At 40.6% G+C, this 253,237-nt stretch overlaps 12 protein-coding genes across 13 annotated transcripts; 9 read left to right on the top strand and 3 right to left on the bottom strand.

Annotated features, from left to right (window-relative positions):
• The first annotated feature begins 1,594 nt into the window (after nucleotides 1-1,594).
• LOC115268037 (epoxide hydrolase 4-like) lies at nucleotides 1,595-2,876 on the top strand. The gene is given in 3 exon segments (XM_029875944.2): nucleotides 1,595-1,893; nucleotides 1,957-2,584; nucleotides 2,587-2,876. Coding segments are annotated over 3 exon segments (1,005 nt in total). The 5' UTR covers nucleotides 1,595-1,695; the 3' UTR covers nucleotides 2,766-2,876.
• On the bottom strand, nucleotides 2,838-13,396 carry LOC109426000 (uncharacterized). Of its 2 annotated transcripts, none has more exons than XM_062856572.1 (5): nucleotides 13,196-13,396; nucleotides 12,806-13,140; nucleotides 12,411-12,739; nucleotides 3,361-3,734; nucleotides 2,838-3,277 (listed from the first exon to the last, which is right to left on the bottom strand). In XM_062856572.1, the coding sequence occupies exons 2-5, from the start codon at nucleotides 13,091-13,093 to the stop codon at nucleotides 2,907-2,909; spliced, it is 1,362 nt and encodes a 453-aa protein (XP_062712556.1). In that variant the 5' UTR covers nucleotides 13,094-13,140; nucleotides 13,196-13,396; the 3' UTR covers nucleotides 2,838-2,906. The 2 variants fall into 2 exon arrangements, with proteins under 2 accessions (XP_062712556.1, XP_019556972.3); XM_019701427.3 differs by having other exon boundaries at nucleotides 13,216-13,396.
• Nucleotides 13,397-23,876: 10,480 nt separating this feature from the next.
• LOC109426003 (epoxide hydrolase 1) lies at nucleotides 23,877-37,281 on the top strand. The gene is made up of 6 exons (XM_019701429.3): nucleotides 23,877-24,182; nucleotides 24,298-24,422; nucleotides 24,486-24,598; nucleotides 36,531-36,699; nucleotides 36,765-36,904; nucleotides 36,963-37,281. Exons 1-6 carry the CDS (start codon nucleotides 23,982-23,984, stop codon nucleotides 37,232-37,234), a joined length of 1,020 nt encoding a protein of 339 aa, XP_019556974.2. The 5' UTR covers nucleotides 23,877-23,981; the 3' UTR covers nucleotides 37,235-37,281.
• Nucleotides 37,282-55,316: 18,035 nt separating this feature from the next.
• LOC109426004 (uncharacterized) lies at nucleotides 55,317-79,719 on the top strand. Its single transcript, XM_019701430.3, has 5 exons — nucleotides 55,317-56,548; nucleotides 76,381-76,621; nucleotides 76,686-76,925; nucleotides 76,988-77,162; nucleotides 78,303-79,719. The coding sequence occupies exons 1-5, from the start codon at nucleotides 55,801-55,803 to the stop codon at nucleotides 78,450-78,452; spliced, it is 1,554 nt and encodes a 517-aa protein (XP_019556975.2). The 5' UTR covers nucleotides 55,317-55,800; the 3' UTR covers nucleotides 78,453-79,719.
• A 7,770-nt stretch (nucleotides 79,720-87,489) lies between these two features.
• Nucleotides 87,490-89,954, top strand: LOC109426006 (MAM and LDL-receptor class A domain-containing protein 1-like). Its single transcript, XM_029875942.2, has 4 exons — nucleotides 87,490-87,775; nucleotides 87,833-88,048; nucleotides 88,116-88,451; nucleotides 88,519-89,954. The coding sequence occupies exons 1-4, from the start codon at nucleotides 87,679-87,681 to the stop codon at nucleotides 89,913-89,915; spliced, it is 2,046 nt and encodes a 681-aa protein (XP_029731802.1). The 5' UTR covers nucleotides 87,490-87,678; the 3' UTR covers nucleotides 89,916-89,954.
• Nucleotides 89,955-89,995: 41 nt separating this feature from the next.
• On the top strand, nucleotides 89,996-91,728 carry LOC109426005 (MAM and LDL-receptor class A domain-containing protein 2-like). The gene is made up of 3 exons (XM_019701431.3): nucleotides 89,996-90,154; nucleotides 90,224-90,427; nucleotides 90,494-91,728. Exons 1-3 carry the CDS (start codon nucleotides 90,082-90,084, stop codon nucleotides 91,687-91,689), a joined length of 1,473 nt encoding a protein of 490 aa, XP_019556976.2. The 5' UTR covers nucleotides 89,996-90,081; the 3' UTR covers nucleotides 91,690-91,728.
• Nucleotides 91,729-93,869: 2,141 nt separating this feature from the next.
• On the top strand, nucleotides 93,870-103,211 carry LOC115268035 (probable Ufm1-specific protease 2). Its single transcript, XM_029875941.2, has 5 exons — nucleotides 93,870-94,135; nucleotides 101,131-101,902; nucleotides 101,963-102,217; nucleotides 102,279-102,428; nucleotides 102,565-103,211. The coding sequence occupies exons 1-5, from the start codon at nucleotides 94,097-94,099 to the stop codon at nucleotides 103,155-103,157; spliced, it is 1,809 nt and encodes a 602-aa protein (XP_029731801.1). The 5' UTR covers nucleotides 93,870-94,096; the 3' UTR covers nucleotides 103,158-103,211.
• Nucleotides 103,212-118,144: 14,933 nt separating this feature from the next.
• LOC109426009 (uncharacterized) lies at nucleotides 118,145-130,873 on the top strand. Its single transcript, XM_019701435.3, has 4 exons — nucleotides 118,145-118,799; nucleotides 129,409-129,651; nucleotides 129,722-130,050; nucleotides 130,111-130,873. Exons 1-4 carry the CDS (start codon nucleotides 118,332-118,334, stop codon nucleotides 130,871-130,873), a joined length of 1,803 nt encoding a protein of 600 aa, XP_019556980.2. The 5' UTR covers nucleotides 118,145-118,331.
• A 12,073-nt stretch (nucleotides 130,874-142,946) lies between these two features.
• Nucleotides 142,947-158,783, bottom strand: LOC115268207 (uncharacterized). The gene is made up of 8 exons (XM_029876264.1): nucleotides 158,756-158,783; nucleotides 157,702-157,705; nucleotides 154,021-154,058; nucleotides 153,628-153,962; nucleotides 153,211-153,570; nucleotides 152,440-153,142; nucleotides 145,117-145,500; nucleotides 142,947-143,053 (listed from the first exon to the last, which is right to left on the bottom strand). The coding sequence occupies exons 1-8, from the start codon at nucleotides 158,781-158,783 to the stop codon at nucleotides 142,947-142,949; spliced, it is 1,959 nt and encodes a 652-aa protein (XP_029732124.1).
• Nucleotides 158,784-164,204: 5,421 nt separating this feature from the next.
• LOC109425894 (uncharacterized) lies at nucleotides 164,205-176,820 on the top strand. The gene is made up of 3 exons (XM_062860866.1): nucleotides 164,205-164,637; nucleotides 165,349-165,525; nucleotides 176,364-176,820. The coding sequence occupies exons 1-3, from the start codon at nucleotides 164,248-164,250 to the stop codon at nucleotides 176,625-176,627; spliced, it is 831 nt and encodes a 276-aa protein (XP_062716850.1). The 5' UTR covers nucleotides 164,205-164,247; the 3' UTR covers nucleotides 176,628-176,820.
• Nucleotides 176,821-196,887: 20,067 nt separating this feature from the next.
• Nucleotides 196,888-202,800, top strand: LOC134291062 (uncharacterized). Its single transcript, XM_062858344.1, has one exon. The coding sequence runs from the start codon at nucleotides 196,888-196,890 to the stop codon at nucleotides 202,798-202,800; it is 5,913 nt and encodes a 1,970-aa protein (XP_062714328.1).
• Nucleotides 202,801-209,798: 6,998 nt separating this feature from the next.
• Nucleotides 209,799-237,294, bottom strand: LOC109426010 (uncharacterized). The gene is made up of 6 exons (XM_029875939.2): nucleotides 236,596-237,294; nucleotides 223,624-223,711; nucleotides 223,342-223,427; nucleotides 217,471-217,578; nucleotides 210,681-210,740; nucleotides 209,799-210,592 (listed from the first exon to the last, which is right to left on the bottom strand). Exons 1-6 carry the CDS (start codon nucleotides 236,698-236,700, stop codon nucleotides 210,506-210,508), a joined length of 534 nt encoding a protein of 177 aa, XP_029731799.1. The 5' UTR covers nucleotides 236,701-237,294; the 3' UTR covers nucleotides 209,799-210,505.
• Nucleotides 237,295-253,237: the final 15,943 nt, after the last annotated feature.

The raw sequence follows: 253,237 nt of genomic DNA, 5'->3' as shown, positions 1-253,237 counted from the left end.
CTCTGAGACCCCATATTACCCCATGTAACCTCTGAAATCCTCAGAGACGATTCTGAGACCCCCTTAAAAGCCCCTGTGAATTTCAGCTATTCCCTGAAATCCCCGAGGATCTACTTGAACGCTCCTGGGATCTCCTGGTACCAGAGCGGACCTGTCATGATTGAAACACGTGCCTATCAAGCCAAAGTCCTGTGATCGAATCCCGCTCCCGACAAACTCACGAATTGTGAGTTCTTCTTTCGGAAGTAAAGTAAGGTATGGGTTCCGAAATAAACCAGTCCCGAGTTAAAAATTTCGGTAATAAATCTAAAACAAATCTCCTGGTATCGCCTGAACTCCTGGAACTCCTGAAATGCCACATCAACCTCTATTTGCCTTCTGGCCGCCGTTGCCATAGTAATCGCTATTATTGCATTTTCTTACGAAAAATATTGGTTCTGAATAGCTCTCCCTTCTTGTCTTCCTCCTTTTGAAGTAAGTAAGTAAGTAAGTAAGTAAGTAAGTAAGTAAGTAAGTAAGTAAGTAAGTAAGTAAGTAAGTAAGTAAGTAAGTAAGTAAGTAAGTAAGTAAGTAAGTAAGTAAGTAAGTAAGTAAGTAAGTAAGTAAGTAAGTAAGTAAGTAAGTAAGTAAGTAAGTAAGTAAGTAAGTAAGTAAGTAAGTAAGTAAGTAAGTAAGTAAGTAAGTAAGTAAGTAAGTAAGTAAGTAAGTAAGTAAGTAAGTAAGTAAGTAAGTAAGTAAGTAAGTAAGTAATTAAGTAAGTAAGTAAGTAAGTAAGTAAGTAAGTAAGTAAGTAAGTAAGTAAGTAAGTAAGTAAGTAAGTAAGTAAGTAAGTAAGTAAGTAAGTAAGTAAGTAAGTAAGTAAGTAAGTAAGTAAGTAAGTAAGTAAGTAAGTAAGTAAGTAAGTAAGTAAGTAAGTAAGTAAGTAAGTAAGTAAGTAAGTAAGTAAGTAAGTAAGTAAGTAAGTAAGTAAGTAAGTAAGTAAGTAAGTAAGTAAGTAAGTAAGTAAGTAAGTAAGTAAGTAAGTAAGTAAGTAAGTAAGTAAGTAAGTAAGTAAGTAAGTAAGTAAGTAAGTAAGTAAGTAAGTAAGAAAGTAAGTAAGTAAGTAAGTAAGTAAGTAAGTAAGTAAGTAAGTAAGTAAGTAAGTAAGTAAGTAAGTAAGTAAGTAAGTAAGTAAGTAAGTAAGTAAGTAAGTAAGTAAGTAAGTAAGTAAGTAAGTAAGTAAGTAAGTAAGTAAGTAAGTAAGTAAGTAAGTAAGTAAGTAAGTAAGTAAGTAAGTAAGTAAGTAAGTAAGTAAGTAAGTAAGTAAGTAAGTAAGTAAGTAAGTAAGTAAGTAAGTAAGTAAGTAAGTAAGTAAGTAAGTAAGTAAGTAAGTAAGTAAGTAAGTAAGTAAGTAAGTAAGTAAGTAAGTAAGTAAGTAAGTAAGTAATCATATTCTTGAGATTTTTGATTTTTGCCCCGGGAAGTCCGGGACGAGATGATCCTCTTGTAGATCCGTCACTTGATTGATCCCATCACTTGCTTTATTCTGATCCCGCGTGGATCGAATCGTTACTATCGATATTTTTCCTCAAGCTTTGTTCTAAAACTTACACCGATCAACCCAAATGACCAACCGACTGTAGTTAAAACCCATTCATAAGTACTTCTGCCTCATCGGCAGCGCAAAGTAGTTCAGATCCGATTCGACACGCAACCATGCAGCTGCTCCTGCGCCCGGTCCAAGCCATTGTAATTTATTCTATCAGTGCGTTCTACGCGGTTCTGTTTGTGCTCAGAACGGCGATTGAGTTCGTGGTAGATCCGAACCGTTATTGGTCAACAAGGACTCGGTTCTTGTCACCTGCAGTGCTGGATGACCCTACATTTGGGAGACATAAATATGCCGAGGTTAATGTAAGTTTTGTTGTAATGTTATGTTGGTGTTCGTTACTAAGTGATGGTCAAATTTTCTTCCAGGGTGTCAAGCTGCACTACATCGAAAATGGAAATCCGGACAAACCGTTGATGCTGTTTCTTCATGGATTTCCAGAGTTCTGGTTCAGTTGGCGTCATCAAATGAAGGAATTCTCCCAAGATTATCGGGTGGTTGCACTGGACATGCGGGGATACGGAAGATCAAGTGCTCCGAGTGATCGATCTGCTTATCAACTAGATTTATTGATCGAGGATGTAAAAAGTTTTGTAACGATGATGGGTTACGAAAAGGTGACCTTAGTGGGACATGATTGGGGCGCGATCGTTGGTTTTCAGTTTGTCCAGAAACACATGGACATGATCGATCGTTATATCATGATGGGAGCACCATCGCTGGATGTTACCAGAAGGCTGTTGGCAACCAGTTGGCGCCAATTTCGGATGTCGTGGTATGCGTTTTTCTTCTTGATGCCATGGTTGCCGGAATTTTACATCAAAAATAGAGATTTCCGATACATTGAGGATAACATGGGAGGTTTCCTAACCAGTTTGGATTTGGAGGTGTACAAGTACACGTTTTCAAAACCTGGATCATTGACGAGGGCGATCGACTACTATAGGGAGAATTTCAGTTTCTTACGCAAAGAGGCAAAATTACCCGAGATTGAAAGGTAATGTACTTGATGGCTGAAAACGACAAATTCATAACCATGCAGAGTGGACAACTGTTGATGAAGGCCATGCCACGCCTAAGATGCAGAGTTGTACCCGGATCCGGACATCACACGCAGCAGGATCAGCCTGTACTCGTTAACAAAATGATCCGCGATTTTCTTGAGCTGAATAACTGATACACTTTTCCTTGTCAGGGTGTGTGTTATGATTAACCTGATTATCTTTTTAAAACTAGTATGAAGAGTTTATTAGCAATAATAAAACCTGTACAATTATGTTCAACAACAAAGTTCTTTATCTAAACCCACATGACGTTGCTAACCGTCGCTCATCTGCCTCGTGAGCTGGTCTTGTTCCCGAATGGCTTCCCGCGTTTGAAGCGATCGTTGGCGCCACATTCGCGCCGCTCGTAGCAAACTTTGTGAATCATCGCCACCGGTTGTGGCATCTGCTGCCGATCCGCTCGAATGGTTTTGCATTCCGATAACACCCAGCTCCAAATCGACGTGCTTCTGCGGTAGGCGATCGGGAAAATCTTTCGAGTACGATGAGTCGGAGCTGCTCATGCTGGAACAAGAAGTAGATTCCCCCCAGGCGGTGCGCTGCCGTCGTGTTCGACGCGCCTTTGTAACGATAGTTCCGCAAATAGGCTCACCGGACGTTAGCTGACTCTTTATTTTAGTAGCATCTGATTAGTGGATAAAAAAGGGTAACAAAATAGAAATCTTCAGTCTTGAGGTTCTTCATCGCTTGAAGTGGGGTTTCAGTTACCAGCTGAAGCGGGCCGGGCATCGTCCAACAGCTCTACAGTAACGGTTCTCTCTTGTTGACTAGTGGCCGGTCGAAGTCTCCGTTCGTTCCAAGCTCCATCGCCGGCGCCTCCTACATCCCAGCGGCCGCCTCGACGTTCGTCGTCGTTACTCGAAGAGCTCGATCGATACTCGGAGCTGGACATGTCGGAATTTTCCTCTCGAGCCACTTCGGAGAAAGGAATCTCATTCAAGGAACGGAGCTGTGGAATGTTTTCCTTCAGCATGTGACGGAATGAAGGATTCTCTGAAACGAAGTTCTCGCGAAGATCCAGCACTTCAAGATTTTCACAAAGCGCGAGGAAGGTGCAACTACCGAGGTCTGTTATCCGGTTACTGAGAAAGAAATGAAAAAAATCGCAGTTTATTGTATGGTGACAAATATTTCATCAAATTGAATAGACATCTAAATAGAATCAAAAGACAGATTTGAGATTCACTATACATAATTATTTCACTGGGGAAAGTATGGAATGCACATGGCAGAAAATTTATACATGTAGGGTAGTGGACATATTTTTGCCCGGCGCAAGTATTTGGCCCACCCTGGGATTTTAATTGCATTTATCATATGATCCCTACAAAATCTTGGCAAATGATTATTGGAACTTGCAATAATCATTCGCCAAGATTTTGTAAAGATTATATGATAAGTGTAATAAAAATCCCAGGGTGGGCCAAAATACATGCCCCGGGTCAAAATACGTCCACTACCCTACTTATTATGCTGTTGGTAATCGCATATCAGTCTCATCTATGCTGGGTTTCTTTTTGAAAGGTTACTAGATGATCGCCGAATAGCACAGAAACTACTAAACTAGGCTTTGAATAGGAAAGAACATAATCCTTCTGAAGCAATTAACCAGACATAGGTACACGAATGGAGTGGCATCCAAAAAGACACTGCTGCAAATTGACCCGGAAGGTTACCTATGGTAGAAAGTGGTGGGACGATTGTTTTTGAAGTAATGTACATGTAATTTGTAAGCTTCTTTTAATGTCGTCATTTAGGTGTTGGGGATTTCCAAATTTCAAGGTACTTTTGAATTATGTTGTTCTGTTCTGTCATATCTATGACTTAGTCTTTACTTTATTTAAAAGTGTAGTTTATAAGCATTTTGTATTGTTCATGAAATAGTATTATTTTTGTTTTATTTTTGTGTTAAGTGTGCCATTTTAACTTGTAAATATTTCCCTAGTATTAATGCACATTTATATGGCTCTGGCAGAATAGAGGCCCGCAATCCTATTTCGATTGCCAACATTCAGACCATTTCGGGCCGTGATTAAGTACTAGAGATGTAAACCTTTCCCTGGCACAAACTTCAAGATATAGAACTCTAGTGATGAAACCCGAATTGGGTGCCCCTTAGGATTAGAAATTCCTAGACAAAACTCAAGCTATGAAAGCAACGAATGCTGCGAACAAAAGGCAACCTGCCAGAGAAAAAAAAAATACGATTACAGGATTGACTGATGGACCAACAACACTTATGAAACCTCGTCATCCTGTCATCGGAAATTGTTATCCAGTAGGGTAACAGGGCAAAATATATGTTCTGTGTTGTATTTGTCCAAGTGTGAAGTCCTAGTTTATTACGCATTTGTAAGGTTCCACTACAATATGCTATATTTTAATATGCATTTGTAGTGCTCTATTTTTTCGTAATAATAGTTATGTTCAGTATGTTAATATGCAATATTGCTGTTTAGTGTTTTCATGTGTCAATTGATGCCCTAGTCTTTACGAAAAGTAGCCGTTTTCGTCCGAAATATCGAGACTCATTGGCGTCAACAATGTGTCTTTTTAGTGACTTCCCACCAAGAATGCTTCATATGACTCTTCCGCCCACAACTCATTCCGGAATCAAAATCCCAAGACGTGACACACACACACATGGAGTGCTCTCCAGGGACGTATATGGCAGATCACATCACAGATTGTGCTCTTGCTTTAATTGTAGTATTTTAAGTGCAATAAAAATGGCGTTCTGGTGGGATTTGAACCCTCGACTCCGTATTCGCTAGACCGGCGCTTTAACCAACTAAGCCCCAGAACAAGCAACGATTCTGCGGAATAGAAAGCCAAACTGACTCCAAAGCCACACTGTGAACACTCCTATTTCATAAACCCATCTCTCTTTCGGCTTAGATGCCAATCTACAACACACCCACGTTTGTGCCCACTAACTAAAAGTGAGAGCGAATTATTTTTATGAAAGAAGTTCGTTTTGATGGTGTCTAATTGGTATGCGTCGAGAGCTCGGCACGGAAGGACGCTCTGACGACCAACTGGCTTTTTATCTCGCAGAATCATTACTTTTTCTGTGGCTTAGTTGCTTAAAGCGCCGCCGGTCTAGCGAATACGGAGTCGTGGGTTCGAATCCCACCAGATCCCGATTTTTTTTTCACAAACTTCATCTCTCAATTTGTCAATTTGCAACATTTCGTGCCTTCTAATTACAAGTTTTTCCAGTATGTTTCAGACATACCAGCAAATCTGGTAAAATGCCAGTAAAAGGACAATATGTGTCATTGAATTACGGTAAGCTCAGTTCTAACTTAATCCTATGTCCAAGGTTCAAAAACTTGGATAAAAGGCTTTAGTCTTAGCAAATAAATTGCATTTACTTGGAATTGTGGTTCACTTAAAGGCGGCTTGCGGTAATGGCCAGCATAAAAATGTTTTAAAATTATACCATGACAAGACTTGATTATCGACCAACAAGCGCTTCTTGTGTGCGTTTTGTATCCGTGTTGTATGGTAGCGTGCGAGCCTTGTGATCTCAAGGTTCTTGGTTCGAATCCAGTTGGCGACAGAAACTTGTTTTAATTGTAAATCGAGTCCATGGTAAAATTGAAAACATTAATATGTTGAATTGAAACGAAACTTAGTCTGCACAAATTTAGCGGAGTTGTGTATTTGACTCTCAGAATATTAATTTCAACCGCAAGCCGTCGTTCAGTGTATATGAATTGCTACTGAATTGAATACATCATCTTTTGCATGATTTTGAAGCCCCTCGGCAAAACTTCATCGATTCAGCAAAAGGCCTTATTTTCGTTCCGCCAAGTACTACGCTACTCTGACAAGCAGACTCATATCCATTGTTATCTTTATTGGAAGCATGATGATACTGATAGAAATGATCATATTACAGTGATAATTTTTTCTCATTGCAAAAAATGTTGTATGCAACTCGATGCCAAACTTGATTTTACAGCACTCGTCATATTTATCCAATTCGGGAAGCCTCGTTGGATAAATGTACTAAATGTAAGTAGGAGGCAGGGATGCCAGATGATGGTGTGAAAAATCTGTATATTTTTTTTTTCAAAAATCTGTATCTTATACAAAATTTGGGTGAAAAATCTGTATCCCATACAAATATAAGTAAAATAGCCTTTTTTGCTCAAAAATCTGTATTTCATATAAAATGAAATCTGCACGGTGCTCAAAAATTTTTATAACCTTGTGGAATACCAGCTCTTACAGGTAATCTATCTGACTGGCATGGTAACATAAGCCTGAATTTTAAAAGGCTGAATGCACAACAGGCTGAAAGGCAAAGGTTGAATTCAATAAACTGTAACATAAGGCTGAAATTAAGGGCCCATATAGCCGAGGTGGTAAACGCACGGGTATTCAGCATGACCATGCTGAGGGTGACGGGTTCGATTCCCGGTCGGTCTTTTCGTAAAGGAAATTCCCTTGACTTCCTTGGGCATAGAGTATCTTCGTGCCTGCCACACGATATACGCATGCAAAATGGTCATTGGCAGAGGAAGCTCTCAGTTAATAACTGTGGAAGTGCTCATAGAACACTAAGCTGAGAAGCAGGCTTTGTCCCAATGAGGACGTTACGCCAAGAAGAAAGAAAGAATAAGGCTGAAATTACAAAAGGCAAAAAATTTAAAAGGTTGATGTATAAGTTATAGCACTTTTTCATTTTCTTGGAGTTATACTTCAACTGAGATAAAGCCTGCTTCTCAGATTGGCATATCGTGTAACAGACACGAAGTTGCTCAATGCCAAAGGAAGTCCGAAAATTTTTCATAATGAAAAGTTCTTGGCCCGAACGCGTAATCATGAGCTTTAGTTTGGAAACTGAGTTTTGTAAAGAGGCTAATGAGGCTAACCAACGAACACAAAAAAGAAACTGATATAATTTATATCGTTAACTTTCCCTTCTTTAAGCATGAGCTATTCTTTCAAGTTTGTTGTTCCGAAGATTTTTTATTTTATTTTTATTAACGTGTAGCTAATTCTACACTTGTTCTGGAGATTGTTGTCAGAACATAGTAACTGAAGCATGTTCCCTTAAAATGGCTTAATTTGGCCAATAACGAACTAGTGGACGGCAGGACGACCAAACGTCAAGCTGAAGCAAAACCAATGCAAATGTCACTGCTGAGTAATCGACCAACAAGCAAATTTTCAAATAGAACGTACAATCTGTGTATGTATGTAATTATTTCCAATTAGCATTACTATTTCAGCCTTATGTAATTTCAGCTTTTTGATGCATTCAGCCTTTTGCTATTTTAGCCTTTCGTAATTCAGGCTTTTGTACTTAACCCATCTGACTTAAAATATTGATAGTTAACCTGAAGTGTTCGGTAAAATAAATAATTTTGGATTATTTTAATATGTAATACCTAGGTATATATTTAAAGTTAAAATTTTTCAATTTTACGATCAAGCCTTTGTTCCAAACACTATCTAATGTTTTTTTTGGTTTAACAAATAGCGCCCCCCTTAGCTAGAGAGAGTGCGCTTTCTCATTGTCCGGAATCGAGCAATGAGAAGCTACCCAAGCTGTGATGATGGTGTAGGAGCGTTTGGACAAAGTACTCAAGACTTGGCGTATTCCACTCAGAAAGAACGCTGAGTGCTTCATCGGCTTTATTGACCAAACAGACTCCAGAGAGTACAACTGCTGTCCAAGCCACGACTTCAAGATCATCACAGGAGACCTAAAGACTCAGGTAGGCCAGGAGAAGAAATTTAGACCGCCGATTGGAAAGTTTAGCGCTCACTAGCTGACTACCGAAAATGGCTTGTACCTCATTGATTTTGCCGTCTCCAAGAACATTATCCTTTGTAACACCTTCTTCCAGCACAGCCTCCCTTATTGTCGCACCTGGCGATCACCATAGCAAACGTAATTGCAAATTATCGACTTCGGGACCTATCGACTCGTGGTTGCCGTACGGCAGAGGATAATAGCAAGTTTATAACTACGAAATCGCATAACCTGTTTTTATATCTTGTTTTGTTATTATTAAATTATCAAGGCATAACTTTTCCATAACAAATTTTGTTGGACAATCTCATTTCGTTATAATCAAGCTATTGATATACATTAGCTAAATTGCATTTAAATAACATGTTTTGTTGAAGTACAAGTTTTGTTATTGTTGTACTATTGATCAACTTATCAGCAATAGCAGAACAGTATCAAGTTTTGAAATCACAGCAACAATTCGACAATTATGACCTACATATCCCTTTGTGTTCTTCCATTTGTGTATTGAGCATGAGCATGAGCATAGATGACCGCACAATTCGTAGTTGCTACTCCGTGATTGACCAGAGCAATCGAAATTGCACAAGGAACCAATGAATAGGGCTTGGGACTAGCTTACTATTCTCAATGTACACAGGTCGAGAGCTCTCAACTTTAATAAGGTCAATAACGGCGCCGGCCACGTCCTTACGGTCATCGAGGATGGAAGGGAATGTTAGTAAGACAAACGTTGTTAAAAAGACCGCGAATCGCTGCATCTCCACGTTTGTCTCAGGAAGGAATTTTTTGTTAGTAGGGTAAGGTACATTGTCAGTCCGGGAGTCACCTATGGTTGGTGATATGATTTGACAATGGGTCAATATACACAAACCGCCGCTAACAACCGACCACTTTTCGACGCAAAAACTAGCCATAAAGAAAATTCTATCGCGCGTCTCCACTCTACTAGGGAGCAGAAACCTTTAGTCTATTCCACACAGAAATACACTGAACGCGACTCACTTGTCGGCGCCCGGATTTTTTCACGACCGGCGAACCCGAACTAACATTTTTCACTCTTTTGTGTAAATGCAAAAAATGAAAGAAAATATTCATTATCAACTAAAAGTGTATTGGAAACTAGCGCCGAAGGGAAGCGAAAAATTCGGAACCGACTCAACCACGGCGCGCGCACACTCGTCCCGTCGTCGGAGCCCCGCAGAGAGAAGAGAAAAAAAATCGCAAAAATCTAGCAAAGCCAGCGCGCGAAGCTTTGCTGCTGCCGAACTACCGCACACTACTCCTTTGTGTTCTTCCATTTGTGTATTCAGTTAAAAAGGAAATTCTTGAACGACTCTTTTTAAGAATTCCTTAAATAATTTTGGATAACCACTTGGAAGTTCTGGGGGAACCTTCCGATCAATCCCTGGAGAAGTCTTCAAGACAAAAACTGGAGCAATTTTCTTAGAAATTCTGAAGTTAATTCTTCTGAGCAATTATTAGGATTCTTGGCAGAAGCTTTTGAAAAACTCCTGGAGAATTCTTCGGAAAAACTCATGGTGAAACCCTAAAGAAATTTTCAGAGAAATCTTAAGGCGAAACTGGAAGCATTTTTCCATTTTTTCGGTTTTTGATTTTTTATAAAATAACGAAGCAATATTTTCAAAATCGGTTTTCGTGCACATGTAGAGTATGGATCAAGGTATCTCCTGATTTTTTTCCAAATTGAAAATGTTTTTAGTTTTTGCAGAAACCATTTTTTTGTAATATTTTGTTTAAAAATGGTTTCTGCAAAAACTAAAAACATTTTCAATCTGGAAAAAATTCAGGAGATACCTTGATCCATACTCAACATGTGCACGAAAACCGATTTTGAAAATATTGCTTCGTTATTTTATAAAAAATCAAAAACCAAAAAGTGAGGAAATGGATCCAGTTTCGCCTTAAGATGAACTTCAGGACTAATCATCACAGGAAATTCTGAAGAAACCTTTGAAGGGATTCTATGCAGGATTCTGGAGGAATTTCTAGAAGAGTCTTTGAAAATCCATGAAAGATTCCGTCAAAGAACTCTCGGAGAAATTTCTGGAAGATTTTTGGAGTCATTTATAGAAAAGTTTATGACCAAATCTGTCGACAAATTTTTGGAAGAATTTTATGACAAAGTCATTTGATAAACATAAAAGTAGTTTTTGACGGAATCCTTAGAGAAATGAATAGAGGAATTTTAGAAAAAAAAAATATTGCAAAACATTTCTGGTGAAAGTCCTGTAGGAATCATCAGAGGAAGTTCAGGAGAAATTATAGCAATTTTTTGGAGGAATTCTTGTAGAATCCAAAAGGAATATTCGACATAACTCTTGAATCCAGGGAAAAATCGGAGGAATTAAAACAATCTTTCCAGGAAAATGGTAATAATCTGTACAATATTACCAATATCCCAAAAATTTTCTGCAAAACTGTTGAGCATTAAAAAATTCTTCACTTTCTATGCTGAAAAAAAAAACAAAGGTCACACGGGCTCCGAAAACAATTAAAGTATAACAGTTTATAAATTACAGGTGGAAATCGAAGCTCGTCGTATTTGATAATATAGAAATTACTAAAGTTCGATTATCTTGCGATTTCAAATCTCTTAGAATGTCTTAATTCTGAATATAGTATTTTTCGATCATTTGAAAATATTTCTTACGTCAGAGTGATGAACCTCATGTTATTGAGGGTTTGTGAGACAAAGCGAATAATTTTATATAATAAGTATTATAACTTATTTAGTAACGAGTTAGATATCATAGCAAATTCTGCTCTCCGATTATTATTAATAACATAATAAATTCAAAATTTGTTATTGAAATATTTTCCGAATTCACTGTTATTAAGTTGTTATTGAAACTAACAAAATAAGTTATTGAAATGATTTTGCAGGAACATTTTTTTTGTTATGGAATTTGTTATTTTGCCGCTTATGACAGACAAGTTTATAACACAATATGTTATGGTAATAACTTAAAAATAATCGATTTTATTATTCAGTTATTTTGCCTAAATAACACAGCTCCTTATGCTGTTGTTATTCCCCTCTGCTCGGGGTGGCACGATCTAGAGCGACGAAGAGTGCATTGAGATTTTGAAGGACAAGAAAACTGCACGGGCGGTAATGCTGTAGCAAGGAACCCGGCAGAACGTGGAACGTTACAATCAGAAGCGGAAACGGCAGACTCGTCTCTTTCTGGGTAAAAAGCGCCGCCTAGAAGAAGCGGAATGATAGGACATGGATCTGCTGTGCCGTTCTTATAAAACACGGAAGTTCTACGATAAGCTCAACGCATCCCGCAACGGTTTCGTGCCGCGAGCCGAAATATGCAGGGATAAGGACGGAGGCCTCTTGACGGACGGACGTGAGGTGATCGAAAGGTGGAAGCAGAACTTCGACAGGCACCTGAATGGTGTGGAGAACGTAGGCACGGGAGACCACGATAACGGAAAGAACGCATTTTTTTTTGTTTTCAACTGTCGTTGCAGTCATTCATCCGTTTTGTTCCTGTATGTATATCGTTTAAGAACTTTGGTACCTACGTTGACGTATCCTTTGGACTTCTGCCATCGTCTAATAATACCCAAATTCCCGTGACATCTATGCCTGAGAGGGAGGACACGGAGGTCCTACGCCTTTCTTAGGTGTCCAACTAATCTTCCTTTTCCATCCCCCAAGCTGTCGCAAGGACGTGGTCAGGACGGCTTTCAACCGATGGAGGTTTGCGTCAATCTTGTCTTAGAGTCAGTGATTATCCTCAAATATCTGTACTTTCGTAACGGACGAGAAGGAAACAACCATCATAACAACGGTCTAGAACTGATCTACGGATTGCTTATGCGTTCAAGCCTTATGTTAGCATCCGAATTCCAAGTTTTCAAGTTTGAACCTTTATACGTAGCAAAATTTTTGTTAGTTGTGACATCACATCAGAAAGATGAAGAAGGAAAACTCAACCTCAACACTTACCCTTTCAAGCTTATCTTCTTGATCATGGTCAGATTGGTGCACGGACCCACTTCCTCGATCGTGTTGTAATCGGCCACCAGCTCCTCCAGCGTCTCCAGCCCACTGGTGCCATCCAAGTTCTTCAAACTGCACCGACTCACGTTCAGGTAAACAAGCGACGTCATATCGCAACCCAAATCTCTCAAGGTCGTCACAATACTGCCCTCCAGCGTGAGCGCCCGCAAATTCGGTATGAAAAACGGAATTCTCTGCAGACTGGTCAGGTGGGAGATTACTTTCAGTTTGATCTCGGTCACCACGTGCAACTCACTGGTTCCGGCTGCTTGACGCTGCGAGGAGTGTGGAAATCGATTATCCTTCAACGAATTAAAATTCCGAGAGAAGTCAATACATACCAACAAGTCTTCGATGGTCGGTTCCGCTGGGATCACAATCGGATAGTATCGGGTCGGTGCAGGAATGAACGATCGCTCGAACGGGATGTGTGGAATCACCGGACGGATACCGTTCCGTGAAGTGCGATTATTGTTCATCAGGTTGCGAATGGCCACAAACTGGTTTTCGCGGTCATTTGCGTTGTTTCTGCGTTCTTCGAGGGCACCGAGGGAGTGCTCTTGGGATACTGGCTCCGACGAAGAGCTCGAAGATGGCCTCTCGTAGGCGGGAATTTGCTGCTCGGGCATCGTCGTTTGGGGATTTTCTCATCCAACGGAATCGCACTTTGATGACACTGCAGAAGTAATCAAATTTTTCGAAACCAAACTTGACTGTTTTTCTTCCAGAACCTAAAGAAAATTCAACAAACTTGTACTGTTGTCAGGGAAACTCGGTTCCACCGACATAGGCCAAGCCGAGTTACAACTTTTGCGCGGTTCAATTCGCTCGGTTCAGTACCCTCACATGTTGAGGGAGGCGACCACGCCGAGCACGTAACGAATACAAATTGCTCCGCACCACAGGCCTATGAGAATACGTACTGTATTGGAAATTATGGATAGGCCCTTCCGAGTTTCGATGTTTGTTGTCAATCGAATCGGAATAACGATGAACCGATTGGGTGCATTTCTGTAAAGGCTGATGGCCTTGAAAATTTTGGAGCCCTAGTGTGAAAACTGACACAGTGATAGCATTGGAATCGATACCGTGTTGTTGCAGTGCTCTATAATATCTATCGAAATCTGGATGATTTTTAAATTGAATCACCTGTTTGACTGTTTTGCACTTTCTTTAGGAACTCTTTAAAAAATCCTAGAAGCATCCTTAGAGTGATTCAGGCAAGGCTAAGATTTCATAGAAAACATCCATCGGGAATTCTTCAGGAATTGCTTCAAGAATTACCACGGGAATTTTTCCAAGGTTTCTTGAGCGTTCCTTAAAAAATGGGATTTGTCCAGGAATTCTACCAAGGTTTTATTCAAAATTCTAAAAGAATTCCTTCAACAATGCCTTTAGAAATTACTCTCAAACTTCTATCATTAATTTTCCAAAGCTTTCTTTTGTAGTTCATCCAATAAATCCTCTTGATTTCTCCAAAAAATACTTAGTGTTCATTAAAGTATTCTTAGAAACTGCATACATGTTATACAAGAAATCCTTCGGGAATTCTTTCATGCAAGGATTTCTATAAGAGTTCCTCTAGAGGATCCTTTGAGTGTTTTTGCAAGAAATGTTTTAATTATTCCTCTAATAAGCCTTTCAAGGATTCATGAATTCCTTCAATGAATACTACAGAAATTCAAACAAGAAAATGTAAGAATTGTTCGAGTACATCCTCAGAAGTTTCTCCAAGAAATTCTACTTAAATTCCTTCAATGAATCCATCGAGTAAAAGGTTTTCAGACCTCTTGTCTAGCGGAGCACTTTTTGGAAATTAATTGCTACGCGGTGTGCTTGTTCAAAAATTTGCTTTTAAATTTTCTTGAAGTTTTCAAATTATTTTCTTTGTGTTTTTCGATGCGAGCTTTGATATGTATCGCACGTTGATATGATTTTTTACACTGAATTGTTATTTTTAGACAATTTTGGACAAGATTGTTTATAAATTATTAACAAAGTCAAGAACTGATTAATAGCGATTTTTCAGTGGACATCTGATACAAGCTTCGGCGCAGCACTGCATTAATCCTTAACGGATTACTTGTATACCGTTTGGAAATATTATATCAAGATTTGTGGAGATATTCATTGAAGATTATAGTTAATATAATTTGCTGATTTAGAACGAATTTTCGATGTATTACTCTCAGATGCTATGGGTTACTCATGGAAGATTTTAGTAAAATTTCAAATAAAATATCATAAACAAACTTTCATCAAGATGCTTAGTAAATTACTTGTAAGATTATTGAAAAAAAAACCTTCCCAGATCTTCGAAACATTAGCCAGAGACCTTCAGCAATTGTTTGTTCTTTTTTATAAAGGTTTCCTAAATGTACTATATCAGAAAATAAATTAAAATTTTAGTGTGTTCACAGCTGAAGAAATGTCGCGGTGCGCTTGGTAAGGCTTTGCTGTTATCAACCAATGTCCATCACAGCTCAATTGTGACAGGACAATCGATTAGCAACAAATTTAAATATGAGCATTTTACAATATTCCTAAATAATAGACGCAGATTAAAAGGCGCTACAGATGAGGAGAAAAAAAAAAATGCACCACGATGCTCGATCTGAAAACTCCTGCTTTAGGTATATTTCCAAGGTTTCCATCATGAATTTTTCTATTAATACCTTTAAAGATTTCTTTTGTGATAACACCAAGGAATCAAACGGATTTCCTTCACGAAACTTCTAAGAAATTTTTCAATCGATTTTATCAACTATTTTTTTTCCAAGTAAGTAATTTCAAGAACTCTTTCTTGGATATCTTTTACAATTCATCTAGGACTTCTTTACAATTTCCTCCATGATGTTCTTTAAATAGAACACCAGCGATTGCTTCGGAAACTTCTCCAAGGTTTTCTGAATGATCTTTTTTTAAAGTAATATTCCTTTAAATTCAATAAAGAGTTTCTTAAAGATCTTTATAAACGATTCCTTTGGAGCTACCCCACATGACCTTTCAGCGATTTCCCAGAGGAATCCTTTTGGATTTCAAACTACGTTAAGGGATTTCACATTTTTTTTTCCTTCAGATAAACCCTATAAGGATGAACACATTCATCCCGAAAGAATTCCTACACAAATTTCCTCAGGCGGTCCTGCAGATATTCCCCATGGAAATCTATAGGCATTCAATGGAAGATTGGTTTTGATTTGCACCAACAAATTTAAGAGAAATTTTTGGGGGTTTCGTCATTCATTCCTTTGGGAAACACTTGAATCAGTTCGCAATCTTTCATTTTCTGTTTCAGTAATTTTTTTTTTGGGTTTCGGAGACAGTTAATTCTTGGACTAAGGTCCCCTATCTACCGTGGTAGGGCTGCCACCTTAGGTATAGCTCCCGGTGGAGGAGCATTTCATACTCAGCCGCTGGATGCCAGAACAGACGCTGTTTGAGCCGCACCTCCTTGGTGAACAGACGCTCGAGAACAATCTTGCTGAAGTCGGAAGAACAACAGTGCGAAGGCTGCACTATCAGACAACACTATCACACAACTCTTAGCTGGCGTTCTTTGCCATCGCTTGACCCGTGGAAGCATGAGGTAGGAACTTGTGAGGATCAGAGCTATGTTGGACGTTCTCCTTTTCGATTCACCGTTTTGCAGCCCATACCGTAATGGCACTTTTTTAAAAACATCATCTCGAGATAATCGCGTTTAAAGTTTCACGCTTTGCCTTGTTATTAGTGAGGGTGCAAGCTGCAATGAGTTGAAACTTGAAGGAATCCATAGAGGTATTTCCGAAGGAATGCATGAAGAAATTCCTAAAACAAATACTTGAAGGAATTCCTAAAGAATTCCTGGAGCCATTTTTGAAGAAATTCCTAAAGAAATACTTGAAGGAGTTCCAGAAGGGATCCTTGTAATTCAATGCTTAGAAGAATACCTGAAAAAAGTTCTGAAGTAAATCCTAGAGGGTTTTTTTTTGTAGAAATCCTTAACTGCTAGTTAAATCGTAAAAGATTTCCCCGAAGGAATTCTCGCAGGAATCCTTCTAGGAATACAGTAGACGTTCGGTCGGTGCAAACATTTTAATTGCAATGTTTTTGCCTTTCTCGTACACCAAGGTGTACCGAAAGGCTATATGTTCACACCAAAAACGAAAATTTGATAGAGCCCCGGAGTGTTATATATCAATCGACTCAGCTCCACGAGTTGAGATGATGTCTGTGTGTGTGTGTGTGTGTGTGTGTGTGTGTGTGTGTGTGTGTGTGTGTGTGTGTGTGTGTGTGTGTGTGTGTGTGTGTGTGTGTGTGTGTTTGTGTGTGTGTGTGTGTGTGTGTGTGTGTGTGTGTGTGTGTGTGTGTATATGTGTACAAAAAGGTCACCTCATTTTTAGATAGTAAATATGAACCGATTTCAACGACCGATGCTTCATTCGACGCGGTATATTGCCCCATTATTTCCTATTGAAAATGGTTCAGATCGGTCCAGCCGTTCCGGGGTTATGGCCGGTACCCCAGGAAGGGGCCAGGTATGAAAATGCAACAAACCCATGCATGCGACCCATCAAACCACTGCATTTTCGATTATCTGATGAACGGGAAGTAGAAAAATGGTCTCAGACTATATCTAAACCGGTAGTGTTTCAGAACCGGTTCCGGGTGTCCCGCCGGAAGTGGCCAAATATAAAAGTGAACATAACCCATGCATGCGACACGTCAAATAGCGGCATTTTCGATAACCAATTGAATGGTGAGCAGGAAAGTAGTTTCATACTATATTTGAACCGGTAGTGTTCCAGAACCGATTCCAGGTGTCCCACCGGAAGTGGCCAACTAAAGAAGTGAACCAAACCTATGCATGTGACACATCAAAGAGCGGCTTTTTCGATAACCAAATAAACGGTAGGCAGTAAAATAGTTTCAGCCCATATCTGAACCGGTTGTGTTCCGGAACCGGTTTCAGGTGTCCCGCTGGAAGTGGCCAATTAAAAAAGTAAACCGAACCCAGACATGCGACACACCAAATAGCGGCTTTTTCGATAACCAGATGAACGGTAAGCAGTAAAATAGTTTCAGCCCATATCTGAACCGGTTGTGTTCCGGAACCGGTTTCAGGTGTCCCGCTGGAAGTGGCCAATTAAAAAAGTAAACCGAACCCAGACATGCGACACACCAAATAGCGGCTTTATCAATAATCAGATTAACGGTAAGCAGGAAAATAGTTTCAGATCATATCTGAATCGCTAACAGGGCGGGATCTAAGGGGCCCCCACAAAAACATTTTTTGGTTGCTAACATTAGCTTTATTTTTCATATTGCTCAAGTACTGTTCGAAAATAAGGAAAAACATTTTTGGTCATCTCTCCGAGGGGCCTCCACATCCGCTCGGGCCCCGGACCCCCACAATCCTTAATTCGGGCCTGATCGCTAATATAGTAAACTTACGAAGTTGAAGGGGTGAATCTTGCAGAATGCGTCTGATGATGACCGAAGAATAGTAGGTCGAAACGCTTAACGCTAAACAAGCTGTTTATCACCGATAGTCACCAATCAAACCTCTAAATAACATATCTCAACCGGTTGTGTTCCGGAACCGTTTCCAGATGTCTCGCCGGAAGTGGCCAGTTTAAAAAAATGAACCAAACCCATGCATGCGAAATATCAAATCACCAAAAATGTTCGATAACCAGATAAACGGGCAGCAGGAAAACAGTCTTTGACCCAAGCTCTGACCACACCTAAGATTACCGGCAGTGTTGCAGAATCAGGATTAGATGCATCGCTGAAATTACAACAAAACAAAATCGATGCAAGCGATACATATGCGTGAAAGAACAAAATCTTGATAAAAATTTAAGCGATCATGTCAAATCCCTGTTGGCATATGCAAGAAATAGTAGAACTGTATTAGTTAAAGTTGTAGATTTTTGGAGCATCGCAGCAGGCGCGCTATAGCAATCGAGAAAATTGTCATTCCGTTCTTGCTCGTGAGACAAACAATAAAGCAAATTTACTGTTGCAATACCTGTTTTATTCAATAAATCCAACAGGTTGTGGGCCCAGCGACAGGTAAATTGCACTGGTAAATAAGTGAAGTGAAACATGGACTTGTTGAAGAGCGAATTGAAGTTTTGGTGATTAATGATGGATCCCACGAAGCTGAACTTTAAACGCCTGGGATACGACAACTACGAGATTTGGAGGATTCGTGCTAGGCAGTTTTTGACTAGAGATGGACTCTGGTCACTGGTAAGTGATGAGCTGCCACCCGAGAGGCAAATTACAACAGAATGGGCAACGAAGAACGAGCTGGCATTGCAGACCATTGGATATTTGATGGAAGACTCGCAGTTGCGTATAATCCAAGATGCTGAGACAGCAAGGGATGCGTGGGAAATGTTGAGAAGCTATTACGTGAAGGATTCTTCCGTCAACAAAGTCGCGCTGATTAAAAAGCTTTCGAAGATGGAGCTTCCGGAAGGAGGAGACATGCGTCAGAATTTGATGGAATTGGAGACCTTATTCGAGCGAATTGAAAATGTTGGGTGTCGACTAGATGAGGACGTAAAAGGAGCGTTTATGCTGGCCAGCTTACCGAGTTCGTATGAGAATACAGTGACTGTGATTCAGGGCCGAATGGAAGTGTTTCGAATCAATTTCGTCAAAACCAAGCTTTTGGAAGAGTTCGATCGGCGTAGAGAAAAGGTGAAAACGGAAGAGCAGACATCTGACCAGACCGCCATGGTTGTAAAAGCAGCACGAAAGAGCCAAAATGGACCAGATTTCAAGCGCTTGTGTTTTGCTTGTGGAAGCGCTGATCATCTGATGAGAAACTGCAGTATATTGAGCAACCTGAGGAGAGAATCTTCCCAGTCACATGAAGGTAAGCGAAACACAAATTCGGCTAGATCAGCAGTGGAGGAAACAAAGGGGCATGTTTGCTTTGCAACAATTCCACGAACAACGGAGGACGTTTGGTACCTTGATTCCGGAGCATCTCAGCACATGACAGGTCAGGCAGCAAACTTGGACTGGCACGCAGAAGTGGAACCGCAGAAGGTTATTCTCGCTGATGGAAAAGTGCTGCATTCAAGTCGATTAGGTATAAGGGACATGAAAGCGGCTAAGGGCGATGGTACCACAGTTCAGATCAGGTTAGACAAAGTAATGGTCGTTGATAGATTGTCGGTTAACTTGATTTCCGTATCAGCTATTACACGAAAAGGGTTCGTAGTGTCGTTTGATGCAGATGGGTGTAAAATCTCGAAAGATGGAAGGCTAGTTGTAACAGGAGTCAAAGAAGGGGTATATTATCGGATTGATACCATTAACGTATGATTGTGAAATAGGAGGAGTGCTTTGTATTTCTTGAGGAGGAGTGTTGGCATATGCAAGAAATAGTAGAACTGTATTAGTTAAGGTTGTAGATTTTTGGAGCATCGCAGCAGGCGCGCTATAGCAATCGAGAAAATTGTCATTCCGTTCTTGCTCGTGAGACAAACAATAAAGCAAATTTACTGTTGCAATACCTATTTTATTCAATAAATCCAACAATCCCACCATTTTCCTGAGGCGTATTTATACAGTAGGATGAATCAACGTTGTACACACTTAATTCAGATTGCCGGGATATCAGCATTTTTTCAAACTTTTGCCGAGATTCGCACAGCCGAGCAATCAGCAAACAATCATTTTGCCGGGATCTCGGCAATTTTGACAGTTCATTGCTGATAGTCGGCAATCATTTTGCTGAGAATCAGCTAACAATTGTCACTTTTTGCTGAGATACCTGATAAAGATTTTGCTGAGCAGACGGCTGTGCGCGATTTTGCCGAGACCGCGAATCTGTTTTGAGTGTGTATGGGAAAATTTTAATGTTATAGCACTTAAATTACTGCGCAACTGGTTGAGCCATCGCGCTCTGTAACACGGTTGAAATTTGAATGGGTTTTATTATGGAAAATTTTACTTGCTTGCACTTTTTTGTCAAATTTTACATCAATCTTATACTGCCGTTCCACGCCCAATTGTCCCATATAACACGGGATAATCATGCGTAGAATGGCAGCATAACCAATGATAATAAAATAAAGGCTAAACTGTGCAGAAAAAAATGCTGAAATGTCTTGATAATGTTCGGCACCCAGTTCTAGTAAAGGTGGTCAAGCAGTCAACTGAGAGGTTTAATATTTCCCAGCTCTGCTTATACGTTTAAAATAATACATAACATAGGAATATGAGCCAACAATAAGTTTCCAAATTCGATTATGGCTTTAATAAGGTTCTTGCTTTTCTGAACAAGGCTGACACAAATTTCGGTTTTCTCTTAAACCACGAAGGGTCCCCCCTTGGAAATTTTGGATCGGAATTCAACATTTTGAGGAAGGGCACAAATGAATAAACCAATAAATTTTTTAATTTTAAGGAAAATTTCTTACCAAACCCGATGAGCTAAGCGGTTTTGCCTCATTGTTTGAGTATTTTTTTATTCAAAACATTTATTATTTATCAACTCCATCCCCTCATTGATGAACGAGCACTGTGACAAAAGAAGAAAATGATATTTGTTCCGTTCTAGAGTATTTTCAGGATTCAAGAACACTTCGGCTTATGGCGACGGAAATATCTTAGAGTACATATTCGACGAGAAAGGCGCTATCACCACTAGGTGGATTAATCTGGGGTTTTAACTGCAAGTCCGGTAAGTGCAACAAATGTGCAGGCAGATACCGAACCGCCAAACATCAAAATGTTAAACCAGGTGAGCTCAAATGAACAGTCGAATGAATTTTACGTTCATCTAACGTCAATTGATGGGTTGTTGGTATCTGTCAGACGTCGCAGTTATTGAATTATTTTCGCTAAGTGAAACTTAAACATGTTGCAGTTATCAAACGTCTATTTTATAATAAATACAATAAACTAAATACGGGGTGTTAGATTCCTGAGTGCAAACTTTTTAAAGGGTGATAAAGGATCATAAATGGTGAAAACAAATGTTCTACGCATGTGGTTAAATCTAAACCGTTACATAGTTATTGAACTTCCCTTATTTTTTACTCTTATTGCCTTATCTAGCTATAACTTGAAAAGGGTCAAACTTATCGCAGTTTTTTGACGCTTATTCGAAAGATTATTGAATTTTTTATCAAATGACATCTTGGAATCGATTGGTTTAGCTAAATAACAAAATTTTCTAATGCAAATAGCTCTAAAGTTGTGTGTTTTTATTTGTTTTTTTTTTGTCAATTATCTTTAAAAAAATGCGTAATAATTTAACATTCTTTCTTTGGCAAAGTTGTGACCCCTGTTCCACTCTACAATTCGTTCTTTGGCACCAAACTTCTATCTCTTATTGTTTTTTACAAATTCGTTTTAAACATCGCATTTCAGATCATAAATTCGCAACTGTCAACGTAAGCTCTTTTTTGCACATCGTGCCGCACATTTTAATCGAAATTTCAAGAAAACGATAAGAGCTAGAAGTTTGGTGTCAAAGAACGAATTGTAGAGTGGAACAGGGGCCACAACTTTGCCAAAGAAGGAACTTTAATTTATTACGCATTTTTAAAATATAATTGACAAAAACAAATTAAAACACACTAATTTTGAGCTTTTGCTCTAGAAAACTTAGTTTTTCAACTAAACCAATTGATTCAAAGATGCCATTCGATAGAAAATTCAATAATCTTTCGAATAAGGTTAAAAAAACTGCGATAAGTTTGACCCTTTTCAAGTTATAGCCAATTATGACAATAATTAGCAAAAACAAAACAAAAGTTCAATAACTACGTTACGGTTGAGATTTGACCATATGAGTAGAACATTTGTTTTCACCATTTATGGTCCTCTATCACCATTTAAAAAGTTTGCACTCATGAACCTAACACCCTGTATAATAAACTAAGATATATTAAACCCGTCAGAAACTCCAGGATTTCGACCAAAATTTACTACAAAACTCCAGAAATTCTTCAAGAAATTGCCTGCGAGAATTCTGTCAAATCTTTTCGGAAGCCCACTCATTTTTTCGCGTTGTTAAGTATTTTTTTTAGAAATGCATTCAGCCCAAAACACAAATAAAAGTTAACATTTTTGATTCGATACTTTCTTAATTGAATGAGGTTTTGTTCATATGCTGGATTTCATGAATAATTTCAAGCCGAACTTTACAAAACATCATATGTAGCAAATGTTAATAAAAGCAAGATTTTTATTTGGAGTGTTGAATTACATTTAGCACTATGCCATTTGGTTTGATTTGTGAAAAATAGGGTATTCGTTCCCTTTTTAAGCATGTGGCTTCCACTTTCATCCTACAAAAAATAAAAGATTGAAGCGTTGTTTGTTTTATTTTTTTATTTTTTGTATTTTTTGTTACTAGTGAGTGCGCATGAAAACAAAGAGAACGGAATCGATCGGTAACGTAATCACTTGTTTTAAAATATGATGAATTGGGAGCTTAGAGTTACTTATGGCACTCATACCATATTTCAACAACAATCACTAGATCTCAAAAAGTTTTCGTCTAACAAAAATCGTAATCCAAATACACTTCAAGGAAACACATATAAAAGTGTCGGAAAATTCAAAATAATAATTAGAAAAATACCAAAATTCAATAAACAGAGAATAAAAAAGAAACACATTTGAATCAAGTCTAAAACCAATATTTAGATAAAAAAAAGGCATTAAAGGGTTAAAAAAATGAAGAGACTATCTGATTCAGTTCATGTGAGTACTGAGTATACTTATTTAATCCATTTGAATTCTTATTTTTTTTTTTATATTTTTTTGCTTAATATCAAATTGAGAAGCCATTTGATTGCTTATATGTCTCAGTCCGTACCTACTGTTAGTTGCCTCATCCAGCATTTGGGATCGTTAAATCAGAAGCAATCCCAAAGTTTTTAAAGCTTGGTTGTTAAGATGCGTATGCAGTTGCGGTCGGTTTCCTATCGAAGTCACAATTCCCGTCATTGCTATCGATGATCGATGATATAATAGGTAAACATCTGAACATTCATTGCTCGGCTGGAAGGTCACCACCGCCGGTTGGAGTATGTGTCAATTTTGTTTTGACTGCGTTGCTATGGAGACGAACAACACTCGTGTTTGTTTAGAACTTATCGTCATTCTGTACGCACACGACATACGTGAAACCGGCGTCAGTCCCATGCTCCCTGTTGATGTACTTTGTACAATGTGCACCACGAGATAAAAATATTGTGTTTTGCAAAATCATGATAGAAACCTATCTTTATCAAAATCACAAATTCGTTTATCTAACGAAACTCATTGTTTGCTTGGTTAGAGGTGCGATGCATCACAATTATCGCTTGAGCCGCTCGATTCGCCGGTTAGGGTGGCGCTCATTCTCCCTCAGTACGACAGCATTGTCTGCGGTGTGTTACCACCCTTAACGTATCGCTCGAATAATACGCAGATAACCGTTTAGCGGCGTTTGTTCACTAGTCATTTGGTGGTTCCATTCGAGTACGGTTCGGCTAAATCACACACGACGAGATGGATTGTCTGAAGGCTACGGCTATGTCCGTCGCTATCTGGGCTCTGAGTTTGTTCTACTCCGTCCAGGTGCTGTTCTACATCGTAGTGCAGTTCTTCCGAAAGCCACATTCGATGTTCTGGGTCGTTAAGAAACGACCCTATCCGCCGCAGTGTCTCCAGAAGCACGACTACGGAGTGAACAAGTTGATCACGGTCAATGTGAGTTACATCAGCGCGAGTATATAGCGATTTGAATCACGATGATTGTTTAATTGAGCTAAATTGTCGAAATGTGTGCGACTGTATTCGTTTGTGTGTTTCGAATCCTACGCAGGGCGTGAAGCTGCACTACGTGGAGAATGGAGATCCAAATAAGCCGCTGATGGTGTTTGTTCATGGATTCCCCGAATTTTGGTTCTCATGGCGATATCAGCTGAAGGAATTCGCCAAAGATTACTGGTATGATGCGTTTTTTTTTGTAGGACAAGGAATGCACTTGAACTGACTTGGAGCTTGTTTTAGGGTGGTTGCTGTGGACATGAGAGGCTACGGGGAATCGGATAAACCGAAGGAATTGAATGCCTATCAGGTGCCCGAGATGGTGAAGGACATTAAAGAGTTGGTAACAGCATTGGGTGAGTTGAGGTTCTGATTATTTTGGTACCAAATCACATATATCTTATCATTTTATATCTGTCGTTAGTCCATCGGTTTTCTAACACAACAAGATAAGACGATGCAAGTTATACTTCGTTGTGACATAATTTTGCTTGATGCGAGACTAGAGCATTTATTTTTATTTTGGACTCCGGGCAGTCTTGAATAAACCGGAAATTGAGGATTATATCTCCAACATTTTTGCAACAATATTGTTGATGATGCAACAAATGATTTATTTAGATCCTGACTTATGCTTTTGTAGACGAATTGTTTTGCACTACTGTCGGAACCTCGCTGGCCTTGAACACTTTGTTGAAACATCCAGTGCCGAATACCCTTCCAGCCCCAAAGGGTATGCCAATACCTACATTGTCGAACAACAAAAATATTAGCATTAGCATTAGCATTAGCATTAAGCGAGTCGCACAAATTCGTAGGTGGTACAGTTCTAGACCGCTGTTATGAGGGTTGCCTCCTTCCCGTCCGAACCAAAGCGCAAAGATTTGGGACTAATCTCTGACTCTTAGACAAGACTGACGCAATCCTCCAATGGCCGAGCCACGTCCTTGCGACTGCTGAGGAATGGGAAAGGATGGTTAGTTTTGGACACCTATGAAAAATGTAGACAGCTCTACGATCTCTCAGGCCTAGGTGTCACGGGAATCTGGGTGTTGTTAGTGGAAGGGTAAACTCCAAAGAATACGCTTGGTCAACGTTCAGGCGCACCGTAGTTGGATTTCTTAGAATCAGTTGTCTGCCCGAATCATCCTGTTTTCCTCGTCATCTTGATGGCATTTGGTTGAATTACTAGATTCTTCGGTTGATAATCTGAAATATAAAATAATATTAACATCGTATGCCAAATAAGCTACATATTAGTGATACGCTCGCCACAGTTACATATTTTTGCAATATTTTTTATATCATGCGATAAATTTACCTGAATCCTGCTGAAATAAAATGTTAATTAGCAGTACATTGAAACAAAATAAACTAAAAAAAACACAAAAAGTGCATCAAACTTCGATCCAGAGCGTTCATGATTAACAAATATTTTAATCATGATTAATCATTGGTGATTAAAATTCAAATTTCGGTGATTATTGATTATGATTAATGATTAATTTGATTTTTGGGATGATTAATGATTATGATTAATGATTAAAATTGATTTTATCTGTGATTATTGATTATGATTAATGATTAAAAATGGCTCATTGATTAAAAATCATGATTCTTCATGATTAATCAATCACAAAAAACAGGAAATGATTAAAATATAATTATTGTTTAAAATATTTTTGAAGTTCCAAAACTAAAAGGTAACTCTGTCTGGGAGATTATTGAAAAAATAATCAAGAAGAACAGCATTTGAACCAATTCAAATTGGATCATATATTTTATATGGTGAAAATTTTTTGGTGATGAATGATTAATGATTGATTATTTTTTTTTCTTATGATTATGATTACTGATTAATGATTAAATTACGAAATCAGTGTGATTAAGATTAATGATTAATGATTAAACGAGAAATTTTGGTGATTATGATTACTGATTTTTGATTAATCTTAATCATTAATCATTAATCATGATTAAATTTATGATTAATCATTAACGCTCTGCTTCGATCGTTGAATAATTATCAAGATATCAAGATAAAAATTTAATTTGGTAGATCTTACACCGCAACGCACCATTCTAAGGTGATCTACCCACGTTACGGGGTATTAAGAAATGTCGATGGCATTCTTGAAATATTTCTCTACGTACCTCCTTAGAAGAGGTACAAGAAGAAACAACGAATGAAAATGCAATAGGATTCCTAATGTACTTCAAATGTCTCATATTTTGTTATTTATGTAACGAGTTGCAAAAAGTTGATTCAGCATGAGTCGTAGATTTATCCAACGAGGTTTGCCGAGTTGGATAAAAACGAAGAGTGCTGAAAAAATCGAGTTTTGCAACGAGTTCCATACAAAATTATATGCAATGATTTTTTCATAATGCAACCCATTTGAGTTGCATAATATTCATAATGCAACTTAAATGAGTTGCATTATGAACATTATACAACTATTTTTCATTATGCAACTCATTTCAGTTGCATAATGAGCCAGTTCGGAAAAAATGGCCATTATGATACCAAAATATGTTATATAAAAGGTAAATTATTATACTGAATTGCATAAGTTATTTAAATTGTCTCATAGTTTCTGGTGAAATTTTCATAAGTTGTTAATTTTATTTTTGGACTTAAAATAGTGACCAAGTCACTAGATAGCTAGATAGAACAACAAAAGTATATACATATATATTAACAGTCGATTTCCACAAAAATTGTTGACATGGTGCTCGAATTTGGGCTGAAGCTTTGACTGTAGGCAACAATGAAAGTCAAACTTAACACCAAAGATTCATTTTTTTTCTATTTCATGAGGTCATTTCTTATGGAACAAGTCAAAAACATTCTTAAATGTATAGAGTAAGTCATACTATAACGCATTTTGAATTAAGAGGAATCCGCGAATTAGTTTTAAAAGAAACCTCATCAACCACATATTCTGGAGATACTACTGGAATACATATGGGTGAAGTCCTTGCACAATCCAATAGAAAAATAAATTTAGCTAAGTTCCATACTTCCACAAACTTTTGGAGAATGTTGGCTCTCCTGGAAAGATTTAAACTAGAGATTTTTTAAACAAATCTCTGGAAGAAGACGAGATATGAGTATTTTAGAAAATTATGTGTTTCGAATGAAGATCTCCTACTGGAATCTCTGAAGGAATATTTAACAGCATTTCAGCAAGATGTTTTCGCAAAACACTCCTTGAAACAGTTGATGAAAACTCGAAAGTTGAGAGTTTAGATTTGAAGAGCTTAGTGATGAAGCTTGTAGAATATTTTTAAGAATGTCTAACAATTCCTCCAAAGAATACTTCCTGAATTACTTGTATAGTTATTCGAGTTATTTGTATGTTTAAAATAAATTGAAGATGTTTGGCTATTGACATTCGTAGGCTCCATCAGATTTGTTCTTTTAAATTAGTTGAAGGTGACCAATAGATATTTTTTAAAACTTGTCCTCTTGTTAAAAGTGCTTCAACAGATATTGCCATTACGATTAGAAGGTAAAATAAACATATTAGGAAGTTTCCAAGCCAAATTTAGGCAATTTAATTCATATTGAACACTGAATGGTGTTCAAACTTGACAGTTCAGATCAAGAGCCAAATAGCTCGTCATCCAAATGGAAAGTGTTCGAAGACGACGCGCTGGTGTTTGCAGTTGTATCGTAATCAGAAGGGATTCTGGTTCGATGAGTATGAGCAAATTTTCCTGTGGGTAAGTGTCCTTGCTTAAGATCAGAGGTTTTCAGATAGTGATGGCTGACTGTCTTCATTACACCCGATCAGAAACGGGTGGAGCCTGGGATATCTTGCCAGTGCTTTGGCTCAGATGGGTATCGACCGCACCAGGTAGAAGCCTTCCGGTCCATCATTATAACACTGATAATCAATGCCCAGGGACTGGCCGAGGCTCGACCTCGTCGGTGCAATGAAGCCCTATATGTTTGGAGAGGTGGATGGATAGTGGATAGAGCCCTCTTATAAGAGACCAGGTCTGACTGCATCCAATCAGGCAATAAAATTTATTTTCGTCTAGCAGGTTTTTCGCGTCTAACGTAAAAACCTTGTCAAAATCCCCATGTCTTGGAGAAGGTTTCTAGGCCTTAGCTCCGAGTGACCTCGATCGACAACCAGCGATGATGACCGATGATGAGCTACGAAGTGCAATGTGTTCAAATACCTACCAGGTTGTGAACTTAAACACGGCTCTTGTCAGCACAGGTTTTGAATAGAATATGAACAGAACACGTTCAAATGAGTCTTTGATTTACACTGCGAGTTACTTCATTCGAGTCGAGATTATTCACTTCAATATTCGACTCCGACTTTTATAACGTCGCAGGAAAAGCACTTCTGCCACTATATCACTTTTTGCACCTGTTTGCACGTAGCAGCAAACGGTTGTCGCTTTCATGACGCGATTTTAGTTTCAGGCAAAGTGCATTCATTTAAGGTACTTAACCCGATATGGTATTTACCGTTTTTGCTTCGCAATGCTTCACACTACTCAATCTCTTTGCTTATTTTTTACTGCTTACTACTCACTTCTGACTCTTCACTGCTCACATATCCTTCTCAATTCTTTATTGATTCGCTCTACTCACCCCCCCCCTCACTTTTCACTTTCCAATGCTAAATTCTGACTAGTCACTCTTCATTCCTCACTTCTCACTCCTAGTTACTGCACTGCTAATTTGTGAAAATAAACTTCTTACTCTGCACTGCTCTCTGCTCACTTCTCTTTTCTCACTACGTGCTGCTAACTTCTCACTCTAGCTGCTCCATACCCAGTAATCACTCCACACTACTGTACGATTCCCCCTCTCACTCTTCACTATTCACTGATCATTCCATGCGTATCATGGCTTACTCAGCCCTACTCACTCCAAAGTCTTTACTTTTCACACTTAATTGGTCACTGTTCAGTTATATCTTCCCATTTCACTCACTCTTCATCAAATATATTTATATCCTCAGTGTAACAAGGAGCACTGCTATACAGCACTGGATTGTTCGCACCACACTTCTTACTTCTGAGTTTATTTACTACTTGTACTTGTACTTAGTTATCACTCTTCACTGCTTAACAATTCTCACCTTTCACTCTTCACTATTTACTGACAATTCCTCACGCATCACAGCTTATTTACTCATTACTACTCACTCCAAACTCCTAACTTCTCACGCAGCATTGCTCACTGCTTAGTTCTTTTTTCTCATTCCTCACTTCCCATTCCGCACTACTCATTTCTCACTCTTTACTGATCATTGCTCAGCATTTACCTCTCACTGCTTTACACTCCTTCCTGACTGCTTATTTCTTACTCCTCACTCTTTGCCAGATATGTCCATATACTCAGTGTAACAAGAGAACAAGAAAATACACCATTCACACTGTTGATCTCATCTGGAGCACTGCTGGAACGCTGGAGTGTTCTCGCTTCAGTACCACTGGATTCAGTAACTGGTGGATGAAAACCAAGGTTAAACCACGGGAAAGTGCGTGAGAGCGATGCACGCGTAAGAGTGAGCCACACTCGATCCGAGGCAAAAGAGCACTGGCACACACCAGCACTGAGTCGCACTTACCACTCAAGACAAGAGAAACTGTTTTCTCGGTGTGTTGTATAATTAGTGATGAGAAAACTGATTCAATTTTGAGAGTGAATCACACCCGATTCACTCTCAAAAAGAGTCGATTCAGTAACTCATTTCCGAGATTTGAAGAAAAATGCAAACTTTCGAAGTGAGCCAACTCCTTTTCGTACAAATCTACCCACTCTTCACTATCTTGGAATCCAAAGCAGATAGAAATGTGTCGTCTTCGGTAAAGTTGTTTAGAAGGACAAGAATATTCTGGTGATTCACTAATTAGTTGGTGATTTTACCGCTAGGTGGCGCTAGTTATAAAGTAATCTTTCTAACTTATCTGTCTTGGAAACCAAAGCAGATAGAAATGTGTCGTTTTCGGCAAAGTTGTTCAGAATTACAAGAACATTCTGGTGATTCCCTAATTAGTTGGTGATTTCATCGCTAGGTGGCGTTAGTTATTAAGTGAAATGTTAGACTTCTCTATGTTGGAAACCAAAGCAGATAGAAATGTGTCGTCTTCGGCAAAGTTGTTCAGAAGGACAAGAACATTCTGGTGATTAGTTGGCGATTTCACCGCTAGGTGGCGTTAGTTATAAAGTGAAATTTTAGACTTCTCTATGTTGGAAGCCAAAGCAGATAGAAATGTGTCGTCTTCGGCAAAGTTGTTCAGAAGAACAAGAACATTCTGGTGATTCACCAATTAGTTGGCGATTTCATCGCTAGGTGGCACTAGTTAAAAAGTAAAATTTTAGACTTCTCTATCTTGAAAACCAAAGCAGTTAGAAATGAGTCGTCTTCGTCAAAGTTGTTCAGAAGGACAAGAATATTCTGGTGATTCACTAATTAGTTCTGGAGCTCGATTTGAATAGGTCGTATGTGCTTTAATCGATATAAAATTCGATCAGTTTATTTTAGTTATTGTAGCAATATGGGAGATATTTTGGAGACTTTTGATGTTGGAACGGAATGCTTGTTTTGTGAGGATTCTGCTGTATGTATCAACTTTGTTCAATATTAATGATTTGCGCTGTTATAAGCGAATCCAACTGATCGAATTTTTAATCGACAAAAGCACATACGACCTATTCAAATCGAGCTCCAGAGTTGGTGATTTCACCGCTAGGTGGCGCTAGTTATAAAGTGAAATTTTAAACTTCTCTATCTTGGAAACCAAAGCAGGCAGAATTGTGTCGTCTTCGGCAAAGTTGTTTAGAAGGACAAGAATTTTCTGGTGATTCACTAATTAGTTGGTGATTTTACCGCTAGGTGCCGCTAGTTACAAAGTAAAATTTTAGAATTCTTTATCTCGGTAACGAAAGCAGATAGAAATGTGTCGTCTTCGGCAAAGTTGTTTAGAAGGACAACAACATTCTGGTAATATATCAATTAGCTGGTGATTTCGCCGCTAGGTGGCTCTAGTTATGAAGCAAAATTTTAGACTTCCCTGTCTCGGTAACGAAAGCAGATAGAAATGTGTCGTCTTCGACAAAGTTGTTTAGAAGGACAAGAATATTTTGGTCATTGATTAATTAGTTGGTGATTTTACCGCTAAGTGGCGCAAGGTTAAAATTAAAATTTTAGACTTCTCTATCTCGGGATCGAAAGAATATAGAAATGTGTCGTCCTCGCCAAAGTTTTTCAAAAGGACAAGATCATTATTATAATTCATAAATTAGTTGGCGATTTTTCCGCTAGGTGGCGCTAGTTTTCAAAAAAAATGTTAGATTTCTTTATCTCGTGATCTAAAGCATATAGAAAAGTGTTGTCTCCGGAAAAGTTATTCAGAAGGATAAGAACATTCTAGTGATTCATCAATTGGTTATGTCACATTCTCCCGAATTACAAGCGCCCGAATGACAAATCCCGACTAGAAAATTGTAACAAAAATAAAACATAATCCTAACAAACTGTGATATTCATAACTCATTGTGATATAATCATGTTCAACATCCTTGGTGTTTTCAAAATACCATATTTGAATTACAGGGGATACTCAAAATAACTGGGACAGGTAAAATTTTCACTTTTCAAAAAATGTTCAAATCGCTGTAACTTTTCGAAAAGGGCATCAAATATTCTCAAATTTTTACTGTAAGTTCATCAACTAGTTGTGTATCAGTGGTCAAAATTTGGAAAAGATCGGGCCATTCTACACAAAGTTAAAAAGGTTCTAGAAAAAGGTATAACTATCCAACATCCAATTTTGAGCTGTTATATCTCCGGATTCAATGATCCGAATGCAATGAAATTTTGATGATTTATGACTTATATAATGAGCTATTAAAAACATTTGACTAAACTTAAAATTCTTCACACGAAAGAAAATTATTTCGATTAGATTATTTTTCTAATATAACACCAATTTATCCAAAATTTCATCATTGTTTCAAAATTTGAGATAGTAATTATAGTTCATTTAAATTCCCTCTAATTGAATTGAATATATTTATGTTCCATAGGAAAGCAACCAAATAGCCTTCATTAAATTGAAAAAGTAATGGAATGCATATGAAAAATAGATAAATTTACTGAAAAAACATGGAATAAATGAAATCGCCATAACTTTTTTTCTTATTAATAATTCCAAATTAAGTCAACTGTTTTTCAAAGTTCATTATATTAGTCATAAATGATCAAAATTTCATTGCATTCGGTTCATTGAATCCGGAGATATAACAGCTCAAAATTGGCTATCGCATAATTACACCCTTTACTAGAATCTTTCTTACTTCGTGTGAAATAGCCCGATCTTTTCCAAAATTGGACCACTGATACAACTAGTTGATGAACTTACAGTAAAAATTTGAGAATATTTGATGCCCTTTTCGAAAAGTTACAGCGAGTTGAACATTTTTTGAAAAGTGAAATTTTTACCTGTCCCAGTTATTTTGAGTATCCCCTGTATATCACATTATGTTACCAATGTTGTTTTATAACTCATTGTATTATAATTTAGTTTTAAGTCTTCGACATTTGAAATGTTATGTCACACAATTGTATCAAATTTTGATAGAACTAGTAATCCTGAGGCTAAAATTCATTTCTCATCTTGTTATAATTTTGATATGATTATAACAAAATAGGTTATAATGTTGATTACACTTAGAGATTGTTACAATTTTAGTTATTTTAACATCATCCTGCATCTAGTTTATAACATAATTAGTTATAGAAAAATATTATAACATCATAACACAATATGATATAAATTTGATATAATTTTCTAGTCGGGATGCCCGCAAATCATTCGCCCCAATGTAACATACTCCCGAATGTATTAAATATCTCAACAATATAATAATCTTTAAAACACCTTTCTGAAATCAGTTAAGGAGAAACATCAAGAAAGCTTATCTCAATTTTGTATACAAATTTTAAAGGCACAAATCTGATGAACGAAGGATTGAACCACCCTTCATTTATTTATCCTGACTTTGCTCACTTGTAAAAAGAGACAGATAATCCAAATCAGACGCTTTTGTTTACGAATTTTCAAGATTAGTGCTCATAAAATCGTCAGTAGGGGTTCAAGCCGGTCATTGGGCCAGCTGTATTTGTATTATTTGGTGTTTCACGTGTTCACGTGTTTGGCCGAATGTCATTTGTCCAAAGGTCATCAGGTCAAACATGCTTTGGCTAAATTATGGTTAAACCGAAAACCTAAACCATTGACATTTCCAGGTTATCAGCAAAAAGTAACTAAAAGTATTTTCATCAGAGATTGTCCGGTATTTTTATCAGATATTTCCGGCAATACAGTAATGTCCCGATTTATCATCCCCCTCACGCTATGTCCAAAGGGAAGTATTATGAAAATCGAATGTACCTCAAATGTTATTCCATAGGATCGTGATTTTTCCATGGATTCCTTCCGGGATTCTTCAGGATGTTATTTTTGTCTTCTTGACGTAACATACCCACTTGTACAAATTTTGCTCTTTGCTTAGTGTTTCATGAGCACTTCCACAGTATTAAACATAGAGGGTTCTTCCAGGGAACCACGATATTTTCATTATTTTTCCATAATTTGTAAAGGTCCATAAAAAGAGTGAAATTTATGCATAAATTAAGTTTGGGCTTTAATTAGAGAATCTAGTTCGCGAGAACAGGTCTTGCTCCTGAGCAGTTGAGGTGGGACTAAGGGGGTTTCCAGAAAGTTCCTAGAGAGCCCAAAAATGGGGTTCCAAGGGGTTCCAAGGGGTTGTTTCAGGGGATTTGAAGAGCCTATTAAGGGTGTCCTGACAACCCAAGCAACACACATGTTATGTAACAGTTACGGCAGCGCAAGTTTTGGTTGTATAGAAGTTTATTTTACGTAATTCTAACACAATGTTGAAATAACGTCGAATTAACTTCTATACAACAAAAACTTGTGCTGTCGTAACTCTTATATAACATGTATGTTGCTTGGGAAGATTTTTTGGTGTTTTCATGGAATTACGGGGAATTCTCGGATATTTCAATAGTATTAGGTGGGTTTCAGGGGCGTTCCAAGGGGCTTTAGGGGCAATTCAAGGGATCTCTGAAGCTTTTATAGGGCGTTGCAAGAGGTTTGGGGGGCGTTTTAAGGTATTTCAGAGTCTGCTCTGAAACTTCCTGAAATGTCTCAAAAATTCCCCTTAAACCCCCCGGGGACCCCTTGTAACGCACCTAAGAGGCTTCGAAACCCCTGATAACTCCTCCGTAACGCTTCCGTAACGCTTCCGCAAGGCCTCTGAATCCCCCGAAAATGCTCTGAAACGTCTTGAAATGCCCCTGAAACCCCATGTAACGCACCTGAGGAGCTCCAAACCCCCGGAAACTGCTCCGTAACGCCTCTGAATCTCACCGAAGAGGCTCTGAAAGGTCCTAAAATGCCTCCAAAATCCCCCTTAGACCCCATGTAACGCACCTGAGAGGCTCCAAACTCCTCCGAAAACTCCTCGCAACGCTTTCGTAACGCCTCTTAATCTCGCAGAAAATGCTCTGAAACGTCCGAAAATGCCTTCAAAATCCCCTTTAAACCCACTCGGACCCCATGCAACGCACCTAAGCGGCCCCAAACCCTCCTAAAACTCCTCCGTAACGCTTTTGTAACGCCTCTTAATCCCGCAGAAAATGTTCTGAAACGTCCTGATAGGCCTTCAAAATCCCCCTTAAACCCCCTCGGGCCCCATGTAACGCACCTGAGAGGCCCCGAACCCCACGAAAACTCCTTCGTAACGCTTTCGTAACGCCTCTTAATCACGCCGAAAATGGTCTGAAACATCCTGAAATGCTTCAAAAAATCCTCCTGAACCTAAACCCCTAAAACACCTCTGTAACGCCTCTGAAACCAGCCTAAAATGCTTTGAGACTTCCTGAAATGACTCCGAAACCCCCTTAAGACCCACTCGGTCCCCATGTAACGCACATGAGACCTTCGGAAACACCCAAAAATGAACCTGTAACCTTCCATTGCTCTCCTCTGTAAACACCCCTTGGCCACAGTTGCAATAGTTCCCGTCTTTATTAAATATTGCTATGCACAATATTGGTTCTGAGTAGCTTTCCCTCTTTTTATGCAGGGCATCAAAAAAGGTGTATAAATTAAAAGTGTATAAAAATAACATGCATAAAAAGAGGTATTAGTGTACTTCATCCCGGCATTCTTTCAGGGGATTTCAGGAGTATTTCCGGGATGTAAATCTAGTTGACTTGCTGATATTGTGTTACGTTACTTCAAACTGCAACGAACATGGACACCATCCCAATTGTAGTGAATTATATATTTAGATTTTTATTCACAGTTCAGCAGTGTTGCCAGCTTTAAAAAAACTTCGTTTTATTCTATTCGACATGAAACAGTGTTTGACGTATACTTAAATTATGCTGAAGAATCTTTTATATCGCATATTTATTACATATTACATTAATATGTAATGTGTATATTAAGCAATATATGATTGTATTTGAACAGTGTTGCCATCTAACATAAGAAATAATGATATCAGAAGCTATCACTGGTTGGCCTTTGTTGTCCTTTTGAACTTTTCTGAACAATACATGTGTATATTTAGAAAACTATTAAAGGTGTAGAGCATTTATTGAAATGGACGTTAATCTAAATTTTGGACGTAAATCAATCCGGCGTAAAATAAACGGACGTAAAATAAGGTCAGAGTGTACCCTTTTTTCAAATTTCTTCAAAATTTAATCCACTATTAGAGCTTTCGTAAACGCACACGCATGCTAAAAGATTGCTGCTATGTCGTTACATTCAAAATAAACTGATAAAATTTTATCAGAGGGCCAGACATGTACCCAGAATTGCGATATTTCTCTTCTTTTCTGAGGTATTGACGAAAAACTATTGATAAATGATCATTTTGACTGTTTTTTGAGCTCTCAAAGAAAAAAATATCATATTTTGTCCGATAATTCAAAAACGAAAAGAGATATCGCACACTTTTGGATCTTTAAGATTCTAATAAATCATCGGTTTTAGCAGAATAGGGTATTTTTTTATCGAAAAAATTATATGTTCATTCTGTACTCATACAATTTTGGAAATTGCCTTCCGAGCATTTACCAAACTTTATGTGTTTTATTGTCAAATTCGTATAAAATAATTGCCTGACGTGTGTTTTATGTGCATAGTCGGTTGCATGAATTTTCTATGTCGTTTCTGTATGCCTTTTAAAATTTCCCTCTTTCTTTGCAGGACGCAAAAAGTTCACCCTGGTGGCGCACGATTGGGGCGCGGTTATCTGTTGGGACTTCCTTTCACAACACATGGACATGCTGGACAAGTATATCTTCATGGATGCACCCTCACGTGGAGTGGCCCACAAACTGATGATGTCGACCAAGGAGCAGTTTAAAATGTCCTGGTAATGTTACTGTTTGCAAATTCCTCTTAGAAGCTTGATATCGACTTTTTAAAATCGCACTCCAGGTACATTTTCTTCTTTAAAATGCCAAAGTTCCCGGAATTTTTCGTCCGTATGAACGATTTGAAAATGTTTGATGTTTCGTTTGGCAAGTGCTGCACACCAGAGGAAGTGGAAGCTTACAAATACACGTTTGCTAAGAAAGGTACATCTATGATCAACGTTTAAAGAAAAGCACATCAACCAAAACTGTTCAATTTCAGGTGCTCTCACTCCACCAATCAACTACTACCGTGCCAATTTCACCGCAAGTGCCAAGCGAAACGTCCGGCCACCGAAGGACATTCCTCACGTGCCGGGTCTCTATCTGCTGGGGGAGAACGACCTCTTCATATCGAAAGCGACCGGTCCGCTGTTGCAGAAACAGTTCAACAATCTGGAGTTTAAGATTGTGCAGGGAGCTGGCCATTTCGTGCAGCAAGATAAGCCAGACCTGGTCAATCAGATAATGCGAGAGTTTTTAGCGAGAAAATAAATCCCGATGGGCGACACGAAAGTGAAAGAGAGAAAGAAAAAAAATACGAAGATGACGCTGGCGTTGGTAATTGTTCCGTAATCAAGTCCCAAACTCGATTCGACTGCGACAACAACCCCAGGGCAATCAATGCCGCCAAATGATGGCGTGGGCGTATGGAAGTTTTGTATCTTACGCGCTTGGTTTATGGTTTGGGGATGTGGGGGCGTTGTGGATATTGCCTAAAGGTGTTGAGGCTGCTTCTTCTGATTGGAAGTAAAATTTTCCTAATTGTGACAAAGTTTGCATGTTCCGTAACCAACAAAGTGAAAAGCATGTGCACCATAATCTTACGTTGAGAAGTTGTCGTTATGTGGGTGTTTCTATTTTTTATTCATTAGCCCAAACATCTTCGGTTATCGTTTCGTTATTTCCTACGATCCTACGAGGGAGGTCTAGGAAAATCCACAGCATCTTAATTTACAAATCGATACATTTTTCTGGATAATATTTGCTTGTGAAACATCTAGAAGAATTCCAAACGAATTCCTCTGATTCCAATGAGATTTAAAAGGAAAATAATTTGTCAAAATTCTTAAAAATATTTCAGTTCGTCATATTACTAAGGTACACCGGGGCAAGTTGAAACGGGTGGGACAAGATGAAACACGAAGTTTTGAAATAGATTTCAATACAATTTGGAAATTTATTCATCGCTAAAAGATTGTTTGATTCAAAAACTATATGTTATGGCGATCGACCTGTTTATCATCATTGAAAAACATCATGTTAACCCGCTGTTTCATCTTGCCCCACCCGTTTCAACTTGCCCCGGTGTACCTTACTTGTTTTTGTGGCAGTTTTAGAGGAGCTAGTGTAGAATGTTTTTGTAAGATCGTGGGAAAATTTTTTGAAAAACTTCATGTGTTTTAAGAATTTTGAGTACATACAATTTAAGTTTGTCGTAAATATCCTAAAATGCAGTTTCATTCAATAGTAGGATAGTAGAATTTATTGAGAGAAATCATTTGAAATTCTCGTCAAGGACTATATAAAGTCACTTTTTCTTTGAAAAGCTTTGAATGGGCCTTCACCCCTCATGAAGGTGCTCCATGATGAAAATCTTATAAGATATTTTAGAGAAATTTCAATGAATTCTGGCAAATATTCCTTGAAAGAAATTGTGAAGGAATTTCTGGATAAAATATTTTAGGTCATCGAAAGCTTTCTAGGGCAGCCCATTGTTTTCACCGTTAAACTTATAAAACGATCCATTAAAAAGTGCCAAATGTTCTTCAGATAACTTTTCAAGATTTTATAGAAGCAAGCCAAACAACCACGAAGCAATAACATGAATCAATTTAAAATTATCGAATTATCCCTTGTTTTCGTAAAATTCAACGACAAAAGAAAATCTAGAGTTTTGCAAACTTCTTCATGAAATGGTTGAAACGATCCAGTAAATAGTCAAAAAAAAAGGAAACAATTTTAAAAATGATTCATTAATAAGAGAAAAACATCCATCGCAAATATGAAAACAATCGACATGAAATACAGAAAATGATCTATATAAAATAGGTGCACGATCGGAGCGGACCTGGTGTGATGATTAGAACACTTGACTATCACGCCGAGGACCAGGGATCGAATCCCACTCCCGACAAACTCGCAAAACGTGAGTTCTTCCTTCGGAAGGGAAGTAAAGCGTGGGTCCCGAGATGAACTAGCCTAGGGCTAAAAATCTCGTTAATATAGATAAAAAAAAAAAAATAGGTGCACGATCCATAAAATATGGGAAATAACACCATTTTATGGAGTAACAATTCATAAAATATAGGAAATGATCCATACAATTTTTGAAATGATTAATAAAATTTAGAAAATGATCCATAAAATACGGATCCTATAAAACCAAAAACGGCTTTTCCGTAAAATTTGCACTGTTGTTTAATGGATTACTCCCTAATTTCATAGATCATTTTCTAAATTTCATGGATTATTTCAAAAATGCTATGGATCGTTTCCAAGACTTTATGAATCATTTCCTATATTTTATGGATCGTTTTTATATTTTCTATGGATAGTTTTCCTGTTTTCTGTGGATAGTTTTATCTTTTTAGGTATGGTGTCCTATTTGTTATGGATCGTTCAGCCATTCCATGAAGAAGTTTATATTGTTCCTCAATTTTCAGGGGATTGAATAACTAAAATTTGGGTATGCTCATCGAAGACATACAATATTAGAAATATTCCTGGGGAAAAACCGGGAATACCTGAAGTACATGCGGATTCGTTCCGAAAAAAGAACATTTTGAGAAGTTCGTAAGAGAATATGTAACGGTAATATTTCTGATAGAAATCATTAAACTAATCTTTGTCCAAAACTACATATTTAAGTAATTTTTTTTATTGAATTTTCGGATAGATTTTGAAGTTGATTCTTGGTTACGTGCAGCAAAGCTTTAGCTCAGACCAGATCACTTTAAAACTTAAATTTTAAGGAAAATAAAAAAAAACTCGATCAAAATCAATTTTAGACAATCAATTTTAAAAATCTCAAGAATCGTTTTTGTAACAACAAAAGGTCAGAAATGTCTTGCAAATCTGCAAAAAACTTTTGAATGGAAAATTTCTTTATTTGTTTCAAAGCGTTTTCAAAGTTTTTGCATCAAATATTTCTACAAAAATTCACACGCGATATACATGAATAAATTTCAGACGGACTTGAACTGCTGGAGCAAACTTCAATGGAATTGGTGAAGATTTTCTGAGGAAATTAATGAAATTTTAATAGAATTTGTTTAATTCTAGGAAATAAAACCCAATCATGAATTGAAGATGGAAAGAGGTATGGGGATGCTTTTGAACTGTCTAAGGGTATCCAAGATCCTCTTGAGTATAAGCCATTAGATCTACAAACATACCTAGTAATCATTTAAAGCACTACGAACAAAGTTAATGCTCACTCTGCCTCATGCAATTATATTCGGTCTAGTCTGAGTTAAATTGCAGATTAGAATTCCATTGAGTATAAATCATAGAATCTACAAACTAGTAATCCCTCGCTATATTTCAATTGAGGTTAATGCTCATATATGCGATAACACTCAAACCTCCATTGAGGTCAAATCTATTTAGTTACCGTGATTTCGGGTGAAATTGATCAGTGGGGTGAAATTGATCGACAAGAGGGCCATTTTGTTTGTTAAAAATAACGTTTTAAACTTAAAATAATTTGTAAGAAATGTTCATCATCTGGCTCAAGAGCTATTGAATGATGATATTACATGTTTCACAGCCAACTAGTCACATATTTCTGTATAAAATTCAATATTTTCCTGAACTGCCTGTCAGGCGAACTTCAAAGACACTTACAAACTTTTGTTACCGTAGCAGTATCGCAAATGTAATGAATATATCACAAGTTCTATAAATATTGAAATTTATGCATAAAATTGTACTTTTCCGGAAGTTTTGGCGTCACTTGGCGAAATTCCTAGGGAGGGCTACAGTGTCAATTTTAGTTACTGGTTACTGGTCATTTCACTGACTGATCAATTTCACCCCGAAATTAAAATTTTTGATTTTTTTTATTTCAAATGATATTTTTTGTAATGAAATGATTTGCAGTACAATTTTTAACCTCGTTGACTGATGAAAACCGTGGTCATACTTGTTTTAAAGCATTGCCTTTAACCCTATCGATAAGTATTATAAATTATTCGCCAAAAACTACGAAAAGTGATCAGTTTCACCCGAAATCATGGTACCTCTATTTAATTAACGGTACTTTAATGGAATTCAATTGTGTTCAAAACAGTTGGTGTTCTTACGGTTAGGGATAAGGTTGGTGTTATTACCACTGGGCAGACAAATCTACACCCCTGCGAATGACGTTCGCAAAGAGATGACATCTGCCAAGCCAACGAAGGAGGAATAAGAAGACGAAAACAAAAACGAGCTACACTGAATTGTGCTAATGCTAGAAGTTTATTTGCTGAACTAAAAATTATAGTTTTATTATAATTGCTAAATTTGTTCTGATTAAAATTAAAAAGAGAATCGGTAAGAAGAGTGATATTTGCATAAAAGTGTGTAAACGAGTTGAAATAATATTGAATTTATTATGTAGCATAGAACCAGAGGCTGTATATACGGGTCGATGATTTGCACGTTTCAGAAGCGGGCTAAAAAAACTAAAATTGTTTGACAATCACTTACATAACTATTTAAATAACAGATTAAAATATACGATATTTTTCAGTTTGAGCTGTACATCCCGAGCTGCTACGAAAATCACGTTTTTTTTGCTGAATTTCCGAACAGTTGGTTTACGGGAAAGAAGCAACGAGTGAAGTTAAGGGGAGCTTAGGGTGTGTTCAGGGGTGAGAAAAAAAAAAAGATGCAGGGTGATCGGGACTGTTTAAGATTTCCAAAAAAGATTTATTGTGAACTGTGGGCTCCCGTAAAACCCGTAAAAACGCCCGAATCGCTCCTGGGGATGAACCAGCCTAGGGCTGAATTTCCCCACAATAAAGAGTTAATAATAATACAGAAAGCTCCTGTAACGTCGCTGAAACTTGCTGAAAATCCATTGAAACTTCGCGAATACAGCCGAAAACCTCCTCGGAACGCATCTGAGAACCTCCGAAGTTCCGTAAAATTCTCCTGCAACGCCTTCGGACCCCCTTCAAAATCCTTTAAAACTTCCAGAAATGCTTCTAAAAACTCTCTGTAGCTTCTAAAAACCCTCTGTAGCGCACATGATTCCTTCCAAAATCCTCGGAAACGGTTCTGTAACACCTCCGAAACCCGTTAAAATCCTTTGAAACTTCCTTAATCTTTCTTTTCCATCCCGTTGGCAGCAGCTCGCTGACGTAGTGTACGGTTTGGGTCAAAAATGACCCTAGTGCCAAAGGAGGGTTAAGTGGCTCCGAAAACCCCCAGAAGCCTCTCAGTAATGCACCATAGACCTTAACCTTATCCCACCGAAATCGCCTCAGAAGCTCCTGTAACGTCTCTAAACCCCTGCCCCTCTAGGGTGGGAATAATTTAAAAAAAATCTCCTCGGGATATGATTGACCAAGTGAAAAGTGGAGTCTACTAGTCGAAATAAGTGAGCCTACAAAAATGAGCGATGACGGTTGATGTTTAGGGGTGGCGCTAAGGGTTTAAGTGGAATTTTTGCTGGAGCACACCTTCAAAAGACATTCCAAATTTAATGTTCAAACATAATTTTTCTAGACTTAATCGGTGATTCTAGGACCCAATTGGACAACATTTACGCTCAAAATTGCAGTAGTTCTGAAATATTTGAAAAAAAAAAAATGTCACATTTCGATATTAATTTTTGGGTTGTACCTACACCAAAATATAACATTTTTTTTTCAAATATCTCGGAAATCAGTGGAGATATTGCAATTTTGAGCGCAAATTTGGCCCAGTTGAGTTCTAGAATCACCGATTTAGTCTAGCAATTTATGTTTAAAAATTTTATTTAAAATGTTTTTAAAAGTTTGCTCTAGCTAAAATTCCACTTAAACCCTTTGCGCCACTCGTAAATATCAACCGTAATTGCTCATTTTTGCACAGCTCACTTATTTCGACTAGTAGATCTGTTTCCACTTGGGAAATCATATCCCGAAGAGATTTTTTAAAATTAACTCCACCCTACTGCCCCTCCCTAAACTCCATTGAAAGCCCTCAGAAGCACCACATTACTGACTTTACATATCCTAGTCACTCGCCCTTATTAAACGTTTTTGTAACCTTGAAATCCATTTGGCTGATAAACTAAATCCATTTAGGTAGTGAATCCATTTGGGTAAAATTCTATTTATGCAACCCCGACTCATTACCTAAATGAAGGTTTGGGTATACACTGTACATATTAAGTGTTTTATTAATTTCAACCCGATACCCATATGAAACGCGCTGGCGCTCCCATGAAAGGTCATGAAACCCTCTAGCGTGCGCAGCTTTTTCTTTTTCTCACTCACTCTCGTAAACGCACACGCGAAAGAAACAGATAATAGAGGGGGCACTTTGCCCCCTCTTTTACCTCGCTCTTTCTTGCGTTCAACAAAATGAACGGGCGAGAAGAAAGAAAAGGCTGCGCAGGCAAGTGATGAAACCCCTTGAAAACCCTCTAAAACTCCTCCAATTAAACTCCTCTGTAGCTACCTGAGAGTCCCTGAAGTTTACCTGACATACACTCGAAACCCCTTGAAGCGCGTTGCAACCACTCTAAAATATTCTCAAATTTTGACTGTGGGTTGGTCAACTAGTTCTCTATCAATGGTCCAAAGCGGGAAAGATCGAAGTTAGAAATATTCTAGAAAAGGCATTATTATGCGATGCCCAACTTTGGACTGTTATGTCTCCAAATTCACTGACCCGGATGCAATGAAATTTTGAACGTTTTTGACTTATATAATGAGTTCAAAAACCTTTTGACTTGGCTTTAAATTATTAACACGATAAAAATTATAGCGATTAGAATGTTTTTCTAATAAAACACCAAATTAGCCAAGATGGTAATTATAGTTCATTTTAATTCCCTCTAATTGACTTAAATATAAATATGTTTTGAAAGGAAGTAACAAAATATCCAATCAATTGAAAACAGTTATGGGATGCATGTTAAAAATAGATAGATTTACTAAAAAATAAAATAATAAATTAAATCGCTTCTTACGAACAATTTTAGGTTGAGTCAAACGTTTTTGACTCATTATACAAGTCATGATTGCTCGAAATTTAATTGCATTCGGCCCATGGAATCCGGAGTTATAACAGTTCAAAGTATTGGAAATGTATGCATTTTACTAGAACATAGGTTCCGAAACTTTAAGGCGTGCGACTCCAACAGACGTACTTTTTGCGACCCCTTTTACTAATTCCCTCATTTGTTGTCTGTTACAGTAAAATATTTGACTGTCCCTCGTGACCCCCTGGACGAAGGCGACCCACAGTTTGGGAAACCATGTACTAGAATATTTCTAACTTCATGTAGAATAGCACGATATTGCCCAAATTTCCAAATTGATAGACAACTTACAGTTAAAATTTGAGAATTGTTGGTGCATTTATCAAAAAATTACAGCTGGTAAACTATTTTGAATAGTGAAAATTTTGCCTGTCCCGGTCATTTTGCCTATCGCTTGAGCTCCCTCTGAAATTATTCTGAAGTCTCAGTGTCACCCCCAAAAGCTTCTTATTAAACTCCTTGAAATACGCCTAGAAACGCGTAAAGGCTCTTAAGGTTGAAAAAGTCGTCATTGATATGATCGCCATCATTGGAAATTCGAAAACAGTTGTGTCATTTAAATATTGAATATGGGAATATTATTTACACTCACAGTGTACCACGTCTGTTTTAGGTAGCAGGTTCACACATGGCTGCATGGATGCCAGACGTAAGCTGATAGATTATGTATTGATTACTCTGAAGGTGATGCGGCACAGTTCGCTTGGATGCATACCTTGTAGGCTTTGTATGACAGATTTGATACTCTGGTGTTAGAGTAGGAAGGAAAAAAAACGGCTTTTTCAAACTACTTCTGGTTCGAGCGATGTCTGCAAACATATGAATATGTATGGTATATAGAATAGGAACTGAATATCTTTCTGCATCTAAATTAGAGGCGGTTGCCATTAGACCCCCAAGCTCAAACAAACTCCATCATATTATTATTATAATTATTATTTTTTGCATATATGAAAATAACACATCCCACTAACAAAAACTCTTTCCCACGAAAACTGTGGAGGCACAGATGTGATCTTGGTCTCTAGTAGCACCGGAGAAATATCTACAGATATTCACGAATGATCCAAAATAAATCCAAAACAAATGCTCCTACTTTCAGGATTATTTTGACGAAATTATTAAATTGGTTTTATTTGGCTTTTGGTGGAATTTTGGAATTCGTACTAGCATTCCTAAAAGTAATTTCAACATTGTTTTATCAACAGGTTTTTAAGCATGATTTTCAAGTGGTTCTTCTTAAAATATTACTTGTAACTTTGGTCGAAAGCCGAGTCCACATCCCAGCTTGCCCCAGCTATCCATAATGCCCTTGTTACCCCTCTCGGGGAGTAGCCCCGCCAGATAACAACCCACATCTGTTACCGTGTCTCATCGGTTCGTGTGCTGGTGGGACGGGAAGCTGGTCCCAACTCCCAACCAACAAGCAACGGCATCCCTGTTTCTAGGGTCAGATGTTGGTCGGTGTCGGGGTCGGGGGAAAACATAAAACAAGATTTTCCATTGACGTCATCACCCGAAGCTGACGTCACTGCGGAGCGATGCGATGGATGGTCGGGTCGTGTTCTGCTCTGGAAGGATGCTTTGCGCGCGCTCCACTTTCCATCGCTCAGGTTGTGCCGATGCGATGGTGGTGTGTAGGTTGTGGGATGTTGCCGGGCTAGGAGAAAAGCCGGTCGTTTACTACAGTTTCATTCATCAGGTTCTGGCAGAGAGATGACTGGTTGGTCCATGCGCAGAGTGGCCTGCATTGAATGGGAATGCATGCAGAGGTGCAGCAGGAAGCTGTTATTCTGTGGGAATGGGGAGGAAAGTTGTGTATGTGAGTAGGATGCAAGTGCCATATGCTGGATGATTCTGAGCTGTTACAGGGGATTTCCTGCAATTTTTGAGTGATTTTCCGCTGGGACGGATTGAGTGGGAGGTTTGTTATGAGATTTATTAGGAGTACTTATTTTGGAGAATGAATGGCTGGAGTGCCATGCATCAAAGTGCGTGGCAATACTCTGTACTTGAAATATTGTTCAACCATTCATTTATTTAGTACAACATCTTTTTATACGATATGACTGAGTCAACAATTCTACGCTACACATTTCGACACTCTGCTGCTTTGCGCTTACCAAAGGGAACGTACCTAACTCGCCAAACAACTTCTGACGTGGTCACCCACTTTTTCCGCTTCTTGTAACTTCCAAATATCTTCGAACACAATCTTCGCAGATTTGCTGCTCAGCATTTTTGAAACGTGCCCAGCTCACCATATCTTTCCGGATTTGGCCAATTTCTGGATGCTGGGTAGACGGTAGAGCACAACAAACTAGTGGTTTTGTACCATATTACATGTTTTGGCAAGATCTCCAATTAACCACTAGGGTCCATATAGCCACACTTTTAAAGACGTGGATATTTAGCATGACCATGCTGAGGGTTATGATTTCAATTCCCGGTCGGTCCAGGAACATTTCTTTAACTATCTTGGTCATAGAGTATCATTGTACCTGCCACACGATATACACGTGCAAAATAGCTATCAGCAGAGTAGAACAGAGCAGAAGCAGAGCAGAAGCAGAGCAGAAGCAGAGCAGAAGCAGAGCAGAAGCAGAGCAGAAGCAGAGCAGAAGCAGAGCAGAAGCAGAGCAGAAGCAGAGCAGAAGCAGAGCAGAAGCAGAGCAGAAGCAGAGCAGAAGCAGAGCAGAAGCAGAGCAGAAGCAGAGCAGAAGCAGAGCAGAAGCAGAGCAGAAGTAGAGCAGAAGCAGAGCAGAAGCAGAGCAGAAGCAGAGCAGAAGCAGAGCAGAAGCAGAGCAGAAGCAGAGCAGAAGCAGAGCAGAAGCAGAGCAGAAGCAGAGCAGAAGCAGAGCAGAAGCAGAGCAGAAGCAGAGCAGAAGCAGAGCAGTAGCAGAACAGAAGCAGAGCAGAAGCAGAGCAAATTTGTATAATTGAAGATATTTATAATTTGGTGTCGAGTGGTATGTTTTTATTAAAGAAAAATTTAAATCCCACAAATATGCAGTTGCGAACAGCATATTGAACTTGCTTTTAACCTCATCAGACCAAGCTATTCTGAACCACTTGACCCGACACACATGAGCATCTGTGCATGTTACGAGGCTGGCTTATTTGGCGATCTTCATCTGATGCGTTGGCATTTTTCCAAAGTTCGTGCCCTTTATATTGGCGTTTCGATTATTTCCCCCCTACGAAAGGTCAAAACGTCAGCACGTTCCGAACAGAGCCAGCCAGCGATTCCCAATGCAATTTCTGCAGAAGCAAGCAAAAGCTCCCTCCCACGCCGTCGTCGTCCTTTAGTTTATCGCCTAGGTAGCTGTCTCGAATAAACGCCTGTAGTTACGCGCGAATGCCACAGCCAGCAGTAGCCCCCTTTGAGCTTATGAGAGACATGGGTGTTGTGCTGCTACCTACGAATCGAATGTGAAGTGCTCAGCTCAGCCAGAGTCAGAGTCTGAACTTTGTGTTTTGATCGCCGTTTCGTGTGCCATAAAGGGACCTATAGCACACGTATACGAATCAGGTCGCCACTCTTGAATGCATTACACCCCTCGCGTCCTAGGTACCTATATGTTGCATCGCCAGGTCCGTGGAGGACGATGAGGTACATGTTTTTCGCGGGATCGATAAAAACAACAGGCAATAGCAGCAGGAGCAGCACAGCAGTACAGTAGGCAGATAGGATAGAACAGGTGATGCCCTAGTGCGCAGGACGAACGCGAAACGAAAACGCAATACTTGCAACGTAACAAGGATCAAATCGGGTGGTGTTATTTTTCTGATGCCTAGAAGGGTATTGGACATTGGTGTCCATTAGCACTTTCACAGTTATGAACTGAGAGCTTAGTTCTTCGCAAGTCTGCCATTTAGCTGTATTAGCTGTTATTTATTCGAGGAAATTTATGGAGAATTTATGACGACTTAAATAAATAAAAAACTGACAATAAATTTTTGAAACAATTAGGTATCGAAAAAAATGCTGAAAAAATCCTCGGAGAATCCCTGGGAAACACTTGATGACATTTCTGTAGGAATCATCAGAGAGGTTCTAAAAAATCTAGTACAATATTTAGAATTCTGAGGGAATGTTCAACGTCATGCTGTTTTAGTTCATCCAATTGTAACTTCCTGTAAATGTTTCTTTGAGCTTGAACTCTTGAATATCTAGCAGAAATCATTCAAGTCGCATTCACCCCAAAAAACTATCAGTGAGTTTTTTTTTATTTTTTTTACCTCAAAACACATAAAATATCTCAAGAAGTACTTCATAAATTATACCAGGTATTTCTTCGGATTTTTTGCTAGGTTTCATTCATTTTTTTCAGAAATCCCTCAAGAGACTTTTTTGAAACATTTTCAAAAATTCCTCCAGAAATTTATTTCAGAAACTCCTTTGAGGATTCTTAAAAAAAAATAAAAAAAAACGAATGATTTTTTAGGAAACATATTTTAAATTTTTCGAAAGATTTCTTTGGAAACTTATCCAAGGTGGCTTTCAGGAAGTTATCTAGGAATTTATTTAGATATTAGTCAAAGCATTTCTCCAGATATTTCTCCAAGGATTTAATTCAATAATATCCTTCAATCCTTCAATAATATTCCTACAAAAATATCTTTAAAGATTACTGGAAATCCATAAATTGGTTTCCACATATATTCCTCCGTGCAAAGCTGCAGATATTTCTTCAGAAATCACAGAACTGTCTCTTAGAATTCCTTCAGAATTTCTCCCAGGGAAAATTTCAAAGTGAATCTTCAATAGATTTCTTTAAGAATTCAGCCAAAGTTTCCGTCAGAAAGTCAGTAAAATTAAATGCAGTTGAACAAAAAACACAGAAAAAAAAGAAAAAAATCTGTATGATTTCCTGAATAAATTTATTCATCATTTATGATTGAAATCTGAAATGTCCTTTCTAATTATTGTGCTGGTCAATATGTAATTTTTTAAAACTTATTGTTCATACTTATACTCATATAAGGGAAAAACATATTGTATAATTTTTTGGCGATTCCCATTGAAGTTCCTAAAAAATTACACGAATGAAAAATACTATAAGAAAATATAAAAAAAATCAAGAAAAGAAAAGAAATACATTATCTTCATTTACGAGATTTATAACGCAAGGCTAGTTTATTTCGGAACTCACGGCTGTGCTTCCCTTCCGAAGAAAGAATCCACGTATTGTGAGTTTGCCGGGAGTGGAATTCGATCCCAGACCCTCGGCTGTTTAATCAAAAAAAAAAAAAAAAATAGTAGGATAAAATATCTCATTTACGTTTTACTCTTCTTCTCTTCTTCTTCATGGCTCTACATTCCCACTGGAACTTGGCCTGCCTTTCTTTATCTTAGTGTTCTTTGAGCATTTTCACAGTTATTAATTGAAGGGCTTTTTTTTTGCCTGCCATTGAATAAATTTGTATATTCTGTGGCAAGGACAATGATACACTATGCCCATTGCCTAGGCAGTCGCGCTAATTTTACCGACTGGAACGGGAATCGAACAAGCCGTCTCCAGATTGGCGGTCCATAGACTTAAGCACTAGGCTAACTGGAGACACCGTTTTACATTTTATTTATGAAAAAATCATCCATGTGGTATATGCAAAACCGACTTAGTACACCATTAACCTGGAACTGAAACTCGGCGTTTTTTATAAGGCAATCGCAGCATTTGCAGTGATGGATGATATAAGCTCCAATGATTCTTCGTTTTAACAGCTCTTTAATAAATTGTTCATAACGCCACGAAACCTAACCTTCATCATGTTTTGTAAGAGGTTAAATACACTCCCGATCAAAAGTTTGGGGTCACCCCCTCAAAAACATGTCATTTTTTTAGGCCCATTCCTTCGCCAATTTGCGTCCGATTTCAAAACCCTAGGTTTCATTCAAAAGATAATAAGTCAAAGAAACTTTGAACATGATTTAAAAGAAACTTTTTTTTTAAATTTTGTATGTAAACTTAACCCGAAGTTGCCAAATTTTCTAAAAAAATGAATGTAAACTTACGGCAGAGTCGCTGGAAATCGGGTCGACCAAATTTTTAGATGAGAGTGGTAATATAACCCATTTTCTATCAGCTTTCAACTGTTTTTTACAGAACTTAGCTAAAAAATCTAGAAAAAAGTTATTAAGTAAACTAACTCTTTATGTCATTGAACAAAAGTTTGGGGTCACCACTCAAAATGATGTATCGGCCAAAAGTTTGGGGTCACTAACGTAAAACATGGAAAATTGATTTGTTGATATCTTTGTCATCTTTCATTCAATTTTAATTCTTCTTGGCTTATTTGAAACAAAATGAATGATATTTACTGCATAGACATTGAACCACACATATTTGTTGAAATTTACATACTAAAACTTAACGTAAAGTTGTCTCATTTTTTGAAGTGTGGTGAAATGTGTTAACTTTACATAACATTTTTATATGCAAAAATCGTTAAATACGTTAAGTTAAAGACATCAAACGTAAATTTACTTAATAATCTTTGAAATGAGTTAAAAATAATTAAAATTGAACTATACATGACGAAGATATCACCAAATCACTTTTCCATGTTTTACGAAAGTGACCTTAAAATTTTTGACTGATACATCATATTGAGGGATGACCCCAAACTTTTAGTCGATGACTCTCTCTCTCTCTTCTCTCTCTCTCTCTTATTGGCGTAACGTCCTCATTGGGACAAAGCCTGCTTCTCAGCTTAGTGTTCTATGAGCACTTCCACAGTTATTAACTGAGAGCTTCGTCTGCCAATGACCATTTTGCATGCGTATATCGTGTGGCAGGCACGAAGATACTCTATGCCCAAGGAAGTCAAGGAAATTTCCTTTACGAAAAGATCCTGGACCGACCGGGAATCGAACCCGTCACCCTCAGCATGGTCATGCTGAATACCCGTGCGTTTACCGCCTCGGCTATATGGGCCCTTTTAGTCGATGACATCAAGAGTTAATTTACTCAATATCTTTTTTTCTAGATTTTTTAGCTAAGTTCTGTAAAAAGCAGTTGAAAGCTAATAGAAAATGGGTTATTTAGCGTTTTTCAAACTATGGGTCGCGACCCACTGGTGGGTCGCGGACAAATTTTTGATGGGTCGCGACAGATTATATTGTAAGCCATTCTCTAATTTAAAAATACACTCTTGGACTCTATAAGTCAGTCATGAATCTACAATTTATTGAGTACTAGCTGCCCCGGCAATCTTTGTCTTGCCAATCTTGTGGTGGTTTAACAATTTTTGAGCTCATTTAAACACCACACTCTAGACTGGTTTCATTTCAATCGTGTTGATTTTGTTCCCAGCTCATACAAAATCAGCACTTTTTTATTTTCTTTCTTTTTTTGTTTTTTTATGTGTGCTAATTCTACACTTGAATTTTCTTCTTTTTTTAGTAGATTTTTGTAACTTTTCCTACTTTCACTACAGCCACCATGAATACTAATCGAATAGTGTAAGAGTCCTGCTAATCGGTTCATTAGTTCGTGAGTTTTGTTGCCTCAAAGAAACTTCAAACTCATTTATATATGCTATATTTAAACTACTATCTGCATTCTAGAATCGATTGTAGAAATGAAAGCTTTCAGTTAAAAAAATAAGAATATTCTGAAATAAACGGATTTTCTTTTGTTTGTCCTGTAAAAATCAAGTTGTTGTTTGCAGTTTGTAATTTCAGTAAGATTTCCACGCCAAGTTATAATTTCAGGACAAAACCCCGAAATACAAAAACATAGAAAAAACACCAAATTTCGACAGCAAACGCTTGTTGTATTGATAACTGCAAACTAAACGCAAATTCTTAAGACAAAGAGCTTACTGAAACTGATCAGTTAAGTGCCCAATTAACCTTATTCTATGTTTTTTTCAAAAAAACTTAAAATCTTGAAAAATTATTAGATTCATTGCTATGTAATGTAAGATTATCAAACGCAATGTAAGACTTAGAATGCATTTATTTAAACGCTAGTCCAATAAAAAGGGGCTGGCGGGTCACCAAATCCTTTAAAAATCAAAAATGGGTCGCAAGCAGAAAAAGTTTGAGAACCACTGGGTTATGTTACTGCTCTCATCTTAAAATTTGGTCGACCCAATTTCCAGCGACACTGCCGTAAGTTTATATTCATTTTTTTTAGAAAATTTGGCAACATTGAGTTAAGTTTACATGCAAAATTTTTTGAAAAAGTTTTTTTTTAAAACCGTGTTTAAAGTTTCTTTGACTTATTATCTCTTGAATAAAACCTAGGATTTAGAAATCGGACGCAAATTTGGCGGTCCTTTCCTGGAGGAGTTTCTCTTAGGGGAGTTCCGGAAGAAATCATTTGAAAAATTTCAAAAGAAATCTTTGAAGATTTTTTAAGAGAATCCATAAGGATATATCTGAAGGAACCCTTGGAGATAAACATGAATAGTACTTGGAAGAACTTCTGTAGGTTCTGAAGCATCTTTAGATAAATACTTGAAGGATTTTTTGGAGGTTTTCGAGGAATTCCTGTAAGATCATTAAACCTAGGGCTGAAAAGCTCGTAAATACAGCTAATAATAATAACAGTAATATTAATAAAATTACTCAGAGGAATTCCCTAAGGAATACTGAGGTATATCTTTAGTAGAATTCATGCGGTTATTCCGGAATGGATCGATGGAGGAATTTTCGCATACTTGGAGAAATTATTGGAGGTATTATTGGTAGAGTTCCTGAAGGAATCCTTGGAGGAATTATCAGAAAATCATTGGTGGAATTTCCAAAATTTCTGAAAAGGTTCTTGTAGCAATTCCTGGATGAATCCTTCGGGAAGATTTTAACGGAATATTTAAATAATTACTTTGAAATATTTGAAGAAATATTTCAAAGATTTCAAATACTTAAAGTTTTTTTTTTAATAAAAGAGGGAGGTGAACCAGCGTCTGGCTGAAAGCCTCTTTAATAAAGAAAAAAAAAATTTTTTTTTAAATAAATCGCTGTTTTCTGTTTTCTGAAGATGTTTTAGGAAGTTATTTTTGAGAGGGATTCCTAATTGAGTTATTGGGACTTTGTTAAGAATTTCTTGAATACATTTTTGAAGGAAAATCTAGAGAGGCAACTTCTATTGAAATTCTTTGAGGAATCTTTTGGCGAATTCCTGAAGAAATCCTTGGAGAATTCTATGAGACATAATTTTTTTTGGAATACTCCTGAAGAAATTATTTGAGAAGTTCTGAAGAAATATCTGAAAAAACTTCGCGGTGGAATTTCTGGAGCACTTTTTCCTAGAATTTTTCCCCCACCTTCCGTAAGTCGTGCGGTTGGCAATCACTGCCAGCACCACGCTTATTAGGATTACAGAAAGCGGGATTTTTTCAACTTGTTGTACAAAATACAACAGCGTGATAACTCGAGGGTCAAGAATCCTATTAATCAAGATGTTGTATATTGTTTTCAGAAATTATACGCTGATGCTCTGACAACTACATCATCTGAAGTAGCTTAAATATTAGTTTGAAAGGCTTCAGTTTGACAGAATGCTGGATAATTTACAATTAACTGCACTATCTCTGCTTGAGCAGAATTTGTCATGAGCTTACCGATTGGTGTCTGTCGAATGAGGAATCTTTATTTGACTATATGTGCACATTTGAGTGTTTCTTCGCAAACTTTAAGTATTCTGGTAACCCTGCTCAATCTGGAAAACTGATTTGATTGCGACTACATTTCCTAGAAAACTCGCCCGAAACGACACACCAATGGAGTTTTATGATGGTTTTGCTACCACAACGCTCTCCATAGTGGTATGTTGTAACAGCAATAGCTTTAAAGAAGATTGTTGTTTGCAGTCTGTGGGGTCCGCAAGAGGTACTCCTGAATGAAACTCTGATCTGGAAACGATGTAGAAGAAGTTGTAACAGACGTCTTTCTGTTGAATCAGAGGCTTTGCTTTGAAGGAATGCTTTTCTGAATGACCTGCCAGGAAAAAACATATTTTGTACAGATGTTTCCAGATTGAGCTTGGGATATTGGGAGGGGTAGCCTAAGGAAGCTAAATGAACTGGTTTCTGGTCAAATGTTCGTGGGGTGGCCAGACTTTGTCACGAGATAACAACCATCATGTTGTCTTCCGAAGGTTTCCAGTGAATTTAGCATACCCTGCTACAACGAACCATCAGGTAGATCATTCCCTTCCGGTATGACTCTGCAGCCATACACTCTTAAAAAATTAGGAATTTACACGTGACGTAAACCATCAACGTACGTAAACATTTCATGACTGAATGGCAAATTTGACTTAACTTTACATCCATCATGTAAGTTCGAGTTGGTTGCACAAAATGTCAACAAACCTATCCGACCAGATAGGTAGAAACAGTTTTACATTTATCAATTGTCTCACAACTCGGTGATACAGCCGAGAGGTATGATGCGTGCCTCTCAATCAGTGGACCAGAGTTCGAATCCAATTCATTATTTTACTTACATATGTTTTATCTCTCGCTTCGGCTCTAGCGATTGCTAGCTCGACTTAATGTGTGATAGAAGACGTAAATTTGTGTCAAACAGGCCGCTCCTTTTATGCGCATCCAAGTGAACTTAAATTTACATGATTTTTTTCTAAGAGTGTAGATAATCCTTGCGCTGATGGTGGGTACACAATCATCATCATCATCATCATGTTTTCAGATTGAGCAAAGCCATTAATAGTATCTTCGGAGATAAACCAGTGTTTTTGTATAATTACGGATCTCTAGCTTTCGCTCTGAGTATTGTAGGTACAGAATCTATTTAGCCGGTACTTTAAAGCTCCGTTTTCTTCAAATCTCCAGGAGCCAATGGGTTTTCTCTTATTTTACTCTAGAGCGTTTTAAGTATCTATATCAGCCATGCTTTGAATAACTACTCTTTTATAGTTTTTCTTTTAAGTATTTACCGTGGATTTACTCTCTAGTTTTATACGAGTGTGAGCGTCGTATGAAAAAGGAAAGAGTTTCAGATCTATCAGGTTATCCTCGTTACTAGTAAAATTTTTGTAAAACACGATTTCGATTATCACATACGTGATGTTCGTCTGGCTAACATGCCTCTTCATGTGAACTTAAAAACTTGGGCTGTCCATAGTGACTCCTTTACACAAACTTGTATTCACCTAAGTATCGCTCAAACGTAGTTTTTGCTTGGGTGGTACATATTACCAAGAGTAACATCAAAGAATTTTAATTTATGATATTTGGTAACATGTTCTGCACGAGTTTTGCACAAGAAAAGTCGCATCTCCTTGTAGTGGAATCGAAGCCGAAGGCTTCTCGTCCTTTCGGCTTTCCATCGGTGGTGGAAGAGTCCCTCTGTTTGCACTGCACTGGGTGGGCCGAGTAGGTGGATGTGGGAGGTTGTGGGCAGCTAGCAGTAGTGAGTGGTAGGTTGGTTAGTGAAAAGATACAGTCCGTGGAAAACCATTTTCCAGATTTGTGGCAGTTGGCGTGGAGATTTCATGACGTTCGCAGCACAAACGGTTCGGTCAGTAGTGCTTGGGAAATTCGTGTGCTACCTATCCACACACCGTGCGCCTATCCCCTAATGGTGTTTTTCTTCCCTTTGCTCGCTCGGTACGGCTTGACGTTCGTTTGAATTTTCCTTTCCCACACACACGCCCAATGGAAACCAACAGGATAATGGTGATGATTGTGATATTTTCGGTTCTTAGTGCTGTGATGTTATAAATTGATTTTCCTGGTAGAAGAAAATACTGTGTCACATAATTACGTTGTGCCGAGGATAAAGGTTGAAGTTTTACCGTGTAGGATGCCACTCTAGGTAGGCAAGTGAAAATTGAAGAAAATGGAACAAGTGCGCGTACACTCCAAAGGCAAACATCGCAGCTCTCGGTCCGGGTCTAGTTCACGGCGAGTTTCGTCCAGCAGTGGCCACCAGCGATTAGAAACAGAGCCAGCTACCAGCAATCCACGGGAAGATGAAGAACTTGCTAAAAATAGAGCACCATTCGCTGTGGGAGGTCCACCTTCTTCGCGACCAGAGGAAAATGCAGATAGCGCCAGTACGACGACAAATGCCAGCAGCACGAAGGCGCATAGCAATATCAACAACAACAACAACAATAATGTTGATGATGCAATTGATACCAACAAAAATCCCCCAGATCAGCAGCGCGTGGAGACACAGATTTCCATTGAGACCGTTCCGGGAACGGACGACAAGCTGCAAAAGGGCATCCTCGGGTACATGGATCGTCAATTGAAGGTGCAATCCCTGTCGGATCCGCAGAAAAGTCCCGCTCAGCGGAGCACCCGAAGCCGCAGCAGCCTGGACAAAAGCCCACGCAGAAAACGCAGCAAATCGGAGTCCCGTAGGCGGCGGGAGCGGAAAATTATCGCCGCGGGTGAAATGGAGGTGCGCCAGGCGAATGAAACGCTGATGCGATACCTGAAGCAGTGTTCCGACTTTAACGACGCGTCCCTGTCCGGCGATTTGGAGATTCCGGAAAACCTCGAAGACAGGCGGGTACACCGGAAGACCAAGTCGCAACGGGAGCGGAAGCACCAACAGCAGAACGTGCCGAAGCCCACTGGTAGGTGCTAAATATAGCCTTATGCTGTAATGATTCGATTCGAGTTGGTTTTGTTGTGCGGGGGCTTATTTATAGAACGAACCTTATGCGGGGAATGTGGCAGTGTGGCTAGAATTCTTTTCAAGTTATCTGTTGGAGTTTTGCTTCTAGTTTTACATTCAAAACCACGTTTTAAATCAGTAACTTTTTCCTATTATGCGATGACTTAGTTGGACACATGAATCACCCAATAATAAAAAAAATATGTTCTTACATTTTAATTGAAATTATGTAAATAGAAAGATTATTCAAACGGAACACTCCGCACCGTTATATGGGGATGAACAACCATGCGCTTCCATTAATAAATTGATTTCAACTTATGTAAGCTCACTGTACCAGTTATGGCTATAGTACCTTAAAATGGCTATAGTTGATTTTCAACCTTTAACGATGCAAAACAACATGATTTTTTTTAAATATTACTCACAAGAGATGGCTGCACAATTGTCATAAATAATTTTCCTTAACATTTCGGCTTCCTTGCATCCTATTTCGCTGGAACAGCTAGTAAATGAATAAAAGTCAGTTTCTGTCTGTTTATCTGTCTGTCTGTCTGACTGACTGCCTGTTTGACCCTTATAGACTCTGAAATTACTGGACCGATTGGCATGTAGGGGTTTTTTTTTTCCGGGACGAGAAAGGTTCCCAACCCTTCCGTTGCCAACCCTCCTAACGAGAGTGCGAAAAAACACTCTTTTCGCTATAACTTTTTTGTTTTTCAATATTCTTCAACCAAATGTTGACACAAGAAGCTCTTATCGCTTTTATTTAGGGAATTGCTGGGGATTGTTGGAATTGCCGTCTGATTGCGGAGATATTGCGGATTCAAAATAGATCATTGGAATTGGCCATATTAGGAAAAGTGAATTTTCGATATGACAACAGTTTAGTTAGATAGAAAAATATGTCTGAAAGTCCATCTTGGTCACTAAGTGCCATGGAACCAGTTTTACGGATGTTCCGGGGAATCGGTTCCAGGGTCAATTTTTGAATTCCATCATGCGACACCTCGAACTTCGTGGTTTTTCAAGATTCATCATTCTGAGCTGTTTCTGTGTAATCCGAAATACTTTTGGCCTTCTTGGAACCGATATGTGGACTTCACGGTTCCGTTAGTTCCGGGATCCATTTTTCGAAGATGAATAAACACCATCGCAACATATCAAACTTCATGACTTTGAAAGTCATTTTGGAATCTGTTTACCAATTTTCTGGAGTCTAGTCGTGGGACCAAGTTTTGAAAATGGTTCAATACTCTTATGGAGAGACGAACCAGCGAAGGGCTGAAAGTCTCTTTAATAAAGATTTTAATCAATTAATACACTCATGTGGCATTTCACGCATCGTGGATTTCAAAATACACCATACTCTTCTAGTTTTGCGTTGTCTGCAATACTTTTGGTCATTTTGTAATCGGCATACTAATTACCGGAAATGGATTCTAGCGATTCCGGGACACCATCATGCGACAAATTTCGTGGTTTCGCGGATTCAACGTGGTTTCAAGATACATTATTCTGAGCTGTTTTTTGCATTATCCGATATATGTACTACCTTTTGGCATTTCTTCAGGGACTTTTTCATGTATTTCTACAGGAACACCTCTATCTCTAAGTATTCCTTTGAGGATTTTTCCTGATACGTCTTCAATGATTTCTCTAGGCATTCCTGATGAGGTTTCACTGGAAAGTCCTGCAGAGTTTCCTCAAGCAATGCCTTCTAGGATTTCTTAGAAATTCTTACTGGGATATCTCCCGGAATTCTTCTAGGGATTTCCCTAGAGATTTCTATTGGTATTTGTTCAGGAACGCTTGGTGAGATTATTCAAGATAACATTCCTGGGATTCTTTCAGATGTTGGCGATGCTCCGGCGATGCCTTCAAAAATTCCTTTCGAGATTTAGCCAGACATTCATCGAGTAATTGCTCATGGGATTCCTTCAGGAACTCGTTTTGGCCTACCCCAGGGATTTCAGTGTGGATTCCTCAAGCAATACGTCCTGCGGTTCTTCCGGCGATTTCTCCAAAGTCCACTTCCAGCAATTCTAACTGGTGTACCTCCATGAAATCTTTTAGGGATTCCTCGTGGGATACCTCCTGGCATTCTTGCTGCATTCTCTCGGGAAATCTTCTTGAGATTCATCCAAAAATTTCTGGGGGAATCTTTGAATAAAATCTCTGGGATAAAAATTCCTGAAGGAACCACCGGAAAAACTTCTGGAAGAATCTCAGGAAAAATCTCTGTAGGAATTCTTAGAAGGTTTCTGGGATGCATTATTGTAGAAATTTTTGCAGAAATCCTTGAAATTGCTGGAGGAAACTATACAGGAATTTCTAGAGAAACCCCATCAGAAATGCCTGGATTAATCCAAAGAAAAATTCATTGAAGAAATACTTAGAGGAATACATCGAGAAGTCCCTGGAAGAACCGATAGAGGTTAGAGTGGGTCATCGTTTATATGGAAAAATGAAAATTTTAATGGTATCCTATCAGATCAAAGCTTTTTGATCCCATTTCAGGACCCAAATAAGTGTGCAAAATTTGAGAACGATCGGTTATGTCTACGTTTTGCGCATCACGTTTGAAGTTTGTATGGGGTTTTACATGAAAAAAAAAACACATTTTTTTGCATTTCTCTCATAACAAGCTCAAATGTTTATAAAACCGTGTAACCGATAAAGTGACAACATAGCCTAGGGTGCCCTGAAGAACTTTGTCGAAGACCGCGAAGTGATCTGATGCTTATGAAAAAGGTTATAGCGTTGGCATTGCTTGGCGAAACAGCATGATTTTGTTGCTATTGTTATTCCTTTACATGTTAAAACATAAACACGTGGATGCGGTTCGTTAGTTATAACTATTTTCACAAGCATCGGATCGCTTTGCGGTCTTCAACAAAGTTTTTCAGAACATCCTAGGCTATCATTTTACAGTATCGGTTAAAAACTTTCAGACAAACTTTTTCAGCTTTTGGCTAAAATGCAAAAAAAGTATGTTTTCCCATATATCCCCATATTTCAATTGCTATGCGCAAAGTGTAGACGCAACCGATCGTGCTCAAATTTTGCACAGACACTCAGAACCCGAAACGGAACCAAAAAAGCTTTGATCTGAGAAAACGGTTCCGACGACCCACACTAATAGAGGTATTTTGAAGGAATCCACAGAGAAGGCTCTGAAGGAATCACAGGAGGAATTTCTGAAAGAATCTTCCAGGAAGAGTTCCAGGAAATTTTCCAGGATAAATTCCTAAAGGAATCACAAAAATAATTCCTGGAGGTACAATAGTTAGAACATCTGGAGGATGAATTACTGAAAAAACCGCAGGAGGAGTTGTTTGAGAAATTCTTGGAGGAAGTCCAAGAAGAGTTTCAGAAGGAAGTCCATGAGGAATTTGTGAAGAAATCTTTGGATAAAATCTCTGGAGGATTTCCTGGATCAGACCAGGAATAACAACCGAAGGAATTTCCGCAGAATATTAGGAAGATTGTCTGGGAAGATCCCAGCCAAAAAGCCATAGGAAAGCTGTAGAAAAATCCCTAGTAGAGTTTTTGAAGTTTCACAGTTTGAATTCCTGGAGGAGTCCTCGCAAGAATGGCTGGAAGAATTGCTTGAGGAATCGTCGCTGGAATTTCTGGAGGAAGTTCACGAGAAGGTCCTGAAGAAATCCCATGAGAAATAATTAGAGGAATCCCTGGATAAAATATTAGAAGGAATTCGTAGAGGATTGATAGGAGTAAATTCTAGTAGAATGTTCGATATATTGCCATGAATAATCCCAGAAAACAATTCCTGAAGAAATCCCACGAGTAATCTCTAGAAATATCCCTAGGAGAACTAAAGGAGGTACTACAGGAAGAATTTCTGGAGGATTCCTATGAGGTATTGTTTGTAGAACCGCAGTTTCAATAGCTTGACGGATCCCAGGTATCAGGTACCAGTAGGTCGGTTCCAGAGGCACGTTCTCCTCCATTTGGGTAATTTGTGCCATCGCCATGAACACGAGCCTATTCATCATTTACCTGACGGAGAAGGGAAGCGTCCTGAAAAGGACACTGTAATAAAGCCTAAGCGTACCACAATGGGTTCAAACAGCGCCCTGAGAAGGGCACTGTGATAACGTATAAAGCGTAAAGAGCCTATAGCTCTTTACCACACCGGGTCAAAAACAACAGAATGTCCTGAAGATTCAGATTTCTGAAGTCAGTTTCACTTAATAAGTGAGTACTCGGAAACGCAGTTGCGGATCCCAGCTGGAATTTCTAGATAAAATCTCTGAAGGTGTTCCTGGAGATATCACCAGACCCAAGTAACAATTTCATTGCTGATTGGTTTTGTTTGATTTTTATTAAGGTTTTATTACAGCAATAATTAAAACTCGCAGTGTTATGACTGCTTTTATGAAAACCATTGATAAAATGTTTTATAGTATACTTGAAGATATCCATAAAGACAAATTTTAAGAGTAAACAAAACATTCCGATTTGTAAACCTTCTGGCAATCATTATTACCACAATAAAACTGTTAAAACTCTCAACAAATGGCGATCCGTTCGATTAGTAACGACATCTGTTGGTGGAAAAGCAGAACTAGACATTTCTAGGTTTATTGTGGTCATCATAAAAGTAAACTTGCTTTCGTTTTATTTTCGCTGATTATGGTTATCGCCATGTTGAAGAATTAGCAAACGTGAATGGAAAATGGTTAATTTTGCTCAAATTACCAATGAATTGATAGTTTGCCACCATTTCCATAACATGCTCACATAAATAAACTCTCTCTGCTGAGTTTTCTTGTGATTCGAGATAGTTTTACTAAACAAACAAATTGATTTATTTCATTCCTAGATGATAAAATTCACTATTTTTGAAGCGCATTAATTTTATGATTCTGCAGCCCCAATATTCATGGTAAAATTGAATGCGCATAAGCCTACCAACACAAATACAACTAAAATTTTCCTTTAAATGATCGCTTCTACTTACGAATGATGTATCGTCCTGAACCTTACGTGCCATCGAAGAAGCTTCTTTGCATCTTGAGCTGTCATAGTTTTTTTTTTGAAAAAAAAAACAACAATCGAGAACGGGAAATTTTTCTACTAGGTTTTAAAACGGTTTGTGAAACCTCTCCGAGAGTGGTCCACTTAGCCGGAAGATGCTCTTTAAGAGGTTATCAAGAGGTTTTGATGCATAAATCAGTTTTATTGCAAGTTTTATAAAATTTTTTACCTCAGCCGTTACTTATTTATTTAAATTTTATAAAATTGGTCATGATGATCTCTTGTAGAGCCGAACAAAACTTAAAATGTTACTTCTGGAATAATCCATGCAAGATTGTCTTGAATGGTCCCACCAAGAGATCTACAAGAATTTTCTGGAGGAATTTCTAGAATTCCGGGAGGTTTATAGAAAGCATTTCTGAGAAACTCCAGTAGAAATTGCTGGAAGAATCTCTACAGGATTTATTAGAGAACCTCCATAAAGCACGCCGAGAGAATCCTAAAAGAAATTCCTTGAACAAATACCTGGCGGAATATCTACAGTTCTCTTAGGAAGAATCAGTAGAGGTATTCTAGAGGAATTCATTGAGGAGTCCCCGATGGAATCGCGAAAGGCATTTCTGGAGAAATCTCAGGAAGTATTACCGGAAGTACCACAGTTAGAATTTCTGGACGAGTCCAAACAGATATTGCTTGGGGAGTCCCAGCTGGAATACATGAAGGAATGCCAATAGGAGTTCCTGGAGAAAACCCAAAAGGAATTTGTGGAAGTAGATCTGGATGAAATCTGAGAAGGAAGTCCTGGATAAATCCTTGAAAAAATCCACCCAAGAAATTTCTGGAAATGTCTAATTAGATTGCCCGGAAGAATCCCTGCATGAATGCTCAAAGAGATCGCTAGAGGAATCCCTTGGAGGTACGACAGTTAGAATTTATGGAGGATTTTTAGGAGAAATTGCTGGAAGAACCGTGGTAGGAGTTGCTGGAGGAATCCCATGAGGAGTTTCTGGATGAATCCCTTGATAAAATCTCAGAAAGAATTCCTGGAAAAATTACCGGGATAGCTTCAGGAAGAATTTCAGAAAGATTGATCAGAATAACCGGAAGAAAACCCCATAGACATTTCTAGAGGAATCCCTAAAAGAATTCCGAGAAGTATTATAGTAAGAATAGAGAAATTCTAGGAGGAATGCTGGAGGAATCTCTGCAGGAATTTCCAGTGCAACCCCATCAGGAATGCCTGGAGGAATACTAGGAGAAGTTCATTGAAGAAATTTCTCGGGGAATCCATGAAAGAATACCTAAAGAAATCGATGGAAGAATCGTTAGAGGTATTCCTAGAGGAATTCTTGGAGGAATCCCTGAATGAATCGTAGAAATAAATATTTCGGATAACGCAAAAATAACACAGAATAATGTATCTTAAAAACCACGAAAATTGAGGTGTTGCTAGACGATATAAAATTTAATTAGAAAAATAGGTAACAGAAGGATTAATTTGAAATTATGACCATAGGTTGTCAATAGACCGATGGTGAAGAGGTAAAATTTTCAGCCAAAATTGCAATGCACCAGAACATTGGATATAACGGATTTTTAGGGGAAAACCGGTTCGGATCTTTTTTTGCTTCTGAGTAGTTATACCCTGCGGTTTGGAGTAGGTTCTTGACGTATTGATGCACAAGTTTTACCAAACACATTTGAAAGTCAACATTTATAGTCAAATTAATTCTTGGCACATGTCCGCGAATGTCTATATCAGTGTTCAAACGTTATGTAGAGGAGATAGAGGAGATATTGACAGATCTTATGAAAAGCATAATAAGCATAATGATATTAAATATATCACAAATTTTGTGATATAGTTGCGCATCGAAGACAGTACTTGTTTCGCAAGCCGCTTGACTACAGTGTAGAATCGATGTTTCAATCAGGATTATGAGAAACAACGAGCGTCATCGCAGTCCTGCAGAAAAAATAATAAGGTCCATCGACATCTCACTCCATTCAGATGGTGTTTGTTCTGGCGCTTTTCGTTAGGATCGCATTATGTTTGTAGTGGTTGGTTGTCGTACAACAAGTGTGGGCTTGGGGGGCGGGAATGATGGTGTCTGGTCGGTCGCAGGGCAGGAGCAGTCCGTGTCGAAAGGAAACAACCACGATCAGCAACACCAGAGCAATGACGTCATTCGAACTCTGTTGTGGCGGAAGGGTGAGTTTTTATCGATAAGCATATACTTATGTGGGAATTTTCATTCTCTCGGTGTCTGCTGCTTCTTGTCGTTAAAGTGGCTTGAGATGTAGGAACGCAATGGTGCGGGTGGAAAATTGTTCGCTGCGGGATACGAAAAAAAAAACTGAAAGGCAAAGCCGCTACTTGTAGCCTGGAGGTTTTATTTCTTCGTCGTTAAATACAGCCTTAAGGGAAACCGTTAGCATCCGTTATTTTCCCATTTCAAAGGGGGTATTATATTTTTAGATGTCTAGGTTCCAGTGAAGCTTAATCAACCGCGTAAAACCCGGATTGGGCGGGTATTCTGAAATCTGTCAGTTTTAGCGAATAGACCTGAAACCATTTTCCGACTTGGTCTTCACAGGAAAAACAACATGATAATTGGCTAAAAAATCACTGCCTTTGTTACTCTGCCAGTTATAGATTTTCAAGAATGCACAGCAAAAAGAAATGAATTTTCAATGGCATGTAAAACATCACGCATTTAAAAGTACATCATTTGAATCGAAAAAGTCATTTAAATTTAAACAAAAATCCATGCACATAATAAGAGCATTGATATACATTGATTTTTCAATTAAAATAACTTTAAATTTCAATCATCATACAAACTACCAGCGCTCTGATGTTGGAAAGAGTATGGCCGTCGCGTTGAATCTGGGTGTTTCTGAAGAGCTGCTCCAAAAGTTATTTTTATTCCCAATTCTTCAGCCGTGTGGAGTGTTACGAATGGCGGAAAAAGAATTATGAAGGTCATTAACAGGTAAGAAATTAATATTTCATCCATTCGGCAGTGTAACAAATGAAATATAATTCGTAAAGTTGACACTTTTCAGACGCGCGCTCACTATCGGTAATCACCTGCTGAAACACCATCAGCAGCAGCAAGACGCCCTGCACCGAGAACCGAAATTTTTGTTGCTGGATGCGGGAAGTGCTACATCATAAAAGACAAATATGTACCTGAGTATTTGATACCGAAAAGTGCAATTACTATAATGAAATAAAACGTGACAACCATTTATTGATTTTAATTGCTGCTTCTGACTACTGGGCGGGGAGGGATATGTAAATCATGAAAACAAAACACACCAACGGAGAACGGCGCCATTCAGTGCTCACTTAAATTTCAACGACGTTTAAAATTACACGTCAGTACATGTTTTCAATAAATGTAAATTTCAAATGCGATGTATTTTTGTATTTATTTTCATGCTCCAAATATGTGCATGAAAATAAACTTAAAATTACATTTTTATTTCAACTGTGTGCTACTTGAATTATGGTAGAGAAAGTACTTACCTTACCGATCAGGCTAAGGCCGGGGTGGCCTCTGCTGTACATTGTAGCCGTCTTCATTCCACTCGGTCCATGGCTGTTTGTCTCCAGTTCCGCACTCTGCGTAGGGTTCGCAGATCGTCCTCCCAGAAAGTGTAGCTCATGAAAATTAGTAATACACAGTTGAAATAAAAATGTAATTTTAAGTTTATTTTCATGCACATATTTGGAGCATGAAAATAAATACAAAAATACATCGCATTTGAAATTTACATTTATTGAAAACATGTACTGACGTGTAATTTTAAACGTCGTTGAAATTTAAGTGAGCACTGAATGGCGCCGTTCTCCGTTGGTGTGTTTTGTTTTCATGATTTACATATCCCTCCCCGCCCAGTAGTCAGAAGCAGCAATTAAAATCAATAAATGGTTGTCACGTTTTATTTCATTATAGTAATTGCACTTTTCGGTATCAAATACTCAGGTACATATTTGTCTTTTATGATGTAGCACTTCCCGCATCCAGCAACAAAAATTTCGGTTCTCGGTGCAGGGCGTCTTGCTGCTGCTGATGGTGTTTCAGCAGGTGATTACCGATAGTGAGCGCGCGTCTGAAAAGTGTCAACTTTACGAATTATATTTCATTTGTTACACTGCCGAATGGATGAAATATTAATTTCTTACCTGTTAATGACCTTCATAATTCTTTTTCCGCCATTCGTAACACTCCACACGGCTGAAGAATTGGGAATAAAAATAACTTTTGGAGCAGCTCTTCAGAAACACCCAGATTCAACGCGACGGCCATACTCTTTCCAACATCAGAGCGCTGGTAGTTTGTATGATGATTGAAATTTAAAGTTATTTTAATTGAAAAATCAATGTATATCAATGCTCTTATTATGTGCATGGATTTTTGTTTAAATTTAAATGACTTTTTCGATTCAAATGATGTACTTTTAAATGCGTGATGTTTTACATGCCATTGAAAATTCATTTCTTTTTGCTGTGTAGATACTTTGTGCTTTATCATGAAAAAGTTTCAGAAAATACCGGCTCCAAAGATTTAAAAATGAATTTTTCTTTCAACGCATCGTTCTCAAAATGAATCATTTTGTTGTTTTCTTTGCATTATACCAAATTCCTGGATTGGGCTTGGAATAATGAAGAACAAGTGCGTAGGTTTGAATTTAGTGCTTTTGAAAGAGTGATTAGAGGTTTAGTTAAATATTTTAGCAGTTATTTAATCGACCTTGTGAATGAGGGCCATTTTTGACCCAAACCGTGCCCTATGTCAGCGAGCTGTTGCCAACGTTTGAACTTTTATCGTCTTACCGTTTTTCATTTATGTGAAATCAATTCTCCTAGAGATTTCTCGTGAAATCTTGTCAGAAATTCGCTTCAAACTCATTGTCAGAGATTTTTGCAGGAATTCCTAAAAATTCTTCCTATATTCATTTAATATTCCCTTGAATCGCAGGAAAACATACTCTGGAACCTGTTTTTATAGCCATGGGCTAGGGGTGCTTAACCCTTTGAAGCCGGAATTTTTCCAAGCGTTATTATGGATTTTTTTCTATTTTTTCCTGTTGTTTTGGTGCTCAATAGCATAAAAAGGGTCGAACATCATGCAGAATATTTTTTCTGGATATCCTAGGTCATCCAAACTGTTCTTGAGTTTAGATCCTTAAGTCTACGGGTGAAACGGTAACTTAACTCATTATACAAAGCTACAATTTGTAATTTATTATGCCCAGTGAGTCTTCTGGAAGTTTAATTGACAGTATCAGATCAGTCGGGATATCCTAGGTCATCCAAACTGTTCTTGAGTATAGATCCTAAAGTTTACGGGTGAAACGGTAACTTCTTTCATTATTCAAAGCTACTATTTGTAATCTATTAGGTCCAGGGAGTCTTCTGAAAATTCAATAGACAGTATCATATCTGTTGTGATATCCTAAGTCATCCGAACTATTCTTGAGTTTAGATCCTAAAGTCTACGGGTGTCATGGTAATTTCTTTCAGTATACAAAGCTACGATTTGAAATCTATCATGTCCAGTAAGTCTTCTGAAAGTTCAATAGACTGCATAAGATCAGTCGGAATATCCTAGGTCATCCAAACGGGTATAACGGTAACTTCTTCATTGTACAAAGCTACTATTTGTAATATATCATATCCAGTGAGTCTTCTAAAAATTCAATAGACAGTATAAGATCACTCGGGATATCCTAGGTTATCCGAGCTGTTCTTGAGTTTAGATCCTAACGTATACGGGTGAAACGGTAACTCAATTCATTATACAAAGCTACGATTTTTAAATTATCATGTTCAGTTTGAGTCTTCTGAAAGTTTAATAGACAGTATCAGATAAGTCGGGATAACCTAGGTCATCCAAACTGTTCTTGAGTTTAGATCCTAAAGTCTACGGGTGTAATGGTAACTTCTTTCATTATACAAAGCTACTATTTGTAATCTATCATGTCTAGTAAGTCTTCTGCAAATTCAATAGACAGTATCAGACCTTTTGGGATATCCTAGGTCATCCAAACCGTTCTTGAGATTACACTCTAAAGTGTACGGGTGTAACGGAAGCTTCCTTCATCATACAAAGCTATGATCCAATAAATCTTTTGTATGTTCAATAGACATCATAAGATTAGCTGGGACCATCCAAACTATTAGATGTTTAATATCTAGTATCTACGGCAATTGAAGTTTCTGTTTTGGCTATATATAGAAAACATTTGAAAAAAGTTTCAACATTTGTATACTTCCTGGTTGCTGCACCCAAGCCTGAAGTACGGCCAGCTCATTCCGGCGTCAACATTACTATCTGAAACGAAATCGCCCCATGTCACAGTGGTTGTTTTTATCACCTAAGCTTCATAACAGTAAGGAAGCCCATAATATCCCAAAAATATATACATAAGATTATGTATCGTTACTCAGTATAACAGATATGGCTTTTGGTACGAGTGTAGAACTGAAGTTCTGAACTCCAAGGTAGTTTGGCTGACCTGGAATATCCCTGTAGTGTCTCTTAATGACATTTGAGATTTCAAGAGCTTCGCGGATCCCAGCAGATTATGCAATGCTATTATTTATGACGAAAATACATAATAGTTATTTATGTATTAACGAGTTGCAAAAAGTTGATTTTTTCAGCACGACTCGTACATTTATCCAAAGAGGCTTGCCGAGTTGGATAAATACGAAGAGTGCTGAAAAAATCGAGTTTTGCAACGAGTTCCATACAAAATTTTATGCAATGATTTTTTTTCATAATGCAACCCATTTGAGTTGCATAATGTTCATAATGCAACCGAAATGAGTTGCATTATGAACATTATGCAACTATTTTTCATTATGCAACTAATTTCAGTTGCATAATGAACCAGTTCGGAAAAATTGGCCATTATGATACCAAAATGAGTTATATCTATATATATATATAAAAATGCAGTGGCATACGTGGGACCGCGCATAACTTGCGAACGGAAGGTCAGATTTGGGTCGTCTTTGTTTTGTTCAATTAGTTTTCGCCCAAGGAAGGTTTATGAGGCAAAAAACATGGAAAAATTGAGAGTTTTTGAAAATTAATCTTCCATATATTTTGTGACCGGGGACTTGGTCTTGGATAGAAACTTGAAGCGTCAAAAACGCAGTAGGCAAGACAAAGTCTGCCGGGTACAGCTAGTAAAATATAAATTATAATACTGAATTGCATAAATTTATTCTTTCTTGTAGATTGGAAAGACTAATCATTATAGAACAGTTTGGATGATCCTGAATGTCCCAAAGGTTTGTAATAAGCTAGTAGACTTCAGATTGCTTCAGTAACTGCGGTTGATTATGTAATGTCACTCAGCATGACAAATATGGCTTTTGTTACGAGTGTAGACCTGAAGTTCTGCACTTCAAGGTAGTTCGGCTGACCTGGAATACCCCTGTAGTGACTCTTAATGACATTTGAGATTTCAAAAGCTTCGCGGATCCCAGCAGATTATGCAATGCTACTATTTATGGCGAAAACACATAAAGTTATTCTTGTAGATTTTAAGGACTTCATTATAGAACAGTTTGGACGATCCTGAATGTCCCAAAGGTTTGTAATAAGCTAGTAGACCTCAGATTGCTTCAGTAACTGCGGTTGATTATGTAACGTTACTCAGTATAACAGATATGGCTCTTGTTACGAGTGTAGACCTGATGTTCTGAACTCCAAGGTAGTTTGGCTGACCTCTCTCTCTCTCTCTTCTTGGCGTAACGTCCTCACTGGGGCAAAGCCTGCTTCTCAGCTTAGTGTTCTATGAGCACTTCCACAGTTATTAACTGAGAGCTTCCTCTGCCAATGACCATTTTGCATGTGTATATCGTGTGGCAGGCACGAAGATACTCTATGCCCAAGGAAGTCAAGGAAATTTCCTTTACGAAAAGATCCTGGACCGACCGGGAATCGAACCCATCACCCTCAGCATGGTCATGCTGAATACCCGTGCGTTTACCGCCTCGGCTATATGGGCCCTAGTTTGGCTGACCTGGAATATCCTTATAGTGTCCATAAATGACATTGTAGATGTCAAGAGCTTCACGGATCCTAGTACGTTATGCAATGCTTTTATTTATGGCGAAAATACTTAAAATTATTCTTGTAGATTTGAAGGACTTCACTATAGGACAGTTTGGAACACCTAGAACATTCCAGAATATAAAAAAAAAACCTTTTGATATTCTTGGCAAAGGTTAATTGAATACTTATAAACGTAACCCACATCCAAGTTCTTAAACAAATGGTATGTCAATTATTTTGTTTTTCCAAATTTCATGGTGTTTAGGATGTTCTTGGTTGTCAATGAAGCCCCAAATACAAATATGCCCATTTTCCATGATAGAGGACTCAATTTGCAGCAACTTCGCCGAAGAGAGTATTCTGTTTTATCGAATGGATGAATTTATACAGCCGTTTCTCTGTTGGGTCATATATGACCCCTCCGGCTCCAAAGGTTTAGATCAAAAAGGGATCACGGGAATTCATGAGTGTTTCCTGGAGCTTTAAGGTCAATACTGGGGGGCTGAAGAAGGATTTCTGGGTGTTCCAAGGCATTTCAGAGAGATTCAGGGGTATCAGGAACGTTTTAGGGGGTTCCGATAGGTTTTAGGGGCATTTAATAGCATTTCAGAGACGTTTGAAGGGGTTTTCAGTTTTAGGGGTTTCTTGGAGCCTTTTAAAGGAGTTTCAGGGGGTTTCAGGGGAATTTCCAATTGAGTAGGGGCATTTAAGAGCGATTCAATGGGATCAAGGAGGTGGCAGGAGCGTTTCAAGGGATTTCAAGATTTTTTCTGAAGGGGCTCAGGAGTTTAAGGGCATTCAGGAATGTTTCAAAGGGGATTTGACGAGCGTTTTAATAGTATGAAGTGGTATGAAGGAACCCAAAGATCCCCTGTAACCTCCCTGAAACTTCTTGGGACCCCATGCAAACCTTGGAGGACCCTCTGAAATATTTCTAAGACCTTCAAGTACCCCCCCTGAAAGCCCTTGGGTCTCCCTGAAATGCACGTGAGTCTACCTAAATCGCTTTTTATACCCCTTAGACCTCCTGAAGCGCCTCTGAGACCCAATGGAGCCCTGAAACGTCCCAAAAGTGCCCCTAAGACCAAATTGAACACCCTTGAGACATCCTGCCATTCAGGGGAGGCCCCCTGAAATGTCACTAAAAACCCATGGACCTCTCTGGGACCTCCTTAATAATTGGAAATTTACTGCCAGTTTATGATGATACTTGTTTCAGATTAATTTTAAGACTTTGGTTTTAATCGTTCATATAAGACGTTTTTCGAACTTTTAAACGGCTTGTTTGTCTTCTTGAAACCTACAAACTGATCTTATCTATGCTGTGTAGTGTACTATAATAATATGTCATAAAGCCAAGTAGCATGTCAAACGTTTAAAAAAATGGTTTTACCAACCTCCTGTAGGGTGAACCCTCTACGGTTTTACAGGGTTTTATCACGGGTTTTTTCTTTCTTTTTTCTATCTGTATTAAGGAGATTTTTATCCCTAGGCTAGTTCATCTCGGGACCCACGCTTTAATTCCCTTCCGAAGGAAGAATCCACGTTTTGTGAGTTTGTCGGGAGTGGGATTCGATCGCAGGTCCTCGGCATGATAGTCAAGTGTTCTAACCATCCACCATAGATCACTAAGCTTTAAAATAAGATTTAACGATAAGATTATAACAACAGCTTGTAGGCTAGAAGAAAACTAAAAATGGCACTTGGACCAAAAAACATCCGAAGACTAAAATCGACAACAAAACAAGTCGGTAAGAAAAACAAATATGCACCAAACATGAGGGTGGCTCACCAGTGTTTGATCACTTTGCGATATTTGACAAAGTTTTTCAGCATATCTAAGGCAATAGTTCTATACTGCCTGCTGTCGATCAGACTAAGGCCTGGGTGACCTCTGCTATACATAGTAGCCGTCTTCATTCCAATTATGTGCTTGAAAGAACTCCTAAAAAATCTTTGGATAAACTTCTGATTCCATCAGTTTGATATTGCCCAAGCAGCACCTGCAACATCATCCAAAATGTGGTTTTCTATGCTTTGGTCTAAAAGAGTTGCAATAAAAGCGCACGCAACTTTCATCATGTCAGTTGAGTTGCATTTAAACTCCGAATATCGTTAAGTTGCAGCTTTGTTTCATAGGAATTACAAATAACATCGTATTTAACATCGATTTATGGAGGCGGAGCTTACATATTCCTCACAAGTGGTAACACAGTCAGCTTGCATTAAATGTGTTATGTAACACACATGAAACATCTTACTCTGGTTTGTATGTTCAGATTAGGTTCCAAATGTGTTGCGGAAAACTTGCGCGTCTTTTCATTTTGACAGCTTTCTAACTTGTGGCAAAGACGGTATAATGAAGTAACGCGTAACTTCAGTAGCTTTTATGGTGCATTGAGCAGGAAATCTTTCACATAGCTTCTGGTGTAGTATGTAAGGTGAGTGGTTAATACTCCTGATGTCCATGGTTCGAGTCTGAATATTTTTTTTTCATTTTTTTATCATTCCCCCTGGCTCATGTTGCATAACGATTTAAAATTTGCGCTTTTTGCGTTCCAAAGAAGAAGCAGTTGTGTTGTGTTGCCCTTAATTAGAACAGTGAATAAATTGCACTGATGTTGCTGATACTGGCTTTGAAACAAGTCGTGTTGCTTGGGTGACCAGATATTTGTGAAATATTATGGTGGTTTTCTTATCTGTTGGAATATCTGAAAAGGCCCTTTTGAATTTCAAAAGGAATCTACAGTTATTGTAAAGAAGTTTTGGAACCATATCTGATATATTTTCTTAACAAAGAGACAGCATGAAGGAATAGATGACAGATTGAAAGATACTTTCATTAATGCATAATTTCTAGCTGGGATGCTCATACCCTATTTGTTATTTCGAGTGGTTTGCTATTGCAGTCAGAAACATTCTGGAAGGTCCAGCGATAAGAATCGTTTTTGGAATTACCGAAAGAATCTACGTTTATATTCCTGATAGAAGAACTAAGGAAAGACGAGATTGTAATTTATTTATCTAATCAACAGGCTCTATAAAGGGTGATACGGTCAAAATTTGGTCACACAATTTGTTTCATAACTTGAGACTGCGTACACCAAAACAGCTGATTTTTGGACCAGTATTGGTACATTATATGTAGCTTATACCATAAAATTTTCATCAAAATCGGTTTAGTATTTGCGGAGATATTGTGAATCCTAAAAACTGCAATTTTAAAATTTTGTACAAAGTGGATTAAAAAATAAGAACACATTTTTACTCTTTTTTTTATAGAGCCAGAAATACTGAACAAATTTCAATGAAAATTTTTCTGTGTGTAAAGTATACATATCAAAATGTTTTGTAAAAATTTCATTCAATTTGATTCAGCCGTTACAAAGTTATATTTGTTTAGGTGGTCAAATTTTGTCAAATTTTGTCGAGTCAAGTCAAATTTTGGTCACACAATTTTTTTCATAACTTTAGATTGCGTACACCAAAACAGCTGATTTTTGGATCAGTAATGGTACATTATATGTTACTTGTACCATAAAATTTTCATCAAAATCGGTCTAGTATTTGCGGAGATATTGTTGAACCCTGAGATCCGCAATTTTAAAATTTTGTGCAAAGAGGATTCATACATTTTTACTGTTTTATTTATAGAGCCAGAGATACTTAACCGATTTCAATGAAAATTTTTCTTTATGTGTAGTATGCATATCAAAATGTTGTGTAAAAATTTCATTCAATTTGAACCAGCCGTTACAAAGTTATATTTGCTTAAGTGGTACCTGGTCAGTTTTTTTCATATTCAAACTGCTACAACTTTGAAAGTATTCATACAAAATGGCTCAAAATTTTACTAAGAGCGTATTTTCATAATAGTACTATACTGTAAAATTTTGATAAAAATCGGAGCAGTATTGGTAGTTCTATAATCAAAATTGTGCTTTATTGACCTTAAATTTCCGAAAATTTACTATGGAGCGCCTTTGTACAAAATTTTAAAAAGGTAGGTCGATGATTTTGTCTATATATCAACCAATACTCAATCGATTTTGATGAAAATTTTATGGTATAAGCTACATATAATGTAGCATTACTGGTCCAAAATTCAGCTGTTTTGGTGTACGCAGTCTAAAATTATGAAAAAAATTGTGTGACTAAATTTTGACCGTATCACCCTTTATAAGCCCCAATGATTTTACTTAAATCTAAAGTCTAACATGACAAAGTAACATATCGCAGTCAAAAATAAAACTTAAACATAAGCACAAGAAAGCTGTTAACACAATCCAATTAATAGTCAAAATTAACAAACAAAAAAAAACATACAAAACTACAAACGCCTTGAAAAAAAACAAACTAAACCTCCGACGAAGTATTTGACGAGACACATTAAAATCGAATAATAAACAAACTCTATTGAAGTTACGTTGCAGGCCGTTAACACCCCCAAACATACTGTAGTTCGTCCGGTTTAAGGGTGGCCGCAGCATGTAATTGTTGCGAAGAGCACGAGGTTGAACATTAATATTTAGTTGACCCAGAATGGCGGGGCAATCAAGGCGTCCTTGCAGAGTGTCCGAGACCAGTAAAGCCCTGGCTGTGTCCCTACGGGTCGATAAAGGTTCCAGATGTATCAGCTGGCAACGGCTTTCATGACTTGGCAAATTATACGGATTGGACCAAGGCAAACGTCGAAGAGCATATCTTGAAAACCGCCGTTGAACAGACTCAATCCTTTCAACTCCATTGTTGTAGTATGGGTTCCAGACAACCGAACAGTACTCAAGTATGGATCGGGATAGGGCACAGTACAAGGACTTAAGGCAGACGATATCCGTGAACTCTCTTGCTATTCTGAATATGAAGCCGAGAATGCTAGAGGCTTTTCCGACGGCGTAGTTGATATGTTGTTTAAAAGAGAGCTTTTCATCCAAAACTACACCAAGGTCTTTGACTTGACTGACGCGTTCAATTTGGGTGCCTGACAAACTGTAATCAAATAGTATTGACCGTTTTTTGTTCGTAAAGGAAATAACCGAGCACTTGGACGGGTTAACTTCCATTCGGTTTAGAGTACACCATTCAGCAAACGCATTCAGCTGACGTTGGAGGAAGTAGCAGTCTTCAATCGATCGAACACGAAGATATAGTTTGAGATCATCCGCGTAGGATAACCGTGGGCATTTGATCACCAAGCTCACGTCATTAAAATATATCAAAAAGATCAGTGGACCCAAGTGGCTACCTTGTGGGATACCAGACGTTGCGGCAAATGAAACGGATTGACAGTCACCTATGACGACAAACAGGCGGCGACCTGTAAGATAAGATTGAAACCATTGCAGGAGGGTTCCATGTATCCCCAGCCGATCGAGTTTAGTTACAGCAATACGATGGTTCAATTTATCGAATGCTGCAGTCAGGTCGGTGTAAATGACATCGGTTTGAACGCGTTTCTCCATGCTCTCGATGATAGAGGAGGTAAGACACAGCAAATTAGTGGCCGTTGAGCGACCAGGCAGAAATCCATTTTGCTCGGTGCTAATAAACGATTTGCTGTGATCGAGCAACGGGTCCATGATGACAATCTCGAACAACTTGGCGATGGCGCAGAGCGAAGTAATACCGCGATAGTTGCCAATCTCTTGCCTGTTCCCTTTTTTATGTACTGGGAACATGTGCGCAAGCTTCCATGTGGACGGAAACAGGCCAGTAGTTACGGAGAGTCGGAAAACGTGAAGCAGTGGTGGCAATAGGTTGATGGTTTGCGCCTTGACAAATACCGATGGAATTCCATCGGGTCCCGGGTTGTGCGACGTCTTGAGCTTAACGGAAGCCCTGGCAATCATGTTTTCATCGATGTCTACACTGCTCAACGATTGCCCAAGGTGTGGAACTGTGCTAGCGGCGAGTGTGACGTTGTTGTCATCCAGTTGCTCATCGGTGAAGACACTAGCAAATTTATCGGCAAAGAGATTACATATATCTTGCGGAGAGGAGGCCACATCGCCGTTGAACATCATAGACGATGGCAAACCGGATTCTTGACGCTGTTCGTTTACGAATTTCCAAAACTGTTTTGGATGAGATTTAATCTTCCTCTGCATGCCACGCTGATAACGAAGGAAGCATTGTTTCGCAATGCGCTTATATTCGTAATTGATCCTCACATAGTAGTTCCGGAGTTGCAGTGTGCGGTGTCTGGTGAATTTCCTCAGAGCGGCCCTCTTTCCAGATTTCTACATACGCAGTTCGCTTGTTTCCCAAGGACGACGCGATGTATTGCGGTGCAGCTTTTTGGGGACGTGTCTGTCAATAACGTATGCCAGCACATTGGACAAGGTTTGAGCAGCCACCTCAATGTCCTCGGTGTCAAGAATATCACCCCAATCTAGACCTGATAACACTTCGGCAATGTCTGTCTAATGGAATCTTTTAAAGATTTTTTAAAGAGCGCGCAGAAGAATCTCTGAAAAGATTTTTTTTGAAGAAATCTCTCCAATGTTCGCATCGAAAGTAATTCTAGAATTCATTAGGAAACCCCTGTAAAATTTTTTGAACAAATCCACTGGGGTATTCTTGTATTTGAAGCAAGTTAGAAATCATTTTAACTCTCAAGATGATGACACCATAAAAAAATCTCTTACTTTCGCAAGAATACTGTAACATACTGCCAACCGGCTTATTTCCTCTTTTCTCTTAGGTGAAGACACGCCCAACTACCATGGAGAAATCTACAACCCCTTTACGCCGGTTGTGTCGCCAACGGCGGAAGCGGCCCCGACCAGAATCGATAAGATGTACATACAGACGGCTAGCGGATATCGACCAGTAGACAATACGTACAACCACCACCATCAGCTGCACTTGCATCATTCGCAGTACCACCATCATCACCTTAGGCCGAGAGGTGGCGGTGGACCAGGTGACCCCGAAAGCAATAAGTATGAGCAACGATCCTCTGTTTGCTTCGTACCCTCAAGTTTCATAACATTTTGTATCTTTCAGTTACACAATAAGAACCGCCGTTCATCTATCCTGTGCGGTGCAGAGACTATGGCTTCACATCGCCAACGTGTGTCACGGTTTGCTGGGAGGGCTGGCCCTGGCCCATCTGCTGCTGATCTGCACGACCAGACCGTACGATTGGGTCGAAGCATCCATACGACATTACTCGGCCTTTGCGGAAGTCTACGCCAATGCGTTCTACTGCTTGGCCATCATCTGTATGGTTTCGATATTCGATCGGTAAGTGTGGGAACCGCAGGAACATTTTCAAACAGATAACATTTATTCTTGTATCACTTCAGGATGGATATTGCACACTTCAGCCTATCGAGTGCGACCGATAGTAACATTTCGTTCCGATCGGTGGTAATAATTATGATCTACGCAGCAACGATTGTCCTGAGTCTGTCGGCTGGATCGATGGACGAACGCCTTTACCTGTCTGCCTCTAACGTGACCGTGTGGGAGGAGGAACTGGTAAGTTAAAAAATATAAATCTTACATCTTTTTTTGTGATTTTGTGCTGAGATATTCTGATTTTTTTTTGTTTTGGTGACATTGGCTTCAATTCTTTTAAATTGTTCAGTCGAATTGTAACTCTAGTATTGTTTGTCACGTATCTTGCGAGCATACTTCTCTTCCAAAAGAAGAACTCACATTAACAGGCATTTGTATCACTACCAATAGTTACTGTCACCATAGGAATGGTTTAGTGGGTACGAGGAGAGAGTAGTCCTGGATTTTACTTTTGTTGTAGAAGACGGCCTGTCAGACCTACACTACCCTAACCTTCTGTTAGGGTGTCTGTTGAGCAGATTATCCCCCTATGGTTTAGAAGGAAAAAAAAAAAAAACGCATTGGCATAGCTAACTGTTTCTTTTTTATCACTCACTCTCCTAAGCGAACACGAGAAAGAGAAGGATGAAAGAGGAGGCACAGGCCCCCTCTCGCATCCCGCTCTTTCTCGTGCTTGTTTAACCCTAAAAGGGATACCTTCATGGCCTCAGTTTCGTCACCTCGCTGAGTGTGTTCCATCAAAGACGAGCTCTGCAAGGCGCCTGGGGTCCAAATGGACCCCAGGTATCCCTTTTAGGGTTAAGAGAGTGAGTGAGAAAAAAGAAATAGCTGGCTACGCCAATGCAGACACGCCTTGTTAAGCACAATATGCGATAATTTGTTTAAAAGAACCATTCCCTATCATTATGTGATAACTAATATGTACATTGTGATAGCTCGTCAGATATGTACTTAATCAAGAAACAAGTGTAGCGGTGAGTGCGTTGTTGACAAGCACACATGCTCGAGGCACGATACGTGAGTTTTCCAATTCATTTTCATTGAAAGTAACAAAACACTGTATCCGCAATGTTCTCCTTACGAAAGTCAAGTTCTTGGGCTAAATCCAATAGAACAGTTCCTATTAGCATAACTCACAAAGATTGCATGTTGATGTACTTATGTGTTGAATATTGATCTGAGTTATTCTGGCCATAGCCACTAGACTGAATAAGACTTTTTGCAATAACAACACATAAAAGAACAACATCTTATGACATTTTAGCACAACTAGTCTTATAGAAAAGCCACAAAATAAACCTAGGATTTCTTTTCTTCTAGGAAACGAACAAAGTACTCAGCATATGGAACACGCTGTCAATAGCCCGCAGTGTTGGTGCTATTTTCGGATGGATTGTGATTGGCATGTCACCGGACCAGGATCAACTGTACGAGCACCTGCTGGAAATGGAAAAATATCAACTGCAATGAGTTGGAACGCCGGAGACAAGCAAAATGAAATCGATGATAATAAGCCTCTCTCTATATTGCACCCTTAAGTTATATTCGTAACAAACAAGTAATTGTAAAAAGGACACTGTACATAGTAGGGTTAAGGATCCTAGTTAATGAAACAGATACAAACCAAAAACAGAAACTAGAGAACATTCAATAGCAGTAACCTAACAGGGAGCTTCAAGTTCCGCCATCATTGTAACAATAAACCAGCAACATAAAAGGAGAACTAAAGGACTACAATAGGATATGCGTTGACGAAGGCAAACTGATCGAACTAACGCTAATTGTTGTGTAACAAATTTATCCAAACCGTGCAAACCACGTCAACCAAACATGACCGAATACCGGCAAAAATGTATCCAATATTGAAAGTTATAATGTTATCCCCATCTCTCCCTCATCAAGACAAGGTTCAAACCGGAAGCACTCCGTTCTTAATGCAAAACATTAAACCATCCATGATGCTTAACCATGAATTCAAATACCGTCAGTATATCTTTCCTAGCTCTTCAAACATAAAACAATCACTAGAGGAATCCCATTCTATTCTGTTATCCATTTAGGGTATAAGCAGCAATTCAAACAAAAAAAAGTGACAAGGTAGCTATGAAACGATGAGTAGAGAAATCAGCCATTTTGTTTGCAACGCAGTGGCAACGGACTGAGTTAGGGCAAAGTTACAATTATAGAAAGTAACCGTAAACACATGTAAAACTATACAAATGTAAATGTGAATGTTGAACAATGAAGATAATCATATGATAGCGGACGGGATGTGTGCATCAAACAAAAAGACGAACATGAAGGAAACATGGATGATAGAATCTTCCGACTCCGAGAACATAGTGAAACCAGAGTGAACGCAAACATTCCTACACATGTGTGTATACAAACAATCTGAACTAGCTTAATGTACAACACAAACACTCATATACACTCACACATCAATCAATAGAGCGAGCAAAGCTGTTAGCCAATATCACTGGAGAATATGGATAAGAGAGAAACCCGGAGAAAAGATATCCAAAATCGAGACGTCCAGTACGTAGTACTGGAACGCGCGCAGGAAGTTAATATTTCTACAGACCTATATATTCTACCTAGGAACTAGAACCACATACCAAATCAAGAAGTAGTGAAAGTGCATATTACTAGACTTTATTCTTTCTTTTTTGTTGAAAATAATTGCGTTAAGAAATACACACATCACAATAAATGGGATACAAGCATTGAAATTGAAGCAATTGGTTTTGGATTAAAATTGATGACACGTTTAAAATTCGGGTTTATAACTTAAGGTTGAATTACAAAAGGCAGAATGCACAAAACACTGCACGCAAAAGGCTGAAACTATAGAATCGTAACATAAGGCTGAAATCAGAGAAGGCTGAAGGTACATAAACTCATGAAATGAGTTTAAGTTTGGGTCTAGTCAATAGAATGATTTTTTTTATCTGTATTAACGAGATTGTTAGCCCTGGGCTAGTTCATCTCGGGAAGAGAATGATATTAAAATCTATCAAAATCAAAATCCTCTTCTTTTTAGCGTAATTTCTCAACTAGAACAAAACCCGTTTCTCAAATTAGTGTTCTATGATCACTTTCACGGTTATTAACTGAGAGCTGCCTTTGTCACCCTATGCTCAATATCATATTCATCACGAAATGTCCCTGGAATGACCAGAAATGGTACCAGTTACCCTCAACATGGTCTTTCTGAATTTCCGCGCACTTATCGCTTTAGCCATACGGGTCACGGAATTATACAAAATGTGGCTGGTGTTATTTCTGTCGACAATTTTCCCTTCGTTAAACAAGGGCTTTTCTTTCAAGTTATGCAGTTGTAGTTACTGTTGGCATTATATTCGCCAGCCATATCATCGAAATGGCAACATAAGGCTGAATTTAAAAAAGCTGAATATAAAAGGCTTAAATTGAGAAAGTGTAACATAAAGCTGAAATTACAAAAGGCTGAAAATACGAAAATGCATATATTCGTTCTTTCTTTTTTTGAAGTAACGCCCGAACTGAGATCAAGCCTGCTTCTCAGCTTTGGAATATCCAGTAACAGGCACGAAGATGCTCAAAGGAGCCAAGAAAATTTTCATAATGAAAAGTTCTTGGTCCGAATGTGAATCGAACGCGTAACTCTCAGCATGGGCCTTAGTTTCGAAACTGAGCTTAGTGAAGAGGTTAATGGTGCATACCAACGAACACAAAAAAGAACTAATAATATTCATTTCGTTAATTTTTACTTCTTTAAACATGAGCTGTTTTTTCGAGTCATGTTGTTTTGGAGATTGTTTTCATTACGGCTACTAACAATATCATCAGAGATTTTCCCCTTTGAAATATTTGCTATTCAATAATCCATAGCATTATGACCAGTCGTAAAACTTTTCGACTCAGAACATAATAACTGAAGCACGTTCCCCCAAAATGTCTTAACTTGGCCAACCATGAACTAGAGGATGGTAGGACAGTCAATCGTCAAGCTCAAGCACAACAATACGAGTTCCACGGCTGGGTAATCGACGGACAAGCAAATTTTCAAATAGATCGTAAAATCAATGAATTGGAGTGATACGTTTGTTTGTCTACGTTGATAGTGTTGATGTTAGTTTTTAGGTATCAGGTATCAGAAGGCCGGCTCCAGAGGCACGTTATCCTCCATTTGGGACATTTGTGCCATCGCCATACATATAAACCTATTTCATCATTTACCTGAGGGAGTATGGGACAAGGGATGGAATGGGATTAGGAAAGGGAAAGGTGATGAAATAGGAAGGGGTGCCCTAGAAGAGGGAATGAACGCATAAGCGCAACGAGAGCTCATAGCCCATACCACAACGGGTTTCAGTACCCTGAAAAGGACATTGTAAAACGCATAAGCGTAAAGAGAGCCTATAGCTCATTAGAGGTAGCTTGTGACGTCATGCGACTTTCAATATGACATAGAAAGGCACGTCATCGAAAGCATTCTCAATATTCAAGAAATCACCCAAGCAAAAACTACGTTTGAGCGAGTACTTTCTTGAAAACGTATACAACTTTGTGTAAAAGAGTCACTGTGGACATCCCAAATTGGGAGGCATGTGAGTTCACATTAACAGGCATGTCAGCCAGACGAACATCACAAATGTGATACTCGACAATGCGTTTCAAGCATTTCAGAAAGAACGAGGTAACCAGATGAATCTGGAACTCATTCCTTCTTTATACAACGCAGGCACCCTTTCGGGATAAAACTATGGAGTAATTTCACGCCATGAAAATACCCAATAGCAAACTACAAGAGTTCAAAACATGTTTGAAATACTCCAAATGCCTTTGGAGAAAAATAGGATAAACCCCCATTTACACCTGGAGATTGAAAGTAAGTAGAGCTTTTTAGGGCTCACTAAGGCGATTATATAGCTATAATTCTCAAGTGGAAGCTAGAGATTCGTAACTATACAAAAGAATGGTGTATCCGAAGATATTTTGAACTTGAACGGATCAGAGTTCCATTCAAGAATACTTCTTGCGGTCCGCACAGGCCGCAGAGGACAAGCTTCTTTCAAAGCAATAGTTATGGTATACCACAATGGAGGTACAAAACCACAATTAAACTCTCTTGGGAGTACCAATAGTTTGTTCCCTAGTTTGTTGAGCAGGGTCGCCTGAATACGCAAATTTTGCGAAGGAACACTCAAAAGTGCAAAGAAGGTCAAGTGGACACTCCTCATCTGACACATTCCAATCAGTCAACTCATGACAAATTCTGCTCATGCAGAGTTGGGTTAGGTGCAATTCTATGTTAAGTTATCCATGAACTGTACTACCTAAGTAATCCATCAAACTGAAGCATCTCAAATTAATGTTTAAGCTACTTCTGATGATGTAATCATCGTAGCAATATTGCCAAATATCAGCGAAAAAATGCTGAATACAAGAGCTTGCTTGAAAGCATCCATAAGGAAATGTTGAAACATACCGTTAACGTTATTCTAAGATATATCATGCTCGAGGCACGACACTTCATTTATAATGAAAGAAGCAAACTGGGTTCACAAGGTAACCTATACAGAAGTTACCCTAGGAAAATGAACTTTTTGAAGTAGAGCCACTTGGGCTAAGCACGCTTTTTACGCTGAAAATTGATCTGAGGTTTCCTAGCCGTAGCCACTACCCAAACTAGACAGGATTACACTCTTCACAATCACAGCATAAAAAGGAAACATCAACGACAAACCAAATCGGTGTCAATTGAAAAACGCCAATGGCGAAAACGCATTAAGCGAAACCATATAGGTAGTAATGTAAGCTAATTTACAACATTTGAATAATCCCGCCCTTATTTAGCCTCAAATTTGAGACTTAAGAAGGGCAACTGATTATCTCGGAGAAACGCAAGGTCCACTGCACTATTGCTCTGGTTAGTGCAGTAAGGGCGTAATACTGTGGAGGACGCCCTAATTCTCCACAGGCTCCGTTTGTGGTTAGGTTTTTATTAGACCCCCCTAACCATTCATTCCTTGGCACGGTAAGCATAAAGCCGCATAACACCATGAATTAGGGGTCACCTGTTTAGTGGACTCTTACCACTGGATCAGGCGGTCCGTAGTGTTATTCTTAGCCAATTGAGACAACCGCTACCGACACTACACAGCTTTCTAGGCTGATCGGGAAAAGAAGTTAACATTGATGATTAACTTCCAAACGAGCCGAACAGCCGCAATACGAGTTCCACGGCTGGGTAATCGACGGACAAGCAAATTTTCAAATAGATCGTAAAATCAATGAATGCGTGTAATTATTACCAATTGGAGTGATACGTTTGTTTGTCTACGTTGATAGTGTTGATGTTAGTTTTTAGGCTGGTGCGTTCGAAAACTAGTCGAAACACTATTTCAGCCTTTTGATGCGTTCAGCCTTTTGAAATTTCAACCTTTCGTGTTTCAGCCCTTTGTTATTTCAGCCTTTTGTAATTCAGCCTTTTGTTCGTAATCCAAACGCTGAAAAAACAGAAGGCTAACAATCAAAAGGTTTAAACTCGAAAGGCTGAAAATATCAAAAGGCTCAAATCACAGCCGTTCTCAGGATCATATCAAGTCCATGGTATTCTTTATTGATCAGCCACATGATCGTGGAAATATTTCTCAAAAGAGTAGTCTGCTTTCAAAAGAAGAGCAAATCTCAGATGATATGGTTTTCTTTCATCCTTTTGTGTTTCAGCCTTTTGTACGTAACCCTAAAATTCTTAACTCGCGTGGTTCGAAGCCTGCATATCAACTTAGTGTTTTCCACAGTTTTTTCAGGTAGTTTCTTCTGCTTGTGACCATTTTGCATGTGTATATCGTGTGACAGGCACGACGATGCTTTATGTCCAAGGAAGTTCCATTATGAAAAGTTCCTGGGAAAAGACGGACTGCGAATCGAACTCGTCACGTCTTGTTGAATACCCGCGCGTTTCCCGCTTCGGCTATAATAGAACGTATTTTATATTAAGCTGGGGCGATTCGATCTTTTGCATATTCTTAATTTGCATGGAAAACTGTGTTGATTAACGGATGGAATTTCAACAGTTGATCACAAAATACTTCTAGTTTATGCAACTGTTTTGGATTTTACCGTTGTTCCGGATATGTAGCCAGGAGTACTGTGATAGCCTTCTTGACAAATAGGGGCAAAGTGGAACCTCTTTTTGCCATGGACTGGGACTGTATAAATTAGAAATGTGCGTAAATTAAAAAAAGGCATAAAAAGAGGGATTTACATGAGGTTCCCAGAGAGCCCAAAAAACCGGGGATTCTGAGGGGCTGCGGGGGCGTTTCAGAGGCTTGTTTCAAGAGCTCTAAAGAGCTTTTAATGGGCATTTCGACAGATTTTTTTGGCGTTCTATGGGATTACGGGGATTTCAGGAGCTGCACTGCACCGCGCTCGCGCTTTATACAACGTGCGAAATTTTTTGGTAGTGTCCTGGTTTACAAGGCATTCTAGAGACATTACAATGAGTTTAAGAGGGCTTCAGAAACGTTTTTGGGGTGTTTGATAGCATTTCTGGGGCACTTCAAGGGTTTTTTAGGGAGCCTTTTAAAGGCGTTCCGAGGGGTTTCAGGGGGCATTTCATATTGTATACTGGCATTTCAAGGGGGTTTCAATGGGATTATGAAGGTTTCAGGGGAAAGAGGGTTCACCAGTTAGCCTTGTGGATAAGGCTTCGGGTTTCCAATTTGGAGACGGCGGGTTCAATTCCCGTTCCGGTCGGAAGTTTTTTCAACTATCCTGGTCATAGTGTATCATTGTCTTGGCTCAAAATATACAAATTCATGCAATGGCAGGCAAAGAATGCCCTTCAATTAATAACTAAGGAAGTGCTCAAAGAATAATAAGTTGAAGTGAGGCAGGCCAAGTTCCAGTGGAAACGTAGAGCCACAAAGAAGTAGAGGAAGGTTTCAGGGGCATTTCGAGGCATGTGCTTCAAAGGGTTTGAACGACGTTTAAGGAGGAAATTCGGGAACCTTTAACCTTCCAGGACGCGCGCCATCAAGCAGCTGAAATTGTACCGCGCTGTATATGACGAGCGAGGGTTTTTGGTAGTGTTGTACTTTTTACAAGGAGATTCTGTGGCATTTCAGATGGAGGTGTCAGGGGCGCTTCAAGGCGTTTCAAGGGCTTTCAAGGGTTTTCAAGGGCCTTTTGGGGCCGTTTCAAGGAGTTTCATGGGCGTTTCAAGGCGTTTTGGAGAGTTTCAGGGGGTCTCGGGTCCTGGAACTCCCTGAAACTCCGTGAGATCCCCTAAACATCCTAAGGCCCTCTGAAACAACCCTGAGGTCTTCTCAAACGCTCTTGAGACCTCCTGGAATGCCCCTGAGACCTCATGGAACCCCTCTGAATACCTCTGAGACTCCTTGAAACCCCAAGGAACCTCCTGAGACCTTGGGTCCCTCTTGAAGCACCGCTGAGGCCCCTGCAACCCCCTGAGGCCCCCTCTAGAACTCCTGGGACCCCCTGAAGGACCCCCTAAAATCTGGTGTGAACTAGGCGCATAGCTCTCGTTCGCATAGCTTATCTGATGCGCTGCGTGAGCTGTTGGTAAGGTGAAAAACAACTTCTTGGTAACGAAGAACATGATTGTTGCATGGAGTGTGTTACGTTTGTAAATTGTTGTGAATATTTTGTCAGTTTATTTTAATGTGCATTTGTAGCGCACCAGTCATTTCGGGCAGCGATCCAGTACAAAACACGCAAGTCTGTTTTAGATCACCAAAGCACGGGATAAACATAAAAAAGAAGATATGGCCTTTGAAGCTGGCTCCAGAGCATATTCTGGCGATATAGCCAAAACGTTCTTGAAGTAGGCTCTTCCAGGACACATTCCGATGGCCACTGGTTGACCACGGGTTGGCCAGGGTGGCCGTTGCTCCTTTTTACGTTAGAAATCATCAAGATAAATGACCAAGGCCCTGACTAAATGTCCAGGTTCCCACGAGGGCCATTCGACTGGACTAGATCGGGTTGACCGGTTCTATATGTCCACTACCGAATACGCATAATTCAGCTGGACATTTTTGCCGATTAAAATAATATTCTATCTAGTAAAGGAAGCATATTCGAATGCGTATACCGTGTACTGAGTACCGTAATCCGGAGTCAAATTAATCACTTTGAAACAACTTTTGCCGATAACATTTGTAGCAATTTAAATATTGGCAAAATATTTTCTGCAAAACCAGTACCGGGTGGATTTCCATGAAACTATGTAACAAGTTTAAACATTGAGTTAACTCTTGAGTTAACTTCAAAATTTGAAAATGCCACTTCGGCTGTTACATTGAAAATTAAAATTTTGATATTGACCATTAAACGCTTGAAGGTATGCAATTTATCTTGAATTGAACGAGTTCAAAGTGATAATGTGACTTTTTCATCTAAAACCTAAACTTTTGAATCTGATTCATGACCCGAACGGCTACATCATATCACAATCAAGGTTGCATAAGAATGTGAACACAGAAGATTTACAGATACTCCTAGTTGCAATCGATTGTTTAGTACCAACGGTTTCGGCTAAGTAATAAATACATTGAAAAACCCTCAAAATATAACTTCTAAAAACTGAAAAGTCAAGACTAATCTCTAGACATCTATGAACTAGATGAGGTATATTTTATGATTACAGGTCGGACTCGATTATCCGGGGGTTCAATTAACCGGGGGCCCGATTATCCGGGGCTCGTTTGTTTTTGCTTTGTTTACAAATTTTTAGATTACAATATGTCAACAAATGTGATAAACATCAAATACAACACCTGTAAGTAGGATTTTGTCTATTTAAAAATTGTTTTTATTTTTTCACATTTTTCAGCTAAAATTTTATTTTCAAAAAACATGGTTGTAATAATACTAGACGTTGGGTTTAGGCACTACAACGATATGTATGTATGAAAGCTTCTATGTTTAACGAACAGTTTTTGATTGAAGAACATCAAAAATAAAAGAAAAGAAGCATGACTCGATTATCCGGGTGATTCGATTATCCGGGGTGAAATAATTTTGGAGTCACCCGGATAATCGAGTCCGACCTGTATAACGACGTGTAGAAGTTGCTAATATGGAATTACATTTTAGTCCGCTTATAATCAATCAAAAATAAATCAATAAATAAATAAAAAAAAATGGTCGAAATCACCTATGTTACCATACAAATATTTGTACAAATGGAGCTATAGCTCGAATCTGTGCTATGCTGCTGTAGCAAATTGTACGTAAGACACTCTACTATAAGAGTGTGAGTTCGCGGTACGCTATCCTGGCGGATAGGTCATCTCGAAGGAATCCCCAAATTACTCACATCCTTAGCCCTCGTTTGTTATTCTTAAAAACATCGTCTTATCAATAGCACCACATGCATCGGATCTCGTCAAAACATAACTAAATTTATCTCTTGTTCCTTAGAATAACTGATTTGAGTGAAAAAAAATTCGCATATTTTCTCCAGTTCAGCATATCTCTCAACACTAGCTTTCGCTCCGGCTGTGAGAGTCGTCTTATCAGTTCCTTCCCTCTACTTCCCTGTTTCTTTCGGAAGGACAGACAGAAGCACGATAAACCCCATACTTGCTTGTTTCTACCCTCTGCTCATTAATGTTTCCCGTTCAATCTCGGGTTCAGTTTCCTTCCGATTTTCGTGTTGATCAGTCAACTTATTGTTCAAATGTTCTCTCACTTATCAGAGGTTTCGATCTTGGCGGTGGTGGCGCTATGGCTGGCGCTGGAAGTTTCCTACGTGACCGGCCAAGTCCAGTATCGGCGTAAGTTGGAATCTGTTCGACTTGTTGATCGATTAACGTGACCATTTTTCCTCGTAGTGACTCCGTTAAGAACGGGTGGCTGGCCGATGAAGCAACCTCAACTGAAGAGCGGTCCCGAATGTCCGACGCCATACTTCCGTAATGGAGTGGCCAAACCTCGCCAAAGGAACAAGATGATTCGGTTCACGTGTGCCAGTGGGTTCACTCTGGTGGGGAATATGTACTCCATGTGCGAAAAGGGCCGTTGGGATACTCCCATTCCGATCTGTATCAGTAAGTGTGAACACAGGAAGTGAGTAATCGAGCGGGATTTTTTATTCATCGGAGACTATCGTTCCAGGGTCAGGATGTCCAGATTTGACGCTCGTAGATAACGGTCAGATTTCCTATGAGTACGGACAAGCGGCAGCAATGTTGTTCTGTAGCAGTGGCTTTCAAGTGGCGGGCCCTTCTAAGGCTTATTGCAACGGTACTCACTGGGATCGACCGTTGGGAAACTGCCGTGAGACCGGAATTGGAGCGGAAACCAGTTGCGACTTTGAGGCGCCGGATTTGTGCGGTTGGATGAATGAGGCCACTCACGACTTCGATTGGAAGAGGAGTGATGGCATTGTGCATCCAAAAGCGTTGAAGACCGGGCCGAAGTTCGATCACACGACTGGGACTTCGTTGGCCGGTTAGTAGTATTGTAGTATAAATTGTATGAAAACATGTGTTTCAGTGTGTAAATTTATCTTCTGCAGGTCATTTCATGATGGTTGATTCTGTGGAACAGTTTACCAACGAAACGGCGCGTTTGCTGTCCCCGATGTACCCTGCAAATTACAGCCAGAGTGCATGTTTTTCTTTCTTTTACCACATGTACGGAGATGGCGTTGGAACGCTTTCCGTGTACGTGAGACCCGCCTCGCAACAACTGGATAGTTTCAGTGTAAAGGACGCCATTTTCTCCTTGAAGGGTAACCAACGTAACGTGTGGAACGAGGGCTACTTTGATTTAAAGCCACTTTCAGAGGAATTCCAGATAGTTATAGAAGCTTCATTAGGCTTGAAGGCCAAGAGTGACATAGCTATTGATGACGTGAGCTTGTTAAATGGTGAAGACTGCCGCCCAAAGAGTGACAGTGAAGATGACGAGGTCATCACTCCTGAAGTGATTCCTCCGGATGTATCAAGTGATGACAATATATTCAAGCTTGGATCGTGTGAAAACCGTTGTGGTGTGAATGTTTCGTCCGTAGTAACAATTCCTGATACAAGTGTGAATTTTGTGCAGTGTGATTGCTTCGAAGGCTGTGTTGATAGCAAAACCTGCTGCCCGGACTATGCAGAACGTTGCGTGTTCAACGAGACAGCATTTAGCGCTACTACGAGCACTAAAATACCTACATCAACAACGGAGACGACGCGCTCAACAACAACATCAACAACGCCCAACATAACTACATCCACTTCTCCCAGTACAACAAAATCTACTACCACTTCTACGAAACCTACAACAACTCCAACGAAACCATCTACCACGTCAACTACTACTCAGCGAAGCACCACAACTTCGACGGAGCAAGCGATTCTATCAACATCTACCAAGACTACAGCAAAGGTCTCGCCGTCTACTACAACAACCACCAAAATCTATAATCTCAGACCAAGGACTACTACGAACAAGCCGTTCATCGTTCCCATGGTTCGCACACGGAGACCAACGACTACTTCGACCACACTACCGCCCTCTACAACTACTGAAGAAATCGTCATGAAGATGTTTCCTCGCTTCGGTGATGCCTCAAACGACGAGCTGTCGATGCTGGAATTGGGAGACTCCAAACCGAATTTGGCGCGCGTGTTCCTATTCTCCGGAATTGGCGTCGTTTCGTTCGGCTGCGTCATACTGTTGGTAGTGTTGCACATTCGGCGCAATTCGGGTGCCAACGTGCTGAACCGCTTGAAGCAGAAATCGAAGAAGAATAACTTCGGAAGCAACGAGGGCTTCGAAGATGTACGCTTCTTGGCGGCTGATGAACATCTAGATTTTAGCCTTCCGGACGATGAAACGGGGGAAGCGGGCGAAGGTGAGGAAGGTGGCGGCAACGGAAACGGTGACGCAAAACAGAAAGTCAGCAAGAAGGGGAAGAAATAGTGATAGCGTAAGACACAAGTGTAACTTATTTTGAATAAATGCTTATGATAAAAAACGATGTGTAAGTGTGTGCATTGCATTCAGAATTTCTTCGAGGCCTTTAGATTGGTTGGGAGGGTTATCTGAATTCAGTTCTCAGGCGCACCCCCAGTTGAACGGTAGAATAATGTACATCAACCGCTTATCAAGAACGTTGATCTTCGTGGTTTTGACGATGGTCGTGGAGATTTCCGCTTTCGGTTAGTGGTAAAAGTCTCGTCGCAATTTTAGAAAGAATGTTGTTTTTTACAAATTTGTGCGTGTTCCAGATTATTCTTTTCCTTACAATCCTCTGCTGCGAAACGTTTACAGTAGCATCTGCCCGAAACCGGATATTCCGAACGGATCCGTACAGATGCGTCTTCGCGGAAAGTATCTACGGTTCACATGCAATGAAGATTTCACCTTGGTTGGATTACCGCTTCTTTCGTGTAGGAGTGGACGCTGGAACGCTCAAGTGCCGGTCTGTGTCAGTAAGTATTCTTAGTGAGCGTTGCCCTTAACAAAACATCGTAGTAAGCGGTTGTACTTGGTTTCAGAACCGGGTTGCTCTGATCTGGCAACGGTAGACAATGGCTACATCTTCTACAACCACAAGAAAGCAGCGGCAACACTGTTTTGCGACAGCGGATACAAGTTGGCTGGTCCCATGTTCAACTATTGTAACGGAACTTCGTGGGATCGTACGCTGGGAAGTTGTCGTCGAACCAATTGGACAGTCGCAGTATCATGTGACTTTGAGGTTCACGATTTGTGCGGATGGGAAAACGATGCTATCCATAGACTCGACTGGGAGAGAAGTTCCGGGGTGGCATTGCAACGTGCACTGAAGACCGGTCCAATACACGATCACACAACTGGAAAGCCGTTGAACGGCCATTTCATGCTGGTAGATTCGTCACTGAAAAACATGAATGAAACTGCGCTTCTTATCTCGCCCATCTACAGCAGTAACTACAGCACCAATGCATGTTTTCGTTTCTTTTATCACATGTTTGGTGACGTAGGCGCGCTCACTGTTTACGTGAAGCCGCTGAGTTCGAATTTGAGAGAGTTACTAAAACAACCAGCACAGTTCACTGTGAGCGGTAACCAAGGCAGCGCGTGGATCGAGGGTTGCTTGGATCTAGAACAACAGAGCGAGAGTTTCCAGATTGTGATACAGGCATCCGTGGGAATGCGTGACAACAGTGATATCGCAATAGATGACGTAGAGCTGATCAGAAACGGTAGTTGCAGCAGTAATGGTATGACCGAGATGTATGTTGAAACATTTCGAGCAGAATCGTGCGAAAATCGATGTGGCCAAAACGCAACAGATGTTACCGATGTTGAAGGAAACGTGATCCATTGTGGCTGCAATGATGCTTGTGATGATGATAACTCTTGTTGTCCTGATTATACGGATTATTGTGTGTTTGGGGTGTCGACTGCGACTTATGATCAGAAAGAGCTGTTCGATTTTAAGGTGGAACCTTTAAATAAAGGTTCGAATTCATGTACGGTTATGCTGGTGTTGGGAACATTTTCGCTAATTACTAGCATTGTTGTGGTTGTTATGTTTTTCAATGAAACATCTAGATTCTACATATCAAGCATCGTAAGGAAATGGAGATCAAATCGCTCTGACGATACGCTTGATATGGCAGACAATGTACAATATTTGGCGGTGAACGACACAGTGAGCAATTTTTCCGAAGAAGTTGGAAGTGTTGCCAGTTTGCGATTACCATGAATGCTCAGGAGAACTGTATTCGCATCAATACCTGTAACTTGACAAGTTTTAATAAATCATGAATTGCCCAAAAAGTTATTGATTCAATGCTTCAAGCACAGACAAACAGACGTAACAAGGGGAATCAAAATCCATCGACTACGCTTTTAACTATCATTTTAAATCTTTATAGTATTGATGTTTACAACCAGAGACACGCGCATAGTTTTTCTTTGCATGTTTTACATTAGCGTTTTCTGTTGATTTTTGTTGCACAACGCAGTGTTTCGTGAAATTTGTCCACCAGGTGATGGTAGACTGGACGGTGGATTTTCATTAAAATTGCTCTAGATGTTACGTCTGTTTGCCCGAGCTTTAAGTTTTTTAATACATCACACAACAGAAAACAGACATCTAATTTAGGAACAAATCTCTCTAGATAAGTTTTGTAATCACCTCTGACAGCAGCTTGGGAAATGCGCGATGGCAGCGCCACCAGGATGTTGCCGCTTGTGTTGTCAATTTCAACGACTGTTAAAGTCCTTATAAAGTTTTGGAACTGGACTGGGTTCTCTATTCGCTGCTGAATACCAGTTACCACAATGCAATGCTCTGTTGAAGATATTAACAATACGCACCCTGTCACTGTCAATGGTAAGTAAATCGCTGATTTTAATAGGTGAATCCGAATGGTCCCCCATTGTAGAGGCGCTGAGTGAGATAAGGAGAAGATCGTTTGTTTGCATAAAAAATCAACTTTTTTGTCTTCAAAATTTACTCATATTTTGCACCGATAGTTGCTATTTTCCATTGGCAATAACTTCTAATATCATCATTCTCGGTGCCCACGCCGACAGACATCGGATTGGTCAGCTAACAAAAAATCCGGAAGATTGTCCGCCGGAGGCATAGCAAGAGCTGCTCAATTTACTCACATAAATTGTTCGTAAGTACCTACCGGATCTAAGCGCATCTGAAAGAGAATCAAATTTTCTTTCCAAAAAGTGCTCGTTCGTTTCTCTACGATGCGGAATTCGATACGAAAAAGTGAAAAAAGTGCACTTTGCCTATGCTGCGCCATGTTAAGGACAGACTTGTTAGAATCCCAAAATGGCCGCCACAATGGCCGACTTTGGCACCTACTCACGATTTCGAGGGCACAGTGAATCTCTTCGGAAACAAAACCAGCGCATCTGATCTTCTTATTTTAAGCTTATTACAAGTGAGCAAAAACAGAATAATAAAATGTTTTGTTGTGTAAAGCTTGCTTCTTGAGATTTGTGCGTTTGAAATTTTGATGCACTGTTGAAGCGGGATGTCAATACGTTTGTCCTTAAATTTTGGCGGAGCCACGCTTTTCATAGGGTTCTCATTCCCGCCACCAGATGCGGAGGGATCGTTACCTTCCGTTGGATTTACCTATAGGCCGACTGCGATCTAAGTCAGCGTGCGCTCTATTGAGTCACCGCCACTTTCCTTGTTCCATCAGAACTAGATTGGCCTGTGATGGTGTGAGGAAATCACTGATAGGCCATCTTTAAAATTCGTTTAAAAATCCAAATGAAATTTTAGTATGTGGTACAAAATAACAAGTTTGGCATGTTGGTCACAAAAAAGTTTGAGTTTTGGTGAAAACCACAAAAATATCACAACAGTTGCCATGATTGTGATCTTCAGTGCGGGTCAATAGTCCATTTCACGAGCCGTTTTTATGGATGAATTTTGACAGGAGGTAGCGTCCAATAACACGTGAAAATCAATATCATCATCATTGTTGTCACTTCGTAAAATGGCTCATATCAGGTCGTTACCTGTCATTGTCGTTTTGATATTGAAAGGCCTGGAGTGATAGTGACGATGGTTGTAATATCAGTAGTCACTTGACAAGACTGATATTGCGCAACTCTGCACGCAAGGCGAATAATAGTACCTAGTGGTTATTTGGGAGATCTCTACACGTTTTCAGTGACTCCCTTTGTCTCACTTCGTTGCCATAAAAATCAATTCGTTTCTTGTGACTTGTGAGTCACCCTGTCCGAGTTTTGTTTTGCCTGTTTCGATACCTATAGGGCACCTCACTGTTTTGAATTTGTATGGGATTTTGACGTTTCTTGGCCTTGTTGTTTACAAGATTTCTGTAAGAGTGAAAGAGATGGAGAGGATTCCATGCAGTGCCCTATACTGCGCACTGCTGCCTTGCCTGGCTCTGTGCATTTTCGATGGATGTTTTGTTGCTGGCAGCTGCGTGCGGGTAGGTACGTGCAGCTGTCAGTCCGGTCAGAAGCGCATTTGCGAATCGACAGGCGTATTTTGTTGACACGTAGTACCAAGCGTAGATTGTTTTCATTTTGGCGATCGTTTCGAATGAGCTGGGCATCGAATTTGTGAAGATTTTCCAATCGTTTTGCGGGATTTGCAGTTGACCAGGATGACACCGAAGTTGAAGATTTCGGACTTTGTGCTGAAGGTAAGTGGAAATTCTAGTTTTTTGAGGGGAAAATGGGAGTGTGGAAGTGAAAACATAATTACAATTTTTTTCTATCTCTTAAGGTTTGCACTTTGGCTTATATTTTCAAAGTTTATGATTGCAGTTTTATTTTTCATGTTTTGTAGGTAAAAATCTGTGAAATTATAGCTATTATAATTAAAAACTGTACTATTATAATTAACTTGTGGCTTCAGTGTATTTAATTTTGATAATTTTAATCGTTAGACAAGGTTAAATTTTCAATGAATCACGTAGGAAATTCTGCAAATGGACGCTTAAGTTTTATGCAAATTATTATTTATTTGAACACAGTATAAAAAAACGAAAGAAATTCTTACAATATATCAAAAGATAAAGTGAAATTATAATTAGATTGTAAGAATGAAGTTAATTAAAATAATAAGACATTCATATGTACCATTTAGAAGTTATGGATGATTTCCGCTTGAGCCTCTAGAATAGTTACATTTATATTTTTTGATGTTTTGTAATGGTATTTGAAAAGATAAGAAGGTTTCGCGCCCTTGTGAGAACGATTTCAAATCTTAATCATTCAAGGTAGCTTATTTCTCTTTCTAAATTTAGAGTAATTTGTGAATAATAATAATAATACCATTTGGGAGTTAAAATGTTCGATTTTTCCAGCTTAGTACTTTTTTCACCGAATTCAGTTATTTTTCGATCTTTTCGCTGACTCGTATACAGAATTTCAGGTGAAGAAACAAGCGAGCTAAATCTGCTATTGAAAACTTAGTAAACAGACGAAAAAAAAAAATACCGAGCTGATCTAAGAGTGTGAGAATGAACCGGTGCCTATTTCTGACATCGGTGAGCCCTGTGGGAATAGTTGTGCAACCGTGAGTTTTGCCAATCCGGTTCTTTGACTACAACAACACCCCTCTCAGTAAAGCAGATAGGAGTTGAACCACCCGTGGCTGTTTTGTCGGACGAGAGGATCGCCGTAGTAGAACTACTGTATGCTTGGATTCAGTAGCAGATTTGCCCTGTTGATGTTGCAGAAATTGACTTTGAGAAGGACGACTCAGTTATCTTCGGAACCGCCACATCATTTGAGCTTGATGAGGAATCTCATTTCGGTCTGGAAGACGAAGGCTGCTGTATAACTGGCCCCATCTCCGATGACTCGATCAGCACAGAGACGGATGTATCATTTGGCGAGTATCAGTACATACGTTGTACATCACCCACTCTTTCGAGACCAATGCCGGTCATTCATGATCAAGTGTTTCTCGTACACACCTTTGCGTATAAAATATTGCTGTATTGAATGATTTGCGCAGGGGGTCATTGCGTACATCATAAACTGTTGAAGTGGAGCGCAGTAGCTAAAGAAAGGTCTGCATTTTTGCGTCCAAACGTAGCCTCCGATGGTGAATTTCTTTGGTGTCAATGAAATACTCTGCCTGGTCGTTTAACTGAGGGGCTGTGCGGTCGTGAGGTATTCCATACCGTTCATGGTCACTTTGTTGCACAAGTCAAGATCCCCGCTAAAAAAAATCGGGGAATGTCGACTCTAGCGTCCGCAGATACACCGGATAATTTGATTGATTGATTTGTCTTTATTAAAGAGACTTTCAGCCCTTGGCTGGTTCGTCTCTATACACCGGATAAGAAGATATATTGTAGCAGAGATTGTCCATTAGAATCGACCAGAGATGAAACTGGTACATCGCACAGACACTGGCCTTCAATTGGCAAGATCCTACCACCCTGTTGTCCACTGATCGTTTCTTCTTTTTCTTCTTTTTAGTTTTCCGTGCATTGTTTGCACTAGTGTAGTATTCTTTTAAAATCTAATTACATATGTTGTTGTCACGGTGCAGCTATCTAGCACAGAACAACACAATAAATAAGGTTTTTTGTTACCGTCATACGTACGCTGATCAGGCGAATCTGTTTCACCAAGGGCGTAGCCAGCTTTTCGGTAAGGGGGGGGGGCAAGCACCCTTAGCAAATTTGTGCCTACTGGCCTTTATAACTAAATGCAGCACGGTGAAATTGAGTATATTAACATTATACTCTTAGGGGCTATCCATAAACCACGTGGTCATTTTTTTGGGACTTTTCAACCCCCCCCCCCCCCGCGTGGTCATTTGTCCATACAAAATGGTCATTGGCTGAAACCCCCCCCCCCCCCCCCCTAATGACCACGTGGTTTATGGACAGCCCCTTAAAGCAGTATTTAATCCTTTAGCTCTCACGCTGTAATATTTTGTTCAATACATACGTTAAAAAAAAGCTCACCTGATCTACACAAACCAACGTGATGCTGGTTGCAGTGACCAATTTCTGGAAGATTAAGAATTTTTATTCACTCGTGCATTATTTTGCACTGATTTTTAAATTATTAAAGTCTACAAAATATTCAAAAGAAATTATTGCTAAAATCTTTAAAAACTAACAAACTTTTTTGAAGACTTACCTAGAACTTCCTAGTTCCTGTATGCATCCCTTTTGAATTATCGTCTAATATCATTCACTGGAGGAATTCCTCCACAAATTCTTGAAATACTTCAAAAAAAAAAAAACCAGTACGGAATCCTGAAAAAGTTCTTGGGTAAATCCCTGAAAAGATGCTTGAAGGATTTCTGAAATTTCCGAAAGAACTCCTTAATGACTTTTTGAAGAGAACCTGAGAAAAATTTCTGAAGAAATCACATGAGGATTTCCTGGAGGAATCCCTGGAAGTTTTCCTGGATAAATCCCCGAAGAAAACCCTGGATGAATTCCTGTTGCAATTCCTACAGGAATGCCTGGTGGAAGCTCTGTTGAATCCCCGGAGGAGTTCCCGGCAAACTTAACAAAGAAATCTCTGAAAGAATTCCTGTATAAATTATGGGAGGAATACCTACTTAGAGAAATTTCTGAAGAGATCTCATTAGGAAATCCTAGAAGAAATCCTACATAAATTTCTGGAGGTTTCCTTGGGGAAATTCTTGGAGAAATCCCAGAAGGGATTCCTGGATGAATCCTTGAAGCAATTACTTGGAAAATCTCTAGCGAGAATCCTGGAGGAGTGCCTGGAGAAACTTCTGAACAAATACCTGGAGAAATTTCTTGGATGAATGCTGGAGAAATTTCTGAAAAAAATCCCAGAGGATTTCCTGGAAGAACCCTTGGAGGAATTTCTGGAGGAAGGATTTGATGGAAGTCCTGGAGGAATCCCTGAAAAAATCCTGAAAGTATTCGTGGAGAATTTCCTGGAAGTATCTCTGAAAAAATCCGTATGGAATTTCCTGGAGAAATTCCAGAAGGAATCGCTGATATAATTTCTGAAGGATGTCCAGAAGCAATTCCTGGAGGAAATCCTGTAGAAATTCCAGAGGTATTACCTGGAGGAATTGCTGGAGAAGTTCGTGGAGGAATTCCTGGATAAAATCCTGAAGGAATGCCTGGAGGAACTTTTAGAGGTATTCCTGTGGGAATTTCTTGAGGAATCTCTAGAGGAAATCTGGATAAATTTTTAGAGAAATCTCCAGGAGAGTTCTGGAAGACTGCTACGTCTATTATTTTTCTATTAAAAAAAAAAATCCCTTGAGAAATCCTCGAAGGAATTCCTGAAAAAATCCCTGGGGGAATCTTTGAAGAAATTATTGGAGAAATCCCTGGAGGAATCTCTGGAGAAATTCCTGGAGAAATCCCTGAAAGATACCTGAAGGTATTCCTGACAAATTTCCTGGAATAATTTCTGAAGGTATTCCTAGAGGATTTCCTGGAAGAATCCTTGGAAGAACTTCTGGAGGATTTCCTGGAAGAATCTTCGAAGGATTTCCTGGAGGAATCCTTGGGAAAATCTCTGGAGAAATTTCTGGAGGAATCTCTGAAGCTATTCCTGATGAGATCTCAGGAGAAATTCCTGAAGAAATACCTGGAGGAATCCCTAGAGGAATTGCTGACACAATTTCTGAAGGATGTCTAGGAGCAATTCATGGAGAAATATTTGAAGGAATACCTGAATAAAAATCCTGGGGTAATTACTGGAGGAGTTTCTGGAGAAATTCCTTGATAAAATCCTGGAGGAATTCCTAGAGGTATTCTTGTGGAAATTGCTGAAGGAATCCATGAGGTAATTCCTGGTAAAATCTCTAGAGGAATTTCTGAAATAATTACTGGATGAATTTCTAGGGGAATTTCCTAAAAAATCCTGAAGGTATTTCTGGAGAATTCCCTGAAATATTTTCTGATGAAATCGCTAGAGGATTTCCTGGAGGAATCCCTGAGAAAATCCCTGAAAAAATTCGTGAAGAAATCTCTGGAGGAATACCTTAAGCAATTAATTAATAATCTCAGGAGAAATTCCTGAAGAAATGCCAGGGGGAAACCCTGAGAAATTCCTGAGGATATTCTTGGAGAATTTCCTGGAAGAATTCCTGCAAAACATCCCCAGAAAATTTTCTGAAGAAAATCCTAGAGAAAATGCGGCCATAATATTTGAAGGATGCCCAGGAGCAATTCCCGAATAAATTCCTAGAGAACTTCCTGGAGCAATTCCTGAAGAAAATCTTGTGATAATTCTTCGAGAATTTCCCGGAGGAGTTTCTGGAGAAACTCCTGAATGAAATCTTGGAAAAATGCCTTGGGAATTGAAGGAACTCCTGGAGGAATTCTTATAACAAATAATGAATAAATTTCTGGGGGAATCTCTAGAGGAACCCTGGGAGAAATTTCTAAAAAAATCTCCTGAGAAATTCCTGGAAGAAATTTCTGGAGGTATTCCTGAAGAAATCCTCAAAGGAATTTCTGAAGGAATCCCTGGGGAATCATTGTAGAAATTCGTGGAGAAATCCATAGAAAAATCCCTAAAGAAGTTTCTGGAGGTATTTCTAGCGGAATTCCTGGAAGAATCCCTGCAGAAATTAGTTGAGGAAGATCTAGAAAAATTCTTGGTGAAATTCCTGGAAAAATTCCAAAAGCTATTTCTAGAGAAAATCCTGGAAGATGTTCTGAAGGAATCAATGAAGGATTTTCTGGAGAAATTCCTGGATGAACTGGTGGCATAATTTATTGGGGAATTCCTTGATTAATTCCTGGAGGTATGGCTGCATGAATTTCTGGAGGAATCCCAAAAAGAATTCCTGAAGAAAATCCAGGAGTCCCTGAAGCAATTCCTGGAGGAACATCTGGTGGTTTTCCTGGAGGAATCGCTGAAAAAATCATAGAGAAATTTCTGCAAGAATCCAATGAGGAATCTCTGAAAGAATGCCTGGAAAATTTCTCGGAAGAAAGCCTAGGAGAATTCCTGATGGAATTCTTGGATGATTCGCTGAAGTAATTCCTGGAGAAATCTTTAGAGGAGTTCTTGTACGAGCCTCTGGAAAAAATCCTTGAAGAAATCCCTTAAAAAAATCCTGGATAAATTTCTGTAGGAATTCCAGATGGAATTCTATTAATAATCCCGGGAGCAATTTCTGTAGGTATCTCTGGAGGAATGCATGGAGGAATTCATGAAGGAATTCATCGAGGAAACTTTGTAGGATTTCTTGGAGGAATCTCTGAAAAAATGTAGGAATTTCTAGAAGAATGCCTGTAGGAATCCCTGAAGGAATCTCCAAAGGAACTTCTGGAGAACCTCTAGAGGAATTCCTGGTGGAATTTCTGGAAGAATGTTTAGAGAACTCCCTGCAGGAATTCCCAGAGGAAGCCCTGGAAAAATTCCCAGAGGAATTCCTGAAAAAACATCGTGGATATTTTTTTAAGGAATTCGTAGAAGAATACCAGGAATAATTCCTGATGAAATCGCAGATGGAATTTTTGGATGAATCCTTAGAAGTGTTTCTGGGGCAATTTCAAGAGGAATTGGTATGGGAATCCCTAAACAGTAACAATATCTTATTATTTCCGGGAAGAAATCCTTAAAGAATACAAGGAGGAATAACTGAAGAAATCTTAAAAAGAGTTCCTGGGAGATTTCAGTAATTCACGAGTTAAGCCCTGCAGTGGTTAAGTGGTTCAGGTTCAGCTGCTTTACCTGCACTGTGTCTTGTCAGCTGTGACTCTTCTGAAGGCCGGTTTTCTTAAGCCTCCCTTATGGCTTTATGGCGTTCACATCCATATCATCTAAAGAGCTTGCTGGAGTCTTTAAACACAGTCCCATGACTTGTATCTTGGTGCCAAACACCTTAGGTAAGACTCCGGTGGCTCGTGTATGGTCAGGTGGCATACCGGACCAGCCCAATTTGAGCTTCCCTATTTTAATGGACTTGTTAGTACTGCCACAGGTAGCTATACCAAGGCTATCTGTACACACCTGCCGGGTCTTTCCGTAGTAGAACGGTTGCGGTAGCCATCGGCACCTCGCACTGTTGCCACGGTGCGCTGTTCCGCGTCAGTGATCTCGTCTAGGGTTTTCACCTTCAGAACCGCCTCCGCTCGACACCCTCGCCAAAGACCTATTCCGCCAGACTGTTGTAGGCGGCGTCCTTGCGCTCTTTGTTGCATTGGTACTTGAGGATTATTTTACCTGTATTGTACGTTGAAAACTGCGTATGTCGGCTCCCAGATCCACGAGCTTGGCGTCGCCCCTTATCGCCTTCAAATCTTCTGAATGCTTTTCAATCTTGTCGACGAGCGCGTCACCCTTCTCGCGCTTGGCACCTGCCCTCCTATCAGTTACCAGTTGTGATTATCCTGCAAAATAAAGTTTGCAGGTGTCGTTTCAGCAGTTCATTTGGTTGAGTGAATAAAAAAAAGTGTTTAATCGTCTTCTAGATCTACACATTGCTCTACTCTAGCATTTAATAGATACTATTTCTCGAGACAATTGCGGATATGCAGAGAGTTCCTCGGTTTCTACTAGGAATGGTTGTTTATCTTACATCTACCAAAGACGTGCCTTGCGTCATTATTGACTTTACAAACGCTGAGCCCTTAAAATTGCTATTGATCTGGTCAAGTAGATCAGTAACTACAATGTGTGGTCATCTTATGCTTCATATGCTTCATATTTCTTCTAGCGCATCGCCAAGGTGACGTCCCAATGCAGCGGAGAACTGTTCGGCATAATGACCCAAGGCACTCTGACCGTGCTGGGATTCATTCTGGAGGACAACAAAAACGACGACAGCGACGGGCAAACGAAGACCATGAACTATCGAAAGGCTCAGAATAACTTCCCCACCGAGGTGGACCTTTGTGGGCTAATCAAGTTCGGCCCGTGTACGGATGCCGAGGCACATCTAAACGAAATCCTGCAGGATGTGGACATTACGGACAATCCGGTGCTGATTAACTGCGACGCCGATGGGGACGTGAAGGCGTCGTTTTTTAAGCATGGCCAGTTGGAGGATATCAGCTACGAAGTGATTAGCGAGACGGATCTGTTCCGGGACTATCTATTTCTGCGACTGCAGTGTAGTATGGATTTGTTCTGTGAGCTGAATGAAAAGTCCATCGCTGAGAATTCGTTCAGGTTGCGAAAACGATTGGCTTCGGGGAATGTGGCTTTCAGCGTGGCCGGGACGGGGGTTATATTAAACGGGGGATCAACTGGATGTCAGGTTGTGGGGTTGAATGCGGAAGATACGATGGAATCATTGATTGTGATGACGACCAAAACGGAAGACGATGGATTCGGGTCCAAAGGTGGTAAGAAAAAGACTCCGTTGAGCATCACTCCTACAGAGTATCAGGTGTTGAACATCAACATGATGGTGAAGAAATCGAAGGACACCCAAGATGAACGCCTGACCCGGGAAGCGTGCAATGTTACGATCGATAGCAAAAATGGTACTTATGAGTTTCTCAAGTATTGTTCAGAGCTTTTAAAGGCACGTTTTTCTTTTCCAGCGTGTGGTAAAATGAAAGTACCGCTTCAGGTTGATGTGTTGAGCATGTTGCATAAGGAGACGAAGGCCGTCCTGTGCTATGATGTGCTAGTGGAAAGCATGTGCCGCTCTTTACGTTTACTGGAGCACAGTTTCTTGGAACAGTTTGAACAGTTTAGTCAAATTTCTGTGTCCAAGTGTTATCACATGTATCCGGATGGACTTGGACACTTTTGGACCTGTGTGTATCCAGTTGGCGATAGCATAAAGGAAGACGGTATGACGAACTTCATCTAGAAAAACTAGAACACTGCCACAAATAACCGTTCCACTTTCAGATGAATTCCTTCAAGATAAGCGTAGATCACTGCATCAACATTTTGGAGTACCCACCAGTCGACCTTACTTCCGAAAAGCCAACGAATTCCGATTCCGAGAAGGCAACAGCAAACTGCTGTTCAACCCACACGTTGGCGTGAAACGGCAATGTAAGGCTATAATATTATTTTAACTACTATTTTTCCTGCCAAACTTACCGTCATTTGCAAGTTGTTGATTGATTCGTTCTACAATGTAGATTCTACATTTAAAATGACTCCCAATAACCTTTTTCCATATTCGCAGTAACGGATGGGAAAATGTCCCTGGTCCAGGGTAGGTACAGCTACCACCACTACATGCAGGACGGCTTCAACGACGATGGCTGGGGCTGTGCGTATCGATCGCTGCAAACCCTCATCTCGTGGTTCATCTATCAGGGCTACGCCGACGTTCGGATCCCAACGCACGACGAAATCCAGAAGTATTTGGTCAGAGTTGGAGATAAACCTGCGGGTTTCGTGGGGTCACGCCAGTGGATCGGATCGACGGAAGTTTCCATGTGTCTGAACGAGTTCGTCAAGGTGGATTCCAAGATAATGCACGTTAGCTCCGGTGCGGATCTGGCCATGAAGGGATCGGAACTGGCATACCATTTCGAAACACAGGGAACGCCCATCATGATCGGGGGTGGAGTGCTGGCCCACACCATTCTAGGAGTGGATTTCGATCGCAATACCGGTGATTTGAAGTTTTTAATTTTGGATCCCCACTACACCGGGGCGGACGAAATTGGAACCGTGTTGGCGAAGGGCTGGTGCGGATGGAAGGGGGTAGAGTTTTGGGACAAGAAGGCTTACTATAACTTGTGCATGCCACAGCGACCATACGTGTTTTAAATAATAAGATGTGGAAGTCGGTTAACGAGTAAAATAAAGCAGTTTTTCACTATATTTTAGAACTGTTTTCACTTTATTGTATCATATACATACAGCATAGGCTCCTATAATTTTTACTCAGTCTTCCTAGAGGCACGTGTAGTGTTTTGATAAAAATTAAGGTACACCGGGGCGAGTTGAAACGGATGGGGCAAGATGAAGCGCGAAGTTTTAAAATGGATTTCAATGTAATTTTATATATTTTTTTCGCCAAAAGATTGTTTGAATCAAAAACTATGTGCTATGGCATTCAAGTTGTTTCCCATCATTGGATAATGTCATGTTGACCCGCTGTTTCATTTTGCCCCAACCGTTTCAACTTGCCCCGGTGTACCTTACCGTATTCTTATCTTTTCATGTACAGTTTTTACGGCTTTGGACCCATTGTGCAGTGCGGTTAGGCTTGAACGCTTGAACCGAAGACCAATTTATCAAGAAGACTTGCAGCACTGCAGAAAATCGGGAGTCACTGTTAGCAGCGCCACCACGGATGAAGGTGGTACTATTAATGATAGTGTGTGTAAATCTTCATAGTCGCACCAATACACTCTTTCACTTTTATATTTTTGTGGGCTTCGTGGCTGAGCGGTTAGTGGCGTCAGTCGTTTAGGTGTCTCCAGGGCCGGATCTAAGGGGGGGCCGGGGGGCCCGGGCCCCGGGCCCCCACATTTTAGGCCCCCCCACAAAAACATTTTTTGGTTGCTAACATTAGCTTTATTTTTCATATTGCTCAAGTACTGTTCGAAAATAAGGAAACATATTTTTGGTTATCTCTCCGAGGGGCCTCCACATCCGCTCGGGCCCCAGGCCCCCACAATCCTTAATCCGGGCCTGGGTGTCTCGTAAGCCTCGGAGTGTGGGTTCGATTCCCGCTCCAGTCGGGGAAAACTTTTCGTCAAAACGAAAAATTCTTCCCTAGGCCACTGGGTGTTATATGTGTTGTCCGTTGTCTAATGATAGTAATGCTCGCTCAGTCTATGCGGCCTCTGGCCGAAGACGCTGTAGTGTCTTTTATACAAAGGTACCACCTTAGCTCAACAGGCGGCGGTGCCGTTGGTGACGTTTGCCGGTAGTATGAGAAAATATTAGAGTTCCATGTCTTCTTGATAAAGTAGTCTTCGTTTGAACCCTTTTGAAATCTCGGAATTTATGTACACTGCCTGAGCTCCTGAATTAAGGTATATCGGGGCAAGTTGAAACGGGTGAAGCAAGTTGAAACGGGTGGGGCAAGATGAAACAGCGGGTTAACATGATGTTTTCTATTGATGATAAACAGTTTGATCTCCATAACACATATGCAGTTTTTGATTCAAACAATTTTTTAGCGAAGGACAAATTTCCAAATTGTATTGAAATCTATTTCAAAACTTCGTGTTTCGTCTTGCCCCACCCATTTGAACTTGCCCCGGTGTACCTTAATGTCAAAGGCAACCTCATCACGAATTAGCGCCGCTAATTCGTGATGAAAGCGGAAAGTATGCTAGATAAACATCTGAAGAAGCTTCTGAAGGTATTTGTAAAGGATGAATTAATGTATACATTTCTTATCAGAAGAAAAAAAAAACTCAGAAGCAATTCCTGAAGGAATCACTGCGGTGCAATATCTTGGAAAGTCTCTGGAACAAGACATTTACAGAACATTTACAGGAAACGTTCACTGTATTGGTTCGGCAGTCTTACATACGAATTAGGAACTCAGACGTCGACTCAAAACACGCCGACCAGAAGACGTTGCGCTGAAAATGTTCTTCGTCGGGGAACTGGAGCACTGTGCTGTGGAACTTCCGAAACTTTTTTATAAATTTTATTTTTTAGTTTTTTTTGTGTATTTTTACTTATTGTCACTACACTTATGTTCCTGAACCCAAGCAGCACACATGTTCTACAATAGCGTGTACAACTCTTATATGATCTAATTTGTACAGAAGTACTTTTGTAGAACATTTGTTCTATTCGGGAATGTGGCAGCGTAGAAGGTCAATGGAACGCCTCCATCGCTACTGGTGGGAATAATTTGTTACGTTGTTGAGTTACGCACCCACAGAACACACTGATCACACAGATGGCTCATGGAGGAAGATGAAGAACCGAAAGAACGCCAAAGCCACGATCGAGTAAAAACAAGAGGAGCCAAAGTCCTAGCCTGTCAGCTAGAGAGCCTAGTACATGGAGATCTTATGAGAGTTCTTGATGGACCCAGGAATCCCCTTAAGCATCGTATCAATGGTATAAGTGATTCCTCACATAAATACCTGTACAATCTTAAGAATCTTAAGAAAGTCTTCATGATGCTCCTTGAAACTTTCTGAAAATCTTGTTAAGACTTGCTGAAATTTCTTGAAACTTCTTAAAACCCCTTGTAGCCCCTCCCAAGCCTCCCTGAAATTATCTGAAACTGTTAGAAGCCCTCCGAAATCCTTTGGAAACTTCTGACGCCACGTTGAAACCCACTGGAGCCCTCAAGTCCTTTAAACCCTTTGAAACTTTTTGAATCTCTTCTGAAACTTCATAAACGTTCATTAAAATCTCCTTAAACGCTATAAACTTGTTAAGGCCCTGGGGTCCCGAGCAGAAGAAAATAACAAGTGAATAACATATCAAGGTATTTATCTTAAATACTACCATACCTTGATATGCCCTTCATTAGGTGGTAATAAGATGTAAAATTACAAAAATGAATACCAAAATTTTGTATAAATAACTTCTAGAAAATAACAAGTCTTGTTATTTCAATAATGAATGCATACCTAAAATTTCAAATGCTTTATTTGTTATTCCAAAGTTATTATTTCTTGTTATTGAATGTTTCGTTTGTTCGATGACTTCATGATGTAATAGCAAATCTTGTTCTTTGGTTATTTTCACTGCTAAACCAACAAATACTACATCAATACCAAACTCTGCTCAAACACCTCCAACTGTTATTGTAATGTTCTCATAACATTTCGTAGAATAACGCAGCAATAACAATTTTAGGTATTAGAGCACATGTTGCTCTTCGCATGGTATTTGTAAGGTATGCCCTTCTGCTCGAGGTGCTTCCTAAAACCAGCTTGTAACCGCCTGAAAATCACCCAAATCACTTCAAACTACCCTGAAACCCCTATGAAATTCCTTGAAACGCCCGAGAAGCCGACTGAGATACATTTTGAATTATTCAGGGTTCGCCAATTGATAAAAAGTTAGTACTGAAATTTTTGTTTTCATTTTTTTCCATTGTCGCTAATTGTTTAACTGCAGTCAAAATTCAAAATTATCTTATATTAATTTGCCAGGTTTTCATTTGGAAATTTCATGGAAATTTCAGAAAATTTTCTGAGTGGTCCCCGGGGGTTCTGTGGGGCTTCCAGAGAGGTTTCAGGGATGCATTAGAGAAGTTTCAAAGCATATAAAGACTTTTCAGGGGGTTTCAGAAATGGATTCGCAGAGGTTGCTGTGTATTTCATGTGGTTTTAGAGGGCTTTCAAGGGAGTTTCAGGGCGTTTCAAATGCTTTCATGGATGTTTCAAAGGGTGTTCAGAGAACGTATTTGACAACATTTTGGGAGGTTTCAGGAGGTTTCATGGCGTTTCAGGTAGCGTTTGAAGGGATGTGTTTTCAAAGAAATCTCAAGTTGAGATCAGACGTTTCAGGAGATTTTTGAGGGGGTTTGACAGTCCCAAGCAACACACATGTTATACAAAAGTTACGACAGCGCAAGTTTTGGTTGTATAGAAGTTTATTTTACGTTATTTCAACAGAATGTTAGAATTACGTAAAATAAACTTCTATGTAACCAAAACTTGCGCTGTCGTAACTTTATTATAACATGTGTGTTGCTTGGGGTATTATGAGGCTTTCAAGGGTTTTAAAAAGGGTATCAAAGTGTTTTAAGATGTTTCAGGGGGTTTCATGTGGTTCTGGGGATGTTTCAGATGGGATTCAAGGTATTTCAAGACGTTTCAGGAAGTTTTATTGAGTTTCTTAGTGGTTTTAGACGGTTGCAGGGAGTTTGGAAGGGAGTTGCAAGCCATTTCAGGTAGGTTCAGGGGGTTTCGGAAGTCAGTATTTCAACGGTTTTTAGGAGGCTTTCAAGAGAGCATTATTTAGTTTCAGAAGGGGTTCAAGGCCAGGAGGTTTCAGGGAAACATTTCCAGGAATCACTCGTTATAATAATTGTAGATATGATGATCTACACTTACGGGAGTACTCAGACACTCTTAGAATGTTTAATAAGATTCGCAGCCAGCAATTTGGATGACTATATCGAAATCTCTGCGGTTTACCGACTTTCTCCGTCTAAACATATACTCCAGATCAAAAGTTTGGGGTCACCACCTCAAAAACATGTCATTTTTTTAGGCCCATATCTCCGCCAATTTGCGTCAGATTTCAAAACCCTAGGTCTCATTCAAAAGATAATAAGTTAAAGAAACTTTGAACATGATTTAAAAGAAACTTTTTAGAAAAATTTTGAATGTAAACTTAACCCAAAATTGCCAAATTTTCTAAAAAATGAATATAAACTTACAGCAGTGTCGCTGGAATTGCTAGATTGAGGAGGTACGATCCGAGTGTCTGTTCACCAAGGAGGTGCGGCTCAAACAGCGTCTATTCTGGCATCCAGCGGCTGAGTAAGAAACGCTGCACCACGCCCAGCTAGATCCAAGGTGGTAGCCCCATCAGCGTGGTCTTCCCAGTGTTGGTTGGGACGTTAAACAGAACTGGCACGATGGCCCTCCGGCGAGACAGGAGTGTTGGCGTAGGCCCAATAAGCCACCCGTAAAAATCCCCATTGCGAATAACATAGGAGGAAATACGACTCGATACAATCGGCAAAGACCCACGCGACGAAATAAGGACTACGATTGGAAACTTGGAACATGGAATTGCAAGTCACTAGGTTTCGCAGGATGTGACAGGATAATCTACGACGAACTACATCCCCGCAACTTCGACATCGTGGCGTTGCAGGAACTTTGTTGGACTGGACAGAAAGTGTGGAAAAGCGGGCATCGAGCGGCTACCTTCTACCAAAGCTGTGGCACCACCAATGAACTGGGAACAGGATTTATAGTGTTGGGCAAGATGCGACAACGTGTGATCGGGTGGCAGCCGATCAACGCAAGGATGTGCATGTTGAGAGTTAAGGGCCGTTTCTTCAACTACAGCATCATTAACGTCCACTGCCCACACGAAGGGAGACCCGATGACGAGAAAGAAGCGTTCTACGCGCAGTTAGAGCAAACATACGATGGTTGCTCGCCGCGTGACGTGAAAATCGTTGTCGGCGACATGAACGCGCAGGTAGGAAGGGAGGAAATGTACAGACCGGTAATCGGGCGAAACAGCCTGTACGCCGTATCGAATGATAACGGCCAGCGATGCGTAAACTTTGCAGCCTCCCGTGGTATGGTAGTCCGAAGCACCTTCTTCCCCCGCAAAGATATCCACAAAGCCACCTGGAGATCACCCGACCAACAAACAGAAAACCAAATCGACCACGTTCTAATCGACGGTAAATTCTTCTCAGATATATTGACCGTCCAGTTCCAAACTGTTCACGACCGTTCGAAACAGTCGGCGTTTCAAACGGTCGGTGGAACAGTCGGTGACGGATTTGACAGCAGAAATGAGCGAGAAAGATTTCGCGCGCAAACGCGTTTTCAAAAACATTCAATTGGTGGAACAAGGACAGCCAACCGGTCGCCCTGATCAGCTGTTGCCAGCAGCCAAGCCGCCAGCTTTTTGGCGCGGAAGTCGGGGGGTGTTCAAATGCAATGTTTATCACTCAACAAATTCATGAAAATATTTTGTTTTCGCAATAAATGTTTTAAATGTTTTAAAGTGAGGTTTAATAAATGCAATTTATATTATTTCCAGGATAATTGCTAACATTTGTTATTCTGAAGACCTATACGTTTGAAATAATGATGTGCTTGAACAAACTTGCTGATTCATTGGTTTCTGTAGAATACATCGAGAATCCCCTCGATATTCGACGACTGTTCTGAACAGTTTCACAAACAGTCGAGATAATCCAACTTTGAACTGAATACACAATAACCAACGTCCGCACATACCGCAGTGCGAATATAGATTCGGATCACTACTTAGTCGCTGTATGCATGCGCTCAAAACTTTCGACAGTTATCAGCACGCGTCGAAGTCGAACGCCGCGGCTCAACATCGAGCAACTTCGTAACGTAGAAGTGGCTCAAGACTACGCGCAGCAGTTAGCAGTGGCCCTACCAACGGAAGAGCAGCTTGGCGCAGCTACACTTGAAGATGGCTGGAGGGACATCCGATCCGCCATAGGTAGTACCTCGGCTACAGCACTAGGCTTCGCGACTCCGAATCACAGAAACGACTGGTACGACGGCGAATGTGAACAGTTGAAAAACGAGAAGAATGCAGCATGGGCGAGAATGCTGCAACACCGTACGAGAGCGAATGAGGCACGTTACAAACAGGCGCGGAACAGGCAGAACTCAGTCTTCCGGATGAAGAAGCGCCAGCAGGAAGAACGAGATCGCGAAGCGATGGAAGAGCTGTACCGCGCTAAGGACACACGAAAGTTCTACGAGAAGCTGAACCGCTCGCGCAGAGGCTTTGTGCCACAAGCCGACATGTGCCGAGATAATCACGGGAATATTCTCACGCGCGAGCGTGAGGTGGTCGAGAGGTGGCGGCAGCATTACGATGAGCACCTCAATGGCGACGTTGCAAGTACCGAAGGGCGCAGTATCATAACGTCCGAGGCCATAATGTCCCAGGACTTTATGGCGCATTTTTACGGGGCATAACGTCCAAACATGTAGATATGTCACGAAGTCCAAGGAAAGAAGGCACATAGGATATTATGACGCATCCAAACTTTCGGATGTTATTTCGCAAAAAAACGCGACTTAACGACCGGGACAGTATGGCCTCGGACGTTGTGATCCGGCCCCGTACCGAAGGTGGCGTGGTAACAGATCTAGGAGTATGTGCACAGGACGAAAGACTTCCGGCCCCTGACCTTCAAGAGATTGAGGAGGAGGTTGGCCGGTTGAAAAACAACAAGGCCGCTGGAGCAGATCAACTACCAAGCGAGCTTCTAAAATACGGTGAAGAAGCACTGGTGAGAGCACTACACTGGGTCATTACCAAGATTTGGGAGGAGGAAGTATTACCGGAGGAATGGATGGAACGTATCGTGTGTCCCATCTACAAAAAGGGCGACAAGTTGGATTGCGGGAACTACCGCGCGATCACACTACTGAGCGCTGCATACAAGATACTCTCTCAAATTTTATGCCGCCGTCTATCACCGATTGCAAGAGAGTTCGTGGGGAAATATCAGGCTGGATTTATGGGTGAACGCGCTACAACGGACCAGATGTTCGCCATCCGCCAGGTGTTGCAGAAATGCCGCGAATACAACGTGCCCACACATCACTTGTTCATCGATTTCAAATCGGCGTATGATACAATCGATCGAGAACAGCTATGGCAGATTATGCACGAATACGGATTCCCGGATAAACTGATACGGTTGATCAAGGCGACGATGGATCGAGTGATGTGCGTAGTTCGAGTATCAGGGACACTCTCGAGTCCCTTCGAATCTCGCAGAGGGTTACGGCAAGGTGATGGTCTTTCGTGCTTGCTGTTCAACATTGCTTTGGAGGGTGTAATAAGAAGAGCGGGGATAAACACGAGTGGGACGATTTTCACGAAGTCCGTTCAGCTGCTTGGTTTCGCCGATGATATTGATATTATTGCTCGTAAATTTGAGACGATGGCGGAAACGTACATCCGACTAAAAAGTGAAGCCAGGCGAATCGGATTAGTCATTAATGTGTCGAAGACAAAGTACATGATGGCAAAGGGCTCCAGGGAGGAATCACCGCGCCCGCCACCCCGAATTCATATCGACGGTGATGACATCGAGGCGGTTGAAGAATTCGTGTACTTGGGCTCACTGGTGACCGCCGACAACGACACCAGCAGAGAAATTCAGAGGCGCATTGTGGCAGGAAATCGTGCTTACTTTGGACTCCGCAGAACTCTACGATCGAACAAAGTTCGCCGTAACACGAAGTTAACCATCTACAAAACGCTGATTAGACCGGTCGTCCTCTATGGGCACGAAACATGGACCCTACGTGCAGAGGACCAACGCGCCCTTGGAGTTTTCGAACGGAAGGTGTTGCGTACCATCTACGGCGGAGTACAGATGGAAGACGGGACGTGGAGATGGCGAATGAACCACGAGCTGCATCAGCTGCTGGGAGAACCAACCATCGTCCATACCGCGAAAATCGGGAGGCTACGGTGGGCGGGTCACGTCATCAGGATGTCGGATAGCAACCCGACTAAAATGGTTCTCGAGAGTCATCCGACCGGTACAAGGAGACGTGGAGCGCAGCGAGCTAGGTGGGTCGACCAAGTGGAGGACGATCTGCGGACCCTACGCAGAGTGCGGAACTGGAGACAAACAGCCATGGACCGAGTGGAATGGAGGCGGCTACTATGTACAGCAGAGGCCACCCCGGCCTTAGCCTGACCGACATCACATCAGTGTCGCTGGAAATTGGGTCTACCATATTTTAAGATGAGAGCGGTAATATGACTCATTTTTTATTGGTTTTCAACTGCTTTTTACAGAACTTAGCTAAAAAATCTAGAAAAAAGTTATTAAATAAATTAATCCTTGATGTCATCGAGCAAAAGTTTGGGGTCACCCCTCAAAATGATGTATCGGTCAAAAGTTTGGGGTCACTATCGTAAAAAATGGAAAAGTGATTTGTTGATATCTTTGTCATCTTTCATTCAATTTTTATTCTTCTTGGCTTTTTTGAAACAAAATAAATGATACTTACTGCATAGACATTAAACCACACATATTTGTTGAAATTTACATACTAAAACTTAACGTAAAGTTGCCTCATTTTTTGAAGTGTGGTGGAATGTGTTAACTTTACATAACATTTTTATATACAAAAATCGTTAAAAATGTTAAGTTAAAGACATCACGTAAATTTAGTTATCTATCTTTGAAATGAGCCAAAAAGAATTAAAATTGAACTATAGATGTCGAAGATATCACCAAATCACTTTTCCATGTTTTACGAAAGTGACCCCAAACTTTTGGCTGATACATCATATTGAAGGGTGACCCCAAACTTTTGGTCTATGACATGAAGAGTTATCACAGGGCCGTTTCAGGTGGCTTAAGTGACATTTAGGGATTCTCAGAGGATTTCAACACGGACCAGGCGTCTCGGGCGTTTCAGGGGTTTCTCGGGAGTTTCTAAAGCTCTCAGGGGATTCCAGAGGCATTATAAGAGGGGTCAAGGGGGAGTTCCAAGAGGTCTCAGGGACGTTGACGATCCAGACAACCAATTTGCACGTATAATGAAGTTTATGTTCATGTTATACGTATTTTTATGCGTTAAAGTTACATCGCATGAGGCAGCAAAAGTGCATTATGTGTACAAAAGTGGAGGCGCTATACGTGCATTGACGGAACAATAATAACGCTATATGACTTGAAGCGATATCTTGTGCGATGCACCGCGTGCACTATTGCGACGCAATTTAGCATCTCATGCGATTTAATAATATTAAAAAAAAAAACAATTCTGTCAGCTCGATATCGAACTAATGACCTCTAGATTGTCGAGCCACACTTCACACACAACACCATACGCTCAGTGCCGGATTTAGGCTTCGGAGGGCCCGGGGCAAACTCTATGGAGTGGGACCCCCAAAATAAAGACTTTGAATATATAAATTGTACATTAACGATTTCTCTTCAATGTTTTGTATTCAAGTATAAAGAGAATCGTGTTAAGTACTGTTCCTTTTAATACCACTAAGAATTTGCATCCTATCGTATCTGTCAAAGAATGCAAATTCTTAGTGGAATTAAAAGGAACAGTAGGGGGATTAGGGGCATAATGGACACCCTAAGCAAATGAGTATGTTAGGCCTGCATAACAGACAAAAACTTAACATATTATCAGTTGGCTTACAACTTTAACTTGTTTTCTACGTATTTCAATCATTTACAGCTGGTAGAATGTCATTATTGTGAAGAAATAGTGAATTGAAAACCGTGTGTTTTTTGGGGCTGGCAGGAAAGGTACGGGGCGAAATTGACACCCATCGGGGCATAATGGACACCCCTGCATATTTTATGCTGTTTCTTTGAGAATATCGACCAGTTAAGTAACTTGCCAACGGAGATCAATACCACAGATATAATACTCCATCTTAAACGAGTTTACATAACTTCAAAGTTAATTATATAAATTTTAGGCTAAAATAATCGGATTGATTTTTTTCAAACTCTCTAAAACGCCTAACAGTATGCAACGTGCATACATCCATTCATAATTGCCTGTGTTCATTTCGCCCCAAATAGACTACAACATTAAAATTGCTAATTTCAGTAAGTTGTGATCAAAAATATAATAATTCATCCATTGCTAAATCTACGTATACATGTAGATAAGCTAACAATCACTTGTTGTTGTGGTGGGTACACTCAATCACTCGTAATACCTTATTTGCTGCTGCTTCGAAATTATAAGAAATCCACCACATGAAAAACATACTTCAATTTCAATGATATTTTGGTTATTTTGAATGAATATAAATGGTTCTTTTGAAAAATAGAACCATGACTTGTTCCTTTACACTTATGCATTGAAAGTTTTACATAAAAGTCAACGGTTTCGGCAAAAACAGGGGTGTCCATTTCGCCCCGGGTGTCCATTATGCCCCTAATCCCCCTACTTAACACGATTTTCTTTATATGTACAGGTACTCCACTAACAAGCCCAGGTTCATCATCATCGTTTTGTTCTCGTTTTTTTGCTGATTTTTGTGGATTTGCTACTATGACACACAACTGTTTTGTTTTCTAACAAAGGACTCTAGCGGGCAACTGTAGAAATAACACTAAAAATATTTTTCGAGATGTTCTTAATAACTAAGTTTCCAAAACTGCCCCGATTTTCCCGAACATCTCCAGGAATCATTTTCTTCTTTTTCCTATAAGGGGCTGTCCATAAACCACGTGGTCATGAGAGGGGGGGGGGGGGGGGTGGTGCGGCCAATGACCATTTTGTATGGTCGAAAAAAAATTTTTGTATGGACTAATGACCACGCGGAGGGGGGGGGGGGGTTGAGAAGTCCCAATAAAATGACCACGTGGTTTATGGACAGCCCCTAATATCTGTCCTGCACGAACTGACGCAGATGGGTATTAAGTAGTTGTTTATAAGAGATGTTGTTTTGTTGTATTTTGAAGTTATAAAAATGTTTTACTGTTGAGTTTAACAAGAACTTCCAAGGGGTTTGATAGAAACCCGCCAATGACAAAAGCTTTATTTTCCATGATTATTGAATATTTTTATACCTATCTAGATTTGAATTTACTGCAACTAAGCATTAAATCCGGCCCCTCATAATAGTCATTCTGGAAAATACACTTCAAATCTACAGTTGGATTGCTAAGCAAATAAAATGTTGTTTTTTTTTACTTAATCGAATGAGCAAAATATTTTTGCTCCAAACATTATGAAACGTAAGATAATGATGTAAAATTATAAAAAATATGAAAGTTTGCATTTTCATGCAAAAGTTTAGACTATGAAATAATCTGGATAACCTTAAAGAACCCAACTATATCTACTTTAGGAAATGTATAAAATATAATCTTCTATTGAAGTGCATTTATATGGTTTTGTTGAAGGAAATATATAGTGCTTCAGGGTTCTTGGGGGGGGGGGGGCCCTTAACCGGGGGGCCCGGGGCACTTGCCCCCATTGCCCCCCCTTAAGTCCGGGCCTGCATACGCTACTTACGAAACAAGCTGATTAATTATCATGATATTCTAACTCACCTCAGTGTTTGTTGGAATGCACTTGGTTCACTTGCGCTGTGAATGTTTGGCAGGCTAAAAACGATTTCCCGTACAGTTTTCACTGTCCCTCTCTGGCTAGCACCTCCCATTGTTGATTGTCAAGACAACAAAACAAATAATGATGACTTTGCAACCATAATTATGGCTGTTCACTTTCTTGCAGCTTTTGCCACTGCATCCACAGTGCAACAGAAAATCTTTAATTGTTATCACATATCAAATCAACATAAACGCTTCTAGCATATGCGAGTTTGTGTGCACACTTCAACGAGTTTATTTGTACTTTTATGCGATTTCATCCATACACCAATGCGAGGTAAACTGACACAACAAGAAAAGTACTAATCGAAGTCGTATAATCATCGCAGTACGCAATTATGCGAATTCATTTGACAGTTTGCGAGTTCGCTCGCAGTAAGTAAGTAAAGCTCATCGCAATAAAACATCAGAATATCATCTACTACGGTGTGCTCATATCATATAAAAGTTTATTTGTATTCTTATATGACTTTACCTGATACCAGGGATGGGAACACTCACTTTTAAAGATTTACACTCACTTGCTATTTTCTCAGCTCAGAAGCGTGCAATCAAAAAACAATGTATGGACGACTTTTACCTTGTGGTTTTGTCTAAAAGTTTGCCGAAGAGAGTAGGAGTCGCACACGCATACCAAAGTCGTGACCTAGCTGTGAAAGCGACTCTCCACGAGGTGAGTGTAATTTACATTCACCTCGTGGAGAGTTGCCTTCTAAGCTCCCTCACGACTTCGGTATGCGTGTGCGACCCCTACTTTATTCGGCAAACTTTTAGGCAAAATTACTAGGTAAAAGTCGTCCATACATCTTTTCTTGATTGCACGCTTCTGAACTGAGAAAACAGCAAGTGAGTGTAACTCTCTGCAAGTGAGTGTTCCCATCCTTGCCTGATACATCGTAATAAGTTCAAAAAATAACATCATTTGCGATGAAATTTGTCAGTCAGCCGTACATATATGCGATAGTGACTAAAAATAGTACTTTATACGATGTACAACGTGGTTTCTTTACAATTTCGGATTTCGGCTTATGCAGTCTTTGGTTTTAGCGTTGATTATTTCTTATCTTCGCCGACGTTTCGGTCCTCGGATCGGACCTTCTTCAGGGCTCGATAAAAATCAACTGGTCAATTTATAAAAACTTTTGAATTTTGGGACATCAGGTCTGAAAGGGTTACAGCTCTTATGGTGGCGCATATCATATATGGTTGTTGGATTAGATCGTGGTCAAGTGGTTTTATATGACGGTGTTTGATCGGACTAAAGTCGAACTAAAATACGGTTTGGTCACTGGATTTAGCAAAAGATCTTGGGGGTTGGCTGAACGCTATCACAACGTGGTTTCTTATGCGACTCCTGGTTGTCAGGGGAGGTTCTCAGAAGGCGATTTCTAGAAGTTTCAGGAGATCTCATTGACGCTTCAGAAGGACGAGAAGCATCTGAATGGCCAAAATGGGGCTACGTGGTTTATGAGCAGACCCATACTAGATTACTATACGCCAAATTAACAGCTTTGACGACGACTGTTTGGTAGATTTTTTGGGTATTTTTGTGGCGTTTCAGTCTTTTCGGGGATCAAAAACAACTATATGTTTCGAATATGGATCGAAACGTTGGAAATAGAAAGCAAACACAAAAACACAAACACAAAAATACCCAAAAAGTATACGCCAAATAGATCGTTACCTCAGCTTGGAAACCTCTAAGCTTTGTAACACTCCTCCATTGTAAGAGGACTCCTATGATTTTCGGCTTTTTAGAAATTTGTAAGGTCCGTGACCCCAGCTTGGAAACTTCTGAGCTTTACAACACCACTTTATTGCAATTAGTGCTTCTTGAGATCAAGATCAAAAATATAAGAATCCAAAAAGCATTCTCAACTTCTCCTAGGAAATTGGCTAAATTAGCATGGCCCGTGATTCAAGCTTAGGAAACACTGAGCTCTGCAACTCCAACTTATTGTATTATGCGCTCCTTGAGACGCAGAATCTTAGAAGCATCCTCACCTCCTTGGACTTTCGATTCTTGCAAAATCAGCATGACCCGTGACCCCATCTTGAGAACTACTGACTTTTGCAACGCCTCTTCATTGTAATAATTGTATCTTGAAACGCAGAATCTGAAAACCATTCTTACTTTCTTATGGCACTTTAGATTCTTGAGAAATTGGCATGGCCAAACCTCTGAGCTGTACACACCACTTTTTTGCTATAAGGGAGCGTCCATAAATGATATATCATATTTGGCTGATTTTTTACTTTCCCTGCCCCCTCGTAGCATATTTTTCCACACCTAATACATGGCACAATCTCAGACTCCCCCCTCCCCCTAAAAGGCTACGTCATCGCTCCTTAAGTGCTCCTTGAGATCCAGAGTCCAAAAAGCATTCACATCTTCCACGAAATCAGCATGACCCGTAACTCAAGCATGGGAACTACTGAGCTTTGCAACACCAATTTGTTGTATCAAGTGCTCGTTGAGACGCAGAATCATGTTCTGGAAGACAACAATAATGTTTCGCCTCACTTTACCTAGGGTAAAAGTTTTTTTATCAGGCGTTGCATCACTTTGCTGTCTTCGATAAAATTGTTTGGTTTATAGCCACCTACAAGAATACCGCGTACAGCGCAACCAAGCGGAAAAAATCGAAAACTTCAGATTTCCGCATACGTTTGGCCAAAATTTCCCATACAAACTTCTGGGAGTCAAAAAAAAAAACTGATTTAGGAGATAAGATTTGGAATTTTTGGTGTGGGCCACCCTAAGTCCGCGTGCTTCAAAGCAGCGCGGCCCTGGTTCAACAGTCCACTGAAAACCTTCAACTACCAAGAAAAGCAATTGGCGTACTTTGTTTTGAATGTATTCCCAACATATCGGTTAAACTTATTCTCATTGTCCTTTACACTAAGCATCACTAAAACAACTTTGGTACCTAAATATACATGTTTTCGGAACCAGCAAAACTCGATAACGATAAATTGACGTGAGAAATTGCAATACGGTTTTTTTCGTCAGCACAATGAACTGTAAATAGCAATGCGTATGACCCCGCAATCGCCATTGTACGCCATACTATCAGTGGGACACCTGACTTGAGTCGCCGAAAAACGGTATTCTTTGTGACGCCCTGCAAGTTCCTGCTCAATTGGGCGAGCACGTGCGATTGATTCGCGCTTATAAAAACACCCTGCGGAAGTCGATGCCCGCTAGTACATGGGAGCGGGATTGGTCGGTATCGACGCACGAGAAGAGAGCGCAAAATAATGCACAGGACGAGATGATGATGGACCATTGCAGCACGGTGGTGATATTTCTGTCGATAGTGGGGGTCGCGCTCTGTGAAGGAAAATATGCCGTGGTGTGCCGAATTGGCGATCCGCAAGTGGTGAAAGAATGCGACGTGTTGCGACAGTGCCTGTATGAAGTGCATCCGGTGGAAACGGCGCAAAGTGTGACTTTTGGTGGTGGACTGATCAATAGCTTGAGTAGTCATAATAAATTGTTTGCCCTCTACGGGGGTCCGAGTTCGTGCGGGTATTTTGGAAACCTTATCAACAGTTGTAAGGGGCGACAAACGCTTGTGGAAACAGTGAAGAAGCAGCTGCAGAAGAGCGGGTACCGGGGTGTGGATTTGCAGTGCGATCCGGGACTGTCGCAGATTAACCAGGTATATACTTGGTACTAGGGGCGATTAACGGTGAATTATTGTAATTTTCTCATATACTTGAACGTTTATATGAGCAGAATGCAGTTAAGTAAGTTCTTTTAAGTGGAGGTACATTGTAAAGAAACACTATTTGAATGGATGGGTATCCAAGAACTCTCTTGAGGATAAATTATCGAATTTGCACATGGAAACATTGATCTGTCGCTTTTTAATGAAAAAGTTGTATGTATCACTAGAATAGTGTTTATTTGAAGTATTGTGGGAAAAGTTTATGTTCACACAGTCTCATGCAACTGTATTTCCTCAAATGGCGAACGCTATGACTGATTAAAGTCCCAAGATCTCTCTAGAATATATATCTTCGAATCTAGGTTCATTTACAGAGAGTTACATTCACTTGCTATTATCTCAGTTCAGAAGCATGTTATCGAAAAACAATGTATGGATAAATTTAACCTTGTAGTTTTATTTGCAAGTTTGCCGACGTTAATTACATTCACGTCGTGGAGAGTTGCGTTTACTGCCTTCTGTTGACTTAATTATTGTTGCTACGCTAGTACAGTGTTCTACAAAGTTTCAGGTAAAACAAAAATGAAAAAGTTTTCCATACATTGATTTTTGCTACGGTGTTTCTGAAGCGAAATAACAGCAAATGAATGTAAGTGATTGCAAATGAATGATCCCATCCCTGTCTAGGGTAATTAATGATCCTTTAAATAATTATGAACGAAGTTCGTACTGACATTCAAACAGATATGTTTTGTCAATTTATTTGTTCAATAGCCGTTCAGATTTTCCATGAAGTCTTATTAATGTAGTTTGTATTTGCAAGTGTTACTAGTAATCTCTCGCTGTGTTAAATATCAATAAGTTTTATGCTGACTTATGCGCAAACATATATACATATTCAACTAAATTATAAGTTCACAAACTGTCTGAGGGTATCCATAAAATTTCTGGAGTATAAGAAATCGAATCTGCAAGGGTAAACAGTGATCTATTGAAGCATTTTCAATCAAGTGGCGAGTTCAATGACTGTTTAAAGGTCTTCAAGAACACGTTTGAGTATAGGTAATCGAGTTTACAAGAGCAACAATATAGTTGTCTCCATATGCAGTATGAACAGGGTTCATACTTACAGCAGCTATGCTGTATCAAGTTGTGGGATAAATGAAGTGCATAGTGGAGTGACGAGTGGGGCAACCTTCGACTTTTTTTTTTATCTGTATTAACGAGATTTTTAGCCCTAGGCTAGTTCATCTCGGGACCCACGCTTTACTTCCCTTCCGAAGGAAGAACCCACATTTTGTGAGTTTGTCGGGAGTCAAGTGTAACCTTCGACTTGTTGACATCCAAATTGACCTATTAAGACGTAAAAATGGCATTAAGTCGGTTCTATAGTCGATTATAGAACCTGGGTAATAGAGCTTATTGGTTCTATATCCTCTAATAGAGCTACTCAAAAGCCACTTTTTACGAATCATTTGGCTGATATACGGCCAACTTCAAAATTTTGCACCGAGCTTCTGGTGCAAGAGTTATCAAAAGTGAGAAGAAAAAAAATATATTTATATCCTGTTCTGTTTCAGCCCTAAGCCATAAGAATAGTATAATGGCCTTGAAATAATTCATAACGATTATAATGAATTTCATAAGATCGCTCTATGACGCAGATATACATATTTATACATATTTTCAAGCGTCGATATCCATCCATGTGGGTTGGACACGAGCTCAGTGATCTCGACGATCATGGATTGATTCCAGTCTGCATCATTTAACGATTTTTCTGTACTTTTCATAATTTTATCTTCTGTACAGGGTGCATGCGGTAATTTTGCACTAACCTTCAAACAGGAATATTTCATCAAAGGGTTGCAATAAAAATATAAATCCCACATCATCAAATGCACCATATTTCTAGTAAACTGTGAAAAATATAAAACCATTAATAATCATAAACGTGGTGATATGAGAAAATATTTTCAGATCCTATGTTTTACACTACACAGCAAAAAAATTCTTGTGAAATCACATCTCTTTCGCTGCACATCACTTGCGTCGTAAAGGTGATGTACAAATTACATCCTTTCCACACAACAAATTAGCCGCCGTAGCTTGAAAGTGGGTCTAGCAATCGCTAGAACCGGATCGATAGATGATTCATATATAAGTAAAAAATTGGCTTGGATTCGTACACTGATCCGCTGATTGTGAGGCATATCCCTTACCTCTCGGCTATTTCACCGAGTTACAAGGAAGGTGATTAATATGATACTGCTTCTAGGTATCTGCTGGAATGGGTTTGTTGACACTTTCCGGTGCCAACTAGGGTGTACATGGTGAGTGTGATAAATGTTGGAAAACGATGTAACCGAATGAAATTGCGTTTAAATATGAACACATTGCCAGAAATTACGCGCCTGGAAATTACAAAATTATTTGCTGTGTAGCGCGCCCAATAACATTTCGGGTTCTACTATTTGTTGTGTAAATAAGGCGAAATCAGTAAAATGTAATGTTTAAAAGCCCGATAATGATACACGAGACGTAAGTAATGATACAGATATGCTTCAAAAATTATAATTTAAATAATTTTGACGTGGTGATTTTAACACATTATCGAATAGCATCAATAAAAACTGGTTGATTTTTCGATACACTAAGACTAGGGTACAACTTTTTTTTAGCAAGCATCGGATCACTTAGCGGTTTTCAACAAAGATGTTCCGCATAGAATTCCCTATAATAAGGGTTATTGAACGCTTCCAGTGCCATCTAGTTGCAGAAAACTAAAACTATGCCATTCCTGCACATATTTGTACCAGTTTTACCATATAAACTTCAGACTAGTCGAGCGATAGCTAAGACCTTATCAATTCAGCTCAAATTTATGCTGTAGCTTATGGGAGTCTAAAACAGCAAATTGAGGTGGTCAGATTTAGGATATTTTAGTTTTAAATTTTCTCATAAATGTTTGAGCAGCCCTAGTAAAATACCATTGCTCAAATTAGAATTTCCGACTTCTTCCAGTTATTTCTCCGCTATCTTCCATTCCAGCGATGTAGTTTTTTGTAGATAGCAAGCCTATGGAATCCCCCAAATACACTGAAAAAATCAGCTTCATAGCGTTCTTGACTGCTGAGAAAATGCAGATAGTATGCAGCTGCTCCATATATTTATACTCAAGTTGTTCGCATTTTCGTCTTCTAGAAACCTCTTTCTCAAATTTATGGGATATTTTTTGAACGGCACACATAACGCTGATACCATTGGAGCTCCTCGTACAAAAAAATATTCTAGTTTTACCTAAAATAACACAATTGTTGACCAAAAAATAGAGAACAACACAAAAACGGACTTGCAGCGGTTCTCAGGATCGTTAAAAAAAGGTTATCGATATTAGGACCACTTTTTTCTTCCTAAATCATTGAAATAATCACAATTGTTCGCGTATTTAGTATAGATCTATTGTCGAATTATTTTTAAAACGTGTTTTATGATAACGATATGATTTAGTGCAAAAATATCGCACGCACCCTGTAATTAGGTCATAATAAGCATGATCAATTTATATTAGGTATTCTTATGGCATCCATATTTTACAGTGAAGGCTAATTGCTTTTTGCTGCTTAATCCAGATTGTAGCTGTTGTCCCCTGGGTTCCTAATCGAAGGTCCAAGTCCATTGCGTTTTCCACCTGTTCCACCAATGCACCATAGAATCAGTGTGATCAAACTGGTATTTAAACCATGCAAAACAAAATAATTGAAGCAGCATACATGCTTCCATTCAACAAAAACAGTACATTGGGATATCTCGACGGTAACCTTGGTGGTGAGGATTGCAGGAAGAGATGCAGGAGAAGCAGTATATAAATGCTCGGGAAACGTTACAGCAGAGGAGGGAAATGATGAGCTGGAATTAATCTTAGGACTGATAAACTATGACAATCGTGTCTGGCATCACCACAATTGCTTGTAACAGTTGACAGCCGTTATTCGCAGCGTTCGGACGTATTCAGAACTTCTCCCGTGCTTCGTATCGGTTACAATGAGTGGTGTTCGAAGAAACACACTAGTGGTAGATTTTGGTGTTCTGCCGTCGCGTCCAAATGTTGGAAAAGTTCAACAATTTCTGGAACACGAAATTAAATTGAATCTCGCCAAAAGTGTCCAGTTCCACAACAAAAGTGACATAAAAATTATTCAAAAATTTTCAAACATTTTTGTTAAAATGTATTGATCATAACCGACTTGAGTCTGTTTTCGTCGAAATTAATTTTGATTGATATAAACCTCGTACTCCAAGCCTTGTGACAGCACTGATAAACTTCTTTACAGCTTGTAGGATTTATATAGACATGCAGGGCCTATTTTAGTTCATACTGTTTATCATTCCTATAAGCATTAGGAATGCTCAGGGGAAGCGACACTAGTTTTGCAAAGCCGAAAAACCCCAAAAAATCAGAAAAAAAACAAAAAAAAAACGGAAACTCCCAAACACTCTAAACATCTAACCGATTAGAATTCGGACGTTTCTTGGGGATCGCAATCGGTTGGCGCCACTAAGCGGTGAGTGAAAGAGTGAGTTAGAGAATGCAACGACTTTGACTTTCCCCCAAGAAACGTGAAAATCCGAATCGGTTAGTGTTGCCCACCGCCGCCATTACCGCTCGTGGATAAGTGGATAGAGCTCTGAAGGCGAAACTGGAAGCATTTCCTCACTTTTTGCTTTATGATTTTTTAATAAATAACGAAGCAATATTTTCAAAACCGGTTTTCGTACACATGTAGAGTATGGATCAAGGTATCTTCTGATTTTTTTTGTGGTGATAAAAGCTTGTCGTTTTTGCAAAACCATTTTTGAACAAAATTTCACAAAAAAATGGTTTCTACAAAAATGGAAAACATTTTCTACCACAAAAAAAAATCAGAAGATACCTTGATCCATACTCTACATGTGTACGAAAACCGGTTTTGAAAATATTGCTTCGTTATTTAATAAGAAATCAATAACCAAAAAAAAATCATCAGGAAATGCATCCTGTTTCGCCTTAACCCTCGAACGATCGCGCTGTTGTATTTTGTACAACACGTTGAAAAAATCTCGCTTTTTGTACTCAGCATTAGCGTGGTGCTGACGCAGGTAATCAACCGCATTAAGCGTTAAGCACTGGAAAGCTGTTCAATGACCGTTAAAATGCTCAGAAAAGTGCTTAGTGGTTTCCTGTGTGGGTTTTGATATTATCATCGCTCATGCACGGAAAAAAAATCTTATAGTAAATATGACTAGCCACAAATGTTCGAGTTGACTATGGTTATATCCATTAAAAATAACAACAATATAAGTCAAAACAATCGAGTTGTTGTCAAAAATACTATGGTTCCTCAAAAAACCTATAGTATTCCTTACTATTTTATGTAGTTAAAATAAGAATGCTTTATTTATGGTATAATACCATGTTTGCGGTAAATATGACCACGTTTTTTTCAAACCTCAAGAACTTTTCTTCACTGTTGTTCTGTTTTACCATGTTTGTGGTTGAAATAAGAGTGTTGTACCGACAGTTTTCAGCTGACTACATTTTGCGTTGAAATTTACCATAAACATGGTAAATTTTACTCAGCGCTAGCCGATGCTTGACAGCGCGCCATTTGTAAACAAATTGTTTTCATGTTCAGACGCTTTTGCCTCATTTCAAGTTTTCATTTAGTAAAATCGGTCAATTTAAAATAAGTTTTTTTTTTGGAATTAGCGGAGAAACTTGGCGTTAATGTGGATGATACACTGACTGACCTTGAAATGAATGAAGGTAAGCCAGTAATTTGTTTGTTAATACAATAAATCAAGTGCTAAGTTCCCCCTCTTATTTTTTTTGCAGAGGAGGACAATAATTCGGAACTTGAAAAGCGGATTTCTGAATGGAAATTAAGTTCCGTTGTTTATACGATTCTCATTCTTAAGCACCTCAAAGGGCTCCAGCAGCTGCACCAAGAAGAGTAAAACTTCACCAGATTCCCTTGAAGCAACGCCTGCTGACAACTTCCGTGACGACCGAGCTGCAGCACGACATTCTGAGCCGCAACGAAAAAGAGAAAATCGTCGTCAAATATTTCGAGTAGAGTATGTGAATAGTATAACAAAATCTGTGTAGGAAATACAGATTGACAAATAAAAGAAAACATCTAATCGGTCTAATCACATTTCAACTCTATTCTAAAAAATAGTTTATTCTTATATAAAAATGCATCAGTTTAGTATTAAATTGAAGCCGGAAGTCGTAACATAGGCTTGTGCTGCTGTTCCTAACCGTTAAACATAAAATCGGAAATTATTTAGGGCACAGTTTTTTCTGACATTGTATAGAAACAGCAGTGAATCCAGTGTTCTAGACTTGGGGCTTTAATGTTGTACTAAATTGTCATACAAAACGACTGCACTACCATATATTATAAACAATACCGAATGTAGTTAAACTTACTATGCACCAAGTTCCAAATGCTGTTAAGTTGACTGTTTTTGTAGTAAAATACAAGGATTTCAAAATACTACAAACATGGTAAAAATAACAAAAAAGCCTTTTAATTGAAATATAGTAAAATCAACTGCATATGTAGTTGACGTGATCAGACATTGTTGTCTGCTGAAAATTGTAGGTAGGTTGCGCTTAATTTAACCCCCTGTTATGGTATTTTTTACCGCAGGATTCTTTTCCGTGTGGGATAGGGAGTTTTTTTTTCTCACAAAAAAGTTTGACTGTTTATCAACCTATTATATGTGCATTATTGGTTGTATGAAATACTTCTGGACATATTGGAACCGACGTACTGTATTGATTCTAGCGGTTCCGGGTTCCATTTTTTCAATGTAAACGAAACGCCATCATGCGACACCTCAAATTTCGTAGTTTTTCAAGACACATCATTCTGAGATGTTTTTGCGTTAACCAATATATTTGCTCCTGCGGTTTATTTAGAAATACCTCTATCGATTCTTCCAGGGATTTTTCTAGGTATTCCTTTATGAATTCTTCGAGATATTACTTCAATGAACTTCTCTTTGGATTTCTCCAGGCAGTTCTGATGAGGTTTCACTAGAAATCCTTGCAGATGTTCGTCAAGCTAGAAATTATTGCTATGATACCTCCCGGAATTCTTCTAGGGATTTCTCTGGGATTTCTTTAGAAATTCTTGGTGAGATTATTCAAAATAATCTTCCTGGGAGTTTTTCCGTCGATTTCTCCAAGAATTCCTTCAGAGATCTTAGCCAGGAATTCCTCGAGAAATTCCTCATGGGATTCTTCCAGGAACTTGTTTTAGCCTACCTCCAGGAACTCCAGCTGGGATTTCTCAAGCAATTCTTCCTGCGGTTCTTCCAGCTATTCTGGCTAGGACTCCTCCGGTAATTCTAAGTGGTGTACCTCCATGAAATATTATAAGAATTCTTCCCGAGATTTTTCCAGAAAAAAGGAAATTTTTGTGCCTAAACCATTAGTTTCAGATACATGGTACCTTTGGGAAAGTTTCTTCTTATTATTTGATCTCTTTCCTCATTATTGTAAGATTGTAGGGTTTGTAGGGTTGATAACGTCGGTTCTATAACATTTACCCGAAAACCATTTACCCGAAAGACATTTACCCGAAAACCATTGACCCGAATGTAACATATACCCGAATGCCAAATACCCGAATGCGACATTTACCCGAATACGACATTTACCCGAATGCGACATTTACCCGAATGCGACACTTACCCGAATACGACATTTACCCGAGTAATGTTTTACTCTGCACAAATCATTTTGTGAATAAAGCTAATTTATTTTGTTCAATGTAAAAATTACATGTATTTTTTGTATTGCGGCTCAGACAAGAATTTTGAATGTCAAGTTCATCAAGAACACATTTTATTAAATTTTCTCTGAAATGATGCGCGATAGGAATTCACAGGGCAAATACCTGAATAAAACTAATCACTGCAGCTTACTATTGTTTGTGTTAACGCTGTTAGTATTCTCTCTAGAGATTTACCCTTCTTTGATTCATAAGCTGTTCTTTCGACCAGCAAAGAACAGTTTATGATTTAAAGAAGGGGAAATCTCTGTTTGTAGGTCGAATGATCATTAGACCAAATAGATTAGAGAACAGCCCTAGGAAAACCAACACATCATTAGAAAAAAATCTTTAATTAAAAAGTTAGATGTTTGTTCACCAAACAGAATCCTGTTATTGAATGAAGGAAACAATCTTAGATGTAGATTTGGAGTCCATTAGTTTATCTTGTAAGAGTGTAATTTAAAATAACATCCTACAACCGAAAGAAGGTCAAAACTCATATACAGTAAGTAGTTCGAACGCCAATAAAATATGCAGCAGTAAAATTCGAAGCCATTGAAGAGAAGAAGGAAAAATTTCCGAAGGATTGGAAATAGTTTGGCCACCAAACAACTCAGTGAGGGTCACAACCAAGTAACCATATGGCACTTTTATTCGCCTTGCGTACTAATACAGTGGTAGTGTACAACTGACCTGCTGTATATTGGCCGTATAATAGCCCTGTTAGACTAACAAGGCGAAATATAGTGCTAATGGTTACTTGGGCACTATTTCTGTAGAAGAAACTCTATCCCATTACCCCGAATGCCAAGACCTGAAAGCCATAACCCCGAATAGGCCATTATTCCAAGAAGGACAAATCTCCCATGGAATTACAAGTTTGTCTGAAAATAAACCATATAACATCTAACTCGGAAAAGTAGCCTCTGATGAAAAGAAGGAAGAAATTAGCAGTTTGACCGACCAACTCAGCAACAGTACATGGTTGGACACTGCGAATTCGAAAGAACAGCCTATTTTAAAAAGAAGGAAAATATTAGAAAAAGTTGGGAAAGCTTGCAGTATGGATGCCAGTTTGTGACCTGTATATAAGTGTCTATAAGTAGCTCAAAGCAGCCTGTGTTGAGAAAATGTTATAGCTTGGTAATGAAAAAGTCAACATATTCGCTCAATTTATACCAAACCGCTTGGTGACAATTAAGCATTCATCCTCATGACTTTCGGCCTGAATGATTTGTGGCCGAATGGCTGGACGTTTCATCGGTCATTCTTACTCATCAAAAAGTCAGTTAGTTGACAAGGTCGGGGGAAGTACTCGATACCAAAAGAATTATGATGAAAACGAACTTTGTATGGGTATAGTTATTTGTCTATTTGAAAGAACAGTCATCATTTGAAAAAAGGGAACATTTCAGATTAAACTGCTTATGGCTTCCATAATAACTTCGAAAGAACAGTCATAGCTAGAAAGAAAGGGAATTCTCAAATCAAAACTTCAAAACCAAAATGCAACAGCATTTTACTGCTCCAGAGAACAGCCAATGACAAAGAGAAGGGAAATAATTATTGAAATATGATTTGAGATTCAAGCAACTTTTAAAAGAACACCTGAGTTTCAAAAAAGGGCGATTAGATAAGCATACTCAACTCTACAGGATCCATATTTGAATAGACACGTACATCGTCTTCGGCCATCCGATATGCACACTGCATATCAGGCAAACTGTTTGAATCTGCAGCTTTTCCTTTCGTCACAGTCTTCTAAAATGCATTGCATTTGTTTCTTACGTTTCCGCAAACCTTTCTTGTTCATAAAACACAACGTTTTTTAGTGTATTTTAACTAATTGCTAATTCTACACTAAAAAACACAACGTTGTTACAGATTACCCCAAGGATTACCTTTTTCTAACTAATTAAGTTCCATCTACTTCTAATAAATTGTCCCCAGTGAACACTTTTTGGGCGATCTCCTGAATGATTCGGGTTAGTGTTAGGTTAGTGTTAGTGAACAAAATATTTAAATAATCCTCTGATTAAAATTGCATTCTGACTATCAGTTATTCCTCCACCAGAGTGCTTGTTGATCACTCAGCATGACGATTATTAGGTCTAACGAAAGCCGGCTGAATGACACCGGGCCTTAACATATTTATTACTGACAAGTCATATGGTGATCAAGTCCACTCATTCTTTCATTTTTCGGGTAAGTGTCGTATTCGGGTAAGTGCCGTATTCGGGTAAATGTCGCATTCGGGTAAATGTCGCATTCGGATATTTGTTGCATTCGGGTAAATGACGTTTGGGGAAATGTCATTCGGGAAATGTCATTCGGGAAATGTCTTTCGGGTAAATGGTTTTCGGGTAAATGTTATAGAACCGATAACGTCATTGCTGAATTGCTAAGCGGTTGGCTCCGCTCTATTGGTTTTTGGAGAGTAGAAACCTTAATATAATAAGTAAAATGGCATATTAGGCTCTATCTTATTGTGACGTGCTAGAGTACAACAGAGATTAGATTAGGATTCAGAGGATTAACATTTAGTTCACTTTTGAGACAATCCAATAGCTCATTTTTGTTTCGATTCTTGGGGAACTATTCCCATTTCAATCCTACTTGAAACAAGAGATCCAAGCATTTATACAGTTTGTAATGTTTATTATTGTTATACTTTTGAGAGGTATAAGATCGAATGATAACAAAGCAGAACGGAATCATTCTGTGCTGGGAGATATTAAAAGTAACAAAATAAATCGAATTCTTTTCAACAGGAAGACTACTCCGATTTTCTTGCCTTGCTGAGGGAGGAAATTGGCAGCGGATACGTTATTTCCGTCGTCATCCAGAGCATCAACATAGAACCTTGCGTGGTGAACGTGCTGAGCGAGGTGGTTGATCTAGTCACCATACCGTTGGAGGGATGCGCACTGCAAGCGTCCGTGGTGCAGAATCTGATTGGACATGGCCTGAGCCGACAGAAAATCCTGCTCGACGTTCCGCTTCCTGCGGTGTTGGTAGGTCATCGGTTAAATTCTAGAAAATGTCTTCAATTTCTAACGATCATTCCATTTCATTTCATTTCAGAATTGCCCATTGGACAGCGGGGTGAACAATTTGTACTCACTGGTCCAGAATGCGGTGAACGTGATCGATAACCAGCAACTGCTTGGAGCGACAATTCAACTGGATCGGGATGATACGGCGGGAGTATGTGCGAAAGGTCGGTTTCCACTTTTCAAATTGCTAATCGCGTTGCTCAAAAAATGCGAAACTAGTCACGCGTTCCCGGTGGGACCCCCTGTTGGACCCCCGATTGTGCCACCCCCTGTGGGCCCTGGCGGTACGTGCAACTTCAAGGGTTACGTCCGCGATACAAGGGACTGCTCCAGTTTCTACTCTTGCAACAATGGAGTGTAAGCGACCAAGCGAAGCGAGATTCAAGGAAAAGCAGTTAACGTATTTTACCATTTCAGACCAAATCAGTTCCAGTGCCCTGCCGGGCTGGCTTTCGATCTGTGCAGCAATACTTGCCAACCGGTTGTTCAGGTCAACTGTGATCAGAACTCGTGCACGTTGACCGGTGCTGTGAACGGGGGTTGCAACCAGGTCCCCATCCCAATTCCGTTCCCATTTTTGAACCCTGGCAGCTGTCACAATAATTTCAATTGTTCAGGTCACCATCACCATCATGGTGATTCGGATTTGTGTTTGAATATCACAAGTATACTCATTGCAAACAATCAAACATCCGCTTTGCTAGAATTGTTGGCCAACACCCAATTGGAGGGTACGCTTGCACTGGTCAACGACCTTACCAGGGATCTACAGCTAGCCTTGGGAGGAATTGTCGGTGAAGTAAATAATCTTCTGGCAAAATTGCTGCTACATGACGATGCAATTGGTGGCACCCTAGGACAGATAGACCAAATGCAGCGGCAGATGGGACTTTTGGAGAAGCTGCTGAAGGCAGTATTGGAGCTGCTAGATAGGCTTCTTGGTCTGAACCTACTGGGAGGAGGAGGTGCCGGCGCTGGAGGAGCAGTTGCGGGTGCTGCTGGAGCTGCCGGTTTAGTTACAGGCCTGACTGGAGGTGGTGGTGGCGGAGCCGTCGCTACTGCTGCGGCCGCTGCCGGTGCTGCTGCTGCAGTCGGTGGAGGGGCAGACGCGGGAGCAGTTACGAATACAGATGCAGCTGCTGGGGCGGGAGGTTTATTATCCGGTCTTGGAAGACGGTAGTTTTTAAGTTGTTGCTAGGCTAAGTTATTGAAATAAAATACAACGTTCCAAACATATTGAGTCAACCTTTGCTGTTCCGCTTATCACAGCCTTGTTAACGGGTCCTATGAAATGCGTTTGAAGCACGTGCCCTATCGTAAGTCATGTTAAGTCCTCCTACCTTGCCAGAATTTATAAATATATAAACGAAATGCAAACACCAAATTAGGGCAATGCCTAACTGTAAGTGATTCGAGGAAGACATTACCAGAAATGTTGCGGAGGTTTTCAGTGATTGTCCTACTAGCGACGTTAGTTTTATCAGCGTTTGCCCAAGATTTCGATGTGGCATGCCGTATAGAAGATCCGACAAAAGTAGCCAGATGTAAAGTGCTCAAGAAGTGTACCTATCGCGTATATCCGGTGGAATCTATCCAAGCTGCAGAGGATCCGAGAAGAGCTTCCGGCGGTTGCGTGGGATTCACCAACTTGTTCTCGATGTACGGTGGATCGACGTCTTGTGATTACTTTACAAATCTGATTGGAACTACGCAGGGTTGTGCGGCTTTCACGAGTATTGTCAAGCGTCAGCTGGAGAAGAGTGACTTCCATGGGGTGGATTTGCAGTGTGATCCTACCGTGAATGGGCTGAATGAGGTAAGTTATTTTTGTTATTTGTTATGTATTTTAACCAAAAATTTTCCTGAATAAATTCTGTTCGGAATTATACCAGGAAATCCTCCAGAAATGCTTCCTGAAGTACCTACATACAGAAATCTCCCCAGGAATACCTCCAAGATATCCGCCAAGAATTCCTCCAACAAATTCCCTGGAGGTATTCCTAGAGGAGTTTATAAAGGAATACCCTGAATTGGGCAGGTTTAGGAGAAATTCTTATTAGAGTTCCTATAGCAATACTTTAAAGAATTTCTGGAGAAATTCCTGGACGGATTCTTGGAAGAATTCTTAGCATAAGCCTTACAGGAATTTCTGGAGAAATTCTTGGAAAAAATCCTGGAGGAATTTTTGGAGTAATTTTTGGAGGAATTCTTGGAAATATTCCTGGTGGGGTTTTTGGAGGAATTCCTAACAGAATTCTTGGAGTAATTCCTGGAGAAATTCTTGAAAGAAGTCTCGGAGCAGATCCTACAGAAATCCTTAAAGGAATCCCTGGAGGAATCCCCAGAGTTGTCCTGGAAGTATTTTCTTGTGCAATTTCTGGAGGTTTCCTGAAGAATCTTGGAGGTCTGCATGAAGGAATATCTTGAGGATTTTTTGGAAGGATTGTTGAAGGAATATATTGAAAAATTCCGTGGAAGTATTTCTGGCGAAGTTCCTGAAGGCATTCTTGGAGGAACTCTTGGCAGAAGTCTTAGAGGGACCCCTGGTGAAATTCTTGGGGAAATGAAGTCATTATAAAAGGAATTTCTAGAGGACTTCCTGAAAGAATTTCCGGAGTAGACGTGTGCGCCGCCGCGCCGCGCCGCCGTCGCCGACGATTTTTCCACGCCGCCGCCGCCAGTTAAATTGACTCGGCGCGCCGCTGTTCATATTTTTCCACGCCGCCGAACAAAATTTCCCGCGCCGATGAGAAATTTTTTATTTATTTATTTATTTTTTTTTATTTATCTTCGACATAATAAAAATATCGCACAGACAAAATTAACTTATCTACTAATTCTTAACTTAAAAACATTCTTCGAAATTCCAAAGTCAAACATTGAGGCTACTTCATTGAAGCGTGTACAACAAACGTCTAGAGGGTTGTTCATTCCGTATGTAGTGCGGTGAAACGAACGGCGAAAAAAATCTGGCTGACGAGTTTCTCGGGACGGGGCATTGAATCGAAGCTTCTCAAGTATGTCTGCGCAGTCGACGTGGCCCGACAGGACATCAAACACAAACATTCGCTGTAGAAATGCACGTCTGCTTGACAATGTTGTTTTTCGCCAACACTTCACAAATCACCTATTTAAACCTAATATCAATTTTTAAACAGTTTCTATTGTTTTTTTCTTTTGCATATGTATTTTTCTGAAGTTCTTCTTGTCTATCTTTTGTAACATTTTTATGTGATTTACTTTAGTGATTTCTAACAGCAATATTTTGAAGATCCTCAACTATCCTATTTTAAGTACAAAGCGAGTTTCTTTTGTGCACCATAACGAATTATCAACAAAATTCTTTGCGGTTATCTAATAAGGTTCACAAACACATCCTCCTTCCTCCTACATATTCTTTGTTTATCTCTTGGAAGATTTTCATGGCAATTTACGAATGACATTCTTGAAGGCATATATTCCATTCAATCTTCAGAAATTCCTAGAGGACCCTCCAGAAATTTCACCATGAGTTCTTCTAAAAAACTCCATGCTTAAGAAACTCCCCCATGGATTATTTCAGAAAATTTCTCCAGGAATTCTTTCAGAAAACCACCCATGGATTCCTAACAATCTAACAGCGTTTTATTTTTTGAAAATAAAAAGTCCAGAATACTTTCAGGAATTTCTTCAAGAATTCTTCAAAAAAAAAAAAATCTAATGTTCCTTCAGAATTATTTTTTAGAGATGTTTTAAGTTCCTCCATAAATTTTCCAAAGAATTTCTATGAAGAAATTCCATCGATAAGGTCACGCAAAAATGTCCATTTTCAGTACCATACCCCCTCCCTCTTCCTTATATGGTACACTTTTTGTATACACACTTAAATTAATTCGCCGACCTCAGCAAACGGATTGCCGAGAATCCAACAGCCGAGAATCCGGTAATATTTTTTTCTGAATCTCGGTAAAAGTTTTACCGAGATGTCGTTGAAACTTTGCCGAGATCTCGGTAATCCAACTTTTTACCGAGATCTCGGCAAAGTTCACCGAGACTCGGTAACGGTTTACCGAAATCGCGGTAAAATTTTTACCGAGAATCAGTAAATATTTTCGCTGTTGGATTTTCGGTAAACCGCTTACCGAGATCAATTTCTGAATTTAAGTGTGTAGGACTCCTCTGAAATTATTACATTCTTCGGAACCTCAAACGCTCCTCAAAGCGAGGCGTAACTTATGGACGTTCGTCCTTCAGAAATAACTCCAGAAGTTATTTACACCCAATCCCAGGGTTCCTTGAGGAATGCCTCTATCGGATACTCTGAAAATTCTTTTAGGGCTTCTTCTATAAATTTCTTTATGGAGTGTCTCCAGGACATTCTTCAGAAATTCTTCCATGATTTTGTTTTGTGATTCCAGTAGATATTCTTTCAGCGATTTCTGAAAAAAAAAATCATATAGGGTCTTGTACCACTTGGGCAGGTGTACCTTTTGGGTACTTGCCTCTATAACTAAGTCAATTTAAAACCGATTTATTTGAATTTTTGTATAGAGCTAGGCACCTACAGTATCTAACTCTGTACAAAAATTCAAATCAATCGGTTTGAAATTGACTTGGTAATAGAGGCAAGTGCCCAAAATAGGTACACCTGCCCATATGGTACAATACCCTAGTTCACGTATTTCACCAGTAATTCCTCCTGCAATTCTTCCAAGGATACCATTAAGATTCTTTAAGAAATTAAGAAAACTTTTCAATAACAATTCTTAGAAAGTTTTACATAGGGGAAATTACCTATTCTCGGCCGCTTTGTTCTCTTCGTCTTTGTTTTTTTTTAAACCTATTGAACTCAGAGTTGGTCTCAAATCATTCCCAACTATGCTGAATTATATGGCCAAGTTTCAGGAAATTTGGCAGACAAAAACCTCCTGTGACGAAAAGAATGAACCTTTCGATAATACCCATTGTCACCCTATATTCCTTTGGAAATTTTTAGGAACCTTTGCCGAAGTTAGAGTTATTCTCCTGACACTTTTTCAGGGTTCTTTTTAAACTATGTTCATGAACTCGTTCGGGAATTCTATCCGGACATCCTCCATGAATTTTGCTAAAAGATTTGTCTTGGATTTTTTCTAACTGGAATTCCACCAAGGGTTTCTGAGGGAGAGTTTCCAGAAATTTCTTTGGCAACTCCTTCTAGAATTATTTCTGAAAATTCCTTGAGATTCTTTCACATAATCTTCAGGAATTAGATAAACAATTAATTCAAAAATTCCTCCAATGACTCTTTCAGAAATTCCTTCATGGATTCCATCTAAAACCTAATAAAGAATTCCATCTGAAATATCACTTAAGACTCCTTCAGTAGTTCAATGATTTTTCATGAATGCCAGAAAGAGATTACCTCAAACATTTTTCAATGATTTTCTTTCAAGGAATCCCTTGGAAAATATCGTCAGGGGTTACCGAAGAAATGCCTAGAAGGTTTCTCTTTGGAATGCCTCCTGCGGATCTTTCAGAAATATTTCCTGGGATTCATTTGGAAATTCCTCCGGGAATTCTTTGAGATGTTACACCACAGATATTTACAGAAGTATTTTATGAAATTTCATAAAACATATAGGAGTCATTCTTGGAGGGTTATCTGAAAGAATTTCTATAGAAATGTTTAAAAATTTCCTGATGAGATTTAATCGTTGGAGAAGCTCCTGGAAAAGTTCTTGAAGGAGCTCCTTAGATTCACCACAGAAGTTCAATTAATTGGACGCAGTGGTTTAATTTCCCCAACAGGGTAAGAAAAAAAAACTCCTGAGATGGAATTTTCTGAATTAAATCACGAAGAAGTTTCTGGAGGAATCCTTGAAAGCAATTCAACTGGAATTCATGAAGAAATTGTAGACAAAGGTACCAAAAAATCCTTGAATAAATCCCGAATGAATTGTGAAAGGATGATTTGGAACAAACCCTGGAAGGACTCCTGAACATACTTCTGGATTCTTAATAAAAAATCTTGCACAATGTCTGCATGATATTAGTGAATAAAACTCCCTGATACAATTTTCCTAGAAGAACTTGTGAAGTATTCATAAAGGAATCGCAAAAGAAATGTCCTGGAGAATGCTGTGCAGTAATTCCAAGAAGAGATATTCTTGAGATATTCCTGGAGAAACGTCAAGAAATAAATCCTGAAGTGATTTATTAAGGAACTTATGGAAGCATCTTTGGAGGGTTTTTTAAGGGTCACTGGAAAAACAAATTCTGAAAGAATCCATGAAGGAAGGATTCTATAAATCTCTAGAGAAGTTTGCGATCCCAAACATGGAGGAATATTCGAGGATCTTCCAGGATGCCCCCTGGAGGAACTTCCAGAAGAACCTTTTGAGAGTTTTTCTGGAGGAATGCATGATAGAATCCTTCGAGGAATTCGTGAAAAGAATCCAAACAGAACTCCAAAAAAAATCAGATTTTACCATGACAGCACTGATCTAACCCATTCGTGACGAACCAGCACAATTGTGCTGTTGAGCGGTACCAGTTTTGCATATTTTTTTCATCTGTTTAGACTTTGTTTTATGTGATGTAAACTGTTTCAATGATTCAGCCATTACTTATACTTGTTTGTGCGTAAACAAACTTTTGTTTACGTTGCCTGTGCAATTTACTACAATAAGGTAAACAAAAAGTGGACAAAAACCGTAAAACATGAAAATGTTTTGTCTGTCGCATAATTTTAATTTCCGATTTATCTAGATAGTTAAAGGTTAAAGCTAGAAATCGAAAGATAAAGAGTAGTTCTTTCAAATGAGGTAAAATAATTGTTGTTTTGTTGGGAAATTCAAGAGTTCTGGAAAGCCAAAGTTGAGCCATTTGTATGGAGATTTCCATTTTTGCGCTCCGTCACAAAAGGGCTAAAATGAGTTTTAGAAAAAAAATATCCCAAGAAGAGAAGTGCGACGTTGTGAATTTCTATCGAGAGGAATCCTTTTATAAATATCCTGGTCAACATGCTCAAGGATTTTCTCTAAAACTTATAGCATAATTCTTGCAAGGATAGTTTTTAATTGAAATCTGTGATGTACATACTTTTACACAAGCGTTTACACTTTCACGCATAATAGATGAAAATTGTACTTAAGTACAGGAAATAAATTATTGTTTTTTATCGTTTTTTAACATTTCACTAAAAAATATGGTCACGCCGATTACGCCGCCGCCGCCGCCGCCGATTGGGGCGAACGGCGTGGCGCCAACGTCGCCGCCGCCACTGCTTCAAACGACTATAACCGCCGCCGCCGCTGAAAACTGCTTCGGCGCACACGTCTATTCCGGAGTAATTTCTGGTGGAATTTCTGAAGGATTTCCTGTTATAATTCTAAACAGAATTTATTAAGGAATTCCTAGAGAATCCCTGAAGGAGCTCTAGGAGGAATTCCCGGACTAATTCCAGAAGGAGTTCCTGAAGTAGATTCGGGAGGAGTTTTTGGCGTAATTCCTTAAGAAATTTTCGGAGGATTTTCTGAGGAAATCCCTGAAGTCTTTCTTAGAGTAATCCCAGGAGTATTTTCTAAAGGTTTCCTGAAGGATCCTGGAGGTATTCATGGCGGAATTTCTGGAGGAGTTTCTGGAGGATTTTTTTTTAAATTATTGGCAGAAATTCTTGATGCTTTTCTGGGAATCTTTATGGGATTTTTTGGCGAAAGTCTTGGAGGAATCCCTGATGGATATTTTTGGAGGATTTTTTGGAGAAAATCTTGGAGGAATTCCTGGAGAAATTCTTGGAAGAATTTATGAAAGAATGCTTGGAGGAATTCCTGAAGGAATTCTTGGAGGATTTCCAGGGCGGATTCCTGTAGGCACTTCTGGAACAATTTCTGGAGATTTCCTGGAGATTTTTCTTGAAAATTATTAGAAAAAAAAAATCCCTGGAGAATTTCTCGGAGCAACCCGCGATAAATTCTTGGAGTAATTCCAGGAGTAATCCCTGGTGTAACTCCTCAAGAGTACGGTCGAGCGGTACGGCCCATACAAAAGTTTTAGGATTTTGATACAAAAAAGCGTTACGGAGGGGGAGAGGGGTCTCCAGTTAGCCTAGTGGTTAAGGCTATGGATCGCCAATCCAGAGACGGAGGGTTCGATTCCCGTTCCGGTCGGGAAAATTTTATCGACTCCCTGGGCATAATGTATCATTGTACTTGCCTCACAATATACAAATTCATGCAATGGCAGGCAAAGAAAGCCCTTCAATTAATAACTGTGGAAGTGCTGCACTAAGTTGAAAAGAGGCAGGCCAAGTTCCTATGCGAACGTCGAGCCATAAAGAAGAAGAAGAAGAAGAAGGAGGAGGGTTAAAAAATGTCGATTTTAGCGTTACGTAATAAATAGATGCTGCCCAAGTAATTTTTGAGGATTTCCTAGATAAATTGTTCAATGAATTCCTGGTGCAGCTTTTGAAGAATTCCCGGAGGAATTTTTGGAGTAATTTCTGAAGGATTACACGGTGTGTCTTGGAGGAATTTATGGAGGATTTTTTAGAGGTATTCCTGAAGAAATTCCTGGAAGGGATCTTGATGATGGCGGCCAGGGGACGAGCAAAGGGAGGTTTGATTGTGGTACCAGGAGGTCTGAGCTATTCAAGGGGTCCCAGGGGATTTCTTGAGGAATCAGGAGGTCTCAGTGGTGATTAAGAGGGTCTCAGAGTCGTCTCAGCGTGAAAGCGATTTACACTACCCGCCAAAAATATGGAATCGCATATTGCAACACTAATACTGAATGTGTTTATGGCACAAATTTCCCAAATGGAGGAAAACATGCCTCTGGAGCCGACCTACTGATACCTGAATACTAGGGTGGCCCACACTTTTATGAAAAACAAAAATTTCGAAAAATACCGAGTCTTACCTCCCAAATCAGTTGTTTTGGACTCCCAGAAACTACGTTCAAAATTTGAGCAAAATCGGTTGAGCCTAAGGGGGCGCTCAAAACGCTTGAAGTATGTATAGGAAACTTGGCCAAATGTATGCAAAAATTTAAAGTTTTCATATTTAGCCGCTAGGTGGCGCTGTAAACATTCAACATTCAACGTCTGTGAAAAAATTTATACCCTAGACAAAGTGAGGCAAAGTATTGAGATTTCATTATTGATATTATTCCTTTACATGTATGTATTGGAAAAACAACAATAAAGTTTATCCTCACTTTACCTAGGGTATATCTTTTTTCACAGACGTTGGATCACTTTGCGGTCTTCGACAAAGTTGTTTGGCATATAGTCACCTACAATAATACCAAAGGGTTTGATTATTGAATACTTACAGCGACAGCTAGCGGCTAAATTCGAAAACTTAAAATTTCTGCATACATTTGGCCAAGTTTTCCCCAAGGGGAATGACATATCCTTTTCTAACCGGAATATCCGCATCTATCCGTTTCTAACCGTCGTTAACCGCGTCTAACTTCTGCTCACTTAGCAGCTCGCTTAGCAACGGTTAGCGACGGTTAGAAACGGATAAATGCGGATATTCCGGTTTGAAAAGGATATGTCATTCCCCTTGGTTTTCCCATACAAACTTCAAGCGTTTTGAGCGCACCCTTAGGCTCAACCGATTTTGCTCAAATTTTGAACGTAGCTTCTGGGAGTTCAAAACAACTGATTTAGGAGGTAAGACTTGGCATTCTTCGAAATTTTTGTTTTTCGTATAGGTGTAGGGCAACTTACTGAATACTGAATGTTGCAGCACCCTAAAAAGTTTTGCATCACCCTAAAATATGATTATTTCAGGTTTTGAGGCACAAATTACTTATGACCCCCCTTATTGTCTTTGAAAATGTAACTCGTACCCACAACCTAGGTTGTAGGTTTACTCCATTTTTCCTCCTAATTTTGGATGATGCAAAACTTTTTGGGTGCTGCAATACTGAGTATTGCAACCAGGGGCTTACAATTTCGTTTCAATGATACACTTTCATGCAACATTTGAATGAGTCACTTCAAGTGTTTCATACATTTTTCTAATGACTCGTTTCGTTTAAAAAACGTTTCCGCTCATTGTAGTACTCGGTAGTCTCCCACCCGGTCGCATTGCTTGTGCTTCACCCGGCAGAGCATTAGTGTCTCACTGGTGCGCGCTAGTCTCTCAATGGTCACGGGCGCCGATTAATTGGATTTTAGTGGTCGAATTTGTTATCATCTTTCATAAAACATAATTATCATTCTATTGGCGTGCACCACTATTGAAAAATGTGGTTTAAATAGTGTTTTTAACATGTTGAAGTGTTTCAATGACTCATAAATGAAACGAAAATCCAAGTGTATCATTCCATGTTTCATACACACTTATTTCTGTAGCAGCAGTGAACGAGTGTGTTGCTGGGTGAGAGATGAAGCATCACAGTAGTCCAGGCCCCTGGCATCAATGAAATATATCGTAGCCAACATCTAACTGCCTTATACTCATATTCGTGCAAATTGAAATGAGCGTGTAATCAACAAACGCAGCTTTTGTTTGATGTTGTGAGCCACACACGAAATCACATTCACAATGCGTGTTTGTTGGGTTGCTTTATTCAACTAATCGCATGCTCCTCTTACCGTACATTAATATTAAAGCGAGTTTGAAGTGTTTTGTGATCATAACAGGTGGGAAAAATGACTCCAAAAACTGATCAACAAACCACAACAAACGTTAAACAAAAAATTGTTGTTGTTTTCGCATTTGACAGTGGGCGCTATTTACTAGCGCCCAGGACATCCTGTCTACCATGATTCCAATGCATTGATATAGGCCGTGTCAGGGGCCTGCAGTAGTCCGTTCGTATGGGAAACGATTTACTACAGCTGTCGTACGTCATGTTTTCCTTTCGAAATTGCACGACCCTGATTGCAACGACTTCATATTATTGGCGGGTAGTGAAGATGAATTCTGTGATGATCTAGAAGTAATTTCTAAGATGAAACAATAAAACCATTGTATAAAACTTTTCTTTCTACAAGGATACTTTTTTTTAATTTCTTTTTATTTGTGAATTTTAACTTAGGCTAATTCTTCACACAAGGGTACAATGAACTAAGCAAGCTGTTACTGAACCGTTACAAGCCTAATCTGGCTCACGCTACAGTAGGTTTTCAAGACTACTTTTGAAGTTCTTTTATGGAAATTGAATTGTCACTTGGGAGAGGTTTGATGGGGCTCCAGGGTATTTTAGAGGGTTTCAGGGGGTCTCAAGGGCGTTTCAGGTTTTGTATAGGGATTTCTAAGGAGAAGGGGAGTTTCAGAAGGTTCAAGGAGCCTCATATGTGTTACAGGGTGTCCCAGGGGTGTTTAAAGGGATCTTAGGGACGCGTATGTGGGTTTCAGGGGATCCATGGGGTCACAGAGGTGCTTCATGGGTCTTCAGAGCCGCTTCAAGAGGTCTAAGGGGGTCTCAAGGGCGTTTAGGTGGTCTCAGGTGCATTTTAGGGGGTTCAAGGGGCTTTTAGGGAGGTCCCAGCCAACACGAACTCGCAAATGATGTAGAATAGGATCCTAAGTGGAGGCCATATGCGTACATGCTTCCATGCTTAACCGCGTGGGACACAAATAACAAGAAGAAAGAAATTGTTCTAAAACCTTAGCATTATTCAAAGCTTCCATTTTCTTTCTAATTCTTCTAGACGACCTACAATTGCTGCCTACGTCAACTGCGCGAGGCAATCGGTGGAGGCTACATTATCAGCGTCAGGATAGAAAACCCGAATCTGGGATCAACTCTAGTCAACACCTTGAACGACGTTGTTGACGTCGTAAACTGTCCACTAACTGCGGTTGTACAGAATCTCATAGCACAAGGTTTGAGCTCCCGGAAAATCGCTCTCGATGTGCCGCTTGCACCGGTGATAGTATGTATTAGTGAAAAATGCTAACATTGTGAAAGAAATAACAGAGACAATTTTCATTATTATTTTGAAAGGGTTGCCCAATTGACGTGAGTTTCCTGCAAAACATCTCCAGCACGGTACGCTGCCTGAACCTGTTTGGAGCTATTCTTCAACTCGATCGCGATGACTACAACAACGTCTGTGGCGAAGGATCGTTTCCACTGCTGAAAAAGTTATCAATCCTGCTGGAAGAGAAGGAGCCTTGCGACTTCGATGGATTTATTCCGAATCCGCGTGATCGATCGCAGTTCTTCAGCTGTGTCAATGGAGAGTAAGTTCCAGTTGATCAATCCCGATTCAAAATCATCACCGTTGTTTTGAAATACTTTTTTTTCGTAGTTATGTTCTTCACCAGTGTCCTCAAGGGCAACTATTCGATCGGATGAATGGCACATGCATTCCATTCCTGCGAATTCTTTGTAACGAAACTGCCTGCACGTTTACCGGTCCCGTTCAGATCACCAACGACACGCAGTTCCTACCGGTGCCGATACCCTTCCCGACCGATCACCTTCCGCCACCGAAACGGCGTTGCAACTATGGCGATCAGCTGGAGGCGCTGAAGAAGCTGTTGAATCTGTCCGGAAATACTACCCTTCAGGAGGCTTTGGAGGGGTTGAAAAAGTTAAACGATTCTATGGGAAATGTGGTGGTTGTGCTGAACGATACCGATAGAACGTTCGGAGGTAGCAGTGGTGCCATCACCAATAATCAGAACAATATGGATCAGCTCAACGAGAGGTTAGGGGTTTTGGAAGCGTTGCTCAAAACGATTAGTGATCTGATAAAACGAGTGACTGGTCTGGATCTTGGGCTGTTTGGTGGTGCGTCGGGAGGAGGTGGATTGGGAGGCTTGCCGGTAGATACGAGCATACTTCCATTGGGAAAATAGCATTAGTTACTTGTTTTATTGTTTACGATGTTCATAATATAAATACATGTTGTTAGATGCTGTACGTTGTGTATCTTTGTTTCATTTGAATAGAGAATGCTTTTTTGTTCTAGAATAAGGTGAGGTTGGTTTACATGCGCCTTTGAGTGATGATTAAATTTTGATCCAGAATATTTCAATTTCAAGAAAAATTACCTACTCGTAAGAGTTTACCTATCCTTTCGGAAGAACTTATTCTTGCCCTCAAGTTACATTTTCAAGGTTCATAACGCGTTCAGCTCATCTGACAACGGATACTAGCTTCTAGGTATAAGCCGGTCTGCATTATTCGTTCCTCTCAGCCGGCTTGTTCAAAGCGGAAAAGTTGTTACTTAAACCATCACTTCACCACACCACCCGATATATATTCTGTTTGTTGCCGTTGTTGTTGTTGGTGGCGTTACACAAGCGTTTCCATCGTCGCAGTTATCATTTGGTGTGGGAAAGTTTTTGCATAAACTCTGGAAAGTTGTTTCCGCTATCGGCGCTGATGGTGCTTGTTGTAGCTCGATGGTCGTCGTCGCTCGCATCACGTACTTGAAGAGTTGGTACAGTTTGCTTCATTTCGATAATTTGTATGACGTGGTTTATTGCACTTCTGGTAGCTGAACGAAGGCGTCTATGACGTTAGCACCGTTGATGATGATTTATTTTTAATTATTTCAAATATTATGATTGGAATGCATCAATTGGCGTTAAGCATCCATTCAATCGAGAGTAATTTATGCATGCTTTGCCAAAGGGTTATGGATATATTATTATTTAGCCCATATGGTTCTGTTTTGACACATCCGGTTATAATCATCAAAGATATCCGATGCATGCTAGTGCGCAACTTTTCTGGGCCCATCTTGTTGAGTTCAGTTGCGATATTATCCTTACCAGCTGCCTTGTTGGTTTTGAGCTAGTGAATCGCTTTGGGAATCTGGAATATTTTGGGATACCAAGTTCTTACAGTTTAGAACAATCCAATCTTTGACACACATGTTTATTATAGTTCTTTCCGCTATCACTCCCCGAATCTAACTTCTTATCAAACTCAACGCTCCCTATGTTCTCCCGAACATAACACTTTATGCTTAGAGTCAAACCCTAGGTACAGCTTCGTTAACATTCTTCAGCGTGGTAGTTGGATCATTTCTGTCCTCTGCTGCACTGGCGTAGTCGTTTCCTCCGTTGTTGTGATCTCCCGTGACTACGTTCACCACGCGAGCTGTTCATCGAAGTGCTGCTTCCACCTTTCGATCACCTCACGACCGTCCGTCAAGATGCCACCGTCCCTATCCTTGCATATTTGGGCACACGGCACGAAGCCATTGCACAATGGTCCACGAACCAGATTAACGAGGAAAGATGCATTCAGCGCCTTCAAATGATTTTTTAGACAAATATGGTATTCTTCAAAGTTGTTCCTAAAAATAAGGTCTTCTTTTCAATGTACATGAAAATTGGGGTGGTCCATTTTTTCAAAGAAATTGGAAACCAAACTTTTCTATTTGCAAGAATAACTATATACATTCTTCGGAAAAGTTGTAAATCTATCAATTTTGATCAAGTTTGCTGAAGACAGTTTTTATGTAGCTTTAAAATTGATCGATCTACAGATATTTTTTCTGAATTAGCTTAGGGTTGTTCAAGAAAAATCGGTTTTCTGGCATTAATTTTTTCAGTTTTGATTTTTCATCAAAGTCGCCCGAGAAACACTTGTAGAGCATTTGAAGACGCGTCGTTTTGTGCGCTGAGATGATCGTTATCTCTTTTGGTTCAATAGTTACAGGTGTTTTTCTTAAAAAATCATAGTTTTTTGAAAAGGTGATATGATGGGTTGGGGCAAACATAAAAAATATCTTTTGCCCGCATTCAAAAGAAGAAATGTTGTTATAAAACATATCAAAAAATAAGAAGGGTGTTATTTTTGTAACTCAAGTAAAAAATACTTGAAGGTGCCTATTTTTTCTAGAAAATCATCAATATCTTTTGAACGGTAGAGCGCGTTTTTGGAAGCTCCAAAAGTGGTTCTTTGACTACTTTGACGAGAAATGTGAAACAAAAAAGTTAAAGCAATAAAACGATTTGGTCGGAGTTCTGCTAAACCGAACCAAAGACCATTTTTTGAAAAACTGTGTTTTCTTTCCCATTAGATGAAAAATATGATGATCTACCTTCCATGTAAAAATTGTTGTAATCTAGGAAATAAAACCAGGTTTCGTTGAATTGGGAAGAACAAAAATGTTGTATTTGTTGCACTACGATTATTACACTTACTTCCAACACTCCTCCTCAAGAACAGAAGCTTTCCTATTTTCCAATTTTCTTTACAGCGTTAACTTATACAATTTCAACACTTACACATTCAATCGATAAAGATTTCCTTCTTTCCTTCCTACCACAATTATTGAATCTCCTTTCATGATATGGCATTCATTGGCACTAAAAACAACTGTAAAACCGTGTTTAGTGATTGCCGGTACTGACACTAGATTAACCGACAATCCGGGAACCACAATGACGTCCTGTAGCGCTACTGTAACAGAGCATCCCTTTCCATTATCCGCATGTACAGTAATTTTCCCCTTTGTATCACAGAGTACATTCTTACCATTAGCCAGGATAACGTTTTGTTTCTCCATTCTCGTAGTATCGTTCAGCAGACTCGAAGCTCCTGAATCTAAATACCATCCACCATGCGTCTCCTCCTTAAACGCTGCAAAGCATACGCTTCCGTGAAAAACTTCCTCCTCAATCGCTACTGCGGAACGCATTTTCGGCTTCACTGGAACTCTGGATGACTCATTCCGCACTTTCTTTAGCAGCTCACAGTTACGCATCACGTGGTTAGCACTTCCGCAAGCATAGCACAGGCGCTGTTCCTCTGAGCTCCTCGTCTGTTTTTGAAACACTTCCACTGCAAGGGCTTTCCGATCGATAAATTCATCACTTCGTTCACAAAACACTGTCGACTGGACCCACAACCTGTTGAAATCTAGGAAATAAAACCAGGTTTCGTTGAATTGGGAAGAACAAAAATGTTGTATTTGTTGCACTACGATTATTACACGAATGACATCTGATTGGAAAAAATCAAATATAATAGCCCATCTCCACGCCTACTCTGTTTCCGCACCGCTGCTGATGTTCTTGCTTACACTTACTTCCAACAAAAATCCAGTAATTCTGACAGCTCTTCGTGGAGTAAATTCAAAATTTCAGTTTAGCAGAACATACAGAAAATTAAATTGCATCCAACCAGAGTGAACTGTTAACCATTCCATAAAATCAGCGAAATATTTTAGTTTTGGTCCAGATGATGAACATTTCAAGTTCTAATCGACTCATAGTAACAATCTGTGAGAGAATTTAACAGGTAATTAAAAATACGGGTGTTGGAGGATCCAATTATGTTTCGATGGCGTTGATCGCCATTTTTCCAAATCACATTCAGCCAGACCGAACCAAATCCACTGCATTTATAAATCAATTTATTCTCAACAATACAAAACTCAACTGGTTTTAAATACATGCGTTATGTCGATACACCTCATACTGATAATTAAACCCAGAAGCCGTAATTGAACAACAAGGCAAATTAGAATAATATAGCTTAAAAAATAATCATACACTTGGTTCACTTTGGCTGATCGAAAAATGGCGTTTTCACGAAAACCGTCCTTGAGAAGAAAGTCTAAAACTTGATTAAGACATAACGACTGACCTTCAGCTAGGTAAAATGACCTAGAGGTAACGCGCTTGGTTATCACTTAAAAGATCCAAGTTAGAATCTCTTTCATATTTTCGAAAACTTTTTTGTGCTTAGTTCACTTTGGCAGAACATTTTAATGGTTTTCTTCGACCAGCATAAATTTGAAGCACACAAATTGCCCCACTTTCACATGGCAGGACGTCAGGACATGCATGGACATCATTTAACATAATCACTCTTGCTCTGTGCCTGCACACATGCACCGCCTATGAAAAAAAAAAAAAAAATATATGGGTGGGAAGAGCTGAGCTGGGCTGGGAGCGCATCCGCAGTTCATATTTCAAACTATTTTGAGACCTCTTTGCTACCATACTATACGTCTCCTCTCTGATTCATGTAAAGGATTGTGAGTGATATCGATTTCAATTTCATAGATACCGAAAAATCGAGATTTTTTTCACAATCCGACTGGTTTTCTCTGAAACAAAGAAACACAGTCAGCCACACTGAACTATAAACCATATCTCAATGTTTTTGTTCAGCCAGAGTGAACTGAGTGCAAAGTACTGAGAAATTATATGTTATTATATCAATTATTTCAAATAATTTACATGTAATCTTCATCTCTGATGGTTAATAAAGACTTGTGAGTTACATGTGTGCGAAAAAGTTTCAAATAATCTTAGCTGTTGTTTATTTCTGAGTGGTTGAACTTTAAGCTTAATTATCTCGGAATAAAGTTTTTGGCGCTTAGTTCGGTTTAGCAGAACACCGGCCATTTGTTCCAGCGTCACCCTATGAAAACTATGGGAAAATGCTCCAAATTTGGTCAAAACAGTTTAAACGCTTTCTTTAGAAATGTATTTTTTAATTTCTCAATCCATGTTATTCGGAATGCAGTCACATCCTTTGAAAACTCATTCGGCAATTCTTTTATGAATCACTTCTATTATTCCTTTGAGAATTCGTTAGACAATTTATTCAAGATTTCTTCAGTAATTTTTAAAAAAAATTTCCGGGACAGTTTCTTTCGGAATATCTTCGGCCATTCAGATGTATGCTTAGAAAATTTCTTTGAGAAGTTCATCAGCAATTCCATTGAAAATGTAACAGACAAATCTTTTACAGACATGTTCGAATATTTCTGGGAGACATTCCATTCGCGTTCGCCAGTTTTTTTTGTCTTTTTCGCGATTAGGCGGACGGTTCGGCCGGTGCTACGCCATCCGAATAGTTTTCCGCGGGTGAAAAAGTGTTTGTTCTGATTTGATTTTAATGGAAAGTTATTGGAAAGTGGTTTATTGAAATTAAAGAGAATTGTGAAGGATTATGAATTTAGTCCCGCGTTGCTAGCTGTTCAGCTGGGTACGCCACACACTACCCCATCCGGAGGGTACGTGATTGCATGCCGCTGCTCACAAACGGTGCCGAAAATCGGTTCGAGAGTGTCGAAATTTGTAGTCGTATCAGCGTTTGCCATCCGGTAGTTTGTCGGTTGTGAAATGAATGATTGTGGTGTGACTTTGAATGACTCCTGATTTTTTGTGTTTTTGTTCACGTGTGGTTGATGTGACACACCATAAGTGATGCGCGATAGGTACCAGAAAACAGTGTTGTCTCATATCCGATTCTATGAGCGATGTTGCGACCTTTGTTCTACGATTGATGACGGATGCTTGCGTGACGGAAGCACGGCGAGGAGCAATCCTGACTGCGCTGTTACGACGTTTCCATGGAGATGGCAGCGCTACCTTGGATGGTTTTCGGTGAGATTGTTCTGATCATTACTACTACGAATGGAACTAAATACGTGCCAGTTTCGAAGATTACCTTTGAAGCAGGAAGTGTGTTTGCAATATCATTATCCATTTGATAACGGTAATGCACATATGCGGGGCTTGTTGTAAGTGAAAGTGACCTCGGAATGGACGTGAGTAACCAGACATTCTGAAACGGGTCACTGGATCCCAACAGAGCTATCACCTTTCAACTCCCGGGCTAAAGATGACTTCAGATTGTAGTGTGAAATTCAGAAAAAAATCATACATACAACTGCAGACATCTTTCTTCCATAATACCACTGCCGGACAGTGGGAGTTGAATTGTATATACACACACACACACATGTTCGAATATTTCTGGGGGAACTCCTCCGGTATTTTTTTCGGTAATTTCTTCTGAAATTTTTATAGCAAATTTTTTGGAAGTTTCCTTTGGAACATGCTTTGAAAAACAAATCTTCGCAAGTACTTTCAGATTTCTTTCGGACATTCATTTTGAATGTTCTTGGAAATTCGTTCGGTAATTATTTTCGGAGTTCTTTTAATTTATTCAGAAACTCCTTTTATGATTTCTTCAAAAATTCCTTTAAGAATTTCACTGGCATTGACTTTTTATATGGAAATTTTTACAAAAGCTCCTTTGGAACGAATTTTGCAATATATGTTTCGACTTAATTTTTTTTTCAAGAATTCCTTTGTTATCTATCTATATAAATAAAAATTAAATGGTGTTTGTATGTCACGAATAGGCTCGGGAACGGGTTAACAGATCGGCTTGATTCTTTCACTGTTGCCTTCCGCCAGGGCTCCGACGTGTTCGTACGAAAAAATAATTAGAAAAAGTGACCGGGAAGGCAAGAAAAACGGGAAAATCTGAAATTCCATTTTGAGGGGCATTTCTTCATGGAACCGGATGTCATAAAACAGAGTAGGCAGGCAGGACGACGTTTGCAGGGACTGCTAGTTTATTATACATATGTAGTTTTTTTGACAACTCTTTAAGAAAGTTCTAATGTAATTCAACCAACAATTCCTTTACAAATTTCTAAGGAAGTTTTCGGGATTTTTTTTTAATTTTTATAGGATCTTTTCGAGAATTCTTACGCAAATTGATTTGGCATTGACAATTCTTTTTTCAAATATCTTCGGCTCTTCTTTTGAAAACGCAATTCCTTTGTTAATTTTTTGACCAAGCCCAATTGGGATTTTCTGAATTTCCAATGCAATGGCCGATGATATTCACAAAAAAAAGAATTTCCGAAAAAAAACATTGAAATGTAAAAATAATTTTTATATAGTTGTCTGAAAAAAGTTATTGATCTGCGGCATTTTTAAAGGAAATCCTTGCTTTGAAATATTTGAAGAATATTTGGACGGAATCACTAAAGAATTTTCGAATCAAATTGCTGCACCTTAAGTGCAGAACACGTTTCAAAGCTTTTCAAGGCGTTTTAATGCGTTTCAGGGCGTTTCAGGTTTCACAGGAATTTTAGGGGCTTCAGGTAAATTTCACGGAGGCTTAAAAGGGGTTTTGAAGGCATTTCAAAGCGTTTCAAGACGTTTCAGGGAGTTTGTATGCGTTTTAGGGCGTTCTAGGAGGTTTCAGGGGAGTTTTAGGGGGTTTCAGCGGCTCGCAGGTGAATTTATCGTAGGTTTCAAAGGGGTCTCAGAAGCGTTTCAAAGCGTTTCCGGGCGTTTCAGCAGTGAACATTCAGTGAATATGATTCTTAGTCGTAAATCTCTTAGACACAATTAAATACGTTAGTAGATCCGATGACCTATACTCAGAGAAGTTCTTGGAGATCCTCAAGCTGACAATGAACTCTTCACTTGATAGCACATAGCTACATGAGGCTGTGTAAGCATATATTTCATTCAAAATGCTCCAATAGATAACTGATTACACTTGTAGATCAGATGGCCTTAACTCCAGGAAATTCTCAGATATTCCTATTCAACAATAGAACTCAACACTTGATAGAACATCAGTGTACGCAGAATATGCCACCGCAAGCGAAAAATAGGCAACAAAGAAGGCACGGCAACAACGCTTTGTTTTTTCGTTAGCAGATAATGACAAAATCGCTTCCGAGTTTGTTCACAACAAAAACGGAAGGAATATTTGTCTCGTTCTATTCACTTCGTGATTTTCGCATTGTTTTATAACTGAAACTCAACTCTGAGGTTTCCAAGAGTCTTATTTCGTCCAAATGCTTATGAATTCGATCATGTGGGTCGAAAATTTCAGCAGAAAAGCCGAAATATCAGCACACGCACGGCAAGCGATCCTTGTTTTATTACTCTCATCGCCTTTGTTACGGAGCGCCTTTGTTACCAACATGCATCGCTTAGGACAAAGCGTTTGTTTTTCGGCGTGATCCGTTTTTCATACCCTGTAGAACATAGATGCCTGGGGTTGTGTGAGTATATACCTCATTCTTAATGCTCTTAGATACAACTAGTAGTCCTCGTAGATACGATGACCTATACTTAAGGGAGTTCTTGGAGAACCTTTAAGATCATTGGTAGATCCGATGACCTATACGCTAGAAAATTCTTGAATATCCTCAAACTTACAACGAACTCACCACTTGACAACACATAGCAACAGGCTGTGTAAGCATAAATTCCATTCATAATGCTCCAGTAGATCAATAATTACGCTTAGGGGTAGTAGGGGTAATTTGACCAATGGGGCAATTTGAGCACTACTGGGAAATCACCTAAAATCTTGTAATTTTAGCAAATTCACCTTACAGCTCTAATACTGATCTGATATTGGAGCGATTGAAACATTAGAACGAAGTAAATTAATTCCATAATTAGAAAAATAAAATTTAAAATTGTTGGCCAAATTACCCCGACGAGGGTTGAACAAAAACACCGCATAATACTTTCTTAATCTTAATCACTCTAAATACTAAATCCTTAAACACTAAACAATAACACTTAAACACTAAATACTTAACCCTCTAATACCCAATCCCGCCTTTAGACGGGGTATAGTTTGAGCATTTTTGTAATTTTTGTTTCGCGGATAATTAATTTTTTTATATTTTTGGCTGATATTTGGGACAATTCTGTATATCTCAAAATGATTTTTGGTGTCTTCTAAATCGTATTAACATTTTTTAAAAATCATTGTAAAATTGATGTTTTAGTCACCTTTTAGAAGTCATTGTATATTTTGTATTGAATCGCAACAATTAACATATTTTAAGTTTTTCCTAAATCATACTATCATAGTAAAATATTTTAAGGGAATCGAATACACTCTAAAATTATTTTCCTTAAAATTACATGGAAAATAAAGTTTGCTATGAAAAAAAATAAAAATAAAAATAATTCAACAATAATCATAAAATCTCAAAATGTTTTCGTCTCAAAAAATCCGTCTCCCAAATAGGCTTCCAGGAAAAATATAAAAGTGTCGGGATGTTCAAAAATAAAAATTAGAAAAATCATAAACCGAAATTCACAAAATCCAGAATTAAAAAGAATCATCTTCTAAAAGATGTTTGAAACGATTTTAGATGACGAAAAATGATATTTATATCAAAATCAAAAATTTGGGTATTAGAGGGTTAGCCTTGTTGCAGTCTTGAGTACTTTTATTTTTCAAATTGACATAGATTTATTGGCATTAAACTTAAATTACACTTAGGGTCTTGTACCATTTGGGCATTTTTGTACAGTGTTAGATACTGTATGTGCCTAAATCTATACAAAATTTCAAGTCAATCGGTTTGCAATTGACTTAGTTATAGCTTCAAGTGCCCAAAATAGGTACACCTGCCCAAATGGTACATGACCCTATACAGAATATGTTCGCAAAGTTTTATTATAATCGATCGTTTTGTTACCAAGATGTCATGCATAGAGCTCAAAGGAGCAATACTAAATATTTTACTTCTTAATATGTACTTGTCAGTGGCCAGTGGCGTAGCCAGAAATTTACTCTGGGAGGGGTTTTCGACGATCAATGAAAACTTTTTCTATTTGACGTAAACAACAATGAACAATGAGGTGAAGTACATGAAATTGGAGACGTAGACGTATTTTGGACACAGCAACGCGCCAATTTTTTTTGGACACTTACGACAAAAACAAATGGAAGTGTCCAAAATATATCGGCGTAACGCTGTGTCCAAAATACGTTGGTTCCCCTAGTGTTCAAACAGCGGCGCAGTCGAAAATTTTTTTCGTCAAAGGGTGTTTTATACTGAAAATTTGTTCCAAAAATTTTGGGTCGGGGGGGGGGGGGGGTTTAACCCTCAAACCCCACCCCCCGTCCGTGGCTATGACACTGATATTTGTCTTATACCTAAGCAGTTCAAAGCAGCATTTTCTGATTTGAGTTAGCAGTACTATATAAATGTTTTAGGAGCTACTGGAAGTTTTATCCCAGTATCATGATTTTCCGGAGCTGGGTGAAAATGACCTTCCAAGGTATCCATCAATGAATGAACTGCATCTGTTTCTTCGTGTTTCTTGATTTCACTCGTTCCAGTATCTGCAATGTGATGCTCCTCAGCTATTTTATCGACTTCTTTGTCAATCAACTCGAAACTATCATTATTGGTTCCTGGATTGAACCCGTCTCCATTGCCTTCGTCAACAGTTGGATTCTTCGGTTCCGGTATTGGTTCCGGTACATCCCGTGCACTGGAACTACCATCTCCAGTTTTCGTATTCATGAACGATATCACTACATCTACTAACTTATATAGAGCGCGTAGCAGAAGGTTTGCAATTTTCTCGAATAGATTGGATGACTTTTCCAAATGTTCAATGGCCGATTCTAAGCGGTTAATTTCATCGTTGAGACTGTGGCTATTGTGATGGTTTACAATGTTTGTTTTACTCTTTTCTTCACGCGAATGTTCATCATCGTGTTGTGCTGATAGAATTTCATCTACGGCATTCAATAACGGGTATTTCTTGTCACCACACAATCCCGTGCTATCATCGTAATGCAATAAGATGGATACTCCTTTCAAACCATGCTTGATGCATTGATGAGCTCGTTGCTTTGCCGCGTCCTTGTTATCGTAGATCAGTTTTGATTGTCCATCAAAGAGTAGACACCGACGATCGCTATTCCAACTGCAGAAACTCTTACTTTGATCACGCAGCTCACAAACCTTGAATTGGGAAATATTTTTATTACTCTAATAAAAGACCAGAATTTATTTGAACTTCTTCCAATTACCTGACTGTACGGTATCAATCCTATGATAGCACACCTTTTCAAAGGAAACTCGTGTCGCTCCGAAGGATTCGTTACAATTCCGGCTGTTTGCAGCCCCAAAACAATTTTCTCCGGAGGAAAACCTCCTGCCACTAAGCGATCGATCGCTGCATCGGAATACTGTCTAATAAGAAACTCCCCATCATCTTGATTGCCGTCAGTGAAAGAGTCATCCCTGGATGTCACGACGAAATCGGCATACTGGATAATGGAATTGGCCAACGGCCCGGTTGTAAAGCGTTGTACATCCAGCGATAAGGAAATGATGATTTTGGATTTTAGCCGTTGCCTTAGCCGTTCCAAAAACTGACTGAAGATGATCTGATGAGTTAAGAAACAGAATTAATATCAAATAACCTGAGAGTCTTTTCTACCCACCTGATCGGCGAAATCCAACACGAATGCATTAAAATCCAAATCCACTCCATCGTACAGATCATCCCGCACACAATGTTCTATTTCGTGACACAACTGCTCACTGCCTTCATCCACACGGAGTTCGAAGGGATTCACGCTCAGTGGAATCGAAAGCAAAAGCTTCGCGTGGGGTGCCATCTGCTTAAGCTGGGACAATTTATCTCCAGTGTACGGTTGGAAGGGCTTTCTTCGTTCGCAAAAGTCATCGCACACAACGACGTAGCTGCACTTTCTCAGTTGGGATTGAAGTGATTCGTCAAGATCGGAACGGAGTCGCAAGTAGCATACGATAGATCCTGGAAGATAACGGGGCGATTAGATTTCAAAATAAGCACTAAATTAAAGAACTCTAACCTCGCACTTGATGACTACATGCTATGCCAAGTAGACGTGTGCGCCGCCGCGCCGCGCCGCCGTCGCCGACGATTTTTCCACGCCGCCGCCGCCAGTTAAATTGACTCGGCGCGCCGCTGTTCATATTTTTCCACGCCGCCGAACAAAATTTCCCGCGCCGATGAGAAATTTTTTATTTATTTATTTATTTTTTTTTATTTATCTTCGACATAATAAAAATATCGCACAGACAAAATTAACTTATCTACTAATTCTTAACTTAAAAACATTCTTCGAAATTCCAAAGTCAAACATTGAGGCTACTTCATTGAAGCGTGTACAACAAACGTCTAGAGGGTTGTTCATTCCGTATGTAGTGCGGTGAAACGAACGGCGAAAAAAATCTGGCTGACGAGTTTCTCGGGACGGGGCATTGAATCGAAGCTTCTCAAGTATGTCTGCGCAGTCGACGTGGCCCGACAGGACATCAAACACAAACATTCGCTGTAGAAATGCACGTCTGCTTGACAATGTTGTTTTTCGCCAACACTTCACAAATCACCTATTTAAACCTAATATCAATTTTTAAACAGTTTCTATTGTTTTTTTCTTTTGCATATGTATTTTTCTGAAGTTCTTCTTGTCTATCTTTTGTAACATTTTTATGTGATTTACTTTAGTGATTTCTAACAGCAATATTTTGAAGATCCTCAACTATCCTATTTTAAGTACAAAGCGAGTTTCTTTTGTGCACCATAACGAATTATCAACAAAATTCTTTGCGGTTATCTAATAAGGTTCACAAACACATCCTCCTTCCTCCTACATATTCTTTGTTTATCTCTTGGAAGATTTTCATGGCAATTTACGAATGACATTCTTGAAGGCATATATTCCATTCAATCTTCAGAAATTCCTAGAGGACCCTCCAGAAATTTCACCATGAGTTCTTCTAAAAAACTCCATGCTTAAGAAACTCCCCCATGGATTATTTCAGAAAATTTCTCCAGGAATTCTTTCAGAAAACCACCCATGGATTCCTAACAATCTAACAGCGTTTTATTTTTTGAAAATAAAAAGTCCAGAATACTTTCAGGAATTTCTTCAAGAATTCTTCAAAAAAAAAAAAATCTAATGTTCCTTCAGAATTATTTTTTAGAGATGTTTTAAGTTCCTCCATAAATTTTCCAAAGAATTTCTATGAAGAAATTCCATCGATAAGGTCACGCAAAAATGTCCATTTTCAGTACCATACCCCCTCCCTCTTCCTTATATGGTACACTTTTTGTATACACACTTAAATTAATTCGCCGACCTCAGCAAACGGATTGCCGAGAATCCAACAGCCGAGAATCCGGTAATATTTTTTTCTGAATCTCGGTAAAAGTTTTACCGAGATGTCGTTGAAACTTTGCCGAGATCTCGGTAATCCAACTTTTTACCGAGATCTCGGCAAAGTTCACCGAGACTCGGTAACGGTTTACCGAAATCGCGGTAAAATTTTTACCGAGAATCAGTAAATATTTTCGCTGTTGGATTTTCGGTAAACCGCTTACCGAGATCAATTTCTGAATTTAAGTGTGTAGGACTCCTCTGAAATTATTACATTCTTCGGAACCTCAAACGCTCCTCAAAGCGAGGCGTAACTTATGGACGTTCGTCCTTCAGAAATAACTCCAGAAGTTATTTACACCCAATCCCAGGGTTCCTTGAGGAATGCCTCTATCGGATACTCTGAAAATTCTTTTAGGGCTTCTTCTATAAATTTCTTTATGGAGTGTCTCCAGGACATTCTTCAGAAATTCTTCCATGATTTTGTTTTGTGATTCCAGTAGATATTCTTTCAGCGATTTCTGAAAAAAAAAATCATATAGGGTCTTGTACCACTTGGGCAGGTGTACCTTTTGGGTACTTGCCTCTATAACTAAGTCAATTTAAAACCGATTTATTTGAATTTTTGTATAGAGCTAGGCACCTACAGTATCTAACTCTGTACAAAAATTCAAATCAATCGGTTTGAAATTGACTTGGTAATAGAGGCAAGTGCCCAAAATAGGTACACCTGCCCATATGGTACAATACCCTAGTTCACGTATTTCACCAGTAATTCCTCCTGCAATTCTTCCAAGGATACCATTAAGATTCTTTAAGAAATTAAGAAAACTTTTCAATAACAATTCTTAGAAAGTTTTACATAGGGGAAATTACCTATTCTCGGCCGCTTTGTTCTCTTCGTCTTTGTTTTTTTTTAAACCTATTGAACTCAGAGTTGGTCTCAAATCATTCCCAACTATGCTGAATTATATGGCCAAGTTTCAGGAAATTTGGCAGACAAAAACCTCCTGTGACGAAAAGAATGAACCTTTCGATAATACCCATTGTCACCCTATATTCCTTTGGAAATTTTTAGGAACCTTTGCCGAAGTTAGAGTTATTCTCCTGACACTTTTTCAGGGTTCTTTTTAAACTATGTTCATGAACTCGTTCGGGAATTCTATCCGGACATCCTCCATGAATTTTGCTAAAAGATTTGTCTTGGATTTTTTCTAACTGGAATTCCACCAAGGGTTTCTGAGGGAGAGTTTCCAGAAATTTCTTTGGCAACTCCTTCTAGAATTATTTCTGAAAATTCCTTGAGATTCTTTCACATAATCTTCAGGAATTAGATAAACAATTAATTCAAAAATTCCTCCAATGACTCTTTCAGAAATTCCTTCATGGATTCCATCTAAAACCTAATAAAGAATTCCATCTGAAATATCACTTAAGACTCCTTCAGTAGTTCAATGATTTTTCATGAATGCCAGAAAGAGATTACCTCAAACATTTTTCAATGATTTTCTTTCAAGGAATCCCTTGGAAAATATCGTCAGGGGTTACCGAAGAAATGCCTAGAAGGTTTCTCTTTGGAATGCCTCCTGCGGATCTTTCAGAAATATTTCCTGGGATTCATTTGGAAATTCCTCCGGGAATTCTTTGAGATGTTACACCACAGATATTTACAGAAGTATTTTATGAAATTTCATAAAACATATAGGAGTCATTCTTGGAGGGTTATCTGAAAGAATTTCTATAGAAATGTTTAAAAATTTCCTGATGAGATTTAATCGTTGGAGAAGCTCCTGGAAAAGTTCTTGAAGGAGCTCCTTAGATTCACCACAGAAGTTCAATTAATTGGACGCAGTGGTTTAATTTCCCCAACAGGGTAAGAAAAAAAAACTCCTGAGATGGAATTTTCTGAATTAAATCACGAAGAAGTTTCTGGAGGAATCCTTGAAAGCAATTCAACTGGAATTCATGAAGAAATTGTAGACAAAGGTACCAAAAAATCCTTGAATAAATCCCGAATGAATTGTGAAAGGATGATTTGGAACAAACCCTGGAAGGACTCCTGAACATACTTCTGGATTCTTAATAAAAAATCTTGCACAATGTCTGCATGATATTAGTGAATAAAACTCCCTGATACAATTTTCCTAGAAGAACTTGTGAAGTATTCATAAAGGAATCGCAAAAGAAATGTCCTGGAGAATGCTGTGCAGTAATTCCAAGAAGAGATATTCTTGAGATATTCCTGGAGAAACGTCAAGAAATAAATCCTGAAGTGATTTATTAAGGAACTTATGGAAGCATCTTTGGAGGGTTTTTTAAGGGTCACTGGAAAAACAAATTCTGAAAGAATCCATGAAGGAAGGATTCTATAAATCTCTAGAGAAGTTTGCGATCCCAAACATGGAGGAATATTCGAGGATCTTCCAGGATGCCCCCTGGAGGAACTTCCAGAAGAACCTTTTGAGAGTTTTTCTGGAGGAATGCATGATAGAATCCTTCGAGGAATTCGTGAAAAGAATCCAAACAGAACTCCAAAAAAAATCAGATTTTACCATGACAGCACTGATCTAACCCATTCGTGACGAACCAGCACAATTGTGCTGTTGAGCGGTACCAGTTTTGCATATTTTTTTCATCTGTTTAGACTTTGTTTTATGTGATGTAAACTGTTTCAATGATTCAGCCATTACTTATACTTGTTTGTGCGTAAACAAACTTTTGTTTACGTTGCCTGTGCAATTTACTACAATAAGGTAAACAAAAAGTGGACAAAAACCGTAAAACATGAAAATGTTTTGTCTGTCGCATAATTTTAATTTCCGATTTATCTAGATAGTTAAAGGTTAAAGCTAGAAATCGAAAGATAAAGAGTAGTTCTTTCAAATGAGGTAAAATAATTGTTGTTTTGTTGGGAAATTCAAGAGTTCTGGAAAGCCAAAGTTGAGCCATTTGTATGGAGATTTCCATTTTTGCGCTCCGTCACAAAAGGGCTAAAATGAGTTTTAGAAAAAAAATATCCCAAGAAGAGAAGTGCGACGTTGTGAATTTCTATCGAGAGGAATCCTTTTATAAATATCCTGGTCAACATGCTCAAGGATTTTCTCTAAAACTTATAGCATAATTCTTGCAAGGATAGTTTTTAATTGAAATCTGTGATGTACATACTTTTACACAAGCGTTTACACTTTCACGCATAATAGATGAAAATTGTACTTAAGTACAGGAAATAAATTATTGTTTTTTATCGTTTTTTAACATTTCACTAAAAAATATGGTCACGCCGATTACGCCGCCGCCGCCGCCGCCGATTGGGGCGAACGGCGTGGCGCCAACGTCGCCGCCGCCACTGCTTCAAACGACTATAACCGCCGCCGCCGCTGAAAACTGCTTCGGCGCACACGTCTAATGCCAAGAAGGTGCAAACAAATTAAAAACTTCAACCACAGGTTCATAACTTCGAACGGTCGAAACGACAATAACCATTGATTGGAGATGCTGTTACGTTCTTGGTATTTATGGGGAACTGGCAAGAGAAGTCTTATCAAATTCCACGTGGCAAATGAAGCCATACGGCAGGTATAAGATAAGTCACATGGTTTATAGTTTATTATGCACTCTGTTGAAGTCATGTGCTATAGATGATTGTTTCCGCAAATGATGTATTTGGTTATGTGAGAGAGATTTTGAAGATGTGATAGATAGATAGATAGATAGATAGATAGATAGATAGATAGATAGATAGATAGATAGATAGATAGATAGATAGATAGATAGATAGATAGATAGATAGATAGATAGATAGATAGATAGATAGATAGATAGATAGATAGATAGATAGATAGATAGATAGATAGATAGATAGATAGATAGATAGATAGATAGATAGATAGATAGATAGATAGATAGATAGATAGATAGATAGATAGATAGATAGATAGATAGATAGATAGATAGATAGATAGATAGATAGATAGATAGATAGATAGATAGATAGATAGATAGATAGATAGATAGATAGATAGATAGATAGATAGATAGATAGATAGATAGATAGATAGATAGATAGATAGATAGATAGATAGATAGATAGATAGATAGATAGATAGATAGATAGATAGATAGATAGATAGATAGATAGATAGATAGATAGATAGATAGATAGATAGATAGATAGATAGATAGATAGATAGATAGATAGATAGATAGATAGATAGATAGATAGATAGATAGATAGATAGATAGATAGATAGATAGATAGATAGATAGATAGATAGATAGATAGATAGATAGATAGATAGATAGATAGATAGATAGATAGATAGATAGATAGATAGATAGATAGATAGATAGATAGATAGATAGATAGATAGATAGATAGATAGATAGATAGATAGATAGATAGATAGATAGATAGATAGATAGATAGATAGATAGATAGATAGATAGATAGATAGATAGATAGATAGATAGATAGATAGATAGATAGATAGATAGATAGATAGATAGATAGATAGATAGATAGATAGATAGATATACAAATGGACCCAATGTATTTTGAAGAATGGGTCGCAATATCTGTAAAGCTTAGAATATTTTTATTGTAGCGAATGCTCGCAGAATATTATCTACACCACTCAGAGCCTCAGAGTACAATTCTGATAACTTAGCAACATTCACTTGGTGATCTAGGTCATCCAAACTATTCTGGAGTTAAGACTTTCAAGCCCCACCCACCAACTCTACACGTGAATCTCTTTACTATATCGGTGTAGCTTCTCCAAAAAATCTTTCAGGAATTCCACCAGGAATTTCTTCAGATATTACTCTAAAAAATCTTCCATGAATTTCTCAAAGAATCTCTTTAGGTATTCTCCAAGATTTTTTCCAGGAATTCCTAATAGACCTCTGCCAAGAAATTCTTCAAGCATTCTTCCAGGAATTCTCCAAGAATTTCTTAAAGAATTTCTCCAGAAACCCTTTGAAAATCTTCCAGAAATTCTTCCAAAAATTACTCCAGAGATTCATCCGAGATTAGTTTCAGGCATTTCTCCAAAAATTTCTCATGTAGAAATTTTTCAAGGAAGTCCAACAGAAATTACCCAAGAATTCCTCAAGAAATTTCTTCATGAATACCTCCAGAATCCTTCAGGAAACCTTTAGTAATTCCTCAAGAAAATACTCCTGGGATGACTCTAACATTTCATCCGAGAATTCCTTCAGGGATTCCATCAGAAATTCCTCCAAAAATCCTTAAGGAATTGCGAAAAAAAAACTCCCGAAGTTACTCCAGGAACTCCTTCAGAAATTACTCCAGGATCTGTTTAGGGAATTGACGTGTTACACGACGCAGTCGATCGCATGGAGGGGTTGCTTATCGACATAAAGAATTCTCTAATAATTTCTTCTTTGAATTTCACCAGGTCCTCCAGGAATTGCTCGTATAATATCTCCAGGAATTCCCCCAAGAATTCCTCCAGGAATTCCACCAATAGTTCCGCAAGGAATTTCTCCAAGAATTTATCCAAGATTTCATCCAGGAATTCCTGCAAGACATCTGCCTAGAACTCTTGCAAGTATCAATTCCTCTAAAAATCCTACAGGACCTTCTCCAAGAATTGCACTAGGGGTCCCTCTTTAACTTCTGCCAAGAATCCCTTCACGGAATACCTCCCAGGATTGTTTCAAGAATTTCTTTCGTGAATTCATCCAGAAAATCTTCCAGAAATTCCTTCATGAACAGCTCCAAAATTCTTCAGTAAACCTACAGAAATTCCTCAAGAAAATACTCCTGGGACAACTCCAGGGATTCCTCCGAAAAATTCCTCCAGGAACTGCTTCGAGACTTCTTCCTAGGGTTTTTCCAAGAATTTGTTCTGGAATTAGTCCGAGAACTCTGTTAAGAATTCCTGAAAGAATCCAATCGGAAATTTCTCCAAAACTTCCTCCAGGATTTTTTCCAAGAATTTCTCCAGTCATTCCTCCAAAACTTTTGCTAAGAATTTTCCCAAGAATCCGTCCAGGAATTCTTCCAGAAATTTTTCAAGAAATCGAACAGAAACTCTTATAAGAATTTCTCCAAGGCCTGCTGCAATGCCTTTGTGAATTACTTCAGGAATACCATCAAGACTTCTTTCAAGAATTCCACCGAGAATCTCTCTAGAAATTTCTCAAGGAATTTATTGAATTTTTTTCATGAATTCCTTAAAGAGTTCCTTCAATAATTCTTCCAGGTATTTCTTGAAGAAATTTCTGTAGAAAATCCTGGAGGAATTATTGGAGTATTTTCTAGAAGAATGCATGTAGTAATTTGTAAAGGATTTTTGAAAGAATATCGTGGGGGAGTTCCTAAAGGAGTTCCTGAAGGATTTACTTGAGGAATTTCCGGAGGATTTTCGAAGTTATTTTTTGATTTTTTATTTTCTTGAGTAATTTATGGAGGAATTCCCGGAATACTCCTTGTAGAAATTTCTGGATTACTTCCTGGAACAATTCATGTCGGCAATCCTGAAGGAATTCCTGGAAAAATTGTTCGAGAAATTACTAGATGAATTTTTGGAGTATTTCCTTGAATATTTGTTGTAGGAATTTCTGGAGTATTCCCCAGAACAATTCCCAGATGAATTCCTGTAGTAATTCCAGGAGGAGTTCGTAGAGTTATTCCTGTGGAAATTCTCGAAGGAATTACTGAAGTACTTGCTGGACGAACTTCTGGAATACATCCTGGAATATATCCTGGAGGAATTTCTGAACGGATTCGTGGAGGAATTCTTAGCAGAAGTTTAGGAGGAAAAACTGGAGAAATTCTTGAAAAAAAAAACGCTGGATGTATTTTTGGGGAAACTTTTGGAAACATTTTTGGAGAACATCCTGATGGGATTCTTGGAGGGTTTCTGGGAAGTAACTTCCAGGTGGAATTCCAAGAAGAATTTACTCTAGAATTCCTGTAAGAGTTCCTGGAGAAATTCCAAGAGTAATTCCTGAAGGAATTCCCACAATAATTTCGGGAGGAATTTTGGGCGTAATTCCTCAACAATTTTGGGTGAAATTTCTGAGGAAATCCCTGAAGGAATTCTTGGACGAATTCTTAGAGTAAACCCAGGAATATTTTCTTGAGGAAGGTTTCCTGAAGCACTCTGGGGATATTCATGAAGAAATATCTGGAGCAATTCTTGAAAATATTTCCTGAAATATCCCTGGAGGAATTCCTGGAAGAATTTTTCGAGGCATTCTGGAAGAAGCTCCTGGAAGATTTCCTGAAGTAATTCCTGGAGGAGTTTCTGAAGAAATTTCTGAAAGTAATTTCTGATGAATCCCTGGAGTGAATTTTGGAAGAATTTGTGGACAATTTTCTGCAGGTTTCTGTAGAAATTCTTTGAGAAATTTCTGGAGAAATTCCTTGAGAGCTTCTAGGAAAATTTTATAGAGGAATTCTTGGAGGAATTCCTGAAGTAACTCTTGAAGGAATTCCTGGAGGAATTGGAAGTCTATGAGGTATTCCTGGAGAAAATCTTGGAGAAATTGCAAGAGGGATTATTTGAAGAATTTTTGGCATAATTTTTAGAGTAATATCCGAAGAGGTCCTTGTAGAAATTCCAGGTGGAATTCTTGAAGGGATTCATCAACAAATTCCTAGAGGGATTCTTGTAGGAATGTCTGGTGGAATTCTTGGAGGAACTCCTGGAAGAATTTTGGAGAAATTCATAGAAAAAATCCTGGAGGAATTCTTCCAGGAATTATTGGCAGAAATTGTTTGGAATTATTTGAGAAATTCTTGGCGAAAGTTTTAGAGGAATTCCTGAAGGATTTTTTAAGGGAACTACACCGATAAAGTAAACAGATTCAAGTGTAGAGTTGGTGGGGCTTGAAGGTCCTAATTCCAGAAAAGTTTGGATGACCTAGATCACCAAATGAACATTGCTAAGTCATCAGAACTGTACTCTGAGGTTCTAAGAGTAGTGTAGATTATATTCCGCGAGCATTCACTACAATAAAAGTATTCTAAGCTTTACAGATATTGGGTCCATTTGTATGCCAATGGACACCCAAATAGCAACACATAGAGATACTCGTAATATTATGAGGTGCAACAGACACAATCGTGAAAGAATTATGCCGATAGAGTGATCAAAACCAAGAGTAGAGCCTGTAGACTTTGAAGGTCCTAATTCCAGAATAGTTTGGAAAACCTGAAATATCCCATGAATGTTCCAAAACCATTATAGTTGTGCACTGAGGCTTCATCAGCAGTATAGACTACATTCCACGAATATGTTTCGCAATTTAGGCATGATACAGTATGCAGATATCGTAACCCAAACTTCAAAGTGTTTTGGAGGCCATTTGTATTTCACGGAATGTCCGAGTTGCTACGAGTTGCTCGTAGCATTACGGGGTCTAATGGGTATCAACGTGACCAAATTTCTTGATCAGTGTGAACATAAATGATGGTATATGTTGTAGATCTTAAGAAAATGAATTCCAGAATAGTTTGGATGACCTAGATCACCCGGTACATGTGCCATGAATTTTCTAGGAGTGGTTTGAGGCTTTCTGAGTACCGTAGACTATGTTTTGTGATGATTCAACGTGTATAAAATTGGGTATAGGATGTTGGATTTGTGACACAAATTTCGAAGTACTTTGGAGGCCTTAGAATAGCTCTGGGGACAAAACTTCAACAGACTATGATGGGTAGAAATACATTGCATGTCAAGGATCAGTGAAAACTATTAATTATTAGCAAAATGATGAAATTTGAGCCACAACATGTAGAATTCACAAAAAAAAAAAAATACAAAAAAATAAGCCACGTATTTCTGGCTACCAGCAAAAGGAGGGAGGTACCATGCATTTCCATGCATACCATGCATACCGGGTGTTTACGGGTTATTGAAGCATCATAGGAGCCTATCGTTCATGTGTCAGTTTGCAATCACTGACCCAAATTCTAAGCATCTCAAAACCGAGTCAGTCATTGCTTTGGTTGAGCCTCTACACAGAATTCCAATCCACCCAATTTCATCTGCTCGACCGCGCGCAATAATCTTCGCAGAAAGCCACTCCGTTTTCTGGGGCACAAGCAGCCACCACACAATGTCCTGCTATCGATCGATATGTTCCGCTCGGTTGAACGTGCCTCCGATGCAACCGACACCATTCGCAAATCAGCATCAATTAAGCTTGACCACCTGGGCCGGGCTGCCGGTCGGTGGCTTTCTGCATCAGTTCGAGACCCGATTGAACAGTTCCTGGCGGTCTGCTCAGTTCATCAAGTGGTACGCCGTGCTGATCAACGTTGTGGAAGCGGTAAGCTAGATGGGTGATGTCATACTTTCTAGTTGCTAGCGGTGTAGTTCGGCTCCGTCGTTAGCGCACACTGATTCATTAGGTTAGAATTTGTGGTTAAAATTGTTAAGGACTTAGCTCGTAAGAACCAGTGTGCAACAGCGAGCACTCTGCCTTGTTTTGTAAATTCAACGAGCTGAATAAATGTCATTTAGTGCCATGATACGGCCTCCAGGAAGTATATAGGTACTAATAAAAATGATCAATCCCCCAAAAAGTGAGATAATGAACTTTTTTTTTCAAGATGCAAGGCTGATGTCTTCACAGAAGTATTACAAAAAGTTGTTTCAAATAATTGTGTTGCGATCAGCAAATTTTTAACTGTGAAACTATTTAAGGTACATCAAGTTTTTCATTGGGTTTTCAATGTCAGCCCTTTCTTAGGTTTGTTTCTATGATTTTAATCTCACTTTTAGGGGGATTGATCTATCCACCATTTCTTCAAAAGCAGCTAGTTACACATCTAGCAACTTAGTAAACTTCATATTTTCAAAGTCATTAATTAGCCGCACCAAACAAACGAAATCAGCCACTGTGCAGCCAGCACTTCGCCCGCCATGATGATGGAAATCCCTCGATAATTAGTGCTTTTGTGCAATTTTCATCTCGTTTGTGTTGACAACCTTGGTTGTTGCGCTTCTTTTCTCTCTCTCTTCTTTTGCACCAGTTTAGTGCTTTGCGATACACGAGCTAACGGAGCGGAAGCGCATCGGTAGCGCTGCTAGAGGCGGAAATGGAGCGGCCATGGGAGCCGGCGGCCGGTTCCGGAACATTAGCAGGAATATGCATTTTATGATGGAGATGATCATGGTGCAGACCAATGGATTGGCCATTTACGGATTGCTGAAGGTGGGTTTTGTATTTTTCTTCTTGGTATTATTTATGGACTTGAAAATAGCTTTATTTACAGTTCAGTGCATACATGTAGCATGTTTCTATCACTTCGACATTTTCCACAAGAAAATCCATCCATCCAAGCTCGTGCTCAAGGGGGGTTTGGGTGAATCCCTGCAGGAATTTCTTAAGAAATCCCTGAAGGAATCCCCGGAGGAATTCCTGAAGGAATCCCAGGAGGAATTCCTGAAGGAATCCCTGGAGGAATTCCTGAAGGAATCCCTGGAGGAATTCCTGAAGGAATCCCTGGAGGAATTCCTGAAGGAATCCCTGGAGGAATTCCTGAAGGAATCCCTGGAGGAATTCCTGAAGGAATCCCTGGAGGAATTCCTGAAGGAATCCCTGGAGGAATTCCTGAAGGAATCCCTGGAGGAATTCCTGAAGGAATCCCTAGAAGAATTCCTGAAGGAATCCCTGGAGGAATTCCTGAAGGAATCCCTGGAGGAATTCCTGAAGGAATCCCTGGAGGAATTCCTGAAGGAATCCCTAGAAGAATTCCTGAAGGAATCCCTGGAGGAATTCCTGAAGGAATCCCTGGAGGAATTCCTGAAGGAATCCCTGGAGGAATTCCTGAAGGAATCTCTGGAGGAATTCCTGAAGGAATCTCTGGAGGAATTCCTGAAGGAATCTCTGGAGGAATTCCTGAAGGAATCTCTGGAGGAATTCCTGAAGGAATCTCTGGAGGAATTCCTGAAGGAATCTCTGGAAGAATTCCTGAAGGAATCTCTGGAGGAATTCCTGAAGGAATCTCTGGAGGAATTCCTGAAGGAATCTCTGGAGGAATTCCTGAAGGAATCTCTGGAGGAATTCCTGAAGGAATCTCTGGAGGAATTCCTGAAGGAATCTCTGGAGGAATTCCTGAAGGAATCTCTGGAGGAATTCCTGAAGGAATCCCTGGAGGAATTCCTGAAGGAATCCCTGGAGGAATTCCTGAAGGAATCCCCGGAGGAATTCCTGAAGGAATCCCCGGAGGAATTCCTGAAGGAATCCCCGGAGGAATTCCTGAAGGAATCCCCGGAGGAATTCCTGAAGGAATCCCCGGAGGAATTCCTGAAGGAATCCCCGGAGGAATTCCTGAAGGAATCCCCGGAGGAATTCCTGAAGGAATCCCTGGAGGAATTCCTGAAGGAATCCCTGGAGGAATTCCTGAAGGAATCCCTGGAGGAATTCCTGAAGGAATCCCTGGAGGAATTCCTGAAGGAATCCCTGGAGGAATTCCTGAAGGAATCCCTGGAGGAATTCCTGAAGGAATCCCTGGAGGAATTCCTGAAGGAATCCCTGGAAGAATTCCTGAAGGAATCCCTGGAGGAATTCCTGAAGGAATCCCTGGAGGAATTCCTGACGGAATTTCTAGAGGAATTCCTGAAGGAATTTCTGGAGGAATTCCTGAAGGAATTTCTCGAGGAATTCCTGAAGGAATCCCTGGAGGAATTCCTGAAGGAATCCCCGGAGGAATTCCTGAAGGAATCCCTGGAGGAATTCCTGAAGGAATCCCTGGAGGAATTCCTGAAGGAATCCCTGGAGGAATTCCTGAAGGAATTTCTGGAGGAATTCCTGAAGGAATCCCTGGAGGAATTCCTGAAGGAATCCCTGGAGGAATTCCTGAACGAATCCCTGGAGGAATTCCTGAAGGAATCCCTGGAGGAATTCCTGAAGGAATCCCTGGAGGAATTCCTGAAGGAATCCCTGGAGGAATTCCTGAAGGAATCCCTGGAGGAATTCCTGAAGGAATCCCTGGAGGAATTCCTGAAGGAATCCCTGGAGGAATTCCTGAAGGAATCCCTGGAGGAATTCCTGAAGGAATCCCTGGAGGAATTCCTGAAGGAATCCCTGGAGGAATTCCTGAAGGAATCCCTGGAGGAATTCCTGAAGGAATCCCTGGAGGAATTCCTGAAGGAATCCCTGGAGAAATTCCTGAAGGAATCCCTGGAGGAATTCCTGAAGGAATCCCCGGAGGAATTCCTGAAGGAATCCCCGGAGGAATTCCTGAAGGAATCCCCGGAGGAATTCCTGAAGGAATCCCCGGAGGAATTCCTGAAGGAATCCCCGGAGGAAGTCCTGAAGGAATCCCCGGACGAATTCCTGAAGTAATCCCCGGACGAATTCTTGAAGTAATCCCCGGACGAATTCCTGAAGTAATCCCCGGACGAATTCCTGAAGTAATCCCCGGACGAATTCCTGAAGTAATCCCCGGACGAATTCCTGAAGGGATCCCCGGAGGAATTCCTGAAGGAATCCCCGGACGAATTCCTGAAGGAATCCCCGGACGAATTCCTGAAGGAATCTCCGGACGAATTCCTGAAGGAATCCCCGGAGGAATTCCTGAAGGAATCCCCGGGGGAATTCCTGAAGGAATCCCCGGAGGAATTCCTGAAGGAATCCCCGGAGGAATTCCTGAAGGAATCCCCGGAGGAATTCCTGAAGGAATCCCCGGAGGAATTCCTGAAGGAATCCCCGGAGGAATTCCTGAAGGAATCCCCGGAGGAATTCCTGAAGGAATCCCCGGAGGAATTCCTGAAGGAATCCCCGGAGGAATTACTGAAGGAATCCCCGGAGGAATTCCTGAAGGAATCCCCGGAGGAATTCCTGAAGGAATCCCCGGAGGAATTCCTGAAGGAATCCCCGGAGGAATTCCTGAAGGAATCCCCGGAGGAATTCCTGAAGGAATCCCCGGAGGAATTCCTGAAGGAATCCCCGGAGGAATTCCTGAAGGAATCCCTGGAGGAATTCCTGAAGGAATCCCCGGAGGAATTCCTGAAGGAATCCCCGGAGGAATTCCTGAAGGAATCCCCGGAGGAATTCCTGAAGGAATCCCCGGAGGAATTCCTGAAGGAATCTCTGGAGGAATTCCTGAAGGAATCCCCGGAGGAATTCCTGAAGGAATCCCCGGAGGAATTCCTGAAGGAATCCCCGGAGGAATTCCTGAAGGAATCCCCGGAGGAATTCCTGAAGGAATCCCCGGAGGAATTCCTGAAGGAATCCCCGGAGGAATTCCTGAAGGAATCCCCGGAGGAATTCCTGAAGGAATCCCCGGAGGAATTCCTGAAGGAATCCCCGGAGGAATTCCTGAAGGAATCCCCGGAGGAATTCCTGAAGGAATCCCCGGAGGAATTCCTGAAGGAATCCCCGGAGGAATTCCTGAAGGAATCCCCGGAGGAATTCCTGAAGGAATCCCCGGAGGAATTCCTGAAGGAATCCCCGGAGGAATTCCTGAAGGAATCCCCGGAGGAATTCCTGAAGGAATCCCCGGAGAAATTCCTGAAGAAATCCCCGGAGGAATTCCTGAAGGAATCCCCGGAGGAATTCCTGAAGGAATCCCCGGAGGAATTCCTGAAGGAATCCCTGGAGGAATTCCTGAAGGAATCCCTGGAGGAATTCCTGAAGGAATCCCTGGAGGAATTCCTGAAGGAATCCCTGGAGGAATTCCTGAAGGAATCCCCGGAGTAATTCCTGAAGGAATCCCCGGAGGAATTCCTGAAGGAATCCCCGGAGGAATTCCTGAAGGAATCCCCGGAGGAATTCCTGAAGGAATCCCCGGAGGAATTCCTGAAGGAATCCCTGGAGGAATTCCTGAAGGAATCCCCGGAGTAATTCCTGAAGGAATCCCCGGAGGAATTCCTGAAGGAATCCCTGGAGGAATTCCTGAAGGAATCCCTTTAGGAATTCCTGAAGGAATCCCTGGAGGAATTCCTGAAGGAATCCCTGGAGGAATTCCTGAAGGAATCCTTGGAGGAATTCCTGAAGAAATCCCTGGAGGAATTCCTGAAGGAATCCCTGGAGGAATTCCTGAAGGAATCCCTGGAGGAATTCCTGAAGGAATCCCTGGAGGAATTCCTGAAGGAATCCCTGGAGGAATTCCTGAAGGAATCCCTGGAGGAATTCCTGAAGGAATCCCTGGAGGAATTCCTGAAGGAATCCCTGGAGGAATTCCTGAAGGAATCCCTGGAGGAATTCCTGAAGGAATCCCTGGAGGAATTCCTGAAGGAATCCCTGGAGGAATTCCTGAAGGAATCCCTGGAGGAATTCCTGAAGGAGTCCCTGGAGGAATTCCTGAAGGAATTCCTGGAGGAATTCCTGAAGGAATTCCTGGAGGAATTCCTGAAGGAATTCCTGGAGGAATTCCTGAAGGAATTCCTGGAGGAATTCCTGAAGGAATTCCTGGAGGAATTCCTGAAGGAATCCCTGGAGGAATTCCTGAAGGAATCCCTGGAGGAATTCCTGAAGGAATCCCTGGAGGAATTCCTGAAGGAATCCCTGGAGGAATTCCTGAAGGAATCCCTGGAGGAATTCCTGAAGGAATCCCTGGAGGAATTCCTGAAGGAATCCCTGGAGGAATTCCTGAAGGAACCCCTGGAGGAATTCCTGAAGGAATCCCTGGAGGAATTCCTGAAGGAATTCCTGAAGGAATCCCTGGAGAAATTCCTGAAGGAATCCCTGGAGAAATTCCTGAAGGAATCCCTGGAGAAATTCCTGAAGGAATCCCTGGAGGAATTCCTAAAGGAATCCCTGGAGGAACTCCTGAAGGGATCCCTGGAGGAACTCCTGAAGGAATCCCCGGAGAAATTCCTGAAGGAATCCCTGGAGGAATTCCTGAAGGAATCCCTGGAGGAATTCCTGAAGGAATCGCTGGAGGAATCCCTGAAGGAATCCTTGAAGGAGTACTTGGAGGAATTCCTGAAGGAATCTCTGGAAGAATTCCTGAAGGTATCCCTGGAGGAATTCCTAAAGGTATCCCTGGAGAAAATCCTGGAGTTATCCCGGGAGGAATTCCTGAAGGAATCCCTGGAGGAATTCCTGAAGGAACCCCTGGAGGAATTCCTGAAGGAATCCCTGGTGGAATTCCTGAAAGAAATCCATGAAAGAATTTCTGAAGGAATCCCTGGAAGAATTCCTGAAGGAATCCCTGGAGGGATTCCTGAAGGAATCCCTGGAGGGATTCCTGAAGGAATCCCTGGAGGAATTCCTGAAGGAATCCCTGGAGGAATTCCTGAAGGAATTCCTGGAGGAATTCCTGAAGGAATTCCTGGAGGAATTCCTGAAGGAATCCCTGGAGGAATTCCTGAAGGAATCCCTGGAGGAATTCCTGAAGGAATCCCTGGAGGAATTCCTGAAGGAATCCCTGGAGGAATTCCTGAAGGAATCCCTGGAGGAATTCCTGAAGGAATCCCTGGAGGAATTCCTGAAGGAATCCCTGGAGGAATTCCTGAAGGAATCCCTGGAGGAATTCCTGAAGGAATCCCTGGAGGAATTCCTGAAGGAATCCCTGGAGGAATTCCTGAAGGAATCCCTGGAGGAATTCCTGAAGGAATCCCTGGAGGAATTCCTGAAGGAATCCCTGTAGGAATTCCTGAAGGAATCCCTAGAGGAATTCCTGAAGGAATCCCTGGCGGAATTCCTGAAGGAATCCCTGGCGGAATTCCTGAAGGAATCCCTGGCGGAATTCCTGAAGGAATCCCTGGCGGAATTCCTGAAGGAATCCCTGGCGGAATTCCTGAAGGAATCCCTGGCGGAATTCCTGAAGGAATCCCTGGCGGAATTCCTGAAGGAATCCCTGGCGGAATTCCTGAAGGAATCCCTGGCGGAATTCCTGAAGGAATCCCTGGAGGAATTCCTGAAGGAATCCCTGGAGGAATTCCTGAAGGAATCCCTGGAGGAATTCCTGAAGGAATCCCTGGAGGAATTCCTGAAGGAATCCCTGGAGGAATTCCTGAAGGAATCCCTGGAGGAATTCCTGAAGGAATCCCTGGAGGAATTCCTGAAGGAATCCCTGGAGGAATTCCTGAAGGAATCCCTGGAGGAATTCCTGAAGGAATCCCTGGAGGAATTCCTGAAGGAATCCCTGGAGGAATTCCTGAAGGAATCCCTGGAGGAATTCCTGAAGGAATCCCTGGAGGAATTCCTGAAGGAATCCCTGGAGGAATTCCTGAAGGAATCCCTGGAGGAATTCCTGAAGGAATCCCTGGAGGAATTCCTGAAGGAATCCCTGGAGGAATTCCTGAAGGAATCCCTGGAGGAATTCCTGAAGGAATCCCTGGAGGAATTCCTGAAGGAATCCCTGGAGGAATTCCTGAAGGAATCCCTGGAGGAATTCCTGAAGGAATCCCTGGAGGAATTCCTGAAGGAATCCCTGGAGGAATTCCTGAAGGAATCCCTGGAGGAATTCCTGAAGGAATCCCTGGAGGAATTCCTGAAGGAATCCCTGGAGGAATTCCTGAAGGAATCCCTGGAGGAATTCCTGAAGGAATCCCTGGAGGAATTCCTGAAGGAATCCCTGGAGGAATTCCTGAAGGAATCCCTGGAGGAATTCCTGAAGGAATCCCTGGAGGAATTCCTGAAGGAATCCCTGGAGGAATTCCTGAAGGAATCCCTGGAGGAATTCCTGAAGGAATCCCCGGAGGAATTCCTGAAGGAATCCCTGGAGGAATTCCTGAAGGAATCCCCGGAGGAATTCCTGAAGGAATCCCCGGAGGAATTCCTGAAGGAATCCCCGGAGGAATTCCTGAAGGAATCCCCGGAGGAATTCCTGAAGGAATCCCCGGAGGAATTCCTGAAGGAATCCCCGGAGGAAGTCCTGAAGGAATCCCCGGACGAATTCCTGAAGTAATCCCCGGACGAATTCCTGAAGTAATCCCCGGACGAATTCCTGAAGTAATCCCCGGACGAATTCCTGAAGGAATCCCCGGAGGAATTCCTGAAGGAATCCCCGGACGAATTCCTGAAGGAATCCCCGGACGAATTCCTGAAGGAATCCCCGGACGAATTCCTGAAGGAATCTCCGGACGAATTCCTGAAGGAATCCCCGGAGGAATTCCTGAAGGAATCCCCGGAGGAATTCCTGAAGGAATCCCCGGAGGAATTCCTGAAGGAATCCCCGGAGGAATTCCTGAAGGAATCCCCGGAGGAATTCCTGAAGGAATCCCCGGAGGAATTCCTGAAGGAATCCCCGGAGGAATTCCTGAAGGAATCCCCGGAGGAATTCCTGAAGGAATCCCCGGAGGAATTCCTGAAGGAATCCCCGGAGGAATTCCTGAAGGAATCCCCGGAGGAATTCCTGAAGGAATCCCCGGAGGAATTCCTGAAGGAATCCCCGGAGGAATTCCTGAAGGAATCCCCGGAGGAATTCCTGAAGGAATCCCCGGAGGAATTCCTGAAGGAATCCCCGGAGGAATTCCTGAAGGAATCCCCGGAGGAATTCCTGAAGGAATCCCCGGAGGAATTCCTGAAGGAATCTCTGGAGGAATTCCTGAAGGAATCCCCGGAGGAATTCCTGAAGGAATCCCCGGAGGAATTCCTGAAGGAATCCCCGGAGGAATTCCTGAAGGAATCCCCGGAGGAATTCCTGAAGGAATCCCCGGAGGAATTCCTGAAGGAATCCCCGGAGGAATTCCTGAAGGAATCCCCGGAGGAATTCCTGAAGGAATCCCCGGAGGAATTCCTGAAGGAATCCCCGGAGGAATTCCTGAAGGAATCCCCGGAGGAATTCCTGAAGGAATCCCCGGAGGAATTCCTGAAGGAATCCCCGGACGAATTCCTGAAGGAATCCCCGGAGGAATTCCTGAAGGAATCCCCGGAGGAATTCCTGAAGGAATCCCCGGAGAAATTCCTGAAGAAATCCCCGGAGGAATTCCTGAAGGAATCCCCGGAGGAATTCCTGAAGGAATCCCTGGAGGAATTCCTGAAGGAATCCCTGGAGGAATTCCTGAAGGAATCCCTGGAGGAATTCCTGAAGGAATCCCCGGAGTAATTCCTGAAGGAATCCCCGGAGGAATTCCTGAAGGAATCCCCGGAGGAATTCCTGAAGGAATCCCCGGAGGAATTCCTGAAGGAATCCCTGGAGGAATTCCTGAAGGAATCCCCGGAGTAATTCCTGAAGGAATCCCCGGAGGAATTCCTGAAGGAATCCCTGGAGGAATTCCTGAAGGAATCCCTGGAGGAATTCCTGAAGAAATCCCTGGAGGAATTCCTGAAGGAATCCCTGGAGGAATTCCTGAAGGAATCCCTGGAGGAATTCCTGAAGGAATCCCTGGAGGAATTCCTGAAGGAATCCCTGGAGGAATTCCTGAAGGAATCCCTGGAGGAATTCCTGAAGGAATCCCTGGAGGAATTCCTGAAGGAGTCCCTGGAGGAATTCCTGAAGGAATTCCTGGAGGAATTCCTGAAGGAATTCCTGGAGGAATTCCTGAAGGAATCCCTGGAGGAATTCCTGAAGGAATCCCTGGAGGAATTCCTGAAGGAATCCCTGGAGGAATTCCTGAAGGAATCCCTGGAGGAATTCCTGAAGGAATCCCTGGAGGAATTCCTGAAGGAATCCCTGGAGGAATTCCTGAAGGAATCCCTGGAGGAATTCCTGAAGGAATCCCTGGAGGAATTCCTTAAGGAATCCCTGGAGGAATTCCTGAAGGAATCCCTGGAGGAATTCCTGAAGGAATCCCTGGAGGAATTCCTGAAGGAATCCCTGGAGGAATTCCTGAAGGAATTCCTGAAGGAATCCCTGGAGAAATTCCTGAAGGAATCCCTGGAGAAATTCCTGAAGGAATCCCTGGAGGAATTCCTAAAGGAATCCCTGGAGGAACTCCTGAAGGGATCCCTGGAGGAACTCCTGAAGGAATCCCCGGAGAAATTCCTGAAGGAATCCCTGGAGGAATTCCTGAAGGAATCCCTGGAGGAATTCCTGAAGGAATCGCTGGAGGAATCCCTGAAGGAATCCTTGAAGGAGTACTTGGAGGAATTCCTGAAGGAATCTCTGGAAGAATTCCTGAAGGTATCCCTGGAGGAATTCCTAAAGGTATCCCTGGAGAAAATCCTGGAGTTATCTTGGGAGGAATTCCTGAAGGAATCCCTGGAGGAATTCCTGAAGGAACCCCTGGAGGAATTCCTGAAGGAATCCCTGGTGGAATTCCTGAAAGAAATCCATGAAAGAATTTCTGAAGGAATCCCTGGAAGAATTCCTGAAGGAATCCCTGGAGGGATTCCTGAAGGAATCCCTGGAGGAATTCCTGAAGGAATCCCTGGAGGAATTCCTGAAGGAATCTATGGAGGAATTCCTTAAGGAATCCCTGGAGGAATTCCTGAAGGAATTCCTGGAGGAATTCCTGAAGGAATTCCTGGAGGAATTCCTGAAGGAATCCCTGGAGGAATTCCTGAAGGAATCCCTGGAGGAATTCCTGAAGGAATCCCTGGAGGAATTCCTGAAGGAATCCCTGGAGGAATTCCTGAAGGAATCCCTGGAGGAATTCCTGAAGGAATCCCTGGAGGAATTCCTGAAGGAATCCCTGGAGGAATTCCTGAAGGAATCCCTGGAGGAATTCCTGAAGGAATCCCTGGAGGAATTCCTGAAGGAATCCCTGGAGGAATTCCTGAAGGAATCCCTGGAGGAATTCCTGAAGGAATCCCTGGAGGAATTCCTGAAGGAATCCCTGGAGGAATTCCTGAAGGAATCCCTGGAGGAATTCCTGAAGGAATCCCTGGAGGAATTCCTGAAGGAATCCCTGGAGGAATTCCTGAAGGAATCCCTGGAGGAATTCCTGAAGGAATCCCTGGAGGAATTCCTGAAGGAATCCCTGGAGGAATTCCTGAAGGAATCCCTAGAGGAATTCCTGAAGGAATCCCTAGAGGAATTCCTGAAGGAATCCCTGGCGGAATTCCTGAAGGAATCCCAGGCGGAATTCCTGAAGGAATCCCTGGCGGAATTCCTGAAGGAATCCCTGGCGGAATTCCTGAAGGAATCCCTGGAGGAATTCCTGAAGGAATCCCTGGAGGAATTCCTGAAGGAATCCCTGGAGAAATTCCTGAAGGAATCCCTGGAGGAATTCCTGAAGGAATCCCTGGAGGAATTCCTGAAGGAATCCCTGGAGGAATTCCTGAAGGAATCCCTGGAGGAATTCCTGAAGGAATCCCTGGAGGAATTCCTGAAGGAATCCCTGGAGGAATTCCTGAAGGAATCCCTGGAGGAATTCCTGAAGGAATCCCTGGAGGAATTCCTGAAGGAATCCCTGGAGGAATTCCTGAAGGAATCCCTGGAGGAATTCCTGAAGGAATCCCTGGAGGAATTCCTGAAGGAATCCCTGGAGGAATTCCTGAAGGAATCCCTGGAGGAATTCCTGAAGGAATCCCTGGAGGAATTCCTGAAGGAATCCCTGGAGGAATTCCTGAAGGAATCCCTGGAGGAATTCCTGAAGGAATCCCTGGAGGAATTCCTGAAGGAATCCCTGGAGGAATTCCTGAAGGAATCCCTGGAGGAATTCCTGAAGGAATCCCCGGAAGAATTCCTGAAGGAATCCCCGAAGGAATTCCTGAAGGAATCCCTGGAGGAATTCCTTAAGGAATCCCGGGAGGAATTTCTGAAGGAATCCCAGGAGGAATTCCTGAATGAATCCCAGGAGAAATTCCTGAAGGACTCCCTGAAGGAATTCCTGAAGGACTTCCTGAAGGAGTTCCTGGAGGAATTCCTGAAGGAATATACACGATGTGCCTTTTAATTGTTTGATTTTACTTTCAAAGTAAAACTCACCGACGGTTTATCTAATGATATTAGGTACAGTATATTCAGCATCACCCCTTCCTACCCTGAAGGTCAATATCTACCAAAGCCCCCCTACTGCACAAACCGCCAACCAGTCGAACGAAACATTTTCGTTGCCATCAAAATGCAATATTTTCATCGGCAGGCCACTAATCGCTCAACACAGACCGCTAGCCCCGACCCAGCGCACTGGTCTAGTGTGGTGTCAAGTGATATAATAAACCAACACCCCCAACCCGGACCCCACTAACAGCAGTTACCCTATTTTCAGCCCAACACCATGCTCCTGCTGCCCTACATTGTGCTCCACGTCGTCACGCTGCTACTGGAGTTGAACTATTTCATAACTCGGACCGCCCTCGGTTGGACCTGGAACGGGCAACCAAGTACGGCACACTCAACGTCATCATCATCATCACAATCCTGGAAGCCAAAATGCGGAACGACGTCCCTGTCGATGCTGGTTTTTGTCGCATTTAATTTGCTGATAATGATCGGAGCAAAATTTGCCACCACCATGCGCCCGGACTCGTAGTGTCCCGCGGGTCGTCCTGTCCTGTCGCGCCTGTTTTATAGAGGTACGTGACCGGGAAGCCAGGATGGCACTTTTGCCTATCTTACTTGTGCCAGCGGAACTCATCCACTTTTGGCATCGCTAAATGGACACCCGTGCAGCAAAATGAATGAGCCGGAGAGTGTTATAGTGTGGCTTCTGACAGATTCGGCCTTCGTGCACACCAAAAAATCGATTTGAGGTTTCAGTAAAATTTTGCTGAATTTTGCCGAGCTGAAGGTATCAGCAAAAAAATACTGAAATTCAGCAAAATTTGCTGATTCGTTCAGCAAACTCTGCTGATCACCAGCAACGTTTTGCTGAAATTCAGCTAACTTTGCTGAAAGTTTAGTACAAAACTTTGCTGGACGCTTCAGCTCGGCAAAATTCAGCAAAATTTTGCTGAAAGCGTTTAGTGTGTGCGGTGCTTGTGGTTTCTGTGGTGGAGTATAAATTATTTGTTAAATTATAATAAGGATTGTGTTGAAATTATTGCTGCAACAGGTTTTTGCGGTGACATTCAATTATCCGAAGTTATAAAATAGAGAATATTTAAAATTTATAGCTAACCCAATTTCTTGCTAAAAGAAGTAGCTGAATAACGGATTCTTATCTTTAAAAATCCCACGACAAATCAACAATTAATAATTGTTTATCCAACGAGTTGAAAAAAAATGAAGATTATTGCACCACGAGTCGAATACTTTACCGCCAGCTGGTAGTGCAGCCTGGGCACTGTTGTCCTTCTGAAAACAGCTAGATTGAGGAGGTACGACCCGAGCGTCTGTTCATCAAGGGGGTGCGGCTCAAACAGCGTCTGTTCTGGTATCCAGCGGCTGAGTAAGAAACGCTGCACCACGCCCAGCTAGATCCAAGGTGGTAGCCCCATCAGCGTGGTCGTCCCAGTGTTGGTTGGGACGTTAAACAGAACTGGCACGATGGCCCTCCGGCGAGACAGGAGTGTTGGCGTAGGCCCAATAAGCCACCCGTAAAAATCCCCATTGCGAATAACATAGGAGGAAATACGACTCGATACAATCGGCAAAGACCCACGCGGCGAAATAAGGACTACGATTGGAAACTTGGAACATGGAATTGCAAGTCACTAGGTTTCGCAGGATGTGACAGGATAATCTACGACGAACTATACATCCCCACAACTTCGACATCGTGGCGTTGCAGGAACTTTGTTTGACTGGACAGAAAGTGTGGAAAAGCGGGCATCGAGCGGATACCTTCTACCAAAGCTGTGGCACCACCAATGAACTGGGAACAGGATTTATAGTGTTGGGCAAGATGTGACAACGTGTGATCGGGTGGTAGCTGATCAACGCAAGGATGTGCATATTGGGAGTTAAGGGCCGCTTCTTCAACTACAGCATCATCAACGTCCACTGCCCACATGAATAAGCGAGAAAGAAGCGTTCTACGCGCAGTTAGAGCAAACATACGATGGTTGCTCGTCGCATGACGTGAAAATCGTTGTTGGCGACATGAACGCGCAGGTAGGAAGGGAGGAAATGTACAGACCAGTAATCGGGCGAAACAGCCTGCACGCCGTATCGAATGATTACGGCCAGTGATGCGTAAACATTGCTGCCACCCGTGGTATGGTAGTCCGAAGCACCTTCTTCCCCCGCAAAGATATCCACAAAGCCACCTGGAGATCACCCGACCTTCAAACGACCACGTTCTAATCGACGGTAAATTTTTCTCGGATATAACCAATGTCCGCACATACCGCAGTGCGAATATAGATTTGGAATTGGATCACTATTTAGTCGCTGTATGCATGCGCTCAAAACTTTCGACAGTTATCACCACACGTCGAAGTCGAACGCCGCGGCTCAACATCGAGTAGCTGCGAAACGTAGAAATGGCTCATGACTACGCGGAGCGGCTAGCAGTGGCTTCACCAACGGAAGAGCAGCTTGGCGCAGCTACACTTGAAGATGCCTGGATGGATATCCGATCCGCCATAGGTAGTACCTCGGCTACAGCACTAGGCTTCGCGAATCCGAATCACAACAACGACTGGTACGACGGCGAATGTGAAATAGTTGAAAAACGAGAAGAATGGGTAAGAATGCTGCAACACGAGAGCGAATGAGGCATGTTACAGACAGGCGCGCAATAGGCAGAACTCAGTCTTCCGGATGAAGAAGCGCCATCAGGAAGAACGAGATCGCGAAGCGATGGAAGAGCTTTACCGCGCTAAGGACACACGAAAGTTCTACGAGAAGCTGAACCGCTCGCGCAGAGGCTTTGTGCCACAAGCCGACATGTGCCGAGATAATCACGGGAATATTCTCATCAGCGAGCGTGAGGTGGTCGATAGGTGGCGGCAGCATTACGATGAGCACCTCAATGGCGATGTTGCGAGTACCGAAGGTGGCGTGGTAACAGATCTAGGAGCATGTGCACAGGACGAAAGACTTCCGGCCCCTGACCTCCAAGAGATTGAGGAGGAGGTTGGCCGGTTGAAAAACAACAAAGCCGCTGGAGCAGATCAACTACCAAGCGAGCTTCTAAAATACGGTGGAGAAGCACTGGTGAGAGCACTACACTGGGTCATTACCAAGATTTGGGAGGAGGAAGTATTACCGGAGGAATGGATGGAAGGTATCGTTTGTCCCATCTACAAAAAGGGCGACAAATTGGATTGCGGGAACTATCGCGCGATCGCACTACTGAGCGCTGCTTACAAGATACTCTCTTAAATTGTACCGCCGTCTATCACCAATTGCAAAAAAATTCGTGGGGCAATATCAGGCTGGATTGGTGGGTGAACGCGCTACAACGGACCAGATGTTCGCCATCTGCCAGGTGTTGCAAAAATGCCCCGAATACAACGTGCCCACACATCACTTGTTCATCGATTTCAAATCGGCGTATGATACAATCGATCGAGACAGCTATGGCAGATTATGCACGAATACGGATTCCCGGATAAACTGATACGGTTGATCAAGGCGACGATGGATCGAGTGATGTGCGTAGTTCGAGTATCAGGGACACTCTCGAGTCCCTTCGAATCTCGCAGAGGGTTACGGCAAGGTGATGGTCTTTCGTGCTTGCTGTTCAACATTGCTTTGGAGGGTGTAATAAGAAGAGCGGGGATAAACACGAGTAGAACGATTTTCACGAGGTCCGTTCAGCTGCTTGGTTTCGCCGATGATATTGATATTATTGCTCGTAAATTTGAGACGATGGCGGAAACGTACATCCGACTAAAGAGTGAAGCCAGGCGAATCGGATTAGTCATTAATGTGTCGAAGACAAAGTACATGATGGCAAAGGGCTCCAGGGAGGAATCACTGCGACCGCCACCCCGAATTCATATCGACGGTGATGAAATCGAGGCGGTTGAAGAATTCGTGTACTTGGGCTCACTGGTGACCGACGACAACGACACCAGCAGAGAAATTCAGAGGCGCATTGTGGCAGGAAATCGTGCCTACTTTGGACCCCGCAGAACTCTACGATCGAATACAGTTCGCCGTAATACGAAGTTAACCATCTACAAAACATTGATTAGACCGGTCGTCCTCTATGGGCACGAAACATGGACCCTACGTGCAGAGGACCAACGCGCCCTTGGAGTTTTCGAACGGAAGGTGTTGCGTACCATCTACGGCGGAGTGCAGATGGAAGACGGGACTTGGAGAAGGCGAATGAACCACGAGCTGCATCAGCTGCTGAGAGAACCAACCATCGTCCATACCGTGAAAATCGGGAGGCTACGGTGGGCGGGTCACGTCATCAGGATGTCGGTTAGCAACCCGACTAAAATGGTTCTCGAGAGTCATCCGTCCGGTACAAGAAGACGTGGAGCGCAGCGAGCTAGGTGGGTCGACCAAGTGGAGGACGATCTGCGGACCCTACGCAGAGTGCGGAACTGGAGGCAAACAGCCATGGACCGAGTGGAATGGAGGCGGCTACTATGTACAGCAGAGGCCACCCCGGCCTTAGCCTGACCGGTAAGGTAAGTAATGTTAATCAATGTAAATTAATCAAAATAGTGTAAATGCTTACAATTCCGGTCACCGTTTTTATTCAAACTACTTATTGTCGACAATTAATCGATTATTGCTGTTTCTAGATAAATGACATTAATTCCTAAAGTAGCAACATTTTTCAAAGTTATAACCAGGCTTGATAATCCTCCTCGAAATCAAAAGAGTTTTGCAACATGCTCTAGAGCGGTGTTTTGCTTTTCCCTCGTCGCGAGGGAGCGAACGAACCCCAAACAGAGAGGCAATAAAAACTGAGCGAGGTAGAGGGGAACGAAAAAAGAGTCGATGATTATTTCGGGTTTTTGAGTGCGATTTTCGCCTCGAGAGTCTTTCTTTGTATGGGAGTGGAACTCGCGAGAGCTTTTTGAGTGTGAGTGGACGTGAGAAACACAACAAGCAATGAGTGTTGGACGAATTCCTCGCTGCGCGGCAAGCTCATGCTCGGTGCTGTTGAGGATTCGCCTGGTGATTTCTGAGTTTTATTTTCACTCCTCAGAAAATCGCCGAAATCGCTTCCTCATTTTCTCACGAGGGAGTTTCTGTCAAGCCTGGTTATAACTACTTACAATTGTGGATTTTTATCTGCAAATTTATCAATACTTTTAATGTCTCAGCTACAAATCATAACCTCTCAGCTATAGATCATAATCTGTCAGTTTTTTTATTTATTGTCATTTTACTTTCATTTCATTTATTTAGTTAACATCAAATTCATGATAATACTGAATCAACAATTTGCCGCCACAATACTCGATTTGCAGCTGCAGCTCTCCAACCTCGGTCGCGCCCAACACTCGCCAGATCACGCTCCACCTGGTTCGCCCATCGTGCTCTCTGCGCTCCACGCCTTTTTGTACCAACCGGATGGTTAGCAAACACCAACTTTACAGGGTTGTTGTCCGGCATTCTTGCAACATGCCCTGCCCACCGTATCCTTCCGACTTTGGCCACTTTCTGGATGCTGGGTTCGCCGTAAAGTACAGCGAGCTCGTGGTTCATCCTTCTCCGCCACACACCGTTCTCCTGCATGCCGCCGAAGATCGTCCTTAGCACCCATCGCTCGAAAACTCCGAGTGCTTGCAGGTCTTCCTCGAGCATCGTTCATGTCTCGTGTCCGTAGAGAACCACCGGTCTTATTAACGTCTTGTACATGGTACATTTGGTGCGGGGGGTGAATCTTTTTTAACCGCAGTTTCTTCTAGAGCCCATAGTAGGCACGACTTCCACTGATGATGCGCCTTCGTATTTCACGGCTCACGTTATTGTCAGCCGTTAGCAAGAAACCGAGGTAGATGAATTCGGGTGTACAGTTCTGCCACCGTTCCAAATATTCTAGCAATAATATCCATGTCATCCGCAAAACAGACAAATTGGCCGGATTTCGTGAAGATTATTCCCCGGCTGTTGAGCCCGGCACGTCGCATAACACCTTCCAGGGCGATGTTGAATAGTAGGCAGGAAAGTCCATCACCTTGTCGTAGTCCCCGTCGAGATTCGAATGAACTGGATAGTTCACCCGAAATCCTTACGCTGTTCTGCACACCGTCCATCGTTGCTCTTATCAGTCTGGTAAGCTTCCCGGGAAAGCTGTTCTCGTCCATAATTTTCCATAGCCCTGTACGGTCGATACTGTCGTATGCCGCTTTGAAGTCGATGAACAGGTGGTGCGTTGGGACCAGGTATTCACGGCATTTCTGGAGGATTTGCCGTACGGTGAAGATCTGGTTCGTTGTCGACCGGCCGTCGATGAAACCGGCTTGATAACTTCCCACGAACCGATTTGTTTTAGGTGACAGACGACGGAAGATGATCTGGGATAACACTTTGTAGGCGGCATTCAAAATGGTGATCGCCCTGAAGTTCTCACATTCCAAATGGTTGCCTTTCTTGTGCATGGGGCAGATCCTTCCATTCCTCCGGTAGCTGTTCGGTTTCCCAGATCCTGACTATCAACCGATGCAGACAGGTGTTGGTTTTGAGCTGGTGAATGGCATCCTTAACTTCCCTCAGCGTGGGAGTTGGTTCATTTCCGTCCTCCGCTGCACTCGCGTCGTCGTTCCCTCCGTTGCCGTGGGTTCCCGTGGCTACGTTCTCCACGCCATTCAGGTGCTGATCGAAGTGCTGCTTCCACCTTTCGATTATTTCACATCCGTCCGTCAAGAGGCCTCCGGCTTTATCTCTGCATATTTCGGCTCGCGGCACGAAGCCGTTGCGGGATGCGTTGAGCTTCTGATAGAACTTCCGTGTTTCTTGGGAACGGCACAGCAGTCCCATTTCTTCACACTCCGCTTCTTACAGGCGGCGCTTTTTCTCCCGAAAAAGGCGGGTCTGCTGTTTCCGCTTCTGTTTGTAACGTTTCACGTTCTGTCGAGTCCTTTGCTGCAGCATTACCGCCCTCGCTGCGATCTTTTCCTCCAAAACAGTTCTGCACTCTTCGTCGAACCATTCGTTTCGTCGATTCCATTCCACGTACCCGATGGTGCTCTCTGCTGCGTCGTTGATGGCTGCTTTCACTGTATTCCAGCAGTCCTCTAGAGGGGCCTCATCGAGCTCGCCCTCGTCTGGCAACGCGGCTTCGAGATTCTGCGCGTATGCTGAGGCGACATCCGATTGCTTCAGTCTCTAGGTTGTACCGTGGCGGTCGCCGGTACCGTACATTGTTGATGACGGAGAGTTTTGGGCGCAGTTTGACCTTCACCAGATAGTGGTCGGAGTCGATGTTGGCGCCACGATAGGTCCTGACGTCGATAATCCTGGCTGTTTTCGTTCGTCTGCTGGTGGGTGCTGAACTTACCAATTGTCGGTCTGAATTCCTCCTCCTGGCCTACCTGAGCGTATAAATCTCCTATGATAATCTTGACGTCGTGGCTTGGGCAGCGATATTGTCATCATCTGAGACGAGACTCGTGAAGAGGAAAAAAAAGCAACGTCAAGTGCAGCCCAACTGAGCTGTCAGTTGTAGCCCGTTTGATTACGTTCCCTAAAACGAGTAAAGTATTGCTATCCGAGATAAATTCTGAAGCCAACATTCACTCCGAGCAGCATTTTCTTCTCCTGTACTGTCAAAAATAAATTGAAAACAAATTATTCCAATGATTACTTTGCTTGGCGAATGTTGGCGAAGCAAAATTTCACCTCAACATGATTTTGTGCGTGAATGGGATTCAGTCACACTGCATGTGAGGTGATGCGGTCACGTACGTGTTAGAACCACTAGCCCAAAACACAGATAGGAAGAAGAAAAAATAACAAAGTGGAGAAGAAGAAGACCGTCTTCGCGAGTCTCGTCTCAGGTCATCATCAGTGCTTCCGGAGTGTGGACTGTGCAGGTTTATTATGCTGAAGTTGAAGAATCGGCCCTTGATCATCAACCTGCACATTCTTTCGTCGATCGGCCAACCGATCACGCGCCTCTGCATATCACCCATCACGATGAAAGCTGTTCCCAGCTCGCGTGTGTTGCCGCAGCTCTGGTAGATGGTATGATTACCTCTAAACGTTCGCACCATGCATCCTGCCCAACACACCTCCTGCAGCGCTACGATGCTGAACCCGCGGTCTTTCAGTAGATCGGCGAGTATGCGGGTGCTTCCAATGAAGTTGAGAGATCGGCAGTTCCATGTACCGAGTTTCCAATCGCAAGTCTTTTTTGTCAGCGGGGTCGTTGCCGTTGGTCTCGTTTCGTCTTATTCTGTTGCTGGTTTTCCGTTACAATGGTTTTTTTACGGCTGGCTCGTAGGGCCTGACACCAACCCCTTACTTTCCGGAGGACCATATTGAACAGCTGAGCTTAGAGTCCTTCCCTGGCACTCGGACGTATATCAGCCGCCCCTAACATGGGGATCAGACGCTGTTGTGAGCCGCTCCTCCTGGAGAACAGACGCTCAGGTTTGCCGAAGCAAACCCCCCCCCCCCCCCCCCCAGTCGTCAGCCTATGACCAAAGCTCCCACCGGGGTTGGTTACCCGATCTTCCCTAAGGTTGCTCATAGTTTCCGGCCGGTATCACGAGGAGGTAGGGATAGGATTTGCTGGGCAGCGGCTTGTGGATCACAATGGCAGCATACCCACACTTGCCAAGCGGGCTATCAATAGAGTGTTCTCGGGTTTTTAATCTCCAACGGTGTAATGCCAGAACAAAAAAAAAAATCAAATTCATTAACAGCATTCTGCATGGGATGCTGCATCTTTGTCAAGTAGCAAAGAATACGGGAGCGCTCCGGAAAAGTATTTCAACATTCATGAAACAAAACAGCCAGCGTTTCATTTCGTTTCGTTAGCTGGTAATGAAGAAAAATATCTAGCACAGCAAGAGCACACTTACTACATACTTATCTTGGCGTTCGACCAGAAAGAAGCTCATATTGAACACGAAGCACGAAATGATACCCACTTGGGGGAAAAGTTTTATTTCACTGGAAGATTCAGCACAGCAGCGCACACATCACGTACCAATAATGCATTGCGCTCGCTGCAAGGCACGTAAAATTTGAGTTTATAATCCGGATGGAACGAAAAACGAATATTTCCCATAAAAGATTAACATGTGCAAATTATCAAGTGGCGCCAGCAGTCGGAAGCGCAATTATGATTCCGTATCAAGAATTCACGCGTCAAGTGCTACCACCGCATCGCTGTGCCTTCTTGCTTACTTATTTCGAGAGTGAACATTTTTTCATGGGATTTCCATGCGCGATGACGAGGACGAAACGAGCGAAAATGGATGATACCTGTCATATGCTGAATTTCCCCAATTTGCAAGCCGAATAGTCTTATGCACAGTCGAATCGTATGTGTGAAAAAATGCAATTGCTCTCGTCCGTTATGCATCTGCGATGCGATAAAATTCCACTTTTTCGGCATTTATATTCATTGCGTTGAAGTGCATCGTACATCGCGGTGAAAAAAAAATGGAAAATTGTATTATTTCAGATGCATTGTGCGTTGCTTCTGACGGCTTACCAACCGGTTATATTCAACTCGCGTGGACGATAGGATCTCGCTTTGAATTAACGCGTGCCATGCGATAATGAGCATTAAATGGGAGTTTACGGAAATTATGCATTATTGTGGAACAAAGCAAGGAGTTGAGTTTGAATGCATCCATTAGCGGCAGCATTCATGGAACAATTCAGAAGTTTAAGCTGCATGAATTTCGGATCAGAAGATTAGTTAGTAGGGGACCAATGGAGAACTGAATCCATCAAAGAGAAATGCTAGATTTGGGGCTTAAAGCTATCAATGTAAAACGTCACCAATCCTATGTTTTATAAGCCCTCCTTATGCATTAGGGTAATTTTTGACTCCAACCGTACACTACGTCAACTAGCAGTTCCCAACGTGATGCATTAGGAAGGTTAAGTTTTCAAAGTATGTTAACATTATTGGTTGTGAAATGCGGACAGCTTCTATGGACTTCGCTGCTAAACTACAAACTGGCAGGCACAGAACATATCGACAATGATTTTTCATAGGGGCCTAACTGACTTGATCGATTTCTCTTCGTCGGCTCTCTCTTTCGCTAATATTTTTTTTTAATCTCTATTAACGAGATTTTTAGCCCACTAATAACTTGATCAAAACAAATAAAATCATTATTCTTTTTGTTTCTATAGCAACATGTAGTCGTCTTCTTCGCATTTCAACCAACAAATCTTTGGAAAACTCAATACACATTATGTGATAACACAAAGGGAAAATCGATGAAGAGAACTCGAAAATGTCAGTTAGGCCCAAATGAAAAATTACGGTCGATATATCAATATTGCTTGTGCATAGAAACCAGATCCCATGCCGGATCCCCAAGTTTCCGCTTACAAAACAAACCATCTTCTACTACAAGATGTATGGAAAAAAAGTAACGCCGATAACCCAATATCGCCCGGGTGTTTTTGTTATTGTTCCGTTTTGCTATGAGTGCTCTGAAGCAGCAAATGTAAGACAAACAATCGTGAGCGACGCCAGTCTCAGTGGGTACGTGCCATTGATACGGAATAAGTTTGCTAAAGTGTGGCTCGACTGGGGCAGAACGGAACAACAATGAAACCTAGCTAAACGACCCTATGAAAGCTGTGTATATCTAGGAGAAAGGTGGTGGAAGTTTGTTGGCTGCTTAGTTGGGTGGAAGGGTAAAAGGGTAAAGTAGGTCTGCAGCACATACGATGAATAGTAGTCACCTTCACCTTCGCCAAACTCTATATCGGATTAGCATTTGGAATGGCGCCCACCACGGAACGGAAGGTAAATATGACCCATTAGAACGTGACATGTTTGCTTGCAATGGATAAGGAACAAAACCACCGAAGACGGTCGACGTTTTCTTGTTTGGAATATGTTGCGAACAATGAGAAAATAGAATGGTTGAAAATTCGTCTATGAGTATTAGTAAGACACATTGAGGTAAGATGTAGCGTGAAGTTTTAAAAATGATTTCAACACAATTCGGATATTTATCCTTTACCAAAAGATTGTTTGATTCAAAAACTATGTGTTATGACATTCAAATAATTTATTGTGATGTGACATCATCATGTTAGCTCGCTGCTTCATCTTTACCCACCCGTTTCAACTTGCCCCGGTGTACCTAATACCTTAATGACTGTGCAATTCGCGGTTGTTACACAAAAACAACCAAAATTGTACAAGGCACCGGTCAACTGTGCTTGGGAGTATCTTCCCAGTCAACGCACGATCGTATATGGTGTTGAATAGGATGCAAAAGTGGAGGTGATATACGCACACTTTACACGCGGTTAAATGTAAGCAGGTACGCATATGGCCTCAACTTTATGGCTAGTTTCCACTTCGTACGTACTGTGCAAAAAGATAGGACAAGTAGGGTATTGTTCCATTTGGGCAGGTGTACCTATTTTGGGCACTTGCCGCTATAACTAAGTCAATTTCAAACCGATTGATTTGAATTTTTGTACAGAGTTAGATACTGTACGTGCCTAACCCTATACAAAATTTCAAATCAATCGGTTTGAAATTGACTTACTTATAGCGACAAGTGCCCAAAATAGGTACACCTGCCCAAATGGTACAAGACCCTAATGGTCAAGTAATGATTCCGCTTTTACTAAATTACTTGAGCAGTTCACAGATGGCAAGTAAGGAATAAAGTGTAACACTTGTAACGCCTCTCGTGCGAATCAAATGGAGCAGTCACTTTTCCGTGCGGAAAAATAGTCCGTGTTATTATTCCGTATTAAGGAGCAGTAACGTTTCTTCCCATACTGGATCAGATGTCATAATTACTTGCGAAAAAAGGTAGAATGTTACTTGAGCGCATTACTTGGCAACAGGAAACTTAGCTTTAGCGTCCTACTCAACATCATATAAGACTTTGTGTTAACTGGGTTACCGTCATTTGCCATCGTTGGGGAAGAGAAGGAATGCCAAGTAACGCCCGTACTACTGGAGACCAAGAAAACCTCCCTACATCTCCACAGCTGTCACGAAAGGAAATTTTTTTTAAGGAGAGGGAAAATGTCATATGATCTGGACTCACCTTTTTTCCTCCCCGAAGCAATTTGAAACCTTAGATGACGAAATAATCAACTTTTTCTTTAAATCAGTAGTCTAAAACATCAAAATAAAAATAAAAATGCTTATACCGAACTTTCAGCATCCATAATGTTAATTCTTGAAACTATTAGATAAAATCATTAATGGTTTTTTCAACATCAAGAATAACACGGAACGAGCTCACCAATTTACATACACTTTAAACAATTTCCGTTACCGAATTTGATAGTTGACATACAAATATTAATTTTTCCTCCTCAAACCGCCCCATATTTTGCTCCGAATGTAGCTCTTTTTCCATTGGCATTGACTTCCAATGCCATCATTTTTTTGATGCTCGCACTGACATAGGGTCTGGGACCATTTGGGCAGGAGCACCTATTTTGGGCACTTACTGCTATAACTCAGTCAATTTCAAACCGATTGACTTGAATTTTTGAACATGACTAGATACTGTGCGTATCTGATCTTGTCTCAAAAATCAATCCAATCGGTTGAAAAATGGCTGTGTTATAACAGCAAGTGCCCAAAATAGGTGCTCCTGCCCAAATGGTCCCAGACCCTACACCGGATTGAACACATTGAATCCGAATCCAGGCACAGATTTGTCACAGCACCATACATCAATTTATAAAAACGATATAGTGCAACTCCGATAATCGGGAATCTTGGTGGGTTTGTAGCTCAACGAAAATAATTGGCCCCTTTTTTTATTTCGTCTAGGGTGAAGTGGTCCTAAAAATCATGGTTTTTAAAATCTAATAATTTTCAAAAAAACCGTTACTTGACCGATTTTAAACTTTTTTTTGTTTAAAAACTCTTGTATTGTAGTTTTAAGGAAAAACACGTTGAAGGACCAAACTGAGTTCGAATGGAAAAATGCAATTATTTATTTTAATTTTTTTTTTCAAATTGGTTTTATATTTTTATCCGACAATTCAGTAAATGGCGTAACATATCAAAAAATCAGAGATGTAGATGCTCCAAAATTGCCTGATTTAGAAAATCCTTATAAATCAATGCCTTGTATTGCTTTTTCGAGTGATTGCTGGTGTTTTTGGTATCCTTAGTTTAATAAGGATTCAAAAAAATCTAAATTTGGAAGAAAAAATGTATGGCTTTTTATTTTCAAAAACTCATATCTCAAAACCTTAAAAGCATATAGGGAATCGCGCTACTTGGGCGGTGGCTTCTATATTCGTCTGTTTTCCACTATAACTCAGTCAAATTTGAACCAATTGACACAACTTTTGGAATGTGGTGAGATAGGTATAGTATCTACCCGTGTACAACATTTCAAGTCAATTGGTTCAAAATTGACTGAGTTATAGTGGAAAACAGACGAATATAGAAGCCACCGCCCAAGTGGCGCGATACCCTATCTCTGATTTTTGTTGGGTTACGCTAAATTTCTTGAATCTTTATTTATAAAAATGAATTTCTGTCTGTCTGTCTGACCCTTATGGATTTGAAAACTACTAGGCGGATTGAGGTGAAATTTTGTATGCGAATGTATTTGAGGCCGGGGATGGTTTTCAACATAGTGTGAGACCACTCCCATCTCTGGAAAAGGGGGTTCCCATACCAAAAAGTGCGACGTTTGCCGGGCCAGCTAGTATTCTGATAAAATATAAAAACAGGGTACCCCTTTTCTCGGGACCATAAAAACGTAAAAAAAACTAAATTAAATGCATATTTTTTGCACCTGAACACAATTTGGCCCTTCAACGAATGTTTGCTTAAAACTACAATTTAATAGCTTTCAAACAAAAAATAAACTTTAAAATCTGTAAACTGGTTCAAAAGTGACGATTTTTTATTTTTTTAGTTTTTAAAAACCTTGATTTTTAGGACCTCCTCATCTGAAAATTGGTCACCCTTATGACGAAATAAAAAAAATACGGATCCAATTATTTCAGATAAACTACAAACCCACCAAGTTTCACGACAATCGGAGTTGCACTATTTCGTTTTTCTACGGAATGGCTGATATTTCGATTTACCAAATAAAATCTGATAGTTTTAAGTTTTTTTTTGTTTCTGGAGGTCACCCAAGGCATTCTGTGTCAAGATGGCTTTAAAGTTGTGTGAACATAAGATAATTCATAAACAATAAACATATAATAATTTGAATGGATTGGGAGAGATCCACCGTTCGACTAAATGGTTATAATGCGGTTTATTAATCCCCTCAAGAAGACCAAAAAAGTCATCGAAACGTTCGATAAAAATCATATCGTTTGCTTTTCTAGAGACTTCTTTTCCGTTACCGTAGCATATGATTAAGAATGTGTCTACCGCCCAAATATGAGGGTGATGACATTTAATAACGCATTGGATAAACAAATTCTATACTATATAAAGTTCTTATCGTCTTAGATAATAAGTTTTATCAGAGGCTTAGGTTATTAGATTTATTATGTTTTTTTATCTAGAGAAAATACTCACGATTTTCTTTGACATATTTGTATTGAAATTCGGAGACATGAAAAAGTTTTTGTTGGAATTACAAAAGAAACCCTCTTCCAAAATTCCCTAAGCCATATCTGGAACACTTTTTGAATACAGCGTGAAAAGAAAGCATGAAGAAAAAATATTGAGAAATTGATGTGATCATTTTATTTTGTTTCCGAGAGAATACTAAAATATTTTGGATAATTTTTGGTGGAACATTTTAAAAGAGTTTTTGAAGAAGCTAGTGAGTTTCTTGTTTTTCGCTAGAAATCTTCAGAGGTTTTGTAAATCTCAGTACTCACAAAATAAAAACTGAATCCGCAGGAGATTTTAGATGGAAGGAGTTTTGTTTGAGACATTTGTTTCAATGCAATTATAATAGGGGGATTCACTAAACAGATTATATTACTGCGTAAGCCATGATGTTACAACCCCTCAGGTTGTGTCGCTCCTAGTTACTCAACTGACCGTACCCCATGCTCCGATATGGTCGTGCGCCGATGGATGAGTGATGACAGGAGCAGAATAGAAAGCGAGTGATGAGAACAATAGGGAATAGAAATCCTCTTTATTTACAAAAACAGCAAAGTCATTGAAGACGAATGCAGTGAATTCTTAACGTAGTTTGTTTCCTTATATTACTACTATAAATAATTGCTTAAAACTAGTAGTACGGCCAAAGTAAGATTGTGAAATTGAACTTAAAACTATAAATGTTAAATACTACATGGATTTCTCTAGGTTCATACGACAAACTGTAAAGATATTCATCTGTCTTTATATCTATGGTCACCACATTCTATTCGCGTTACTAACACTAATGTGCACTGCCGTAGGATGAACTAACCTATACATTTATAGCTAGTGCAGGACCGCGTCACTCCTTCAACATTTTCCTCAGTTGAGCTTGTACCGTTAGACTGAATAAACGTACTTCGTAAAACTAGTCTGCGATCTTTTAAACATGGTGTCAGAAAGTGAACCAAAGCGCGTATTTTGAACTGTAACGGACCCGAATAACTTATTCGGTGCGTAGTTTGTAGGACAGGCAGTGAAATAAGTGAGAAAGTGGTGTCTGAGGATTGATTATGGCTTCTGGATATGATCTGCGGCTGCCCCAGCCGCTCGACGGGTCCAACCTGGCGAAAGAGTGGCCAACGTGGAAGCAAGCGTTTGGAATTTTCCTACGAGCCACTAATAAAATCAAGGAGAGTGAGGCCAATAAAATCGCAACGTTCCTTTGGCTGATTGGACCGAGAGGTGTGGAAATTTTCAATACGCTCTACCCCAACAGTGGAAACATCGAGAACATGTTCGGACAAGACGACGAGCAAGAGGATAACGATGAAGAAAGGTTTGCCGATGCGACGGCTGATGCACAGGAGAACGTTTCACGCACACTTGCAGCAGTCATTCAGGCATTCGACGAATACTGCTTGCCGCGCAGAAACGTAACGATGGAGGCGTTCAAATTTAATTTGATAACGCAAAAGGAAAAACAACCTTTCGGTGAATTTGAAACGGAGCTGCGCACCCAAAGTCAATTCTGCGAATTCAAGTGTTCTTCTTGCCAAGCTTCATACGCAGACCGCATGCTGCGGGATAAAATTATTATCGGAGTGCACGACAAAAAACTGCAACTCAAACTTCTCGACGGAAAAGATGAGCCACTTTCCAAAGTGGTGGAGACGTGCAAAATTTTTGAAGCTGCGACGGAAAATCGACTGCTGCTCGATAGAAAGGATGGGGGCATGGAAATCAAGGCCATCGAGATGACAGACGATACCAAATCGAAGGACGGAATTCAGGAAGTTGCTGCTATCAGTCGTAAAAAGTGCTTCAATTGTGGACACCCCTACGTGCGCAATCATCACCGCAGCTGCCCGGCGATTCGAGTAGAATGCTTTGCGTGTGGTGACGTGGGTCACTTCAGGAAGTGCTGTCGGAAGCGGGCAACAAAGGATGAGCAGTACGCCAAGGCATCGAGGACGGAACCGAGATCGACATCCGGAAAAGCGGCGTATTCTGTAAACTGGAGTGACGCAGGTAATGTTCTATGTTCAGGTCAGGTCGGCAGTGCACGATATAATGACTTTTGTGTTGATTCTCAAATTGTTCCCTATAGAGTAAGTGCTAACGTACGTGGACCATCATCTCATAACAGTCGAGTAGACAGGTGGACGAAAGGTTATCTCGTTTGCGGAAGTCGGGTCGAATTCAAATTAGATACCGGATCGGATGTGAATTGTATCCCAATCAACGTCGTTCGAAAGCTTAATATTAAAGTTCACGATTTTGAGAATACTCCTGTACTTGACTACAGTGGAAACAAAATTCGAATTTACGGGAAGGTGAAACTTTCTTGTGTTGATGCGTCTGATAAATGTGAAAGGGTTGCTGATTTTCTGGTTGTTGGTGATAGTTTTGAGCCACTGCTAGGGCTGTCTTCTTGTGTTGCCTTTGGGTTGGTTACGCGTCTGCATACCATATACGACTTTCCAAACTGCAAAGACGAGTTTATTAAACAATTTCACGATGTCTTCGAAGGATTGGGCAAGATTCCAGGGAAGTGCAGTATCGTACTCAAAGAGGGCTCAGTTCCAACTGTTCACTACAAAAAGCGGATACCGCAGGCGCTCCATGATCCTTTAAGATCTGAACTGCAAGAAATGGAGGCGCAAGGGATAATCTCACCGGTTGATTACCCTACCGACTGGGTAAGTAATATGCAAATAGTTGAAAAACCTAACGGGAAGTTACGCATCTGCCTTGACCCTAAGCCATTGAATAGATGCATCAAGCGTGAACACTTTTTGATTCCGACCCAGGAAGATCTGTTTAGTCGTTTATCAGGCAAGCGTGTATTTTCTGTTCTTGATCTGAGCAACGGGTTTTGGCAGATGGAACTCGACAAGAAAAGCTCTGATTTGACTACTTTTATGACACCCTTTGGTCGTTTCCGCTGGAACCGAGTTCCGTTCGGGCTGAATAATGCTCCTGAAATGTTCCAGCGCAGAATGGTGCAAATATTCGGTGACATAGATGGGGTTGAAATTTACTTTGATGACCTGGCAATCGCAGGTGTGGATGAGGCGGACCATGACAGGATTCTTGCAATAGTTCTTGATCGCGCTCGTCAGTATAATGTAAAGTTCAATCCCAACAAGCTTCAGTTTCGGTCATCTGAAATTCAGTTTATGGGTAGCATAATTGGTGAAGGGAAAGTACAACCGTTGGACAAAGACGTTCGAGCAATCACTGAAATGCCTAAACCGCAATGTGTTGCTGATGTCACTCGACTTCTAGGTTTGTTGAAATATCTAGCGAAGTACATTCCAAATCTGTCACGGCGTACTGCGAATCTTCGTAAGCTTACTCATCATGGTGCGGAATGGTTGTGGACTTCTGAGCATGACAAAGAGTTGGATGATATTCTCTCGTCAATAACCAAAGCACCAGTTCTAGCTATTTTTGACCCAACAAAGCCATGTACGATACAAACTGACAGTTCCAAGGATGGATTAGGCTGTGTTCTACTTCAAGATCATGGGCCAGTAGCTTTTGCCTCACGCACCTTGTCCCGTAGTGAGCAAAAATGGGCACAAATCGAAAAAGAGCTCCTTGCTGTGGTTTTTGCTTGTTCGCGTTTTCACTATTTTTTGTACGGCCGTGATTTTGAAGTTCAGTCCGATCACAAACCTCTTGAGGTACTCATCAACAAGGACATAGATGAAGTCTCCTCACGCCTGCAGCGGATGTTCTTGAAGCTTCTTAGATACCCAGGGATGTCTATTGTATACACAGCAGGAAAATATATGTTGGTTGCAGACTGTCTATCGCGAGCTCCTTTGCCCGAAACTGGAGGAAATGATGTTCAAATGGAAGGTGTAGTTCATTCTCTAGTCAAACGAGCATGTATGTCCGAAGATAATCTGAATCTTTACCTTAATGTACTCAAAAATGATGAACGATATTTGCGTATCGTTCAATACGTTGAACAGGGTTGGCCGTCATACCACAAGCTAGATGATCTCAGTCAGATGTTATATAGGTATCGCCATGAACTTCATTACGAAAATGGTTTGTTGTTCAAGGACCATCGGCTTGTTATTCCGACAAAATTGCAAAGTTTGATTTGTAAGTGGCTTCACGGACCGCATCTTGGAATAGAAAAAACGTTGGCTACAGCAAGAATGCAGTTCTTCTGGCCCGGAATGACCAACGACATCACGGAGATGGTCAAAATGTGTGTGACTTGCGAACTATTTCAGCGGAATAATCAAAAGGAGCCACTTAAACAGGACGATTCTCCGGAGTACCCATTTCAGAGTGTGTCAACGGATATTTACGAGTATGGTGGTCGGAATTGGTTGGTAATCATTGACGCCTACTCAGGATTCATTTGTTCCGATTCACTCCCAGATAAATCAATGCGCAACGTCTGCTTATTGTTCGATAAGTTTTTCAATTCGTACGGGTATCCTACTCAAGTTCGTTGTGACAACAACCCATTCAACTCGATGGAATGTGAACAATATGCAAATAAGAACAATATCAGGTTTACATTCTCTAGTCCGCGCTATCCCCAGAGCAATGGCTTGGCGGAGAAGGCTGTTGCAATAGCGAAGAACATTTTGAAACGATGTTATGAACTCGGTGAAGTTGATCAATTCCAGTATCGTCTCCTTGAGTATAATACAACCCCCATTGCCGGAATGCATTTAACGCCAAGTCAAATGTTCTTCGGAAGGCAGGTAAAAACGCGTTTACCTGTAGATGAGTCTCTTTTGGTTCGGAAAAGCATATCAGAGGATGTTATTCGCGATAAGTTTGATCGTAAGCGGGCTGTACAGAAGGAAAACTATGATAAAACAGCAAAGCCGTTGATGCCGCTTAGTGTTGGTGACAGGGTTATTTTCAAGAAATGTTCAAAAGAATGGCAGCATGGTACAGTTACTCGTGATGTTAACGGTCGTTCCTATATAATCAGAGATGGATTTGGAAACCACTTCAGACGTAACCGAAGGTTCATCAAGCGAACTACGAATGGTGGTTCCGAACTTCGAGATGTGCCAGTTGAAGATCATCACATCGAGTATTCTCATAATCATGAACAAAATCAGAATGATCCTTTCAATCTACCCCCTGCGCCTCGGCACGATGCTGTCGATCGACCATCCTCTTCCATTGTTCGGCCTCAGTTGACGGCAACGAATTCTAACGGAACTAGTGAAACCTTTTCTAGAGCGTTGTCTCCAACTATGGCATCTATTCCTAATCACGAAACAATCATTGCCCCTGAGTTGTCCCAGCCTCCCTCCCCTTTGCAGGATGTTTCTGTTCAAGACTCTCAAGTTGAATGTCGCACCAGCCGTAGTGGTCGTCCGGTCAAAACTCCACAACGTTATGGAGAATGGCTCTATTGATTTGAAAGGAAAGCGTGTAAAGATATTCATCTGTCTTTATATCTATGGTCACCACATTCTATTCGCGTTACTAACACTAATGTGCACTGCCGTAGGATGAACTAACCTATACATTTATAGCTAGTGCAGGACCGCGTCACTCCTTCAACATTTTCCTCAGTTGAGCTTGTACCGTTAGACTGAATAAACGTACTTCGTAAAACTAGTCTGCGATCTTTTAAACACAAACACTATGGACAAATACTTAAACTAAAGCTAACCTAAACATACACGTTAGCCCGAAGGTAAATGAATAAATGAAATAATAATATGTTAAAAAGACATAAATGCTTACTAAATATACAAATAGACAGACCTCACATTGCTAGTCAGGGACATTCGACTTAGGACGGACAAAAGGACGAAGATTTACTAAACGTAAGTAACGAAAACATGTACTTTCAAACACAATTACGAATTACCTCAATCATACATGCAGGATATTAAAATATCTACGAACTGACGGATATTATATATCTCGGAAACTACTCTTTCTTCGCCACCGAAACCCAACAACTTTTAATATCGTTTACCGGAGGAGGTGGAAGATGTCCAATCCGGTCGAGCAAAATACCCCTACGACCAGCAGAGGTACTGAAGGTAAGAAGAAGCCCGAAAAGACACGTCCCTCTCGAAAGCAAAAATCAAATAAAGACCCCCCCATCGACCCTCTACGCGACCCTAAAGCTAAGGAAAACACGTCTGTCGGTTCCCGATCGCGCGCGGGTGACAATAAATCACCAATATCTTCCCGGATTCGAGCTTCCAAAAAACACTGTGTTATGTGCGCGGGTGTAGAAGATGGTGAGCTAGTTCGGTGTAAAACTTGTGGCTGTCGGTACCATGTCAGCTGTGCAGGAGTTTCCCAGGACGTTGCGGATTGCGACTGGAGTTGCTTGAAATGCGAAACCGCGAAAGTTCACCAGGATAAGCAGAAGGCGTCCAAGAAGAAGACCACCAATGCAGAGCAGCCGACGAAGCCGATTAGGAAAAGTTCTAAGAGGATGGATTCTGGTAAACCAAATAAATCGGTGAAGGATTCAACCTCTAAGGATCGCCGACAGAAACCAAAAGCTTCTGCCCCCGAAATATCAGCGAACGTGGATGCTATGTTGGCCGCTGAAATCGACAAGTTGGCGAACGTCTCGACGAAAGCGAAGTCTATAGTGTCCAATTCATCGTGCAAATCGGCACTATCGCTGAAGCTACAGATGCAGAAAGTGTTGGCCGAAGAAACGTTGATGCTTGAGGAGATGAAGCGACGACGGGAGTTCATGAAGAAAAAGTTCGAGCTGATGGAGGAAATTGCTGAGGTACAAAGCTGTCCAGTGCCAGGGGCCCGAACAACAGATCCTTTAACGAAGGTGAAAGGTTGGCTCCAGAAGCAGCGTCAAGCCGAAAATGAATCAGTAGCGGCGGATGACGATGAGCACGATAGCGACGATGACACGGAGGACAACATGGACGACGACGAGGATGACGACGCCGGAGATACCGAATCAAGTTCGGAGTATGCGGCCGACGAAGAAGGTGAGAACTCGTCGGGCGAAATGGAACCGGAAAGCGACGATAGCGAAGACGATTCTAGCTCAGCAGACGAGTCATACCACGAGCGAGGTGATGAACACCATGAGGAAAGATTTTCTCCTAGGGAACGTTCAACTCCGGTACAAGTGAGGGCTTCCAGAACGGCAAATCGGGAGAAGCATTCCCGGTCTAGTGCCACGCTTTCCCGCGACCAGATTGCGGCACGTCAGGTTGTGCCATGTGATCTCCCGAAGTTTGGCGGCAGCCCAGAAGAATGGCCGATGTTCATATCGACATTCGAAAGTACGACGAGAATGTGTGGCTACAAGGACGAGGAGAATATGATCCGCCTTCGAAACTGTTTAAAAGACGAAGCGTTTGCCTCTGTGCGGAGCTTTCTGATGCATCCGTCGATGGTATCGAAAGCGATTAGCGTCCTGAAACTTAGGTTTGGTCAACCGCACATGATCATCAGTACGTTGCGCGAGAAGGTGCTAGCTACGCCACCGATTAGAACTGATTCGATCGAAAAGCTAGTAGACTATGCACTTGCCGTACAGAACTTGTGTTCGACTATCGATGCTTGTGGGCGGAAGGAGTATATGCGTGATGCGACTCTGATGCAAGAACTCGTTTGCAAGCTTCCCTCCGCTATCAAACTGGATTGGGCGAGGCACAGCAAAACACTAGCGAAGGTGACTCTATCAACCTTCTCCGATTGGATTTTCTCGATTGCGGAAGATGCAAGCATCGTAGCAAACCCTCGAAAGTCCCACAGCTACGAGCAGGAGCCACGCAATAAGCGCCAAGGAAAGGTTTTCGTCAACACTCACGTTGAATCTTCTCCACCAGTAGCGGGTGGCCAGAAGGTTACTGGCAATCGGCCGAACGTCGTTTCTAGCGGCAAAACCTCGATGGAAGGACCGACCATATGCCCTACTTGCAAGGGCAGCTGTCGAACTGCAGCGAAGTGTAAGCGTTTCCTCGATCTCTCCTATGAAGCAAAATGGGCAGCCGTTCGCGAGCTCAGAATATGCCGTCGTTGCCTACGACAGCATGGAGGTAACTGCAACAGCAAGCCGTGTGGAGTCAACGGGTGTACATTCAAGCATAATTCGCTTTTGCACAAGAGCCTCGTTGTACCAGGTGAAGTCACAGGCAGCCCGGGTAGCCCTAACCCGGCCAAGGCGAATGAAGAACGCAGTATCAACACACACCGCGTCGAAACAGGCCTAGAACTGTTCCGGTACATCCCTGTAACGTTGTTTGGGCCGACGAAGCAAGTGGAGTGCTACGCCTTTCTTGATGATGGATCCGAGCTGACGTTGTTGGATGAGCAGATCGCCAAGGATTTGGATTTGATCGGTGGTGCGAAGCCGTTGTGTTTGAAGTGGACTGGAGGAACTCACCGCTTCGAGGAGAAGTCAAGATGTGTGGACATAGGAATTTCCGGAGTGGCGGGAAGAAGGTTTGAGCTAAGCGGAGTGCGGACGGTTGAAGCGCTTGAGCTACCATATCAAAGCTTGAACGTCGAGGTACTTCAGGAGAAGTATAAGCATCTGCGCAGTATCCCAGTGGAGTCGTATAATCGTGTCCAACCAAGGATTCTAATAGGAGTCAAGCATGCCAATGTTTCGTTGGTAAGACGGTGCCGAGAGGGAAAGGAAGGCGAGCCCATCGCCGTGAAGACCCATCTGGGGTGGACGATCTTCGGAGGTTGGTCGAAGCAAGAATCGAGCAACGGCGGGAGCCATATCTATCACATTTGTGCGTGCAACCTACAGAACGATGAACAACTGCACCTGGCAGTGAAGCAGTACTTCAGCCTGGATAGCCTGGGAATCATGATGCCAGTTGCGGCCTCAGTATCTAGAGACGACGAGAGGGCCTTGATGTTGCTCAGTTCGCTCACGCAGGTCACCGGCAATAGATACCAAACCGGACTGCTCTGGCGTTCAGATAATATTCGCCTTCCGGACAGCCGGCCAATGGCCTTACAGCGACTCAAGTGCCTAGAAAGGCGTCTAGCCAAAAATGCCGATCTGAAGCTTGCCTACGATGGGAAACTAGCAGAATACGAAACGAAAGGGTACATTAGGAAGGTAACCCAGAAGGAGATAGAGCAAAACAAAGGTCACTCTTGGTACCTTCCCACGTTTCCGGTTATAAATCCCAACAAGCCAGGAAAGATCCGTATTGTATGGGATGCTGCGGCAACCGCACATGGCGTAAGTCTCAACTCTATGCTGCTTACTGGTCCGGACTTGTTAAGTTCGTTGGTAGCCGTCCTGAACCAATTTCGAGAACACCGCATCGGTATTTGTGGAGACATCCGCGAAATGTTTCTCCAGATCGGAATACGTCCAGAGGACCAGTTTTACCAGTTGTTTCTATGGAACGACAACGTAAACCAGGAAGAACCTAGCACTTTCATTGTTCCTGTAATGATCTTCGGGGCACGGTCTTCGCCAACCACAGCGCAATTTGTTAAAAACCAGAACGCGCAAAGGTTCCGTGATGAGTTCCCCGTTGCAGTAGAAGCCATTGAGAAAAAGCACTATGTGGACGATATGCTTGCCAGCACGGAAACGGAAGATGAAGCCATCGACCTGGCGAAGTCGGTGAAACACGTTCATGCTCAAGGCGGCTTTGATATTAGGAACTGGGTTTCTAACTCCGCCAAAGTTTTGAATGCGTTGGACGAATTACCGACGAGTGAGAAGTCCCTAAACCTAGCAGCCGACATTGCGACGGAGAAAGTCTTGGGAATGTGGTGGAACACCTCAACCGACTGCTTCACCTTTAAGATCAGCTGGACCAGGTTTGACGCAGCGCTGTTTGACGGAAGCAGAGCGCCTACCAAGCGAGAACTTCTTCGGATCCTGATGAGTATCTTCGATCCATTGGGACTCATTTCGCAATTCCTAATGATGGTCAAGGTCGTACTCCAAGAAGTATGGCGTAAGGGACTGACATGGGATGACCAGATCGAAGGCAAGCAATTCGACGATTGGCAGACGTGGACAAAATTGCTACCGAAGCTGGAGGAACTCGAAATACCCCGATGTTACCGTCAGATCACAACAACTAGAGCCCAGATTCAAATGCACACATTCGTGGACGCTGGAGACAAAGGGATGGCTGCAGTCGTATATCTACGGTTCGAAGAAAATGGAATCATCGAATGTGCTCTAGTCGGGGCGAAAACACGGGTTGCGCCTTTGAAGTACCTGTCAACGCCGCGTTCGGAACTCCAGGCTGCTGTCATCGGAGCGAGATTATCCAACAGCACTATGAAGTCATTGTCTCTTTCAGTGTCGCAGCGCTTCTTCTGGTGCGACTCACGTAACGTACTGTGCTGGTTACGTTCCGATCACCGTCGTTACAGCCAGTATGTTGCGGCAAGAGCAAGTGAAATTCTAGACACTACAGAAGTCAACGAATGGAAGTGGGTCAAATCGGATTGGAACGTCGCAGATGATGGCACGAAATGGACAGGGCAGGTGCAGATGAAGTCCAACGATCGCTGGTTTCGAGGACCGGCATTTTTGCATAAAGCGGAGCGAGATTGGCCTGTTATCCCCTACAACCAAGAAACAACGAACGAAGAACTTCGCGCCAGCGTACTGGTGCACAGGAAAGTTGAGGATCCAGTGGTTGTGGCTAGTGACTATTCAAGCTGGAAGCGCCTGATAAAGGTTACGGGATATGTGCAGCGATTCGTGTACAATCTACGAGCAAAACGACAGGGATTAGTTTCACGTCAAGGACCATTGTCCAGTGAAGAACTGCGACGGGCTCAGCTGTACCATTTTCGACAGGCACAACAAGATGTCTACTACGAAGAGATGTTGGTGCTGAAAGAGGGATCGAAAGATAAAGAGAACGGGCGGAGGCAATGGCAACAATACAGTCGCAGTCATATCTACAAGATGAGTCCATTCGTGGACGAAGACGGAGTTTTGCGAATGAACTGCCGAGCTGAGAAGTGCTCTTTCCTGTTTCCGGACGAAAGGTTCCCGATAATACTTCCGGACAACCATCCGGTCACCAAAGTTCTCCTAGTGGATTTCCATGAGAGGTACCATCATCGCAATTACGCGACTGTAGCCAACGAGGTGCGTAGACGGTACTGTATTCCACGACTTCGTCAAACACTTCGCAAGATGCGATATGGTTGTCAATGGTGTCGGAACCGAGATGCAAAGCCTGCTGCACCAGAGATGGCCGAACTTCCATCGGCGAGAATGGCTGCCTTCACCAAGCCATTTTCCCATGTAGGCGTAGATTTCTTTGGGCCTATTGAAATCGTAATAGGGCGAAGGGTCGAAAAGCGTTGGGGGGTCTTGATGACGTGTCTAACTGTCCGGGCTCTTCATATTGAGGTTGCTAACTCCCTTAGCACCAGCTCGTGTATGATGGCGTTGAACAATTTCATCGCTCGTCGAGGCACACCAGTGTGCTTTTACTCCGATAGAGGGACGAATTTCGTCGGCGCGTCCAAAGAGCTACGCGACGCTCTGAAGGCGCTAGACAAGCACGAAATGTCGAAGGAGTACACAACACCAACTACGTCCTGGCAGTTCAACCCTCCGTCCAGCCCCCACATGGGCGGTAGCTGGGAGCGGTTGATCCAATCGGTAAAGCGGAACCTGACAGAAGTGCTGAAATGTAGGCGACCAACGGACGAGGAACTACGCAGCGCGTTGACACAGATCGAATCTGTTCTCAACAGTCGCCCACTTACTGATGTTCCCGTGGACGATGAGTCGGAACCGGCTCTTACTCCCAACCATTTTTTATTGGGGTCATCGGATGGCTCGAAACCCCTGGCACCATTTGATGACAGCGTTCAAGTTGTGCGACGGGGATGGCAGGTGTCCCAGATGATGGCGAATCTTTTCTGGAAACGATGGCTTAGGAATTATTTACCCGAAATTACTAAACGAACCAAGTGGTTCAAGAAGGTAAAGCCCATAGCCGTGGGGGATGTCGTCATTATTGTGGATCCGGAGTTACCACGGAACTGCTGGCCTAAAGGCCGGGTAATCGGTACAGTAGAGAAAGGAGGTCAGGTACGTAGAGCAACTGTTCAAACTAGCAAGGGAGTGTACGAGCGACCAGCGGTCAAGCTGGCGGTCCTTGATATCTGGAGCGAAAATAGGTAGGCCAAATCCTGGAGTTGGCATACCGGGGGGGAGTGTTACAACCCCTCAGGTTGTGTCGCTCCTAGTTACTCAACTGACCGTACCCCATGCTCCGATATGGTCGTGCGCCGATGGATGAGTGATGACAGGAGCAGAATAGAAAGCGAGTGATGAGAACAATAGGGAATAGAAATCCTCTTTATTTACAAAAACAGCAAAGTCATTGAAGACGAATGCAGTGAATTCTTAACGTAGTTTGTTTCCTTATATTACTACTATAAATAATTGCTTAAAACTAGTAGTACGGCCAAAGTAAGATTGTGAAATTGAACTTAAAACTATAAATGTTAAATACTACATGGATTTCTCTAGGTTCATACGACAAACACTATGGACAAATACTTAAACTAAAGCTAACCTAAACATACACGTTAGCCCGAAGGTAAATGAAATAATAATATGTTAAAAAGACATAAATGCTTACTAAATATACAAATAGACAGACCTCACATTGCTAGTCAGGGACATTCGACTTAGGACGGACAAAAGGACGAAGATTTACTAAACGTAAGTAACGAAAACATGTACTTTCAAACACAATTACGAATTACCTCAATCATACATGCAGGATATTAAAATATCTACGAACTGACGGATATTATATATCTCGGAAACTACTCTTTCTTCGCCACCGAAACCCGTAACGGTGGACTGTAGATCCATAGGTCGCTGGTTCAGATCCGGCTCGAAGGACCAATTAAAAGTTGTTACTTTAGCGGCGAAGATCAGATGTTTCCGAGATTTCAAATGTCTCTTTATTACGAGGTATTTGAAATCTCGGAAACATCTGATCTTCGCCGCTAAAGTAACAACTTTTAATATCGTTTAGTCGAACTTCGCCTTACTTTCTACCGCTCAGAGCCACCGTTACGACCGGAACAGAGTTACCAAATCTTCTTTAGTTTGATAAGTAGTAATTTAGTGAATTTAGGTTAAGTGCAAATCCAGAATTTAGTTTTATCAGATATTTGATATTATCACTAATAACTAAGAAAATGTACTTCAAATCTAATAAGTTTCGCACTTTGATTATTATACAAATTAACTGCACAACATCGAGCATGACTTTCACTTGCAGTCAGTATCTTTTTCTATATCTACCTTATTGTTCATGAAATGTCACTGCTTGTTCATGTGCGCAGTAAATGGGGGCACAGTTGGCAGAATCTGGAAACGACACAACACAGTGGGGTTGTAACACATGATTTTCTGCTTATTTGAAATGTTTCATGATTTTGCGAATGAAATAATCAAAGATTGCCTTGGTGATCGCGACGTTTAATCAGTTTAATCAGTTTACGCTTGTTAAGTGAATCCCCCTAATGTTTTGTTTAGTAAAACATGTATTAAATAATTTGATTAAAATGTGGAGCGGTGATGGTTAGAACACGTGACTGTCATGCCGAGGACCTAGGATCGAACCTCACTTCCAACATACTCACAAAATATGAGTTCTTCGTTCTGAAGAGAAGTAAAGCAGTGGGTCCCGAGATGGGCTCCGGACTAAAAATCTCGTTAATCAAGATAAAAAAATGATCGAAAGTAATGCAAAACTAATAAGGACTGTTCATTAAAGAAAGTGGACATCTGTTTACCAATAGTTTAGAGATAAAACTAAACAAAAAAAATGTGAATTTTTGCTCAGTGTGTAAAAACATTGTTAACTTCGGCAACACACTCAAAGAAAACGGAAAAAGCATCAAATTTCGAGCGATAGGTCGTATTAGCTTTGCGACTAGCAGATTAATTCTGCACAAATGGTGTTCCAAAAAGTTGTCATTTCGAGAATTGGCTTACTAATACACTTCCGGGACCGCAATTTTTTAGCGCTAAGCAGGGGACAGATGTGCCGGATGATGTAGGGTACATCACAACTGAAAAATTTGGGAAAAAATTTTTGGTGTGGCAAGCCAATTGCTCATGTGGCTTAAAGAGTACTTCGTATTTCACAACGGGAACAATCAACGGTGAAAATAACAGAAAGAAATGCATCAAAAAACGACTTCTACCCATCTACCGAAAACTTACGGATCCTTTTTTGTTTTAGGCGGATCTGGCATCCGCTTATTACGCTTTTTCTACACTAGAGATGCTCAAGACGGAAAAAGTCGATTTTGTCGAAAAATGGCAAAATCCACAAAACTTCTCTTTCTCTTTCTCAGCGTCATGTTGTAAGATACCGGACAATAGTCAAGCGGCATCTTAAGAAAGATGGAAGAGAAGCAAGCTCTGGTCTGCGGTACGACGAAAAGTTACGGAGAAAGTTGTGCAGAATCTTATGGGAGGTATCAAGAGGAAAGTCCGAGCGTTCTTCCGAAAAGCGATGTAAATGTTCAAACTCACGTGAATTCGGCCACATGTATGTTGATTGTCATTTATAAAAAAAATAAACTTATGAATTTGTTCGAAAATACATATTTTCTATTGAAAAACAGGTGTCCACTTTCTTTAATGAACAGTCCTTACGGTCTTACATTCTGGAAGACTTTGAAAAGATAATTAGGGTAATTGATCCGATCATGGAGGAGTTAGGCACTGGGTTCATGTTTATACCACAATTGTATCGCCCTAAGCAGACTTTTTACATGAATTGAATTGAAAATAATACAATTTATGCTTTATCTACGGGAAAATAACGAAATATTGCCACTTGTTCGTTCGTCCAGGCATTTTGATGAGAATTTTCCAATGAATCCCACAGAAATGAAAAAAAAAATTGAGCGCCTTTGTTAATTTGAATGTTTGCTAAAAAAATCAACGAAAATACATTCAGAAGTGTAAGAAATTCAAGGCAAATATGTAACGCGGTTGCTGGGGTCGTTCTATCGACACTCAAAAGAGAGCTCTAGCGTAATCCATGATGCAATCTCTGGAGGAGTTGCTGGATGATTTCCATGAACATTTTCTGGTGGAATTTTGAGTTAAGTTTAAGTTAAGTTGGTGGAAAAGTCACACTACTGTTAGACCGTTTCTGACAACTTAAAAAAAGTCGTAATTCTGAGTTGATCTTCTGGCGAAAGTACTTAAACAAGTACAACTTGGTAGTGATATTTCCATCAGAAGTTCAAAAAAAATGTAGATACAAAATTTGACAGGAATCTATGTTGAGTATTTATTGGAATTTCTGAATTATTATCTGATTAAATTTCCTGTGTATTTCCTGATTTGAACAGAAATGGAATAATATTTATTTATCATTAGTTTCTCTACGAAATGCACCAACTTTTGTGGGTAGCAGTATGGGTGGAACATTTTTATACCTACACTTTTACCCACACACGTACCTACACATACACTCCTAGTATAAATACCACAACGAATGCGAGGTTTTCTTCAGTCGAGCACTTGACACTGAAGAAGTCTGTAGGGTAAACAGGTATAATATGCCCCCCCTAAGCAGAAATGGCAATATATCTCAAACTGGCGCCTTATTCCATCTATTGTCCATTGCAAATCGTTGTTCCTAAAGTCAGTGAAGTGTTGCATGCAAACTATGCCTTTGGAGGGGCGGCTATGGAAGCTTTGAAACGTTTTTCGAAAACGTTCCAAAATTTGCTCTTATCAAAACAAACGGGGCAATACGCCCCACCAAAAGAAAAACGTCCAGCCCCGTGATAAAACTGTCCCAGGGAATAATTCCACTACATGCTTATCCTAGGAGGGTCTTTTAACAAGTGTTTAACTGCATAAAAGTTGCAAAATAACACAAGCGAACAGAGCTAGCTTCGTTCACAATGAAGTCAGTTTACAAGAGGTAAAATATTACGCCAAAAGCATCGATTTCAGACTTTTTGATATTTTTCTTGCTTTTTTGTACCAATTAACTAATGGATCAGCTTGATGGCAATTATTCTTCAATATTCAAGATTTCTGTTCCATCACGCATGCGAAAAGCGCTTGAATCGCTAGAAAATGAAGGGGGGCGTTTTGCCCCGGTGGGGCGCATTATACCCTTTTACCCTAAGTCACAGACGAAATAGGCCTATCTGTCCGAAGATAAGCACAGTAGTAGAATTAAAAGGAATTTGCTCGTCCTTTCTAGTTTTCTTTAAAAGAGTTATTCATTTTTTATTTTCTTTTGCAAAAGTGAAGTATTAGTGAAGTGTTTTTAAATTAAACTAGAGTCTGAAGTAACAAGTTCTACTAAAAGCTCTAAAGTAATAGTAAAGTGATTGATTTTTATTTCATTTTATAAATATCACTGTTCAGGATTGCATCCTACAAGTTATTTCTGCCGCCTAATTTCACACCTTATCTTTTGTGCATTCTGACAGATGATAGTCAACACAAGAAACCAACAAACGGAGCTTGGGAGTAGCTACCGCTCTCAATATACACAGTTCGAGAATTCCAAACTTTATTAGTCAATAACGGCGCCGGCCACGTCCTTACGGTTATCAAGGAAGGGAAGGAATGTTAGTGTGTGATTCCAGTGCGTATGAGCTGCAGCATCTTCCCCTAACTGGCCTCTTCTCCGTAATCACACTGAGCCGCTACAAATACACACGGGTACGACGATTCCGTTTCCGATCAGGCTAAGGCCGGGGTGGCCTCTGCTGTACATAGTAGCCGTCTCCATTTCACTCGGTCCATGGCTGTTTGTCTCCAGTTCCGCACTTTGCGTAGGGTCCGCAGATCGTCTTCTTGTACCGGTCGGATGACTCTCGAGAACCATTTTAGTCGGGTTGCTATCCAAGATCCTGAAGACCTGACCCGTCCACCGCCACTAAGGGGATTCAGGTGGTCAAAAATCGAAAATTGACTTTATTCAATTTAAGATTAAGGTTCGGTAGTTGGAAGTACACCACTTGGACCAGTAAACCTTAGAATATTAGTTTGCTAAACCCTATACTTATCGAGATATTGGCAGCAGAATGAGACCATTGCCATTTTTTGGTAAAATTAATGAAATGTTCAACTTTGCATATCTTCGGCTTAAATGAAAAATGTCAAACTTTCAAAGTAGTTTCTAAAAGCTTGCTTATAAACAAACCATTTGAATGACGTATCAGACGTAGAAATGTTGATTGTAAAACTATTGAATGATGCCACATCAAATAATTAAAAAAAAATCCCATACAAACAGTTCCATACAAAAAAAGTTTCGCTGAGTTTTGCTTCGGGACTGTTTCTATGTCTTTGTTTAGGATCCCTGGGAGGCATTTAAATCAAACTTGGCTGCTACTAGCTGCTATTCTGCAATTCCAATCATGTTGTCGGCGATGATTGAGATATTGCTTTATAAAATCACCCTATTGGCCATTAAGGTGAATATATGACGAAGCCACAGCTCAAATTTTCAAAAGCACAAATCTAGAGAACCGAATCTCGTTTTGCGCTGAAAATTTGATCGATTGGTTACCCACTAGGGGTGACCAATCGATCAACTTTTTAGCACAAATGGACTTTCGGTTCTCCAGATTTGTGCTTTTGAAAATTTGGGCTGTGGCTTCGTCATATCTTCACCTTAAATACCTCTGAGGAAACATTTGGTCGTCATGGCCACTTTTATCGGTAGATCAATCATAGTGCAGTCTAAATCTGGTCTTGGGTCTCTTAGCTAAGCGTGTTTTTACGAATTGGAATCCATTTTGTAAATAGGAACAGAAATCCTTAAACGCCTAAAAGTATGCAATGCGCTTGTAATTTCTTGCTGTTTGAAACTGTCGTGTTGAAACAACCTGTTCAACATGTTTTTCATATTTTTCAGGCATAAACCCTACGAATAGGAGCAAGACATTATGAAAATGATGCGAACATATTTTTGGCCACCTGTTTGTATGGAGACGCCCCATAGTGCACCGTAGCCTAAACGTATGTACTTTCTTCACGGTGCATTGCAGCTACTCGAGGCCTATCCTTGGGGGATAGATCACGTTGCTGACAGTTGCGTTATGGTGGTCATCTTTTATTACTTTGATGAGCGTTCGGGGGATGTGCCAGAGATTAATACACTGCGATGATTTATACCAGCTGGATAGATGGAGGAAGAAAAACAGGAAAAACAAAGATTTATTCATGGCGTTTTTTTTCGGCATCAGTAACATGACCCCAACTCGGTTTTGGTGTGATATCCTTCACCATGTAGTACATTCATTTTATTTATTCCGGGTTTTTGCTTACGTTTATTTTTTTTCTCTGGTCTACGCTTAGGTATATATGTATAATGTGTATATTCCTACACAGCGTTCTGTTGTTTCCGTGCTCTTGGATTTGAGATGGTATAACTTGGCGGTTGCTCTAAATAAAGAGCCATCGCCGCCGCCTTCTTCTGTGTAGCCTAGCCTATAAGTAAATATGGTTCTTTTGTGTTTATTTTCCTTTCTCGGCGGTCCGTTTCATACACTGTTAGTTTGCATTCGTGCTAACATTCGCTTACATTCCCAGCCATGTTGGAAGCTATATACAATTAGAATGCGGCATATTCTTCAAAGTTTCATTATAATGAGATTTGTGTACTTTCTGGGTTCATTTTTGAATCAAATGATTATCAAAACTGATTTGTTGTTCTTCAAACATTAACTCACACAGTTTTTCAGCAGTTGACTGAACACTGTTTTTCTCAAAGTTCAAGAGTTTAATCAAAAATTAGTTTTAAATAATTAACCCTCGAGCAGTCGCGCCTTTGACTACCTGCAGCGACACCGCGCTCACACTGTGTACCACATGCGTGCATTTTTCATGGTGCGTGTACTCAGTACACGGCGCGACCGCTCCCGGGTTAAAAAATAGTCTTGCACAGTTTTTAAGCTGCACACTTCGCAAGCACCACACGGCATGATTCTAGAACATCAGAATTTATAGATAATCTAACATTTTGAGCTCGTTTTTCTTTAATAACTGGTAGTGTGAGTCAAGCAACACTTTGAAATTCAATCGGTATTGAAAAGGTATTGGATTCCGTTATAAATCATAGATTAGTATGTTTTGACTTTAAGATGGCTTTGAAGACCTTCTATAATCTATTTGACTTTCAAAAGTTGCAACGGAAGCTTGATTGTGACCGAGGCATGATCTGGATTATGAATTTTGTAGATCCAGAAATACACTTATTTCTTCGTTTATAAAATTTTGAAAATTATGTCGCATTCTGTTACACAAAGGATTCAACATCTTCGCTCTCCCACAGTTATAACAATATAGAGAAAAGGTACACTACTCTGACCGTCGTCTAGAAAAATATAAAAATCTGCGCATAAACTTCAATACAAAATATAATTAAGAACAACAACACGGCACTGTCCGCCTGCCGCTGGAACTCCGCCATCATCCGCACCAGCTTTCGATATTGTCAAACGGATGCCACGGAGTTGCTATCGTACGCCACCAGCAGTGAGTCGTCCTCCTCGCTGCCACTTCCGGCGCTCTTATCGCCGCCGTCGTCGGAAGCGTACCCATCTCGGAATAACTGCTGCCGCGATCGACTCCGGCTGTATCGCCCCCGCCCCCGACCCGAGGCATCAATCATATTGTCATCGGTATCATCCCCACCGTCGTCGCCGCCGCCGCCATTGCGATTACCATCACCACTGGCGTCGTCGTCGTCCTCGTCGGTGGAGCCGCCGTTGCTGCCGCAGTCGTTCTCGCCGCTGTCACGGATGCGCACAATCAGGTGGGTTTCGTCACGGAGAGACGCCAGCGTTTTCTCCGTGTCGTTCGAGTTGTGTCATAGTTCGATCACTTCCGGTCCCTTCCAGGTGACGCCCGCCCGCAGCAGGTTGTAGAAACGGGTCACGGCCCACATCGCCAGGGCCTTTGAAAGAGGAGAAAAAGAAGAACGTTCAATTTATTGTTCCGGAGAAAAGTGGTTGTTCTAATGGGATGTTATATGATATACTCACGTTGATGAATGCTCGCGATACGAAAAAGGCCACTTCTGCTTTGCAAAGGGAGTCGAATTGCTGCAAACGATGGAAAAGAGAGATATAAGTAACGGGTGGTCGTGGTAATAAATGGTCTCATTCAGATAACAATACTGGATAAACAAATTGTTTGGTGCTGGATGAAGTGCTTGTCGATGGCTTTATTTTTGATAACATACTGAATTTGTTTGATTTATACTTTCAATAAATGAGTATTTCGAAACTATATGTTAAGTAATTCTTGGAAATTGAATGTTGAATTTACTTAACCCTTTTAACAGTTCAATTGCATATGGACCGTCACGTCCCTGTTGGGAACCACTGACTTGGGTCAAATACCTTCAGCCACAAAGATGCGTTTGAAAGATGGTGGCTTCGTGGTCGTGCGGCTAGTGTCACCAAGCATTCAGTCGCATCGTGCTAGGAGCGCGGGTTCGATTCCCGCCGCAGCTGTCAGGAAAAATTTTCGGCTGCGCCACTGGGCGTTGCATGCTAGTCCGTTGTCTAGTGTCGTGCTTCCTTCAAAGAGCGAATAGCTCACTGGAAGTAGGGGAAAGTGGGGCAATATGCCATTTTTCAAACTTTCATCGTTTTCAATGATATAGAGCCTCATTTGTTAGGCTTTCAAAGTGGTAACAGCAACTAGACAATATTTGCTCGATGCTTCAACAAAAATATTCACTAAATTATTGCATTTTCATCGTTTATTTGCGATTTCAAAAACTGGTTCGTAAAACGGAAGTGGTGCAAAAAGCCCATCTGCCATGGGGTAAGATGCCACTTCATGAAAACATTCAAAAATTACGTCCATCAGTTTTCTGGCATTTTCGACTTACTTTCACCCCTCTGTCACGTTTTTTCGTATACTCAATACAAGGAGTGTCACCCCCTTTCCCGCTAAACGATGGTCGTAGTATTTGAATGACCCCTAACATGGATAGCGTAGACTTCAACAACCATGCGCCTCCATGGGTGCCTCAATCTACTTGGAAACACTTGGCTGGTAATAAAATCACCCGAAAACCTTAATTGCAAGCACGAAAAACCGGAAGTTGCCCATTTTCATTGGGAAATCAAAAGATTTTCCGTGGGTTTGGCGGCCTAGATTCTAGAAGAATGTTTAATGCAAACATATCTTGACACCATTCACCTATAGCTATGATCAAGTCCCATTCAGGAATGATTTTATGCGTTGGGCCGTTTTACCCCATCTTGGCATTTTGGGCTCTGTTCCCCTACTAAACGTGTCGTCCGTGTCTTTTAAAAATATTGCGCATTTCCCACATATCTCAAAGATATTCCAGTCTTCTATGTAGGAACGAACCAGCCAAGGGCTGAAAGTCTCTTTAATAAAGACAAATCAATCAATCAACCAGTCTTCTTCTTGGCGTATCGTCCCCACTGAGACAAAGACGGTGATCCACGAGCTCTTCCACAGTTATCAACTGTGTGGCAGCAGCGACAGGTGTCCAGGGGCTTCCCCCCCTTTTGCGAGTCAGGTGGGAGCCTTGAATTATTTTCTAAGCGAACCTTACCAACACACCAGTCAGTGTGGACTGCCCACCTTTGGCACCGGGAGGTGACCGAGCACCGAGACATACGGATTGCTCAAGCGGAGTAAGCCTAGGCGTGGCGGGGGGCCAGCAGTTGGCTGTTGGCTCTGCTGTGTCTTTTCAAAAATTTTACACATCCGGATGCTACCCTGTATAAGCGATACGACACCGCTTCCAAAGTGTCACAGCCCAGCTTGGAGCACCTCGGGCACATCAAGAACGACGCCAGTGTAGGTTCCTGATTACGGCATACTGTTCTTGCTTTGTAATTGGTAACTGAGACGGTACATGCTTAGGTAACTACGCACATGTGAGCTGGTAGTAACGTCGTTCTATCCTCTTAGTAAAGTCGGGTGACTTGAAACAGCGGATGGGCCAATGTCTGCGCTGTCCTCCGTCCCCTAAAATCGTGGCGTGGCCTTACAGTAGGACGTTTTTCTTTTGGTGGGGCGTATTGCCCCGTTTGTTTTGATAAGAGCAAATTTTGGAACGTTTTCGAAAAACGTTTCAAAGCTTCCATAGCCGCCCCTCCAAAGGCATAGTTTGCATGCAACACTTCACTGACTTTAGGAACAACGATTTGCAATGGACAATAGATGGAATAAGGCGCCAGTTTGAGATATATTGCCATTTCTGCTTAGGGGGGCATATTATACCTGTTTACCCTACGTTCCTCACCTGTGCCCAACTTAGGCAACTAACTGGATGAAAACAGGTTCAGATGAACACTCCGGATTAATGCTGATCCGGCTCCGAGCCTAGTCCTTATAAGGGCCTGGGTCAACCCTCGGGTGGCCTCCATGCTCACATAGATAACTACCACGATCATTGGTGACTACTTTCATTTGGATAGCGGCTCTAAGGAAGACCTAGCAGAAATGACCTAAATCCATGAAAAACGATGTGGCTATGATCGAGAGTGGAGAAGCAGCGGGAACGGCGTTGAACCAGCGAGCAGGCGGCAGAAGGTTCAACGAGAGGAGCACAAGGTGGCGCAGCTCCGGCCGAGGAGGCGCAGATGACTGGCGCGGATATCACGCGGGCGCTGAACCGCAGCAGGAGCGTTCTACCAAAGATGTTGGTAGTTGACGAACAGATAGACGAGCTGATCGGCTGCACGAGCGGGCGGACTACCAAACGGACAGCTTCCTTTTTGCTGGTAACGAGACGATGCAGCACGAAACCATGCAGCTCCCCGGAGCCGTAGCGGAGAGCTCGTACTGCCCTACGGCTCGAGCTCCATAGTTGAAACCTGCCGAGGAGACGCTGCCAAAGAAGCGTCCAGCAGAGGCGGGCGAAAAATCGAAGAAGATGAAAGGGACGACCAGCACAAGTAACCAGGCCGGTTACAAAACGCGCAAGGAACAGGGAAACCAAGCCTCAAGAGGCCAATCCTAAGATAAAAGGTGACCAACCGGACCAAGGAAAGGAGAACCCTTGGATCACGGTTGGGAAAAAGAAGGAGTTGAGCAAAGGAAAACCAGCCCGTAAGCGCGAACGGAGTCAGGCGCTGGTTTTCAAAATCGAGGTGCTGCGGGCAATGCGGAACGAAAACCGTCATTCTCCGCTGGGCACGGATGTCAAAGGCATCCGGCGCAGCAGGATCGGAAAGATGATGCTAGTGCTGAAGAATGAGGTGACCAAAAAGGGCACTTCCTACAAGGCACTAATTCAAAAGGTACTGGGCGAGAAGGTGCAGGTGAGAGCCCTGAGGCAACGGAACGGAGGTGATTCAGCATCTACGAGCCACCAGAAGCGTGCTTCAAGCACTTCGAGCGAGGGCACAAGTCGTAGGCGTGTAAAGGCCCTGAGAGGAGTAAACTCTGCAGGAAGTGCGGAGTGGAAGGATGTGACCAAAGAGTTCAATTCGGCACCAAAATGCCTGATTTGCACGACCAATAAGGATCAAACCCTAGCTTGGACTGGAGGATGAGAACCTTTCCTTGAATGAGGAGGAAAGAGACCCTGGCTAGCGGGTCAAACAGGCCCGATCCGAAGTATTACTCGTTTCATGGGAACGTGGTTGTGGTTGAGAAGCCATTGAAGATCTTCACGGGGGTTGACGGTGTACGTGGAGCAGTCCACACTGGGAATCCATTACATCCCTAATACCGATTCCGTGTTTTCAACCCACTCCAAGGCCAATTCCTTTATTGGATCTCCTGATTCCTCTCCAATAGAGTGAAAACACTACAATTCTGCTCTAATCTTCGCCCTGCCATACATGTAAGTTCCCGGAATTCTAAACTAATTAAACCCGTGATTTCTTTCGGACTACGAGATCGAAACTTCAAATTGCGCGAATCTTATTATTGCAGCACAGAACACCAACGGCGTGCACTGGCTCAAACTCAACAAAAGCAATTCAATACAATTAAAATGAGACAGAGGCGAGATCACTTTTGTTTATTAGGCTTGTTTACTTTCCAAATCCAACATACATGGATTGGGCGAAGACTAGAGCAGTGGCGAAGTCCAGTGCTTTTACCCTACCTTCTCCGGAATTGGACAGAAAGTTACGGAGGTCGTGTGTGAAAGTGTTACTTTTTAGGTGCCGAGAAACTGCAGGAGGCAAAACGCCTTTTTGGGTGAGGCAAAATGCCCGCTGGCATTTCCCGCTTTGACTTGTTGGCTCCATCGAACTCTTCCCAGCGGCAAATGGTAGGAGGCGCGTGGTGGTCAAATGGCTTTATTCCATATAATCAGCGCGCAAAGTCTTAATTTCTATTGGCTGCAAATTAGGGAATCTTCTCAAATGTGGAAAATCGTCGTTTTTCACGCTTTCTTTCGACAATAGCAACCATTCTTGGGCTCAACCTGCTCAGTTTTAGGTCTAGTTTGCTTGTATCTAACGAAAACCTCCACAATATGATGAAATCGCGTGAAGGTGTTTTGCCCCTGGGGGCGTTATGCCCGCAGTTCCCCTACTATGTGGATCGCATCCTGATCCCCAGGGCCGCCGCCTTGCGAATGGCGCAATTGCTGCTGATGCTGTACGAATGGATAACACAGCTGTTGCTGCGCTGAAAGCTGGCACTGCTGAGGCATGGTCTGACTAGTCCGCAGCTTCAGTTGGAGCTGAGGCTGGGAGTTCGCTACGTATCGCTGGAACGGTTGCACGACAATCTCTGACCGAGCTTGCTGCATCATTTAGGACGAGCTTCCCACCTGCATACCACGAGTCGTTTGCGAGGTGATTTGTGCAACCCCGGATTGCGATGTTGGTAGCTGGTATGCCAACGGGTCTTGAGAAACTGTCGGGTGAAGCCCTCTATTAGCTTTTTATTCCTCCACCATGTTTCCCAAAGATCATCCATCAGTATGTGGACCTGTTAGCCAACTCTTCATTCTGTCGTGAGTCTGGAAGCGAGCTTGTAATGCTGCTGCCTCTGCTTCCGGCCTCCAACATCCGCTTGATTAGCTCATTCTTCTTTCCCGAAACTCTCTCCTAATCAATTGCTGTATCGCCAGCAACGACCGTTGTTCGTCCAGCTTACGCTGGCGGAGACGTCGTTCTTCTTTCATCAATTGCTTCTTCTCCTCGAGCTGGAACTGTTCATCTCCATTCTTCTCCATTCTCTTCAGCTCTTCCATCACTTTCATCTCTTTCTTTTACTCCATGAGCTTCATTTGGGCCTCCAGGGCAGTTGCCTGAGCCAAGCCCGTGCATACGGATGGGGAGGGTTAGGATGTTAACGCCCCCTCCTTACCGACGATCTATACACTAGACGGCCCTCCACTTTTTGCCGAAATTGGGAAAACCCCCTCCCTTGGCGTCACTTCTTTGCACGGGCCTGGCCCGAGCACTGGAAGTTTGGCTTGCCGGGACCGAATGAATCTTTGAGCCTTTCCTCACAAGTAACATTTTAAGCTTCATGCTGCGCTATAAGCAGTTTTCATTGCCAATTTAATAAAACTGCCAATGAAACCAAGAACCATTAGAACTTTCTGATAACCGCTATAAGAATGCCTTTCAACCAAGTGGACCACATTTATAGATGTTTTCAAACAAATATTGAGAATAACAATATGTCCGCAATAAAAAAAACATGTCGTTCATTTCGGCTCGAACTACTTGACAGCCAGTTTTTTGTTCCACTCGTGTAGAACGTGAGCAAACTATCGTCGGCCTTGCATCGTTATGAAGTCGACTTATTAGATTATCAGAAGTTAACTATTCTCAAAAGTGTTTGGCTTGTAGCGATCCTTGTAGTAAAAAGGTATGTGCGGGAGCAGTTTTACCGCGAATATTGAGATTATAAGTGCCTAAAACCTACGCGCATCCAAAATAGTGCAGATTTCGTCATAAATTTTGATTTGAAGTTGAAAGTTTTTTCATCTGACCTGACTTTCAAAAATCCTGGATTACATAGGAAATAATTCCTCTCTTCTTTATTATTTGATAAAGTGCTACAAGTAAAGTTAAGAATTCTAATAAACTGCCAGATTACAGATTGACACTTATATCTTAGGAGCTATTGTCATTAGGTATTTATTACTATTAAAAAACTAAAAGGTCACATTGGTGAAGATGGCACAGATATTGTTCAGCGCATCCGATTGTTCTTCTTCAATGATCAGAGGTTTTATGGGACACTGGAAGAGATATTTAAAAAAAATCTTGAATTTTTCTCGTTTTTACTGAGGAACCTCTGGAAAAGTCCTGTGGTGATCTCATGAGTTAAATAGTTAGATGCATTTCTGAAACAAACCATTAAAAATGTTTTTGAATAACTATTGAAATACTTTCCAGGGAGAATAATGGAGATACTCTGAGATGAATTTCTGACCGTTTCTTGAAAGAACTTCCAAATACTTTGGTAATTAACGATGAAGAAATAACCGAAACTTCTGAACGAACTGCCATGAAGCAGAAAAAGTTTCAGAATTATTATTTAAGAACTTGCGGCATCCACTCGCTAAGTGAATAGCAAGAAAATGGAAATTGCAGCGGTCTCGGCTCATATTATCTAATTTACTTTGGCTCGTTTAAGCTGCTAAATGGCATCTCAAATTAATTTTCTTCTTCTGCTGAACCGATTTCTCTGGAGAGCGATGAGAGGGTTAAGCATCGCAAAGAATATGGAAATTTAATCATGATAATAACCCAGATTTAATCAACGTAATGACAAAGAAAAACGTGCCCTTTCCGGCGTGTCTACCGCCTCTCGTCTCCCATCGCACACATTCTCACACACTCACTCATGACGACTTACCCTGTTCACATGGTCCCGCAGCACGTTGGAGTACACCATTGCCACGGCTTCCAGCGCCATGAAGGTGATGAATCCGATTATCCACGGTACCACGAGTCCAATGTTCTCCTACGGGTGGAAGGAAGTTGGGTTCGAGAGAGCGAAAAAATGAAACAAGAGTTAATAAATAATTAGCAAGTGTTAATTTTAAATAGAAAAACGATCCACCCCATCCATCGCCGTAGCAAATTTAATCAAAGTTTCGAAAACAACCCTCCCGGTTGGTCGGTTCGTTCGTTCGGGTCCGTGGGGAGGCCGGCATTACGATGCGATTTTCGTCCACGGAAAGTTAGTTCGTCGGCTACATTCCCGAAAATCTCTGATAAACCTGTCAAAAACTTTTATTGCCTGCTTATTTAGCAAGCACGTCTCGGGTACAGCGCGCATTTCCCAAAATCAGGCCGGCAAGCACGGCGATGACGCCAAGGATCGCCGGTGGTCGGCATACCATTCGGAATCGGAGCGAAGGGCAAATGCCAAGACTGGAAGTTGCAAATTTATGTATGGAGCGGGTGGGGCGATGAGGTCATAATTGAAATGGACGCAGGAAAGTTGAATGCGGTAGGAAAAGTTTCGAACTTCGGTCCCAAATGATGGCCAGCTGGGTTTGACATTAAAGTTCGATGTTAGGAGATTTGTGCATTGTTTCAACTCTTTCTTGTGCATTTGTTATGTTCTCTTCCATACATATTCTATCTTCTGTTATCCATACAATTTCTTCTTTAATTTATTTTCAATTTTAAGACTTTTTTTATATATCCAAAATGTTTTCTTTATTCTTAACTCCCCAGCCTTGTTCCGAAAAGCAAGGCTTACCATGTAAAGAAACTGAAGTCAATTAGTATAAAATTGACTGAATTATAAGTGAAAATTTCCCAAAATAGGACCCTCTGCCCTCTATATATGCTATGTAGTAAAATGGGAACTGAACGTGACGAGGAACGTTAAAGATAATCCTTTGATACCCGAAGGCCGTGCCCCCCCCCCTGGCCGAAAGATTTTTTTTAAATTCGAGCCGACTCAAAGATTATCAATAATTCAAGAGTTCCAGAAAAAAAATATTTTAAAAAACTATTCTCTAGATTATTCCAATAATTGAGGTTTTTATCCACAATTATCAAACCTTTTTTCTTGAGAATCACAGGAAATTTCGCCAAGTATTACTTCAAGAGATCTACTTCAATCTTATCATAGATTTTAACCAAATAACAAGCTTGGTTGAATAGATAAATTTTGTGAAGTTTATTCATGGAATACAAGAACAGCATGTCAAGTTTCCTGTAGGGAAAAAGAAGGACTTTGTAGAATTATATGATGCTATAGAGTGCAGTTATGTGTTACTGCTACACGAATTTTCACTTGTATTCAATTAAAACAAACGTCATGCTAAGAGAATAACACCTGGGAGATCTTTACAAATTCTTTCAAGGACATCTCCAGAAATTCCTTTAGGCATTTATTCAGGAACTTCTTCAAGGATTCTTTCAGAAATTCCTTAAGGGATATCCAGAAGTTTCACTTTCGTGAATTCTTCCATGGGTATCTTACAGGGTACAGTATGTTATTTTTTCAGGGTTTGTTCCAAGAAATGCTTCAAAAATTCCTCCCACGATTCCTTCAGTTCTTTTACAGATATTTCATCGATGAATTTCTTCAGGAATTTTCCATAGCTTCCCTCAGTGATTCTAGCATGGATTGCTCCAGAGAGCTTTTCAAGAATTTCTGTATGGGTTTCACCAGAAATTCCTCCGGGAATTTCTCCTGGGATATCTTTAGAACTTCATCCAATGATTGTTCCAGTGCTTTTTTCGATGATTCCTCCAGGAATTTCCAGAAGTTCCTTAAATCATTGTACAAAACATTCTTTTGGGAGTCCATCCAAAGATTCCAACAATAATTCGTCCAAAAATTATTACATGGATACCTTTATATTTTTTCCCACAGAAATTCTTCCAGGAATTTGTTAAGAAAGCTTTCCAGGGATTTTCTAAGGAATTCATCATGGGATTACTTCCAGGATTCCTCCAGGTTTTCCTTCAAGCATTCCTCCAAGGATTCACCCGGGAATATATTCTGTGTTTCTTTCAGAAACAACTCCAGGAACTGTTTAGGAATTCCCCAGGATTTTTCCTGGGGTTTCTTCAGGAACAGCTACAGGGATTCCCCAAGAAGTTCATCCACGAACTCTTCTTAGAATTCTTTCAGGATTTCTCCAAGGATTCCATCTGCAATTTCTTCAGAAATTTATACCGGGGTTTCTCCATGATTCCTCCAGAGATTCCTCTAAGAATTATTCCAGGGATCCTCTGAGAATTGTTGCAGTGATTCCCCTAAAAATTCATTCAAGGATTAATTCAGAAATGCGTATAGTGATTTCTCCAGAAATTCATCCAGGAATTCTTCTAGAGATTCCTCCGTTAATCTCTACGGATATTCTTCTAGGATATCCTCCAGGGATTCCTTCAAGAATTTCTGCAGGGCTTAACTCGGGACTTCCTTCTGTTATTCTTTCTGGAACAACTTATTTTAAACTTCCTCGGAAGATTCTCCCACGAACTCTTTTTAGGGTACCTCTACCAATTCCGCTTTGTATTTTCTAAGGAACTTTTCTAGGAATTGATTCAGTTCTTCCTCCAGGAACTGCTTAAGGATTCCCTTAGTAATTCCTCTTGAAATTTCTTTCGGGTTTCCTTGTGGAGTTTCTTCAGAAACTCTTCTAAGGATTCCTCCCGAATTTGTTTAAGAACTCCATCTGCGATTTCTTAAGGAACCATTGCTGGTATCCCTATACGAATTTCTTCTACTATAGATTCATCCACGAACTTCTTCAAGAATTCCTCTAGGAATTACTCCAGGAAATTCTTCAGGGATTCCTTCAGAAATTATTCCAGGATTTTTTCTAGGAATACCTTCTAGAATTTTTCCAGAAATTCTGCCAAGAAATCTTCCAGTATTCCATCCAGGAGTTGCTGCAGGTATTCCTCCAGGACTTGCACTAAAAACTCCTCCAGGAACATTTTTAGTGATTTTTCCAGGGATTTCTTCAGAAATTCGTTCGAGGATGTCTACAGGAATTCCTCCAGAGATTTTTCTTTACATCCCTCTGGGAATCTCTCAGGCGATTTTTTCAGAAATTTCTCCCATAGCTCCACTAGAGATTCCCCCAGAAATTCATCCAGAAATTGTTGAAGGAATTCCTACAGAGATTCCTCCTAGAATTCCTTCAAGGATTCCGCTAGCAATTCCCAAAGGAGAACCTCCAGCAATTCCTCCAGGCATTCCTGCAGGATTTTACTTGGGAATTTCTCCAAGAGCTATTCCAGGAAATTCTCCAGGAGTTACCCCAAGAATTACTTCAGGAATTCCTCCAGCAATTCAGAAATTATGTCAACAATTTCTACAGGAATTTTTCCAGAAATTTTTCTGGAGATTTTTTCAGAAATTCTTCCAGGAAATTCTCCAGGAATACTCTCAGGAATTTTTCAGGGATTCCTCCAAGAAATCCTCCGAAGATTCCTCACGGAAATCCCCCAGAAGTTCCTCTAAAGATTCTTCCTGGGTATCCTCTAGGGATTTCTTCATAAATTCTTCCAGGAATACCATCAGTATTTTTTTCTGGGATTCTCCCAGGGACTTCTTTACAAACTTCTTCTAGGATTCTCCCAAGGATTTATTCAGGAATTCCTTCGAGGATTTATCCAAGAATTCCTCCAGAAATTCCGCTCGAAATTCCTCCAGAATTTTCTCAAGGGATTTTTTCAGAAATTAAAAAATAATAGAATAGAATAGAAATTCGCCAGAATTCCTCTAGAAATTCATCCAGTAATTCTTCCATGAATTCTTCTAGAGATTCCTCCATAAATTCTCAAAGGAATACCTTTAGGAATTTCTCCAGGTATTCCTCCAGGATTTTATCCAGGATTTTATCCAGGATTTTCTCCAGGAACTCCTTTAGGAATTACCCCAGGAATTTCTACATGAATTCCCCAGGAATTTCTGCAGGAATTTCTTTAGGAATTGCTCCTGGACATCTTGCAGAAATTATGTCAGCAATTCCTTTAGGTATTTCTCCAGAAATTTCTCCCCCGATTCCATCAGGAATTGCTTAAGGGATTCCTCCAGAGTTTTCTCCATGGAATCTCTTCGGGAAATTCTTTGAAGATTCCTCCAGGAAATTCTGCAGAAATTTCTCCAAGGATTTTTTCCAGCAAATCCCCTAGGGATTTCTTCAGAAATTCTTCTAGAATATTCTCGAGGAATACCTTCTGGAATTTTTCAGGGATTCCTCCTGGAATTATACCAGGAATTAATCAAGGAACTCCATCATAAATTATGTCAGCAATTCATCCAGCAGTTACTCCAGGAAATCCTTCAGGGATTCCTTCAGAAATTCTTCAGGAATTTTTCAGAGATTCCTCCAGGTATACCACCAGGGATTCCTCCGGAGATCCCTCCAGGGATTTCTTCACAAATTTCATCAAGGATACCTCCAGGGATTTCTTCAAGAATTTCTTCGAGAATTTCTGCAGGTACTCCACCAGCAATTCCGCTAGACATTCCTCCAGGAATCTTTCAAGGGATTTTTTCAGAAATAGAAAAATAACAGAAATAGGATTAGAAATCTCTCAGAATCTTTCTGGAGATTCCTCTAGATATTCATCCAGTAATTCTTTCAAGAATTCCTCTAGAGATTCCTCCAGAAATTTCCACAGGAATACTACTAGGGACTCCTCCATTTATTCCTCCGGGATGTTATCTAGGAATTTCCCCAGGAATACCTCCATGTAATACCCCAGGAATTCCTTCCGGAATACTCCTGGCATCCTTCAGGAATTATGCCAGCAACTCGTCCAAGAATTTCTCCTGGAAATCCTCTTGGGAGAGATTCTTTCAGGAAATTCTCCAGGAATACTTTGAGGAAATTTTCATGGATTCCTATAGACATTCCTCCAGGAACTACTTCAGGGATTTCTCCACGAATTTTTCGAGGGATATTCCCAGAGATTGCACCAGGGAATCCTCCAGAAATTCCTCCAAGGGTCCTTCCATTAAGTCCTCCTGGAATTTCTCAAGGGATTTTCTAGAAATTTCTCCAACAATTCGTCCCACAATTCCTCTGGAGATTTCTCTGAAATTCTTCTAGGGATTGCTACAAGAATCCACCCAAAAAACTGCTCAAGGAAATTCTCCCGGAATTCCTGCTGGGTCTAATTCAAGAATTCCTCCAGGAATTACTAGGAAATTTATCTAGGATTTCCTCATGTGATCTCTTCAGAAATTTCACTAGGTATTCCTCCAATAATTTATCCAGGAATTCGTACAGGTTTATTTTCTGAAATTCTTACAGGAATTCCTTCTGGAATTCAAAAATTCAAAAAGTTGTGGGGGAATTGCTCCAGCAAATAGTATTGGAAGATAAATGGACTCATACAGGAACCAGGAAATTCTAGGTTAATCCTTAAAAGAGCTCGTAATTTCCAAAAGAGTTCAGCTGTAATTTCTGATGATTTTTTTGTAGACATTGACAAAAAAAAAATCAGAGCAAAATAACGAGTAAACAAAAAATCCTTAATCTTCCAGAAATTGGTCACCGCTACCAGCACCACGTTGATTTGTGTAGATCAGGCGTGCTTTTTTAACGTATTGTACAAAGTACAACAAGGTTAAGGGTTAAATAATGCTTTTAGAATATAATGTTATTATATTCAATTTCATCATGTTGCGTTTAGTTATAAAAGATAGTAGGTACATATTTACTAAGGGTGGTTGCCCACCCCCCCTGACCGAAAAGCTGGCTACGCCCTTGTACCATATGCAGTTATGTATACGTACCTTATAGATGCCGAATATCAGCACAATGCTGAGCAGAACCATGGAGCACTGCGTTCCGATGATGGCAAAGTAAGCAATCTGGACACCTGATGTGATGAGAAGATGCACCGAAGGCATATCAAGAGGAGAGAAAAAAAAACCGAAAGCCTCAGAGATAAAATCGTAAACAGATTGGTTTGTTACGGCGGACGCCAACAAAAAATACCATCAAATACGGCCACACACGAGATGCGATGGCCGCCACACATTTGGGAAAACCGTCCCATCGTCCGATAAACCTACCATAGTAGACGTCCTCCAGGTCGCTGTACTTTTTCACGTTGACGCTGATTCGCCAGGAATAGAGCAGCACCACCAGGATGGAGATATTCTGGAACGAGAGCGGATAGTACAGTGGATGAGTGAGAAAAGTTTGCTACACGGTCGTCGGTGCGCGACGGTGGTACAGAAATAAAATATGGAAAATGACTTTCCAATTCGATTATGAATGAATGCGCTGGTCTCCGGCGGGGGCTGCTGTATCAGCGCTGTAATCATGGTTTCCAGTACTGGTGGTGGGTGGCCATTAGAGTGGGACACCGAAAGACATTTTACTCCTGTACACTTTTTGAGTTCCTTTTTGGTCCCATATCAACTGTGCAAAATTTCAGCTCGATCGGAGAAACTATATTTTAGCGCCAGCCATTTTAAGTTTTCATACGATTTACTATGGGGAAAATCACTTTTTCAAAGAAAAATCGCCACAGGTTGCCCCTTAACCCCTAAAAATATATCGATGAATGATTTCTGTTGGAAATTTTACGAGAAACCAACTCTCCGAAGACCGCAAAGCGATCTAAGGCATGTGGAAAAAGTTATTAACTGAAAACCGAATGGCATGCCAATGCTGTTTAACATGTAAGGAATAACAATAAATAATAAAATCTCGTCATTTTATCAATCGGGTGAGGCTTAATAACTTTTTCCACGAACGTCGCATTGGTTTGCAGTCTTCGGAGGTCTGATTCCTCGTGAAGTTTTCTACAGAAATCATTCATCGACATATTTTTTGGGATCTTGGGGTGACTCCTAGCGATTTTTCTTTGCAGATGTAAAATTTCCCCATAGTAAATCGTATGAAAAACTAAGAATGGCGGGCGCTAAAATATAGTTTTTCCGATCGATCTGAAATTTTGCACAGTTGATATGGGACCAAAGAGGAACTCAAAAAGTATACAGGAGTTAGAGTTTTTCCATTTTTTGTATTTTCCCATATAAACCGTGTACCAGGCTAGTGGCCATACTCAATAGGTCACCTGTCAGTTAGGGTAATCAAATTTTGCAGACGCGAATCCGGAGTGTAATGGTATTTGGTCCGTTCGTTCGCCGTCGTTGCAGTCTATTCATAGCGCACGGGGCGAAGGATACCGGCTATGCAGGTGAGTTTTATGGGGATTTATTTTTGAATGAGCGTAGTGCTTTTCTGAACGAAATTGAAATAGACATCATTGAAAGGTGAGGGTACTTGATGATAAAAAAGAGATTTTTTTTGTAGTTTGACTACTCATTCAAGAAGGAGTGCATGAAAAACACGATTAGATATTGCGGAAAAAAAGCCAAATTATGCTTGTTGAGGACACATATCAAATTATCGTCACTCAATCCTTCACAAGAAATATTTGGTAATAATTTAACACTCATCGGTCGTATGAATATTGTTTTCATCAAGAGTATTTCTGGATTGATAAATGCAGTACAAAGTGTACCATATCGGGTATCAGGTATCAGAAGGTCGGCTCCAGAAGCACGTTATCCTCCATATGAGACATTTGTGCCATCACTATAATAACAACCTATTTCATCATCTACCTGAGGGAAAATGAAGGAAATAAGGATTTGGATGGGGATATGAACAGGTAGGGAAGACGAAAGAAAAAAAGTACTAATGCATAAGCGTACCACAATGGGTTCAAGCAGCGTACTGAAAAGGGCACTGTAATAACGCATAAAGCATAAAGAGAGCCTATAGTTCTTCCCCACAGCAAGTTAAGTACAGCAGAACATCCTGAAGTTTGTTTCACTTAACCCTCTAGTGATCGCGCTGTTGTATTTATGTACAACACGTTGAAAAACTCTCGCATTTTGTACTAGGCATTAGCGTGGTGCTGGCGGTGGTGGTCAACCATGTGAGTTACGGAAGTCAAATAAGTGTTTACCGAGTACTGGGAAACGCAGTTGCGCAAAAACTGGACAGTTACATATAAAATTATACGAAGGTCCTTAATCGCATTCACAGCACTCACATACAAATGAATCAGCTTGCTGAATATTCACCATGTGATAGCTGAGTCGGCCAAGGCCAGTCAATGCTTTGACCATCATGCTGCAATTCTGCTTGGACAGATTTGTAAGATACTTCGCCACCCCTGGAGATGGCTTAGTACAATACAATTTTGTTTGACGACATGATTCCAAACTATTCCAATATTGTTTGTGCTGAGTGGCAGCCCAGATGTCAGTCTGAAGCCTAGTACAACTCGAGCTGGCTCAGGGCCAATAAGTCATGTGATGCTCCAGTGCGAGCTAACTCTTCAGCCTTTTCATTTCCTGCGATGGAAGAAAGGCCAGGCACACCCATACAAGGTGAACAGCATTGGCTGAATTCAGTTCCTCGATTTGAGTTCGACAAGCTTACTAAAACTAATAACTTTGACCTTGAGTTGGCCGAAGCAAGTGCAGCCTGACTATCTTAACAGAAGTATATTACTTTACCTATTATGTGTTGCTGAAGTGCTGATTGCACATAAGAGCAAAGATTTTGGCCTGAAACCAGTGCATTGTCTACCAAGTAAGTAAGACTGATGTAACCTTAGCTCACGAGAATAGACAGCAGCATTTGCTGGACCTTCGAGAAAGGAGCTGCCAGTGTAACATACGATACCTTCTGAAATACTTCTCTTCATATAACCAGATGTCCACTCTTCCCGGGAAGGGAATTTCGTGGAAAATGTTCTATATGGAAAATTACAAGCAATTGTAAGATCACTTGGAGCAAAGACAACTTTGTCCCAATTCACCAGAAGTGGAAACAACGAGGTGTGTGTTGAACTGCGGTTCACAGAAGTTTCCTCTAGTAAACCGATTACCTGTAGACGGTAAGTGCAAGAAAGTGCTTCTTGTTTGAGATGAATGTGTAGTGGGGCAACATCTAAGAGAATTTCAAGCGTTGCAGTGGGAGTTGAAGAGTTCGCTCCCGACATCGAAATTAGGCACATCCTTTGGAGAAGGCCTAATTTGGATTGGATTGTTCTCACTTCGCCCTTCTGCCACCACATCCATAGGCCAATATTGGTCGAACAACAGGTGTGTTAATTCGTTTGATATACTTGGGTTTTAGACCCCATGATGTACCAAAAGTTCGCCGGCATTGCCCGGCATGGACATACAAGCTTCTGAATTCAATGTGAGGTGTCCAGGAAAGCTTGGAATCAAGAATAACTCCAACGTACTTTACCTGTTCAGTCACATCGATTTCAGAATCAAAGAGACGCAAAGGTCGAACGCCGTCACGGTTTCGCCTTTCCGTAAAAAAGAACAATAGATGTTTTACTCGGATTAACCGAAAGGCCATATTGGCGACACCAACCCTCAACTACCTGAATTGCGCTTTGCATCAGGTCGAAAAGGGTGCTGATGCACATACCAACTAACAATGTTAGGTAGTCGTTGGCAAAACCATAAGTAGGAAAACCGCTATTATTGAGTTGCCTCAATAGCGTATATGCTACGAGATTCCACAAAAGCGGTGACAAGACTCCCCTTTGGGGGCATCCACAAACACTCAATTTCCTAAACCCTGCTATACGCAATGTCGAGAAGAGATATCGGTTTTTAAGCATTTGATGAATCCAATTGGAAATCATTGGAGATATACCATGACTCCGTGCGGCTTCTAATATGGCTTCGAAAGGCACATTGTCAAAGGCACCCTCGATACAAAGAAAACACCCAAACAAGATTGCTTTTGATCGAATGCCTTCTCGATATCGTAAACAACCTTGTGTACAAGAGCCACAGTGGACTTACCAGATTTGTAGGCATGTTGGATCACATATAGATGCACGTTTGCCAGATGAACATCACGGATGTGATGGTCGACTATGCGTTCTAAGCATTTCAGAAGAAAAGAGGTCAAACTGATAGGTCTGAAATTCTTTGCTTCTTCATACGATGCACGACCCACTTTCGGAATAAACTTTACAGTATTATCCCGCCAGGATTTGAGAATATACCCTGTAGCAAAACTGCAAACAAGTAGTTTTTTCAAAATATGTTTTAAATAATCAAATTCCTTCTGAAGCAAAATAGGATAAATCCCATCTGCCCCTGGAGATTTGAATGGAGCAATGCTATTTAGTGCCCACTCAATCGATTCTACAGTTATGATACTCCGTGCCGAAGCCAGAGAGTCATAACTACAAGAAAAGACATCAGGTTCATCCGAAGACGTAATATCCACACATCCGGGAAGTGTGTACTGAATAAACGTTCCAAAACTTCCTCATAAGAGGAAGTCAGATCGCCATTTGGCAAACGAAGTTTGTTCACTTGAAAATCCTTAGATTTTGCAAGGATTTTGTTCAACCGACTGGCTTCACTCAAACTGGAAACATTTGTACAAAGGTTTTTCCAGCCGGATCGTTCAGCAGACCGGACAGCTTTTTGGTAGACCTTGCGAGCCGACCTGAAAGCCTCCGATCCAACCAACTGTTGTCTGTTCCAACTCTTTCTACATTGTTTCCTGCGCTTCGCCAGATCAGAGTTCCATCAAAGGGTTCTTCTTGTAGTCTTCACAGACCGCAGAGTGTCAATGGAAAGTGAGTATGCATGAAATATGACCGCAACCAAATCGGTATAGAGATTCCAGTTGGTTGACCGGGGACGCTTCAAACGCAAAGTTTGCGAAGTAACGTCCAAATGAGCATGAGCATGAGATGACCGTACAATTCGTAGTTGCTACTCCGTTACTGACCAGAACAGTCAACATTGCACAGGGTGTAGCTTTCCATCCTCAATGTGCAATGTGCAAATGTCATTTCTAATGATTGTGCTGGTCTTTGTTAGATTCTTGAAATGCAAAATGTATATGCATTTATAGTCGTATAAGAGAAACAAAAATTGGATATTTTTTGGGAGAGTCCTATTGAAATTCTTAAAGAAATATGGAATACGAATGAAAACACTATATTATAGTGACTATAAGAAAATAAAAAAAAACAAGGGGAATCAGTCTCCTTAACCCTTTGGAGCCGGATAATATCGCCACTGCTGAAGCAACCTCGCTGGCCTCAAATTCGTTTGCTATGTTCGGTTTCATCGCCAGAGTCATGACCCCTTCGACTGCAAAGTGTTAAAATCCCAAAATAAAACTTTTGAATAAACTTTAAAAAAATAACTTCATACTTTAGCAAATTAACAAGGAATAATTGTCAGAGCAACGGCTCTGTATCCGAGGATACCAGAGAAAGACGCTTCAGAACAGTTACTCACTAATAGCATTGGGCAAATCTGGCTGAGACATCGAATTTTGTGAACCGATTCGAATCGAATCAGCAGAATCGATTCACCGATTCAATCGAATGCTTTGAATCGATGTTTTTACATCGATTCGATATTATAAAATATCAAAAAACTATAAAATGATTCGTGTGCCGCATGCAGTAAGTTCATGGTATGTTTTATTTGTCTAAATAAATTCAATATCAAAATTAAAGATTGCACATCGAACATTTCGCGACTCTGATTCGAAAATGGGTATATCGTTGAAACAGTGCACTCCAAGAAAATGAAACTAATATTTTTGAATCGAAAGAAAAAATCCTGAGATCTTCAGATTCCCCAGAACTATGAGAAGTATTCCCATATAGTACTGGGATAATTTCCCGCAGACTCCTGAGTGAAATTCCCCCAGAATATTTAAAGGGATTCCTCCAGAATTCTGAAAGGAGTTCCTTTAGAATTATGAGAGAGATTTCTTCAGAATGGTGAAAGTTATTACACCAGAACCCTGAGCGACATTACCTACAAAAGAAAACAAGACTCTTCCGGTAGCTTGGTAGGAATGCTCTCTGAATTCTATTAAGGATTTTCCCAGAATCCTGAGAGAGATTGCTCCATATCTATGAGACGGATTGTCTCAGAATCCGAGAGGAATTCTCCCAGAATCCTGTGATAGATTGTCTCAGAATCCTAAGAAAAGCTTTTCCTTGGTATTTTCCCAAAATGTTCCAGAATCCTAAGAGGGATTATCTCAGAATCCTGAGAGGAATTCCAGAAGCGGTTCTTGAGATTCTTGAGATTCTTGAGATTCTTGAAATAAACTCATCTAGAATATCGAGAGATTTTCACAAAAAAAGAGTTTCGGAATTCTAAAATGAATCCCCCAAGAAACTTACAGGAAATGACCCAGAATCCTGCAAAGGGTAGCTTAGAGCCCCAAAAAGGATTACTCCAGAATCCTGAGAAAGGTTTCCTTAAAATACTGGGCGGGATTTCCAAAGAAACTCGACTCACAGAATTCTGAAAGATAGAATTTTCTCAGAATTCTGAGAATTCCTCCAGAATCCTTTAAGGTATTCTCCCAGAAATCCCCTTAAATCCTGGGTGAAATCCTTTAGAATGCTGAAAATAATTCTGCCAGAATCCCAAAAGGTATTCTCCCTGGAAGGGATTACGAAAACTTCTTGAATGTACTTCCTCAGCATCCTGAGAAGGACTCTGGAATTCTGAGAGGTTTTCTCACATAAAACAGAAAAAATACCGCCGATTCCTGAAAGACATTCCCCAGAATCTTTGAAAGAACTCCCTAAATTCCTAAAAGGGGTTGCCCCAGAACTCTGAGAGTGATTCCTCAAGAAAACTTTAAATTATTATTCAAGAACTTCAAGAGAATTTTTCCATAATCTTGTCAGGGATTTTCCCTGATTACTAAGAGGGTTTCTCCCAGAATCATGAAAGGGATTTCTGGAGCAACTGCTCCAGAATACAGGAAACAGAGCTCTACTGGGATTCTCGTAGAATGCTGAGGTGGATTTCTTCCGAACCCTAAAAGTAATCACACAGTCTATGCGAATCTCCAAAACTCAAATTGACCTAGAGAATTCTGCCCAGAATCTCGTGAAAGAATTCCCAAGAATCTTGAGAGAAATTTCTCCAGAAAGCCGAATTTTCAGAGAATCTTGGTCGCAGAATACTTAGTGATATTCCTCCTTAATCCTAATTGGATCTAGTGTGAGATTCTCTCAGAATCCTAAGGAATATTCCCCCAGAATTCTGAAGGGAATTTCGCCACACACTGTGAATGCTGAGTATGATTCTCCAAGAAGTCTGACAGGAGTTCCTGAAAAGGCTGGAAAACATTTCCTCAGAATTCTGAGTGGGATCCTAAGTGAGGGTCTTCCAGAATCCTTAGAGGAATTAACCCAATCCTGAAAGGGATTTCACTCTTAGTAGGGAACCTTGGTAGGGAATGACCCAACATCCTGAAATGAATTCCCTTAGAATTCAGAGATTCCCTAGAATTCTGATAGGTATTCCAATGTAATACTGCTGAGAAAAATTCCTCCAGAATTTTTAAAGGGACTCTTCCGTAATTCTAAGGATTCCTCTAAAATTGTATGAGAGATTTCTGCAAAATGCAGAAAATTATCTCAGCAGCATCTTGAGAGACCTTATCCCATATAAGAGAGGAAGATCCTTCCAATAGGAATTCTCCCTGAATTCTCTTAAGGATTTCCCTTGAATCATGGGAGAGATTACTCCAGTTTTTTTTAGATGGATCCCTGAATTCTTTGATGGATTGCCTTAGAATCATGAGATTCTCCCAGAATGCTTAGGCGGATATCCCCAGAATTACCTGGAGGATTCTTCCAGAGGGATTCTCCTAGAATCCTGAGAGAATTTTTCCAGCAATATTAAAAGACATCCCTTTAGAATCCTGAAAGAGATTGCCCAGAACCCTGAGAGGGATCCAAGAGAGGATTTTCCGCATTATTAAGGGAAATTTATCTAGAATCCTGAGAGGAATTCTTAAAAAAAAAAAAATAAATGTTCGGAATCCAGAGATGGACTGACCTAGAAGCCAGAAATGGATGCGCTAGAATTCTGAAAGGATTTTTCCAGAATCCTTATAAAGATTCACTTAGACTCTTGGGAGAAATTGCCTAAGAAACCTGAGATATACAGGTATACCTCGATTTAGTGGACCCTAGATTATATAGACCTCGATTCTATGTATTTTTCTTAATGGTAAAATTCTAGAGTGCATACTGAAAAAAAAAAATAATATTTTTGAATCGAAAGAAAAATCGAATGTAAAAAATCGATTCGGTCGATTTCGTGGGGCTTCAACTTCGATTTAAAAAATCGATTAATCGGAACAAAAACATCGATGTTACGAACATCGATTCAAAACTGCCCAACGCTAAAACCAACTGACCAGCTGAAATGCTGGTTTGAGCAGTTCGAAAAACTTCTTCATGTTTCGATATCCGGCAAACCATCAACATCTCGGCATGAGTCGTCTAGGGCACGGCGCATCACCCAAGTTCGATTGCATGTTACCAAAGATGCTTAAGGCTGACCCCAAGCTTTCCGTGCAAATGATGTAATTTCTTGGACACCGCGACTTTCCCGGCCGACTGGATGCAGAGCATTTTAGTAAAGTTTCGGAAGAAGTCACGCTATGTCCAAAGGGAGGTATTATGAAAATCGAATGTACCTCAAAAGTTATTCCCTAGGATCGTAGCTTTGAACCTCTAGTTTCAGAATCTGGGTGGTTTAAAATATTTCATCTAGGGTTTTTTTTTTGTTATTTTTTATTTTTATTTCCTTTTTTTCCCATACAAATATCAAAAAAAAAAGTCATTTTAAGGTCAATTTCGTCCCATATGAAAATCTACGAAAAAAAAACCAAGATGGATTATTTTAAACCACTAATTTCATGAATTCAGTGGTCCAAAAATATGGTTCTGGTGAATAAATGTTGAGGTAGAAGAAAGAGGGGCATAACGCCCCGGCTAAGCACATGTGGTCAGAAACCTCGAATGATGCTTATTTTAAGGTCGTATTCTGCTCTGGAGAGCAGTTGCCTTATTTTCCTAAGAGACTTCAACTTTTGGCCCGCGTGCCCACAAAATTTCCCATTCAAATAAACAATTCAAAAATGTGTTGCTTTTTAGGTGCTGGAAAACTGCAGGAGGCAAAACGCCCGCTGGCATTTCCCGCTTTGACTTGTTGTGAAATACCAAGGGGCTCCATCGAACTCTTCCCAGCAGCAAATGAAGGAGTAGGAGGCGCGTGGTAGTTTCATGGATTGATTCCATATAATCAGCGCGCAATGTCTTAATTTCTGTGCGCTGCAAATTAGGGAATCTTTCCAAATGTGAAAAATCGTCGTTTTTCACGCTTTTCTTTCGACAATAGCAGCCGCTCTTGGGCTTAATCTACTCAGTTTGAACTTTGAGTTCTAGTTTGCTTGCATCTAACGGAAACCTCGACAATATGATGATATCGCGTTAAGGCGTTTTGCCCCCGGAGGGCGTTATGCCCGCAGTTCCCCTACATTCACTTTTCATAATACTTCCCTTTGGACATAACGTGAAGAGGGATCTGACTATGTGCTGCAATCGGCGTGGCATCATGATACTGTGTATTGTTTTCAAAGTTCTGTGCTTAGTTATCCTAAATCGGATACATGAAGAGATAGATAAAACTCTTAGGCGACAGCATGTAGGATTCCGTGCCGTAATATTACGTGTGGATCATTATGGGACATTCCGTACCATCCTAGAACAGGTCAACGAATTCAAAGAGTTAGTCTATTTGGTGTTCATTGACTACTAAAAAGATAAAGGTTGATGCGTAAGGGAGTTCTGAAGAAAATAGTGAGGTTGAGGTGAAGCTTTTACATACAGAGTCCTGCATAATGGAGTGGGTAGTCGCTGGTGTGAAGCAAGGATGTTATACTATCACCCAGTGAATCAAAATTCAACCATCGCGCAACAATAATGACAATGTCGCAACCTGTATTTGTTGCGACAAACAAACCCATGCGACATAAGTTTGTCCCAACTTGAAAATAATGGGATTAACATCGTACACCACGAGTTTAGAGATTTTTAAGCCTTGCATTGCGATTTTCGAACGGTAACTTCGAGTCGGTAAACACTGCAACTGTGGTGAAGCTCTATCATCAAACAGTTTCGACTTTGGGTTAGCAATAATTAATTATTCACGAGTTGAAAAGTACGCAACAAATTCAGCTTCCGTTTTGTCTGCACAAAATATTTCGAGATCATGTCATTATCTGTTACCAGTAAGGATAAAGAGTAATCGTCGCACCTTCTTTGTTGCTTGTTTTGTGCCTCTTTTGTCTGCCAATTCTCTTCATTGCTATCACCACCAACTACTATTCCTCACCGTAATCGAGAAGATCATGGTGGAGTCGATTGACCGTGCACCGAATCGTTGGCTACTTTGGCAGTCCATCACTAGGGAGCATATGACTTTGATTTGGCCGATGAATTACGTTGACCCAATGTATCCCCAGAATACACAAGTGAGTGAGTGATTGAAACCGAACTGGAATCACCTGTAATTACCTGACATCTCCTCTCATCCACGAACCCGGCTGTTCGGGTTCGTTCGGAAGTTGACCATCAATGTTAACTTCTTTTCCCGATCAGCCTAGATAGCTGTGTAGTGTCGGTAGCGATTGTCTCAATTGGCTAAGAATAACACAACGGATCGCCTGATCCAGTGGTAAGAGTCCACTAAACAGGTGACCCCTAATTCATGGTGTTATGCGGCTTTATGCTTACCGTGCCAAAGAATGAATGGTTAGGGGGGTGTAATAAAAACCTAACCACAAACGGAGCCTGTGGAGAATTAGGGCGTCCTCCACAGTATTACGCCCTTACTGCACTAACCGGAGCAATGGTGCAGTGGACCTTGCGTTTCTCCGAGATAATCAGTTGCCCTTCTTAAGTCTCAAATTTGAGGCTAAATAAGGGCGAGGTTATTCAAATGTTGTTAAATAGCTTACGTTTTCGCCATTGGCGTTTTTCAATTGACACCGATTTGGTTCGTCGTTGATGTTTCCTTTTTGTGCTGTGATTGTGAAGAGTGTAATTCTGTCTAGTTTGGGTAGTGGAAACGGCAAGGAAACCTCAGATCAATTTTCAGCGTAAAAAGCGTATGTAGCCCAAGTGGATCTACTTCAAAAAGTTCATTTTCGTAAGGTAACTTCTGTATAGGTTACCTTGTGAACCCAGCTTTGCTTTTTTCATTATAGATGAACTATTGGCCTCGAGCATGCTATATTTTAGAATAACGTTAACAGTATGTTTCAACCTTTCCTTATGGATGCCATCAAGCAAGCTCTTGTTTTCAGCATCTTTTCGCTGATATTTGGCATCTGAAGTAGCTCAAACATTGATTTGAGATGCTTCAGTTTGATGGAATACACTTTGGAGTGCTCCTTCGCAAACTTTGCGTATTTAGGCGTCCCTGCTCAACAAGATTGGGAACCTGTAATAATTGGTTGCGATCACATTTTATGGATAACTCGCTTCCATTGCTACTCCAAGAGAGTTTCATTATGGTTTTGTTATTACAACGCACTTCATTGTGGTATACCATATCTACTGCTTTGAAAGAAGCTTGTCCTCTGCGGTCTGTGCGGACCGCAAGAGGTATTCCTGAATGGAACTCGGACCTGTTCAAGTTCTAAATATCTTCGGATAAACCAGTCTTTTGTATAGCTACAAATCTTTAGCTTCTACCCCGAGGATTGTAGCTATAGAATCGATTTAGTGGGCACTAAAAAGCTCTGCTTACTTCAAATCTCCTGGAGCAAATGGGGCTTTGTCCTTTTTTCTCCAGAGGGATTTGAGTTTTTCAAACATGTTTTGAACTCTTGTAGTTTTCTATTGGGTATTTTCATGGCATGAAATTACTCTGTAGTTTTATCCCGAAAGGGTGCGTGCGTTGTATAAAGAAGGAATAAGTTCCAGATTTTTCTGGTTACGTCGTTCTTTCTGAAATGCTCGAAACGCATTGTCGATTATCACATCTGTGATGTTCGTCTTGCTAACATGCCTGTTCATGTGAACTCACATGTCAATTTGGAATGTCCACAGTGACTCTTTTACATAAAGTTCTATACGTTTTCAAGAAAGCACTCGCTCAAACGTAGTTTTTGCTTGGGTGATTTCTTGAATATTGAGGATGCTTTTGATGACGTGCCTTTCTATGTCATATTGAAAGTCGTATGACGTCGCAAGCTACCTCCAATGAGCTATAGGCTCTTTTTACGCTTATGCGTTTTACAGTGTCCTTTTCAGGGCACTGATTAACCCCGTTGTGGTATGAGCTATGAGCTCCTGAAACTTTTCTTATACATTGTTATCTCCTTTCGAATCTTGCAACATATTTTCTACCCCTTATACTCCCATTGCTCCCTTTCCTATCTAAACTTCACTCTTTTATAAATTCCCTGAATTCCTTGTGCATCACTCTAACTTACCTCCCTTCTTTTGACCTTGTCATTTGTCCTCCCTCGTTTCCTCCTCTGAGATACTTTTTTGTATTTCTCTAAGGCTCTCAGAGATTCTCCTTTGCTGATTCCCCTTTAAAACTCCATGGGACTTTTAATCCCCCCTTCTCTCCCCTTGAAACCCTCCGGGCTCTGTCCCCTATCAAGGAAGAAAAATGTCATGATAAAGTCGTTTCGTTATTTGAAAATTTGTGTTGCCTCTAGTAAAAAATGTGTATCGACGACAACTAACCAGCATTATTGATTGTGGATTGTAGACGAAAGGCTCAACCGAATAGGAGAGTAATGCCTAAATTAGGAACATTCTTTCAGAAAAGTAATTCGAATTCTGGCTCCGGCCAATGGCAGACAAAATGCTATAAATCCTGAATTAGGAAACCATAGAAGTGAATGCCCTATGCTTTCGTTTGTTATCCCTGTAGCACATAAAATAAATCATTTTTACGATTTGATTACAAGTAGCAATAAGACGAAATGAAACCATTTCCAACGATTCCACCCATTCGTTTTATGTTCCCAAATAGCAGGGCCCGCTAGAATGGATTTGTTGATGCGAAGATCGCAACCAAAGCACGTGGTGTGTGATAGCAAGCAGATTGCAGCTCAAGAGCCTCCCAATACAGTATACCCCCCCTAGCCCAACTATGTGTAGTACTTACCAGCGTGTAAATGGCACTCGTCAGTGCTAAATGTTTCGCATGCAGCATTCGACAGCATCCATTAGCCCGAAGTGGCCCATAAGGGTACAGAATTGCCGACTTCATGGCTGGCGAGGTTTCGAGAGTTATGCTTTTAATGGGTTGGTCCGCTCTAGCACTCTTTGGCGCGCTGTTTCCTGTTCTTCTCCTGGTTTCTTGAGTTCCAGTGTGGGTGTGAGGATGTGAGGAACAGGATGCAATGATGAGCGATGAGAAAACAGGATAACACCAGGAAGTGATGCACCAATTTACGAGTTTCAAGAGTTGCACAGCGAGAACCGTTTCAGGAGTAATTGTTGGTGAACACTTAGGAAGTGCTGCTTTTAGGAGACGTGCATTAACGCGCAGCAGTTTGCTATATCCGTGCGATTTCACTACTTTGTGCTTGTGTTTTCAAAAACTTCTCTTCCACTAATTCAAAATTTCACTTCCTTTTCAATATTTGCACTTTTAACCACGCACTTCAGTCGAACTATTTGGAGCTGTGTCATCGGCATGATAAATATCGGAACAAGTATCGGAACACCAATTTCTCCAGCTCCATTTTCCACTTTGGCATCCTCAGTTCTTCTTCGAATAGGAATAATTTGATTCATGTCGTCTTGGTCTTCTGCATGTCTGGAATCGTTCACTGCACACTGCACAGTGGGAAAAATCGACCCAAAAACCGGATCTTTTAACACCGCTGGTTTCGGTACGTGAAGTTGACCATTTCTGACGTAAAAAAGTACAAGAAATCGATTGGCGCTAAATTCATTCACCGCACGGCACGGGAAGGGGTCCATATTGCCCTATTTTGCCCTTTTTTCATACAAAAAGAGAATCAAAATGTACTTTCAAACAACCAACACGACTGTAGATTGCTGAAAATAGCTGTAGGTGTAATTATAGGTTAACAGCAATCATAAGAATGCATGAAATATCTTTGCAAATGCTTATTTTGCCCCATATGCCCCAACCACTGCTGGAAATTCACACTTTTACCTAATTATTAATGGCTTTTTAATATTTCTGATTTGAAGTTGATTTGTTTGGCATTAACAAAAAGTGCTGGATCTATTACCACCACAATCATCTTCGAGAGTTGTCCAATTTGCCCCATTTTGCCTTTTTTCATAGAAAAATTATATTTAAAATGTATTTATAAGAAACAGATACTGCTATGCAGCATTAAAATAATTTTTAGGTTCAATATGAAGCTAACAGTTATCAACGCAGATATGAAAGATCTTTTCCCTATTTTACCCTGTATGCCCCTAAAACTGCTGAATATTAACATATGTTGTATGGTTTTGATATGTCGCTGGTTGCAAAACATGAAGCCATTGATCATTTTTGATGTATACAAATGCGGTTTATCGATTAATACCAGAATTTTTCTCGGATTGGTATGAATAGCTGTCCATTTTACCCCAATTTACCCTGAGTTATCATATAATGAATCAATTAATTGCCCTTATTTGCATTGGTACTGAAACCAATGTTATCAAAAAGACATATAAATAAAGACTATATTATATATGACTTTTTCTATAAATTCAGCTTTGGATGAGGAATTAAGGGCATAATAGGCGTTTTATAAAATATATCAAACATGCACTAAACTGATTCAATAGGGCGTCTTAAAGCACCAGATTATATATTTAAGATGCCTCATTTAATCACTTGTGTGCATATTTGCCACATATTAAGATTAAGATTAATGATTATTTTACCCTGAATTCCCCACCAAAAGCTGGAATTAGAAAAAGTCATATATTTGAACTGTTCTTTCAATTACATTGGTTTCAGTACCAGAGGTCCATCATTTCGGACATAAGCAAATACAGGAAATAAATTTATTCATGAGACGACAAAAAATCAGGACAAATTGGGGTAAAATGGACAGCTGTCTGCACACTCCCGCGAATGGTTCTTAAGCTAATCGATAAACCGTATTTGTATATACGACTTCAAGTATTACAACCAGTGACATTACAAACAATACAAAAAATGTTCTTATCCAGCAGTTTTTGGGGCATGTAGGGTAAAATAGGGAAATGATCTTCCACATACGCGCATGATTACTGTTAGATTCCAATTGCAGCTAAAATTAATTTCAACGTTCCATAGCAGTATCTGTTTCTTATAAATACTTTTTTAAATCTCATTTTTCTATGTTAATAGGGCAACATGGGGTAAATTGGACAACTCCTGAAGATGAATCTGGTGATAGTAGATCTAGTGCTTTTTGTTTATGAAAAAAAAACAACTTCAAATCTGCAACATTAAAAACCCATTCATAGTTATGTAAAATTCACAATTTTCAGCAGTTGTTGGGGCATATGGGGCAAAATAAACATTTGAAAGGATCTTTCATTTATTTTTATGATTGCTATTAACCTCTAATTACACCTGCAGTTATTTTCAACGATTTACAGTCGTGCTCGTTGTTCAAAAGTACATTTTAATTATCTTTTTGTATGAAAAAAGGGCAAAATCGGGCAAAATGGACCACTTCCCGTGCCGTGCGGCGAATGAATTTGGCACCAATCGATTCCTCGTACTTTTTTACGTCAGAAATAGTCAACTGCATGTTCCGAAACCAGCGGCGTTAAAAGATCCGTTTTTTTGGGTCGATTTTTCCCACTGTGCACTGGTATCCCAACCGACTACGAGCCCTTCCCCGAACGAACTTCCATTGGCATTTAGGTATTGCTTCGTCCGGATTCCTGCGTTGCTTTCAGTCGGGATCCCTGCAACCGTTCGGCGTTCCCGGAGTGAATTGATAGATGGAATCCGTTTTTGTCATTGCTTGTGGTGTTTCCTTCTCGTCGTGGTACAATGCACTCTGTACAGGCTAAAATACGCCATTACACACCCGCGCGCGCAATACATTTAGCATCCCCGTTGGGTACGGGAGAAGTCTGTGTCCCTTGGGTGTCTGAAGACGTAAACTTTGAACTTTTTTTTCGGCTGAGGGAAGCATTCTGCAAGAAACAGAAAAGAAATTCAATTTGAATTAGAAAAAGTACTTCTTTTTTCGCTAGCAAAGAAAGTAGGTCCTGAACCCATCAATAACCGTACCCGCAAACGGCGGTGGCGGCAAACGATGATGATTGTATTCTTTGTCGTGGGTGAAGGAGATTGAGAGTTTGTCGTTTCGGAAGTAAATTACAATAATTGATTCAATTTGTAGGCTATGGAAAACATGCGGTGGGAGTGGGGAAAATAGATTCCTCAGGTTTCATGAAACTTCAAAAAATAACACCCGTGTGTTGAGGTGGACATGATTTGTGAATCGCAGTTGAAGCAAATCAATTTAATTTATGACTGAGGGAGCGGATTGAAATGGGATGAGTTTTATGTAATAAAAAATGGATAAACATTTTGGTAGTCGATTTTTTTATGCTAAGAACAACTAAGAATCTTGTGCAGGATTGAGCCGGTGTTAAGGGGGATCTCAGGAATGTTTTTGGAGGATCATATGAAAGACTTACGGGGGTCCCATGACGTGGATAGATCACTTCTTCTTCTTCCTTTTTATGGTTCGACGTCCCCACTCGGCCTGCCTCGCTTCAACTTAGTGTTCTTTGAGCACTTCCACAGTTTTTGATTGAAGGGCTTCCTGTGCCTGCCATTGCAAGAATTTGTATATTGTGAGGCAAGTTCAATGATACACTATGCCCAGGGAGTCGAGAAAATTTCACCGACCGAAACGGGAATCGAACCCGCCGTCTCCGGATTGGCGATCCATAGCCTTCACCACTAGGCTAACTGGAGATCCCTTGAACATGATTTTGCGAGAAAGTTTGCGAGAAGTCTATGATGTCGTTCTTAAAAATAATCTGCAACATAGGTCCTTGCCTCACGATCTGAGAATTTTTTCCCAGCATAAGTATTATACCATTATTACATTACTTTAGACGCAAGACAACTCTAAATAAGTGAAACAAATGCCAACTACTTCAAAATAAATAATTACATTACAGCTTACTAGAGAAATGTCTATACAAAAAATCACTAGTTTTTCTCTGGCGCTCTCACTCTTATTAGATCTAATTCGAATTCTTTACACAGTAAGACAATCGCTGGGGGAATCTAGTAGAAATCATCCCGGTGAGAAATTCCTTAGGGAAACCCGAAAAGAATGAATCAAAGAATCGAGGGAGAAATTACTGAAGCAATCCCTGAGAGCATCCATAAGAAAAACCAATGAAGAACCATTAGAAAATTTTAGGAAGAATACCAGAAAAACTCCCGGGAGAAATCAATGAAGGAATATCGAAAGGAATTCCAAAAGAAATCCCTGAAGGAATCCCGCGAAGAATCCCTGAATGAATCTCGGAAAGAATCTTCAAAGGAAATCTGAAAGAAATCAATGAAGAAATCCCAAGAGAAATTCCTTGAAGAATCAATAGAGGAATTCCTGAAAGAATCCCTGAAGAAAGCCCGGGAAAATATCTACATGAATTTCAAAAAGAATCAATGATGGAATTAAGGAAGAATTTGAGGAATGCCTTCTTTGATAAATCCCTGAAGAAAACCCGGGAAGGAGCAATGAATACGTCGGAAATAATTTCTGGGGAAACCGCTTAAGAAATTACGATAAAAAATGCTGAAAGAAATCCATAGAAGAATCTCTGGAGAAATCAATGATGATATTATTGAAGGCAGGGTTACAGTTGTCGCTTTAGTTTGTGTGTTTACTTGCAGAGACTCGCGGTGAACGGAGAAGTAATCCCAACAGGGTAATAAACTTTATAAAACGAGTTGTGCCTAGTTGGGATCAGGTGTTACATCGACCATTGTCCATCACAGCTCAATTGTGAGAGGATATTTGACTAGCATTACCCCTCTACAGGAAACCTTAAATGATGGTCCATTTCGGAAACCTGGGGTCCATTTGAACCCCAAATTCGTTCTTCTGTATCGCATGATCCTGATTTATTAGAATATCGGTGTCTTCAGTAAAGTTGTTGGGTTGGTCAAGGCCTTACAGATGCTGTGCCGTAGATTGATTGATTGATTGATTTGTCTTTATTAAAGAGACTTTCTTGCTGAGCCGTTTAATTCGGAATTTCATATATAGGTGGCGCTAGTGAGCATGTAAGTGTTCAGTATTTGAGCACATATATACAGTATCGGACAATAAAAATGCATCAAAGCCGTTTTCCCATACAAACTAGTCAACTTTAGATTACCATACCTCAGTTACTTCTCAACCGATTTTTTTCATTTTTCTGTGACGAACTACAACACATTTCAATTTTCAAAAACTGTTGAAAAAGTTCAGCGATAACTATTGTTACAAAAGTTACAGATAGGTTGAATTTTGACAATAAAAATGCACCAAGACAAAAAATGTTATAGCAAAAAATAGCTACGTCATATCATACATATCAACATTTTTTGCTATACAATTTTCTGTCTAGGTGCATTTTTATTGTCAAAATTCAAACTATCTGTAACTTTTGTAACAATAGTTATCACTGAACTTTTTCAATAGTATTTGAAAATTGGAAAGTTTTGTAGTTCATCGCAGAAAATAAAAACAATCGGTTGAGAAGTAACTGAGATATGGTAATCTAAAGTTGACTAGTTTGTATGGGGAAATGGTTTCGGTGCATTTTATTGTCCGATACTGTATCAAGATCCTGATCACATAGAATTTTGGTATCTTCAGCAAAGTTTTTTATTAGATACAGTGTTTACTAATGATGGACCGTTTAATTGAACATTTCACACATAGATGGCGCTACTGAGCGTGCAAATTCTATATTAATATACTAGCTGTCCCGGCAAACGTCGTTCGGCCTGCCTACTGTGTTGTTTGACATGCAGCTCTGTAGAAAAATGCCCCGCAAAATGGAATTTCAAACTTTCTCGTTTTTGGTGCGTTCTCGGTCGATTTTCCCAATTATTTTTTCGTACGAACACGTCGGAGCCTTACACGAATAAAACACTGGAAGAATTGTGTTGATCCATAGGCCCGTTTCCGAGCCTATTCGTGACATACAAACACCATTCCATTTTTATTTATCTAGATCTTAGGATCCTGATCACCTAGAATGATGGTATCTTCGGCAAAGTTGTTGAGTTGCTCAAGGACTGACAGATGCTGGTTCGTTTGATTCGGAACTTCACACATAGGTGGCACTAGTGAGCATGTAAGTATTAAGTATATGATCAGATTTATATCAAGATCCTGACCACATAGAAATTTGGTGTCTTTGGCAAAGTAGTTTATAGGGTCAAGTGTTTACTAATGATGGACCGTTTGTTTGAAAATTTCACACAGAGATGGCGCAACTAATCGTGCAAATTTTATATTTCATGTATCAGGATCTTGAGCACCCAGAAAGATGATATCTTCGGCATAGTTTTTGGGTACGTCAAGGACTTACAGGTGATGTAGCGTTTGATTTGGAACTCAATAAATAAACACAAATCAATTAATCAATCAATCAATTGGAACTCCACACATAGGTGGAGTTACTGAGCACGCATATTTCATATATCTCATATATCGCGGGATTCTGATCACATAGAAGGATGTAGTCTTCGGAAAAGTTGTTGCGTAGGCCAAGTACTTACTGACCATGGGCCATTGAATTTGGGAATTCGCCATACGTAGATAGCATTGGTCAGCATGTAAATGGTATATTTAAAAAAATGTATATTTTATATATTTCAGGATTCTAAGCTAAAAGAAATATGGAGTCTTCGGCAAAGTTGTTGGGTAGATCAACGACTTACAGCTAATCGACCGTATAATTTAGAACTCCACATGTAGGTGGCGGTACCAAGCATGCAAATAAAATATCTCATTTATCTCAGGATTCATTGCCATAACTTTCAGGTTTACCCATTTTGTTATACAAGTTACTTTTTGCATCGTGGCTCACGCTGTACAATGACAATGACTGTATAGTGACAATTAGTACCATTTTTGTGTGGGAATATGTTTGTGCTACTTACATGGCAAACTAGTGGCCATGCGGATAGCATTGTCAAACATACTCGATGGTGTGACATACAGGTGTGTTCATACTGTGTTGAATACATTTTTTAGAAATTCTAATCATTTGCAACCTATTTGTAACTAAATTTCTAACTAGCACCGCCTAGAGATGAAATTTTGTATCATCAAACTGTAAGCTGTCAACTTACCAAACAGTTTTGCCGTGGAAACCATCTTTCTAAGTAACCAGAGTCCTGAGATTTAAAAAATATATAGGCTCTTTAGCGCCACCTATTAGTGAAATTTCGAATCAAACGGCCCATCAACTGTTAGTCCTCGAACAGCCTCACAGTATAGCCGAGCACGCCAACACTCCAAGTAATTAAAACCCTGAGATATTTGGGTGAGAAATTGTGTTATTGTTGTGTCTGTTTGTCTTGTGATATCAAGATGTGATGTCTCTTAGCTTTTTTTTTGGATCCACTGGTATGCGTTTGGTTCATCAAAATATTTGAATAGACCCCTGTGAACACTCTGCGTGTGCGTGTGGTGTTTTTTTGAGTGCGCGCAGAAATTGTGCACAGGGCTTATGACTTGCAGGCTCTTGTGCTATATGAGATATACAAATTGCATGCCCACTGACGCCACTTATGAGCAAAATTCAGAGTAAAACGACTCATCATTTATAAGTTCTTGCAACTTATTTGCAGAATCTTCAATTTTACTAAATAATCTGAATCCTGATGTAAAAATGATTCAAAATTTGTATGCTCACTAGCGTCATCTAGTGACAGAGTTTCGAATCAAACGTTCTATTATCTGTAAAAACAAACTTGACTTACCAAACATCTTTGCTGAAGATAGTAGAGACGGTAAGAGAGTTATTAGGACCCTGGGATATTTGAAGCATAAAATTTGCATACTCAGTGGCGCCACCTATGTGCGGATTTCCAAATCAAATTTTACATCATCTGTTAGTTCTTGACCTATGAAACAACTTTGCCGAACACACCATCTTTCCATGTGATCAGGATCTTGAGAAATATGAGATGTAAAATTTGCATGCTCACTAGCGCCACCTATGTGTGGAGTTTCAAATCAAACAGCCCATCATCTGGAAGTAATTGACAAATACGACAACTTTCTCGAAGGCGTTATCTTTCTAATTGATAAGGATCCAGTGATATATGAGATACAAAATTCACATGCTCACTAGCACCACCTAATGGTGGAATTTCGAGTCAATCGATCCATTATCTATAAGCGCTCGACTTACTGAGCAACTTTCCCGAAGACGTGACGTAGCTACAAGCTCTAGATCTTTCGATAATTTCGTTTGAAGATATTACTAAATTATTTATGCCAAATAGTGCCATCTAGTGAGTAAATTTCGAAATAACCAATTCACCGCCAGATGGCACATGACTTACCGAACAAATTTGCCGAAGACATGAATATTCTAAAACATCAGAATCAAAAGATATAGAGAATTCAATTTGGGGTCCAAATGGACCCCAGGTATACAAATTCGCCCGGTTCAACTTTGACATGGAATAAAAATCAAAGTATGCCATGAAATCATTTTTTTTGCTTAAATAGTAGAACTAGGTCTAGTTTGAAAGTATAAAAAAAAAACCAGATTAATCCACCTAGTGGTGGTATTGCCTTTCTCGTCAAATATGTACTCATAATCTTTACGTCGACATTAGCTGATTCTAAGAACACCTATACGCTTAATACAATTCATGTAAAATTTGACCTCCTTATGAACCTAAATTGTGCACTGTAATTTTAGACGCAAAAGGAGATTGGAAAAACTTCAATCAGTGTTGATGCGATCAAATTATAATTTTCCCATAACATGTTGATTCATCCTACATTATATTAACACCGCAGGAACTTGGAACGGTGTGATTTGATGAGATTGCTTTGGTCTCGATATTGTTCTCTTGCATATATGTAGACTCTGATCATTTCTTCACTTTTAAAGTTTATCAGGCTATCAGAAAAGCCACAATTTGATTTATCGCTAACATTGGTTTTGCTCTCTTTCATAATACCACTATTTGATGTGCCACTTGCATGAGTTCGGTTCAATTTTACGTTTAACCATTTCCGGCGAACACCTGGAACCGATTCCATGACACTACTGGTTGTCCCAAATATTATCTATGGCTATTTTCTTGTCAATTGGTTATCAGGCTGCCTTAAAAACCATGAATTGATGTGTTGCACGAGGAGCATCCATTAAGTACGTATGTCACGCTGAAATTGGGAATTTTCGAAACCAAAATCGGTTCCCGGAAAGGATCTGTTGTCCCAAATTTGATCTGAACCTATTTTCTTGCTAATTGATTTTCTTTTACATTTGAAATATTCCGGCGTGACAGACGGAATCGGTTCCGTGGAACATTGACATGGTCTGAGACTTTTTTCTTGTCAACTGTACATCATGTTACCTAACAAGCCGTGATTTGTGGTGTCGCATGCATGGCTTTGGTTCACTTTCAGATTTGGCCACTTCTATCAGGACACCCGAAACCGGTTCCGGAATACTACCGATAGTCTCTAATGCAGGGTGTTAGGTTCGTGAGTGCAAACCTTTATACTCTTGCACCGCACATCGGCGGCGTTGTCTTTTTATTTCAAAACCACAGCAGCAGTGATTCGGTATATGATCAAGACTGTGTGCGCGGTACAAAACGAGATACCAGCATAGACTAATTACACCTCGATGTACCAAAGAAAACCAATAAATTTTGTGTGTCCAGTCCGGTACCCAATAATATTCATAACCGTGTATTTTTTACGTGTAAATTTCCATTTGTGTAAATTATATTTAGCGTGTTACACCGATCTGACAGGAAAAGGTCTAAAAATAAATTACGTAACGGGGTACCGAGGATTGTTCACAATCTGCGAACTTGACTGCGAAAAAAAGCGACCATGACGCCGCTGATACCAGCGTGCACTAGCTCCAGCGACACAGTGTGCAAAAAACTGCTTACCTTTTCAGTTGCAAATTCATGATCTGATATACAATGTTGAATTCGGAATTACAAGAACACGAGAGGAGCTAGACGTTTAATGTCAAAGAAACCGGCCATCAGGTTATAGGAAAAGCCGTGATTTGATGTGTCGCATGCATGGGTTTGGTTCACTTTTATATTTGGCCACTTCCGTCGGGACTTTCGGAACCGGTTCCGGATACTGTTTTCCAGCTAAACGTTCATCAAGTTATCGAAAATGCCGCTGTTTGATGTGTAGCATGCATGGGTTTGGTTCTCTTTTATATTTGGCCACTTCCGGCTGAACATCCGGAACCGGTTCCGAAACACTTCCGGTTCAGATATGGTTTGATAAAACTTTACTGCTAACCGTTCATCAGGTTACCGAAAATGCCGGTGTTTGATATGTCGCATGAATGGGTTATGTTCAATTTTATATTTGGCCACTTCCGGTGGGACACCCAGAGCCGGTTCCGGAACCTTCCGGTTCAGATATGGTCTGAGACTATTTTCCTGGTTACCGTTCATTTGATAATAGCAAATGCCGTGGTTTGATGTGTCGCATGCATGGGTTTGTTGCCTTTTCATGTCTGGCCCCTTCCAGGGGTACCGGTCCGGAATACCTAAATGGCCATAACTCCGGAACGGCTGGACCGATCCGAACCATTTTCAATAGGAAACAATGGGATTAGATTCCACGTCGAATGAACCGTCGGTCATTAAAATCGGTTGAGGTTTACTGCCAAAAAGTGATGTGAGTTTTTTTTGTACACTCACATACTTACACACACACACACACACACACACACACACACACACACACACACACACACACACACACACACACACATACATACACACACACACACACAGACATCACCTCAATTCGTCAAGCTGAGTCGATTGGTATATGTGACTCAACCCTCCGGGCCTTCTATCAAAAAGTCATTTTTAGAGTGAACATATAGCCTTTCCGGTACACTTAGTGTACGAGAAAGGCAAAAATAATGTCAATATTTTATACCCAACTTGTTTGCCATTACTCCAAAGTTGCCTGGGGTCCAAATGGACCCCAGGTATCCATTAGAGGGTTAAATGAAATATGGGCCATACCACAATATTCCTAAATAATGGACGTTAAAAGGCTCTACAGATGAGGAAAAAAGATAAAAAGAAAAAACTGCCAATATATTGTGAAATTTCCAAGATATTCAGCTCAAAAGTACTATTTACTTCAACTTTTCCCCAAAGAATTGAAATTCCTGTTTCCTGTTTCAGTTACCCGAGCAAAAGCGAATACCTTGAAAATACCATGCAAGGAGCAATCTGTGCTCTAATAATTAAATTTGTTATTGCTTTGTTATTCTACGCATGTTTTGAGAACATCCCAATAGCAATTTTAGCTATCCAAGTAAAGTTTGGTATAGATGTGATATAAATGAAGAATAACTGAAGAACACGCTTTGCTATCACATCATGGAGCTATAGAACAAATGTAGAAATACCCAAGTAACACAACTTGTTATAATAATGTATATAATACATGCTTCATACAAACGACTATGTTTTGTTCTCACTGTGGAAAACTTATTTTCGTACACTTATATCACCGAAAAAGCGCAAAAAATGGCGGCTTATAAAACATCTTTATGATGTTACAAAAGATGTTTTTCAATACATTCTTATTACATAAGATTAAGTATCGAATATGTTCTCAGCAACATCGTAAGAACTTAGTTGCTGGTAACAAAAACATCACGATTTATCAAATGAACACTGCAAATAATTGTGACACCTATTATATGATATTTAGTAATGGCTGGAAATAATGTTCAAGCCTGAAATTTACCATCTCGATGTTCGGTCACTATGACTTAATTTCATGTGCCATTCAAAATTTATGGTGAAATAAGCGCATTCACCTTTCATGTATTCATTCGCTTTCCATCAGATACATAACAAGAAGGGAGGTTTTGGTTATCTCTCTGGTTTTTGAGAGATTTTTCAACAAATTTTCAGACATGCAACATGTCCTACTTGAAAGCACCGTCTGGAAGTTTTGAAATGCTACTTTTTATCATTGTTCTAAAGATGTGCTTGTATTCGTTATATATAAATAAGGAAATTAAATCACTACATTGAATGTTTGAACTGCCCTAGATAAATATTTTTTGGATAGGAATCTGTACATGATCAAACGGCTATATATACAAATATTAGTGTGAAACATTTTAGCAGGCACTGTAATAAATCAGTCCTGATAGGAAAGAATCCAGAATATTAGAATTACGTTTCAATAACATCGGGTGTACATCATAACAACGTGTTTGTCGAATACTACTTGAATCGAATGAAATACATTGAAATAACATCATAATAACGTTTTTGCAACATCTTTTTCCAAATAGCATACAACGATGTGATTGTTGTTTTTGAATACCTGTTTTGAACATAGGTATAACAATAACAAAGTTTTAGTGCAATTTCTTACTTCAATCTAAATATTTTGATTTTTAATGTATTGCGGAGTCAAAATTAGTGTTTTTAAGTGAGATTTAGCTGTCACGTAAGTACCCGAAGTGATTTTAGATAACATATAAGGCTTGACACTGAGGTGAAGTTCAATGGTGACTTTCCTCTGCTGACCCATTAGGACTAAAGCGACTTCCGCAATCGCCAAGAATTTTAGAGTATATTCTTATACCCATTAAGCAAATTTGGTGCCTGGATGACAACAAAATATTAACTCCAGGCAATCAACAATCGCAAAGCATTAAATATTAGTGTTGGATTAAATGGAAAGCTTCAAGTGCAAATGGTTTTTCATTAAAAAAAAATGTTCAAATGAGTGAAGAGATATAGCGAATTGATGAACTTATACACCAACGTATTTGATACGTAAACTTAACGTATTCTTAACATACTTCACCCCAAAGGTTATAACTATGTACTGTTGATGTTTTTCATATCATCTTGAACTGAAGGAAGACAATGATACAAAACCCTAGTGCAATTAACGTTCAACTTACGTTACTCTAACTTGTGGTTGGGTTGATAAGATTTTTCAGTGACTTGTTATTGCCAAACATAGTTAAAACATGATTTAAACATAGGATGTGTTCAGATTCGATTATAGTACTATACTACAACATCTTTTTTAAATTTAACTTTCAAAGATGTTTTCTGTGTTACTTGGGATGTAATAGTAAAAAACGTTCTTAATTTGTTATTCAATACCCTTTCGATAACAAATCAGCCCTTTAATTTTTAGGTATGCTTTCATTATTGGAATTACAAAACTTGTATACATTCTAGGTGTAATTCATACAAAATTATGGTATTCGGTTTTGTTATTTTGCCTTTTATTGCCATCTAAAGAAGGGCATATAGAGTTATGACTGTATTGAAGATTAATACCTTGATATGTTATATATTTGTTATACTTTTCTTCTCGGGATACCATGTATAATCAGACACAGAAAACGCAGAAAGCCATATCCAGTTAAAGTAAACACTATTTATCACAGGTTATGATAAACTCAAATTTTGCAACTCCCTTACGGCTTGGCGTTCTATATGATATACACACTCACTTGTGTATCACGTTCACTGCTTCGGCAATGATAACAGCCTTTCACCAGAACCGCCAGCCAGCCGAGGCATGAAAGTCAAAATATATTCTGTGTTATGGTAGGTGAATCAGGTGTGCCTCCCGGCAAAAGCAAATATGCTGACACAAATAAACAGAACACATGACTGTATTACTACTAGCCTGACTGATGGTGCGTACAGTTGTGCTTCGAATAGTGCTTTCGATGATGCAGTAGCTTGATTTTTGGTACTGTCACTCGATGAAAGCTTTGGTATTCAGGCTGACATCCTAAGTAACAATTTCAAGTCCAACTAGTTTTAGGAAGGTTTCGAGGACAGCCATATTTCTGATTTATGTTGGTTCTAAGGATCACTTCCAATCCATTATGTTTGAAAATTTTATTTGGGATCGTTTCGTTGAAACGATGTTTCAAAATAGGAAGGAATTAGATTCCAAAAAAAAAAAATGCTCGATTATTGTGGTTCTTATGCCATTCACTTCCCTCCATCCTACTTTAATCCCAACTAGGTGAAATTTTACTCTAGCACGGCAGCGAACATTTTATTTCTTTCGCGCATATCACGTACACTGGATACGGAGGCACGTGTGTACATAGGGGGCGCTTTATGAAAACTGACAGTGGGGAAGCACATCTGGGCCGACACTAAATGAATTTTTACTTAATCTGTCAGCGGAAGAATGTTAACGAATTCATTTCGGAGAAAGAGCGCCACGATACGACCGTCGTCGAGGAAAAGCTCGACTCGACACATGATGATTTGCGAGTTTACGATGGGGCACTGAAGTTTTCTCCGCCACTCACACGCAACAAATTGTGACGCACGTGCTCCAGGGACGGACGGGACCATCCGCCAGTGAAGACCCTTGACGGTGCACAAATGCGGCACTCATGCGGAATTGAAATTTATATGGCTGAGCTGAACGAATACGGGAGGAGCATACCTACTTCCTGGGAAGAAGAAGCCTGTTCTTCCGGCCTGCAGGGCAACGTGATTCTTCGAAGACTGGAAGACTGACGCGACGACGGAGAATGAGCAGCTCAGACGACGAGACATGCGTGAGGCAGTATGATTGATTAGGTAAGCATAATATCCGAGAATGTAAATTTGATCGATAAATGCCTTGGAACGATTGAAATATGACGTCCTTCAGTTCTAGGAATGTTCAACCACTCTTCGTAATTCATTGTCTGAGCTGGCTAACGTTGTTTAGTGTTCAAGTCAAAGTTGTCATTCAAGGTATGAAAAACTCTATCCTCCTCTGCCAATGATCATTTTGCATGTATGTTACCACACGATAGGAAGCACGAAGATACTCGACAAACAGACGTAACACTTGCGAAATTTCCATCGACCTTTTTTTTAACGATAATTTTGAATCTTCATAGTTGTAGGGTTCACAACCAGAGGCGCACGCATCGCTTTTCTTTGCGTTTTACATTTCACACTAGCGCCTTCTGTTGACGATATTGCACAACTCAGTGTAGCGTGAAACATTTCCACCAGGTGATGGTTGTGTGAGCTGGGCGATGGATTTTCATGAAAATTGTACTAGGTGTTACGTCTGTTTGTCTGTGAATACTTTATGTCCAAGGAATTCAAAGATTTTTTTTTCATTGCGATAAGTTCAACGACTTTGATTATTTACTATCTCATTGGTAATTATATTTTAGCATGATTACCAATCATAGCGAACTCAACGACTTACGTTTGGACATCCAGAGCTTCTCAGCAGTAGATGTGGCAGATGAGTACCGTTGTTACGGGGGTTAGGGTGAAATTAAAGCGTAGCCGGGTTTGATAGCGAGTGTTTTATTTGCAGCTTCAATTGAAATCATGTAATCGGGTATGTACAAATAATTTCTTATAGTCTCTTACAATTCGGTTAGCCTTTATCTACTGTTCACCCTGTGGACTGGAGTCTGACCTCCACGTAGCGTAACACCTAAGTAAGTTTTGATTTAAATAACTTATTGACTCAAATAATTTTCGTTGATTTAAATAACTTATTGACTCAAATAAAGTTTCGTTACTTTTCTTTTCAGGTTTCAGATCAACAGATGAAGACGAACATGTGCGGACAAACTGGACAGCGCGGGTCGGACTGAGGATTTCAACGGAAACATTGAGAACTTAACTTCATTGAAAATTCGCAACTTCTAACGCCGTTCAATTCACTAGAGAATCTTACTCACTTCTAAGGTCAACGACTCTTCTTCGTACTTATAATACTGGATTACTTTTTCCACCACACTATCTGTCTGACTTCGATGTCGAAATGATGACCGGAAACACCTCGTTGACAGCTTGCTCACTCCTAGTGACAGCAGTCACTGGCATCAACGCGACGCTTCGAACTGTTGAAAGCGACGCTTCCGTATCGGTTGGTGGCAGGGTTGCCAGCTGGCCATCTTCTGCTTTGACAATCGTGAGAAGCTTGATGGACACCTCAGGGGAAGCAATCAGAACATCAGCCTGAATAATGTACCCCGAACTAGACTGATAAGAGCAACGATGGACGGTGTGCAGAACAGCGTAAGGATTTCGGGTGAACTATCCAGTTCATTCGAATCTCGACGGGGACTACGACAAGGTGATGGACTTTCCTGCCTACTATTCAACATCGCCCTGGAAGGTGTTATGTGACGAGCCGGGCTCAACAGCCGGGGTACGATCTTCACGAAATCCAGCAAATTTGTCTGTTTTGCGGATGACATGGATATTATTGCTAGAACATTTGGAACGGTGGCAGAACAGTACACCCGCCTGAAACGTGAAGCAGCAAAGGTCGGACTGGTGGTGAATGCGGTTAAGACAAAGTACATGCTGGTAGGTGGGACTGAGCGAGACAGGACAAGCCTTGGCAGCAATGTTACGATAGACGGGGATACTTTCGAGGTGGTAGAAGAATTCGTCTACCTCGGTCGCTTGCTAACGGTAGACAATAACGTGAGCCGTGAAATACGAAGGCGCATCATCAGTGAAAGTCGTGCCTACTATGGGCTCCAGAAGAAACTGCGGTCAAAAAAGATTCACCCCC

The sequence above is a fragment of the Aedes albopictus genome, chromosome 3 (genome assembly GCF_035046485.1).
Source record: "Aedes albopictus strain Foshan chromosome 3, AalbF5, whole genome shotgun sequence".
Classification (NCBI taxonomy): Eukaryota; Metazoa; Arthropoda; class Insecta; order Diptera; family Culicidae; genus Aedes; species Aedes albopictus.
Note: the sequence above shows the minus strand (reverse complement) of the source record. Positions and strands in the feature narration are given on the sequence as shown.

Bases quoted from the DNA above. Each gene is read 5' to 3' on its own strand.
- LOC109426000 (XM_062856572.1), bottom strand. From the start codon at position 13,093: ATGCCCGAGCAGCAAATTCCCGCCTACGAGAGGCCATCTTCGAGCTCT. The intron at 12,740-12,805 runs GTATGTATTGAC...CACTCCTCGCAG, and splicing joins CGACCATCGAAGACTTGTTG to CGTCAAGCAGCCGGAACCAG. The intron at 3,735-12,410 runs GTAAGTGTTGAG...TTTCTTTCTCAG, and splicing joins AAGAAGATAAGCTTGAAAGG to TAACCGGATAACAGACCTCG.
- LOC109426003 (XM_019701429.3), top strand. From the start codon at position 23,982: ATGGATTGTCTGAAGGCTACGGCTATGTCCGTCGCTATCTGGGCTCTG. The intron at 24,183-24,297 runs GTGAGTTACATC...AATCCTACGCAG, and splicing joins ACAAGTTGATCACGGTCAAT to GGCGTGAAGCTGCACTACGT. The intron at 36,700-36,764 runs GTAATGTTACTG...ATCGCACTCCAG, and splicing joins GAGCAGTTTAAAATGTCCTG to GTACATTTTCTTCTTTAAAA.
- LOC109426004 (XM_019701430.3), top strand. From the start codon at position 55,801: ATGGAACAAGTGCGCGTACACTCCAAAGGCAAACATCGCAGCTCTCGG. The intron at 56,549-76,380 runs GTAGGTGCTAAA...CTTTTCTCTTAG, and splicing joins GAACGTGCCGAAGCCCACTG to GTGAAGACACGCCCAACTAC. The intron at 76,622-76,685 runs GTATGAGCAACG...TGTATCTTTCAG, and splicing joins GGTGACCCCGAAAGCAATAA to TTACACAATAAGAACCGCCG.
- LOC109426006 (XM_029875942.2), top strand. From the start codon at position 87,679: ATGTTCTCTCACTTATCAGAGGTTTCGATCTTGGCGGTGGTGGCGCTA. The intron at 87,776-87,832 runs GTAAGTTGGAAT...TTTTCCTCGTAG, and splicing joins CGGCCAAGTCCAGTATCGGC to TGACTCCGTTAAGAACGGGT. The intron at 88,452-88,518 runs GTTAGTAGTATT...TATCTTCTGCAG, and splicing joins GACTGGGACTTCGTTGGCCG to GTCATTTCATGATGGTTGAT.
- LOC109426005 (XM_019701431.3), top strand. From the start codon at position 90,082: ATGTACATCAACCGCTTATCAAGAACGTTGATCTTCGTGGTTTTGACG. The intron at 90,155-90,223 runs GTTAGTGGTAAA...TGCGTGTTCCAG, and splicing joins CGTGGAGATTTCCGCTTTCG to ATTATTCTTTTCCTTACAAT. The intron at 90,428-90,493 runs GTAAGTATTCTT...ACTTGGTTTCAG, and splicing joins TCAAGTGCCGGTCTGTGTCA to AACCGGGTTGCTCTGATCTG.
- LOC115268035 (XM_029875941.2), top strand. From the start codon at position 94,097: ATGACACCGAAGTTGAAGATTTCGGACTTTGTGCTGAAG. The intron at 94,136-101,130 runs GTAAGTGGAAAT...TATTTCTTCTAG, and splicing joins TTTCGGACTTTGTGCTGAAG to CGCATCGCCAAGGTGACGTC. The intron at 102,218-102,278 runs GTATGACGAACT...TTCCACTTTCAG, and splicing joins CGATAGCATAAAGGAAGACG to ATGAATTCCTTCAAGATAAG.
- LOC109426009 (XM_019701435.3), top strand. From the start codon at position 118,332: ATGCCCGCTAGTACATGGGAGCGGGATTGGTCGGTATCGACGCACGAG. The intron at 129,652-129,721 runs GTAGGTCATCGG...ATTTCATTTCAG, and splicing joins TTCCGCTTCCTGCGGTGTTG to AATTGCCCATTGGACAGCGG. The intron at 130,051-130,110 runs GTAAGCGACCAA...TTACCATTTCAG, and splicing joins TACTCTTGCAACAATGGAGT to ACCAAATCAGTTCCAGTGCC.
- LOC115268207 (XM_029876264.1), bottom strand. From the start codon at position 158,783: ATGAACCTGTGGTTGAAGTTTTTAATTT. The intron at 153,571-153,627 runs GTGGGTAGAAAA...TTAACTCATCAG, and splicing joins TGTTGGATTTCGCCGATCAG to ATCATCTTCAGTCAGTTTTT. The intron at 143,054-145,116 runs GTAAGAATGTAC...CAACTCTTCAAG, and splicing joins AAACGTTATCCTGGCTAATG to TACGTGATGCGAGCGACGAC.
- LOC109425894 (XM_062860866.1), top strand. From the start codon at position 164,248: ATGTGTCAGTTTGCAATCACTGACCCAAATTCTAAGCATCTCAAAACC. The intron at 164,638-165,348 runs GTAAGCTAGATG...GCACCAGTTTAG, and splicing joins TGATCAACGTTGTGGAAGCG to TGCTTTGCGATACACGAGCT. The intron at 165,526-176,363 runs GTGGGTTTTGTA...CCCTATTTTCAG, and splicing joins CCATTTACGGATTGCTGAAG to CCCAACACCATGCTCCTGCT.
- LOC134291062 (XM_062858344.1), top strand. From the start codon at position 196,888: ATGTGCGCGGGTGTAGAAGATGGTGAGCTAGTTCGGTGTAAAACTTGT.
- LOC109426010 (XM_029875939.2), bottom strand. From the start codon at position 236,700: ATGAAGTCGGCAATTCTGTACCCTTATGGGCCACTTCGGGCTAATGGA. The intron at 223,428-223,623 runs GTAGGTTTATCG...TCATCACATCAG, and splicing joins CCTGGAGGACGTCTACTATG to GTGTCCAGATTGCTTACTTT. The intron at 210,593-210,680 runs GTGAGTATATCA...CCTCTTTCAAAG, and splicing joins TATCGCGAGCATTCATCAAC to GCCCTGGCGATGTGGGCCGT.